This window comes from Chiloscyllium punctatum, chromosome 16 (genome assembly GCF_047496795.1).
Source record: "Chiloscyllium punctatum isolate Juve2018m chromosome 16, sChiPun1.3, whole genome shotgun sequence".
Classification (NCBI taxonomy): Eukaryota; Metazoa; Chordata; class Chondrichthyes; order Orectolobiformes; family Hemiscylliidae; genus Chiloscyllium; species Chiloscyllium punctatum.
Window position 1 is genome coordinate 11308171 of NC_092754.1, and position 243793 is coordinate 11551963.

The window sequence follows — 243793 nt, forward strand, 5'->3', positions numbered from 1 at the left end:
ATCTGTGGAGAATGAGGGTTATCATTGCATCGCAGTTAAGGTAGTGTGTTTTTATAACAACTATGTGAAGGCCAGTCGTCGTCGTCAGAATGAAGGAGATAGCCAGATGCAATTTTTGATGGTACAAGGCTCGATTCTGAAATTGAAGAAAAGACAGGGGGTATGTACAAGTTGCACAAACGTTCACAAGCTACCTCCATCAGTACCACCACACCCATGGGAATGGCCAGAAAAGCCAAAGAAAAGAATCAATATTGACCATACCAGACCTTCTAAAAGTGTGTTTCATAGTGATTTACACACATTCAAAATGGCCTGGAGTTGTCACTATAAAGACAACACCTTCAGAGAGAACTGTTGAAACATTAGGGTAAATTGACGTGAGGTGTGGTTGTCCAGAACAACTTATTAGTATAATTTGTTCCAAGTTTATAGACTGCCTAAAGCATAACACAATTCAACACTGGATCAGTGCCTTATCAACCAACCACAGATGGTTTGGCAGAAAGGACTGTTCAATCAATGAAGTATTCCTTAAAGGTAACTTGAGAACAAGAATTACTATCGAAAGTATGTCTCAGCTCCGTGTTCCTCAGCTTCCTAACCCACAGACCACAAACAGTGAAGACAGACAACAGCACCTCCTCCATGGAAATCTGCAACCCTAGAGCCCTGCAAGGATGTGTTCTCAGTCCCTGACTATACTCCCTGTACACCCTGTGTAGCCAAATTCTGTACGAACACCATTTGCAGGTTTGCTAATGACACAATAGGCTGGGTGTCAAACAATGTTGAGTCAGAATACAGGAAGGAGATAGAGTGCTTAGTATCATGATGCAATGATAACGATCTCTCTCAATGATGGAAAGTCAAAAGAACTAATAGCCGCTTCAGGAAGAAATGAGGAGGACATGCCCCTATCAAATCAACAAAGCTGAGGTGGAGAGAGTCAAGAATTCCTCAGAGTGATGATAACCAACAACCTGTCCTGGACTTCCCACATAGATGCAACGGTCAAGAGGGCACAACAATGCCTCTTCTTCCTCAAGTGGTCTAGGAAATTCAATATATCCCGAAGGACCCCCACCTACATTTACAGGTGCATCATAGAAAACATTAAATCCCAATGCATAACAGCCTGGTACAGCAACTGCTCTGCCCAGGACCATCAGAAAGTTGTGTGCATTTCACAGAAGTCAACCTTCCATCCATGGACTCCATTTAGACTTCTCATTGCTGTGGAAAGGCTGTCAACATCATCAAAGACTCCCTACCACCCTGGTAATGCTGTCTTCTAACCTCTTCTATATGACAGAAAATACAGAAAGTTGAACACACACACACACACACACAGACACACACACACACACACAGACACACACACACACACACAGACACAGACACACACACACACACACACAGACACACACACACACACACACAGACACAGACACACACACACACACACACAGACACACACACACACAGACACACACAGACACACACACACAGACACACAGACACACACACACACACAGACACACACACACACACACACACACACAGACACACACAGACACACAGACACACACACACACAGACACACAGACACACACACACACACAGACACACACACACACAGACACACACACAGACACACAGACACACACACACACACAGACACACACACACACACACACACACACAGACAGACACACAGACACACACACACACACACACAGACACACACACAGACACACACACACACACCCAACAGGTTCAAGAACAGCTGAATGGCCCCTCTCATTTCAAATAATGTTGATCTTGCTAATGTCAATCTTGCTTTGTGCCCCTCCTGTGCAGTGCAAACTGTATGTCTTATTCTGTTTAAGAACCTCTCTATGTCCTAGTTTGCTATGACCTGCTTATACTGTTCGCAAAGCAAAACTTTTCACTGTGCTTAAGTACAGGTGACTGCAATAAATCAAATCAAATCAGAAAAGTAGGAGTCAGTTTTTGTTAATGTACTGCATTGCAAAGCAGCAACCCAAGCGTTCTCCAGCATTGCTCACAGGAAACTGTCATTTGCATTTGATCTCTGAAGCATCCCATGACAAAAGACATTCTTGACAAGAAACAACAGAATCAGGTTTTCTCAGTAGAGAACAGGGCCAACCCTGTTTTCCACAAAGGTCAAGATGTTTTGGTGTGTAACTACACTATTGGTGAGGAGTAGGTACCAGCCACCTTTGCAACACAGGCTGGAGTGACCCCCTGCACCATACAATGTAGCATGGAGAAGCCATGCAGATCAACTCTTGGCAACTAGAAAGAAAGCGCCACATTAACTGAAGACCTGCAAATAACTGTGCCCAAACAGAGATGTGGATCTAACTGATGACAGAACAGTAACTGCAGCATGTGAGGGAGACATTAGCTTAGCGGAGAGCACCACGGCGTTATGTGAACCTCCGAACATCTCAGGAAAAGACAATGACAGGTGATGTTCCGAATACACCTAAAACAGCAGAGGTTAAAGGCAACAAGAAAAATAAACAGAAGTCTGAGATGCACTGACAAGAATCAATATCCTCCAGAATATCTTACCTACTGACTGTTGTATTTAAGGTTGCAAATATTGTGAATGTTGAATTGCAGGACCCTCTGATGGTAAAGGAGTAAGGATATTGTGTAATTGTGAATGCATGGTGGACAGTCACTTTAAGATGACATCATTGGATATTTTGGAGGGAAACGGTTTTGTTTAATTGTGCTGCTTGCAAGGTGTACATTTCCTTAATAAAGCTCATGCTGTTTAAGACTTTGGACTCCTGGTCTTTCCTGGAACTTAACACCACTTCTCATCTAAAGTTCCATTGAAATAACTCCACTGAGGCCAGTATCCCGTTACCAAGTCACCCTTTATTTACACATGGAGAGCCCTTGACATTGATCCAGCTAACTCAGAGTTGGCTGTTAGAGTGAACAGAATTCTTGACACTAATGCGGCTATGTCAGACTCCGTTCCTGGCCAGCAGGCATAACATCGCACTGACACCTCATTTTGGAAACCCCTGGACGGCTCCAGTGGAGTTCAGCCAGTATCTGGCAGTAACATTTGCTTAGGAGAATCACTCTTGCTGCCCATAATAATATGCTATTCTCCATGTGGCTTAGACCCTCCTGGACCATAAACAGTTTCAATTCTGGTTGTGATGGCCCTTCCGTTTCCCCCATCACCGCCGGCCATTTCAGTTTTGCCAGGACCAGGTCTTTCTGCACCCAAAGTCTGATACTGTCAGCTGTAACTGGAAATGTATCCAAAAAAATTTAAAACCATTGTGGACTCTTCCGGGGCATTACCACTGGTAGTGTATCTGCCAGTGGGAAATATCGCATGTCAGCGCCATATTCATTTGGGATCAGAGTGGGCCAACACCTTAGATGAAGATGGCTGCTTTTTCACTTCCCTAAAGTCTACATCTTGACTACGAGACCATTTTCAAGAGTGACCCTTTGTGAATAGCAGGTATAAGGGTGCCAAGATAGAGGCCAGGTTGTGTATGAATTTTCCATAATAATTCACCAACCTAAGGAAAGACTAAGCTCCAGTGGGAGCAGGGCATCTTTGATTGCCTTCACTTTATCTTCCAATAGGTGTAACCCTGGTCTTGATGACTCTGTAGCCCAAGTAAATCACTTGGGGTGCCTGGAACACGCATTCCTCCCTTCAAAAGCATCCACCTACCTTGGAGAAACATTTAACTCCAAGTTCTCCAAATGCTCTTTCTCGGTCTTCCTGGTTATTAGCATGCCATCCAGATACATGGCAAGCTGAGGTAGACCTTGTAAAATGTTCTCCATTGTCCTCTGGAAACGGCACAGATTGACGATACCCCAAATGACAGTCTCGTTTTATAGGTACAAGCCCTTATGGGTATTAATTGTAGTGTGCTTCTGGGAATCTTCATCCAACAGTAATTGCAAGTACGCATGGCTCATGTCCAGCTTTGTGAAGGACAATTCCCTTGCCAGATTTGCTATAAGTTCTCAATGTGAGGGATTGGGTATTTATCCAACTGTGAGGGGAAGTTTATCAATTGTTTAAAATCCCCACAATCGCGGACCAATCCCTTGGGCTTCACAATTGGTATGACCGATGCTGCCCATTCCACAAACTATGCTGGTTTGATGGTTTCTTCACTTTCCAGCCTCCTGATTTCTGTCTCTACTTTTGCCTGAATGGCCCTGGGAAAGCCTTGCAGAATCATGGAATTGCTTCCTGTTCGACATTCAAGGTGGTCCTGGCACCTTTGATAGTTCCTCGATCTTCCTGAAAAATCTCCAGGTATTTCATTAGGACTTCACTCAGGCAGTCATTTTCTAATCGAAAAATGTAGAACCAGTCGAGGTGTATCTTTCTCAACCAATTTTGCTCCCTCAGGCTGGGACCTGAACCTTTTACTGTGGTAACTGAACCAGCTGCTACTCTTAAGAAATAGCAACCAAACTTGTACGCTTAATCTGTAGGGGTTCCCCAGTATAGGTTCTCAGTCTGGCTGAGATTTTACACAAATTTAAGGAGTACAGAGCTATTTTTGTTAAGGACTGATTCTGTAACCACTGATACCGCCACGCTGATTTCGCCATCCATTAGAACCAGGTGAAAATTTAATCAGACATTTATTTTGATTGGTTCCAATTTGGATGTTGCTAAACAATTTAACTGCTCCAAATTAGCTATAGGTGGACTTTCCAGGGTGCATAATCTCCTGGAGAGCAGCCTTTGAGATCTCTTACTCAATTCAGGCCTAGTTGGACTCTTGTTGTCTTGAGTCTGCGTACTGGCAGCAACTACAATGGACCGCCTGCCCAGATCCTGCAGAACATTTTAACCATTTGGCCGAGACTTGGCTTTGTTTTAGGGTTTCGCTGATGGCTGACCTAGAGTCCCTCTGTGCAGGATATTTCCTGAGGGAGGCTGTGCAATTGCCTTCACTCAAGTGGTGCTCCTCAATCTCAGTCGGCGTGGCGAAGGTGTCCACTTCCATCAACTGTAACTCATAAGCTCGACTTGTCACATTTTCCAATGATAAAGCCAGTTATTGTGCCTGTTTGAAGTGCAGTTGGGCTTCAGCCAGTAAGAGCATTTGTATGGTTACATCATTAATCCCACATATCAAATGGTCTCTCAAAACCGATTAAGGGTTAAACCAAAGTCACTTGTCCATGCCAGTTGTGTGAATAAAATTCCAATACGGATCCCTTTGGTTCTTGAACTACTAAGTAACACCAATAGCATTTCAGAATTAGAGGAAGCTTGAGGTCGTAATATTCCTTAATTAAATCTGTAAACTCTTGAAAGGTTTTGGTATTTGGTGCCTCAGGGAATGTCAGGCTCCTAATAATTGGAAAAGTTGCAGGTCCACAAGCTATCAGGAGAATTACTCATTGCTTTTCATCTGCCCCAATTCTTCTTTTTTGGGGGGAATATTGTGCATTCGTTCCACATTCTGGGCCCTGTCTTTGACAGCAGAATCAAATGAGTCGAGCTTCCCAAATAGTGGCATGATGCCAGAAATGCTTACCCCAAAGATGACTACTGCTAGTGAATCTTTTAAGGGTCATGTTTCTCTCTTGTCACCACTGAAATAACTCCACGAAGGCCAGTATCCCATCACCAAGACACCCTTTAATTACAGTTAGCTCAGACCCAGCTCCTAGAATGACACTCCTGTTTATAGCTGTCAGCCAGAGCTCCCTGGTTGGACAAAGTTAACAGTCCCAATCAGGGAACTCATATTTTATGAGGTCCACCTGGCTTACCATATTACAATCACTAGCATGCCCTCCATGTTGTGAGAGCTGGTCATTAACCCATTACATGTTTAAATCCTAAAAGAATTTGGAACAAAAAGGTAATAACACATTTGCCAACCTGCCCTAGTCTGGCCTACATGTGACTTCAGACAAACAGCAAATGTGGTTGGCTCTCAGCTGCTCTCTGAAATGGCCCAGTGTTCAATCAAAGGTGACTGTTTCCAGATGGTTACCTGAGCCATGTATCGATTGTCCTAAAGCCAAGCAAATTGGAGAGTGAAACACAAGGCTGCCATGGTGAGAACAGGGGTTTTGATTCATGAACCCTGGCCACAGTAATCAGGTTCCATTGGGATGAACACTGAAATTGTAGCTTCGTGTCACTGTTTGAGGTGGATGACAAAGTTATGCTTCAGGTCATCCCCAAAATTGTCAAGTTTGCTCTGAAGTTGGCTTCAGACTCACCAGAATGTAGTTGGAGAGGTCATACAGTACTGATGATTGAACAAAGAGTTAGGGACTTGGGGTAGGTGCCATAGCTTTAGGGCTGCCATTAGCAGATTGGTTAAATGTCATCTCCAATTTTCTCTGTGCAAGTGGGGAGGCAGGTGGAGATTTGGATGGGCACTGCTGGGCAAAGTATCATGAAATACCATGATCCTGCTGGCTGACTTTGTTCCCATCAGTACACCTCCAAACCTGAACTAGTTATTCTCGCCAACACCCCCCCCCACCACATGCCCTCTCCCCACCCCACCATGACCACACTTTCCCCCAACCACCTCCTTAACCCCATCCCTCCCAACAAGAGCTTGTGTTTTGCGCTCAGCCCATACACCATTATGTATGCGCGTTATTGATCCTTGAAATACAGTGCTCACAGTTGTCCTTCAATCACTGCAAAGTGCCAGAATGTGGATGGCAACTACATGACCAGTTGGAATCAACAACTTCAGGTGGGAATATCAGGAGATCCAGAAAATTATGCAGCTCAGAGGAGGCCGCTTGGTCCATCGTGTCTGTCTGTCTCATTTAAAGGGGCTGTTCACTGAGTTCCACTCCTTTTTCATTGTCATTCAAATGTTTTATTTTCAGTTAAGGATTCAATTCTCTTCCAAAAGTGACGATTGAATTAGTTTCTGCCATGCTTTCAGGCAGTGCATTTCAGATCACCATGTGAAAAGAAAAATTGCCCCCCTCTCTCTTCTAGCTTCAATTATCTGAAATTGGTGGCATTAATTGTAAAGACGGAGAGAAGGTGCAAGTAGATTAGAATGAAAACCACATCAATGGATAAGTAGACTGCGTCAGCTCATGCCTAACTGATCTCTGATGCATTCAGCTCCTTCCTCCCACACAAGTAATGACATATACCCCAATAGATACATATCTCATCCCTAATAAAATACCCAAATTGTCCCCAGCACCAAAAGCAAATCTTCTTGTAAATTACCCCAATCATTTGAATATTTGCCAATACGTCTGCTGATTAGAAAGAAGCAAGAATTAAAGCTGTGGTTTTTATCTTTACCAATAGACGCAGATGACTTCAGTGCCTCCACTGATGAATTCTAACTTACTTATTCCTTCTCCTGTATACTATCATCTCCTACTAACTGTGATGGTTCTTGTGACCAGGATCAACCACTTTACTTTTCAGTATTTTACGCAGCCAACACTTCAAAGCTGATATATTGTACAAGACCTAATTGGGAAAGTGGTTAATCTAGATATTAAGCAAAAACAGTGGTAGTAGCGTCAGAGACATTAGGGACATTTAAGTGACTGCTGGACAAGCACACAGACGGCAGTAAATTGAGGGGTGCGTAGGTTAGATTGATCTTAGAATAAGATACATCCTTGGTCCAACATTGTGGGTTGAAGGGCCTGTACTGTGCTATACTGTTTGATATTCTAAAATGGTCAATTTTATAGAGCCAGCAGGAAAAAAAACAAGGTTGTGGAAGTAATGAATGGCTTTTTCAGAGAGGCACTGAGCCAAATAGCCTGCTTATACATTTCCCAGTGCTACTTCCAGTATTTAGCATCCTGAATGAATATGCACAAAGCATCATAAGAAAAATAATGTTTCATAATGTTCAACAAATGGCACAAGCTTAAAAATAACTGAAAACTTTCAAAGAGGTATCAACAGATGTACAATGACCCTCAAACTGTTAGAAATATGGAGAATGCTAATCAATACCAAAGTGAAAAGACAAGATAGTATCTTGGGCGCCGATAATTCATTAAAAAAAACAATGTGGCAGGACTCTGTATTCAAAATTTTGTCTATATTTTGTATAGGAGGCTGTTTTCCTTTTATCGCCATTTTGCTATAAGATTTGCTGAGCATTAACTTCATCCTTCCCAGAAAACATTACGCAACACCTCCAACTTTTAGGAATAATACACAGGTTCCTGAACACATAAATGAGGGTTTTTTTTGTAAAATTCTAGGGGTCCATTCCTGCGCTTAGCCAATTTTCTGCAAAATCCCTTATCTAGCATGAACATAATTTGGAGATGCCGGTGTTGGACTGGGGTGTACAAAGTTCAAAATCACACAATACCAGTCAACCACCTGATAAAGGACCGACGCTCTGAAAGCTAGTGCTTCCAATTAAACCTATAGGAATATAACCTAGTGTTGTGTGATTTTTATCATGAACATCGTACTCTCCAGAATCAAATATTCCATTGAGACTTTGGCGTCTCATCTGCTGCCTTAAGAAACTAAAGCCATTCCAATATTTTGATGTCCCTAACCTAACTTTCTCCAAGTCTCATTCATCGATGTCAATAAAATGCGGAGCTGGAGAAAGTACAGCAGGTCAAGCAGCATCAGAAGAGCAGGAGAGTTGATGTTTCGGGTAGGACCCTTCATCAGGACTCATCGGTGCACTTTCTAAAACTATGCTGGCTCCTAGTCTAGCAATGTCTCAAGTTTGAAATTACCATGTTTCTGTTGAAATCTCTCCATTAATTCTCTCTTCTCAATCACTATAACATCTTTGAGCCCCAAACTTCATGATGAACACATGCCTCTAAAACTGTTGGCTGACTGCCTTGGTACCTACATATGGAACTTGATGGCAAATTTCACATTTCATAGCAGTTTGGGATCTTTTACTTAGCTAAGGGCATTGTGTGAACACAAGTTGCTGATGTTTCCTTAGAGAAAGTGAAGTTTTTGAAAACAATGCAACCTCTGAAATTATTAGGTTTATTATGTCCGGTTATGGTTTGGTTGGTTCAGCAGAGGTATACAATGACTGGACGGCTGGCTTGTGATATAGAGTGATGTCAACAGCACAGGTTCAATTCCTACACTAGCTGAGGCTACCATGAGGACACTCTTTCTAGACCTCTCCCCTTTCCTGGGGAATGGTGACCCTCAGGTTAAACTATCACAATCATCTCTCTCCAATGAGCGAGCAACCCTTTGGTCTGGCAAGATTATCATGATGTTCACCATTTCTTTTGTGACGTTTATCGAGGGGAGCAGACTCAGTCATTTTGGGACTGAACTCAAACTGAATATGTTGCAAATCATTAGATCATTCAGTGCCAGCATGGAAATATGACATGGAAATATGTGCATCATCATGGAATCCCTACAGTGTGGAAAGAGGCCATTTGCCCCAACAAGTCCACACCGACCCTCCAAACAGTATCCCACCCAGACCCATTCCCCTACCCATAACTCTACATTTCCCATGACTAATGCTTGATGAACAAATGAACATATAAAACATGAGCTGAGGTTTCATTGGAACATCGTAGCAGGCTCATGACAGGAATGTTAGCCCAATAGCATGGTGGTTTATTGAAACGACAGTGATCGTTGACACTAGAACTTTGAAGCAACTGCACCTGTGCCCTCACTTGACAAGGTGCATACAGGCAGCTCCGAACCCTGGATGTTGTTGTGAGATATGCAAAGTCTGCATTGCCCACGAGCACAGAACAGCGTGACGTTGAAAGAGGAACTGACAGAGCTGGGGGGAGAGATCGGCCCAGACAGGGGTAGAAAACGGATGGGGGTTGGTTGGTTGGTGATGGTGAGTAAGAACGAGCTGGACGGGTGTGAGAGAGAATGGACAGGGTTTGTTCTACCAATCTCATCCAAACCACCTCCTGCAAACCCAATCATTCCTCTTAACCTCTTCTCTTATGACACCCAACCCCAACCCCCACAACAGACCTGACCACCACCCCCCATCTCCAACTGGACTGCTCTGTCTAACTCTTATCCCAACCATATCTCTTTCCCCAACCAGCCCAATGTCTTTACCCCAGCCAATTACATCCTTCCTTAAACTGTTCCCTGTTCATGACCCAAACTGTTAATATGCATGCATGTGTTCACAGTGAATAGTGAGCATGTTCTGCAGTATGGGCGAACGCAGCCTTATTGAAGGGACAGGTAACTGAGAGGTCGACATCATTTCTACGGGCAGAACGGAGGTGGCCCACAAAGAGGTCACTCAGTCTACGTTTGGTCTCACCAGTATAAAGGAGACAACATTGTGAGCCACTAGACTAGATTGACAAAGGAGCAACACTCAGAAAGCTTATGGAGTCATAGAGATGTACAGCATGGAAACAGAACTTTGCCGACCAGATATCCCAACCCAATCTAGTCCCACCTGCCAGCACACGGCCCATATCCCTCCAAACCCTTCCTATTCATATACCCATCCAAATGCCTCTTAAATGTTGCAATTGTACCAGCCTCTACTACTTCCTCTGGCAGCTCATTCTATACACGTACTACCCTCTGTGTGAAAAAGTTGCCCCTTAGGTCTCTTTTATATCTTTCTCCTCTCACCCTAAACCTATGCCCAATAGTTCTGGACTCCCCAGACCCAGGGAAAAAGACTTTGTCTATTTATCCTATCCATGCCCCTCATAATTTTGTAAACTACTGTAAGGTCCCCCCTCAGCTTCTGATGCTCCAGGGAAAACAGCCCCAGCCTGTTCAACCTCTCCCTGTAGCTCAAATCTTCCAACCCTGGCAACATCCTTGTAAATCTTTTCTGAACCCTTTCAAGTTTCACAAAATCTTTCTCATAGGAAGACCAGAATTGCATGCAATATTCCAACAGCGGCCTAACCAATGTCCTGTACAGCCACAACATGACCTCCCAACTCCTGTACTCAATACGCTGACCAATAAACAAAAGCATACCAAACACATTCTTAATGGGTGGCACGGTGGCTCAGTGGTTAGCACTGCTGCCTCACAGCACCAGGGACCCAGGTTCAATTCCAGTCTCAGGCAATTGTCTGTGTGGAGTTTGCACATTCTTCCCATGTCTGCATGGGTTTTCTCCGGGTGCTCCAATTTCCTCCCACAGTACAAAGATGTGTTAGGTGAATTGGCCATTCTAAATTGCCCTAACATTAAGTGCTTTAGTCAGAGGGAAATGGGTCTGGATGGGTTTCTCTTTGAAGGGTTGGTGTGGACTTGTTGGGCCGAAGGGCCTGTTTCCACACTGTAGGGAATCTAATCTTCACTATCCTATCTACCTGTGACTCCACTTTGAAGGAGTATGAACCTGCACTCCAAGGTCTCTTTGTTCAGCAACACTCCCTAGGATCTTACCATTAAGTGTATAAGTCCTGCTAAGATTTGCTTTTCCAAAATGCAGCACCTTGCATTTATCTGAATTAAACTCCATCTGCCACTTCTCGGACCATTGGCCCATGTGGTCAAGATCCTGTTGTAATCTGAGGTAACCCTCTTTGCTGTCCACTACACCTCCAATTTTGGTATCATCTGCAAACTTACTAACTGTACCTCTTATGCTCGCATCCAAATCATTTATGAAAATGACAAAAAGTAGAAGACACAGCACTGATCCTTGTGGCACTCCACTGGTCACAGGCCTACAGTCTGAAAAACTACCGTCCACCACCACTCTCTGTCTTCTACCTTTGAGCCACTTCTGTATCCAAATGGCTAGTTCTCCCTGTATTCTGTGAGATCTAACCTTGCTAACCATGGGGAACCTTGTCGAACGCCTTAATGAAATCCATATAGATCACATCTACTGCTCTGCCCTCATCAATCCTCTTTGTTACTTCCTCAAAAAACTCAATCAAGTTTGTGAGACATGATTTCCCACGCACAAAGCCATGCTGACTATCCCTAAGCAGTCCTTGCCTTTCCAAATACACGTACATCCTGTCCCTCAGGATTACCTCTAACAACTTGCCCACCACCGACATCAGGCTCACTGGTCTATAGTTCCCTGGTTTGTCCTTACCGCCCTTTTTAAACAGTGGCACCGCGTTAGCCAACCTCCAGTCTTCTGGAACCTCACCTGTGACTATTGATGATACAAATATCTCAGCAAGAGGCCCAGCAATCACTTCTCTAGCTTCCCATAGAGTTCAAGGGTCCTGATCAGGTCCTGGGGATTTATCCATCTTTATGCATTTCAAGACATCCAGCACTTCCTCCTCTGTAATATGGATATTTTGCAAGGTGTCACCATCTATTTCGCTAATTTCTACATCTTCCATATCCTTTTCCACAGTAAATACTGATGCAAAATACTTGTTTAGTATCTCCCCATTTTCTGCCGCTCCGCACAAGGGCCGCCTTGCTGATCTTTGAGGGGCCCTACTTTCTCCCTAGTTACCCTTTTGTCCTTAACATATTTGTAAAAACACTTTGGATTCTCCTTAATTCTATTTGCCAAAGCTATCTCATGCCCCCGTTTTGGCCTCCTGATTTCCCTCTTAAGAATACTCCTACTTCCTTTATACTCTTCTATCCTGTCTATACCTTACATATGCTTCCTTCGTTTTCTTCCCAAACCCTCAATTTCTTTAGTCATCCAGCATTCCCTATACCTACCAACCTTTCTTTCACCCTAACAGGAATATACTTTCTCTGGATTCTCGTTATCTCATTTCTGAAGGCTTCCCATTTTCCAACCGTACCTTTACCTGCAAACATCTATCCCCAATCAGGTTTCGAAAGTTCTTGCCTAATACTGTCAAAATTGGCCTTTCTCTAATTTAGATTTTCAACTTTTAGATCTGGTCTATCTCTTTCCATCACTATCTTAAATCTAATAGCATTATGGCCCCAAAGTGCTCTCCCACTGACACCTCAGTCACCTGCCCTGCCTTATTTCCCAAGAGTTGGTCAAGTTTTGCACCTGCTCTAGTAGGTACATTCACATACCGAATCAGAAAATTTTCTTATACACACATAACAAATTCCTCTCCATCTAAACCCTTAACACTGTGGCAGTCCCAGTCTATGTTTGGAAAGTTAAAATCCCCTACCATAATCACCCTATTATTCTTCCAGATAGCTGAGATCTCCTTACAAATTTGTTTTTCAATTTCCCTCTGACTATTAGGAGTTCTATAATACAATCCCAATAAGGTGATCATCCCTTTCTTATTTCTCAGTTCCACCCAAATAACTTCCTCCCTCAGCACAGCTGTAATGCTATCCCTTATCAAAAATGCCACTCCCCCTTCTCTCTTGCCTCCCTTTCTATCCTTCCTGTAGCATTTACATCCTGGAACATTAAGCTGCCAGTCCTGCCCATCCCTGAGCCATGTTTCTGTAATTGCTATGATATCCCAGTCCCATATTCCTAACCATGCCATGAGTTCATCTGCCTTCCCTGTTAGGCCCCTTGCATTGAAATAAATGCAGTTTAATTTATTCGTCCCACCTTGTCCCTGCCTGCCCTGACTGTTTGACTCACTTCTGTTCTCAACTGTACCAGTCTCAGATTGATCTCTTTCCTCACTATCTCCCTGGGTCCCAACCCCCACCTTATAATTTAAATCTTCCCAAGCAGTTCGAGCAAATTTCCCTGCCAGTATATTAGTCCCCGTCCAATTTAGGTGCAATCCGTCCTTCTTGTACAGGTCACTTCTACCCCGAAAGAGATTCCAATGATCCAAAAATGTGAATCCTTCTCCCATACACCAGCTCCTCAGCCATGCATTCATCTGCTCTCTCCTCCTATTCCTGCCCTCACTAGCTCGTAGCCCTGGGAGTAATCCAGATATTACTACCCTCGAGGACCTCCTTTTTAAATTCCTGCCTAATTCTCTGTAATCTCCCTTCAGACTCTCAACCTTTTCCCTTCCTATGTCATTGGTTTCAATGTGGACAATGACCTCTTGCTGGGCCCTCTCACCCATGAGAACATGCTGCACTCTCTCTGAGAGATCCTTGATCCTGGCACCTGGGAATCAATGCACCATTCTGATTGTTTGCTGCTGGCCACGGAAATGTCTGTCTGTACCTCGGACTAGAGAATTCCCTCACACAATTGATCTCTTGGAACCCGACGTACCCCTCGTTGCATTAGAGCCAGTCTCAATACCAGAAACTTGGCTGTTCGTACTGTGTTCCCCTGAGAATCCATCCCCCCCTACATTTTCCAAAACAACATACTATATTTTCAAATAAACCTATTGGACTCCAACATTTGTCATGGGATTTTTAACTTGATTGAAAGATGTACAAGTAAAATTAATTCTGTTTGTCTTTCTATGGATGTTCCAAACATGCTGAATTTCTCCTGTGCATTCTGTTTTGTTCACTTTCCATGCTTTTTATTTTCCCCGGAGAATCACTGAATATGAATGAGAAGTTAGGGGTAAGAAATCACACTCAATAAATACTGTTGATGGAAAAATTATTAAGATTCACAAAGAGTTTCAGAGAGAGGGAGACTGTAGGTGATGGTGGGTGAGTTGGGGAGCTGAATTCCTACGATGGGTAAGAGCCCTGGTTTGGCTGAAAATTGAGATAGTGGGCGAGAATGGTGTCCATGTCACTAATGTAGATTGTACCATCACACTTGCTGGTGCTGTTTTAAGACACAGACAAAGGGAATGTTGATGATATTTTGTTTGGAGAACTCTGGATACCCAAATGGTGTGATTTGTTCTGACCTCTTGTGCTCAAACATTAAATGGCCGCAGGAAGGAGAACTCATTTTGTCAACATTCTATCATCTGACTACTCCATGTATAGCTTCTCTTTCCTTATTTATTGATGTCTCCAAAATTGCTCAAGTGACTTGAAGATACAAGCTGCCAATTAAAAGCAATTTGCAAACAAACCATGCTGTACTCATTGAATTGCTAGCAAAATTGCAAGCAAGCTACTTGAGTCCTCCAAAGACAATCCCACCCAGACCCACCCTGTCCCTGTATCCCTGCATTTCCCAAGACTAAATCACCTGAGTGCACATCTTCAGACTGTGAGAGGAAACCAGACTACCCGGAGGAATCAGGGAGAATATGAAACCTCTACATGGACTATCACTCAAGGATGGAATCAAACCTGGGTCCCTGGTGCTGTGAGGCAGCAGTATTTACCATTGAGTCATTGTTCTACCTCAACTGCACCATAGGTTGGAATATCCTGAAGTTAAGCTTTGATTTTTAATGCACACCAAGCTGATTTGTTATGTTCCTTTGCTTAAAAACTTGAGGTCATCTAAAACTCACTGCTCCTATCCCTAATTAAGGATTCCCAATTAAGGAACATCTTGATCCTAAAATTCACACTCCAGTTTCCAATCCCACCATTACCTAGGCTTTCCCTGTCTGTGTAATCTCCTCCGTCCTCACCACCCATTGAGAACATTGCACTCCTCTAACTCTATCCTCCTGATGATTCCTGATTTTCATCATTCCACTAATGGCATTCAAGACCCTAAGCTCTGGAATTCTCCTCCTAAAGTTCTGGGCCTTGTGCCCTCCTTTTAGCTATGTAAATACAAGTTGTTGTTGCTGAGTCACTAATATTAGTCATCAAAATCCACCTGCACAATTAGTCATCAATCAAATGTACATTAACTCTGTCTTCTTTCCACAGATGCTGCCAGACCTGCTGAGTCTCTCCAGCAATTTCTATCCTTGTTTTCGATTTTCAGCATCTGCAGTTTTTGGTTTTTTAATTAAATCAATTACAATCATTCTTGGTTCTGCTGCTTTTAGAATATTGTGTAAGTTTCTGGTTGCCCTTCTGTAGGAAGGATGTTGTTAAATTTGAGACGGTGCAGAAAAGGTGGTGCCAAGCCTGGAAGGTTTGAGTTGTAGGGAGAGACTGAATAGGCTGGTGCTTTTTTCCCCCTCAGGGTGACCTTAGGGAGGTTTATAAAATCATGAGGGGCATGGATAGGGTGAATAGCCAAGGACTTTTTTTTCCCAGGGGAGGGGAGTCCAAAACTAAAGGATATTGGTTTAAGGTGAGAGGGGAAATATTTATATAGGACCTTAGGGGTAATTTTTTCATGCAGAGGGCAGTGCTTGAATGGAATGAGCTGCCAGAAGAAAGGGTGGAGGCTGGTACAATTGCAAAATTTAAAAAGCATCTGGATGGGTCCATGAATAGCCAGGGTTTAGAGGGAAATGGGTTAAATCCTGGCAAATGGGATGATGTTAGCTAGTCAGCGTAGATAATTTGGACCGAAGGGTCTGTTTCTGTGCTATTTGACTGTGTGATGCTATGGAAGACATTTTACATCGATACATGTGATGTGACATCTACCTGCTTTTCATTGCCAGATGCCTCAGCCACTATTTGCCAGATTTAGCATACCTCCCTCTCTCTTTGCTATTTTTGTATGTCCAATTCACAACTATCTGCATCTATTTCTCGTTTCTGGAATTAGCGCCTGTCTTTTTCCTTTGCCCCCCCCCCCCCCATAAACTGATAGGTAGTGAGTGTGACTCAGATTTACCCACCTTTTTGAGTAAGAGCTGTGACCATCACACTGCCCCATTGGTGAGATTGCTCACTGGATTGGGTGCCAATCAGTTAATTAAGAGCTCAGAGGAAAGTGACGGCAACTGTCTCACCCTATCAGGCACTTCGGTACTGGGAACATGGGTCATTGGAAACTGCTGACCAATCAGGGGCTGACAGTTGCAATGAGGTAAGATTTTCTCACTCTCTTGAAACAGGGCTAATGGAAAGAAGGGGGTCAGAGGAATGGGTGGGGGGCTGGCTTCTTTCAGACGTTGTCCTATTGCTCCCATCTGTCCCTCTGATTGTCCCCATACTGGGTCAATTGGAAATGCCTCCTTAATTTGCCATGGTCTCCCAATTAAGAAATTCACCACTTTTCTAGTTTTGTGAGAAAGGCAAGAGATCAGCAAGGTGATGAATTAAGGCCCTTCAGGCTCATAATTACTGGTGAGTTGAGAAATTTGCCTACAGAACCTCTCACCCAACATTTAATGCACAATTGACAGGTCAGTCTCCAGGGCCAACCTGCCCCATTACACCCCTTTGCCAACCCTCTCACCATCTCCATGGAGAATAAAATTCTGCCCACATCCCCTCTCCATTCCCAAATCATGTTATACTCGTTCTGTCTGCAACCCGTCATTTTGCCCCTCATTGCCTTTGGCTCTGTAGTTGTTTAAAAGCTGTTAACATCTTCCAGTGCTGATGGAGGGTACATTATTAACATGAAATCCCAACTGTATTTCTGTCTCCATGGATACTAACCGAATGCTTCCTGCATTTTCTGCTTTTGCTTCCGACAACTGTTCCCCTGCAGTTATGCATCAAGCTCCTCGTGCAGCAGTTAAATGACTCAAGCTCAGCTGCTTTTGCAAAGAGTGTGTTCCTCACGTAGCTTCAAAAACATTGCTTTCATAACCGACACCAGCTTTTTTTGTGGCTGAGTCTTTGTCACATACAATATGTCCTACCTGCATGAGTTTGATCTCTGAGCTGGTTTCAAATGGTTCAGGGTTATCACTATGAAACTTAAGTACAGTCCTTTCTGCTATAACACGTTTTTGTGTGACCTCGTGCTGTAGAAAATCGCGCAATAAAAATAACAGGGCTTATGGAAGAAAAAATAGGGTTGGGGCAGACCACCAAATATTACTCAAAATCGAAACAAATATCGTAGTTAGGCTTACACAAAGGATATCCCAGTTTCAATAAATGGTGTGAACATTGTATTCCTGCACACACTGCAATGCTTAAAGTGTTGGGGATGGAATAGCGTAATAGCTAACACAAGTTTGCGAAAGTTTGTGTTTCACAAACAGCATTCACCCATTCATCAATCGCATTACAACCAATTCAGGTGGACGAAACACACATAATAGCAAAGAGGTCTGAAATGTAATCCAATCAGACAGCATAGAAAGAGATCATTGAGCCCAGTACACCTATTCTAGCTTTTTGAAAGAGGTATCCGACGTGCCCTACTTCACACCTCTTTCCCCGAAGCCCAATCTCATTTCTTCAAACGATCTATCTAATTCCCTCTCTGCAAGTTACAATTAAAGCTTCATTTCTCATGTCGGACTTTACCAGTCACATTACTATTAACTTTTAAAAATATTTTCAAGTTACCCCTCTGACTCTTTTGGCATTTATGATGAGCGCGTCACAAAATCAGAAATTGCCAGAGAAACTCAAGAGGTCTGGCAGCATGTGTGGGGAGAAAACAAAGTTAATGTTTTGAGTCCAGTGACCCTTCATTTATGCTGAGGTTCTCCAGCAATTTCTGTCTTTGTTTCAGAATTGATTTCCAACTCTCACAGAATTGTAGAATGAGGCAGAAGGTGGATACTGCAGATGCTGAAGATTAGAGTCAAGGTTAGAGTGGTGCTGGAAAAGCACAGCAGGTCAGGCAGCATCTGAGGAGCAGGAAAATCGATATTTCATCAGGAATGAGGGGTGATGAAGGGCTTTTGTCTGAAACGTCGATTTTTCAGCACCACTCTAATCTCAGCTCAGAATGACAGTATTCATTCCATAATGTCCATGCTGGAATTTTGAAAGAGTTATCAATCCCATTTCCTATCTCTTTGGCCTAGGATCCAGCAAATTCTTCTTATTCTTCTTGCATGCTAGTGGACTTCCTCCCTATTGACACCATCAAACCCTTCAAAGTTGGGAAGGAAGACATTAAAGAAGACACCCATGATCAATTTTGATTTACAAGGATTCTCCTTTTTTTGCGGCTTTATTCCACAATGAGCGGCTTAAAATGTTTCTACTTTATATTGAGAGTGGCCACACTTATCATGATCTCAGTTGAATGTCTTTCACCAGTATTTCTCTGCATGAGATCCTGAGCATCTCATAGAGAGACAGACACTCACTGATGGAGTGCTACACAGGGCTCATCAGAGATGCCTCTGACAGAAACTGGTTACACATATCTTTTATGTCCCAGAAGTACATCCCAACTAAGCAGCAATGGAATGGCCATACCAGATGGGAAAATACAACTGAGAAGGCCAAAGAAGTCCTAACAAAGTACATTTATAAAGGGGATCTTCAAGAATGGGACACCATCAGGGCTAGAGCAAAAGCAATTGTGAGGGACCAAGAGAGGTGGCAGAGCCTTGTTGCCCATTGTCCTACACAGGCTTGGAGGAACTAAGTCAAAATTAAGTCCCATAGCTAAATTGCAGGGTCAATCAACTCTTAAGCAAAGAGATTGACACAGCAGATGACAGAAGCTAGCTAGAACAAAATCCAAAATTAAACAAATTTGTTGTTTTGGAGATCTAAAGATCTGAAACAGAAATTGCTGGAGAAATTCAACAGGTTTGGCAGCATCTGTGAAGAGGACATTTCAAGTCCATTGATCCTTCATTAGATGACTTAAACATTAACTCTGTCTCTTTCTACTAAGTTCTGCCAGAATAAAATCCATCCTCATCAAATAACCTTCCATGTCTTTATCACCCAACTCATGTTAGTTATTTAATTGACTCCCAGGTATTTGAATCTTTACTTCATCCAATATGTCCTTTCTTAAGTGAAGAATTTCTGACTGCGAGGTTATCACTGTGTGGAGTTTGCAAGTTCTCCCCATGTCTGAATGGATTTCCTCCAGATGCCCCAGTTTCCTCCCACAGTCCAAACATGTTCAGGCCAGGTGCATTAGTTATGCAGGGTTACAGGGATAGGGTAAGGGGCCTGGGCTGGGTGGGATGCTGTTCAGAGGGTCGCTATTGACTCAATGGTTCGAATGGCCTACTTCCACACTGTAGGGATTCAATGATTCTATTTCTGCCCTTTCACAACAAGACCTTCCACCCCTCCTTGCATTGATAGTGAAATGGGAAATAAATCTCCAACCTCCTCACCATCTGAATGTTGTGCATTATTAATTTTATTACACTGCTTGTGTTCCTAACCTTTCAGGAAAAGAGAAGTTACTCAGAACATAACCTATAGTGATTCTGCCTCCCAACAGTTGAGCAGTTGGGCAACATTCAGTGTTTGCACACATTGAACCATTGTATGCCTAAGAAACTGTTACTGAAGGAAAGTTATCAAACCCTTTGATGCAGGAAAATCAGGGTGCGTGTAGAGGGAAGGTGAAAGTAATAAAGTCGATCAACTTGCACCACTGTTTCATTTTAAGAGGTGCTTCCTTAGTGAGATTTTTTTGTGGCTGTTTAAGAAGCTCAGAAAAGAGAAGAGAGCTGTAGATCTGTGGCTTCATTACCACTGATGTCAGTATAGGGGTGGACCTGGTGATCCGACCGTCATACAGCCATTGACGTAGTATGCTTTTATTTTGAGAAACCAAACAGCCCTTTTGTGTGGTATGCATCACCAGGGTTGTGATTTCACAAATAGCCATTAGCAATTTGGGCAAGTTTGGAATCATCCAAGAGCGGGACATCTTTGCCTCTCTAATTCCTCCCATCAACTTGTGAAGCTCACACTACGTGATAGACCCATTTGCAATGCAATTCAGGGCCCTTCAAAAGCCCCCATTCCTGTCATTTTGTTCAGGTTGTAACTTCACCTGTCCAAACTCAGGTCATCAACATACAAATTTTGTTGTTCCTACAATGGTGCAATACTGATGGAATTGTCATTGTCAGTGACACCAGTATTTCAATGTGGCAACAAATTCATTTTTTTATCTGATTGAAGTTTGTATCATTTGAAGAGAAAAGAGGCAGAAGCAACAATTTTAGAACAGAGGGACCTAGGGGTTCAAGTACATAATTCTTTGAAGTTTACATCACATATAGACAGGGTGGTTAAGAAGGTATTTAGCCCGCTTGCCTTCATTGCTCAGTCCTTTGTGTATAAGAGTTCGCAAATCATGTTGAGATTAAACAGAACATTCATGAGGGCTCTTCTACAGTATTGTGCCAGTTCTGGTCACCCAATTATAGGAAGGATATTATTAAACTAGAGAGGGTTCAGAAGAGATTTATGAGGACGTTGCCAGTTCTATAAGGTTTCAGTTATAAAGAAAGGCTGTATAGACCGGGACTTTTTTCACTGGAGCGTAGGAAGTTGAGAGGTGACCTTGGAGAGGTTTATAAAATCATGAAGGGTGTAAATAGGGTTAATGGTAGGTCTATTTTCCTGAGAAAGGGGGATTTCAAGACTGGGGGCATATTTTTAAGGTGAGAGGAGAAAGATTTTAAAAAGACACGAGGAGCAAATTCTTTACACAAAGGTTGGTTCGTGTGTGGAATGAACTTCCAGAGGAAGTGGTGGATATGGACACCATTACAACATTTAAATGCCACTTAAGTAAGTGTGTGAATAGGAAAGGTTTGGAGAGATATTGGACTAGCTTAGCTTGGGATTAAAGTCAGCATGGACCAATTGGTCAGGTTGGACCAAAAGGTCTGTTTCCATGCTGTATGACTCTATGACTCTGTCAGAAGCTCCACTAAAACGGATGAATTTACTCTTTTGGGAATAATTCAGGTGCTTGGGTCACTTCTTCTGAACTGGATAGCCAATAAGAGCCCTGCATCATTTCTTTAGAAAAGGCCTGCGAGATTAAATGCCGATGGAGCATTTAAATGGGAAGTCACCAGGATGAAGAATCCTGAGGACAGAAACCCTGCTTTGGGCCTACACATCCTTGCAGACAGTGCAACCAGGGGCGGGGTGGTAATGGCTGGCAAAGCACCCACCAGAGGTCTACAATCTCACTGACACTGAGCCTCTGAGGAATCCATTGCTGGAAACTACCAATGGTCTCCAGGTGGCGCTGTCTTCAACGACGAGCTACTGGACTCTGATTGACTGACAGCTTCTGAGGGGGGGGAGCATTTCTACACCAGGGGTTCTTAAATGCCTCACGGTATTTCCTAAAAGGTAGCAATACAGAGCTCTCAGCAGCTCTCCAGAGGAAGATGCCAGTTCCTGGCTTAATATTCCATTCATATTTAACATTTAAATTGCTGATGATAACTACCATATGGTATTTAAGCACTTTCCAGAGATAATAATGATTAAAACAAACTGTTCCTTTGGCATTGGATTCAAAACCCATCCAGTTCTGAGAAAGTATACACAAATTTGTGCAATTGTCAGACTAAAGGAATAATTAGCCTAGGATGATTCACCTTGAATGATTCACCTTGAATACTTGCCTATCATAAACAAGATATTGTGTAACTTTAAACTGAACATGTCAAAGTGTTGCTGAACTTGCCTTTGGGGTAAATTCGTAGAAATTACTCTCAGAAATGAAGTGCAGATAAATCAATTGAAGTTTTTGCAAGATTGCCTAGATCTGTGGAAAGATCAGGCTGTTTGGACAAATTACCTTGTTTTCTTCCAAACCACCTTCTCCTTTGTGGAAGTTTGAGATTAACCTCCAACAGCACCAGATGCTTCAAGGCCAATTTTTAACTTTAAAGCGAGCGGGGTAGTTAATGATTAGCCATATATGCTGAGGGCTATGGGGCAAAAACTGGAGTGACATAAAAGCCTGCAAAACCCAAGACTGAGACCAGACCAGATGTCAGAGCTTGCTGGTTCAGGTGGGGTCAGGGGTCATTTCAGACCACAAAAAAGGACAGGCATGCAATGCTCCTAACAAGGCAGTAGCCACTGACATAATGCAACACTGAGCCAAGCAATTTGGTAAGACATTTTATCAATTTGACAGTCATTCAAATTCATCATTTAAAAAAGTCTGAATTTTTGGACATCGTCGGTTTTTGGAGAGCCGGATTTGAGACACCTTTACAAACCATGCCAGAATGAACTGTTACTTTTGTGAGAGACAAATCCTTATCACCGGAAATGTCTGTGTATCATATGATCAGGAAACAGCTTCATTGTTGAGGTTTTGGTTCTTCCTCAACACAGCTCGCTCTCAAACTTCCATGAGCTTAAACCCTACCCCCACTCTGTGCCCCCGGCCTTCCCTATGCCTATCCAATCTGTTTACTGATGTAATGCTACATCACTGCAAGAGTCTACACAGAAAATGAAATGGATACATTCTCTCAGATGACTGCATGGAAACACACCCAATATTTTTCCAACTTTTTTGCAAAATGGACTGTTGATTCACTCAAGGATCCCAAAAACACGATCAGAGACAACACAAACCCTGGCTCCTGGGAGGCAACACACCAACCGTGAGTCTCTCTCATTCCCACAGAACTTCCTATCTGTCTCCCTAACTATGGAGTCCCCAGTGACTATTGCTCTGCTCCACTTCTCCAATCCCCTCTGAGCAACAGGGGCAGACTCTGCGCCAGAGACTTGTGCCCCATTGCTTACCCCTGGTAAGTCGTCACCCCAACAGTATCCAAAGTGGTATACTTGTTATTGAGAGGAACCACCACAGGAGACCCCTGCACCACCTACCAGTTCCCTTTCCTACCCCTGACGGTAACCCTTCTTCATGTGGCTGTGGAGTAACTACCTCCCTGTAATTCCTCTCAATAGCCTCCTCCACCCCACCGAATGATCTGAAATTCAGCTCCAACTCCAGCAACTAAATTTAAAAGTAAATAACAAAAATAAGAAATACAATTAAACTTAATTGTCTAAATTAAGAATTAACACGGAAAGGAATTTAACAGTGCACCAATGAGGGAAACAGCTTTTTAATTATGGCTTTACTTCCATGACTTGTAGCAAAGAGTGATACACTGATTTAATTTGGCTTAAAGTCCAGCACATGTTGTACCTTTCTGTGGTGTTTGTGTTTTGTCACTGTAGGGAAATTTTACCATTAACCAACACAGATGACAAATATAACATTCAAACTGAGCATTGTGCCAACTCTTGTGGAATAATGTTTGGTTTATTGTCGTCCCAAAATTAGAAAGAATTAAAATATCACATTATTGCCATTGAATATTTGTTTGTTGCGAAGCAAACATTGATGACATAGTTTCCCTCAAGGAGAAAAAAGATTCATCCCTTTGCTACAAAACCATATCTCAATTGAAGCGAGTCTCTTTGCAGAGTGAAAGTATGGTAGTTCTGTACCAGTTTTCATATTCTTCCTTCAGACAGTTGTCATCAGTGTTGTAAATACATACAAAGTGTTTATTTGTTATTGACAGGATGTTAGTGTCACTGGTGGGGGCAGCATTAATTATCCATCGCTAGCTGCCCATGGGAAAGTGGTGATGAGCCACTGCAGTCCGGGGTGGTGGGGAGGAAGTGGGATGGCAGATATAACCACAGTGTTGCTAGGGAGTCCATTCCCAAATGTTGACAAAACAACATAGGAGCAACAGCAATACAGTTCAAAATCGGAATATTGGGTGCAAGTTGAAAGGGGTCTTGACAGCCTCATTAGATTAGATTAGATTACTTACAATGTGGAAACAGGCCCTTCGGCCCAACAAGTCCACACCGCCCCGCCGAAGCGCAACCCACCCATACCCTTACATCTACCCCTTACCTAACACTACGGGCAATTCAGCATGGCCAATTCACCTGACCTTCACATCTTTGGAGTGTGGGAGGAAACCGGAGCACCCGGAGGAAACCCACGCAGACACGGGGAAAATGTGCAAACTCCACACAGAGAGTCACCTGAGGCGGGAATTGAACCCGGGTCTCTGGCACTGTGAGGCAGCAGTGCTAACCACTGTGCCACCGGGTAAGTTGTTTTTGAAACTGAGAGTAAGAGTGGCTATGAAACCTTTCCAGTGGTAAACTCACATTTGCACTCTTGTGCAAGATATAAAGGGCCACAGCATCTTAAAAGGACAGTATGACAATTATGAGCTAGACTGCTATTAAGCCTGTTGCAAAATGGAAATGTCCCATCGACAGGAATTGTAAGAGCTTGCAAAGTTCACTGCTGAGGGTGTGCAACTGCTCTACCCTGACTTGAGGTGGACAAGGACGTACATTTTGAATGTAAATTCCCTCGCAGCTACATGATGACTACAAGAGGCATTTATAAAGCACAGCAAATAATCCACAAGTGCTACATCAAGCTGTAGAATGAACAGACACTCAGGTAATAAAAGATACAGTAGGAGAGGGATCAAACTTTGATCAAAAAGGTGAGTTTTAAAGACAGTGCTCACAACTGAAAGAGAGAAAGAGAGACAAAGAAAGAGAATAGTTTAGGAGATCCAGGCAGAGGGAACTAGGCAGTTGAGAGAAAAACAGAGATGTACTATGCCAAGCATAGCATCAATGAGTGCTGGCAAAATTGATGTCAATGATAATCAGGGGAAAAGATCTTCATTGGTCGGAACAATACTTAGCACAAAGGAAGATGGTTGCAGTCACTGGATACCATTGCCTCAGTCCAATACACCTCCTTGCAGTCGTGTCCTCAACCCAACCACCTCTAGCTGCTTCAGCAGTGACTGTTCTCTCCATTATAAAGTTAAAAGTGGGATTTCTGTTGATGATTACACAATGTGTAGTATCATTCTCAACGCCTTTAGATACTGTGACTGTGCGTATCTAAATGTGGCAAAAGTTGGACAACATTCAGGTTTGGGCTAATAAACGGCAAAGCACATTTGTGCCACACGTGTGTCAGGCAATGACCACTTTCAACACGACAAGATTTAACCATTGCCCCTTGACATTCAATGGCAAGACCATTTCTGAAACTCCCACTGTCACAATTCTGGGGTTTTCCATTGACTAGAAGCTGAACTGTCCTGTGGCTACAGGTGCAGGTCAAAGGCTAGATTTTCTGAGATACGTAACTCATCTTCTCACTCCTTAAAGCTTGTCAATCATCTACAAGGCACAAGTCAGGATTGTGATGGAATAATCTTCACTTTCCTGAATGAGCACAGTTCCAAAACCTCTCAAGAAGCTCAACACCACAGGAAAAGCAGTCTGCTTCATCACTGAATCCCTACAATGTGGAAGCAGGCCATTGGCACATCAAGTCCACACTGACCCTCCAAAGAGCATCCCACCCAGATCCAATCCCCCCTACCCTATCCCTGTCACCCTGCATTTTCTTTGGTTAATCCACCTAGCCTGCACATCCCTCGGCATTTTGGGGCAATTTATCCTGGCCAATCCATCTAACTAGCACATCTTTGGACTGTGGGGGGAAACCAGACCACCCAGAGGAATCCAATGCAGACACAGGGAAAATGTGCAAACTCCACACAGACAGAATCGAACCCAGGTCTCTGGTGCTGAGAGGCAGCAGTGCTAACCACTGAATCCCTGTGTCACCCATTGATTAGCACATGCATCAACCTAGACCTGCATTCTCTTCACCACGAACACAGAATGGCAGTCAGTGTCTATGCCATTTACAAAATGCACGGCAGAAACTCATCAAGGCTCCTTCAACAGTATCTCCTCAACCAAGGGACAAGGGCAGCAGACATATGCTGCAAGTTCCCATCCTAGCCACACATTATCCTGACTTTGAATTATATCACTGTTCCTTCAATGTTGCTGGATCAAAATCCCAGAACTCCCTTTCTAGCTCTGAGGGTGTCCTTGAACCAAAGCAGTAGTCCAGGTTAGCAGCTCACCACCTCCTGGTCAGGGACAACGAGGAATGGACAGCAAATGCCAGCAACACCTACATCCCATGAAACAATTTTTAAAAGACACTTAAAAATAAATGGAAAGCCTGTTTCCTGTAAAGGTTGTCGGGAAATGGTTGGGTTTTTTATTGTGGTTTTGTTGGTTCTCAATTACTCTGCTTCACGAGTTAGCTGTCTTGAGTGTAAAAAAAAATACCAGAAATGGTCATATCATTAACTATTAATGTTGGTTCTGGCCTTTATAAATGTTCTCTCAACTCATTTCCTTTTCTGTGAATAAGGACGGCAATAAACATTTCTAATTAATAGGATTGCAGCCATGTAGTGGAAACTCATCCACCCCTAACTCAGGCCAAGTAGAGGTCACCAACAACTGCAATTAATCTCAGCCATATTATGATAACAGTCTTTTTAGCAAAATACATTTTCTTTTCGAAATGTGTATTTGCTGATTGGGGGTGGAAACTACCTGTTCAACTATGGAGTTTAGATTCAGGTTTAGTCTTGAGAGATGAGATGAAGAACCATTTTTCCGCAGTGTTCATAAGTAAAATAGGCTTACACATAGACTTGTCCGTTCTTATTTTTCCCTCAATGACATCCTCCAGCCCCACAACCCTCCAAATTCTCTGGTGTGCGACAGTTTTTGGTTTATCCACAATTTTCAGCTCTGCATCTTCAGCTTTCTAGTTTTTGGGCAATGGAAGCGCCTCCTCAAACCTCTCCATCACTCTCTCTCTCTCTCCTTTATAAAGCTTCTTAAAATCTACTTTTTAAGCCGGGCATTTGTCACCTATCTCACTGTGGCTCCCCATCAATGATTTTTTTCTAATAAAATCCTTACAAAGTGTCTTGGGGCATTTAGCAACATTAACAGCACTATAGAAGTGAAAAGTTGTTCTGAGCATATAGATGCATATGTTTCCAGATTTTTGATAACTGTCGAGATGGAGATTGAAAAGGCACTATGGACTCCAGGTTAAATAAAGCAAAAATTACTTATAGCTCCTGTTTTCCATTGTTTTGGATTGTACTGTATGCCTAGGCAGACCCATCTGAATAGACAGCCAATGTTCATCCTGTAAAAACCACTCCATGTCCCCTACTATTCTGAGTGGAGAAATTCAGACAGCGTTTACCATCCCAGTCCACTTCAGCTGTGCTGGGAAACCATTATAATTTGATATCAAATCTACACTTTTTGGGCCCAATCCTTTGTAAGATATACATCTTTCAATCTATCATGGCCAGCACTTTTGATGCTTCAGTGAAGTAATTTCCTTATTAACCATTCTTACTGATATCCAAATTACGGTATGATTCTTGTTAAGTATTTTAATATCAATGAACTCATGGCCAAAATGGAGTTTTACCTGCTTAGTGTGACCTTTGTTATTTAGTTTTCAAGATCCAAGGTCTTTACGTGATAAGGGAATTTTAAAAAAATATTTGCTGCACCTTCAAAAACTTCACAAATGAATGCCAGTTTGTTCAATAAATTTCCAATTATTTTTATTGAAGGTGATAAGATTGTAAAGAATTCCAACTTGTAGATTGTTTACAAGAATCCTGTCCTAGTAGCAAGAGAAGCTAACAACAAAATAAAATTTTGCCAGTAAATGGTTTTCACCTGTACCATTCAGCTCTTCTGCAAAAATGTTTGAAATCGCCCTAACATCTTTCCATCTATTATTGTTTAGGTTTTTAAAAAATGATTATTTAATAGGACATTGGCATTCTTGCAAGGTCAGCATTTATTACCCACCCATAATTACACTTGAGAAGAATTTGAATTACTGTAATTCCTCTGGTAGGGGTACTCTTACAATATGATTATGGAGCTTCAGGACTTTCTCACAGTAACACTGAAGAAACAGCAGTCGAGGTCCAACTGTGGATGTTTGTGACTTGGAGGAGAACTTGCATGGGATGGTGTAACCATAGATCTGTTGCCCTTGTCTGTCTGGGTGACAATGATCATGGGTTTTGAAGTGCTGTTGATGGAGCCTTGGTAAGTTGATGCATTGCATCTCATGTCCAGTACACCCAGCTGTCACTGCGCATCAGTGGTGTAGAAAGTAATTTTCAAATTAGTGGACAGAGCGCTGATCAAGCAGGTTGCTTTGTCCTGGATGGTGTTGAGTTTCTTGAGTGTCGTTGGAGCTGCATTCAGGCAGATTTATTCCATCACACTCCTGGATTGTGTCTAGTATTTGATGCATAGACTTTGGGGAGTCAGGAGGTGAGTTCCTCGCCTCATCCTAGCCTCTGATCTGCTCTTGTAGTCACAGTGTTTATATGGTTGACCCAGTTCAGTTTCTGATCAATGATAAAACACAAGATGTTGACAATGGGAGAGGGGATTCTGGGGAATTCCCTCTTGAGTTCAGCTACTTTGAGATTAGATTAGATTAGACTTCCTACAGCATGGAAACAGGCCCTTCAGTCCAACAAGTCCACACCGAACCTCCGAAGAGTAACCCACCCAGACCCATTTCCCTCTGACTTATGCACCTAATACTATGGGTAAGTTAGAATAGCCAATTCACCTGACCTGCACATCTTTGCTCCTGTTTGGGTCAAAGCTGTAAAGGGGTATGGATCAAGCCAAGTGAACCTGGAGGAATCCGAACTGAGCATTGATGTATAGGTTATCGCCGTGGATCTAAACTGGATAGCATTGACCACAACCCTTTCCATCACTTTGCTGACAATCGAGAGGAGATAGATGGGATAGTAATTGGTTGGCTTGGAGTTACGGTGCTTTATGTGGATAGCATGTCTCTGCACAACTTTCCACATTGCTGGGTAGCTGTCAGTGCTGTAAGTGGACCAGAACAGGAACTAGTTCTGGAACATAAGTCTTCCAGACTGTTGCTGGAATGTTGTCACAGCCTTGGAAGTATCCATTGCCTTCAGCCATTTCTTGGCACCGCATGGAGTGAATCAAATTGACTGAAGGTTTGTACCTGTGATACAAAAGGAGGCTGAAATGAATGTAGGTACTTTCAAATACTTCAACCTTGTTTTATCATCTATGTGTCGTATTTATCCATCCTTTAAGAAGCCTCCTCCTCCTGCTAGTTACTTACATGTCCATCATCATTCACAATTGGATGTAATGTGGAGATCCAATCTGATCCCTTGGTGTGGGATTCCTTAGCCCTGTCTATTGCATGCTTCTAGCTTTTCGCATGTATGTATTTCTGTATTGTATCTTCACTGGGTTGAAACTCCAAGCCCACATTGCTTCAGGCATGCCTTGCTGTCTCTTCATTGAACCAGCCTGATCTGCTGGCTTGATGGCAGTGGTAAAGTGAGGGACATGATGGGGCCATGAGTTTACAGATCAAGGTTGAATACAATTGCAAACGGCTAAGTCTGTTCTGAATTTATCTAGTTTAGCCACACGATACAGAGTATACTCAGTAGGTAGGTGGAATTTCATCTTCACGAGGCTTTTGTGAAGGTCACTGCTAACTACACTGTCATGGACAGCTGCACGTGGACAGGTAGTTTTGCCAGGATCACCATCCCCACGATCATCGCCAGGACCACCGTCCCCATGATCATCGCTAGGACCACCGCTCCCGTGATCATTGCCAGCACCACCACCCCCGTGACCATCGCCAGGACCACCATCCCCACGATCATCGCCAGGATCACCGCCCCAGTGATCATCGCCAGGACCACTGCCCCACGATCATCGCCAGAACCACTGCCCCAGTGATCATTGCAAGGACCACTGCCCCACGATCAACGCCAGGACCACCATCCCCATGATCATCACCAGGACACCATCCCACGACCATCACTCGGACCTCCGACCCCGTGATCAATGCCAGGACCACCATCCTCACGATCATCGCCAGGACAACCGCCCCCCCACGATCATTGCCAGGACCACCGCCCCACGATCATCGCCAGGACCACTGTCTCCACGAACATCGCCAGACCACCACCCCCACGATCATAGCCTGGACTACTGCCCCCACGATCATCGCCAGGAACACTGTCTCCACGATCAACGCCAGGACCACCGTCCCCGTGATCATCGCCAGGAACACCATCTCCACGATCATCACCAGGACCAGCATTCCCTTGATCATCGCTAGGACCACCGCCCCCACGATCATCGCCAGGACCACCGCCCCCACGATCATCGCCAGGAACACCGTCTCCACGATCAACGCCAGGACCACCGTCCCCGTGATCATCGCCAGGACCACCATCTCCACGATCATCACCAGGACCAGCACTCCCTTGATCATCGCTAGGACCACCGCCCCCACAATCATCGCCAGGACCACCGCCCCCACGATCATCACCAGGACCACCATCCCCACGATCACTGCCAGGACCACCATCCCCATGGTCGCCAGGACCACTGCACCCGTGATCATCACCAGGACCACCATCCTCACGATCATCGCCAGGACAAGCACCCCCCCCCCACCGTGATCATCGCCAGGACCACCGTCCCCGTGATCATCGCCAGGACCACTGTCCCCGTGATCATCGCCAGGACCACCGCCCACACAATCATCGCCAGGACCACCATCCTCACGATCATCGCCAGGACAAGCATCCCCCTGTGATTATCGCCAGGACCACCGTCCCCGCGATCATCACCAGGACCACTGCCCCTGTGATCATCGCCAGGACAACCGTCTCCAGGATCATCGCTAGGACCACCACCCCCTGGATAATCACTAGGACCACCATCCTCACGATCATCGCCAGGACCACCACACCCGTAATCATCGCCAGGACCACCACCCACACGATCATTGCCAGGACCACCGTCCCCATGATCATCGCCAGGACCACTACTCCACAATCACTGCCAGGACCACCACTCCCACAATCATCGCCAGGACTACCGTCCCACAATCACTGCCAGGACCACCATTCACTTAGGTCTCAGGACAGAGGTGGTGGTGGCGATTGCGCGGGCTGTGGTTCTGATGACGATCACAGGGACAGTGTGGTCAGCAGTGGCCGCAGACATTTCCCCAACCCCTGTCCCACCCTCCCATTTATCACTCAGGCCCCTCTCCCACCCTCACATTCCTGATGAAGGACTGATGCCCGAAACGCTGACTCTCCTGCTCCTTGGATGCTGCCTGGCCTGCTGTGCTTTTCCAGCGCCACACTTTTCGACCATGTGTGACAATAAACCTAATTCAATTCAATTCAATTTAGTTGTAACAAAGATCGTTTTGGTATTTAGGTTTTTATGTCTACCAGAGGCTTGGATACATGCGAAGGGTTTTGATATGAGAAAACATCAAGAATATTTCAGATAACTTTGATGTAAAGATTCCTCGCCTACTGGTCGAGTCCACAAGTGGCCTTGTGGAGATTGATATGCCTCCATTCACTGGTCAACTCAATAATATTGCACTATGCAAAATCTCAGGATTAGAAACTCAGCCTGGGGAATCTCTGATAGCAGCTCTTACTTCTCCTTGTCATTTTCCCAGCAAGAAGCAGAGTGAATTTCTGTCTATTACTGGCAGAGCATTGAAGTAATCCACAAAAAATTTCAACCTCAATCTGCTATGACTCTGCAGTGATTCATCTATTCTTCAAAATACTAGATTGTAATTTAAATGTAAAAACAACTGGCATTGTCTTGTTCCTTAAGGTGAGTTGGCACCGTGTATCAATGTCAAATAAGGGTGGGACCATTTTCTGCCATGATATCCCGCTCTCTGAGACTGTCCTGTTTCAGACAATGTTGAAGGTCCATGATGAAGTCGTGGAGAGCTCAAGGGGTGCTACTCATACAATGACACAGAAGGCTGTGGAGACCAGGTCATTGAGTTTACTTAAGATGGAGATAGATAGGTTTTTGATTGTCAAGGGGATCAAGGGTTATAGGAAGAAAGTGGGAGAATGGGGTTGAGCAACTTACTCGCCATGATTGATTGGCAGAGCAAAATCGATGGGCTAAATGGCCTAATTTCTGCTCCTATGTCTTATGGTCCAATGGACACTACATTCAGAAGAAGAGAGACAAAAGTAACCACAAAAAAATGACAAACATAGATAATACATTGAAAGTTGGGAAGTGCAACCAAGGAGTTAATCAGATTTAAACTAAGTTAATCAGAAGATAACAGCTGCGCATTCATTTTAAAAAATCAGTTCATTGTGCATCTGAGTTGGGAAATTCTAGTCACATTCGATTTACAACAAAGCCTCTCACCATCAATTTGTTGGGGTATGACTGTAAATTACTATTGAGTCATCAAGCTATTTAGTAATGTAGACTGATCCAGTGTCAGCCAATAACTGTAAATGTCATTTTGTCCTCCCCTATTTTCCTGAAGATGCTCTTTAACCCTATGGTACCATTCCATGTGCATTCAATGTGTGATGACCTTTGTATTTGCTGAAAAAAACTTTTTTTTTTATCTTTTTAAAAGATCTTCCTTTCAGTCTGAAGTTAAACTAAGATAATTCATTTTTGCAATTGATCAATTGATCTAGATTGCTATAGAGGTAATACAAAAGGTAAATAGCTAATTTGACATGAGATTACAGTTAGCCTCAGAGCATAGAAAGTTACATGTCTGTGTGTAGGTCAGATGGAGGGGAATAGAGGAGTACAAGGTACTGTATATGTAAAACATTTAAAAAGAAACCTGAAGGCAGGGAGTGTAGACAAGATGATTGCTGCAGCTTCAGTTTGGCCAGACAAAGTCATTCCATTTTATGGGATCAGAGAAAGTTGTCTCTGGGGGTTTTTGTGCCATCAAGACTGCAGTAAGCCTAGCTAAGAAGGTTTTGCAAGGTTGTGTTGATTGAGTGTTAACCATATCCTGGAACTCTCGACAGAATATTGCTGCCAATTATGAAAGGTACTCAAGAGCCAAATCAATTCAGTGGAAAAAAAACAAGCTATTTGTTTATCTTTACTCTCGAGATGTTAAGATGAAACCAACTGCAACTCTCTTGTTCCAGCTGAGATTAGCTGGCACACAAATCTGGGTCTTTCCAGAATGTTTGACTTGTTGCTACTTTGGGCACAGCCTTTGCAAAGCTGCTGTCACATCCATAGCTCTTAGTGGGCGGCACGGTGGCACAGTGGTTAGCACTGCTGCCTCACAGTGCCAGAGACCTGGGTTCAATTCCCGCCTCAGGTGACTGACTGTGTGGAGTTTGCACATTCTCCCCGTGTCTGCGTGGGTTTCCTCCGGGTGCTCTGGTTTCCTCCCACAGTCCAAAGATGTGCAGGTCAGGTGAATTGGCCATCCTAAATTGCCTGTAGTGTAGGTAAGGGGTAGATGTAGGGGTATGGGTGGGTTGCACTTCGGCGGGGCGGTGTGGACTTGTTGGGCCGAAGGGCCTGTTTCCACACTGTAAGTAATCTCTAACCGCAAATTTCTGGAATATTCTACAATCAAATTGGTTTTCTGGTTACTCATCCAATTAATCTGCTCACCAAAGGTCAACAATCTGGCGTGGAATCCAGGAACACGTAGCCCTGAGCCAAGAAGTTATAAAATGATTATTTGCTATTCAAGAAGATATTTTTCATATAGTAAGCAAAAGACTATTATGACACAATTGCCGTTTAACATTACATAAAATCCGATACAGTTCAATTCCTTTCAGAGTTGTAAGTGGCATTTTGAGGCACCTAATTACACATGAACAAGACAGATGACAGTTTCCATTTCATAGCAGAGTTTCATGCAGCTTCCTGTACAGTTGTACATCTTTGGTATAATATAACTGGATGTCCTTAAATGATGGTGTTTTCTCATTGCAGGACTGTAGTGGCTATCTCTCAGCAAGGTGTCATAGATCTTGGAATGGGCCAATCTGTAACACTTGGTTGAGAATAATTCTTTGCATTGGAAGACCAGCTGGTCTCAGGCAGGACAAAGGGGATATTTCACTGAGTTGATGCTCCTCCAGCAGAAATTGATATTTGTCTCAATGTCCTTTGCTGGGAGCACAGAAAGCAATGAGTCAGGTGTTTCAGAGCTGCTCAGATGAATCGCTGCAAAAATACCACTGCGTACCATAGAGTCATAGAGTTATAGAGATGTACAGCACAGACACAGACCCTTTGGTCTAACTCATCCATGCCGACCAGATATCCCAACACAGTCTAGTCCTATTTGCCAGCACTTGGCCCATACCTATTCATATACCCATTCAAATGCCTTTTAAATTATTGCAATTGTACCAGCCTCCACCACTTCCTCTAGCAGCTCATTCCATACATGCACCGCCCTCTGTGTGAAAAAGTTGCCCCTGAGGTCCCTTTTAAATCTTTCCTCTCTCACCTTAAATCTATGCCCTCTAGTTCTGGACTCGCCTACCTGAGGGAAAAAAGTTTGTCTGTTTACCCTTTCTATGTCCCTCATGATTTTATAAACCTCTATAAAGTCACCCCTCACCCTCCAACACTCCAGGGAAAACAGCCCCAGCCTATTCAGCCTCTCCCCATTGCTCAAATGCTCCAACACTGGCAACATTCTTGTAAATCGTTTCTGAACCCTTTCAAGTTTCACAACATCTTTCCGATAGGAAGACCAGAATTGCAAGCAATATTCCAGCGGTGGCTAACCAAAGTCTTGTACACCTGCAACATGATCTCCCAACCCCTGTAACTCAATAATCTGACCAATAAAGGAAAGCATACCAAACGCCTTCTTCACTATCCTATCTACCTGCGACTCCACTTTCAAGGAGCTATGATCCTGCACTCCAAGGTCTCTTTGTTTAGGAACACTCCCCAGAACTTTACCATTAAGTGTATTCATCCTGCTCTGATTTGCCTTTCCAAAATGCAGCACTTCACGTTTATCAAAATTAAACTCCTCAGCCCATTGGCCAATCTGATCAAGATCCCATTGTAATCTGAGGTAACCTTCTTCGCTGCCAACTACACCCCCAATTTTGGTGTCATCTGCAAACTTACTCCTGTGTTCACATCCAAATCATTTATATAACTGATGAAAAGTTGTGGACCCAGCACCAATTCTTGTGGTACTCCACTGGTCACAGGCCTTCAGTCTGAAAAACAACCCCCCAGCACCACCCTTTGTCTTCTACCTTTGAGCCAGTTCTGCATCCAAATGGCTGGTTCTCCCTGTATTCCATGAGATCTAACCTTGCTAACCAATCTCCCATGGGAAACCTTGTTGAACACTTTAACTGTAGTCCATATGGATCATATACACCGCTCTGCCCTCATCAGTCTTGTTTGTTATTTCTTCAAAAAACTCAATAAAGTTTGTGAGACACAATTTCACACGCATAATGCCATGTCGACTATCTCTAATCAGTCCTTGCCTTTCCAAAGACATGTAAATCCTATCCCTCAGGATTTCCTCCAACAACTTGCCCACCACCGACCTCAGACTCACTGGTTCCCTGGCTTGACCTTACCACCTTTCTTAAATACCAGTACCACATTAGCTAACCTCCAGTCTTCCAGCACCTCACCTGTGACTATCAATGACACAAATATCCCAGCAAGAGGCCCAGCAATCACTTCCCGAGCTTCCCATAGAGTTCTAAGGTTCGCCTGATCAGACTTTGGGGATTTATCCACCTTTATGCTTTTCAATTCATCCAACCCCTCCTCCTCTGTAATATGGACATTTATAAGATGTCACCATCTTTTTCCCTACATTCTATATCTTCCATGTCCTTCTCCACAGTAAACACTGATGCAAAATACGCGTTTAGTATCTCCCCCATCTCCTGCGGCTCCACACAAAGGTGGCTTTGCTGATCTTTGAGGATCCCTATTCTCTCCCTAGTTACCCTTTTGTCCTTAATATTTTTATAAAACTCTCTGGATTCTCCTTAACCCTCTTTGCCAAAACTATCTCATGTCCATTTTTGCCCTCCTAACTTCCCTCTTAAGTATATTCCTACTGCCTTTATGCTCTTTTAAAGATCCACTCGATCTCTCCTGTCTCTACCTGACATATGCTTCCTTGTTTTCCTTAACCGTACCCCAATTTCTCTAGACTTTCTTTGGTGAAACAGACTCAATGGAATGCTGTACTCCAATATGTTAGAGCCTAAAAGCATATTCCAACCCCACCAGCGACTGACCTGAGCTGCTCGGACAGATTTAACTGCCCCAGCTCAGTGATTGCATCCATCAACTACCAGCCCTTAATAGGAACATGTTTCTATGTGTGTGCTCTTACTGGTTTAATCAAACACGTTAGCTTCAGCTTCATACTTCAATCAATTCTCTGTGCTGGGGTTTTCACTCATTCACTGAATGCAGGACACAAACCCAAACAGCAGTTAACTTATGTAACATGTTGAAACAACCTTCTATGCCCACTCCGTGAGTACGTAGAGTCATAGAGATGTACAGCATGGAAACAGACCCTTCGGTCCAACCCGTCCACACCGACCAGATATCCCAACTCAATCTAGTCCCACCTGCCAGCACCCGGCCCATATCCCTCCAAACCCTTCCTATTCATATACCCATTCAAATGCCTCTTCAATGTTGCAATTGTACCAGCCTCCACCACATCCTCTGGCAGCTTATTCCTTACATGTACCACCCTCTGCATGAAAAAGTTGCCCCTTAGGTCTCTTTTATATCTTTTCCCTCTCATCCTAAACTTATGCCCTCTAGTTCTGGATTCCCCGACCCCAGGGAAAAGACTTTGACTATTTATCCTGTCCATGCCCCTAAAATTTTGTAAACCTCTATAAGGTCACCCCTCAGCCTCCGACGCTCCAGGGAAAACAGCCCCACCCTGTTCAGCCTCTCCCTGTAGCTCAGATCCTCCAACTCTGGCAACATCCTCGTGAATCTTTTCAGAACCATTTCATGTTTCACAACATCTTTCCGATAGGAAGGAGACTAGAATTGCATGCAATATTCCAACAGTGGCCTAACCAATGTCCTGTACAGCCACAACATGACCTCCCATCTCCTGCAGTCAATACTCTGACCAATGAAGGAAAGCATACCAAATGCCTTCTTCACTATCCTATCTACCTGCGACTCCACTTTCAAGGAGCTATGAACCTGCACTCCAACGTCTTTTGTTCAGCAACACTCCCTTGGACCTTACCATTAAGTGTAGAAGTCCTGCTAAGATTTGCTTTCCCAAAATTCAGCACTTCGCATTTATTTGAATTAAATTTCATTTGCCACTTCTCAACCCATTGGCCCATCTGGTCCAGATCCTGTTGTAATCTTCGCTGTACATGAGCAATCCCATGCCATTATTCCAAAGAGGAGGGGGTGATAGGGGTAATTCCAAGTGCCGTGGTCAATATCTATTCCTCAATCAACATCACAAATGCAGTTTATCTGATCAGTACTACACTGCTATTGAAGTATTGTGGACTAACATTTGAAATGTTGTGATGCAGGAAATGTGGTGGCTAATTTAAACACAGCAAGGTCGATGCCAGCTAATTAGTTACAGTGATACTGTTGGAGAGTAGAATATTGGCCAGGGCACGGGAGTGGGGAATCTGAGCATTGAGAGATTCCATTGGCATTCAACTTCTGATCTTCCTTTCATTCAAAAACACGAAATCTAAGACAATACAGCAACACCCACACTGGAGTATGACATTTGACTACATTATCAACATTCTGGAGAGTGAACTCAACGCCAAAATCCTCTGACTCAGAGGCGAGGGTCCTGCTGACGTTACCTCCCACACGAAAAAGAATCATCCTCAACACGCTAGGGTCTGGGTTAGACCAAGCGTGACTGGGCGTCCTCACTGTCTCGCCCCGATACTGTAGAAGAAGGAGGAAGGTCATGAGTTGAGTCACGCCTGCATCGTTGCTATTAAAGTGAGAGGAGAACTGCTCTTTCCAACAGTTTATTGCAGGTTCCTCATTGCAAGCTGCTGCCAAATGAAGCTGCTCCCAGCTCTTATGCTACTCTGTGCGTCTGCGGCAGGATCTGCAGCCGTGTCCCCTGGGTGCCCCGCAGAGTTTGTCAAAGTGATCGGAGCGGGGAAGTCGACCTGTTGCTCCAAGTGCCCACCAGGTGAGAGAAGGAAACTTTACGCTGCATTCAGAGCAGTGAAAGCGGTAAATACTAAGTGTCATCCGCTTGCAGAAGAATTCTGAGAGAGAAAAGGGTGAGCTGGAGGCAGTCATAGAAATAAGAAAAAACTGCGGATGCTGGAGATCTGAAACGCACAGAGATTGCTGGAGAAAATCAGCAGGTCTGGAAGCATTTGTGGAGAGAAAGCAGAGTTGACGTTTCGAGTCCAGTGACCCTTCTTCATTGGAAGAATTTTGTTTTCTCTGCACAGATGTTGCGGTGAGTTTCTCCATCAATTTCTGTTTTCAATTCACTCTGCAAGAGTGACTTGGATTAATATCACAGGTCCCCTGTTGCAATGCATCAAACCATCGGTCAAGGGAGTGGACGAAGGACTCTCTGAAACAGGGGTAGTCTTCCAAACTTATTTGTCTCCAGTTGTTAAAGTTTAATTTAATGAATATGTTTAGTTTTGCAGTTTATTTAAAATATTGTCGCACAGTGCCACTAAAACAGTAATTTCCTACTCTGAGCACTAAGCTTGTTGTGTATTAAAAATATATTAAAATAGGAAGTACTTTAAATTAAATAATTAAACTATTTGATAATATTAAAGTGGTTTTCAGAAACTGCATTGTCTTCAATATTTGACATGTACCGTAGTAACTCAAAGCAAAGTTGTTCTAAAAATAATTGACTGAAAATGACTGAAGGATCACTGGACCTGATAAGTTAGCTCTGATTTCTCTCTGCAGATGCTGCCAGACCTGCTGAGCTTTTCCTGTTTTTGTTTGTGCCTGAAAATTTTATTTATTTTGGCTGTTTGCTTTTATTTATGTTTAACTGTGTGGAGAAAGATCACAGATCACATTATCTCTCGAAGTCAGAGGGCTTGGGGTAAGAATGTGGTCGAGACAATCCTTTGGCTGGGGATGGAAGTTGATAGGACTTCAATGACAAAAACTTAACTCGTGATCCATCCCAAGATGCTTTACAGGAGCATTGCAAAGCAACATGAAAATTACGCCAAACCAATGGTTTGGCATATCCCCTACTTTACCAATTGTTGTCAAGCCAGGAGATAGGGTGCATTGAAGAGAACAGGAGGGCATGCTTGGAGCAGTACTGGACATAACTAAAAATGAGGTGACCGTCTGCTGAAACTTCAATGCAGGACTTCTTGCTGTCTTACACAACTATTGGGAGTTGGGAGGCTCTACAAATATCCCCATACTCAGTGAAGCTGCAATCCAACACATCAGTGCAAACAGCAAAGCTGAAACATTTAGCTTCAGTTATAAGTGCAAAGTGAATGATGTACATCGGCCTCCTCCTGAGGTCCCCAGCATCAGTCAATTCACTTCACTCCATGTCAGATCAAGACACTTTTTACTGCAAAAGCTATGGCCCCCTAACAATATTCCAACAATAGCTTGTGCTCCAGAATTAGCCACACGCCCAGCAAAGCTCTTCCAGTATAGATACAATACTGCATCTGCTTGACAATATGGAAAATTGCCCAAGTCTGCCCTATAAGAAAAGCAGGAAAAGTGAAACCAAACCAATTACTGCCCCACAGTCTCTCTTGATCATCACAATATGTCATTAAGAGTGTGATCAAGCAACACTTGAGAAGGAATAGCCTGCTCAATGACTTTATTGCAGTCTTGTTCCAAAAACAGACAAAAGACCTGAATTCCAGAACTGAGGTGAAAGTCAGTGCCTTAGACATCAACGATCCCTAGCAAAACTGGAGTCAGTGGGAATCAGGGAAAACCTCTTCACTGTTTTGAGTCATGCCTAGAACAAAGGAAAATGGTTGTTAATGTTGGAGGTTAATCATCTCAGTCCAAGGACAACTCTTTCGGAGTACCTCAGGGTTGAGTGCTTGGTTGAACCATCTTCAGCTGCTTCACAAATGACCTTCCCTCCATTCTGAAATGAGAACTGGGGCTGTTTGTTGATGATTGGACATGTTCAGCACCATTTGTGACTTTTGAGGTACTGAAAACGTCTGTGTCCATATGCAACAAGACCGGGCATGGGCTGACAAATGGCAAGTTACGTTTATGCCACTGCCAGGCAGTGACCATCTCCAGCAAGTGAGATTCTAACCATTGCTCCTTATTATTCAATGGCATTGAACCACATTTCTTACCCCTCCTCTCTCAACATCCTGGGCATTCTCATTGACCAGAGACTGTACCGGACTATCCACATACAGTGTGTCTAAAGAGCAAGAGCAGGTCAGAGGCTAGGAATCTTGTAGCATATAACTCACTTCCTATCTTCTCAATGCCTATCCATCATCCACACTGCGCACGTCAGGAGTGTGATGGAATACTGACCATTTATTTGGATGAGAGCAGCTCCACCAACACTCAAATAGCTTGACACCATCCAGGACAAAGTAATGCCCATGACTGGCACCGCATCTACCCTCTTCAACTATTGTTCCCTTTACCACCAATACGCATTGGCAGTGGGGTGTACCATCTATAAGATATACTGTAGCAACTCAGTAAACCTCATTTGCCTGTACCATCTCAAAGGGCAAAGGCAACAAATCTATTGGAATGCCACAACAATAGGTTCCCCTCAAAGCAACACAGCAATCACCACTATTCTGCCATTATCACTGGGCCAAAATTCTGGAACTCCCTGCCTAACTCCCCAGCTTATTACCACCTCCTCCAGGACAATTACAGATGGACTATAATTAGTATGCCCACAACCTGTGAATTCATTTTTAAAACATCAATATTTGGGCAGATTAGATTAGATTACTTACAGTGTGGAAACAGGCCCTTCGGCCCAACAAGTCCACACCGCCCCGCCGAAGCGTAACCCACCCATACCCCTACATCTACATTTACCCCTTACCTAACACTATGGGCAATTTAGCATGCCCAATTCACCATGCCCAATTCACCTGGCCTGCACATCTTTGGACAGTGGGAGGAAACCGGAGCACCCGGAGGAAACCCACGCAGACACGGGGAGAACGTGCAAACTCCACACAGTCAGTCGCCTGAGGTGGGAATTGAACCCGGGTCTCAGGCGCTGTGAGGCAGCAATGCTAACCACTGTGCCAACCTGGTTGGAACTGTAGGCTTTCAGAACCATCTTAAAGGAAGCAAAAAGAATAGCATTACAATGGAGTATAGAGTGATAATTCTAGAATTAATGGTTTAGGCAGTTGAAGGCATGGTCACCAAGTGGCAAAGTTCCAATCCAAAATCTTCAAGGTATCAGAATTAGAGTAGTGCAGAGATTTCAGAGGATTGTGGAGCTGGGGGAGGCAAAGAGATATGGAAGGGCAAGGCCATGGGTGGATTTGAAAACTAAGCTGCAAATTTAAAAGAACCCATATTGGTGAGCAAGCATAGGGGTGCCATCATGGGCAGCTGAATCTTGCACAACCTCTGGTTTATGGAGTCTGTTTGAATAGTCAAGTATGGAGCTAACAGGCATGGATGAGATTTCAGCAGAAAACGAGCTGACAAAGAGATGGTAATGGACACCATCATGAAGCTAGGAATGGTGACGTCAGAGATATGTGGCCCAATGCTCATTTCAGACCTAATTATGACTCAATGTTTACATGCGTCTGGTTCAGCTTCAGTCAGCTGCCAGGCTAAGGGATGGAGTTGGTAACTACAGAACAAATCTTCAGCCCCTGTGGCCTGCTAATTGCTTTGGTCTTGCTGAAATTTAATTGAGGATAATTTCTGTTTGCTCACTACCAGAAATTCATTAAGAATCCATTGACAATCTAGTTGACAGTGAAAAGGTCAAGAGAGGTAGTGATAAAGTAAAGCTGGATTTTGTGACCATACCTGTTTTTGCATGATGTTATTGAGAAACTGCATGTAGATGGGAAATAGGCAGGGGCTAAGAACAGTTCCTTAGATTGAGGTCCTGCGTACCCACTCAAGGTGGGAGGCAGAATATTCCATGGCACTATATTCCTGGTCAAGGAAGACTTGGTTAATAATGTGAAAAATGTTCCAGGTCAGCTGTTTGTCCATCTCCTGGGATGTTTTTGGCACAGAAAGGTGGAATTTATTGTAATACTGCCTCATTCATTCCCGCACCTGAACATTGAACGTACTTATTCTCAGCTATCATTCTCCCTGCGTGACTGCTATTGCTCTGCACAATTAGTTGAAATATCTGCTACCACTTCTGGCTGGATTTAGATCAATGCTATGGGGTTCCTGGAAAGTAGACATAATTCTTCGCTTTTTGCCTCCAGTAAAAGTATAACATGGAATTCTGTTACCTGCTCCTTCCAAAGGGAAGTGTGAGGATCTTAATGGACCTGGTTGTTATGATGAGGATTAGATGTTCTACTGTTTTGCCCATCCAGAACTTTCTCTTTCTCACCAAATCAAAACTCTTCTCAGGCTCAATCCTGCTTTCGTCCTGAATCATCATTTCTGTCTCGTGCATGCTCTCTCAATCTCGCTGTTTGCCTCTCTCTCACTCTCTTTCCACTTACTACCCTCATGCCTTTCTGAGCTTGTCTTATCCTTAAGCCCTACCTTCTCATCGCTTCTCCTGATGCCCCTAAACACTGATGACGAAGCTTCTCTTCTTGATGCGGGACTGGATAACCTCACAGCTCTATTCAGCTGATTCCCTTTTAAAACCACCACCCATGCTGTACTTCTCAAAATAACCTCTATTGTTACAAACTACCGCCCTATCCCTGATATCTTTCCCTCCTCAAAGTCCTTGAAGTCTTGTCTACCTCCCATTCTCTGCTCATTTCCTGCTTTCAAATATTCCAGTTTAATAATTAGCTTGTGGTCTCCTAATTGCTTGCCCCCCCCCCCCCTTTATAGAATCCTATTGAATCATTGTAGTTTAGTTTCTGCTGTGTAGTTAGTGACACCAATACTGTGTCACACTATCACGTATCACCAACTCTCATTAGTAATCCTCCACAGTGAGGCTGCTTTCACATGTTTCCATTTTAACCTGTATCCTGAAGTGGTCAGTGCAGTTGCTCAGTGGCTTCCCCTCTGGAGTTTCCGAAGAATTCAGCCTTGATATCCTACTCAACAACGTCTCAGTGGGCCAGGGTGTACATGCTTGTTGAGGAGACACAGTTAAAACTCATCATTATCATTTGCACCTTTTATATATTTCCAACAACTCCTTCACAGTTTCCACCCTCCAAAAACTTCCAATGGTCTCAAACTACTGCCCTCACATTCTATCCTGTTGTAAGCTTCACTCACCCATCATTACTAACTGAGACTTGGTACCTGTGGATTAGATTTAAGCTCTTGTCCGAATAGTATTCTGATTCCTCCATAACCTTGATAAATCGCACCTCAGCAATTTTCTGATCCTTCTATCTGGTCCCCTATCTTCCAATCCTCTGACTCTGGACTTTTGTGCTTTGCGTCCATTTCCCTTCCCTCTGCAAAACATTTTGAAATGTTTTCTATGTTAAGGAATAATGTGGCCTTAGAAGGTACTGTTTTTAAAAAAATGTCATTGCCTTAACATGTACATAATCTGGTGTGATCCAATTTGACTCTGCAAATTGCACAAATTTGCAATAACTGCTGCAGCTGACATTCTGAAGAACAGCAGATCCCTGTTATGCTGAAAGGTTAATTGATAGTTGGTGCAAGAAGGTAATGTTTAAAAGAGCCGTAATGTCAGTGGTTCCTGCCATAATCTAGCTGTAAAGTGGCCCATGTCTGAATTCTACTTGCTTATTTACAGATTAGCGGCAACTATGGGACAACAGCTGCTGCATGTTGTATGCGCATTGGGAATCCATGGATTCTCACCATGACACCAGATTGACTGGAGTCTGTACAGAATACTAAATGGCCAGCCACAGACCTTGTGTTCTCAGCTGCTGTGTTTTTTATAAGTTTCCAGCACAGCTGAGTTCACATACTCTGTCTGCATTGATTTCTTGAAGGTCAAACTGGTTTCTTGACAAAGAAATTATTTACCTCTCACAGGCTTGGAAGAGGTATAGCTGGAGGGCTGAAGTTTTTAGTCATGTCAGTCAACCCTGTCCATGTTAGTTTGTTCTCTTTCTCCCTGTAGGTTTTCATTCTAGTTTGTTACTGCTCAATGCAACAACAAGCAAAAAAGGCACAGCTGGGGAGTTTCTTGCCCATGAGTGCTTGGACATCTAGTGTTCAAAAGAAAGCTATAAGAATATTATTAATCATCTCAACAATGCTCCCTTGAAGAGGTGATTGTTACTCAATGCAGCTTATATCCTATTATAGCCTTGCAGCAACTGTCAATCATTCTTGTTGATACCTGTTGCACTGTGATTGATTATTCCATTTATTTTCTAGGCACATTTATGCAAGAAGACTGTACAGACACCTCAGACTCCATCTGTGTGCCATGTGCAAGTGGGTCATATGCAAAGGATTGGAACAATATGTATTCTTGTATCGGATGTACTAAATGCAATGATGGTAATGATGCAAGCAAGATGCAAGTTCAATACTTCTAAAGTATAAATGTGAATGTCACCCTCCATGTATAATGCCTTCATCAGATATGAATGAATAAGGATGCGGCACTTGATAAACTGGCAGTGCCAGTGCGAAACCAAGATTCTTCTAACCATAGTCACCAACTGGAGCAGCAGCTTCAAGGAGAATGGGAAAGTAACATTGCAAAGTGATGTCCCTTAACTCTGATTGAAATTCCTGGATCCTCACCGGTTTCAGGAGAAGGAGCACTTGGAATTAAAACCTACTTCCTCCCTCACCCGGAGGAAATTAGCTAAACTGTGAATGGTGCAAAAACAGTATGGGAGGAGCTGACTGTAGACCCATTATTGCGTGTTTCCTGAACTGTTTTACATTTATACAGGTCTGGAACACAGGCCTCCTGGCTCAGAGGTAGGGACATTACCACTGAGTCATGAGAACCCCCTGAACATTTTTAGTGTTTCTGAGACCTGAGATCTGTTACAGGACATTGATTGAATAAATGAATTTATTTAATTAATTGACCACCTAACCAATTTGTCTGATTAACTGGTTTCCTGCCACTTAAATCAATCTCTGTCCCTTCTATTTCCACTAGCACCCAACTTAAAGTGTTTTTAATTATTCCCACTGTCTACTAAATGAATTTAAAAAGGTGCCATAGCAATTGTTACCTTGGTATTATGCATGCAGTTTCCCTGGAATATACATAATAACGTGCACGAGACATCACTTTGTATCAGCTGAGCTGGAAGGTAGAGTCTTACCAGAGTTTCAAGTGGAGTCTTATGAAATACAAGTTTTAAAGGCAATCCTGTTGCTAAGAGAGACTTTTTGTCTTGTGTTGTGATTCAGCCAAGTCTGCATCAGTTTGATGGTGTGTGAGGGAGAGTGTGACCCTGGGAGATCTTTGGATTTTCTCAGGTGCAGGTGTGACCTTGTACCTGGGCATTATGAGCCACTATCTGAGAGGGTAAGCAGGAAATAGTCGAAGGCACCTCTTTGTGGCCTGGATCCATATCCTCACTGGTCAGACAGGCTGTGCACTTTGACTATTATCAAAATTATAAATGTTACAGCACAAAGGAGGCCATTCTGTTTGCATATCAATGGTAGTTTTCGTTCTTTTTTTTGTATTTTTTTCTCATTTTTTTCCCATCTCCCACACTACTGGCAAACAACAATAGTGCTTATTTCCCTCCATCGCCCATGTTGTGTAGGTGTAGGACACAGTGAAAAAACATTGAGTGCAGTAAACTTTATTCATATTTCACCACCAGGAAGAAAAATCACCCGAGTGGCCAGTCACAAGAAGTGCCCTTAATGCTAGCTCTTTCAAGGATCTTCCCAATTTAGCCCCACACTCCAGATTTCTCGATTTGTGAAAATATACTCTTCAGCTTCATGTGTTCTTTATTTGTTCACGTGATTGGATGTCACTGGCAAGGACTTGTGGACTGAGTGGAGTACTCAGCCATTTCAGAGGTCAGTTGAGAGCCTGCCACATTGCTGTGGGCCTGGAGTCACATGTAGGCCCAGACAGGGTAAGGAAAGCAGATTTCCTTCCCTATCTAGCATTATTGAACCACGTAGGTTTTTTTTCTGACAACCAGTGAAAGCTTCATGACACCATTCCTGGGACTAGCTTTCAATTCCAGATTTTTTCAATAGATTTAAATTCCATCAGCTACAGTGGTAGGATTTGAATTTGAATTTGAATCCATGTCCCTGACAGCATTTACTCAATTACTCAAGTGGTGACACTATCACTACATCACCATATCTGGTTGAATTTGTAAGGTTTGTTAAAAGATTCCACTTACAGACAATGTTTTACAGATGTTGATTCCCTTTCACATGCAGAAAAGTCTTGGTTATAGTTCAATCATAAAAAAATATTACTATTATTATTATTATTATTACATTATGAGCATATAACATTAACACACCCTTTGCATTCCTATAGAAGGAGTGAAGTATAAGAGAAAGTGTGCAACGACCTTAGATGCCCAGTGTGAATGCATTGAGGGTTACAGATGCACTGATAAAAATTGCAGGATATGTGATCTGAAAGGTAGGTTTTATTATGAATTCTCTAACCTATAGAAATTGTGCACTGCAGCTAAATCAAATGATTGCAAACATGTTCATGACAATTTACTCTTCATTGAAGATAATTGTATTTTTCACTTGTTGCGCTGCCCAAGCCATAATGATGCTGGCGTAGCTTTAATCACTGGTTGGTCATCTTCTTTACTTCTCGGGCACCTTCTTCTCTGTTGAGCAATAAACCTTTTCCTCTTCCTTTTAAATTGTTCATCACCACTGCTTCCCACCAACGTCTTCTCTAACTCCAAGACACATGGCTGAAAGCTTCCATGAGAGATCCTAATTTCTCTCCTCTCAGTCTTTCCACTGCACTGACCAACCAGTGATTAAAGCTACGCCAGCATCATTATGGCTTGGAAGACATCCACATCCCATGATCCTGGCAGGTTGTAACTCATGGCGTGCAGCATGAGTCGCTGCTTGGACTCCACCTATTCACAATACATGATTGAGAATGATTTAAATGAGGGAACTAACTGTCGTATCTCCAAGTTTACAGGTGACACAGCTGGGTGGGAGGGTGAACTATGAGGAGGATGTTGAGATGTTTCAGTGTGACATGTTGAGTAAATGGGCAAATGCATCACAGATTAAATATAATGTGGATAAATGTGAGTTTATCAACTTTGGTAGCAAAAAAAGAAAGGCAGAGTGTTACCTAAATGCCAATAGATTGGGAAAATGGGACGTGCAACAGACCTGGGCATCCTTATACACCAGTTGCTGTAGGCAAACATGCAGCAGACAGTGAAGAAAGCAAATGGTAAGTTAGCCTTCATAGCAAGTGGATTTAGGTACAGGAACAGGGATGCCTTGCTGCAATTGTACAAGGTCTTCGTCAGACCACGCTTGGTGTATTGTGTGCAGTACTGGCATCCTTACCTGAGGAAGGATGCTCTGGCTATGGAGGGACTGCGACGACGGCTTACCAGACTGATTCCTGGGTTGGCAGGATTGACAAATGGAGAGAGAGACTGGATCATTTAGAACCATATCCACTGGAGGTTAGAAGAATGAGAGGGATCTCAGAGAAACTTATGCCATTCCAATCAGACATGACAGGGTAAATGCAAAAACAATGTTCATGGTGACTGGGGAATCCAGAACCAGGGCTCACAGTCTAAGGATATGGTGTAGGCCATTTAGGACTGAGATGAGGAAAAATTTCTTCACCTGGACAGTGGTGAACCTGTGGAATTCTCTACCACCGAAAACTGTTAACGTCAAAATATTGAATTTTTTTCAGGAGTTACATATAGTTCTTAGGGCTAGAGAGATCAAAGAGTATGGGGAGAAAGCAGGAATGGGTTTTTGAGTTGATGATCAGCTATGATCATACTGAATGTCCTATTGTTGCTCCTATTTTTCATATTTCAGTTCTTTACTCTTGATGATTTTACATTCTATCTCAGTTCCTGTTGACCTCTCCTCTGCATTTACTGCCCTCCTCCAATCTGCCCATCTGTCTGAATTCCCACCTGCAAAACCCTTTTTTCATGTCGACTCCCTTGAGTACAAACTCTCCATTCCCATGGTCTCGATCACTGATAACCCAGAAGAAAAGATCAGTAAACTTGCAAATGATAAATACTGTTCCAACTTAACTTGTGCACCTCAAAAATGGAGCTGCAGTATGTTCATTTCCAATTATCCTTCATTTGTTACTGTATTTCTCTCTGCAATACCAATCTTTGACTTTTTTTTTGTATCCCTGACTACCAATGGAACCACTTTTAAGCGCACTCCCTTCTGCATTGGTGTTTGAACAAAAATGCCTTGCCTAAAATAATTTACAATGAACTGTCAAATTGGAGTGATTTTTAATTCCAACCACTTAGCCTTCTATATAAGGCAATTATTCTACATTCATCAGTCTATGTACCTCTCTGTCACATTCAGCATGGACCTTGTTTGCAGCAAAACCTGTACCCTTATCAAATTATACTCCTCCCATCTCCCCTTTCCTGTTATGCTATGTTAACCATTAGTCCCATTGTTTTAGATTTTAAACCTTTAATTTTTCACAAGTTATTTAAGGCCTCTTCATTCCCTATCTTTGCAAATAGCATCGCAATGACCCCACCCCACAAATCCTGACCCTAACCTCCTCTAATCCTCCTCGCCCAACCCTTCTTTCATTTAATCTTTGCTTTCTCTGTCACGGATAGTTCTCTACCTCTTTCCTTCTGTGCATCTGTCTGCTGCACTTCCCTTTCTTTCCACACACTCTCATCTGTTTCATCAATGTAGAGTCAAACTAATTAGACATCTCTTCCAAAGGGCAGAACCAGCACAATGTGCCAAATGACCTTCTGTAGTTTAAGATCTATTCTTATTTATAAAGGCGCACTTTTATTTCTCCCAGACTTCACTTTTATCTCTTTTCTAATAATAGTAGGTGATATCCCATCAATACACCAATTGGCATTGATGCAGCACCTTTCAATGCAATGAAATAGAATAAGATAACTGATTCCAAGCCAAAGAAAGGGACTTTAGGACTTGGGGTCAAAAGCCGGGTCAAGCAGATTGGTTTGAAGAATTTCTTTTCAGCCTTGTAAGAGGAGAAGGAGGTAGCAAGATGAAAAGGTTGAGAGAGAGAGGTCCAGTGCTTTGGATCTGGGCAACAGAATACATGGCAACCAATGATGATGTAGAGGAAGTATGAGATACTAAAGAGGCTGGACTTTGAAGAGTCCAAAGATCTTAGAGGAATGTTGAGCTGGAGGAGAGGATGACAGATGGGGAGGTTGGAGAGGAGAGTGAGATGAGGCCATGGATGGCTTGAGAATGACAGTTTTAAATCTGAGCTTTTGGCAGATTGGAAGGTAATGTAGACCAGTGAGTAGTGGGTGATAATGACCAGAACTTGGGTTTTGTGTAGTTAAAGATCTTAATGGAATACTCCTCCAATATTTGAGGTTGTGAAGAGGGCCATTGATTGGGTCCCTGGCTGACCAAGGTGGAGGACCCTTTAACCAGGGTTATTATCACAGTTAAGCCTTGACATATTATGAATGACACATGGTGAAGACAGGAGGTTAAGAGGGGATTTGAGGAATTATGGTTTCACCCAAAGGACTGTAGGAATCTGGAATGCACTGCCTGGGAGGATGGTAGAGACAGGAAACCTCACAACCTTTAAGAAATATGTGGGTGCGCACTTGAAATGTCATTATATTTAAGTCTAGGGCTGATAAATGGTCAGCACAGATAGGTCGGCACAGACCTGATGGGCCAAAGGTGGACTTCTGTGCTGTATGGTTCAATGACAGCATCTCCTAGGTTTACTAAGCAGCAGAATGGCTGACTATCCTCCTTGCTATCTGGAATGTTAGTGTTTCAGGGCCAGAGGGAGGAAAATTGCTCCTCTCCCTAGCTGCCCAGACAGGACAGTATTTAGATATTAGGAAAGTACCTGACTGAGTTGACTTCTCTGGCCAAACAGTCTACCAACACTCACGCTGCACTCCCACACACACAGGAAACATCAAAGAAAGAAATTCAGAAATAGAGAACTATGTGTGAATAATCATGGAGTTTCAAGCCATGTATGATTCATGCCTCTGATATGAATCTAAATGACATTGACTGTAATTTTCTTCTCCTGTAATAATTTGCCTGGATTGTTGCTAATGTGATGGGTGACATCTCTATTGTTTCCATTCAAGTACCAAAAAGCAATCCTTGCTCTCCAGGGACATTTTCTGACACTGGAATCGAACCTTGCAGGCAATGGACAAAGTAAGTGTTAGCGTTTTGTTTAATCTTTATATCTGTTAGTTTTGCTATTGTTGTCAAAAAATTAGCTGATGATACATTTAGACCTGGTCATTGGATTATTTCCTGTGTTTTTCTTTAACATAATTAACTGAAACTGAACATCAGCCCAGTGGTTTCCTGTTTTTGTGATAATGATCTCTTTGTTAAATGACTAACATTAATTCTTCCGGTAACTCAAAATTACGTTTTTCATTCCTGGCTTATCTAAGGGATTAATAGCACGAGAAGCACTGAACATACCTCACAGTGTCCCTTGGCTCCATCCCTCAGACACCATCCTAGATAACAGCAGTATGTATTTCGATTTAGGAAGCTCTCCATTTATTTATTTCCTCCACTGCCTCAATCCTGCTGAGGCAAGGTATTTTTAGAACCTTCATGACCTATCTTGATGTGTAAGCTTGATAGTGAAAGTGGTCAAGAACTTGCTTTTCCCTCCTAGAAATGTACTTCTACAAGTTTTGTGAATAAACTATGTCATACAATGACTAATTTGAGCAGTTACATCAAGTGCAGTGCTAGCCAGTTTCTTTGAAAACAAACCTTAAGGTGCATCATGAGGTGCCATTACAGTTATTGTTTGCAATTATGCACTTTACATTTCCTGCCAAACATACTGCCCAAAGGGAAATTTGCACAATTTCCAATATACAATACCAATAGTGGGGAGATGATGGTAAAGTCCATGACTGGTAACTCAGGCTCATCTTTTGGGGTCATGGGCACCAGTCCCATTATGGCAGTCATTGGAATTAATACACCTGCAGCAGTGAATATTGATGATGATTATTGTTAAAAACTCATTTGGTTCACTATGACACTGTAGGGAAGGAAATCTGCCGTCCTTATCTGGTTTGGGCCTACCTGTGATTCCAAACCCACAGCGATGTGGTGAACTCATAACTGCCCACTGGAATGACCTAGAAAGCCACTCTGTTCAGGAGAGTTAGGAGTGAGCAACACATACCACCCATGCCAACCATACCCATATCCCATGAAAGAATAAGAGGCCTCTCACTAATTCAGTCTGAGAAGCATTTGTCTTTCCCTCAGCATGTAGTCTTGGAGCTTGGAATGGGCCAGTCTGCAATAATAAACATTAGACAATAGGTGCAGGAATAGGCCATTCTGCCCTTCGAGCCTGCACCACTATTCAATATGATCATGGCTGATCATCCTTAATCAGTATCCTGTTCCTGCCTTATCTCCATAACCCTTGATTTCACAATCCTTGAGAGCTCTATCCAACTCTTTCTTAAATGAATCCAGAGACTAGGCCTCCACTGCCCTCTGGGGCAGAGCATTCCACACAGCCACCACTCTCTGGGTGAAGAAGTTTTTCATCATCTCTGTCCTCATCATTGCCCGGCAAGACTCAGTCATCAATGCCTTTTTGTATTGAAAAAGTAGTAAGGAGTCGTCATCCCACAATGTTGCAACCCAGAAACAACACAGTCCCCACTGAGAACTTCTTTATCCAACCCACTCATGGGTTCCTCTTTAAAGGCTCAGTTACTACCTTAACAGTTAGCTAATTGGTAATGTTGTCATAGTTCCAGGCGACACTATCCCAGTAGAGAGAGTGATGACTGGTGGTGGTCTAACCTGTGGGTCACACACCTCAGGCAAGGTTGAGAAAGTGGGAACCTTCATAGTAACTCCAATCAGTACTGGAATTGAACCCGCACTGTTGGTACCACTGTATCGCGAACCAGTTTCCAGCCAACTGAGCTAGCTGACTGCCACTCGGTTAAATACCCCAAAGAAAGCGGTACTGCAAAACATTCTCTTTATTTCGGCACTGTATAAATTCATAGCACCAGCCCACTTAGCAGCAAAAACAAAGTAAACTCTTTGGAAAGGACTCGCTAAATGACAAGACATATGCAAGGTAATTCAAAAGGTGTTGTGCAATGCAGCTCAGATTCAGGCTGGGCTATAACACCTTGCAGAGAAGAAGGAAAGAACTAGAGGAGCTTGCATTAAGGAATTTGTAGGCTGAAGTGTTTCAAAGATGTGATCTTAAAAAGTGAATGCCTACCCAATAACGTGCTCTTCATTCATGTTTTGTTTTTTTTGTTTAAAGCTGCACAGCATTGGGTTACTTGGAAATTGTTCCTGCAAGTTTAACCAGGGATGCACAATGTGCTACAGGCACAGTAAAGAGTACTGTCAGCCAGAAAAGTAAGCTGTGTTTTAAAAATTTGTATTTACATCATTTGGTGAATTTGTGCAGGTTACGGGACCATCAGTTACTTCAATATTTAGCGCCCCAATGCAACCTAGCCCCTACACAGCAAAACTGTTCCTTCCTTTGTATCCAGGTGTGAAAGTTATGACTTGAGTTTCATAGGATTTGGCTTGGTCCCCTTTCCCTGGCAACCAAATTACCTGGGTTTACTACGAGGCATAATTTGTAAGAGGTCATTTACACCCTCTCCATGACTCCATTTTACTTTGAATTTAAAAAGAATATTTAAAACATCACCATCTTGTTTAATTTGATTTTGATTTTATTGTCACATGTATTCAAGTACAAAAGTAGAGCAGTAGAGTGAGGGGTGTATAATGTCGTGCCAGAAGGTGCCATCATAGATATATGATGTGGAGGAGCTGGTGTTGGACTGGGGTGGACAAAGTTAAACATTGCACAACACCCGGTCATAGTCCAACAGATTTATTTGGAAGCACTAGCTTTTGGAGTACTGCTCCTTCATAAGGTAGCAGTGGAGCAGGACCATAAGACACAGAATTTAAAGCAAAAGATTACAGTGTTCTGTATTGTAGATCTGTGATCCGTAATGCTTTTGGGATCTTTCCTGCTTTCTTGCATTTCTGCAAAAACTTGATGTCTGTGTCAATATGCGTGATCTTCTTCAAGATCCTCTCCACTTTGAGCCATCAATTAGTGGTGTCAAAGGTAGCCATGATGTGGCGGAGCCGGTGCTGGACTGGGGTGGATGAAGTTAAAAATCACAACACCAGGTTATAGTCCAACAGTTTATTTGAAAGCACTTGCTTCTGGAGTGCTGCTCCTTCATCAGGCAGCTGTGCAGCAGGACCATAAGACACGGAAGTTTGAGTCAGACTAGTTCTGTTCTCAGGGTGGAATTTATAAAGTCTTGCCTGCATTGACTGCCTGCAGATTGTGCACTTTTTGAGCCGAATAGAGTGTGTCTGCAAATGTGGTTCTGCAGGTGCAGGTTCACCCCATGGACTTGTGTGTGTATGAGAGAGGTTCAGGGTGTGAGTGTGTGCATGTGAGTGTGAGGTTCAATATATCATTTCAGCTGCATGACACTATAATCTTTTGCTATAAATTCTGTGTCTTATGATCCTGCTCCACAGCTACCTGTTGGAGGAGCAACGCTCCAATAGTTAGTGCTTCCAAATAAACATGTTTGACTGTATTCTGTTGTTGTGTGATTTTTAATATCATAGGTACAAGCACCTAGGTATAGAGACTTAAGAACAAGATAGAAAGAATAAAGTTAAAAGTTAAACATTGTAATAATTATGGTAAAGCATAAAACATACGAAATACAGTTAAAAGTTATACATTGAAGACTTTCTTAGTTTTAAGTAGAAAATAAAGAAATAAAGCTATAAATTCAAACATTATAGGCTCTCTTAAGTGCTTAATCATGGTGCCTAGTACTTATAACAATAACTTATGCAAATGATAAAGATACCATGCATTGTGGAAACTGCACATAACAATGTGATTTAACAGTGATGTTGAGCCATCAATGTAGTCTTAAGTCTGTTGTGGTTCTGTTCACCGAGCTGTTGCAACACAAGTTCCCAGCTCGGCAAACAGAACCACAACAACGAGCACACGAGCTACAAATCTTCTCACAAACTTTAGTCTTAAGTCTTTTAGATCAGATGGTCTTTGCTTCTTTGGGCCTCAACTAACTAATCTCATCTTGGTCAGCAGCATTGGTAACTATGGTCAGCATTGAAAAGATGAAACTCAGGCCCGATCAAGGTGAGTCGACAGCTTTGAGTGAAAATTCACACAAAATTCCTTCAGCTGGTGCTCCTTTGACAACATTTTCTGATTCACTGTCTGTACTTTCTCTTGGCAAAGTGGACGGAGTGATAATCATTGTGGCTGTTATCATTATTCTACTGCTGTGTTTTTTGCTTGGAATGCACATAGCCTTATGGAGGAAGAACATGAAGAAAAGGAATAAGCTGTTATCAGGTACATAAAATGTCATAGTCTGTTCTTCCACTTCTGGCTTTGCAACCTGTCGGGAACTCAATTTGGAGTTTGTTCAGTGACGTTTTTGTCTGATACATTAAACGAGTGCTACATGCCTAAATGTCTTAGAAAGGGTTGTGATTTGCTCAGTTTAATGAATTTCACCCATAGAAACAGAATGTTTCCATTGTCCTTAGTTGTTCTTGGATAGCTCTGTTAGAACTGATGAATTTTCATCTGATCACCACCCAATGGACTGTGCTGCCCATGTGGTTGTTCTAGGCAGCAGTGAGAGGATTAGACTGGCATGGCTAAGGATGCCATTGACGTATGTGCCTACATTTTAGCACTAAGGTAGATTTTGTGATGTGGGTTTTGGGCTTATTCTGAGGTAAGGAAGCCCAGCAGCACAGGGTTCCCGAATATCCTGCAGCTCCTCCACCCGCCCCATGCAGCCTGATTGACAGCCTGAAGGCCAATTGGATGGCAAAGCCTTGAGTACCAGCCATTGCCCAGCTGGACTGAGAGCAGATAGGTCTAGTGGGGCAGATGGAATGGATTTTCAGTGCAGAGAGCCACTCATGATGGGGTGAGTGATGGGGTTGGGGTGAGCTGATTCCTATAAGTGGAGCAGACAGGCCTCGCAAAGTATGAGGGTGGTTTTCTGGTAGGTTTGTTGGACCTTTGCACTCCTGCTGCTCCTGATCCCAAGCAGTGCTGTAAAGGTCCTAACCTCATTGATTTAGCCAAATCCATCCCCCGCACGTGTTCCTATTGCAGTTTTTTGAATTGTTCGCCTTTGACCTGACCCCAACCTGCCTACTCTTCAGTGTGTCGGATTCTGCCTTTGAGGTCTGTGCACCTTTATAAGGAGTAGCTACCTGAGCCAGGTACTGTGAAATTTTACCTATTCTCCAGCCTTCAGGAGAAGAGAGAATTGAGGTTCCTTTGTAAAAGCCAATTATTCAATAAAATGGCCTCAAAATGATAAGTACAACAAATGCATCAAAATGCGAAAGTGCCAAACATGGCTCCATAAACTTGATCCTAATGTAACCAGAGGCAGAAAATTGAAGTGTGCATGCCATTGGGATGATCATGTTACCTGTGCATTTTTCAAAACATCCCTGTTTTCTTTGCTCGGCAACAGCTTCATGGTATCGGAATGTGCAGACGGAGGACACTTGGAGCACTCACCTTCCAGAACAAGAGTGTGGAGAATTGTCCCACCAAGAAAGGAAGAAAGTTGATGAAATCTACGTTTCTGTCAATAGTGCTTGTTGATCACTGCTTTGCGTTAGGAAGATCTATCTGGACAGACTGTGAGTGTATTCAAGCATCAGTGCAACACCAAGGGTCAGAAGGCAAACAACATCATCAGCTGGACTTTTATGTAGACTTTGCTGTTATTTACTGGAACAGTAACTGCTCAATGATTGAAATGTCGCATCGGAGATCAGGTGTACCAAAATGGTTCCTCCCGCTTGATGATCAATGAATGGAAAGGACAGAGAAATGAAACAAAGTGATAGATGGCATTGGGAAGGAGGCTGATTGGAATCAGGCCATATCAGAGACAGAAAGAAAGAGGTTGTGTTGAGAGAGAAATGGGAAGCAAGGGGTTGAAAGAAATAGTAAGAAAAGATAGGTAAAAAGAGCAAGCAGGAGAAGAAAAGGAAGAACTCAATTAGGCTTAAGAGTTGTCATGTTAGTCCATGAGCAGTTAAAGAGCAAATGGCACATTAGGAGATGTGGACAAGGCATTAACCATCTTGACTTATAGAAGCAGTAATTCAAATTTATCATAAACAGCAATAGTGGAATACCAGAACACCAGCCATGGTACTGCTTTATGCTAGATGAAGGAAGAGCAAGCTCCATTTGTTTACCCTTCTACCATTGTTGTAAACACAAGGTACGATGATAAATGAGTTCTGGACTGAGTAAAGTATCTAATCTTTATCAATTAGTTGACTACATGAAGTTGAGAAAACCCCAGTGGTGGAGAGTTTTGGGAAACATAGGAGTAAAGTCATTTGTTCGTCCCAAGTCTGTCCCACTCAACCACGAGCCATGTCTTAAATTACTCTGCATTGTTTCCCAAAATATTATTTCCAGAGCAAAATCTAATTAATCTGTATATGAATGAGCGGCTATCTTCTAAGTATTGAGATAGCATTGTGGCACGAAAATAGTTGACAGTTGGCACCCACCAGAAATATAGATAGTAGATGTACCATGGTAGGAAACTTTACATCGATTTAAAAAGGTTTGCTTGTTAGGTTTGCTTGCTTAACAGGGCACAACTGGTTACCTGCTGAACTGAGAATCCACATCTCATTGCCTGCCCCACTTTACAGGCCTCCAAGCTGAGGTGGCATCAGGTCAGGACTATAACTTATAATATATCATTAATAGTTTCCTGCAAGGCATTAATGATCTGCCCCACTTGGCCGTGCTGAGAATCATTCATTATAGTGGTGTAAATCCGAAAATGTTGCAATTGGCGGGAATTTTGTCAGGGATCCTTGCAGCGGTAAGGATCTTTTTATCAGAGTTGGCAAAGCTCAGGATGGAGAATTCCAAATGCTCTGGCAATTTGAAATCATGGCTCTTACTTTTAACTCCTCTGTGTTGCTGGATTCATTTACGGGTTACTAACAATGAACATTCATGATGTTAATGTGTCATTCCAAAAATGTGATGTTGCACATTATTCAGGTTCCAAACCTATTATTGCAATTGACCAGAGCCCAATTGACATCATCAGGGGTTTGGATGGCAGATGAAACGTTGGGCTAATCCTCATACCACTTAAAAAAGAACAAAAGCAAACTAGGTTTCTGTTACTGATTTCCATGGCTTTCCTAATGGTAAAAGTTGATTTTGTCGACCATACTCAAACAGCTGCTGATATCTATTGTTGGTTTATGCATGAAGAACAGCCATTTTTACAATTTCCACCATGGACTTGAAATCATCAATCACCAATCATTTTCAGTTCATTCACAGGATATTGGCACAGGGCCCATATGTATTGGCCATTGCTTTTGATCAATGTTGGTAGTGAGCTGCTTTCTTCTAACAGTGGTAAGTGATGTCTTATACAAATTAGGAGCAGGGGTGGCCATTCAGCCCCTTGATGCTGCTCCACCATTCAATAAAATCATAGCTGATCCAAGACTCCTCATTCCAATTTACTGCCCTTTCCCAAAAATCCTTGATTCGCCCTCTGATCAAGAATCTATCAGTCTTAATATACACAAAGTCTCTACCCCACAGCTCCCGTGACAAGGAGTTCTCAAGACTTACAACCCTCTGAGAGAAGAAATTCCTCTTCATCTCAGTCTTAAATTGGCACCCCTTTATTCTAAGACTATGCCCTCTGGCCGTAGACTCTCCCATGAGGTAGTCTTATGTAGATCCTCCTCCAATGTCATTAGTCATGAAGATCAAGGGTTTTGACCCAGTGACACTGAGGTAATGGACAATGGAGATAATGCTCCTCTAGCTTCTGCGCTTGTCTTGCAAGATTTTGGGTATGGAAGATATCATAAGTACAAAATAGTTTGATCTTTTAATGGGATATTACAGTGGAAAATAAAAACCATAAGAACTGTGGATGCTGTAAATCAGAAACAAAAACAGAAGTTGCACAAAAAGCTCAGCAGGTCTGACAGCATCTGTGGAGAGAAATCAAACTTAACATTTCGGGTCCAGCGACCCTTCCTCAGAACTGCAGGTAGCTCGGAAAATGTTGGTTTATGTGCAGAAGATAGGGTAGGGGAGGGGGTAAGGAGGAAGCAATAGATAAAGATAGAGCTCAAAGAGAGAGAGGAACAATTGGACAGACAAAGGAATTGATAGTAATCTGGTTGGGAGGATGAATAGCTGTTATTAGAGACTGTTAGTGGCTGTCAATACGTACTGTGCAATGGCAGATTATTAGATATTAGATTCCCTATAGTGTGGAAACAGGCCCTTTGGCCCAACAAGTCCACACCGACCCTCTGAAGAGTAACCCACCCAGACCCATTTCCCTTTGAGTAATGCACCTACTACTATGGGCAATTTAGCACAGCCAATCCCCCTGACCTGCACATCTTTGGACTGTGGGAGGAAACCAGAGCACCCAGAAGAAACCCACACAGACACAGGGAGAATGTGCAAACTCCACACAGACAGTCACCCAAAGCTGGAATCGAACCTGGGTCCCTGGTGCTATGCGGCAGCAGTGCTAACCACTGAGCCACCATGCCACCCCACTACATGATAACAAGACCTGGTGTGTGGGATAGAGGGAGTTCAGGCCCTAAAATTATTGAACTCCATATTGAATCTGGAGGGATGCAGGGTCCCCAAGTGGAAAATGAGGTGTTGATCTTCCAGCTTGCTTGCTCCATGTTTCACTGGAGCACTGCAACATGGTTGAAACAAGGATGTTGACCAGGGAACAGGATGGAAAAGTGTAGCGCTGGAAAAGCTCAGCCGGTCAGGCAGCATTCAAGGAGCAGAAGAGTCAACGTTTCGGGCATGAGCTCTTCATCAGGAATCAGGAACATGGTGGTATGTTACAGTGGCAGGCAACAGGAAGCTCAGGGTCATTTTTGCGGCAAACATAGATGTTCTGTGAAGCAGTCACCCAGTCCATGCCTTGTTTCCCCAGTGTAGGGGAGACCACATTGTGAGCAGTGAATGCAGTAGCCTAGATTATTAGAAGTGCAGGTAAAGTGCTGCTTCATCTGGAAGATATGTTTCGGTCTTTGGATACTGAGGAGGGAGGAGTTAAATGGGCAGGTGTTACACCTTCGGTTGCAGAGGAAGTTGCCGTGAGGCTGTGAAGGGATGTTGGGAATGAAGGAAGAGCAGACCCGGAGGGAACAGTCCCTGCAGAAGGCAGACAAGAGAGGGGAGGAGAATATGTTTCTGGTGGAAATGTGTCAGTGGATAATCACGTTAGGAGCCCTGTAGCCCAAAATGACCCAACACAATTTGCCTGAAATCCCATCATGCTAAAACAATGCTTATCCTGTCAGTGAAACTGCTTGGCTTCCCACTCAGAATATCCTGTGTTCCAATTGACACCATTTTTGAATGTTCTGCTGGGTGCAAAATGTAGAATAGCAGGTATTCCCCAGAATATATCAGAATCCACAATGTCAATAATGCAAAAATGAACTACTGTTTGGTATTTGTTAAATAAACTTTGAAGAAATTGCTGTGTTATTAATCAAAATGAGTGAGCAATCAATGTTGTCTGAAATGTCATGTAAAAATGAATCTCCCCTAATGTCTCAATGAGGGTTCACTTACTGGGATCATGTACATTAGTGCAGATCTCCACCTGCTGTACAATTTGGGTATTTTCCATTGATAGTTAAGACTTTCAGCATCTGCTGAATTTTATTTTTCTCTAAATTATATTCTATTCCGAGACTTCACTTCTCTTACATCTTCCTTGCTTCTCCTATTCCCAGGAAATTTCTATCTTTCTTGACTGTACTCACTGCAAACGAAGTGTAGTGTACAGATACCTCCTCCAGACCGTGACTGTCACCCCCCACCTAACCTCATACTGCCCATTAATTAAGATCTTCACATTAACTATTTTTTCTTCCGCTCCATTGTAATGTTGCTGCTGCCTTCTATAATCACTGTTTCCTTTCCTTCCAATTCCAGAAACTTCTTGTTCATTCCAGTTCTTTCCCATCATTCTCCCAATCTCAGGCCAACAAATGCTTCTCGTCCAGAGAAAGCCTAATTTGTATTAGGGCTCATTAAGTCCCTCATAGTTATGCATACTCCAAACAATCTCTGCAGAGTTACATAGTCTCTCACCAATCACTCCCAGCAGCCACCACATCACACTCTATGCTCTTCCAGCCTTTTCCCCGATATCTAATCAGCGTAGACGAGTTGGACCGAAGGGTCTGTTTCCGTGCTGTACATCTCTATGACTCTATGACACGGCCCACAAGAAACCAGCAACACATCAGAATATAAGAAACAACAGCGGGAGTAGGCCATTTGCCCCCTCATAGAATCGCTACGTTGCAGAGATAGGCTATCTAGCCCATTGAGTCTGCACCAGCCCTCCATCACATCCAGAACCAGCCCCCTACCCTATTCCCCCACATCCCATGGCTAATCCACCTAACCTACATATCCTGGATACAATGGGCAATTGAGCGTGGCCAATCCCCGTAACCTGCACATCTTTAGACTGTGGGAAGAAAGCGGAGGAAACCCACAAAGGCCCGGGGTGAACATGCAAACTCCACACACTCACTCAAGGCTGGAATCAAACCTAGATCCCTGGCACTGTGAGGCAGCAATGTTAACCACTGAGCCACCATGCCACCCTACTCTGTCATTTGTTAAGATTACAGCTGATCAGGTTAGGGCCTCAACTACCATTTTCTGTCTGACTCTTGACTTCTTTGTGGATTTTTAAAAACTATCTAACTTAATCTTGAATATCTTCAATGACGCATCCACCACTGCAGTCCATAGGATTCCACAGACCCGACGACCCTCTGACATGAAATGTTCCATAGTCTTCACTTGGAGACCCTTTTTAAACCATCTCCCATCGTTCAACACATCTCTACAAGGAGAAAGATCACCTCTGTGTGTCCATCCTGTCAGACCATCCCAGAATTTTGTACGTGCCAAGACGATCACCTCTCATTCTTCTACACGTCAGTGAATGCAGACCTAACATGCTCAACCTTTGCTCTTAAGACAATCCTGTTCCTCTGAGGAATCAGGCAAGTGAATCTTCTTTGAACTGCTGCCAATCCTTAAATAAGAAGACCAAAATTCTGCACAGTACTCCAGGAGCAGTCTCACTAAGGTCCAGTACAGTTCCCAAACAAAAACAGAAATTGCTGGAAAAACTCAACATCTGTGGAGAGAAATCGGAGTTAACATTTCAGGTCCAGTGATCCTTATTCAGAACTGTCCAGTTCTCTATTTTCTTACACAATGGCCCTGACAGGTCAACATTCCATTTCCCAATTACTTGCTGCACCTGCATGCTAGCTTTTCATGGTTCATCCACAAGGACACCCAGATCCCTCTGCACCTTTGATCTCTGTACCGCCTCCCTATTTAAATATCATTCTGCTTTTCTATGCTTCCTGCCAAAACAGAGAAGCTCACATTTTCCCACATTATCCGCCATCTGTCAAATTTTCTTCATTTACTTTACCCTATCTGGTTTCTCTTTGCAGACCATTTCTATCCTCTCTGCAATTTGTTTTCTACCTAACTTTATGTCTTCTACAAATCTGGCTACTATACACTCAATCTATTCATCCAAATTATTGATATAGTCTGTGGCACTCCACTAGCTGCAATTTACCAACCCAAAAATGACCGATTTACTACAAGTATCTGCTTCCTGTTGGCGAAGCAATTCTTTGTCTAATTCCCTCCTTGCTTTCCCCTCTTCCAAGTGACAGGAGTGAGGGATCGCATGCCCCTCATAAATGCTGCTCACAACATGATGTATTCACTCTCATGGATTTATAAACATGCCTAATGGGGCAGCATAGGAACAGTGTCTTGATGGTGAAGATTGGCTTTTGGTTTCATCTCCCTGAACTGCCCATCCGATTTCCACTTACCTGCCCACTTGCACTAAACAAATTGTAGATGACACTTGAACAAAATGCTTATGTGGCACCTATCTCAAGACCCATCACTCTCTAAATTGCCATGTCCTTATCTAATAATCAGTACTGAATGAACTCGCCAACTAAATTCTGGTAAGACTGAAGCCAATTTCAGAGCAGACTTGACAATTTTGGGGATGACCTGAAGTATAATTTTGTCATCCACCTCAAACAGTGACATGAAGCTACAATTTCAGACTTCATCCCAATGGAACCTGATTACTATGGCCAGGTTCTCACCATGGAAACCTTGTGTTTCAGTCTCCAATCTGCTTGGCTTTAGGACAATCAACATGTGGCTCAGGAAATGATCCAGAAATGGTTACCTTTGAGTGAACGCTGGGCTGTTTCAGAGGGCAATTGAGACTCAAACACACTACTATGGGTCTGGAGTCACATGTCAGCCAGACTTGGGCAGGGTGGCAAATGTTTGTCCTATAAGGGTGCAGTGAACCCGAAGATTTTTGTTTTATGACAATTTGTTGGGTTGCATGATCAACATCAGTGTTCATTTTGGACTTAAACCTGTAGCCTATGGGGTTAATGACCAACCGTCACAACATGGAGGGCATCATAGTGATTGCACCGAGATCAGCCAGGTCGATCTCATAGAATATGAGTTCCCTGATTGGGGCTCTTAATCTGGTCCAATCAAGGAGTCATGGCTAACAGATATAAACAGGATTGTGACCTTAGAGAAGGAGCACACAGTGTCTACGAACACCCTCGAGGTTTTCAGGGAGAGGTGGACAGCATGGGTGTGGAATGTTTTATTTCTCCCTCTGAATCTATTTTGATTTTGTCCCTGCCCTCCCATTTAACTTTTTGATCACACAGCATTGCCCTTTGATGAGAACTCCAGACAAAAGGAACCAGCCTATGGCCTTGGACTCAGTGGGGTGAGATATTGTGATTGTAACGAGGTCAGCCAGGTGGACATCTTAGAACATGAGTTCTCTGATTGAGGCTGTTAATCTGGTCTAGACAGGGAACCCTGGCTGACAATATAAACAGGAATATCGGAGATTCTGTTCACTGTAAGAGCTGGCTCGGGGGAGCTGGATCAGTGTCAAAGACTTTCCACGTGTAAATAAAGTTGACAGGATACCGGCCTCTGTGGAGTTATTTCAGGGATGGGGTCAACCATTCAAATGGGTGAGATGCTCTTCAGAGGATCAGTGTGAAGTCAATGGGCTGAAAGGATTGCTCCTCCACACAAGGCATTCTATGATCGTTGGTGGCCATATTCTCAGCATTCTACTCCCTAAGCTCGAAAATACACCCCCCCCCCAACCCCCCACTTCTGTCTGCTTCCCCTGAGACTCTCCTTAAAACCTACCTCTCTGACTAACCTTGTTATGTGGCTTGGTGTTCTATGTTGTTCAATAACAACTCTTATGAAGCACCTTGGGATATTTTACTATGTTAAAGACATTATAAAAATGCAAGCTGTTATTGTTTTTGCTGTTTTTTATGTAATTCTGCCTATTTACGTCAGCCTTGGCTACAGGGTAACACCTCTTGAGTCAGGAGTTTGCGGTGTGCTGTAAGGTGTGTGATTTTTATATATATTAATATTTATTTTAGAGTTTGGATTTAAAACTAGTGATATGTGGGTTTTTGATCTGTGTGTATGAGGGGCATTAATGATTAACTTATGAGTGTTTCATGGCATTTTAAAAATATCAATAAGAAAGAAATATTTCTTGGTGTTCTAATGGGAATTGGGAGAATTTTACGAGCAGAGTAAACATTGAAGAGTATTGGTTTGCTTTCAGTTACAAAGATCAGGAATTGATTTTTTTTTTGCTTAGGGGAAACATGCCGAGCTTGGAAAGCTTTTGATTTCACTTCACAGAAGTCCTAGTTGAAATTAGATGTATGAAACAGTTTCTCCATAAGAGGTAATTCGTAACAGTTTGGAAATAGATAACCTCACTGTAACTACGTCATTTGAACGTTCCAAATGAGAAATGATTGTTTAGAATTCTGAAGAGGTTATGCATAGCTGAGAAAGTCTAAGCTCAGTTGTGTGAATACTCAATGAAAAGGATATCAAACTCTTAAAGCTGTAGATTGAAGCCAACGTTAAATTGAGAAAGGGATTTTGTCTGGTGTTTGAGTACTGTAAAGGGATGCTCTTCAGAAAAATGGAAGACTATTTTTACTGTGTTTTGAAATCTTTCCATTTGTATGTAAATAGCTTGTTTTATTCTATTTGATTTTCTCTACTCTACATAATAAACTACCATTGTTAAAAGCGGATCTTCAATATTGTGGACTTACATTTCAATGAAGGACAATTGCAATGAAACTCGGAGGCTGAGGGATGACGTTATGAATGTTTATAAAATCATGAGGGGTGTGGATAGGGTGGATAGCCAAGGTCTTTCTCCTGGGCTGGGATAGTCCAAAACGAGAGGGCATAGGTTTAAGGTGAGAGAGGAAAATTTGAAAAGGGCCTGAGGGTATTTTTTTGTGCAGAGACGATGCATGTTTGGAACAAGCTGCTAGAGGAAGTGGTGGAGGCTGGTACAGTTACAACATTTAAAAGGCATCTGGATCAGTATATCAATAGAAAGGGTTTAGAGGAATATGGGCTAAATGCTGGCAAATAGGAGTAGGTTATATTGGGATGTCTGGTCAGCACGGATGAATTGGACTGAAAGGTCTGTATTTCCTTGCTGTATGACTCTATGAACACTTCATTAATGTTTTTTAAATGATCCATTCAGCCAGAATTCAGGCTGGAATCTGACTTGTCAAATAATAACATCAGCTGGTAACCATGATGCGCTGGTAACAGTGGGTCTGAATCCTATTTAGACCCACTTCAGCACAAAACGAAATCTCAGAGCAGCTGTCTGCTCTCTCAGATTGTAAAAGACCCCATGGCCCTGTTCAAGGAAGAACAGTGGTATCCCCACCTCTTAACCTGATCATCCTTCAATCAATCTCATTTAGAAACGGTTTTTCTGGGGGAGCTTTCTGTGCACCAATTATTGGTGAGTTACCTACAGTACAACAGGGACTATACTTCAAACGCATGTAATTTGCTGTTTTAAGTTTGGAACATTTTGAGCGTGTGAAATAGTCCCTGTAAATACAAGTAATTTTTCTCTCGAAAGGATACTTTGCCAGTTATTACTGAGAAGGTAGAATTCCTAAATACTTTAAAAGGAGTGCTAGATGACTCCTCAAACCTAGTACCTAATAAAGGGTATAGGAAGTAAGTGGGAGACTCTGACAAGACAAGCTGACGAGTGGGAGACTCTGACAAGCTACTCTTCAGTAGCTCAAGCAGTGATACTGAAGGATGGATGAATATTCCATTCCTCAGTGCAATGTTCTATGTAGTTATGTAAAGTCCACTCATTGGTTGTGAGGCCGCTCCAGAGAGTAATACAGATAATATGATTACAAGGGATTAAGGTCACATCTATTTCATGGACAATGTGCAAAACTCTCATTAACCTCTTAGAGGTAGATTTTTCCTGAAATTGGACAGTACATAATCACATAATTCAAAATCATTTTCCCCCTCAGTTGAAGCAAAGGAATTGACAAAGTAATGAAGAAAGTTGCCTTCGATGTAAAGCAGACTAAACAGCATTAGGTGCTGTGGTGTGATACCCTCAATATATTTTACTGAATAAGGGATAGAAGGTGGCTCTATCAGGGATGGCTGACTCTGGGTGTGTTTAAGCTTGTAATGTGCCTAAATGTGGCTGTATCGTTTTTAGTAATGGGGGACTGTGTTCCTGCTTTCCCCTGACTTAGAACTAATGTTAAATAGAACAAATTTTGGAATTTGACAATTAAGCTGGAGTGCAAAGTCAACCAGTTTTTCTGCAAGTTTTCATTTCTAAGTCAGTGCTGTTCATTTCCAATAGGGGGAGCAAGTATTCACTGAAAGCAGTCTGACAAAACACAGTTTTCCCAAAGTATATTCCAATGAGGAAGATGCTTATTTGCAGTAGATGCTTTAATGATTTGCTCTGATCCTCAATATTCAGACTTTTGCTGATCTTTGATCTCTTAACCAGTACTAAAGGTCACCACAGTCCCACAAGAGACAAATGACTGGTGGTGGTTTAATCTGAGCGTCAGGCAAGGCGTGGGTTTGAGAAGGAAAGTCCTTCATAGTAACTTCAGCCAGTGTAGAAATTGAACCCACATTGTTGCTGCTATTCTGCATTGCAAACCAGCCATCCCAGCTAACTGGGTCCTCAACTTTTCAAAGTGACTATTTACAGCATTATCAGAAAATAAACCCCACTTCTAATCATCATTCACTGCCTCCTGCTGGCAAGTGTCTGTAAGCATGAAGAGAGGTGAGGGTTCAATTGACTGAGGTGCACTCTTCTCTAGTAATTCTCTGTCTTAACCATCTCTTCACTTCCCACGCTGATAGAATAATACAGCACGGAAGGAAACCATTTGGCCCATTAAGTCTAATTTAACAACTGAGTTCAGAAGTGTTTCCATTTGTAAATTGCCTTTCATGTCATTCTCAAAGTTCTTTACAATTAATTAAATCATTTGGAAATGTATTCATTCTTGAAAAGTGGGGAAACATTGTAGCCAACTCAGGCACAGCAAGATAACACAACCATCATTTATTTAATGCCCAGGTCTGGTGTTTCAGTGATGTTGAGAGATTGCAGTGCATTGAACAGCTGCATCAATAAAGTCCTTCATTCTTTTTACTCCATGAGAATATGCACTGATGGATAAGATGAATAGCCAAGGTCTTTTTCCCAGGGTAGGGGAGTCCAAAAACAGAGGACATAGGTTTAATGTGAGAGTGGAAAAATTTAAAAGGGACCTAAGGGCAACTTTTACAGCCTGAGGGTGGTGCGTGTATGGAATGAGCTGCTAGAGGAACTGGTAGAAGTTGTTACAATTACAAATTTTAAAAGACAACTAGATTAGCACATGAATAGGAAGGGCTTAGAGGGAAATGGGACCTCATCTAGAATACTATGTCCAGTTCTGGTCGCCCTGTTATAGGAAGGATATTATTAAGCTGGAGAGGGTTCAGATGTTGCCAAGTGTGGAGGTTTGAGTTATAAAGAAAGGCTCCATAAATTGTCACTTTTTTCACTGGAGTTTAGGAGGTTGAGAGGTGAACTTATAGAAGCTTATAAAATAATGAGGGGGTATAGATAGAGTTAATGGTAGTTGTCTTTTCCCTAGGATGGGAGATTTCAAGACAATGGGGCACATTTTTAAGGTGAGATAAGAGAGATGTGAAAAAGACATGAGGGGCAAATTTCTTTACACAGAGGGTGGTTTGTGTGTGGAATGAACGTCTTGAGGAAGTGGTGGAAGTGGATTCAATTACAACACTTCAAAGACATGAAAGGTTTGGAGAGATATGGGTCAGGAGCAGGTAGGTGGGACTAATTTAGTTTAGAATTATGTTTAGCAAAGACTGGTTAGACTGAAAGGTCTGTTTCTGTGCTGTATGACTCGAAATGGGTATAGATTAATCTAAGATATCTTGTTGGCATAGATGAGTTAGACCAAAGGGTCTGTTTCTGTGCTGTACAACTCTATGACGTTATAACTCTATTATGATGGTGCAGAAACAAAATGATAATCAGAAAGTTATTTCAGTGATTTATTTTAAATGGTCAAGATATTTTGGGCAAGAGACACAGCTGCTGAGAAACTAACTGCACAAGGATGCAAAATAAAAAGACGCAGAAAGATCTTCAATTGTGGAAAATAGGCTAATGGCAATGATATCTGTACCACTTTTTCTATTACATTGTTATGGCATCCAAGAAAATATATAACATTCACAAACTGTGTTGTAAATAACATCACAAGCAAATCTTTACAAGAGACACATCCCCTGTGTGCACATTAATGTCTGGAGAACAATTATGCTACACATAAGAAAAATAAGTGGTCATTCCTTGATTATATACAACATTGATAGATATGCAATGTGCCAGAATCCAGACAGGAATTCCTACAATTGTGTTTATCTATCATGTCATCATTGCTCAGAGATAAACCATTCCTTTGAACAACCCTATTAGGCAACTAACAGAGTAAGTAGTGCTGTTCAGTAAGGTTTTGATATGGACTCAACTGTTTCACATCCCCATATCTGCTAAGCTGGGTTAAGAAGTGTATTATATATAGTCGCTGGTACCTCTCTCCTCTCCCCTGTCAGTGTTGATACTGAGGTATGAATCCACAGACGTTAAACAGCCTCTTTATCTAAGCTGAAACGCTAGCTGCAATTGTACAACCCACCTTTATTCCCTATCTAAGTTCATGCATGGTTGTGGTCCTATTCATGACAATGGATTTTAATGGGGTATGTGACAAACTATGGCAGGGATCACAACTCTATGTCGATAAGAGACATCAGGAGTTGGGAGCCGATCTTCACCTTGCCTTCCCTGAATCTGTGATAAAGTGGTGCCGGAGTTGGATTGGGGTGGAAAAAGTCAGAAGTCACATGGTAGCAGGTATAGTACATCAGGTTTATTTGAAATCACAAGCTTTCAGAGCACTTCTCCTTTATTAGGTGACTTCACCTGATGAAGGAGCAGCGCTCCAAAAGTTTGTGATTACAAATAAATCTGTTGCACTATAATCTGGTGTTGTGTGGCTTCTGACTTTACTCTGAATCTAACACGAGCAGTGTGATGTCTAACAGACCTAGCTGCGGTGAACTAACATACCACAGACTGAATCAGGAAATATCCCAATTCAGTCTTCTCTATTGTAAACTTCAGCAGTTCATTTACCATCTGAGTTTGTGCTTACTCTCATTAACCTCTTTAATGAACACAAACTAAATTAATTATCCAACACATTCAATGTGCAAGTAGGCCAGAAATGTGTTTGTCTGGCATATTCCATAATTTAAAATCAGACTGTCATTTCACAGATCAAAAAGGGATTAATTATATCGGGAATATGTTGTTGTACCTGTTTCGTTTTGGGTTGTGAACATACAAACCGTTATCATCATGACGGTAACCAGCTCTGAACACTCATCCCACAACAAAATATTGTGCTCAAGAAATTAATATGGGAATGCTGAGAACTGGAGATAGTGGGACATATGTGAGAGATGCAATTACAGGAAGAAGCATGAAAGAATCCTCTCAAACTTTAAAATTTTGGCTTGTAACTTACAGAGGCGTGACATGATCTGAAGAAAGAGCTACTGATTAACAATGGTCTCTACTGCATTGGGCTCAGCATGTGTAGCATGAGTTAAACCTTCGGATCTGCCACCTACTGAACAGCACAATCTACGCTACAGCCGAAATGGAAGATGGCTCTGAGGGAAGAGTCCTATTCTTGCTTCGCTTGGTCTCCTTTCTTCAGGATGAGTTGTCGTTGCCAAGGTGCCAGTTTCGATTCGTCATAGCCAAGATTCCGCAGTAGCTCGGACTGTTCCTTACGTTTATCTTCTTCATCCTTCTTCAATTTCTCGTCCTCTTGCCTAATGTCAAAGTTAAAATGCATCACCAATGTTACATAATTACTGTGAGATAGATGCATCTACTGGGTCTGAAACTCTTTCATTAATTCCTCTTGATCAGCAACCTTGAGAAATAACTTATCATCCTGTCTCCACATCCAAATTCCCAGTAATTTTCTCTCCTCCTATTCTGACAATTCACATTTGCAGATTTAATATTCCAAGAATGTATCAGTCGAGCACTTTTTTCATGTCCCTAGCTGAAGGCTGCTCAACTCTGGAGCTGGGAGAGATGGGGTGACCTTGGACTTATGATTCATGAAGTTCTCCTTTACTGGGATTTTCCTCACTTCCTATCTGGATATATTGAAAGAGATCAATTATAATGATTAGTCAACAACTCCACTGTCATAGTCATAGAGATGTACAGCATGGATCGGTCCAACTCATTTATGCCGACCAGATATCCCAACCCAATCTAGTCCCAGCACCTGGCCCATATCCCTCCAAACCCTTTCTATTCATATACCCACCCAGATGCCTTTTAAATGTTGCAATTGTACTAGTCTCCACCACTTCCTCTGCCTGCTCATTCCATACACGTACCACCCTCTGTGTGAAAAAGTTGCCCCTTAGGTCTCTTTTATATCTTTCCCCTCTCACCCTAAACCTATGTCCTCTAGTTCTTGACTCTCCCACCCCAGGGAAAAGACTTTGTCTTTTTATCCAATCCATGCCCTCATAATTTTATAAACCTCTATAAGATCACCCCTCAGCCTCCGACACTCCAGGGAAAACAGCCCCAGCCTGTTCAGCCTCTCCCTATAGCTCAAATCCTCCAACACTGGCAACACCCTTGTAAACCTTTTCTGAACCCTTTCAAGTTTCACAACATCCTTCTGATAGGAAGGAGACCAGAATTGCACACAATATTCCAACAATGTCCTGTACAGCCACAACATGACCTCCCAACTCCTGTACTCAATACTCTGATCAATAAAGGAAAGCCTTCTTCACTATCCTATCCACCTGCAACTCCACTTTCAAGGAGATATGAACCTACACTCCAAGGTCTCTTTGTCCAGCATCACTCCCTCGGACCTTACCATTAAGTGTATAAGTCCTGCTAAGATTTGCTTTCCCAAAATGCAGCACCTCACATTTATCTGAATTTAACTTCATCTGCCACTTCTCAGTCATTGGCCCATCTGGTCAAGATCCTGTTGTAATCTGAGGTAACCCTCTTCGCTGTCCACGACACCTCCAATTTTGGTGTCATCTGCAAACTTACTAACTGTACCTCTTATGCTCGTATCCAAATCATTTATATAAATGACAAAAACTAGAGGACCCAGCACCGATCCTTGTGGCACTCCACTGGTCACAGGTCTCTAGTCTGAAAAACAACCCTCCACCATCACCCTCTGTCTTCTACCTTTGAGCCAGTTCTGTATCTAAATGACGAGTTCTCTCTGTATTCCGTAAGATCTAACCTTGCTAACCAGTCTTCCAAGCGGAACCTTGTTGAACACCTTACTAAAGTCCATATACATCACATCTACCACTCTGCCATCATCAATCTTCTTTGTTACTTCTTCAAAAAAACTCAATCAAGTTTGTAAGACATGATTTCCCACACACAAAGCCATGTTGACTATCCCTAATCAGTCTTTGCCTTTCCAAATACATGTATATCCTGTCCCTCAGGATTCCCTCCAACAACTTGCCCACCACCGACGTCATGCTCACTGGTCTATAGTTCCCTGGCTTGTCCTTACCACCCTTCTTAAACAGTGGTACCACGTTAGCTAACCTCCAGTCTTCCGGCACCTCACCTATGACTATCGATGATACAAATATCTCAGTAAGAGCCCCAGGAATCACTTCTCTAGCTTCCCACAGAGTTCTCAGGTACATCTGATCAGGTCACGGGGAATTTATCCACCTTCAAGACCCGTTTCAAGACATCCAGCACTTCCTCCTCTGTAATATGGACATTTTGCAAAGTGTCACCATCTATTTCCCTACATTCTATATCTTACATATTCTTTTCCACAGTAAACACCGATGCAAAATACTCGTTTAGTATCTCCCCCATTTTCTGCGGCTCCACATAAAGGCCGCCTTGCTGATCTTTGAGGTGCCCTATTCTCTCCCTAGTTACCCTTTTGTCCTTAAGGTATTTGTAAAAACTCTTTGGATTCTTCTTAATTCTATTTGCCAAAGCTATCTCATGTCCCCGTTTTGCCCTCCTGATTTCCCTCTTAAGTATATTCTTAAGTACTTATACTCTTCTAAGGATTCACTCAATCTCTCCTGTCTATACCTGACATATGCTTCCTTCTTTTTCTTGTCATGGCATCATGCCACCACTTTGATTCAGACAGCTTACTGGATGGATATTGGTTTATTTTTGTTAAGAAATTTCTATGTTGCTATACAATATTATGCAGAATTCAGTATTCCCATGGCAGATTCTGGTAACCAGTTGGAGAACTGCGAAGAGACCAGCCTTGCTTCAGTGGAGTAGGCCTGACCTGATAAATGCTTGATGGTCACTTGGGTGGCCAGTGCTGAATCCTCCCATCTCCCCATCCATGACCCTGGAGGGAGAATTCAGACCTCTCCACCACCATCCCCTTGGGAGCTGCTGGCCAATCAGAGGCTGCCTGTTTCTCCATTGCCTGTTAGTATCATCCAATTGCACTGGATGCTGCCAGCAATACACCCAATAAGGGCCCAGTATCAACCAGAGACCCAGGCCAGAGGTGAGTAAGGACAGGTGTAGGAGCAGGAGTAGGGTGGCACGGTGGCTCAGTGGTGAGCACTGCTGCCTCACAGCACCAGGGTCCCAGGTTTGATTCCAGCCTCGGGCAACTGTCTGTGTGGAGTTTGCACATTCTCTGCGTGGGTTTGCTCTAGTTTCCTCCCACAATCAGGTGAACTGGCCATGCTAAATTGCTCCTTTGCATTAGTCAGAGGGAAATGGGTCTGGGCAGGTTACATTTCAGAGGATCGGTGTGGACTTGTTGGGCCGAAGGGCCTGTTTACACACTGTAGGGAATCTAATCTAATCCAGCCACTGAGTCTGCTCTGCTTTTCAAGAACATGATTGATCTGATAATCCTCAATTCCACTTTCCTGCCTTTTCCCCATAATTCTCGCTTACTTTATTGATAACTTTATGTCACATCTTTAAATATAATCGATGACCCAGCTTCAACAGCATTTTGCAGTAAAAAGTCCTTCAGATTACCTCTGAAAGAAGGAATTCCTCTTTACCTTTGTTTTAAATGGGTGACCCCTTAATCTGAGATTGTTCTGTCTGGTCCTAGAGTCTCCCATAAAGGGGAAAAGCCTCTGCATTCTGCCCTATCAAACCCTCGATGAACCTAGTATGTTTTGTGGGCGGCACAGTGGTTAGCACTGCTGCTTCACAGCGCCAGAGACCTGGGTTCAATTCCCACCTCGGCGACTCTCTGTGTGGAGTTTGCACATTCTCTCGTGTCTGTGTGGGTTTCCTCCGGGTGCTCCGGTTTCCTCCCACAATCCAAAAATGTGCAGGTTAGGTGAATTGGCCATGCTGAATTGCCTGTAGTGTTAGGTGAAGGGGTAAATGTAAGAGAATGGGTCTGGGTGGGTTTTGCTTCGGCGGGTCGGTGTGGACTTGTTGGGCCAAAGGGCCTGTATCCACACTGTAAGTAATCTAATCTAATCTGAATAAAGTTGCCTCTCATTCTTCCAAATGCCAATGAGTACAGGCCCAACCTACTTAACCTCTCCCCCTAAGACAATCCCTCCATACCCAGGATCAGCCCAGTGTACCTTTTCTGCACTGTCTCCGATGCCAACTCATCTTCTTTTCAATAATGGGCCCAAAACTGTTCACAGTATTCTGGCTGTGGACTGATTAATACCCTGTATTGCTTTAACAAGGCCGTCCGACTTTTATACTCTATTCCCTTCGAAGGAAAAGCCAACATTCCACTTGCTTATTAACTAATGAATTAGAATATAAGTTTTTTTTGTGATTCACGCACTTGGATACCCAGATCCCTCTGTTTTATGGCTTTCTGCAGCCTTTCTCCAATTAAGTAATACCCAGCTTCTCTATTCAAATTGTCCAAGTGCATGACTTTTATTTTTCCATATAATATTCCATCTACAAAGTGTTCACTTAAACTCTCGACATCTCTCTGCGGGACTCTGTGTTTTACCTCACCACTTGCCTTCTCACTTATGTTTGGATGGGAAGAGAAGGGCAAGCCGCACATCACCAGTGAGGCAGGGATGTGACTCTCAGTGGGAAGACCCACTTCCTGTATTTGAGACCCTCGATCATGTACTAAATGTCTTTGAAAATCAGTGCCCTCCCCAGGAGGATATTGTCAAATATGATGGTATTTACTGGTCAACCTTCAGGTCAAAACCCATGCAAATGGCTAAGGGGCGGCACGGAGACTCAGTGGTTAGCACTGCTACCTCACAGCGCCAGGGACAGGGTTTCATTCCAGCTTTGGGTGACTATCTGTGTGGAGTTTGCACATTCTGCCTGTGTCTGTGTGAGATTCTGCTGGGTGGTCTAGTTTCCTTTCACACTCCAAAGATGTGCAGGCTAGGTGGATTGGCCATGGTAAATGTGGAGTTACTGGGATAAGGTGGGAGGCTGGGTTTGCATGGGATGTTCATCGGAGGGTCAATGCAGACTCGATGGGACGAGCGGTCCCTTTCCGCACTGTAGGGATTCTAGGATTCTAAGTTCAAGAGAATCTGCAAGCCACTTCAAAACTAGGGTTTACAGCAGGTGCAGCTAAATCAGGTCTGCAAGTTATCAGCTGATTGGTTGCCTGCCACCCAGACCCACGCCCTAAACCTATCCCTATAACTCTATTCCCATGGCTAATCCACCTAGCCTGCATATCCCTGAACACTATGGGCAATTTAGCATGGCTAATCCACCTAGCCTGCATATCGCTGAACACTATGGGCAATTTAGCATGGCTAATCCACCCAGCCTGCATATCCCTGAACACTATGGGCAATTTAGTTTGGCTAATCCACCTATCCTGCACATTTCTGAACACTATGAGCAATTTAGCCTGGTTAATCCACCTAACCTGCACAACCTTGGACAGTGGGAGGAAATCAGAGCACCCATAGTGCAACACACACAATCATGGGGAGGATGTGCAAACTCCACACAGTTGCTTGAGGGTGGAATTGAATCCAGATCCTTGGTGCTGTAAGGCTGCAGTGCTAACACTGAGCCGTTGTTGATGACACAGGTTTTCTGCCTGCCAACAGCTATGTAATTGGTTCAGATTGAACAGCTTGTGGGTGTGAATGATAGTGTCAGGAGTCTTCTCTCTCTGTCTGCAGGAAAAAAAACTGAAGTCTGAATGAGATTAGTATATCTTTCCTCACCAGTTGCTGCAAGCTGTTGCTTTTATCAAACAACTCAGAGACCTTATAAGTTGTGAATTAGTTGCTCTGAGCCTCCTGCAAGTGCATGTGGGGAAAAGACTTTGAGAAGCAGCAAGTCCTGGCAAGCTAAAATGATTATCTCAGCAAACCCTATGGACAGGGACCACTGAACTGCACGCCCAGTATTTCCCTCCCCCTATGACATTAATTTTGTTGTGTCTATGTGTTGGGGAGGATGGAGGCAGGTGGGGGAGTTGGAGGTAGTTTATAAGGAAGTTTGAGTTCCAACTAATAGAGTTATATGTTGACATTTTATAACTGTTTACATATAGCACTGATCTTTTATTTAGTCTTAATATTTCTTAAGAACAGAAACCTGTATGTGTTTATTGCCAACTTGGGTGTAAAGGACAACTAAATCAGGGAATTTTGTGTGATTTAATGAAATCTTTAAGTTCTGTGATATAGCCAGGAATAGTGGGCTTGATTTCCAGCGTGCTTCCCCTGTGAGGCACATCTTCATAATCTAATATGGTCAAGGAAAGCTAATTCATGGTCTAATTAGGGGTCGGTTAGCTTCACACTGTAAGTTCATTGATTGGTGATTGCTACTAATTTAACTGTCCACAATAGGTTAGTTTCAGATTGAAGGTAAATCAGGGAAATGTTTACAGCTTACAAACTAAAAGACCAGTATAAAATTTTTAAAGATCAAATTAAGAACAAAGTTATTAAAATAGAAATGCAGGGCCAGGCATTGTGTTGTTAACTGCGTGATGTGGGAACTGGTTGACTTCATTATAGTTCATAGTAACCAGATCTGTAGCAAGTGTTGGTTGCTTGAAGAAATATTGCCCTAAGTTGATGAGTTGGAGTCTGAGCTTTAAACACTGCAATACATCAGGGAGGAGGAGAGATTCTTAAACGTTGTGTTTCAGGAGGCAGTCATACCCTTCAGATGAACGACCTCGACTTCAGTCAGAGGTCAGGAACAGGAGGGTGTGACTACCAGTGAGGCAGCTTTAGGGATCCAGGAGGTAGTGCTGAAGGAGGCCCAGCCATTGAGCTTGTCTAACAGGTTTAAGAATCTTGCTCCCTGTTTGGATGAGAGCTGGGGCTGTGGGGATGATGAGCAAACTGACCATAGCACCATGGTATAGGGAGCCATTTAAGGCAAAGCAGAAAAGAGAAGGGTAGCTATAGTCAGTGATAGTATCGTCAGGACAAAAGACAGTATTCTCTGTAGCTAGGATCGAGAATCCAGATGGCTGTGTTGCCTGCCTAGTGCACAGGTTCAAGATATCTCATCTCGGCTGCAGAGGAACCTAAAGTGGGAGGGGGAAGATCCAGTTATCATGGTCCACACAGATACCAATGATAAAGGTAGAAAGAGGAAAGAGGTTCTGTGGAGGTAAATATGAGCAGCTAGGGGCTCAATTTAAAAAGCAGAACCAAAAAAAGGAGGCAACACAGTGGCTCAGTGGTTAGCACTGCTGCCTCACAGCACCAGGGATCCGGGTTCAATTCCACCCTCAAGCAACTGTTTGTTTAGAGTTTGCACATTCTCCCTGTGACAGCGTAGGTTTCCACTAGTTGCACTGGTTTCCTCCCACAATCCGAAAATGTACAGGTTAGGTGGATTGGCCATGGGAAGTATTAGGTTGGGAATGGGTCTGGATGGGATAATCTTGGAGGGTCACTGTGGACCAGTGGCCTTTTTCCACACTGTTGGGATTCTATGAAGAAAGGTAATAATCTTTGGATTACTACCTGAAACACAAGCAAATTGGCACAGGGTCAACAAGATTAAAGAGGTAAATGTAAGGCTTAAAAATTGGTGTGGGAGAAATGGGCTCAAATTCATGGGGCATTGGTACCAGTACTGAGGAAGGAGGGAGCTGTTCCAATGGGAATCGTGTTGGATCCAGAGCCCTGGAAAATCGCATAACTCAGGCTGTGGATAGAGCTTTAAATTACACACTGGGAAGTGGATTCAGTTGCATGGAAATTTAAGGAAAAAGTTAAAGGGAAGGAGGGCCCAATGGAGGTTATTAAAGTTTCTAGAACAAGTGATAGGACAGAGAGTATGGAAAGGGTCATAAATCTAACTTCAGGCACACCAGATGAGGGGGCAACTGTGAGAAGTGGGTCAGTCAACACAAGACTGAGGGTGTTGTACTTAAACACCACATCATAATAGAAGGACGTTAAATGAGCTTGTAGCGCAGAGTTAAATTGGCAGGTATGATATTGTGGGTATCAGAGAGGTGGCTGCAGGGAGATCAAGGCTGGGAATTAAATATTGAAGGATACCCTCCTACTAAAAGGACAGGCAAATGGACAGAGGGGGTGGAGTTGCCTTGTTAAGAAGATAATCATTTCCAAATATAGCTACTAGCAATGTGGACCGTTTCCCCTCTCTAGCTGTTACCTGTACAGTATCATATTAGAAAAAGCTGTTTTTGTGTATTTATGGAGTTATTCATTTAGCCATCTTCAAGTCAACGACTTGAAAATGATCCTTGACAATTCAGTTTTTAGTTTAGAAATTCACAGTACTAGGGCACAAATCATTGGGCATTATCCTATGGAATTAACTGGTACAAAACTAATACACAGTCAAGTCTTCACCCTCTGTGAAAACCTTCTGTTTTTCCCTTTGTTGGTGTGTTATGGGCTAGCACTAGAAGGAAATGCAATTATTTTTTAAAAATTCACATTTATTAATGAAGGCTTCTGTTTAATATTTCTGTGGGCGGCACGGTGGCACAGTGGTTAGCACTGCTGCCTCACAGCACCTGAGACCCGGGTTTATTTCCCGCCTCAGGCGACTGACTGTGTGGAGTTTGCACGTTCTCCCTGTGTCTGCGTGGGTTTCCTCCGGGTGCTCCGGTTTCCTCCCACAGTCCAAAGATGTGCAGGCCAGGTGAATTGGCCATGCTAAATTGCCCATAGTGTTAGGTAAGGGGTAAATGTAGATGTAGGGGTATGGGTGGGTTACGCTTCGGCGGGGCGGTGTGGACTTGTTGGGCCGAAGGGCCTGTTTCCACACTGTAAGTAATCTAATCTAATCTAATTTCATATTCACATAGAAAATTAGTAAAGGATTACTCACCTCTTTTTCTCCCTGGGGGTAAGGGAAAGAAAGTAAGACATAAAATTAGATCTTGAAAAACGTATCAGATTAAAATTTTAGACAAATGCATCTCTTCATATCTCAGGACCACATACCTTTCTTCATCCATTTTCTTTTTGACGATATCCCTCTTCCATGCTGGCATATTAGCAAAACGAGCTTTTTCCTGATCTTCCTGCACAGAAAAATGGAGATGGGTCAACATGGTCTTCTATCAATTGGGAAACACAGGAGGAGGCCATTCAGTTCATCACTGTTAAGAGTGATGCTTCAAGAAAGAGCTGTCCAACTGATGCCTTTGCCCTGCACTTTGTCCTAATTTTTTTTTAATCCAATGTCTTTTCGAAGGTTCAGGTTGAATTAGTTTCACTACATTTGCAGACATCCTATTGCTGTTATAAATGCTAATCTTTGTTTTACCAATTACCTCAGTCATTTGAAGACATTTAAAATGTGAAATGCTTGAGACTATAACATATTGACTCAATCTCTTTACCTTTCTTTGATTAAAATGGCTGCCATTTCTTTACCACCTCAGTTTATTTGTTAAAGTTTTATCCAGTCCTGATAAAAGGTCATCAACATGACAACTTAAGTCTTAAGTTTGGACTTCTTTCTTTATTTTTTTCATATTTCTGCCTCTATGTTCTAGGTTTAGGTTTATTTTTCTGTGTTTTAAGATGGTGCCAGAGAATGGCGACACTATACAACATGTTCCACTGTATTTTGTAACAAGACACATGTGACAACACATAAATCAATATCAAAATAAAACAGAAATTGCTGGAGAAACACTGCATCTATGGAGAGAAAGCAGAGCTAATTTTCTATGTCAGGACCCTTCTTCAGAACGTGAAACATTAATTGTTTCTCACCTCAGAGGTGCCACCTGACCTGCCAAGTATTTCCAGCATTTGGTCTTTATTTCAGGTTTCCAGTGATTGTTTTTGTGGTATCAGTTTATTAATGTTTCTTACATTATGGCACTAACGACTTGAAAAGTAGTTCATGGGCTCTGCAGCATTTTTTTCTCATTCTTTCACGCAATGTGGCGGTCACTGGCAAGGGCAACATTTGTTGCAATCCCTAATTTCCCTGGATTTGGGTGACTGCCAGGCTGCTTCAGAGGGCAGTTAAGAGTCAACTACAAATGTTAGAATCTGTATTGAAAACAAAACAATTCTGAAAATCACAGTGGGTCAGGCAGCATCCGTGGAGAGACAGCAATCTAACGTTTCAAATCCAGATGACTCTTCATCTCGACTTGAAATGTTAGCATGCCCTCTCTCCACAGATGCTGCCTGACCCACTGTGATTTGCAACCATGCCACTATAGATTTGGAGTCACACGTAGGCCAGACCAGGTGAGGACAGGTTTCCTTCACTAAAAGGGGCATTAGTGAAACAAGACAGGTTTTCAAACAACACTCAGTCATAGTTTTGTGGTTTCTCAACTAGCTTCCTATTTTAGTCATTGAATTTAAATTCCATCAGCTGGATGGATGGGATTTGAACCAGTGCTCTCAGAGAATTACACTGGCCCTCTAGATGTTTAGTTCAGTGACATTACTACTATATCACTTTCTCCCCAACAGTGATATCCTGAGGATGTGAAAGGTGGTAAAGAAATGAAAATTCTTTCTAATGAAAAGTCACAAAACTCAAAATGTTAACTCTGCTTTCTCCCCAACGATGCTACCTGATCTGTGGAGTTTCTCCAGCAATTTTTGTTTTTTGTATCAGATACCCAGCATCCAAGTTCTTTATTATATTCTTTTTTTCTTATCTGTTAAAGTCTATTACATTTAATTGAGTCATCATACTGCAGATTTCACATCACTGTAGAGTAATCCCAGCTTCTCATTGTTGTAATTATGTCCAGTGTAACAAATAAATTTGAGTTTCAGTCTCTGGTGTGAGATTACCTTGAGAAGGTTTAGCTTCACACAGGCTGTCAAAAACTTGTAAACAGCGCAAAACACTTTTCAAAGTTCTCTAAAATGAAAGATTCAAAAGGTTTCGAGTGATTGAGCTAAAACAAATAAACTATATAAGGGAACATTGTGAGGCACTGAAGATTGTACAAAGGATTGGATCAAACTACGTCTCCAAACTTTATTTTCCTTCATCATTAAATATATTAAGTTACGTAATGCAATTCCACCAAATTCATTGTATTCTTTCCAAGAGTCTGGTTTACCTGAAAACTAAGACAATACATTGTTTCAAATGCCCTCAGTAATATCGAACAGTGTAATGAATGAGATAATTCTGAAAGATGAGAACTTGATGAATACTCCTCCTGTTGAGTACCAAATGGTTCAAGCTAGCACTCCAGCACTCGGACTTGCAGTGTCCCGACTCCAATCTGATGGCTTAATTTACAGAAGCCAGTAAGAAAAGCTGTATTTCAATAATTAATGATTCCCCTGGGAATTGTCGCAATGTAAAAAAAACACAAGTGACGACCATGAGTAGCTTGGCAAAGGCCACTAGATTAGCAGTACTTTATTTCAAGATACAAGTTACACACCATTGTTACATCAAAAAAAAGTGACAGCAAACTCGCTACAAGACATCATGAATAACTGCTTCTTCATACAATTTCAGTAAGATGTTTTCTCTATGCTGCTACATAACCAGAATCATAGTTGTTAATCAGATGAAAATTCTCTTTTCCTGAATAGATACATTTTAGCTAAACTGTATAACACACCTGACCCACACTACTGTTCTCTCTTTTATGTAATGTCTTAATTATAAATAGATATTCTCATGTTTCACAAGTTTACTTAAGTTAGTTTCAAAGATCAAATTCAATTGTAGCAAGAAGGGTGCTCCACAGCAGATTACTTGAAGCGTTAGTGCATGAGCAGTTTTTATTCCTTAGACAAAAACAGAGAACACTGGTCAAACTCAGGAGATCTGGCAGTATCTGTGGAGAAAGAAAAATAAATGCAGTTAATGTTTCAAGTCCACTGACTCTTCCATCCCAAAGAAGGGTCATATCAGACTGGAAACATTGACTCTGCTTTTCTCTCTCTACAGATGCTGTCAGACCTGCTGAGTTTCACCAGCACTCTGTTTGTATCTCACTTTTCCAGCATCCCCAAATTTGCTTTTATTATTAATTCAATGCCAACCGTGGTCCAATGCTATTACTCTCAACTCACAAATTTTGAAAGTTCAAATCTCCAGGGACTTTTAAATAGATCCTGGCCAATATTTGCCCCTCAAGCAACATCGTCCAATTTGGATTCCAGTTTATCTACCAGCACATTTGTTGTATTAAAGTTCCCCAAGTTCTGTTAGTCTGATAGGTTTTGAATATTTCAAAGAATTAATGATAATTTTGATTTCTAAATGAATGAATCTCAATTCTTTTGCTAATCTCACTTACACACAATACAAACAAGAATGGATAAGAAGTTCAGCAGTAGAGACAAAAGAATGAACACATTGTCCTATTACATCTACATCTTTGTAATGACAGAGATAGTGAGATAGGCTGTAGTTATGGTCTAATATGTCGAACTCATGGTTAAGATCGAGAAGTCCATAAAATATTCCTAGGGAGAAAATAATCATTCACAGTTGTCCTGGAGGCTCCTACATGGAGCTCCATATTATGGCACCAGGAGTCAATGGAGGAACACCACCTAAAAGAAGCTACGACAAGTCCGAGTCGATAAGTGTCGGGAGACCTATTGAGAAAAGAAATTGTTGGATTAGGGATTACCAATTTGTTTCTCCAGATAGAGTGAGATGTAGTCTAAGTGCCATTTATCTTCATGATTTACATTGCTGAGCGGTCCAGCTCAATGAAAACCATTGAAAGTGATTTATGTGTCCAATCTTGCCTGGCATGCTTTCTGGTCATAGAAGCACATTATTCAGCATGGCTTTTCTTGTCATTTCCCAACAAAAAAAAACCCATTGAATTGGGCAGGATTTGAACCTGAGCTGTTTGGATACAATTTTCTCTCTGAAGGTCTCAACAAGAAAAGAAAATAGATGTTTACTCTGATTCTCTCCACTCCAAGTTCTTTGCAGTTGAAAGTTTTGCTTTGCATGGTTTGTTTCTTTCCACATTTCTTCCAGTAAAAACAGACTTGCTGCAAAAATACTCATTCCTTTCCTACAAACAGCTCACCCCAGACAACTCCAGCTCAAGATGTCCATTCTGCTAACCTCTCCATTAAACTTTCCCATGCTCCTTCCATGACCAGCCTTTGCTGAAGATAGTCCCTTTCCTTCTATATCCCAAAACTGAAGGGAATGTTCTTAGGAGCACTGTTCTGCAAGCAATTATACAACAAAGCAATTCTCTGTTCTGGCCCACTGTACAGGCCACATGCCCTCGCTCAACTTATGGGGTCAAACCTTTAGCATCATCAAGGTTGGCAGCCTGCAGCAGGAATGTGTACTCCACTTGGAAAAACCTAAGGAACCCTTCCTGCACAAAGCAAGCAATAAATAACTTGTTCTTCAGATCCTGGGCATGTCATGGAAGTATTCAAATAATGATAAACAATTCTCTCCAGGATCAGGTAGAATATTCTGCAGCTTTTCCAAATGTCTTGATGCCATTGTATTGGGTGACAATTATGTGAGTCCTCACAAGGACATCATAGATATGATCTCCCTGGTAGAGTGAGAACTGTCCCAGAAATACTAATGTGTCACTTGAGTAGAATGTATGGGTGAGGCTGATGGACTGGCAATCAGGCAAAATCAGTTCACCACAAATGCCACTTGGAATCATCCAATCTGCTCCTTCACCAGCTTCTCAATGTTGGGTCCCAAGAAGCAATGGTTCACAAAAGAAACAGGACAGTGTTGCAACTAAGCCAATTATTTAAGAAAACCTTTAGGGCACAGCAGTGGTAATAAAATTTGCCTGGGTTAGGGAAAGGGAGAAATTCACATCAATGTCAATCCTGAAGACCCTAGTGAAAGGAATGTAAGTAGGAACATTGGAATCTAACAGGTTCAAATCAATTCATGATTGTTCAGTCAAGCTGAGGGACGTCCTGGCTTGAAGAATGGCCATCTGGGTGAAAACAGCCAGGACTTACCCAACACGACAATGGATCCATTCAACAATAGTCAAGATGATCTTTTTACTATTCAGAGTGCTCTGAAACCTTGATACATTAACTTGCAACCAAAGATATGTAGGAAAAGGAGCAAGAGTAAGATATATCACTCTTCAAGCCCACCTCAAAATGATCATGGCTGATCCTTTTCCTCAACTTTTCCCATCTTTATCCCAATAGTCAAAGTTATAACATAATATAGATTGTTTTTGAAGGTTCAAAAGTGATCTTTATTAGGATGTTGACAAAGACTTAGATTGCTACTTAGGCTTAGGGTGTCACGGTGGCTCAGTGGTTAGCACTGCTGCCTCACAGCGCTAAGGACCTGGGTTTGATTCCTGCCTTGTGTGAATGTCTGTGTGGAGTTTGCACATTCTCGCTGTGTCTGCGTGGGTTTCCTCTAGGTGCTCTGGTTTCCTCTCACAATCCAAAGATGAGCAGGTTAGGTGAATTGGCCATGCTAAATTCCCTGTAGAGTTCATGGATGAGTAGGTTAGGTGCATTAGTCAGGGGTAAATGTAGGTTTGGTTGGGGTTCTCTTCGGAGGGTCGATATGGTCTTGTTGGGCTGAAGGACCTGTTTCCACGTTGTTGGGATTCTGAAATGCGTCAGACTGAAACAAAACTGTGCCAAGTACAAATGCAGATTTGGCTGCATCTTCAACAAAAGGTGACTCGATTACAAAAAGAATGCAAAAAAGGTGATCCATAAGACAGGTGCTGAACACAACACTAGACAGTTCCATTCCATTTCTCTCTTAAACAAGATTTCTCACTTAATTCAAACATACTTTATTAATCTTCAACATGGTAGAGAAAGGGCCATTCATTGTAGTGGTGAAACATGCAGTAAAAATCTGAGATTGGGCCCTTACACAATGGTCCCTTAGTTTTATTATAAGTACAACATGAATAGCTCCTTTTTCTCTTTTTTATTACATTTTCCTAAAATTTCTCTCTCCGCATTTCTTTTTCAGAGGGTGCAGGCTTGGGGGAAAATTGCCATCTTGTAACTTGCCCAAGTGGCTCTCATGTGAAAATGGATGAGAAGTTTTGGCAGTCCCCAAAGTAAATCCCTACAAGAATAACCCTACTCTCTCACACCCCTGTGCAATTGGGAGGGACTATTTGCTCTTTTAACAATTAGTTTCACATTCACAATAGTTCTTTATTCCTTTGTTAACCCTAATCTCAGCATTCATCGACAAGGCATATTCACTTATCATGGACACAATGTAAAGTCAACCAGGATAGAAGAATGCACCATCAACAGGTTTTTAGTTTGAATGGAGGGAACTTACTCTTTCTGCTCAACAGAAGGTCAGCTCTCTGCCTCGAAACCCTTTCTCATACATATGATGAAATTCATTAGTATATGGTCAGTAGACAATGTCAGAAACATAAATACCTTCTGTCAAGTAAGAGGTAAAATAAACTTGTAAAATGGGTTGCTATTTGAAAAGAATAATTAAGTCAGTGCTCGTAGGAATTCAGAATCATACCATCAGATCATCAGTGCAGGTAGACATTTACTGTCATCATTCCAGATGGAAGTTTCTGCTTTGCAATATCATGTGGCAGAAATCTCAGCAAATTGCAGTTAATTCTTCATGTCATAACGTCTTACATTGCTGGAACTTCAAAGTTAGCAACTAATAACATAAGAAAACAAAACTACCTTTTATCTATTGAATACTGAGAACAATAGTTATCCATTAAAACCACAGCTATCTTTTCACACAGAATCATGGCTCTATATCAGGAGTACCAGTTACCTACAATGGGAGGATGGGTGCAATTGCTACTTCATTCCCTTCATATGAGAATTTTTCAACAGATGACAACCTAATATTCAGAGGCCAGAGTTAGAGCCTGCATTCTCGAGCACCTTTTGGAGTGTAACACCATTCTTACATATTTTGGTTAGAAATATACAACATACTATAATTAGATTAGATTCCCCAAAGTATGGAAACAGGCCGTTCGGTCCAAGAAGTCCACACTGACTCTCCGAAGAATAACCCACCCAGACTCCTTCCCCTACCCTATATTTACACCTTGCACTTTATTGCAAAACATAGTAATCTTGCACTTTACAGCAAAAAACAATTAATTTTACTCCAGAATGTGACAAGAACAAATAACTGGACAACTTAGTTTGGGACCCTTTGGTAGTTCAACCCAGCTGTAAGTTTGTAACAAAAGCAGATTGAAAAGAGAAGCCAGACTCACAGCTTGGCACTTCACTGCCATATTATTGAGCAAGAAGGAAATATAGTTGGGATAATGATAGATTAGAAGTCCTGAAGATAAAGGAAACGGCACCAAGTCAAGCACAAAACATATATGCACGAACCTTTGAGACTCAAACTGGGTTTCTCTTAAACACAGTTAACGGGCGCTTCCCACAACTTGTCCCCACTCCAGGAAAGCCTCCCATTTCGAGATTTGAAAATGGTCAAATTCTCACAGTGAGGAAAGATTGAGTGGGGAGGAGACTTGGACAAAAGGTAGGAGACCAGTGAGAGCATGGCAGGGGAAGCAGGCAGAGCTCCATGTGACTATTGCTGTTTCAGAGCTAGTGATCTCAGACTTTCAACGCTCAACCCCACCTGGGGAAGCCCTGCAGGAAAATGATGAGATGTTTTACTCACTTAGCTCTGGTTTCTTAACTCACCAGCAAAAGACACATTCCAACTGGTGCCAGTGATTGGAGATAAACTCTCAATATTATTTTATACGAAGGATAAATTAAATACACTTTGCAATAGATACAATATTTCTTACTTGTTATTCCTAAGCAAACTGTTGATGGACACCAAATAAATTAATATTTGAAAACGTCATGTTGCAAAGTATTGGATCCTTCAGTTCAGTCTTGCCAAGTGAAAACTCAATTCAAACAGATCATGTCTCAGTTAACTATAATACCATTACATCTCATTGTTCTCTTAAAAAGTAGTCACCTCCTACAAGTATTAGCTTCCTAATCTAAAAACATTGGTGTCAGTTTAAATAACAAATAACTCTGCTTCTTTCTCCTTCCAGAATGAAAAGCTTCGATCAATATATCGGCATATTTCTTCATTGCAGAATTCTCCAAGTTCAGAGATGAGTTGAATCGATTCCTTTCTAACTTTGCTTTTCTGCATCTGCTCATCGACTGCATTGTCACTGACTGAGAAACTGTTTGTGGCACTCACAAATGACTCCTGTCGAGATAATTCTGCAGGTTCTGTCTCTGACTGCTGTTGCTGGGTTGTTGCCTTGTATTGGTGAATGTCAACTGCATCAACCCTGTCTCCAAAGAACTCCTGCTTAACGTCTTCAAATCCATCAGCCCAATCCCGTTTTCCAGACTCAATCTCTTCCATGACGACTTTGTGAAAATTTCTTATCAGTTCCCAATTGTGGCTTCCTAGGCGGTCAAACATCTCATAGCAAAGGATGTGTCGGAATTTCCTCTCGGAGCGAGTCATGTTCATTTCCAACAATTGGAAGTACCCGAGCATGAACAGGTCAAGGCTTAAGCTATTGTAATCAACAGAAGCACCATTAACATGAGGGAGAAACTGCTCAGGCCAGTATATCTTGTAATGTTGACTTAGTCGCTTTATTTGGCGGGTTGGGACTTGAGATATAATTGTCCTCCAATGGCCAATTAGTTTGCCAACAACTTGCCTCTGTTTCATGAAGTAGAGAAGGCGATCATCATCGCTTCTTCCTCTGATGATCTCAGACTGTAATTCTGACGTATTGTACAGCAGTCCATCATGGTATTGAATGTCTTTGAAATCCTCAGCCATAGCATCTGAAATACTTGGTGCCATTTGGTATTGCCTGAATGATTCAGTGAAAGTCCATTTTCTCCAGTGTTCAAGGAAGAGGTACACAATCCGTTCCTTCCTCATGTCTATATATTGTTGGACACAGCTGAGGTCTGTCTGGACTGGGAGGCTTCTGGTCATGAGATCTGGACTAAATAAAGTCTCATTGTCTAGATTTAAATATTGGTCTACATCATTTTTGCTTCTGTCTGTTGAACTAGAAAACAGCAAAGATGCATGGGCTGGTACAATTAATGGCTCTTCCACCATCAACGGCTTATGGTTACTTTGCATTCTATACTCAGAACTTGGAATTTCATTGATAGCAAAATTATGAGGTTCTTCCAAAATAGTATTTGCACTAGGAGGTACAACGGGTAAAGATCTCTTCCTTTTATAAACTCTATGTTGCATATCATCTGACATTTTTGATTGCAGTTGTAACTCATAATTCGCTTTTATGGTTTTGACTGACACACCGCATTGCAAGATTTCTTTCTGGACGTCCTCTCTTGTTGAACTGAATGATTGAGACCGTCCAATGTTCATATTTGTCTCCTTAGCTGGAGAAACCTTCACGGCATCAGTCACGTGTATCCTGTATTGGTCATGGGAAGGCACTGTGTCTGGAATGTCTATCTCCTTGCCACCTAAAGTGGCTAGAAGGATCGCCATGCTCTTCAGTAAGGTCGATATCTTGTTACACCAAGCTGGCAGGTCATCTGCCTGTCCACGTACCTGTTTTGGGTTCACAGTAAAATGCTCAGGAGATAATGCAGCAGACACAGGCAGGAGTTGCTGAAGCTCAAGCTCTAGCTGCTCAAGCTCCGTCTCCACCTTCTGCACTTTATGCATGACTTGAAGGTTTTCAATTTGCTTTTCTATACGGATGATATCTTCTTCTGTCATAAGTTCTCCAAATGGTCCCAGAATAGCATTGTGTGCATGGGAGTATCTCCACCCTTCAGGTTGGCTACAGTTACTGTTGTGAAACTGCCTCAGGAGAAAGCACAGGGCAAAAAATATCTCTCTGAACAAATAAAAGACCCAATTTTTCCCTCCTTTCTACATCTTTTTCAGTCCTTCACAGGCTTGTGGTGCAATGGAGTTTATACATTACAAATCTGTTGTTTGTTTCCATGTTTAGAGGTGCATTGTATAATTTAAGTTAACCTTGCAGTCAAATAAATTTAACTTTCTGTTAGCTACGGTTCAATTAATCATTCTTTGTTCCAATTGATTATTCATTACTTGCAATGCAATCAAAGACATTTTATGTTCTTTTGGATAATGCCCTAGCAGAAGGAACACTCATCGATAACAATCAATGATGAAAAAGGAGTATATCATTTGCCAATAAAAACATTAATTGCACCACTCACCACACAAATATATTTAAAGTTGCAGTACCCTTTGTACTTCTATATAGATGAACAAGCACATTGCAATTTTCTCCTGAAATACCAGGCAATTAAAATTTGGTACAGGTACTGCAAACAATTTGCATCATGAGTTCAGTTGGAATCCCTACAGTGTGGAAGCAAGCCATTCAGCCCCTCAAGTCTACACCACTCCTTCGAAGAGCATCCCACCCTCTCCCTGTAACTCTATTTTCCAAGGCTAGTCCATCTAATCTGCACATTTTTGGACTCTGGGAGGAAACCAGAGCACCCGGTGGGGACTCACATAGACAGTCACCCAAGGCTAGAATCAAACCTGGGCTCCTGTGAGGCAGAAGTGCTAACCACTGAACTACTGTGCTGACACAGTTCATGCTGTGCTGATGGCCAATGCACTCAGGGATTGCTACCATGCACTACATAAAACAATTCCAGACATAAGGGGCACATTCTAACTTTGGACCCATTTCAAATCAATACTATTTGGCACTTTGAGCTTTAGGGCTTTGAGTTGCACTGGCCAATAACATGGCAGCTAGTTATTCATTACTACTCCCAGTCACAGGGATCACAAAAATCTTCCGACAGAAAACTGCATTACTTAACAACCCAAGAGAAAATATGAAACTCATTTATCACAAGACAGTGTAACATATGTTCAGATTACTAACAGATTAAAGTGTGGAGGCAGTAACATATCCACTGGATGCAATAAAGCAAAGTAAACTCGAATTCTGGAAGGAACAGTCTCCATATCCTCAAGTTGACCATTCCTATATCCAATCACTTATTTTGTCAAGAATGTGCAACAAGAGTTTTAGAACTGCCTGCTTGTCAAAGAATTCAAGTGTTTTTAATAATGTCTTGCAGAGTTTTAGGATTGCTTCTTAATCAACAATGGAAACATACTATAGCAAAATGTGATGTTCTTTTATTTTCCTGAATCAAGGGAAACCAGAAAATGAAACAATGGACAAAGAACCCACTCAACCTCCATTAAACTTGGAGATGCTGCTATGCTACTTCTCTTGGAAAGCCCTAGTTGTGTTGGAGCTAGGTGGAAGACAACTAATTATCTGTGTTTCTGCTCTATTTTCCTAAACTGTGCTCTCAGGGAATGCTCTGATGAAAGGTGAAATCAGAAATGTTAACTTGGTTTCACTTCACAGACGCTGACTGACCTGTTGAGATTTTCACACTTTTTTTTGCTTCTCAAGAAACTAGATATTTCCAGAGGTCAAAGGAAATTCATGTTTCTGCCTTCTTAAGCTTTAAAACTAAACCTTAGCACGCAGACCCACTGTTACAGAGGCCCTAACTAAGACTAATAATGGAGCCTCACATTATAAGGTAGAAACAGATCCACATATAAGCTCACTCTTTCCCACTGCAGCCCAATGGTCAAGGAATCATTTTTCTGATTAATTTGTACTCCTGTTTTCTAAATCACATGTAGTCAGTATCAACAATGCATAGCCTCACCGGCATCTGGTTTCATGGGATTTGCCTAGGCTTCACGATGATGGAAGAAATAAGTAACAAGCCAAATGCTAGCAAACTTAATAGTACCAATGTAAAATGGATACTGCAGCTTTACATCAGTAACACTCCAAACACCATCAAACCCTCAAATACATGCAATGCAAACACACACACACACAATTTGATTTTAATAACTATCGACACAAATGTTGCCCAAATGTTGCACACTTGGATCAGAAAAGAAATTGTGAAGTGAACAATGGGCAACGGAACCTGCAGTTCCCCCACCCACATTCCAACGTCCCAATGGGACCCTGTGCAAATTGTCCCCAATTATATGGTTTGCTTAATCATAAGGATCGTCTGTGAGTTTGCAGGAAGGATAGTGTAGATTCTCCGATGCAGTAATAGGCAATTTTGGAGAAAACTCATGCAGGTATTGGAAAATATATTATCCTTAATCTTTTCTTTGTTAATGTCATTATAAAAGTAGAGGGGAAATTAACTTCGACAAAACCTCTCTGCAACTAGAGTTGGTCACTCTGCTTACTTAACAAATTCCAGCAGGGTGATGTCCCTGTATAAAAACTACCTCCAGTTTGGATGTTTCTTATTGCTTTAGTGTGACCATCAATAAATCATAAACTTGGGTACATTTAACAAAGACAGCTCCCCAGACCAGGCCTCATCAACTGGATGCATGTTACAGACTCGCGCACCATTTTCTGTTGAATTAACAGTCAAAAGCTGGGTACCAACAATTTCACAGTATGCACACCACTCTGGAAGGCTGCGCACTGACAGCCAAATTATAAACATTTACCAATAATAAAAATATTAATAAAAAGGCCTCTGAGGAGTTTTGAATTACAGCTGCAAATGCAAACGGCAATTCAGACATAGGGATCTACAAACCCTTCCAAGGTGCATTGCATATAAAAAGCCTTGAAGTTAGCAAATATATTTATGTTGCACCAAATGACAAAGGTATAAAAATATAGCTCCTGATGGATTTCTTTTAAAAAATCAATAACCTTCAAGTAACAGTCCTGTTATGACATGGGCTGCTTTTAGCACAGTCATCCAATCTCACGTACTCCTAGGCCCATGATCACATTATATGGGTTGCAAGTCAGTACAGTTCACCTATTCTGCCCTTCACTCTTATTACCAGTTATTCTGCTTTTCTTCTCTCCTGTCCTGGCCTCTCCTTGCTATACCCCTTCCATATCCCTTTCTCTCTCTGGGCTCCATTTGCACTCAGGTGCTCACCTCTCCCTTACCTGCTCTCTCAACTTTGTCTTCAGCATAAATACCACCTTTTCCTAGCTTAGAATTGTAGAATTCCTACAGTGTGGAAGCAGGCCATTCAGCCCATTAAGTCCACATCATTCCTCCGAAGAGCATCCCACCCAGATGCACCCCATCACCCTGCATTGCTCATGGTTAACCCTAGCCTGCACATCCCTCGATACTGTGGGAAATTTAGCGTGGCCAATCCACCTTAACTGCCCATCTTCAGACTGTGGGAGCACCTGGAAGAAACCCTCACAGACACGGGGAGAATGTGCAAACTCACACAGGCAGTGGCCCAAGGGTGGAATCAAACCTGGGTATCTGGCGCTGTGAGGCAGCAGTGCCAACCATGGAGAAACTAACAGTTCTGATGAAAGGTCATTGGACTCAAAACACTAAGTCAGCTTTCCTCCCACAGATGTTGCCTGACCTCTTTGTTTCAGGTATCCAGAGCTTATACTAAATTTTCTAACCATCATATTTATCCATTTAATGTATTAAATGCAATCACTTGAATGATTGGAGTATTTCTGCCTGGAATCAGATTGGAATAATTGGAATATCTGCAGTATTTCCAATGTCAGTTTTCTTCCTATTATATTGAATTTTACCGCACAGAAACCTATTGTTTCAACTGGTCTATGCCTCTGTTTATATTTCAAAAGAGCTTCCCCCTCCCATTTTATCTCATTCCATTAGCATATCCTTTGATGTGGTTCTCTCTTATGTACCTATCTCAGGTAGAAGGTAAAGTCACCATAGTCTCATTTATTTGGATTCTCTTTAAATGCATCTGTGCCATTTGGCTCAGCAATTCCTTGCCATATTAAATTCTATATTCTAAATTCTCACTCAGGTTTCTCTAAAGTTCTTTGTTGAATTTACCATTGCCCATCTTAACATTTACAGTAATTAGCTTTGCATTCTCCCACAAAGTGAGCCACTCCTGCTGACTCAGAACATTAATCTCATCACATCACTGGACCTTTGAAGCCCCAGGGGAATCCTGCTATCCTCTTTATATTTTTAAAATTTATTGTTTGATGGGATGTGGACATCTCAAGCAAGGCCAGCATTTATTGCTCATCCATAGCAGCCCTTCAGACAGTGGTAATGAGCCACCTTCTTGAACCACTGCAGTCTGTGGGAGTATGGGCATCCACAGTATTTTTAAGGAAGGCGTTTGACCCAGCAATGCTAAAGGAACAATGAGATACTTCCAAGTCATCATGGTGCATGCCTCAGTGGGGAACCTGTACGTGACAGTGGATCCAGGTGTTTTCTACACCTTTGCCCTTCAAGGTGGTAGAGGTCACAGTTTTGGAACACGCTGAATTACTGTAGTGCATCTTACAAATGGTAGACACTGCTGCCCCTGTGCAACCATGGTGAAGGGAGTGAATGCTGAAGTTGCCAATCAAGCAGGCTGCTTTGTCCTGAATAGTGCTGAGCTCCTTGAGTGATATTGGAGCTGCATTCACCCGTGCAAGTGAAGAGTATTCCATCACACTCACATCTAGGCAAAAGTGAGGACTGCAGATGCTGGAGATCAGAGTTTTTTTTCCTGATGAAGGGCTTCTGCCTGAAACACTGATTTTCATGCTCCTCGGATGCTGCCTGATCTGCTGTGCTTTTCCAGCACCACTCTAATCTTGACACTGTTTATCCTAGTGAGCTGCTTCACAAAACCTCCATTAGATTAGGGCGGCACAGTGGCTCAGTGGTTAGCACTGCTACTTCACAGCTCCAGAGACCCAGGTTTAATTCCCGCCTCAGGCAACTGTCTATGTGGAGTTTACACATTCTCCCCGTGTCTGCGTGGGTTTCCTCTGGGTGCTCCAGCTTCCTCCCACAGTCCAAAGATGTGCAGGTTAGGTGAATTGGCCATGCTAAATTGCCCGTAGTGTTAGGTGAAGGGGTAAACGTAGGGGACTGTGTCTGGGTGGGTTGCTCTTCGGAGGGTCGGTGTGGACCCTGTTTCCACACTGTAAGAAATCTAATCTAATCTAATTTCGTAGATCATCCCTTAGACTTCTCAACCCAAGAAAAGAGTCCCAGCCTTTTTGATCATTCCCAATGGTGAGATTATCTCAATATTATTTTGCATAATCCAATCTTAACTGGTTGGAAATGCAATGGCACAACAATCAGCAGTGATCCAGAAATATCCAATCAGCTGCTGAGGAAAATTCTTTGACCTCCTGGATCGCATCTTTTCAGAATACCAACACTCCTATCCCATCGCTTCATTACACGATTATTATTCAGTCATACAGATTACCTCTGTAACCTACTTCAGCTCTACCCTTGTACACTCAGCTTTTCCATCAGTGGGCTACGAAACATTACCTCCCTCTTCTCCTGCTGTTCAGGGATGAGCCATTGTATCATCCATGGCCCTGATTTCACTCTGAACCCTGGATCCTGCCACATATCTTCCCATGTTAGAGACAAAAAAAACTGCAGATGCTGGAATCAAAAGTAGACAGGCAGGAGGCTGGAAGAACACAGCAAGCCAGGCAGCATCGGGAGGTGGAGAAATCAATGTTTCAGGTGTAACAGGTTTGCTATGTTCTTCCAATCTCCTGCCTGTCTACATACATTCCCACAACAAGTTGCACTTACGTAACATTTATCAAGAGATAAAATGTGCCAAATCGCTTCACAAGATCATTAGTGAGCAGGAATTGACACTAGGCCACATAAGGAGATATTAAGGCAGGCAACCAAAAGCTTGATCAAAAAGAAACTACCTCTGACATCTGTCCTATATCTATCACCCTTCAATTTAAAGCTATGCCCCCTCGTGCTCACTGTCACCATATTTGGAAAAAGGCTCTACCTGTCCACCCTATTTAACCCTCTGATTATCTTATATGTCACTATTAAGTCACCTCTCAACCTTCTTCTCTCCAATGAAAACAGCCTCAAGTCCCTCAGCCTTTCCTCGTAAGACCTTCCCTCCATACCGGGCAATATCCGAGTAAATCTCCTCTGCACCCTTTCCAAAGCTTCCACATCCTTCGTATAATGCGGTGACCAGAACTGTACACAATACTCCCAGTGAAGCTGCACCAGAGTTTTGTACAGCTGTAGCATAACCTCATGGTTCCGGAACTCAATCCCTCTATTAATAAAAGCTAAAACACTGTATGCCTTCTTAACAACCCTGTCAACCTGGATGGCAACTTTCAAGGATCTGTGTACCTGGACACCGAGATCTCTCTGCTCATCTAACTACCAAGAATCTTACCATTAGCACAGTACTTTGCATTCTGGTTACTCTGACCAAAGTGAATCACCTCACACTTGTCCGCATTAAACTCCATTTGCCACCTCTCAGCCCAGTTCTGCAGCTTATCTATGTCTCTCTGTAACCTACAACATCCTTCGTCACTATCCACAACTCCACCGACTTTAGTGTCGTCTGCAAATTTACTAACCCACCCTTCTACGCCCTCATCCAGGTCGTTTATAAACATGGCGAACAGCAGTGGACCCAACACCGACGCTGTAGTGTAAAATATAGTGGGATCACCAAGATGGCTCAACTGACCTTATGAAAGCCAGTCACATACAGACCAGACATTAACACTGACCTGTGCTACATTAGTTGCTCTATATTATAGCAGTGGCAGTAAGCACTCTACATTAGCTTCTGTACATCTGACATGTTGTTTGCACCTTACTACTTTCCAACAATCCCTTCTAGAATGTGAGCAGGGCCGATCGCAGTGTCTGCTGCAAAAGTATGAAATGCTGATAGCATTCACTGTGACAGTATTAGATTAGATTCCCTACAGTGTGGAAACAGGCCATTTGGCCCAACAAGTCCACAGTGGCCCTCCAGAAAGTAACCCAACCAGACCCATTCCCCTATCTACATTTACCCCTGACTAATGCACCTAACGCTATGGGCAATTTAGCATGGCCAATCCACCTAACATGCACATCTTCGGACTGTATAGGAGGAAACCCACGCAGACACGGGGAGAATGTGCAAGCTCCACAAAGACAGTCGCCCAAGGCAGGAATTGAACTCAGGTTTCTGGAGCTATGAGGGTGCAGGGCTAACTACTGAGCCACCATATAGGTGCACAAACAGAAAACCAGCACATTGAGCCAGTGATTACTGACTATTCTTCAGACTAAATGCTCATTTTCAGATGAGGGGAAGAGGTTTGATAGAAAAAAAATAATTAAACTAAGAAAATTGAAGCCAATAAACAAAATGGAATAAATGTACACAGTAACATTAAAGAGCGGAAGAAAAATTTTGTTTAAACTTCAATCTCTAATTTATTCACCAAGATAAATGACCACTTTAATTATTATATGATCTGGTTTGCGGCTGTTTCTCACAATATTCGCACTCCACATCACAGTAGGCCACTGAATACAGGTGCAAACTTGACAGTAACTTCAAACACTGCGTAACATCTTGTCAAAAAGTACCAAAAGGTTATCAAAGGCTAGGGCCATTTAAAGGTGCTACATGAATGCAAGTTGTTGTTGTACTGACTGAGCACCCTGTTTTTGTTTCTGTTGCCAGAGGATTTTTCCACGTAAACACACCCCAGGTGGTATTATTAATTTAACTAAGCAAAAACAACTGGCCCCATCACGGTGACCAAACGTGTGCTGGTGTTTACTGAGCACAGCTTTTAATTTGGCACCGATCTAAGTGAGTTCCCAAGGCTGTTGTTTTCAACCTGGATCAGTCTGTTTTCTCACACACTGTCTTGTTTATCTGAAATAGCCACCATCATCCAGAATTGCCTGCCCCTCAGGGTCGATCACATTTTTTTTTAGGTTCCTGAAGGGGCACTTAGCTTCCAAATGAAAGAGATCCTCTCTTTCTGTTCTGACAGAATTCCTTCTGGCAGTAACCTGGTCTTCAATCTGACTTCTCCATCTGTTGATCAAATCTATGCAGAATGTAGTAACGCTCATATTCAGTTCATGTGAGGTGGGGTGAACATGCAAGGATGCACAACATTGTTTCATCCAGAGGAAATCTGACCTCTTTCTGTCACAATGTGTGTTCACACTGTACAGTAAATGCAGCTGCTGCCAAGCTAAACATTTTTACCATTATACCAAGCAGTAGCAACCAATAAAGGCTAAGTTACAGTCTTTGCCCAGTGCAGCTCTAGAGTTCTAAACTCTTCAAAATAAGGACCCCTGCAAATATTGTTATGTTCTTTGGGAATACCTTGCAAATATTAACACACTCCCCAGGACCCCGGTCATTATTAACACATTCCCAGGGATTTCTGCTATGTCTAACACAAAGAACCTCACACAAAGGCTACTGCACACCCAGGAACCCCCTGCAAAAGTGAATACACTCACATAGACTCCTTACAAATGTTGTCAGATTTCAAATGACTCCCTGTAAATACTACAACAGGCCCCAGAGCCCACTGCAAATGCTAAAACATTCTTTGGGATACCATTAACATTATCACACTCTCCAGGGCACGCTGCCAATGTTAACATATTCCCAGAGACCCTTTGTATTAGTTTCCAAAAGACATCCATGCCTACCCAGCCATTGTATAAAACACTTGGTATCTGTGCAAATTCAGAGAAATAATCAACTATACATCAATAGAAACAAAGACTTTAAATCTGTTGACAGATGGACAGAAGATAAAAACAAGGACTGCAGATGCTGGAAACCAGATTCTGGATTAGTGGTGCAGGAAGAGCACAGCAGTTCAGGCAGCATCCAAGGAGCAGCGAAATCGACGTTTCGGGGAAAAGCCCTTCATCAGGAATAAAGATAGAGAGCCTGAAGCGTGGAGAGATAAACTAGAGTAGGGTGGGGGTGGGGAGAAAGTAGCATAGAGTACAATGGGTGGGTGGGGGAGGGGATGAAGGTGATAGGTCAGGGAGGAGAGAGTGGAGTGGATAGGTGGAAAAGGAGATAGTCAGGTAGGACAAGTCCGGACAAGTCACGGAGACAGTGCTGAGCTGGAAGTTTGGAACTAGGGTGAGGTGGGGTAAGGGGAAATGAGGAAACTGTTGAAGTCCACATTGATGCCCTGGAGTTGAAGTGTTCCGAGGCGGAAGGTGAGACATTCTTCTTTCAGGCGTCTGGTGGTGAGGGTGTGGCGGTGAAGGAGGCCCAGGACCTCCATGTCCTCGGCAGAGTGGGAGGTGGAATTGAAATGTTGGGCCACGGGGCGGTGTGGTTGATTGGTGCGGGTGTCCCGGAGATGTTCCCTAAAGCGCTCTGCTAGGAGGCGCCCAGTCTCCCCAATGTAGAGGAGACCGCATCGGGAGCAACGGATACAATAAATGATATTAGTGGATGTGCATGTGAAACTTTGATGGATGTGGAAGGCTCCTTTAGGGCCTTGGATAGAGGTGAGGGAGGAGGTGTGGGCGCAGGTTTTACAGTTCCTGCGGTGGTAGGGGAAGGTGCCAGAATGGGAGGGTGGGTCGTAGGGGGGCGTGGACCTGACCAGGTAGTCACGGAGGGAACAGTCTTTGCGGAAGGTGGAAAGGGGTGGGAAGGGAATTATATCCCTGGTGGTGGGGTCTTTTTGGAGGCGGCGGAAATGTCGGCGGATGATTTGGTTTATGCGAAGGTTGGTAGGTGGAAGGTGAGCACCAGGGGCGTTCTGTCCTTGTTACGGTTGGAGGGGTGGGGTCTGAGGGCTGAGGTGTGGGATGTGGATGAGATGCGTTGGAGGGCATCTTTAACCACGTGGGAAGGGAAATTGCGGTCTCTAAAGAAGGCCATCTGGTGTGTTCTGTGGTGGAACTGGTCCTCCTGGCGGAGGCGGAGGAATTGGGAATATGGGATGGCATTTTTGCAAGAGGTAGGGTGGGAAGAGGTGTAATCCAGGTAGCTGTGGGAGTCGGTGGGTTTGTAAAAAATGTCAGTGTCAAGTCGGTTGTCATTAATGGAGATGGAGAGTTCCAGGAAGGGGAGGGAGGTGTCAGAGTTGGCCCAGGTAAATTTAAGGTCAGGGTGGAATGTATTGGTGAAGTTGATGAATTGCTCAACCTCCTCGCGGGAGCATGAGGTGGCGCCAATGCAGTCATCAATGTAGCGGAGGAAGAGGTGGGGAGTGGTGCCGGTGTAATTACGGAAGATCGACTGTTCTACATAGCCAACAAAGAGACAGGCATAGCTGGGGCCTGTACGTGTACCCATGGTTACCCCTTTGGTCTGGAGGAAGCGAGAGGATTCAAAGGAGAAATTATTAAGGGTGAGGACCAGTTCGGCCAAACGAATGAGAGTGTCGGTGGAAGGGTACTGTTGGGGACGTCTGGAGAGGAAAAAACGGAGGGCTTGGAGGCCCTGGTCATGGCAGATGGAGGTGTAGAGGGATTGGATATCCATGGTGAAGATGAGGTGTTAGGTGCTGGGGAAACAGAAGTCTTGGAGGAGGTGGAGGGCGTGGGTGGTGTCTCGAAAGTATGTGGGGAGTTCCTGGACTAGGGGGGATAGGACAGTCTCGAGGTAGGTAGAGACGAGTTCAGTGGGGCAGGAGCATGCTGAGACAATGGGTCGACCAGGGTGGTCAGGCTTGTGGACTTTGGGAAGGAGGTAGAACTGGGCAGTGCGGGGTTCCCGGACTATGAGGTTGGAAGCTGTGGGTGAGAGACCTCCTGAGGTGATGAGGTTCTGTATGGTCTGGGAGATGATGGTTTGGTGATGGGGGGTGGGGTCATGGTCGAGGGGGCAGTAGGAAGAGGTGTCCTCGAGTTGGCGTTTGGCTTCAGCGGTGTAGAGGTCAGTGTGCCAGACTACCACTGCGCCCCCTTTATTGCCGGCTTGATGGTGAGGTTGGGATTGGAGCAGAGGGATTGGAGGACTGTGCGTTGTGAGGGTGAGAGGTTGGAGTGGGGTAGACAGGTTGAGGCAGTTAATGTCCCGGTGGCAGTTGGAAATGAAGAGGTCGAGGGCAGGTAATAGGACAACACGGGGTGTCCAAATGGATGCAGTGTGTTGGAGGTGGGTGAAGGGGTCGTCGGAAGGTGGGCGGGAATCCTGATTGTGAAAGTAAGCTCGGAGGCGACGGAAGAATTGTTCAACGTCACGGCGTGTATTAAATTTACACTGTGGGAGGAAACTGGAGCACCCAGAGGAAACCCACGCAGACATGGGGAGAATATGCAAATTCTACCTGAGTTGCCTGAGTCTGGAATTGAACCCGGGTCCCTGGCACTGTGAGACAGCAGTGCTAACCACTGAGCCACCATGCCACCCCTGTCCATTGTTTTTGCCTGTTCTTTTAAAAAGCTGCCCACTTCATTCCAATGTCTACTCTATCCATATAATGTGGCAAGTTCCTCATTTTTCAAGTACTTCTTCGATCTCCTTTGAAAGTTGCACTTGATTCTTCTTTCAATTGGTACATTGGAGATTACAATAACCCATTGTCTTTAAAATAATCTAATTTACCCCCAGCCTCTATTGGATTATTTATTGGTTACCTGAAATATATGCCCTTGGGGTACTGATCCACCTGTCAGGGGAGGTGGAATGGGTCTGGGTGGGTTACTTTTTGAAGGGTCAGTGTGGATTTGTTGGGCCAAAGGGCCTGTTTCCACACTGTTGAGATTTTATAATTCTATGATTCAGTGAAATCACTTAGTCACCATCAAATCCTGCCATATTAAAACTCCCCTCAATTTTCTCTGTTTCAAAAATACCAGCTCCTCTCATCTCTCCACATCACTGAAGTCACTCATTCCCTGTGCTTTTCTAGTGAAGAATCATTTCCTTCACCTTCTAGGCCTTCACTTTTCCTAATGTGTAACACTCAGAACTGGACTCACCCTTCGACGCTAACGGTCATTTTGAGTGCGAGCAGCAGCTGAGTTTAAACTAACCCAGAAGGCTACAGCTAAGGTAAGACAGTTTGTTTTAAAATTACTTACCGGTGCCGGGCAGCGGTGTTTTTTTTTCTCTTCACAGAAAGAGCGAGAGCAGCAGGGGGAAGTGACGAAGACCAGAGGGGCAGCCGAGACCCGGAAGCAGGTATCGCGTAAGCTTACCTGGGTAGGTTTTTTCCCTATAAAAGCGCGCAGGAGAAGAACCCGAGGCACTACAGAGGTAGTGCCTCCCACCCGCCCTCCTCCTCTAACCTAATAATAAGACCCGTTGTGGTCAGTAGGTAAGTGCTGCATTTTGCTTGTTCTATTCTTTCGACCTAGTTTGTTTTTAAAAAAGGTTACTTTTAGAGGGATGGCAGTGACGGCAGTGCAATGTTCCTCTTGCAACATGTTTGAGGTGAGGAATGCCAAGGACGTCCCTGCTGATTACACTTGTAGGAAGTGCACCCATCTCCAGCTCCTCCAAGACCGTGTTAGGGAACTGGAGCTGGAGTTGGATGAACTTAGGATCATTCGGGAGGCAGAGGGGGTCATAGATCGGATCTTTAGGGAATTAGTAACTCCAAAGGTTGCAGATTAATGGGTGACAGTGAGGGGGACTGGGAGGAAGCAGCCAGTGCAGGGACCCCCTGCGGCCGTTCCCCTCAAGAACAAGTATACCATTTTGGATACTTGTGGGGGGGACGACTTACCAGGGGTAAGTAATGGGGCTCAGGCCTCTGGCACAGAGCCTGTCCTCATTGCTCAGAAGGGAAGGGTGGAGAAGAGCAGAGCAATAGTAATTGGGGACTCAATAGTTCGGGGCACAGATAGGCGGTTTTGTGGGGGCAAGAGAGACTCACGTTTGGTATGTTGCCTCCCAGGTGCAAGGGTATGTGATGTCTCTGATTGTGTTTTCCGGGTCCTTAAGGGGGAGGGGGACCAGCCGAAGTCGTGGTCCACATTGGCACCAATGACATAGGTAGGAGGAGGGCTGAGGATGTTAGGCAGGCTCTCAGGGGAGCTAGGTTGGAAGCTGAGAGTTAGAACAAACAGAGTTGTTGTCTCTGGTTTGTTACCCGTGCCACGTGATAGAGAGTCGAGGAATAGGGAGAGAGAAGAGTTAAATGCGTGGCTACAGGGATGGTGCAGGAGGGAAGGTTTCCGGTATTTGGATAACTGGGGTTCTTTCTGGGGAGGGTGGGACCGCTATAAACAGGATGGTCTACACCTGAACCTGAGGGGCACCAGTATCCTTGGGGGGAGGTTTGCTAGTGCTCTTGGGGGGGGGTTAAACTAACTCTGCAGGGGCATGGGAACCTAGACTGTAGCTTTAGGGTGCAGGACCTGTAGTGTAGGGAGGTTAGGAACATGGCATCAATCTCAAAGGAGGGTGCCTGTAAACAGGAAAGTGGCTTGAAGTGTGTATACTTCAATGCAAGAAGTATACGAAATAAGGTAGGTGAACTTGCAGCGTGGGTTGGTACCTGGGATTTAGATGCTGTGGCTATTACGGAGACATGGGTAGAGCAGGGACAGGATTGGCTGTTGCAGGTTCCAGGGTTTAAATGTTTTAGTAGGGTCAGAGGTGGGGTAAAAGAGGGGGAGGTGTGGCATTGCTTGTCAAAGATAGTATTACAGCGGTGGAAAGGACGATGGATGAAGACTCGCCATCTGAGGTAGTTTGGGCTGAGGTTAGGAATAGGAAAGGTGAGGTCACCCTGTTAGGAGTCTTTTACAGGCCTCCTAATAGTCCTAGAAACATAGAAGAAAGGATTGCGAGGATGATTCAGGAGAAGAGTGAAAGTAATAGGGTGGTTGTTATGGGGGACTTTAACTTTCCTGATATTGATTGGGAAAGCTATAGCTCAAGTTCGTTAGATGGGTCGGTGTTTGTCCAATGTGGCAGGAGGGTTTCCTGACACAATATGTAGATAGGCCAACAAGAGGTGAGGCCATACTGGATTTGGTTCTGGGTAACGAACCAGGCCAGGTGTTAGAATTAGAGGTAGGTGAGCACTTTGGGGACAGTGACCACAATTCGGTGACTTTTACTTTAGTAATGGAGAAGGATAAGTGTGCACTGCAGGGTAAGAGTTATAGCTGGGGGCAGGGAAATTATGATGCGGTGAGGCATGACTTAGGATGCGTGGCTTGGAAAAGTAGGCTTCAAGGCAAGGGCGTAATTGATATGTGGAGCTTGTTCAAGGAGTACCTATTGAGTGTCCTTGATAAGTATGTACCTGTCAGGCAGGGAGGAAAGGGTCATGTGAGGGAGCTGTGGTTTAATAAGGAATTGGAATCCCTTGTTAAATGGAAGAGGGCGGCCTATGTAAAGATGAGGCGTGAAGGTTCAACTGGGGCGATTGAGAGTTATAAGGTAGCCAGGAAGGATCTGAAGAGAGAGCTAAGAGCAGCAAGGAGGGGACATGAAAGGTCCTTAGCTGGTAGGATTAGGGAAAACACTAAGGCTTTCTATAGGTATGTCAGGAATAAAAGAATGACTAGGGTAGGAATAGGTCCAGTCAAGGATAGTAGTGGGAAGTTGCGTGTGGAGGCTGAAGAGATTGGGAGACACTGAATGAATACTTTTCGTCAGTATTCACTCAGGAACGGGACATTGTTGCCGATGTGAATACTGAGTCACAATTAAGTAGAATGGATGGCTTTGAGGTATGTAGGGAAGAGGTGTTGGAAATTCTGGAAAGGGTGAAAATAGATAAGTCCCCTGGGCCTGATGGCATTTATCCTAGGATTCTCTGGGAAGCAAGGGAGGAGATTGCAGAGCCATTGGCCTTGATTTTTATGTCCTCGTTGTCTACAGGAATAGTGCCAGAACCCTGGACGCTAGCAAATGTGGTTCCCTTGTTCAAGAAGGGGAGTAGGGATCACTCTAGTAACTATAGGCCGGTGAGTCTCACTTCTGTTGTGGGCAAAGTCTTAGAGAGCATTGTAAGGGATAGGATTTATGAACATCTGGATAGGAATAATGTGATCAAGGATAGTCAGCATGGTTTTGTGAAGGGCAGGTCGTGCCTCACAAACCTTATTGAATTCTTTGAGAAGGTGACTAAGGAGGTAGATGAGGGGAAAGCGGTAGATGTGGTGTATATGGATTTTAGTAAGGCGTTTGATAAGGTTCCCCATGGTAGGCTACTGCAAAAAATACGGAGGTATGGCATTGAGGGTGAGTTGGAGGTTTGGATTAGGAATTGGCTGGCTGGAAGAAGACAGAGGGTAGTAGTTGATGGTAAACGTTCATCTTGGAGTGCAGTTACTAGTGGTGTTCTGCAAGGATCTGTTTTGGGACCATTGCTGTTTGTCATTTTTATAAATGACCTGGAGGAGGGGTTAGAAGGTTGGGTGAGCAAGTTTGTGGATGATACAAAAGTCTGAGGAGTTGTTGACAGTGAGGAAGGATGTGGCAGGTTACAGCGGGATATAGAGAAGCTGCAGAGCTGGGCAGAGAGGTGGCAAATGGAGTTCAATGTAGCTAAGTGTGAGGTGATTCACTTTGGTAAGAGTAACAAAAAGATGGGGTACTGGGCTAATGGTTGGATACTTGGTAGTGTGGATGAGCAGAGGGATCTTGGTGTCCATGAACACAGATCTTTGAAAGTTGCCACCCAGGTAAATAGTGCGGTGAAGAAGGCATATGGCGTACTGGCTTTTATTGGTAGAGGAATTGAGTTCCGGAGTCCTGAGGTCATGTTGCAGTTGTATAAGATGCTGGTGCGGGCGCATCTGGAGTATTGTGTGCAGTTTTGGTCGCCATACTATAGGAAGGATGTGGAGGTACTGGAACGGGTGCAGAGGAGGTTTACCAGGATGTTGCCTGGTATGGTAGGAAGATCCTATGAGGAAAGGCTGAGGCACTTGGGGTTGTTTTCATTAGAGAAAAGAAGATTTAGGGGTGACTTGATAGAGGTGTACAAGATGATTAGGGGTTTAGATAGGGTTGACGATGAGAACCTTTTTCCACGTATGGAGTCAGCTATTACGAGGGGGCATAGCCTTAAATTAAGGGGTGGTAGGTATAGGACAGATGTTAGGGGTAGATTCTTTACTCAGCGAGTCATGAGTTCATGCAATGCCCTGCCAGTAGCAGTAGTGGACTCTCCCTCTTTATGGGCATTTAAACGGGCATTGGATAGGCATATGGAGGATAGTGGGCTAGTGTAGGTTAGGTGGGCTTGGATCGGCGCAACATCGAGGGCCAAAGGGCCTGTACTGCGCTGTATTCTTCTATGTTCTATGTTTTATGTTCTATGTTCTATGGACACAATACTTCAGCTGAGGCCAAACCAGTCACTTACATTTTGTGTACCTTAATAAAGAGAAACTGAAGTTATCAGTACAGATCCCTGGGAACATTGCATTTCATTCCACAATCCATCCTTACTCTGTCTCCTATGCTACAACCAGTTAGAATCCAAATCAAATAGACTGCTATCATTCCCTTCATCTCCATCACCCTGTCTTTCAAATAGTTGATATATGCATTCCCCATGTTTCCAAGTCCACTTCTAAAAGTCTCAATTCAAAATTTGGAGTCCAGGCCTGGAAGTATTCTTAATCAAAACTACAAAAATGTCAAAAAGTAATTCATCACTGATTTATGCAACCCTAAAATAAATTAATTTACTTTAGAATTCAAAACTGCTGATAGGAACTGCAGTCCTCAATGAGACTCATTGGTAACAGTTTCAAACTGAGATTGGAATGTTCTACATAATCACATTCAATCCTATTTACTGTGTGCCTTTACTAATTGATACCCTTCGATCATATACGTGCTTGCCTACTCTGTTCCCATATGCATTACCTCACATTTATCTGCATGAAAATCCATCTGGTGTTACTTGTGTTAACTTGCTGATCAGCCTGAGTGCTGTTACCATTTTTCATGGGTAACAATTCCTGGGATGTGCTGAAAAAGTCCTGGGCCATTAAAGCACAAAATGTCTCCCAATAAGGTAAAATAATGGAAAATAAAATGAAACCTTGTACTCGCATCTGATATGAAAGATAAAGATTTTTCCTTATATTTCTAAGACTGAAATAAAGTTTATTATTTGATAAATGAGCAGTAGCTTTAATATCTAAGGTTCTTGCACTATTCGAATAATCTTTAAATTTTGATTTTACGTTAATCTCTTATGTGATACTTCCTAAACAGCACAATGGAGTTTCAGATACATTTTTGCATTGATGTATGAGGATGGGTGCAGAATATATTTTGAGGAAGTTAAATGCCATTAATTTAAAACTGGTGGACAATGCATTCAAGCTCATCTTAATGTTTGTAATTTGTAAAGTTTAAATTCAAAACACCGACTCAATGAAATGTTACACTCTGCACAGCAATCCAATCCACACTAGCTATGCCAAGCAAGTTTCATCAAATAAACTCTCAGCAGATAGCCCTATAGTCCACTAATGTTCATTTGTTTTTATTTTTTTATGGGTTGTAGGTATCAGTGGAAAGACCATTTGTTGCCATGTTGAATTGCCCTTGAACAGAGTGTCCTCCCCCATGTCAGGGGGCAGTTAAGAGTCAAGCACATTGTTGTGGGTCTCGAGTCACATGTAGGCTATACCAGGTAGGGATGACAGTTTCCTTCCCCAAAAGACATTAGTGAGCCATGGTTATCATCACCTAGTTGAGAATTTATATGCTGATCGCAAAGTATATATATTTTATAAGAATGTATAGTGTGTTATGATGTAAGAACAGATTATACCTCTCAAATATCTTGGTGCATTTATCCCAATAATAATTTCAATGAAAAACCAAATAAATTCTGGATACTTGGAAATCTGTGACAACCTAAACAAAAAGTGCTTAATTCTGAAGAAAGGGAACTGGACCCCCAAAATGTTGGTTCTGCTTTCTCTCCACAGATGCTCCTAGACCTGCTGAGCTTCTCCAGAAATTTGTTTTTGTTTCAGGTTTCCAGTACCTGCAGCACTTTGTTTTATGTAAAAATTGCTAAGGATGGCTAAATTTTGATAAAACCAAGTGATCAATCACTGGTATAAAGGACATTGGAACATCATTTTCTGGAAGGTTTGTGGAGCTAGTTGTGTAAAGGTTTGGTCACCTCAGTCCCAGAGGACTATGGGTGATCTCTCATTTAGAGACAACCAGTGGTGAGTTGAACCTGAGGGTCACCGTGCCTCAGGTGAGGTGAGAAGGCAGGATCTTTGTGCTAACCTCAGCTGGTACAGGAATTGGGCTGCCAGTATCATTCTGCATCGCAATTTCCCAAATGAGCTAACCAATCCCCTGTATCCAGCATACAACTGAGGTAGCAACATTTTTAGTAAGGAAATTTGTATGCAACTGACTTCTGATGGTTTGCAAAGCCCTCCCCCTTCACCTTCATCCAAGGCCCCAAAAGATCCTTCCACATCCAACAGAAATCTACTTGTACCTCTACAAATGTCACCTACTGTATCGGTTGCACCCAATGTGGTCTCCTCTACATTGGAGAGACAGGACGCCAAGATCGTTTCAGAGAGCATCTCTCAGACACCTGCAACAACCAACCCCACCGCCCCATGGCTGAACACTTTAACTGCCCCTCCCACTCGACCAAAAACATACAGGTGCTTGGCCTCCTCCGTTGCCAAACCCTAACCACTCAACGTCTGGAGGAAGAACGCCTCATCTTCCACCTTGGGACATTGCAACTACATAGGATTAATGTGGATTTTACCAGTTTCCCCATTTCGCCTCCCCCTACCTTATCCCAGTTTCAACCTTCCAACTCAGCACTGTCCTTTTGACCTGTCCATCATCCTTCCCATCTATCCGCTCCCCCCTCCTCTCCCACCTATCACCTTCTCCCCAACCTTCGTCTACCCCTATCGCATTCTCAGCTACCTCCTCCCCAGACCCACTCCCCTCCCATTTCTCTCTCAGCCTTCCCTTGGCCCACAAGCCTCATTCCTGATGAAGGGCTTATGCCCGAAACATTGATTCTCCTGCTCCTCGAATGCTGCCTGACCTGCTGTGCTTTTCCAGCACCATACTCTCAACTCTGATGGTTTTCACTGAAATAGTACTGCCTTTACAATCCTGGAGTTCTGGAAGCTGCAACCTCTTCTGATGTTGTGTAATCAAGATGTGCAATACACCTCAGCACCAACAGCATAAGCCAACCTAGATCTACAAGTTCTAAAGGCCTATTTAGATGGAATGGTCTTCAGAATGAGAAAACCATTGATCCACATCATAATAGAAGTGGAAGGGGAGTGTAGATGTAAGTGACTCTGACAGTGAGGCACCAGAGCAAAAGTCAACAATCCATTGGTTATTGTTCCCATTGGTGGCAATTCATGCATTAACCAAATAAATTCAGCAGTAAATCCCTGACAGTAAGTTTGGCACAGAATGGTTTAAATTTCAGCAGGATTCTGCAAAACTGCAATTCTGGGCCACATCTTGTCAGAGATAATAACATGGATCTAGTACAGAGAAGCACCAAAACTATCCAAAATAATAAACGCCTCAATCTGCTTCAGTTGCCAATCAGATTAGCCTAGAGGCTTGCTGTCAATAAAATGACCAACTTGGATCCAGAATGAAACCAGTGAATGACATTTGGCAGTTAAAGGAAGTAGGCAGAGCTGACGTGGCCCAGATTATTCTGAATGGATTTTGTACAGTTCTGGACCAAGCTCAAATGTGACTTCTAAGTGTGCAAGGTAATTTGACAAAATTATACACAAGACCTGGCTTGAGGTTACAGCAGGGAGGTGAAAGAGAGGACTGCAGATGCTGGAGATCAGAGTCAAAACGTGTGGCGCTGGAAGAGCACATGCAGTCAGGCAGCATCCGAGGCACAGGAGAGTCGACATTTCAAGCATAAGTTCTTCAACAGGAACGAAGATGCCAAACTTACTGTCAGGGATTTACTGCGGAACTTATCTGGTTAATGCATTAATGCAAACAGTGCCATCAATAGGAGTAATAATCAATGAATTATTGGTTTTTGCCAATGCAGGCAAAAACAAGTATCTAAACTTAAGAGATCCAACTCTGCCAGTCTTGTTCATGAGATGTTGTGAGCAGGGATAACCAGAGAGCAGAAGACGAGAATCCCCTTGTATCTAACTTCCACAGAAGAGCCTTCAGAACTGCACTTAGTTTAATTCATTCCTATATGAGTAGGACCAATGATGTTGCTCTGGCAGAGAGTCAACATGGGCTGAACAAGCAGAGTGGACTCATCTTTGCCATATTCATTCTCTGATTCAATTCAATTCAATGAGAAATGGTTACACTGAATAATGAAATGCCTGCAGAAAGTTTTGGCTTATCACCAAGTTTTCAATCAAGTATGAAGTTGAGCACTGCCATCTCAATGGCTGGCCAACTAACAGCAACCAATTCACATACGATCCATATTTCTTCGAATTGATATTTTCATGTGCACAAACAAAATGCAAAGGTTCTTGAAATGAAGGAAACTTGAAGTTACCTTTGGTAAGTTAAGAACAAGGTTTGAGAGAGAGAGAAAGAGGAACTTATGAAAAGGTCTCAGGAATGGAAAATTGCATTCATAATGCAAAACAGAGTCCAAAGAACAATTCCAAATATAAGTATAGGAACAGTATACTCGTATACGAATTTACAAACTTGTATACGAGTATATGAGGAATTCAATCCTCAAGCCAGTTTACCGAGTTTGGACTTCTGTTCCAATCACTCTAAAAAAGCAATTGGGAAAAACTTAACAGCTAGCAGAGGGAAGTTATCCCATTTGGATACAAACTAGGTCATTCTTTGAGTCAATGAATTAGACAGCACAGAAGATTGTCATGTATCCCATTGTGTTTGTGCCTTTTGAAAGCACTATCCAATTATCCCACTCACCCACTCTTTCCCCATTATTCTACAATTTGCCCTTCATGGATATATTCAATTCCCTTTTGAAAACTGCTACTGAATCTGTTTTCCATATCCTTTCTGGCAGAGTAATCCAATATGTTGCCTGGTCTCAGGCAGAAGGTAAACCTTCTTCATACAGAGATCTACAAAACCATGGTAATTCCTTCCAGGTTTACAGGTGTAGAAAAAAACTGTAACAAGGTTCAAGATTAGATTGAATGGGTGGATGAAGTGGTTGAAGGAGATAAGGGAAAAGATAGGGAGTGAATGTGATTAGAACTATTTCTTGGGATGGTGTGTAAACACTGACACAAAGTTATTGGGCCAAATGGCCTGTTTTTACATTGTAACCTCCATGTATTTAATTGCGTACTTAGCATCAAGACTTATTTGATATTTTTGTAACTTTGCTTGGCATAACAGTGAGAAATTTCACTTCAATCATACTAGCCCTCTTTACTAAGCTTTTTATTCTCTCAGATTTTTCTTTATTCAGCTCTGATTTGGTGCATAAAATTTGATGAAAGTATAGCTTCAGAAATCTTGAAGTTGATCAAAAAACACAGCGAAGAGGGCACAAGTGATTTAGATACAGAGGGGCAGGGTTTATTTTAAAAACTCACTTGACGTTTCTGCTCTTCCTCTTCCTGGATCTTGACCTGCAGTTTCCGTGCCATCACCTGCCTCTTCCACTCTGGGATGGGGGTTCCCTGCTCATCGTGAGTTGGTATGAGAGACTCAACATCCACCGTCTGTGACGTTGCCATGCCATTTACAGCTGGTTCAGTTGGACTGCCAACCTGGCGCTTTGCATATTCAGGCTGTCATGGAGCAAATAAAGGAAAAAAACATTTGAGGAAGTGTCGATTTGCTCACTTTCAGGTCTGCACTGTCAATATAAAATCCTTCACATCCGATATACTGAGTACTTACTATTGTCCCAGAACTTGCAAAGACCACAGTACATCCTTTACTCTGTGAGGTTGGCTTCAGATTTTTCCCAGCTTTGATCTCAGCCAGTAACTCAGAGTTATCACTTGTAGGGGACATCATGTTGAAAGATTTTGTACCTGTGCAAAGCAGATATGAGAAATTAGGGATCAATGGAAGACACTTGGTGAGCAATTTTACCAATAAACCTCTTCATGACAGGCTTCAATCCTTCAATCTGTTCAGCTCCTGCTGATTAGGAGACCTGCAAGTTTGGAAGGACTGTTATTTTGAACTCTTATTTCTCAATTTTTCTAAATTATTGCTGGACTTCTTATTTCTTTTATTTTTCTAATAATTTTCCCTAAGAATTTGTACTTAAGAATCTATACCTAGGTACCTAAGATAGTACTGTAAGTGATGACTTGTAAACTTTTCACTGCAGTCATGTTAGGACATGTGACAAAGCTAATTCAAATTCAATTCAACTTCATGTGGAAAGTGTGGGAGTCTCTGAATTCCATGTGTGTAAATTCCATGTGGACTAGGAATCTTGGAATTTAGAAAATTCCTGGCACTTGAAAGAATGGGCAAATGGGCTTCATCATTGCATTTCATCATTTCAAGTATCTTTTGATAGATAGGACCTTGCCTACAGGCTTCTGAACCCTGCCATCAGGCTCAAAAGGGGGATCAGAGGCCTGCATTATGTGCAAAGCACTAATCTGTAATCAGTAATGCTGGAAGGATAATAGGAGGCTCCTCCAGATTGAGAGACACAGTGAGAGACATTTTCTTACAAACCAAAGAAATTGGACCATTTGGCCCTTGAGCCTGCCCCGCCATTCAATAAGATCACAGCCAATGGGTTCGCCTTTCAAATTCCACATTAGATTCCTTGCCTCATCAGAAACTATCTACTTCTAACTTAAAAAATTCAATAACCATCTCCATTGCTTTCTGATTCAGAGGGATCCAAAGTCGCACAAAAAAAGTTCTTTTCATTGCTGGCCAACAAAGGTACTCCCAAATTTTGATACAGTACTCCTTAGTCTTGGACACACCTAAAAAGGAATCATCCTTTCCACATTCACCTTGCCACAATCTTTCTGGACTTCCTTCACTTCAATCAAAGTAAATTCTGAGTAAATCAGAGCGATTACCCCAAGGTGGAGACAACCACCTATCCTTTGTTTTAATGTTTAAATTGAAAAACAGCCTCATTCACTGGCCCGCCATTATCGAGGGGGCTTCTAAACCTGCCTGGAGGGTTGAGCTCCCATTAAAACAACTGGAGCCAATTCTGGGGACCTAACAAAGGACTGAAAATTCCAGTCGATGTTCAATAGGCTTTCACAAACCAATAACTGAACAAATCTGGTATCCAATGCTTGCGGATGGCTAGCCCTGCCATTACCTCCCATTCCCTTCATACCACTGGGAAAATGGCCAGGGGCTGGATGGAACTGGGAAGTGACTTTTGTGCCCAACTCCTAAGTGTTCCCAACTGGGGCTTTATCAAAACCTCTTTATATTCTTTAAGTCAACTATACAGTAACACCCCAATGTCATCTGTGAAAACTAATTTAATATAATATTAACTGACATTAAAACATCAAGTAATATAGAAACATAGAAATAGGAGCAGGGTAGGCCATTCAGCCATTTGAGCCTGCTCACCATTCAATATGATCATGGCTGATCATCCAACTCAGTCCCTATTTAATCACTATCTTCATGAATTTTGTACCTACGCTTCCTAATTCAAATTAAATATCTAGTTTACTTCTATCTTAATATTCGTTATGTTGTACACCACTATCATACTTCCCCAGAGTCCTCTTTATTCAAAATAAGTTCAATTTTTATTCAGTTTTATTTTTCTTGGAACCAGAGGAAGTGTAGAAGTCTAGAAAGACAAGAAAGGAAGAAAATTCTGTGTCATTAATGTGTGAGTTTATTTAAATTGTGACATCAATGAGCTTGTAAGAGCTCTAATTTGAAGATTTATTTCCAAAGGAGCTGTTGGGAAGAGTCACAGCATTTTCACAGCTTTACACCCAGGGACTTAACATTCTAAATCCTAGTGGAAACTGGTTCAATCCTTAAGAGATTTATGTTAATCAGTGTCACATCATGAGTAGACAGTGACAAGCAGATTCAACCACTGATAGTTTGGTCTGTTAACTTTAGACTTGGCAGCAAGTATGCAAAATTATAAAACCATTATGTAAAATCCTACTTCATTCACTATATTCATATGCAACTTCACTTCAATAATGAAGGTGCTAATCTATTTAAAGTAGACAGCAATTGCTAAAATGAGAATTTCATACAAGCATATTTGTGTGCCTATTCCAAACTCCCCACTATGTTATTCAATCCATTGATTTTTTTCAATAAGTCATTAAATGTAAATTTGAAGAATAAATTGCAAGCAAAATAGCATACCCCAGCAAAGGCCTTGTTTCAAAACTTCAATCCAGTTTAATCAAAGCTTATAATTATAACAATTAAATAAAGTCTTGTGGCAAAGAGAAGAACACTTAAACAATTAATTCCTTTAGATAGGTTGCCCTTTGGGAGAAAGCTGGATTTGAGACAAGAAGTGTTTTCATCTGAGCAACATGACAGAAGTTGAGAAATGGTTTGAAGAATATTTTTAATATCCTGTCTCCAGACGTTAGTGATATCACATCAGCTGAGACTGAACGCAGCAGCATATGGAAACTAGGTGCAAGTAGTTTCTTGCCGAGGCAATGCAAATTGCTGTCATTGGTGTAAAAAATTAATGCATATCTAATATCTTGTTTTGAGATTGTGTTTTCAACTGTCAAGTTTGTATCCAAACAGTGACATTTTTCCAGACTGACTCCATTCTAAGTACTTAAGAATGTAAAGTAGATGCAGTAGAACAAAGCTTCTTGCACAATAATTTATCCGCCAAGCCTCAATGAAATAGGTGGAGTTTTATTGTCCAATCTATTGACAGTCAGTACTAATTGGAAGAACCATTGAGTGGCTGACACCCTGGAGAAACACTAAGCTGCTGTGCAAACTGATGTATTCACCAGAAAGGTGCATACAAACAGGGTATTTCGAAACGAGAACAAAGGTAACTTCCAAAACTGTTTACCGTTTTGCCCATCTAGATTCAGGGTCCTTACATTTTTAGCAATGCTTTATAACAAGCAAGGTAGGATTTAGTAATTCTTTCACACCTCCTCCCACCATCAATTCGCCCATTTAGCAGGCTGTCCCTCTGTGTATAACTGCGGATGCACAATGATCAAGCTGTAAGTCTAATAGGACTAGTCATGGAAATGCAGGAAGGATGTTCCCAGTGTCCAGGGAATATTGAACCAGAGGTCATGGTTTAAGGATACAAGTTGGGACATTTAGGACTAAGATCTGGATAAATTTCTTCACCCAGACAGTGGTGAGCCTATGGAATTCTCTGCCACAGAAAGCAGCTGAGATCAAACAACTTAATGTTTTCAAGAAGGAGTCAGATACAGTTCTTGCGGCTAAAGGGTAGGGGAGAAAATAGGAACAGGGAATGGAGTCCGATGATCGACCATGATCATTGAATGTGGAGCAGGCTTCCAGGGCAGAAAGGCCTACTCCTGCTCCTATTTTCTATGATATCTCAGACTTGGGTAAAGATAACAGATACCACACAGAACAGATGTAAAGAAATGCTTAAGACAAAAGAAGTGTCTTTGAGCATATGGTTCCAAAGGGTATCCACCAATGGAGTTTCTCCTTGTGACCATTCTGGCTCTGTTGCTAACTAATTAATGAAAGATAGAGCTATACAGTAAACTGTCAATCCTCATTGTTTCACGTGACTACAAGAATGGCAAAAGGTGAATGAAATGGGCTTTGGTCTTTATCATCTAGTAATTGTCATGAGCACATCCATGAGTTTGGTGTGGCCCTTACTCTGCGATTGTAGATGAACGATATATGTTTGAGTTAGTTTGGCTCATAACAAGACTCCCTCATGAAGCATGATCATCTGGGTGAAGGCAGAACTGTTCAGTTCCCCAGCTAGAGTCAGGAGAAATGAGATGACATTTCAAGAAAGGAAAACCTAAAAATAAACATATAGCCTTTCACGGTGCTTCAATGGGTACACAGACACAGAACTGCTCTTGTCTTGGTCATACGGCATTGATCAGCTCGCAGAGTTCAATGGACAACAAACTACCAGTTTTGGCCAAGGGGAAGCAATCTCATTCGTGAATCAAAAGGCCATGGGTTGCACTCTTGGAGATGCTGTCGCTCACACAATACTGGGGCTCCATCTACAGCTAGGCATACAAGCTCTGTGGCGCTCTTCAAAGAAGAGTGGGACATTTAGCCCTAATGTTCTGGACAACCGAAGAAAAGATCATCAGATCATTTAGTTCAATGTTAGTTGTTTGTGAATCTTACCGCGTGCAAATTTGTTATAAAATCTTTAGGACATCAGGTCATAGGGTCATACAGCATGGAATCAGATTCTTCAGTCCAACCAGTCCATGCCAAACATAATCCCAAACTAAACTAGTCCCATCAGCCTGTTCCTGGCCCTTATCCTTCCAAACCATCATTATTCATGAACCTATCTAAATGTCTTTTAAACACTTTAACCGTGCCTACATCCACCACTTCCTCAGGAAATTCGTTCCACATGCGAACCACCCTCTATTGAAAAAACTTGCCCCTCATGTCCTTTCTTTAAATCTCCCTCCTCTCACCTTAAAAACATTCCTCCTAATCTTGAAATCCCCCATCTTGAGGTTTAAAAGATGCATTAAAAATGCAATGTTTTTTCTTTTGTTGTTACCAATATCAAACCCCCACCCCCCACCCCCTCCCACAGTAGATAAGGCCATTGGGTACAGTAAAATACTGTCAGGATATTCTATTATAGGTTTAACTCCTGCACATTTAACAGCCTGCTGTTAGTACACAACTAAATAATTAATACTTTAACTACTTTCAAATGGGACATTCAGAGCAACATGGTACCTGCCTTAATCTCACAAGAAGTTATATTAGTCATACAGATCAGATCTCATTTATTATTAAATGGCCAAATGATTGAAAACAACATTATCTACCGTAGCATTATTTCAGAAGCTTTTACAACAGATGTCCAACTATTCAAAGTAGCTCTAAGCTACAGATAATCACAAATAACAAGAGGCACAATCCACAAAGAGAATATTCAGTGAACACAAATAAATTATTTATTGACAGAATTGGAAATGCAGTCTTTAGGAGGTGGTGAGTTAAGTACAAATCTCATCGTGACAAAGTACAGCTTATGAGCATTGAATATTGTTCGACGCCATAAATATTGCAAAAGATTTTCTTTTGCTTCTTTTCCTTCTAATTTCCCCTTTATCAGCCTCACAAAATAATTAACTCTCAAGAGTATACATCATGAAGCTCTTTGCTAGTTTTCCAAGCAACCATGGTACAAGAGTCTAGATTAGAGTGGTGCTGGAAAAGCACAGCTGGTAAGGCAGCATCCGAGGAGCAGGAAAATCAACATTTTGGGCAAAAGCCCTTCATCAGGAATAGAGGCAGGGAGCCTCCAGGGTGGAGAGATAAATGGGAGGGGGGTGGAGCTGGGGAGAAGATAGCAAAGCGTACCATAGGTGAATGGGGGTGGGGATGAAGGTGATGGGTCAGAGAGGAGAGTGGGGGAAGGTAGCAAAAAGCATCCATGGAGAGACAGCGAGCTAACATTTCGAATCTAGATGACTCTTCATCAGGGCATCTAGACTTGAAATGTTAGCTTGCTCTCTCTCCATGGATGTTGCCCGACCCACTGTGATTTCCAGCATTTTGTTTTCAGTTAGGTCAAAGAGATAGGTTTTAAGGAGTGTCTTAAAAGAAGAATAGAATAGGTTTTAGGTACAGCTGTCAATGACAGAGGCACAGAATAGCAGAAGAGCGCAGATATCTCAGATGACTGTGGGGTTGGAGGAAATTACAGAGAAAGGGAACTGGCAGAGTCAAACAAGTGTTTGAAAACAAGAATGGGAATTTTATAACTGAGACATAACCAACTGAAAGCCAAACCAGTTCATTGAGCACAGAGATCTAGTGGCTCTATCACTGGATAGGAACATGGGTATTTTTCAAAAGAAGTAAAATACTACTTCTATTCAGTATGAGTTGAATCCTGTTAGATGTAGAGTAAGTGGAATTCATATGAGGAAAAAATTAAGATCAACTGTTTTATACCTCGATGAGATAATCTGTCAACACTCATTAAATAATCAAATCAAAGAATCAACAGCATGTCATTCAGCCCATCAAGTCCAAACTGATGCTCCAAGCAGCATCCTACCCAGGCCCACCTCCCCTCCTCTATCCCTGCATTCCCCATGACTAATCCACTTAGATATCACATCATTTAGACATCATTATGGGCAATTTAGCATGGACAATCCACCTAACCTGTACTTCTTTGGACTCTGAGAGGAAACCAGAGTACCTGGAGGTAACCCATGCAGATACAGGGAGAATGTGCAAACTCCAGACAGGCAATCGTCAAAACATATGACACTGGAAAAGCACAGCAGGTAAGGAAGCATCTGAGGAGCAGGAGGATCAACATTTCGGCCATAAGCTCTTCATCAGGAATGCTTGCCCAAACATCAACTCTCCTGCTCCTCGGATACTGCCTGTCCTGCTGTGCTTTTCCAGCACCATACCTTTTGACTCTGATCTCTAGTCCTCACTTTCTCCACACAGGCAACTGTCTAAGGTTGGAATTGAAGCCAGGTCCCTGGTGCTGTGATGAAGTAGTGCTAACCAATGAGCCACCATGCTGTCTAAATTAAAAATTATTAAAACTAAATCATTTAAAGTGCATACAGAAGGAATGACCACTAATCGGAGTTTTTGAAGGATATATATATATATATGAAGTATATATGAAGCTCTCATGCCTAACAAGTAGTCTGTAAAGAGAACTCAGAGGGTTATGAAAGGGAGAGTAGGTTACCAATGTAACACCATTGTAATGTAGAAACACAACAAGCAATTTACATGCAGCAAGATCCTACAATGTTACAAAGGCCAGACAATTGGCTTTACTTCTGATACTAATCAAAGAATAAATATCAACCATGGCCCTGGGCAGTATTCCCTGAATATCTTCAAAATAGTGTTGTGGGGTCTTTCAGATCTACCCAAGAAATCCCAAAGGCCTGAGTTCAATACCTCCACCCAAAAGACGACAGCACAGTGCTTCCCCAATCCTGCACTGCGCTGTCAGCCTGGGCTTTTGAATTCAAGTCTCATGACTGGAAGTTGAGCCCATGACCCAGTGAAGAGGTGATGAGGCTACCAACCAAGCTATGGGTGACACTACAAAACAATTTATCAGATATAAACAACATAAAATAGAGTGAATATGTTTTTAAGAGCACAAGAAATAGGTGCTGGCAATTTGTGGAGTCTGCTCCACCATTCAATAAAATCGAGACTGGTCCATTATCTCAACTGCACTTTCTCAATTTATCTCCATATCCCTTGATTCCCTTTTGGCCCACAAATCGATTGATCTCTATCCCAATGTACTCAAAGGTGAAGCATCCACAACCCTCTGGGGGGTTTCAAAGAGTACAGGGGTTTTGAAGAGTTGAACTATCTGACTGAAGAGATGTTTCCTCTTCTTGGTCCTAACTGGTGAATGCCTTGGTTGGGACCATACCAAGGTTCTTACTCAGAAACTAAGCTGTGAAGGTCAGGCAGCATTTGTGGAGAGAATCAAAGTTAACATTTCAGGTAGAGTGACCCTTCCTCTGACCAGTTGTGACCCGAAATGTTAACTCTGACTCTCTTCACAGATGCTGCCAGACCTGCTGAGCTTTTCCAGCAAATTCTATTTGTGTCTCTGACTTACCACATCCACAGTTTTCTCAGTTTATATTAACTATACTGTGAAACTCTCTTACCAACATTGGCTGTGAAATCCCAAGCTCAAAGTAATGGGTAATTACTCAAACTATTGTTTGAAAAGGAGCTGTACATAAAAGTTTATTTTAAAACCCTCATTATGTATCAATATTCCAGGTGATAGCATTTTGTTTGTTTTTATTATTTCACAGGACGTGGGCATTTGCTGGCCAATCCAATAATTAATTTTATTTTTTATTCATTCACAGGGTAAGGGTGTCACTGCCTACACCAGATTTAATACCCAACCCAGAGCGCACTTACTAGTCAATCTCATTTGTGGGTCTGGAATTACATGCAGTCCAGACCAGGTAAGGATGCCAGTTCCCTGCACAAAAGGACATTAGTGAACAAAAGATGGAATTTTTTTCAAGAATGGTATCGTTAGACTCTTAATCCCAGATTTGTTTGAAAACTGAATTCAAATTCCACTGATTCAAGTTCCACAGCAGGATTCAAACCCGAGTCCCCAGAACATTACCTGGGTCTCAGGATTATGCCATCGTATTTGTTGGCCATCCCTAATTTTTAGAGTCATAGAGATGTACAGCACATTAGTAGACCCTTCGGTCCAACTTATCCATGCCGACCAGAGATCCTTAATGAATCAAGTCTCATTTGCCACATTTGGCACAAATCATTCTAAACCCTTCCTATTCACATACCCATCCAGCTGCCTTTTAAATGTTGTAATTGTACCAGTCTCCACCACTTCCTCTGGCAGCTCATTCTATACATGCACCACCCTCTGCATGAAAAAATTGCCCCTTAGGTCCCTTTTTAAATCTTTCCTCTATCACCTTAAACCTATGTCTTCTAATTTTGGACTTCTCCACCCCAGGGAAAACACCTTGTCTATTTACCCTACTTATGCCCCTGATGATTTTATAAACTTCTATAAAGTCACCCCTCAGTCTCCGATGCTCCAGGGAAAACAGTCCTAGCCTATTCAGCCTCTCCCTATAGCTCAAGTTATCCAACCTTGGCAACATCCTTGCAAATCTTTTCAGAACCCTTTCATGTTTCAAAACATCCGACCGAAAGCAGGGAGACGAGAATTACATGCAGCATCCCAATAGTGGCCTAACCAAAGTCCTGTACAGCCACAATATGACCTCCCAACTTTTATACTCAATGCACTGACAAGTAAAGGCAAGCATACCAAATGCCTTCTTCACTCTCCTGTCTACTTGGGACTCACTTTCAAGGAACAATGAACCTGCTCTCAAGGGTCTCTTTGTTCGGCAACATTGCCTATGATTTTACCGTTAAGTGTATAAGTCCCGCTCTGATTTGCCTTTACAAAATGCAGCACCTTACATTTGTCTAAATTAAACTCCACCTGCCACTCCTCGGCCCATTGGCCCATCTGATCAAGGTCACGTTGTACTCTGAGGTAACCTTTTTCACTTTCACTACGCCTATAATTTTTGTGTCATCTGCATAACTCCTATATTGACATCCAAATCATTTATATAAATGACAAAAAGCAGTGGACCCAGTATCAATCCCTGTGGTACACCATTGGTCATAGACCTCCAGTCTGAAAAACAACTCTCCACCACCACCCTCTGTCTTCTACCTTTGAGCAAGTTTTGTATTCAAATGGCTAGTTCTCCCTATATTCCATGTGATCTAACTTTACTAACCATGAAGAACCATGTCGAACACCTTAGTGAAATCCATATAGATCACATCCATTGCTCTCCCCTCATCAATCCTCTTTGTTACTTCTTCAAGAAACTCAATCAAATTAGTGAGATTTCCCACACACAAAGCCCTGTTGACTATCCCTAGTTAGTCCTTACTTTTCTGAATACACATGAATCCTGTCCCGCAGGTTCTTCCAACAAGCTGTCCACCACCAATGTCAGGCTCACCGGTCTATAGTTCTCTGGCTTTTCTTTACCACCTTTCTTAAATAGTGGCACCACATTAGCCAACCTCCAGTCTTCCGGCACTTCACCCACAGTTGTCAATGTTACAAACATCTCAGTAATTGAAATGAGTGGTGTTTGCTCAGCCATTTCACAGTTAACCGTGGATCTCAAATCACATGTAGACCAGGTCAGGTAAGGATGGCAGATTTCCTTCACAAAAGGGCATTAGTGAACCAACTTTATTTTTAAAAACCATGGACAATGGTTTAATGGTTTGATTTCATTAATTGAATTTAATTTTCACCAGTGAGAATGAACACCTGTTTTTAATGGTCTTGAACTGTTATCCCACAGCATTAGCCTGAACCTCAGAATTACTAGTCCAGTGTGTTATCACTACACCACCACACACCACCCAGTGGCTAAATTTATGAATTATCTAACTTGGCATGATTGAATCATCTACTGGATTAGTGGTGCTGGAAGAGCACAGCAGTTTGCCCCGAAACGTTTTTAAAATTCCCACATGATTGAATCATCACTAATCTAGAGGAAAGCGTGAGAGATTGGAAGAAAGAGACATTATTTACAATGGAAACAAATAACAGCAGCACAGAAACACCAGGAGGCAGTGATGTATTGGCAAGGTCACTGGACGAGCAGTCTAGAATTCCAAGTCTCTGCTCTGGCAACATGTGTTCAAATGCTACCATGGCAGCATGCGAAATCTGAACTTAAACGTTTAAAAAAGGACTGGAGTTAAAAAGCTAAGCCCCATCTGGTTTACTAATGTCCTTCACAGCAGAAACTTTGTTGTTCTTGTCCACAAGTGACTCTTGACCCATAGTAATACCTTACCACATGACCCTGGTAATGTGAATGACTCTCAATTACCATTTGGGCAATAAATGGCAGCCTAACCAATGATGCCCATGCCCTGTGATTATATAAAAGACAACACAGAATGCCTCTATGGAAGACTAAGTGCCAAGCTTTCAGTGGGAAAATAAAAATGGCCTCTGAACAACAACAACATATATTTAGTTAGCAGCTCTACTGTAAACATCACATGGGAGCAGGAACAAAATTTGACACTGAGCTACATAGGGAGATATTAGGTCAGTTGGCCAAATATTTTCTCTTAAGAGAGGAAAGTGAGCAGAAGACAGAGGAGTGTAGGGAGAGAATTCCAGAACTTAAGGCCTATACAATTAAAAGCACATGATGTGAAACAATTATAATTGGAAAACCACAAGAGGCCAGGGTTAGAACAACACAGATATCTTGGAGCTTCGTGCAGCCGGAGGCGATTGCAGAGATGGGAGGGGCAAGGCTGCAGAGGGATTTGAAAACAAGGGTGAGAATTTTAAACTCAAGGTGCTGCTTGACTGGAAGCCAGAGTTAGTCAGCGAGCATGGGGTTATTTGGGAAATAAGACTTGCTGCAAATTAAGTCATGGGCAGCAGTGCTGTGGGTAATCCATATGGAGGGAGACCAGCCAGGGATGCTCTGATCTCCAGCATCTGCAGTCCTCACTTTCTCCTAGTGCACTGGAATAGATGATTCTAGGGGTAACAAAGGCATGAATGGGAGCTTCAGCAGTGATGAGCCAAGACTAGGGCAAAATTGAGTGACATTAAAGAGTGGAGGGGGCTCCATAACGGCATGAATATGAAGTGAGGTTCACCTCAGGATCAAAGACAACCCTAAGGCTATAAAAAACCTGGTTTATACAGACCTTTTCCTGCGAGAAGGACAGAGTCGGTAGGTAGGAAACAGAGTTGGGAATAAGAACAAAAGACAACAGCTTCAGTTGTCCCAACATTTAATTGGAAGCCATCTATTACTTGTTGGTTGGAGCAGTCTCTGCAGCAGAGAATTCAGCAGCAGTAGAGACAAGGTGATGATGCAGAAGAGTTATGTGCAGTGAACTTCTCTGTGAAAACTGACTTTGTACTTTCAGATGCTGTTGGCAAGGGGTTGCATGAAACTGAGAAAGAGGAGGAGCGAAAGTGGTCCCTTGCAGAGCCACTACAGAGCAGCAACAACTGACATTTCTATAGCATCTTTAACATCATAAACTGTTCCCAAGAAACTTCTCAAAAAACTTGTTACTGAACCACATAAGCAGGTATGGGGACAGATAATCAAAAACTTGCTCAGAATGGTCTTGAGGTGAAGAGGTTAGAGAGAGAATTCCAGCATGAGGCAAAGAACTCTAAGGACTAGCAGCAATTTAACTGTTAGAATTAGAATGAGATCTTGTTCCCTTTCTAGATATTTGAGAGTGTGCAGAAACCCCAGTTATTCTAACAAAATGACTGTGTTTTTGTCCACCCTTTTGAAGAAATCTGAAGTTCCAAGTTTAGGCTTAAATTGAATCTTACTGACACTGTGCAACCTAAGCAATTGAGACTACAAAATGAATACTGCTTTGGCTGATCCCAGCGTTTGACCTGTACAATCTCACAATTTGTGCATTTGACCCGATACTGTGCTGAAGTCACATCTAGGAGTGACTGTTTGAGCAGAAGTGGTGGGAGGTTAAATAGATGCAAAATTTCACTGAATTACTCACTTTGCCACATGGCAAACACGTTCACATTAAAAAACCTGTCTTTCATACAGCAAATGGAGAAATCATCATTTACGCATTTGCAATGCCATAGAACCAGAGGAACCCTTATCCCATTATTGGACAATAATGGACAGGATATGCTATGTTGGTATAAACTGTCCATCCAGGGTGAGAACTAGACGGGGCCAAAACAAGAACATGAATGATGAATTTCCCAGGAAAGTGATGTCTTTGCAATGCAGTCAGTACCACAAACCAAAGAAGCTTACAGTACTGAATGAGGGCCTTTATTCCATTCTGTACCTTTGGAAATACACTCCAAAATTCACTACACTGTCTAACACAAGCCCTGTAACCCTTTAATTATTCAATCATCTTGTCCTTTAAGCGATGCAACAGCTATTGTAATGCCTAATATACTAACCAAGGTAATAGATAAAAAATATAGTCTATAACATTAAACTATTATAGATTATAACATAGACTATTATAACAGTCTATAACTCAACCACACCTTGTTGTGAAATATTCCAAACTCCAATGACTGTCAACGGAAATATATTTTTCCTAAACTCTCCCCTCACTCTCCTATAAACAATTTTGAGTTGATGACTGCTCAGCAATTGCTTCCTAAAACTCCTACTGGAATCCTAACGTTTATACTTTCAAATACATAATTATGCAAAGCCCAACAGAAGAAGTGTTTGTGACTGATTTACAAAGCTGCTATACATAAGCATATTGTTTAACTTTTTACCATAATATTATCTGAATTTAAATTTAGACTTGGAACAAAAGTAAGAATGGCTATAAAAAGAGAATTTGCGATGAAAACATTGCTTATACCCACTTAAAAATAATGATTATGCTGTATCAACAGTAAACATATCACAACATGTAACAGTGATTAGAGCACTTCTTAAATACCTGATCGCAGAACAAGCTAAAAACTAATCTGCAAACTAAAGGCCTTTTATACAGCACTTGCATTGCGGCTACTTAGCGAGACAACTGAAACAATACAGTGAAAACCTGAGAAGATCAGAATAAAAAATAAAGTCTGAATTGATACCCACCCACCTTTGGTTCAACAGGAGACCGGAACAATTTGCTTTAGCTCGGCGTTTCTTCGTATTCAGGTGGTGTGGTCTTACCCAGTTTTCACTGCCTTACCGCGGACTAACTAAATTGTGGGTATGACTATGATCAAGTTACTTACCCTTAATTAGCCTCAGTCCTTTGCCTCCTGGATGGAGAGATACATTAAGAGAGAAGTAGGCATGGCAAGGGAATTGCCAGTCCCGTGCGCACCGACCATTGACAGAAATGTTACGCAATCGGAAATCACGTGACAAGAAGGTATGAGATACCGTGATCCAAGCAATAATGACACAGGGGAGCATTGTTTGTCAGTACAGTATAGGGAGATCAGGCAGGAGGAATGGAACAACAAAAGAGAGAAACAAAAGAGACAGCAGAAAGAGAGACAAAAAGAAAAGCTATTAGCCAGATCAAAGACACAAAAACACCGTAATAACAATTATCAAAATGATTCTGGAAATTCTGAAAAGAAGGGGAGGCTGTTAATTAAACAGCATTTTAGGCTTCAAACTATTTAGCCAGAAAGCAACCTTTATGTAACTTTGCAATTCCACCTTATCCTAACCTGCTGTGACAATTTGCCACTGTTGCCATGGAAATTCAACGCTCAATGTTTCCACTCCGTTAACTGATATCGATTCGACCAGTCACAGGCTGTGGTTCCAGAGATAATCTCATAGGATCTGTTCCAGTGTCTGCAATGTTCCAATTCTGCTCTGGCCAGCATGTATTTTCATAATTAAAGACTGACTGGACTGAAGGTGGACAATCTTGCACAACATGCCCACAGTAGTTGTTGCTTAATGGGCTGTACATGTAAAGGCTTGGTTGGTTTACTCATGTCCTTTACCGAAAGAAGTTTGTTGCCTTTGTATGATTACAAACACAACATGACATGAGTATCTCTTAAGTGCCTCTGAAGTGGACTGGCACCTCACCCAATCACTTCAAAATAGGTTTGAATGATTTTGGAAGAAAGCCAACCACCCACCTCAACCGACCGACTCTCTTGAGAAACAAAGGATGGACAACTAATGTTGGCCTTGCTAGCATTGTCCAGAAGTTGAGAATGAGCTTGAAAATAATCTTTGTTATAAAGTCCAAATGAATTGTATACAATGAGATGCCTTTAATACAGCAGTAAATGCAAGCAAATGTTTCGTGCAATATTAACGCAACAGAACACACCTGCAATATTAACGCATCTTTGCCTTGCACATTGTAGACGCACCTGCTGTGTGTCTCCTGCATTTTCTGTTTATTACAGACGTCCAGCGTTTGCTTCGATTTTAAAAATCACAGTACAGTTTGTTCTGACAAGAGCCGTTCTTCACTTCTGACAGAATAGCATTTTACATCTTGGTAAAGCATTGTGAATTATACATTATAAGCTCAGTGAACTCCTGTTGCAAAACCACAATTGACAGGAGCTGAAGTCGCACTTGGACCTATTACACCCTTGATGAATTGGCCTTGATGTTAGAAGAAAGAATATGAATCTAAATAGCATCTTTCATAACCTTCAAATGTTCCACACCACATTATGACCTATTAAATGATTTTGAGTTCAACGAAATGTGACAGCCAACTTGTGCATGTCAAACTGCCACATACTGCAATGATCAGACTTAGAAATTAAAGTTAAGGGAACTACTTAAATCCTGAATGGTTTCCTTCCTGTACTTCAAATAGGGCCTTGTGGTCTGTTAAAATCACCCACTGCTGAGTAAACAGCAGCAACACAATCAGTTTTAGTAACCTTGAGGTGAAAATTGGGAAAGCCTCAGGGTTGTGATACCTCTGTGTTCACTGATCGATCATAAGGGCACAGCTGAGATTAGCTGAAATACCCTTCCTGATAAGAAAATATCGCGTCACAAATGTCTTGTACAGCTGTAAAATGATGTCCCAATGCTTGTACTCAATGGTCTGACATGGTAGTGTTGGGCCGAAGGGCCTTTTTCCATGCTGTATACCTCTATGACTCTAATGTTGCCTTGATTTCTTGAACATCATTTTTGCAACCTTATTATCGCAATAAATTATTTATTGATTTTCCAGTTGGTATTCTTTTCAGCTGAAGATATTCTTTCAGAAATAAAGAAAGGGATCAAAGGAAAGAAACAAACTGTATTTTGATAGAACTTTATCGTATCATTCAGAAGTACTGGAAAGTAATTAATCAAAAACTATGAGCTCTCTTCACTATTGTTATATCAGTAAATAAATGTAAGTACTGTTCTCAATCCCACAATTGTTTCAAGATTAAATTAAGTATATTTTAACGATTCAATTTTTCCAATGTTCAAACTTGTCAAACATTATTTCAAAGGTTTATTATCAGTTTGCACAATGTTGGCTTAAAACATCATGCTGTGCAGCATTGGGATCTGAGTTTAACATATACCCTCAAAGTTTATTTGTGTTATCTTTTCCTTACGTAGCCAGTCCTGGACTCTCACTACTGTTTAGCAACAGGCATTATTATAATGCTCTGTGTAAGTGACTTTGCATAAATAGCAGTAGTTAACAGAAGGTGGGTCATTCAAACTGGTCTGCAGGCACCTATTCAAAATGGGCGCCTTGAATGATCAACTTACTTCAATTAGGTTATCATGGCAGAGTGGTGAAGCTGAACCAGACATAGTGAGGAACACAGAATGTAATGGAGAGTTGCCCTGGGTTTCACATTTGGATTCTTCAGGGTACAGTTTAGTGGGGTGCTAGTGGAGATCTGGTTTATTGCCCACGGTATTGCATAGGGAATAAAATCAAAGCCATAAAGAAAATAAAGCTCTTTTTGAAAGGCCCTCAGACATAAGGTTAAAGTAAGTAAAAGTCATTTCATGGTTCTATTTATAAATAATAATAAGTCATTTTACTGATTTTCCATAACATTGCAATGACATTACAAATAGTGTGAAGGACACCTTAATCAAAACCCTTGTTTCATTCAGTATAAATTTTTGTTTCCTTTGAGATTTGGTATTCTTGCACTCCTGTCCTGATCAGTGCAAGATGAAAGGTTTCAATGGCTTGTCTCTTTTTTCAGCAACTCTCAAATTAATTGATTATGCATCAAGAGAAAGTATACAATGGATCAATTGCTAATTAACCTGGTGGGAGTTTGACAATTCTTTCACAATTTGAGGTACAAACAATAATGTGTTTTGTTCATCAACACAGGATTACCAATCTACTATTCAGCTGTATATATTATACTTCCACACTTACACTTTCAATTTTTTCCTGATGAAGGGCTTTTGCCCGAAATGTCGATTTTCCTGCTCCGAGGGTGCTGCCGGACCTGTATTTTTCCAGAACCACACTCTCGATTCTAATCTTCAGCATCTGCAGTCCTCACTTTCTCCTATACTTCCACACCAGCATGTGTGCACACAGGCATCAGTTATTCTTCTAGTTCTGTTTCTGTGTGAGTCCAAATACCTCAGACATCCAAATAGCCAAAGCAACACATGGAAGCCTGAGACAAATTGTTGAGTAAACTCTCTGTCCAATCTTTCATAAATAAGTTTGCACAGATTGGGGCAAAGTACCTATCCAAAGTCATGCCTAGGATGTGGACATAATATTTATTACTGAATTCAAAGTCTTTTTGCGTTAGACCAAGTGTCGGAACGGGATTATTGCATCATTCAGATCTTTCAGTTTGGGGAAATTTATTAAAGATATTTTGAACATCTGTCTGTTTCTATGAATTTGATTTTAATCTTTGAGATGGTAGAGGGGAAATATCCCACCTCAGAGCTCTTGCATCAGTGTTCTCAGGTAAGATTTCATGATGGGGAAAGGGAGTGTGGGGTATGGGTTAAACTGAGGTAGAATTTAGAAACAACTACAGGGATTGCCAGATGCTGGCTTTTTATAAAGTCTGCTGTGGACCTTTGTCCCAGTTATAACAAAACAATAAGGACCCTTAGCCGTCAACCTCATATCTCCTCACATCCCAAGCCAATCCAATCAATTGCTGTAGCCCCTCTTATCTTCCAGGTTATGCTAAGTCCCACCCAGACTGTATATCTAAGGGAGAGAGTGATGGCCCAGTCATACTACCACTAGGCTATTAATCCACAAACTCTGGTTATGTTCTGGGGGCTTGGTTCAAATCCCACCATGGCGGATGGTTAAATTTGATTTTTTAAAAATCTGAAATTAACAATCTAATGTTGCTGATTGTTAAAAAGAAACGCTCTAGTTCACTAGTGTGAGGACAAGCTGCCAAACATGTCGCAGTGAGGGGATAGGCAACAGGTTTGGGGGCGGAACACTAAGATCAGGTCAAAACCTTGCAACTCACGTCTATTCTAATGCTGCTGTCTGCCAGTTTGGATCCTTCCCAATCACCCACAGGCTGACCCTGAATCTCAGAGAAAGGTATCCTGGCAAGGACTGATCTGGGACCTGGGGCAAAAGGCCAAATTAAATTACAAGTTCTGGAAAGTCACAGGGTCTGCAAGATTTTTAAAAAAAGCTATATTTCTGTACAGATCTTCAACGTCAATTGTAACGATATAACATTGAGAAGTTAAGGTTAGGACATCGGTCAGCATTGTCCAGCTTCTTTTTTTGATTCATTTACAGGATGTGGGTGTCACTGGCTAGGCCAGCATTCATTGCCCATCCCTAATTGCCCAGAGGACTGTTGCGAGCCAACCACATTGTTGTGGGCCTGCAGACTAGACCAAGTAAGGACAGCAGTTTCCTTCCTTAAAGGGCATTAGTGAACCAGATGGACTTTTCCTGACAACCGTCAATGGTTTCATGCTCATCATTAACTTCTTAATTCCAGATTTATATTTATTGAATTCAATTTCCACCATCCACCATGGTTGGATTCAAAACCAGGTCCCCAGAATGTTACCTGGGTCTCTGGATCAATAGCTGAAAAATGTGTTGCTGGAAAAGCGCAGCAAGTCAGGCAGCACGGAAGGAGCAAGAGAATCGACGTTTTGGGCATAAGCCCTTCTTCAGGAATGAGGAGGGCGTGCCAAGCAGGCTAAGATTTCTCTGGATCAATAGTCTAGCAATAATACAACTGGTCGATTGTAGTTGACAAGGCTCTCAGCTGGGTCTGACCCACCTCCCACACTTCAGCCCCCCTCCAATCTCCTCCCTCACGCAACAGAGATAGGGTCCTCCTTTGGAAATGCATTGTGCACAGCATCACTGCAAGAGAACACACAGCGAAGTACCTGCCACATGCTTTGTCAGTGAAATGCCATTAATAAGACAGCTCCCACCACACCACAAAGAGTTCAACCTGCCATGCAATAACAGAATTGAAAGCAAAAAAAAGTAAGTTTTTTCCAGTTGCGATTGCAGACGCACACTATAATCCCCCAACATCCAGATGACAATGTTCAGACACAGAAAGCAGCATGTACCATTTCTTTAAAGAAAATTGTCAAGTATATTCAAACGTGTTCTCACAGGGCTTTACAAGATGGTCCCCTCCGACACAACTGACTTGGTTCAATATTATCCACAGAATGAGTTCTCCTCTGTATTTATTGTTCATAAGATTTTTGTTTTCCATGGAACCACAACATTATGCACTACTGAGTGCAGGAATCTGATAAATCACAGAAATCACTCTGAAAAACCTTGGTAAAAAACACTTTTTCATTGTCAGAATATATTTGCATCGGAGACCTGTCCAGTCAGTTTGTTGCTTCAGGATATATGCGTTGGATGCTGCCTGAACTGCTGTGCTCTTCCAGCACAACTAATCCAGTATCAGGATATATGCTGTTGTGTTTATATGCATCAGTAAATTTGGGTTTATTTTTCACTTCTGTGTTAACAGAACAACTTTTTGTTTGGTAGCAAGAGCAGACTAAATGGAGGAAACATCTATGAAAAGCTTTCCTGTGCTTAAATTCAGCTTTTATGAAATTGCTTGTCAACCATTGTTATGGGATGTCAGATAAGATCTTGTGTACTCACATTAAAAAGCAATAGCATACCATTCTCAAATGATATTCAATATGCAAAGGGAATATTTACTTTCCTAATATAAGAACATATTAAAGGCTGATAGTGACTCATTAACAAATGAAAAGGGCACGATGAGTTTTTGTTTACTTGTTTTCTGCAGCTTGACAATCCTGTTCTCAACATGTTGCATTCGCTTGCATTTTCACCTCATGCTGACCCACCAAGGTCACACAATTATTTAGAGATATAATTTTCACAGATTGTGTTAATAGTTTGCAGCCCCACCAGCTGCCTGAATTGATCGTAAAGTGGGCCTTTCAACCTTGTGGTGGCATTATCTCCTTTATCCCACACAATGACAATGATACTTGCTTCATCTCTCAAATTACCCCATGCATTGCGATGAAGGCCATGCATCTATTACGAATCAGTGTTGCCACATCAGAATAGCCAGAATTGAACAAGTCAGCAGTCTTAGCTTGGTTTGTTATCAATTCACCTCCATCTTGAACTCAGATTTTAACAAACAAATCTCCAAGAATAGTTTCAGTAATGTAGCTGCAGGTTTGAATGTTAGATAATGGCTTCATGATTCGTTCTCTGAATGTTGCAAAGATCAACGTGGATTGGCTTCTGGATCAACTCTTTAATGCAACCAAAATGTTGAGAGAAGGGTGAATTTTCTCAATCTGTGTCAGCAGTGTACACCTGACAGTTGCCGGCTGTGCACCTGCAGGTTCCTCAGAACACCAGTGTCTTATCACTGGTATAGACACCCAGTATTTAGATTTTACCCCAGTTAGCAGACATAAATAGATGAGTTTGGTATTATCATGCACTGTTGAAGGAATCTATTCTTCCCAAAGCTCAGCACTAGGTTGATGGCATTTGGCCTTCTTCAGTGTTTAGGGCAAGGTGTGACCTTCATACTGCTCTAACTTGAGAGTCTCCACACAAAGATTCTACTTACATTTATCTAAAGCATCTTCCACAACTTCACAACATCCCAAAGCTCTTTACAGGGAATTAAGTAATTGTGTTATCATAGTTGCAATGTATAAAATCCAGCAAAACAAATTTGCACATTGCAAGTTCCATAATCACAATGTGATAACAATGTATTTTCTTTTTTCAAAGTGGTGTCAGTTGAGGGATAAATGGTCCTCAGGACCCAGGGGGAATTTCCTCCTCTTCTTTGAAACAGCCCGAAGAAAAATGTTACGGTCCACAGTGTAGGGCATACCTCAGCTAGAAGATCACAAAGCCAACAATCCACATTCTCTCAATAATGTTGGAATCAAGCCAGACTCTGAAATGGCCCTTGAACCTACAAGTTTCTGGATCAAAAGTAAAAGCCATTTGGATCTGCTCTTAGAAACAGGGAAGTGGAATGCTGCCTTATGAACATGTTCTTCAGGAATATTTATGGATTATATACTTTTTAAAAACATTATTATTGACCATTAATCACAACAGCAAGTGGTCTCTTCAGAATAAAATAAGAATATCAAAAAGGATTACCTGAAGCAAGTATTGATCAAAAAGTCTTTCCAAATTTCTAGTGGTGGTAAGACAGATAATCCAGACACAAGAAAACATGGAATCCTAATGAGATCTACTCAGTTTAAACACTTAAGAGGAAAATTTCACTTGCGCTGTCTAATTTCTGTTTATATCCAAATAATAGATCTGAGTTTTATCTTTCCTTCAAATCAAGTTAAATCTTCACCAGTAAAACTGGCTGCTAAGCGAATCTTTACTTTTATTTCCTTAAACTATCCAATGTACAAGCAGTTAGCATGCTTATTTCCACTCATTTCAAAACCAGGCACAAATCAATACCAAAGGTAGAATTTTCTAGGCTCGCAGGAGCCACAGAATGAGTGGGAAGATTTGGAAATTGAGGTGGGTGGTCTTTGTGTCAGATACCCAATCCCCTCCCATCTCCATCAAGCAAAGTCTGGGGTAGAAAGGGCCATAATCAACATTTTCTCAACTGAAGGCCCTCATTGGTCAATTAATGGCTTCCCTCATAAAGAATCCATGTCATATTTCAACTGCACCATTTGGTAGTAAATTTCCCATTCTAAATCAATCTCTAAGTAAGGCAGTGTCTTCTGATTTTTTTTAAATGCATCAATTAGTGACTATCTTATTTTTTACAACCCCTTGGTTTTGGACTCCTGCAGTTCTGGAAATATCTTCTTTAATTCCACCCTTTCAAAACCCTTCATAGTTTTGAAAACCACTATTAGATTATTCCCCTTCCCCCAGCCATTTCTTTCACAAGAATCTGTGTAAAATGGTTAAAGAAATTTGAGAAACCATAATAAATTTGAATACTTACTTGCTGCAGATGATGAAGGTCGCCGCTGTTGGTTGCTGGGCTGTGGGGGTGGGGGTGGGGGTGGGGTCCCTGTGGATGGCAAAGGAGGGGGAGGCGGAGGAGCAAGGACTAACCCAGTTTCAGGGAGTGGGGGAGGAGGTGGAGGAGCAAGGACTAACCCAGTTTCAGGGAGTGGGGGAGGAGGTGGAGGAGCAGGTATGTCATTGGTTGTTTGCTTTTCTGGTACACTTCCATTCCTCAATCCCTCCTGAGATACAAGAGAGCCCTAATGGAAAATAATTAGCAATTGGTGATTATAAATACAGGTTACCATTGACATATGTAACAATTTGTACTTTACACCCATTACTATTGTCATGGAGGATTTAATCCATTTATAAAAAGTAGTGATCACAAATTGTAATCTCCCAAAGCAGGAGATAGTGCCCCACTATAGTGACGATTTCACTGGAAAAAGACAGCAAATAGGAGGAAAAGTACATCACTTAGCTCTTTGAGATTACTCCACCAATCAAGGAGAAAGTGAGGACTGCAGATGCTGGAGATCAGAGCCGAAAATGTGTTGCTGGAAAAGCGCAGCAGGTCAGGCAGCATGCAAGGAGCAGGAAAATCGACGTTTCGGGCATGAGCCCTTCTTCAGGAATGAGGAAAGTGTGTCCAGCAGGCTAAGATAAAAGGTAGGGAGGAGGGACTTGGGGGAGGGGCGTTGGAAATGCGAAAGGTGGAAGGAGGTCAAGGTGCGGGTGATAGGCCGGAGTGGGGGTGGGGGTGGAGAGGTCAGGAAGAAGATTGCAGGTTAGGAAGGCGGTGCTGAGTTCGAGGGATTTGACTGAGACAAGGTGGGGGAAGGGGAAATGAGGAAACTGGAGAAATCTGAGTTCATCCCTTGTGGTTGGAGGGTTCCTAGGCGGAAGATGAGGTGTTCTTCCTCCAACTGTCATGTTGCTATGGTCTGGCGATGGAGGAGTCCAAGGACCTGCATGTCCTTGGTGGAGTAGGAGGGGGAGTTGAAATGTTGAGCCACGGGGTGGTTGGGTTGGTTAGTCTGGGTGTCCCAGGAGTGTTCTCTGAAACGTTCCGCAAGTAGGTGGCCTGTCTCCCCAATATAGAGGAGGCCACATCGGGTGCAGCGGATGCAATAAATGATGTGTGTGGAGGTGCAGGTGAATTTGTAATGGATATGGAAGGATCCCTTGGGGCCTTGGAGGGAAGTAAGGGGGGAGGTGTGGGCGCAAGTTTTGCATTTCTTGCAGTTTCAGGGGAAGGTGCCGGGAGTGGAGGTTGGGTTCGTGGGGGGTGTTCTGGACACCACCCACGCCCTCCACCTCCTCCATGATTTTCACTTCCCCGGCCTCCAACGCCTTATCTTCACCATGCACATCCAGTCTCTGTACACTTCCATCCCCCATCACAAAAGACTCAAAGCCCTCCGATTCTTCCTTTCCCGCCAAACCAACCAGTACCCTTCCACTGACACCCTCCTTCGACTGACTGAACTGGTCCTCACTCTGAACAACTTCTCTTTCCAATCCTCCCACTTCCTCCAAACCAAAGGAGTAGCCATGGGCACCCACATGGGCCCCAGCTATGCCTGGCTCTTCGTCGGATATGTGGAATAGCCCATCTTCCGCAGCTCCACTGGCACCACACCCCACCTTTTCCTCCGTGACATCGATGACTGTATTGGCGCTACCTTGTGCTCCCACGAGGAGGTTGAACTGTTCATCCACTTTACCAACACCTTCCACCCCGACCTCAAATTCACCTGGACCGTATCAGACTCCTCCCTCCCCTTCCTAGACCTTTCCATTTCTATCTCGGGCGACCAAATCAATACAGACATTTACTATAAACCGACCGACTCCCACAGCAACCTAGACTACGCCTCTTCCCACCCTGCCCCCTGTAAAAACGCCTCCCATATTTCCAATTCCTTTGTCTCCGCCGCGTCTGCTCCCAGGAGGACCAGTTCCAATACCGTACAACCCAGATGGCCTCCTTCTTCAAAGACCGCAATCTGCCCCCAGACGTGATCAACAATGCCCTCCACTGCATCTCCTCCACCCTTGAGCCCTGCCCCTCCAACTGCCACCAGGACAGAACCCCACTGGTCCTCACCTACCACCCCACCAACCTCCATATACAACGTATCATCCGCCGTCATTTTCGCCACCTCCAAACGGACCCCACCACCAGGGATATATTTCCCTCCCCTCCCCTATCAGCGTTCCGAAAAGACCACTCCCTCCGTGATTCCCTCGTCAAGTCCATACCCCCCACCAACCCAACCTCCACTCCCGGCACCTTCCCCTGTAACCGCAAGAAATGCAAAACTTGCACCCACACCTCCCCCCTTACTTCCCTCCAAGGCCCCAAGAGATCCTTCCATATCCACCACAAATTGGTTAGCACGGCTGCCTCACAGCACCAGAGACCCGGGTTCAATTCCCGCCTCGGGCGACTGACTGTGTGGAGTTTGCACGTTCTCCCCGTGTCTGCGTGGGTTTCCTCCGGGTGCTCCGGTTTCCTCCCACAGTCCAAAGATGTGCAGGTCAGGTGAATTGGCCATGCTAAGTTGCCCCAAGTGTTAGCTAAGGGGTAAACGTAGGGGTATGGGTGGGTTGCGCTTCGGCGGGGCAGTGTGGATTTGTTGGGCCGAAGGGCCTGTTTCCACACTGTAAGTAATCTAATCTAATCTAATCTAAAAAATTCACCTGCACTTCCACACACATCATTTATTGCATCCGCTGCACCCGCTGTGGCCTCCTCTATATTGGGGAGACAGGCCACCTACTTGCGGAACATTTCAGAGAACACCTCTGGGACACCCGGACCAACCAACCCAACCACCCTGTGGCTCAACATTTCAACTCCCCCTCCCACTCCACCAAGGACATGCAGGTCCTTGGACTCCTCCATCGCCAGACCATAGCAACATGACAGTTGGAGGAAGAACACCTCATCTTCCGCCTAGGAACCCTCCAACCACAAGGGATGAACTCAGATTTCTCCAGTTTCCTCATTTCCCCTCCCCCCACCTTGTCTCAGTCAAATCCCTCGAACTCAGCACCGCCTTCCTAACCTGCAATCTTCTTCCTGACCTCTCCGCCCCCACCCCCACTCCGGCCTATCACCCTCACCTTGACCTCCTTCCACCTATCGCATTTCCAACGCCCCTCCCCCAAGTCTCTCCTCCCCATCTTTTATCTTAGCCTGCTGGACACACTTTCCTCATTCCTGAAGAAGGGCTCATGCCCGAAATGTCGATTCTCCTGCTCCTTGGATGCTGCCTGACCTGCTGCGCTTTTCCAGCAACACATTTTTGGCTACTCCACCAATCAATATGATCATGGCTGATCATTCGACTCAGCCACCTGTTCCCACTTCCTTCTTACATCCTTTGATCCCTTTCGCCCCATGAACAATATCTAACTCCTTCTTGAAAATCATCAATATTTTGACCTCAACCATGTTTTGTGACACTGAATAACACAGACTCACCACTCTGAGTAGAGAGATTTCTCCTCCTCGGAGTCCTAAATCAATTACCCTGTGTTCTTAAATCTAATTATATTAGAGGCAGTTCAGAGTAGGTTTACTAGATTAATACCCGGAATGATTTTTTTTTATTATTCATTCAAGGGATGTGTGTATCACTGGCTGGGCCAGCATTTCATATCCATCCCCAATTGTTAATAGTCAACCACATTGCTGTGGGTCTGGAGTAACATGTCGGCCAGACCAGACAGCTCCTTAAAAGTACATTAGTAAACCAGAAGGGTTTTCCAACAATTGACAATAGTTTCATGGTCATCATTAGGTTCTTAATTTCAGACTTATTTCTACTGAATTCAAATACCACTATCTGCCATGGATTCAAACCTCTGTCCCCAAAATATTACCAGGGGTCTCTGGATTAATAGTTGCTGTTGTTGTGTCGCCATAGTCTTACCAGACCATAGGGGCTGCTCTCTCATTAGAGAGAAGCAACTGGTGGTGAGTTAACCTGAGGGCCACCAGCCCTCAGGCAAGGGAAGAGGTTGAGAAGGAGAGTCCTTCATGGTAACTCAAACTTGTGATGGAAGTTGAACTCACACCGTTGGCATCACACTGGTCTGTAAACCAGCAATCCAGCCACCTGAGCTAAACCGATTCCCATTAATAGTTGAACGATAATACCAAAGGCCATTGCCTCCCTTTGAGGAAAGGCTGGTTACACTGGACTTGTTTTCACTGAGATTTGGAAGAATGAGGGTGACGTGATTGAAGTATTCAAAAAAGAATGAAACTTTACAATAACTTGGCATTGACTAAGACACTGGAAAAGACAACAGCAAACTCAGTCCTGTTGACCACACAAAGTCTCTTCATCTACATCTGGGGCTAGTGCCAAACCTGGAAGAGCTGTCTCACAGACCAGTCAAGCAACTGCCTGACATTGGTGTACTCACGGAATCACACCTTACACACAATGTCCCTGACAATGCCCTCAATATTTCGGGTTGTCTCCTTTTCCACTACGACAGCTGGAAGGTGTACATTTGGGAGGAGGTTGCCCTGGGAGTCCTCAACATTGACTCTGGACTACAAGAAATCTCACAACATCAGATCAAACATACGGAAGGAAAACTCCTCCTGTTCAAACATAACACCCCCATCCTCTCGGCCAATGAATCAGTAGTCCTCTGTGTTGAACACAGAAGGACATAGAATGTACTGTCAGTGTCCATCACCATTTGTTGTCAGCAGCAGCACTGATCGAGCTGGTTGGGTCCTCAAGGATATGGCTGCTAGACTGGGTCTGCAGCAGGTGGTGAGGGAACCAACAACAGGAAAAAACATACTTGGTCTCATCCTCACCACTCTACCTGCTGCAGATGCATCTGCCCATGAAGAGTGACCACCGTATGGAACTTGTGGAGACAAAGTCCCGTCTTCACACAGAATTGTGTTGTATGGCACCATCAGCCTGCTAAGTGGGACAGATTTCAAACAATAAAGGGCCATCAACAAAACTGTACTTCACCACCATCTGTAAGATCATGGTCTAATATATCAATATTAGCTCAGGACATTGTGAAAAGCTAGGGAAGAAATTGCGGGCTGCATGGCAGAGATATATTTGCATCATCTACAGCCAAAGGTAAGGTGTTGGAGGACTGGACGGTGGCTAATGTTGTACCTTTATTTAAGAAATGCTGCAAGGCAACGTCTGGGAACTATTGACGGTGAGTCTGTCATCATGGCGGTAAGTTGTTGGAGGAGATTTTGAGAGCCAGAAATTACATGCATTTGGAAATGCAGGGACTGATTAGGTATAGTCAGCATGAAAATCATGTCTCAGTAACTTGATTTGAGTTTTTTTTTTAACTTTTTTTTAGGATGTGACCAAGAAGATAGATAAGAGCAGAGTGGTAGACATTGTCTACATGGACTTTAGCAAGGCCTTTGACACAGTTCAGCATGGTAGACTGGTTAGTAAAGCTGAATCACGTGGGATCCAGATAGAGTTCGCCAATTGCATACAAAATTGGCTTGACTGTAGGAGATAGAAGGTGGTGGCGGAAGTTTGTATTTTGGATTGGAAGCCTGTGATCAGCGGTGTTCTGCTGGAATCAGTGCTGGGTTCACTGTTGTTTGTCATTTATATAAGTGATTTGGATAAGAATATCGGCAGCATGGTTAGCAAATTAGTGGATGACACCAAAATGAGTGGTATAGTGGACAATGAAGAAGGTTATCTAAAAGTACAGCAGGCCAACTAGCTGAGGAGTGGCAGATGGAGTTTAATTTAGATAAAAGCAAGGCGTTACATTTTGATAAGATAGTCGAGGGCAAGACTTATGCAGTCAATGGTTGGACCCTAGGGTGTGTTGGCAAACAGAGAGACCTGGGAGTTCAGGTACATAGTTCCTTGAAAGTGGCATCACAGGTAGACACAGTGGTTAAGCAGGCATTTGGCATGCTTGCCTTCAATGGTCAGAGCATTGAATACAGGAGTTAGGATATCACGTTGTGGCTGCACAGGATGTTAGTGAGGCTACATTTTGAAGTACTGCCTCCAATTTTGGTCACCCTGCTATCAGAAGGATCTTATTAACTTGGAGAGGATTCAGAAAAGATTTACGAGGATGTTTTTGAGACTGGAAGGTTTCATTTATAAGGAGAGGAAGGGTGATTTGAAGGGTGATTTTATAGAGGTTTATAAAATCATGAGGGGCATAGACAAGTGATTAGCAAAGCTCTATTCCCAAAGGTAGGGGAGTTCAAAACGAGAGGGCATAGACTTAAGGTGAGACGAGAAGGAGTTAAAAGGGAGCTGAGAGACAACATTTTCACACAGAGGGTGTTTCGTACATGGAATGAACTGCTAGAGGAAGTCGTAGATGCTGATACAGTTACAACATTTAAAAGACATTTGAACAGCTACATGAACAGCAAAAGTTTAGAGGGATATGGGCCAAAAACAGGCCAATGGGATGAGTTTAGTTTGGGAAACCTGGTCAGCTTGGATGAGTTGGACTGAAAGATCTGTTTCTGTGCTGCATGACAATGACTTATATTCCCCCCTTCAATCATTACCATCAAGTCAGGGAATCACCTCTGTTTCAAAGGAGAGTGTATGAGGGAATGCTAGGAGCAGCGCTGAGAAAATGAAGTGTCAACCTGGTGAAGCTACAAAACGGGACTACTTGCATACCAAGTAGCATAAGCAGTAACTGACAGACAGAGCTAAGTGATCAACAAACCAGATCTAAGCTCTGCAGTCCTGTCATATCCAAATCGTGAATGGTGGTGGACAATTGAATAGCGCACTGGAGGAGTCTCCACTAATATGCCCATCCTCAATGGTGGGGGAGCTCAGTATGTCAGTGGGAAAAGACAAGGCAGGAGCATTTACAACAATCTTCAACAAGCAATGCTGACTGGATGATCTATCTTGGCCTCCTCTAGGGGTCCCCAGCATCACAGGTACCAGGCTTCAGCCAATTTGTTTCAGTCCATGAGATGTTATGAAGCCACCAGTGGCACAAGATACTGTAAAGGCTATGGGCCCTGACAACATTCTGGCAATAGTGCTGAAGACTTGTGCTCCAGAACTACTGTGTTCCCTCGCAAAGCTGTTTCAGTGCAGCTGCAACACTGACGTCTACCTGACAATACGCAAAATTATCCATGTATTAAAAAAAAGGACAACTTGGTCAATTACAGCCGACTCAGAATCATCAGGAAAGTTAAGTAAGGTGTCACCAATATTACTGTTGAGCAGCACTTAGCGACAATCACCTGATGCCTAACTTGGGGTCCACCTGGGCCACTCACCTCCTTAACTCATTAATGGCCTTGCTTCAAACATGGACAAAAGGGCTGAATTCCAAAGTTGAAGTGAGAGCCCTTGACAACCGGGATACATTTGACAGAGTGTGGCATCAAGGAGCCCAGCAAAACTGGAGTCAGTTCGAGCCAGAGGGAAAACTCTGCAAAGTTGTTGAAGATCAGTTATCTAAGCTCCAGGACACCTTCAGTTCTCCAGAGTAATGTCATAGGTCCAACCATTGTCAACTGCTTCATCAATGACCTTCTTTCAGCATAAGGTTAGGTGCGGAGATATTCTCTGATGATTGCACAATGTTCAGCACCATTCACTCAATGTGGAAGTTATGTTTCCTCATATGAATTAGTCCAGAACTAGGGGCAGTGTTTTAAAATTAGGGATCACCCTTTTCGGACAGAGAAGAGGTGAATTTTATTTTCTCAAGGGATCGTGAAACTTTGCAAATGTCTCCCTGAAGAGGTGTTGAAAGCAGAGTAATTGAATATTTTTAAAGCAGAGGTCAATAGGTTCTTGTTAGGCAAGGGAATCAAAAGTAATGATGGCAGGTTGGAAATATGGAATTTGAATTGCAAACAGATCAATGATGTTACAGAGTGGCCAGGCAGAATTGAGGGGCTGAATGGCCCAATTCTGCTCTTTCTTCATCCTCTTATCTCATTTTAATTTCCGGGTTTCTACTATGAAAATAAAGCCTACATTTTATAAGTATACAATAATGATCACCCGAGTAAGGTTGGCAAAATACTTGCTAAAGAGTTTTTTCACATGGAGTGAAATTTTGCACTTGAATCATCTCAAAGTAATTCATCTCCTAGACAGGAAATATGATTGTAGTCACTGATATAATATACAGGAATGCGGCACCCATTAATGCACAGCAAGATCCCAGAATCAGAAATAAGTTAACAAACTCGATAATCTATTTTTAGTGAAGTTGATTGAGCAATAAATTGCAAATGTTGAATCACATGACTTTACCATTGATATTTTGTGGAAACATCTTCTCCATGTCTACTCTATCCAGGCCTCTCAGTATTCTGGAAGTTTCAATAAGTCACCCCAATCATTTTAGTTTCAAAACATGATGAAAATGTTATTATTTAAATTACATACAGATTGATCTAAATCTGATGAATTACAAAAATACCTCTTTGGTTGATCATCCACAGGTTGCATTTATGTAAGATCTGAGGGTATATTGCTATCTTAAACTGTAGAAAATATATTCACAAATAAATTGTTTCTTCACCAAAATAGTTATCATTTACTCAACAATGTGGAATCTTTTTGCACTAAGTTGGCGGATATGTGTGCAATGGGGAATGAGTAAGAAACAAAGATTCAAGATGGGCAAAATCAGCATGGCAGCTAGAGCGGGTCTTGCACAGACTGGCAGCTCCTCCCAGTGGTTGGAGGTAGTGGTGGACACAGCTGGTCATGGCAAATGGAGGCAGTGGTGGTGGCAGCAGCATGAACATCCTCCTGGCGTTTGGGACTGGAGGCAGCAGTAACAAACCTTTCAAGATGGAGGCAATATCTCTGAGGAGGGCAGCTAGTGTAGGACTCTTGGTGAGATGGTAGTGGCCACCTGGTCTGGCAGTGGAGCAAGGGACTCTTGGCTGCAGTAGGCCCAGAGCAGCGCCAGCAACGTGGGTATACCTGGAGCCGGGATTCCTGACATCACCAAGTTGACAGCCAAGGGACTCCTGGTTGCAGGATGAGTGTGGGTTCAGCATGGGACCTGGCAAGGGCATCAGTGTTGGCTTCAGTAAGGTGGGCCCTGTGGCAAAGAGTTGGTGCCTAATGAGTGGGGACTCCTTTGTTGGTGGGTCTAGCACAGCCTGCGGTGAGGTGGCAGGGGAGGGGTGGCAGTGTAGGTGTTGTCAGCGAGTTGGTTCAGTGATCAGGACTCTCTTTCAGTTATATCTTTTATCCTTTTTATTCTTAAACTATTAAAAATAGTGCCAGATTATGGTGATAATTGAAGCTTTTCATTATTTTACTGTATCTTTCAAAATTGAATGCAAGTGACAATAAATAAATCATTTATTCACACTCAGAAAAGATTATAACTACCTTTAGATGTTGCTACGTGCAAAATAGACAAAGGGCTATTCAAAGGTTAAGATTAATCAGATCGTTAATTGTGAGATGAACCTTGAATTAGAATTTACTTCAATCCTGTTATTTGTGAGCAAATATGGAGCAAAGCTGATTGTCCTGGAGAATATCCATCCCTCAATCAACATCACAAAAACAGACTGTCACATCATCATCACATTTATGACAGCTTGCTGTGTGCAAATTGGTTGCCAAGTGTTACAACACCAACTGTACGCTGAAAACATACTTATTTATTTAGTTAAAAATGACACAACACCAGGTTATAGTCCAATAGGTTTAATTGGAAGCACTAGCTTTTGGAGCGCCGCTCCTTCATCAGGTGTTGGACTATAACCTGGTGTTGTGTGATTTTTAACTTTGTACACCCCAGACTAACACCAGCATCTCAAAATCATAACATATTTATTAGTTACAGAACATTTCAAACAGGAGTGATTTTGGATACACATTCAACCCCTAAACTCTGTTGTGCAGAAAAAGTGGAATTTTGGTGATTTTGGGATATTGAGCTTTTCAGAGAAGACTTGCATTCACGTAACATGATTCTCAGATCATCCCCAAAGCATCTGCAACAAAGGAAGACATTTAAAAGTGCAACCACTGTTGTGAGGCAGCAAAGGATTGCTGCTGATTTTATAAGACAGCACATGCTAATATCCATGTAATTGCATATCAGTGATAAGCCCTCCTTCATAAAAATGCACAACACTCTGTAAGATCTGTAAACATAGGAAAGATTACACACCCAAATTGGAAGCAGTGGAGTTTTTTTATTGAAAAGCGCAAGCCAAATGGTGGTACATGTATCAATCGGGGTTTTTAGCAAGAAAGGAGTAAGGTACAAATGGAGACACGTCAATGTTTCAGAGGAAGAGGTGAATGATCTTGGTAGTGGATAGGATATGAGTTTTGAAACTTAGCTCCCACAAGAGCAGTAGATCGCAACAGGGAACAGGGCAAAATCAAGGTAAGGTTTATTAGGTGGCTGGAAGACAGTTACTGGCTACAATTTTGGAGGTTGAGAGGAAGATGGCACTTGATGCATGTAGCTCCTCACAACAGGTGAGAGGATAAGGGGAATTTGAAGGAACTTGCAGCAGAATTTTGTCAGAAATGAGTCATGAGTTAACTTTACTTTCCCACAGACTGGAGAACATTGGAAGGAAGTGCAGCAATCCTCCAGCCAACTCTGGCAATGGACATGATCTCAAATTACTTCAAATAAAGCTTGCAATCTTTCACCTGGACTGTTTAGTTTTAAAGAAACCTGTCCTGTATTTCCTAGCGTATTTCCCATATATCCTGTATTGTCACTGGCACAGTGGTTCACAGCGTCAGGGACACAGGTTCGATTCCAGCTATTCTCCCAGTGTCTGTGTGAGTTTCGTCTGGGTGCTCTGGTTTCCTCCCAAAGTCCAAAGGTGTGCAAGTTGGATAGATTGGCTATGGGAAATGCAGGGTTATAGGGATAGGAGAGAGGGTGGGTCTGGGTGGGATTCTCTTTAGAGAGTCGGTGAGGACTCGATGGGCTGAATAGCCTAGTTCCACACTGTAGGGATTAAATGATTTCTCGGAACGATGTAGCACTGAAGGAGGTCATACAGCATGGTGTCTGCCTTTCAGATAACTTCATCATGTGAGCCCTTGCTCAGTTAATGATATTCCAATAGATGGATGAGTGTGTTATTTCAGATAGAGGTAATGGAGTCAGAGGAAATTCATTGAAACATATTAGTACATTGGGTGTTGGACTGAGGTGTACAAAGTTAAAAATCACACACCAGGTTATAGTCCAACAGGTTTATTTGGAAGCACTAGCTTTCAAAGCACTGCTCCTTCATCAGGTGGACACAGCTACCTGATGAAGGAGCAGCACTACAAAAGCTAGTGCTTCCAAATAAACCTGTTGGACTATAATCTGGTGTTGTGTGATTTTTAACTTACTAGTAAAAGTTCATGTGGTGACTTCAACCAAATAGCGAATTGCTCCACTTTTCTGTTGTGTTTAATTCCAGCCACAGACTGGCACTAAGCACATTCCAAACAGGATACTGCAGTTCTTGTTACCTTCACATAAAAGTCGTGCACTATAAATTTTTAATTGTTAATACAAAAATGAATTTAACCTTAATTTGACATCATGTGGAACTTAGAAGGGAGTGAAATGAATCAAGAATTTACTGTGTAGACGATTCATTCTGGATCAAGGTTGACCCAGTTCCGATGAAAGGCCATTGACTTGAAACATTAATCAGTTTCTCTCTCCATAGATACTGCCTGACCTGTTGGGTGTTTCCAGCATTTTCTGTCTGCACTGCAGCTTTTGCAGTAGTTTGCTTTTGTTTACTACCTTGTTACTCTGGCTTGAAGGTTACCCACAATCATTTTTGGATCAGGGTTTTAGAAAAACACTTTGTTTAGCTGTGTCATAGAGCAAACTCACCTCCTCATTGGGCGCCATTCCACTTTTCTCCTCTGCGTCGTTTCCCAGACTCTTATAGTAATCTGCCGTGCTGGGCTCTTTGTTAAAACTTCTTGATTTTCGATTTGATTCTACCCTCCTCAATCTGTTTGGATTTATTTCATTGAGGTTTAACTGTATGTGGAGGTAAGGAGGATGGAGGTGAAGATCAAGAGACAAAACCAAAGAAATGAAAGCATATGTACATATACAGCAGTTCATCCACAAATATAATTCACTGTAAATTATGGTCAAACTTCAAACAGTAAAGTACCAGCTGCATTCAGATACAGAACAGCATAGAATCTAATGTTTATCTGTGTAGTTCAGTCAGGTTGTAGGATTTTGGCATTGTTGAGCTGATTGTCCATACTTGCCTCATATATGTTCTAAGAAGGTGTGTTGCTTTGAAGAGATTGTGTTGCAATTATATAATTACTTCAGTGGGAATTATTAGTTAACGACTCACCGAAGAACAGAACCACACAGAGAGATTCCTTTCTCTAAAGATCAGGCAGTGCTATTCACTGAAGGCCATAGTGGTTCTTCCAGATTCCTGACCTCAGCATATACCTTAAAATATCTATGATTTATCATTGATGAAGCCATTTACAAATCATTTCAGCTATTCATTTTCTCAATGGGCCACTATGGAAATTTGACCCAAATTGCCTTAATGTAATTCCTGTAGCTTTTGCGCACGCTCTCTTAACTTAGCCTCTCTTAACATGTAACAGCTAATGAAGACAGGCACAATGGATGGGGATAATGTAATAAGTGAGATTTATCATGTAGCCCTTCCCCACATGCACTACTACACCTCAGGTAGTCCTTCAAGTGAGGCAATGGCAAGTCTGGACGTTAGCTGAGATCTGGTACATGTGGTTAGCTGAAACCAATTGCATGGTGTAAAGCTAACAAAAACGGGTATTCAGATCTTGCTGCTGAACCACTAGGGGCAGCGCGGTGGTTCAATGGTTAACACTGCGGTGTCACAGCACCAGGGACCCAGGTTTGATTCCTGCCTCGAGCGACTGTCTGGAGTTTGCACATTCTCACTATGTCTGTGTCAGTTTCCTCCCCCAGTCCAAAGATGTGTAGATTTGGCCATGCTAAATTGCCCAGTAGTGTGCAGGCTAGAAGGACTAGCCATGGGGAGTACAGGATTACAAGGTAGGGGTGTGGGTCTGGGTGGGATGCTCTTTGGAGGAGTGGTGTAGACTTGATGGGCTGAATGGCCTGCTTCCACACTCGAGGGATTCTATGATTCACATGTTGGAAGGGTGTGGGGAGTGTCACCCTAATGGCTGTGCAGGATCTAGCTTCATCTTGAAGGGCAGCTAGCCTTGCTTTGTGGAATTTTTTTTTAAAAAAGATATCTCTGCTTTTCAAATCTCCAACATTTGAATTTCAGTTGCTGCAGCAAATGAAGATGTCCGAAAGCCAACACAGAACGTACGTACATTGTGACACAGGTCAGTTGTTGGCATTGGTGGTTTCACCTGAAGGTATGGTGGATGATATACACAATGCCACTATCTCCACACTGCACTGCAGGCTGCTTCCTACATGCCCTCCCCTTGGGAACTTGGATATGTGACACCACTTTAAGGATCGGCTCAGCCTCTGAATTGTATGCTGCCCCTTTAAATATGGGCCCAGCATCCTGGGTTCTACATTTCCTGAATCTCAGTCCCAGAGAGTGTCAGTTCAGTGAGTTTTGACAGAGGAAACAATGCCAAGCTCAATCCAGTGCTTTATGAGCAGCCTAAAGGATTCTAACAGTGAGTCATGGAGGCCATGTGTAAATCACAGGTTCCACTGGGCGGGTAAGATTAGATTCCCTAAAGTGTGGAAACAGGCCCTTCGGCCCAACAAGTCCACACTGACCCTCCAAAGAGTAACCCACCCGCCTCTGACTAATGCTCCTAACACTATGGACACCTTAGCATGGCCAATTCACCTGTTCTGCACATCTTTGGACTGTGGGAGGAGACCGGAGCACCCGGAGGAAACCCACGCAGACACAGGGAGAATGTGCAAACTCCACACAGACAGTTGCCCGAGGCTGGAATCGAACTGGGATCCTGGCGCTGTGAGGCAGCAGTGCTAACCACTGAGCCACATTGAAAATGTAAGAGACAGGTGCAAATTTCATTAAATAAGGTAGGTGAACTTGCAGCATGGGTTGGTACCTGGGATTTTGATGCTGTGGCTATTACGGAGACATGGGTAGAACAGGGACAGGATTGGCTATTGCAGGTTCCAGGGTTTAAATGTTTTAGTAGGGTCAGAGGTGGGGCTAAAAAAGGGGGAGGTGTGGCAGTGCTTGTCAAAGATAGTGTTACAGCGGTGGAAAGGGCGATGGATGAAGACTCACCATCTGAGGTAGTTTGGGCTGAGGTTAGAAAGAGGAAAGGTGAGGTCACCCGTTAGGAATTTTCTACAGGCCTCCTAATAGTCCGAGAGACGTAGAAGAAAGGATTGTGAGGATGATTCAGGAGAAGAGTGAAAGTAGTAGGGTGGTTGTTATGGGGGACTTTAACTTTCCAGATATTGACTGGGAAAGCTATAGCTCGAGTTCATTAGATGGGTCGGTGTTTGTCCAATGTGTGCAGGAGGTTTTCCTGACACAATATGTAGACAGGCCAACAAGAGGTGAGGCTATACTGGATTTGGTTCTGGGTAACGAACCAGGCCAGGTGTTAGACTTGGAGGTAGGTGAGCACTTTGGGCACAGTGACCACAATTCGGTGACTTTTACTCTAGTGATGGAGAGGGATAAGTGTGCACTGCAGGGTAAGAGATTTAGCTGGGGGCAGGGAAATTATGATGCGGTGAGGCAAATTTAGGATGCGTGGCTTGGAAAAGTAGACTTTGAGGAAGGGGCGCAATTGATATGTGGAGCTTGTTCAAGGAGCAACTATTGAGTGTCCTTGATAAGTATGTACCTGTCAGGCAGGGAGGAAAGGGTCGTGTGAGGGAGCTGTGGTTTAATAAGGAATTGGAATCCCTTGTTAAAGGGAAGAGGGCGGCCTATGTAAAGATGAGGCAGGAAGGTCAATTGGAGCAATTGAAAGTTATAAGGTAGCTAGGAAGGATCTGAAGAGAGAGCTAAGAGCAGCAAGGAGGGGACATGAAAAGTCCTTAGCTGGTAGGATTAGGGAAAACCCAAAGGCTTTCTATAGGTATGTCAGGAATAAAAGAATGAATAGGATAGGAATAGGTCCAGTCAAGGATAGTAGTGGGAAGTTGCGTGTGGAGGCTGAAGAGATTGGGGAGAAACTGAATGAATACTTTTCGTCAGTATTCACTCGGGAACGGGGCAATGTTGCCGATGTGAATACTGAGTCACAATTAATTAGAATGGATGGCTTTGAGGTATGTAGGGAAGAGGTGTTGGAAATTCTGGAAAGGGTGAAAATAGATAAGTCCCCTGGGCCTGATGGCATTTATCCTAGGATTCTCTGGGAAGCAAGGGAGGAGACTGCAGAGCCAATGGCCTTGATTTTTTATGTCCTCGTTGTCTACAGGAATAGTGCCAAAAGATGGAGGATAGCAAATGTGGTTCCCTTCTTCAAGAAGGGGAGTAGGGATAACCCTAGTAACTATAGGCCGGTGAGCCTCACTTCTGTTGTGGGCAAAGTCTTAGAGAGAATTGTAAGGGATAGGATTTATGAACATCTGGATAGGAATAATGTGATCAAGGATAGTCAGCATGGTTTTGTAAAGGGCAGGTCGTGCCTCACAAACCTTATTGAATTCTTTGAGAAGGTGACTAAGGAGGTGGATGAGGGTAAAGTGGTAGATGTGGTGTATATGGATTTTAGTAAGGCGTTTGATAAGGTTACCCGTGGTAGGCTACTGCAAAAAATACGGAGGTATGGCATTGAGGGTGAGTTGGAGATTTGGATTAGGAATTGGCTGGCTGGAAGAAGACAGAGGGTAGTAGTTGATGGTAAACATTCATCTTGGAGTGCAGTTACTAGTGGTGTTCCGCAAGGATCTGTTTTGGGACCATTGCTGTTTGTCATTTTTATAAATGACCTGGAGGAGGGGCGAGAAGGTTGGGTGAGCAAGTTTGCGAATGATACGAAAGTTGGTGGAGTTGTTGACAGTGAGGAAGGATGTGTCAGGTTACAGCGGGATATAGATAAGCTGCAGAGCTGGGTAGAAAGGTGGCAAATAGAGTTCAATGTGGGTAAGTGTGAGGTGATTCACTTTGGTATGAGTAACAAAAAGATGGGGTACTGGGCTAATGGTCAGACACTTGGTAGTGTGGATGAGCAGAGGGATCTTGGTGTCCATGTACACAGATCTTTGAAAGTTGCCACCCAGGTAAATAGTGCGGTGAAGAAGGCATATGGCGTACTGGCTTTTATTGGTAAAGGAATTGAGTTCGGGAGTCCTGAGGTCATGTTGCAGTTGTATAAGATGCTGGTGCGGCCGCATCTGGAGTATTGTGTGCAGTTTTGGTCGCCATACTATAGGAAAGATGTGGAGGCACTGGAACGGGTGCAGAGGAGGTTTACCAGGATGTTGCCTGGTATGGTCGGAAGATCGTATGAGGAAAGGCTGAGGCACTTGGGGCTGTTTTCATTGGAGAAAAGAAGGTTTAGGGGAGACTTGATAGAGGTGTACAAGATGATTAGGGGGTTAGATAGGGTTGACCATGAGAACCTTTTTCCACATATGGAGTCAGCTATTACAAGGGGGCATAGCCTTAAATTAAGGGGTGGTAGGTATAGGACAGATGTTAGGGGTATATTCTTTACTCAGCGAGTCGTGAGTTCATGGAATGCCCTGCCAGTAGCAGTGGTGGACTCTCCCTCTTTATGGGCATTTAAACGGGCATTGGATAGGCATATGGAGGATAGTGGGCTAGTGTAGGTTAGGTGGGCTTGGATCGGCGCAACATCGAGGGCCAAAGGACCTGTACTGTGCTGTATTTTCTATGTTCTATGTTCTATGTAAATTAGTGTGGATTAAATTACATAAAATTGTATTTAAGATCTATGTAAATTGGTGATTGTACTCCTCAATGCTAATGGGTGAGTTTTCCATTTTCTCACCCTCCCAATGCTGTTAATTGCTTACACGTTTGTCACCACTTACAGTGTGACACATGCACTCCTTATACAATTCTCCATGTTCACTTGTCACTCAGTGGGCAATGAGCTCCGGCCCTGTGCGTGAGTTTTTTTTAAATTGATTTGATCAAGGTGTGTGGTGAGAATGACTACTTTCTTTTCATATGGCGAATTCCAGAAAGTGATTACATCCCAAGAGGTTGAGCTGCATCATGTTATTGGAAAGCTGTTTTGTCCCTCCTTTCATTGTGTTTTCCGCAACTGTTCTCAGATAATCTTGAGAAGAATAGGCTCAAGAAGAGAGTCTGGTTTTCTCAAAATTGTTCCTCTCCTCTTTGTTCACCTGTTTAACAATTGCCCTCAAACTCTTACAAAAGAAACGAGAGAACTGTCGATGCTGGAAATCAGAAACCAAAACAGAAATTGAGAATGAAGCTATGAGCAGGTTTGGCAGCATCTGTGGAGAGAAATCATAGTTAACGTTTCAGGTCGAGTGACACTTCCAGTTCTGAACCCAAAACGTTAACTCTGATTTCTCATCACAGATGCCGCCAGACCTGCTGAGCTTTTCCAGCAATTTCTGGGTTTTTTTGTTGCCCTCAAACTCTTCTTTGCCCTTAGATTCTTTCAATAATGGAATATGGATATTGACAATGGTGATAAAATGTACTGCACGTATGATTGGTGTCACACATGTGGTGTGGGCCTCAACAGTTTTAAAGGTCACCAGCTATCACTAGACTACACCTTACATTAGCTGCCTGATGATGCACCTTACTCTGACAATGTGCTTGCAAAAGGTATCTGAATAATTTCAACCTGGTTTGCTTCTTGGCTGAACCAGAAAATCTACTTGGAACCCCACTGCTCCACAATAACTCCAACCAATCCTACCATCCAAATAATAGGAAACAAACAGCAAATAAAATACAGAAAATTCTTCCCTTCTTCAGGACAGATCAACAAAAAGTTGCATTCTAGGAAAGGAGGGACTCCTTATTATTCAAGACACAAATGCTCAGTTCTCGAAATGTGTTTTGATCTTGGGTATTTCACAAGACCACTGTCGAGTAGTCGGACAGCTCCATCGAGTTGGCTTCTGGACTTTGTTCACTATACCTCTATGAAACAATGTGAAATACCAGCAGGTAAGGTTCAGTCTCGACCCATGATCCCCACATGACAATCACAAACTTCATAAACCAGTCTTACTCTAATAATCAATTAAACTTCACACCCTCAATCTGAATAGATCTTATTGACTAGAACTTATGTGTTTAACTGCTCATCTATACTCTGATGGATTAGTTTGATAAAGCCAGTGGAGGGAGTGGCCAAATTGTCCATGATTCTGGTTGATATTGCAATAAATATTCTCTTATTTACTTCAGCAATTGCCTTTCACAAAGTGCACCTTGGTGAATGCCAAATGACCAATGAAGTGACACTTTTTGGCTGTTGAATATTCCATATAATTTGGAACGCTGAAATTATTAATTTAGCCCATTACATTCCACACATGCCTCTTTCCCTCCTGCTTCATCTATCCTCATCAGTACATCCTTCCAATTCTTTCTCCGCTGTATGCTGGCTGGCTTCCCCTCAAATGTCTTTATGTCACTCACCTCAACTACTCCCTGAAATGGCATAGTTCCACATTCCAATTACCTTCCCATTGAACAGGATTCTGTGAATATCTTATTGGATTTATTAGGCTCCATCTTATATTTAGTTTTGGACTCTTGCTAAAGGAAAACATCAAACTTATTAAACCCCTGGATGTAGGCTTGCTCACTGAGCTGGAAGGTTCATTTTCAGATGTTTTGTCACCATACTAGGTAACATCTTCAGTGAGCCTCCGGATGAAGCACTGCTGATGATTCCTGCTTTACACATATTATAGAAAGCAGGAATCATCAGCAGTGCTTCATCCGGAAGTTCACTGAAGATGTTACCTACTATGGTGTCGAAATATCTGAAAATGAACCTTCCAGCTCAGCGAGCAAACCTACATCCAGAACCTCAACCTGAACTACAAATCTTCTCAAAACTTGCTAATAAACCCCTTTCTAAATTCAAACACCATTGTCAGGTCACCCTTGAGCTTGCTCTTCTCTGAAGAAACAGACCAAGCCTATTCAGTCTCGTAGGAGTAGGAAATCCTCTCAGTCCTGGTATCATCCAAGTAAACCTTTTTAGTTGTGTCTCCTCCAGCGCCTCTACCTCCTTGTTTGTAATTTGGAGAACCCGTCTATTACACTCAGAGTGATCAACACAAGGTTTAACAGAACCTCTCTGCTTTTCCTATCCTATTCTGTTCCCACTAACTCTCCAGGCTACCACAAGAGAAGCAGAAACTGGCATAGAGATGCCAGAGAATTGCCATTCCCTGCAGAATTGTGCCCCATTGGAAAGCAGCTCTTTTGAGAGAAGAAGTGAAATTAAATGCAAAGAGCTAAGTCCTTGGACAGGTTACAGCATTGAAGATTCTCAGGGAATAATTTGCTGGGACACTCTGGGGACAATGAGCCACACCTGTCACCGACAGGTATCAGAAAACCATAGACAGACTGCACACGAGATGCTCAAACGTTGGGCATACACAATGGGTCACTGCTTTTACAGGAAGTCACTCCACACAGGGATAAATGGCCAAGAATTCATATTTTAAGGGCAACATAGAGAGATGTGTGGGACAGATTTCAGAATTTTCACTGTTCAGTGGGAAAAAAAAATCAGTCCCTTCTGGGCCCACGGAACTAACGCCTGAAAAATGATGATAAATCATAAATCCCAAGAGAAGACCTCACACGATAAATAAAAATACATTATGTAAACCTGGCCTGGTGAGGTACGAGAGCTTTGCAAAAGTCAGGCTCCAAATCCCATCACGTGACATTTCAAAGCCATGGTGATGGATTGTAAATGCAATTCAAAAAACCAGAAATGGGAGTGTGCACAACCTGCTTCTAATTAATTTTGAGCAGAATCTAAAGTATAATTCACCTAAGTTCCAAAACAGCAATTTCATTTCAAAGTGATAGATTAACTCTTCAAATCCTCTCAGGATAAAATGCTACATCTTTCTTTGCCTGAAGCGGTTTCCAGTGTTTGGAGAGATTGTTATCATTCTCACTAAAAGTTTAAAATGCAAGGGTCAGGAAGGTTGCAGGCAAAACGATGTGAGCAGACAGCTCCCTCCTGAGCCTGTCTGAATGCCTTTGCCCTGTCATGCAGTCCTGATACGACTTTTCCAAGCATGCAAATGTTCCCTCTTGCAACAAATTGCTTTTCTTCATTAAAAAATTGCCGAGCAATTTAATGCCAGGAGGTGAAACTTGGCAGAATGAGTGCAAATGCAAAGCCAATCAGTGGGATAATACATCACTGTATAGCTTGTCTCTTTAACATTCTCAGTATCAGTGGGGTATGCACTTGGAAATTAATATTGAATGTAACAAACGTAGTGCAATGATCATGGGGAACTTTACACCACTTTAAACCTGGGTTGTTTAAGATAGATTTTGGAGCTAGATCAAAACATATTTAAAATAGAGTAATAGATTCATAAAATTGTACAGCATGGAAACAGACCTTTTGGTTCAACTCGTCCATGCTGACCAGATAACCTGAATTAATCTAGTTCCATTTGCCAGCATTAGGCCCATATCCCTTTAAACCCTTCCTATTCATATACCCATCCAGAAAAATATAATTGTACCAGTGTCCACCACTTCCTCTGGCAGCTCATTCCATGCTTGAAACAGTTGCCCCTTAGGTCTCTTTTACAACTTTTTCCTCTTAGCTTAAACATTTTAGTGTTGGATTCCCCTACCCTGGGAATAAGACCTATTTAAGTTATAATTTGCAACAAATATTCATTGCTTTAATGGTTTTAAAACAAAATCTCACAGCAAATATGGTCTGACCATGAGAGGTGAAAGATACTGCTTTACTGTGTCATGGAAGCAGGAAACCTCTCTATATAAAGTTTATTCACCCGCAAACACACAACATGGGTGCTGGGGAAAAAACAAGCATTACCGCAGTTAGGTGGTAGTGTGGGGGGATAATAAAAAAAAACCAGGAGTATCAGGGGTTCTGTTCATTCTAAAAACCAGCTGTGTCCTAGGTGGATCAGTGTAAGGTACTATGCACATGTAAATACGGGGTGACTTAGTGATGGGATACCAGCCTTCATGGAGATATTCAGTGACACTAGAGAAAAACACACACCTATGGAGATTCATTCGCAACGGTCATCTTTGACTTGGGGAAAGCAATTCTGAAATCATTCCGCTATTTGGGAACAAAAGAAGAACAAAAAAAAACGTTTATGGGTAAACACTTAAAATGCTATAATATTCAAGGCTATAGGCCAAGTGCTGGAAAGTGGGGCTAGTGTCGATAGGTCAGCACAGACTCAATGGGTGAAAAGGACCTTTCTGTGTTGCATGACTCTACAATGATACAGCAAGGCCTTCAGCAGAGGCCAGAATTCAAGCAAAACTCGACAGTCACTGCAGCTACTTCAGCTGTACAGGTTAAACATTGATGAATGAATTAAAATTAAATCCAAAGTTTATTCTAAAACTAGCAGTTTTGAAGTTACCAAATCATTCGTCCTGTTCTAATTCACAAATGACCATATTCTTAACAAGAAACGACCTTAAACCCTACTTATTTCACTACATACCCCATCATGCCACAAGTGGTGAAGCTCATGTAATGATTTTCTGATCCCTATCAGTAAGTAGGAAATGAAAACAAGCATTTGTCGACACAAAGAGGATACAATAGTTAGGTATTTGAAAGCACAGAGGAAGTAATTCAACATAAGGGCAGCACAGCGGCATAGTGGTTAGCACTGCTGCCTCACAGTGCCTGAGACCCGGGTTCAATTCCCGCCTTTCACATTCTCCCTGTGTCTGCGTGGGTTTCCTCCAGGTGCTCTGGTTTCCTCCGACAGTCCAAAGATGTGCAGTTCAGGTGAATTGGCCATGCTAAATTGCCCGTAGTCTTAGGTAAGAGGTAAATGTAGGGGCATGGGTGGGTGGCGGGTCGGTGTGGACTTGTTGGGCCGAAGGGCCTGTTTCCACGCTGTAATGTAATCTAATCTAATGATAAAGGAATCTTGAGGCAAAGTTCAAGAGAAAGGAACGTGATGTCTTAAAAGAATGTCTAAAAATGGTGAAAAACATTGGAAATGAAGATTAGACCAGGTCACAAATTTGAAGGTGGTCACTGTGCCAGATCATGTAAACACTTAAAGGTGAGAACGAGGATTTTGAAAATGAATGTGGAATCAGTGCTACCTGCTCAGAATTGAGGTAATAGAGGCTGCAGGTAGAAACAACATGCACAACACCAGTTTAGCAGGGTTGGAGTTTATGGAGTGTGGAAGTTAGGATGCCAGCAAGAACAGCATTTGTAAAAACCAAGTCTGCAGTGATAAAGGAATGACTGTTGGGATCTGTGACAATAAGGCAGAGAAATGCATTATTACAAAACAAAGGGAGAAGGCGACCTTCTCAATGGGATTGATTCAAGTACAGGTAAAAACAAGGACTGCAGATGCTGTTAACCAGAATCTAGATTAGAGTGGTGCTGGAAAAGCACAGCAGGTCAGGCAGCATCCGAGCAGCAGGAAAATCGACGTTTCGGGCAAAAGCCCTTCATCAGGAATAGAGATTCAAGTACTCCTGAGCCTTCCTTCATGAAAGAAAAGACAGCCATCTTATCAGTCCTTTCCTGATAAGTCTCGTCACACACTGCAGGTATAAAAACATAAGAAATAGGAACAGGAGTGGGCCATTCAGTCCCTCAAGGCTGCCCTGCCATTCAACAAAACTATCCTAAACCTTAATTCCTTTATCATGCCAGCTCATCGTAACCATCAACTCCCTGATATTTTAGAAACCTATTTACCTCCTCTTTAAATACTTTCATTGATCTAGCCTCCACAATTCTCTGGAGGCATGAATTCCAGTTCATCACTACCCTCTGGGAGAAGAACATAAAACAGTGTAGCACTGGAATAGGCCCCTCAGCATACCATGTCCGTGCTGAACATGTTGTCATTCCAAACTAAATTCCTAAGAAATTCCTTTGCATCTCAGTTTTAAATGAGGGTCCCATTATTCTGTGACTACACCACCTAGATTGACATCCCCCCACTGGTGGAAAGTTTTTGAGAGGACGTTTTTCAAGGTTTTTCTGTATGAATCTCCTCTGCGCCCTTTTCAACCTTTGCATAATATTCAATGCCTATGCTTCGTAAACTTGGTTGTATTCCTTGAGTTTGTATGGGTGAATTGTTTGAAAAGTTTAAAATATTAATACAGATAAGCTATTTGCTTTATTGAGGGAATCAAATGTGAGGGATTTAATCTTAAAATTATAACCACCTAATTTAGAAAGAAAATCAGGAAGTGATTTCTCCACATAAAAGTCATGAATTTCTGGAATTTTCTCCCATTAAAAGGTTAGAGCACTGAGGAACAATTTGAGCTTTTGAGGCTGAGATTGGTAGTTGCATGGGTCTTGAGGGATTATGGAGCTAGATCAATGGAATCAGTACAACAATTAAATTGAAGGACAGAACATGCTGATGGGCTGAATGGCCTATTCATGTTCTTTATTACTGGAAGTATCTCATTTCCTAAACTACAAAAATTGAAACTACTCTCTTTATGCTGCCAATTTCCTTCTATCAGTATTTGCAGAAACAGAATTATTGTCATACTCTTAATGCTTTGGGTCCTGTATCTAAGGAAGGATGTGCTGGCTTTGGAGATGGTCCAAAGGAAGTTTACAACAATCATCCCAGGGAAAATGGGTTTGTCATATGAGGAAAATTTAAGGACGCTGGGTCTGCACTCGATGGAGTTCAGAATGATGAGGGGAATCAGGTTGGAACATACAATATACTGAGGGGCCTGGATAGAGTGGACATGGAGAAGATGTTTCGACCAGTGGGAGAGACTCGGACCCAAAGGCACAGCCTCAGAATGAAGGGACAATCCTTTAGAACTGAGATGAGGAGGAATTTCTTCAGCGAGAGGGTGGTGAATCTGTGGAACTTGTTGCTGCGTAGGGCTATGGAAGCCAAGACATGAAGTGTATTTAGGACAGAGACAGAGGAGTTTGTGATTAGTATGGGGATCAAGGGTTACAGGAGAAGACAGGGGAATGGAGTTGAGATACATATCAATCATGATCAAATGGTGAAGCAGACCGGATAGGCCGAATAGCCTAATTCTGATCCTGTATCTTGTGGTTTTATGGTCTTTTGTCACTGAGCTCTTTCAAAAGCTCTTTTCACATGTCTTTCCAAATTCTCTGTATCCTCTGTACTTTATTTTATCGTACGATTGGGGAAGCAGTTAAAGCTCAGCTACAATTGTGATAGTGGCCATGAAGGCAGACCATGACCAAACTGCAATGCTGTCAGGAGTTCCAGTTTTTGCACAGGATGATAAATCCTGTCTGGTTGATGAAATAATCTGAAAGTCTTGGAAGAAACATGGAAACCAAACTGCACCCGGAAATTCGATGATTGAAAAATATCTTGAAAAATACATTTTACTGCACTGCGGTGAGGGCCTTTTGGGGTTAACTGTCAGACCATACCATTACAATTTCACTGAAGGTAATGTCCTGGTGGTAATACTGCTAGACTATTAATCCAGAGACCTAGGTAATGTTCTGGGGACGTGGATTTTAATCCTGCCATGGCAGCTGGTGGAATGTGAATCCAATTAAAACTTGGAATTAAGAAGCTAATGATTATCATGAAACTATTGTGATTGTCAGGGAAAATCCATGTGGTTCACTAGTGTTCCTTAGTAGAGACACGATGGCTCAGTGGTTAGCACTGTTGCCTCTGAGCACCAGCGATCCAAGTTCAATTCCAGCCTCTGGCGATTGTGTGGAGTTTGCACATTGTCTGCATGGGTTTCCACCCACAGTCCAAAGAATTGCGGGTTAGGTGGATTGGCCATGCCAAATTGCCCAGAATGAATTAGGGGCAGGCAATAAATGCTGGCTCAACCGTGATGCCATGGGAATGAATAAAGACATTTCGAGGCAATTTCACTGGGACCACACGTGGTTAACTCAGTGGGTGTGACTTCCTGTGTTTGTAATGGCTTACAGTATGTGATGCCCTCATTTCTGAGCATGGACAAGGCCCAAAACACACCAATTTAGCAGCAACCAACCAAACTGGTTCCCCTACTAAACTTGTGACAACCTTCCTTAGGTGTCTGAACAAACTGGACCTTTACTATTAACTTCTGCCCAACCATGCAAATATCTTGACATAAGACAGGACAAGGATTCAGCTTGGTTCTAAGTGCGCCCATACTTCAATCAATCATTATCATAAAAACAAGCCAGAGCATAATTCTGCAGTTTTAAAAGCAAAAAGAGGAGAGAAAACTGAAATGGCGAAAGAAGCTTGAGGGCTGCTGAGATGTATTCGGAAACAGTGTGCATTTCCCTTTATCCAAATGTACAATATTGTTTCTTGGCTTACATCTGCAGGTGTCCGCTGGTTAAATAATCTGTTGTATGCACTGCTCAGAAGAAGCAGTATTCAAAGAGTTAAAACAATGAGCGAGTGTTTGTCTATTAAAACAAACACAGCTGCAGCTTCCACAATGGCCCAGCCTACTCTTTGGCAATACAGTAAAGCAGTTAAGCAGAAAGATTTATATTTATACAGCATATTTCACCACTTTGGGACATCCCCAAGAGCTTTACAGCAAGCAATGTAGTTTCCAAATGCAGTTGCTGTTGTAGTAAATGCAGCAGTCAAGTTAAACACAGCAAGTTCCTACAAACAGTAAAGAGTATTACTGAGTATCTCAGCTGAAAATGTGTTGCTGGAAAAGCGCAGCAGGTCAGGCAGCATCCAAGGAACAGGAGAATCGACGTTTCGGGCATAAGCCCTTCTTCAGGAATGAGAAAAGTGTGTCCAGCAGGCTAAGATAAAAGGTAGGGAGGAGGGACTTGGGGGAGGGGCGATAGGAAATGCGATAGGTGAAAGGAGGTCAAGGTGAGGGTGATAGGCTGGAGTGGGGTGGGGGCGGAGAGGTCAGGAAGAAGATTGCAGGTTAGGAAGGCAGTGCTGAGTTCGAGGGATTTGACTGAGACAAGGTGGGGAGAGGGGAAATGAGGAAACTGGAGAAATCTGAGTTCATCCCTTGTGGATGGAGGGTTCCTAGGCGGAAGATGAGGCACTCTTCCTCCAACCGTCGTGTTGCTATGGTCTGGCAATGGAGGAGTCCAAGGACCTGCATGTCCTTGGTGGAGTGGGAGGGGGAGTTGAAGTGTTGAGCTACATGGTGGTTGGGTTGGTTGGTCCGGGAGTCCCAGAGGTGTTCTCTGAAACGTTCGCAAGTAGGCAGCCTGTCTCCCCAATATAGAGGAGGCCACATCGGGTGCAGCGGATGCAATAAATGATGTGTGTGGAAGTGCAGGTGAATTTGTGGCGGATATGGAAGTATCCCTTGGGGCCTTGGAGGGAAGTAAAGGGGGAGGTGTGGGCACACATTTTGCATTTCTTGCGGTTGCAGGGGAAGGTGCCGGGAGTGGAGGTTGGGTTGGTGGGGGGTGTGGACCTGACGAGGGAGTCACGGAGGGAGTGGTCTTTTCGGAACGCTGATAGGGGAGGGAAGGGAAATATATCCCTGGTGGTGGGGTCTGTTTGGAGGTGGCAGAAATGACGGCGAATGATACACTGTACATGGAGGTTGGTGGGGTGGTAGGTGAGGACCAGTGGGGTTCTGTCCTGGTGGCAGTTGGAGGGGCGGGGCTCAAGGGCGGAGGAGCGGGAAGTGGAGGAGATTCGGTGGAGGGCATCGTCGATCACGTCTGGGGGGAAAATTGCAGTCCTTGAAGAAGGAGGCCATCTGGGTTGTACGGTATTGGAACTGGTCCTCCTGGGAGCAGATGCGACGGAGACAAAGGAATTGGGAATATGGGATGGCGTTTTTACAGGGGGCAGGGTGGGAGGAGGTGTAGTCTAGGTAGCTGTGGGGAGTCGGTCGGTTTATAATAAATGTCCGTGTTGATTCGGTCGCCAGAGATAGAAATGGAAAGGTCTAGGAAGGGGAGGGAGGAGTCTGAGACGGTCCAGGTGAATTTGAGGTTGGGGTGGAAGGTGTTGGTAAAGTGGATGAACTGTTCAACCTCCTCGTGGGAGCACGAGGCAGCGCTGATACAGTCATCGATGTAGCGGAGGTAAAGGTGGGGGGATGGTGCCAGTGTAACTGCGGAAGATGGACTGTTCCACATGTCCTACGAAGAGGCAGGCATAGCTGGGGCCCATGCGGGTGCCCATGGCTACTCCTTTGGTTTGGAAGAAGTAGGAGGATTGGAAAGTGAAGTTGTTCAGGGTGAGGATCAGTTCAGTCTTTTCAGGGTGAGGACCAGTTCAGTCTTTTCAGGGTGAGGACCAGACTTCCACCTATCGCATTTCCAACACCCCTTCCCCAAGTCCCTCCTCCCTACCTTTTATCTTAGCCTGCTGGACACACTTTCCTCATTCCTGAAGAAGGGCTTATGCCCAAAACATCAATTCTCCTGCTCCTTGGATGCTGCCTGACCTGCTGCGCTTTTCCAGCAACACATTTTCAGCTCTGATCTCCAGCATCTGCAGTCCTCACTTCCTACTGAGTATCTCAGTCATACTCATAAAGCAGAATGTACATACGGAAAGCTTCATATTCTAAATTGTGCGGCCCTATCCTTTGCAGACAGAAAGAACCTGTGCACACAGTACACCTGTTTCAACTAAACCAAAAGGTGACCAGACACTCTGGTTCATTTCTCAGGGCAATGCCTTGTCCAATCAAAGCCAACCTGCCTAATTTAAAAGTGAACATGGATTGGCAGTTAACCATTAGTCTCCATGACAACACTTTTACAAATGGGTTTCCTCCAGGTGCTCCGGTTTCCTCCCACAATCCAAAGATGTACAGGTTAGGTGAACTGGCAATGGGAAATTGCCCACAGTGTTCAGAGATGTGTAGGTTAGGTGCATTAGTCAGGAATAAATGTAGGGGAATGGGTCTGGATGGCTTACGCTTCAGAGGGTCGGTGTGTACTTGTTGGGTTGAAGGGCCTGTTTCTACACTGTAGGGATTCTATGAGTCAGAGACCACGTGCTACCCAATCAGAACTCTCCTCACACACAGTATAAATTTTGGTTGCTCCCCTTATTGATATTGTGAATTGTCCTGATGTGTGCCAGATGAAACACTTCAACAAAACGAATTTTTTTTCAGCTATAATCAAGTGCTGTCCTATCAAATGACTATTTGTAAACAGCAATGGGTTAATTCATCAAACAATCTGCTTTTAGTGATACTGATTGAGGGCTAAGTAGTTGTTCGAACATTTGGTAGAACTCACCTATACTTCTTCAAATTATCATGGGATCATTTACATCCACCTGAGGGAGCAACTGGGCACAGATATAGTCTTGTCAACATCACTTATAACCAAGAAAAAACATTTTGAATAAGGTTGTTGATTTAAAGATACAGTGAATTAAACCTGTTTGTCCCCTTTCACTCCCCTTTGCACCATTTTGAAATCAAAAGTAGGAAGGTTATACTGCAGATACATGATTGTATGTGGAAAGTGATTTTTGGTAATCCTGCGTAAATGCATTGGAAGCAGTTCAGAAAAGGTTAATCAGATTAATACTTGTAATGGATGGGGTTTTAAAATTTTCTTCATTCATTCACAAAATGTAGGATTGCTGGCTAGGCCAATGTTAATTGGTGTCCACAGGGCAGTTAAGAGTCAACCATGTTGTTGGTAGATCCAGAGTCACATGTACACCAAACCAAGAAAGGACAGCAGTTTCCTTCCCTAAAGGACATTAATACATGAACAGGACTTTCCTGATATTCAACAGCAGTGTCGTGGTCATCATTCTATTGAATGTCCGTGGTGGGATCTGAACACAGGTCCTCAAAACATTACCTGGGTCTCTGGATTAATAGTCTAACAATAATACCATTAAGGCATCACCTCCCCTTTGCTTATGAGGAAAGGTTGGTTGGGTTGGGCTCAGATATGCTAGAATTTAGAAGGGGAGGAGGTGACTTGACTGAAAGGCTTTTGCCCCAAACGTCGATTTTCCTGCTCTTCGGATGCTGCTTGACCTGCTGTGCTTTTTCAACACCACTCTAATCTTAAAACATACAAGATCCCAAGGAATGTCGACAGCATGAATGTGGAAAGAATATTTGGTCTTATGGAAGAATCTAAAACTAGGGGTCACTGTTTAAAGACTGAGGGTCAATTATTTAAGACAGAGATGAAACATTTATTTTTCACAGACATTTGGGAGTCATTGGAATACTGTTCCTGAAAGTAGAATCTTTGAATATTTTCAACACAGAGATGGGCAGATTCTTATTAAGCAGGGGAAAGTTTGGTGCCTGAAGTAGGTGTGAACTGTCCTTGAGGTTACAATCAAATCAGGCATGATATCATTGAATGGCGGAACACGCTCGAGGGGCTGAATGGCCTACTCCTGCTGTTTGTTGATACAGACATATTCTATAGGTTTTGTTCCTTTGTTACATTTAAGAGCATGATTTAAATGGAGATGACATGACTTCTGTCTTGTTCTTCACCCTAATAGGTATTTTCTGATGTAGATGGTAATGGTTTTGAGGGAGTTAATATTCGTGCTTCATTTACTCCATCCACTCACCATGTTTGGGTGGTGATGGGGAATTCTACTTTATCTTTCAGATGGTGCAGATCCCCCACTATCAACATCCTGGGGACTACCGTTAACCAGAAACTGATTTGGATAGACACATATAAATACTGTGGCTACAAGAACTGGTCAGAGCCTGGGAGTACTGCAGCAATTAGCTTACCTCCTGAATCCCAAAAGCCTGTCTACTATCTCAATGGCACAAGTCAGGAATGTAATGGAACACTCCTCACTTGCCTGGATGAGAAAAACACTCCAGAACTTAACACCATCCAGTAAGAAGCAGCCCATTTGATTGGCATCACACTCACAAGCATCCACTCCCTCCACCACCAATGCTCAGGGTCAGTAGCATGTACCAACTACAACATGCACTACAGAAATTCACCACGGCTCCCCAGACAGGACATTCCAAACCCACAACCACTTTCACCTAGAAGATAACAGCTATAGTTACAAGGTTCCCTCTAAGCTAATCACTATTCTGACTTGGAAAGATATCAACATTCCTTTACTGCTGCTGTGTCAAAATCCTGGAACTCCCTCCAAAAGGAATTGGTGGGTCTACCTATATTAAATGGACTGCAGAAGTTCATGAAGGTAGTTCACGGCCAGCTTCTCAAGAGCAGCAAGGGATGGGCAATAAATGCTGGCCCAGCCAGCACACCACATCTCATGAATAAATTTTTAAAAATGCATCTGCATCAGTTCCCTAAGATCCTTAGTAATTATGTTTGAGTAACTGTATTTGCACTTATCACTATCATGCAATTAAGCTTCTTGTTATTTAAGAATAATGACTCTTCTGGAGATACTTCACAATGGTGTATCCTTTAACACTAATCACTAGTTGGACCAAGGATAAGAGCAAGGACAAAGGAGGACTGATGGCCATGAACTATCAGAAACAACTCTTACCCAGTCTCAAATCGTGGTAGAAGTGGCAAACACCACATGGTCCTAGAAATAGTCATTTGGAGAAGTGTTCCATCCCCGACGCCTGGGTGAAACTACTCATGATGAAGATATATAGCGAGCTATTGTTTGGGCTGTTATTTCATTCAGAACTTGCTTGTATGCACCAGTAATCATTCAATCACAATTACCATTCAGGAGGTGGTCATTTCAGTTCTCTGAAAAGGGTTATGCAATTAGTCTCACCACCTCTGCTCCTTTCCTACAGCCCAGCACTTTGACCCTCTCTTTAAGTCTTTATCAAATTCTATGTTGAAACCACAGTTTAAACTGCTTCGACCATCCTATCTGACCAGATCATGACAACACATCCTTCAGGCGCCTCTCCCTCCGAATGGAAAGGAGCCATAATCAGAATATGAAAACTGTCAACTTGTCTTTCGGGCAAGCACATAAGTTAAGTAAATTTGAAATGAAAAGTTGGATTCCATTCAGCCAACAATAAGGGGAATGAAAGCAATAAGCTCTCACCTGCCTGGCTCAGCTTTACTCATTTGTCAGGCTTTAGGACCACAGCACGTCCTGCTTTAGAAAGACAATTGTCACACACTTCTGAGTTCCATCTGTGAATGGAGCCTCCAATTGAGGGGTAGCCACAGCTTTTATAATACTTTACACTGGCCGATTTTAACCCACAATTTGTAATTTTGCCAAATGGGAACAGGTTGTTGACCTTAAACAGTGTGTCACAGGAATTTGTTCATGCTGCATCAGGGTGTGCAATAGATGGCCAAGAGGCTGCGTTGGGTTGAAGGCTTGCACTCTGTTCTGGAAGTGCAGCTCCGACCAGTTCGGTAAGTGGTTCCAACGCAGTGGCCTTTGAGGGCCTTTGCAGGCAGAAGGGAAAATCCCAGATCGAGGGCCCCCTCCCTGTAACTGGGCAGCCAGCAACAGACCAGCTGCATTTAGGATAACCAGGCCTACATATAGCCTAACCCACCATCCTTAAAGAGACCAACTCCCTTTTGAAAGGTGCAACTGAACAATTTACTGATCAAGGCATCTCCTGCATATGTCCGGAGTGTCACCTACCAAAGGCCTTAGAAACAGGCAAAAATGAGTTTCTATTCACTTAGATTTTGGACATTTTTATGTCCCCTTCACATCAAGATTTGTCTTTTCAGCCATCAGCAAAAGTTCACCTCATGAAGTGAAACTATTCCCAATGGGTTTGAATTCCCATGTATCCATCGTAAGACCATAAGACATAGGAGCAGAAATTAGGCCATTCAACCATTGAGTCAGTTCCGCTATTCAACCATGGCTGATAGGTTTCTCAACCCCATTCTCCTGCTTTCTCCCTGTAACCCTTGATAATCAAGAACCTCTCTATCTCAGTCTTACATGGACAGAAGGTCAACAATAGGGTCCATCTAAAATGCAGCACTTTTAATTTTTCCATCAGAATTCCTAGGTTAAGTCAAAGTCACACTTTGCATTAAATAAACCATCGTTAGTTCCCTATTCCACTGCCTGATTACTTTTCAATGGAAATTACATAGAGGTTAGTTGAATGGAGTGGTGAATCAAATCCAATTACAACAGTTCAACAAAGTTATTGACAACAAAACTACAAAGCCAAGAATACGAGCATTGAAAAGAATATCACAGTATGAGTTTACAGAGAAAAACATGCTACATACAATCCTCTTCCAAGTCTCACTGCAATGTTCCTGGAACTGAAATTCATCAAGCTCTGTATATTTGTACAGAAAATAAATCTGTTAAAAATCAAAATCTGATATCGACATGAACCTTACCAACAAAGTCTCTGTATCACGAGAATAAGAGAAGGATGTAAGAAAAGGACAAAAACCTTCAAATGACAATGCAACTCGAATGCAATTTTGATTTCTCTTTGTAGCATTTCAAATGGAATGCCTCATTGTAAAGATAATTTTAATCAAACTATCTTAGTTAAATTGGGTTTCACTTTCTCCCCCAAGTATTCCAGACACAGAAACCAAAACATTCATGAATCTAAAACAGGCACAATGTTAAGATAGCTACCAGGCTTGTAAACTGAAATGTTTTACTTACCTGAGGTTGCATGGGCATAGTCTAGAAGCTACTGATCCTTCAATAGTAGAATTGTACAGTAACCCAGAGTTGATACCTGAAACACCAGCTACACACTAGCTATCTTCTACTGTTACCATGACCCTAAATATATTATTTAAACCTATCAGCTGAAATGACAATGACATCATTCATACTTACTGCCCAATCAAGTTCCTCCGTGCTTGTGTGCAAGGTTTTTTTTCCTTTCTTTACATATTGAACAATAAATAATGGTTAAGCTATTGCCTCCCTGTGCACTCCACCTCACTGAAGACAAAACATGTAGAAATGAACATCAGAGTATATGCAACAAAGGCCAAATTACAGAGATGAACCTGACTGAACACAGAAAAGAGAGAGAATCCTTGAGGCCAAAGCTGAGAAGTTTGTGGACCACTGAGGATAAAGGCCACCAGCCTCAGGAACATTTTATGATTGATCTTTGCACTGGGTCAAGTTAACTAATGTCAGCCAGAGGGCCAGGAAGCAGCAATGTACCTCAATGTCTTTGATAGACAATTAAAAAATCAACTACAGTAATCACCATCGACTGCTGTGTAGTGCCTTTACCTGGAAAATGTGCCTGTGGGACAATCTCAAACCACTGGGTTCAAAGGCTCAAGTCACATTCCTGATCCTGCTGCACAAAACCCAGCCTGACACTTCAATGGGAGTACTGCACTGCTGAAGGTGCCAGCTGAGGTGTTAAACTGTGTGCAACTGCATATGGAAAGATCCATTGGCACTACTCAAGGACGAGTAGGAACCTTGGCTCCTTCAATATATCAGTGTTGGCTGAGCCTTCGGTTATGTTGTGCACTCACGATAGAACTCTCGGCCTTAAGCTCCACATTTTGTCACAATCCTTTCCACTCCCAAACATGCATCTTTAACTCTTCATTTTGTAGCAATTCTCTCAACATCTTGCTAACTTTAGTGGAGGTGATGGCCTAGTGATATTATCACTGGATGATCAATCCAATGACTCAGGTAACATCCTGCAGACCCATGTTCAAATCCCACCATGACAGATGGCAGAATATGAATTCAATAAAGCGTCTGGAAAAACCCATCTGGTTCACTAATGTCCTTCAGGGAAGGAAACTGTCAACTCTGCATGTGACTACAGACCCACAGCAATGTTGTGGTTGATATTTAACTACAATTAGGGACAGGCAATGAATGCTGGCCCAGCCAGGGGCACCCACATCCCATGAATAATTAAAGAAAAATTGTCCATCTCCTCTTCACAAACTGATTTGAAGAATTTTGTTCCATAAATATGAGGAATTATTGTTGAGAGGTACAAAGAACAGAGAACATTCTAACCAGTTCTCCAAGAATATTCGTTGCAGCAACATAAACCAATAATGGACTCGTGTGGTTAAACAAATTTCCTCAAAGAACACTCATCCAGGCAAGTGGGGAGTATTCCATCACACTCCTAATGTGTGCCTCGCAGATGGTGGAGGGTTGGGGAGTCTGGAGCTGAATAACTTGCTGCAGTATTCCTAGCCTCTGACCTGCTCTTGTAGCCATTGTGTTTATGTGGTGAATCCAGTTGAGTTTCTGATCAATGATAACTCCCAGGATGTTGATTGTGGGGGAATTCAGTGATGGTATCGCCATTGAATGTCAAGGGGTGGTGGCTAGAATATAAGAAGAACTGCATGTTTTCCTTAAGTGATGCCATGGAGTCTTTAATGAACCATTTAACACATCAACAAGGCTTCAGGATAAACTCTAAATTGAAAGATCCACTCACAATGGGTTCAACCACCTTCTGGGTATTCTGTTCCTTGAAACTAATTCTTTCACCGATATTGCTTAGTCATAGTCATTGTCCCTACTGGGGTTGGTTATTTGTGGCTACTCAAAGGATATTCATTTTGCAGACCCAGTCAGTGACTGTCACAGGCTGAACCAGGCTGTTTGTGACTCCAGTTCTATGTTTCAGCCTGAACTGAGTTTTCAGTATCATATGTGCATCATTACCAGGATCACCCTATTCTACATCTGCAACAAAACCCAACTGCAATTTTAAAACTCCATCATTTCCTCAAATCTTCCAAGCTCTAGCCCTCCCCATCTGTGATCGATCCAGCCCCAGAACTCGGTAAGTATCAGCACTCCTCTAATCCTGGCATTTGAGAATTCCTGATTTTAACCATTCCACTGCAGGTAGCCATGTCTTCTGTTGTGGAAGAACAAAGCTCTGGAATGCATTCCCTAAGCTTCTCCAACTCACATTATCTTGGTCTCCTGTAAGGCACTCCTGAAAACATATCCCTTTGACTACATTTTAGACACCTGTCCCACTAAGGGAGGTGACAGCCTAGTGGTATTATCACCAGGCTATTAATCCAGAGACCCAGGGAATGTTTAGGGATCTCTGACTCAAATTCTACCGTGGCAGATGGCGGCATTTGAAATCAATTTCAAGTAAAGCTGGAATGAACAGTTTGATAATGAGCAGGAAGTGTTTGTTGGGGGAGAACCCACCTGGTGCAATGAGGCCCTTTAGTATCTGTTCTTACCTTCATGTGACTCCAAGGTTAACGCAATGTGATTGACTTTTAACTGCCCTCTTAGCTGGCTTAACCAGCCTGTATGCTGTGAATGAATTTTAAAATTCTCCTAAAACATGTTAGTATTATTCCTTATTTTCTGATGCCTTGGGACTCTTACTATATTAGAGGCACTATATAAATATCCAAATTGTTGTTGTTATATTTGCGCACTGTATGCCAACACTTCCCAACCTTTTTCCGACTGTGATCCTAGTTTGAGGCTTGCCATACTTCCTCAGGGACCTTTTTCTGGGAGGAGACGAGGGTGATGCAGGAGAGCAGAAGACCATTAAGAGAGGGGGGGGGGGGGGGTGGTTTGATTATTGCAGTGGAAGGGGTGGGTCAATCCCAAGCTTTCACTAGACACTCCAACCCCGACTTTACGATGCTCTACTGAAAGCAACAGTGTGAACTTGTCCCTACAAATTACGAAATACTGACAGAAGCAACTTTTGTTGTCCTGTTAATCTTCATTTTGAGTGCTAAGTATCTTGGAAAGTTGGTAGGTTTTTGATTGTTATATGGGGGTCAATGCTACTCTCAAAATTACATAATTGTTGTTTTCCCTTTCATCTCCCTTCAGTAATCACTCTCCCTTTCAGCTTTTGTTTTGTCACATAACTGCACTGCTTTCTCTCTGATGACCCAATTTAAAAGTATCTTTTTCCCGAATAATGAATTGTCACCAAACACTTGCAGAAGGGAATTTCAATTTTTAATGAGTCAAGAGCTCACTGGAGCCCTGGTCAAAGCCACAAGGGAAATGCTGATCCAGACAGAAACAGATAATTACACTAAGGACTAATTTGACCAAACATCATTTACAAGTAATTTTTTTCAATTAATTAGATTGGTCGCAACAAATGGGCAGCTGCACAAATCCAAAACTTCAAGACTGGAAGAACCAGCCCCTTCCTAGCTTTTCCTCTCTCATTTAAAAGAAAGAAAACTTGTATTTATACACTGCATCTTGAATGAATTCCAGATGTCTGAAAAGCACATCACAGGTTTCTCTTTTTGACCTGCCGTCATTGTTGTGAAGTGGGAAAGATGGTAGGCCAATCCTGATCAGTAAGATCCCAAAGGTAGCCCTGTGACAATGACCAGATAATCTGCTTTAATGACGTTGGTTGAGGGATAAATGTCAGCCTATTATAATGTCATGGGTCCTTCCGCCTGAGTGAACAGACCAGGCCTTTATTTAATGCCTCATCGAAGGGCCTCAGTTAAATGTCTCATCCAAAAGACAGCATCTCCAACTGTGCAGTCCTCCACCCATTCAATGTGATAATGTCAGGAGCGATTTGTTTCTCTAATCTCTGGAGTGGTAGCTGAAGCTCCAATCAGTTGACGCAGGGGAGAAAGAGCTACACACTGAGGGGCACTGATGACACCAAGATACCAACATCTCCATTCCCAGAGCAGAAATGTGAAAATGCAACTCCCACAAGGTTGTTGAGGCACACCTGAAAATTCCAGTCTTTCGAGACTGTTAAATTCTAGTTCAGCAGCAGATTTATAGGCTACAGAACCAAGATGGATAGATACAGGGCTGGCCTGGTGTCATTAATGGCTGAGCAATATTGAGGGCTGAATGGGATCCCTCTATTTAAACATGCTATGTCTAATGTGGGCATCACTGAAACTGCCCGATAAGTTCCTTCCAGCCACCAGGACACCAGCAGTTGAAAGAAGATCCTATTCCCCCAGCTCTTTCCCTATCGCCCTAGAAAGATGGTTGAATGGCCTTGTGTTCCCCGGAGTAGATTGCCCATCCCTAAATGTGAATCTAACAGGTGGCGTTTCAGCCCAGCACTGGCCGTGGGGTGGGGACAGGGCACTCCTAACCCTGCACTTTATTTTTTCCCAACGAAAACTGTGGGCCATCCACTTTCACATTAAACCAAGAACTTGACCGTCCTCCAACAGTTCCTCTGTGTCACTCAACAAGGAACCCTCAACTCACATCAGTTTATCCAGTCATTATCACATTGCTGTTTGTGGGAGCTTGCTGTGCACAGAACTTCCCATATTCAAACAGTGACTACACTCTTTTGTGTTGCAAAGAACTTCAGTATGCTGTAAAATTGAGAAACTGGATAAGTGCACCTTGCATGATGTTATTGCTATACTGATGTTTCATATAAACTCTGTACTAAAAAACATCAACTCCCATTAGCATTCTGCTTCACCCAAGTTCCAAAAAGATTATGCAAACAGTGCAAGTCCTTTAACAAGCAGGAAGATTGAGATTGACAACATTCCCAGGCCAAGAATTAAATGGAATGAGTTATTTTGTTATATTAGTACAGCCGTCTGCATCAGGTTTGATGTTAATTAAACAGTGTAGGTTTTCCTAATGGGGCAGAGTGTTCAGTCAGTGCTCACTGGTCAATAAATAAAAGCAACTGGTTCTCACAACAGCCTTGAGGACTCCTGCTACACCTAATGGAACTTAACAAGACTGATTGTTTGTTTTGACACGATCAGCCTTGGACTGCAAAATGCAGTTGTGATTGCCGATTTCATAATGAGTTTAATTGCAACACAACAATATACTGCACAACGTCTAACCACCGAGGGGGGGGAGGAGGGGGGGGGGGAGAGAGGATAGGGGAGGAGGGGAGGAGAGAGGGGGAGGAGAGAGGGGGAGGAGAGAGGGGAGGAGAGAGGGAGAGGGGAGAGAGGGGGAGGGGAGAGAGGGGAGGGGAGGGAGGGAGAGAGGGGAGGGGAGGGAGGGAGAGAGGGGAGGGGAGGGGAGGGGGGGAGAGGGGAGGGGAGGGGGGGAGAGGGGAGGGGAGGGGAGGGAGAGAGGGGGGGAGAGATGGGAGGGGAGGGGGAGAGGGGTGAGGGGGGGAGGAGGGAGGGGGGAGGGGAGATGGAGGCGGGATGGAGGAGGGAGGGGGAAGTTGGGAGGGAAGGGGGGAGGAGTGGAGGTGGGGAGGGGAGGGGGAGGGAGAGGGGATGGGATGGGGGAGAGGGGAGGGGGAAGAGGGGAGGGGCTGGGGGAGGGTGGGGGGAGGGGAGACGGGGATGGAAGGGTGGAGGGGGGGGAAGGGATTGGATGGGGAGGGGAGGGAGGAGGGAGGAGGGAGGAGAGGGGGAGGGGGGAGAGGGGCGGAGGGCGGGAGGGGGAGGGGACGAGGGGGGAAGGGGGAGGGAAGAGGGGAGGGGAGCGGGGAGAGGGAAGGAAGGAAGGGGTGGAGAGGAGGGAGGGAAGGAAGGGGTGGAGAGGAGGGAGGGAAGGAAGGGGTGGAGAGGAGGGAGGGAGGAAGGGGGAGGGGAGGAGGGAGGAAAGGGGGCAGGAGGGGAGGGAGGGAGGAGGGCAGGGGAGGAGGAGGGGAAGGAGGGAGAGGGAGGGAGAGGAGGGATGTGAGGGGTTGGGGAGGAGGGGCGGGAGGGGGAGCGGGAGGAGGAGGAGGAAGAGAGGGAGGAGGAGGTGGAGGAGAGGGGAGGAGAGGAAAGGAGGGGAGAGAAGGGAGGGAGAGGAGGGGAGGGGGTAGTGGGGGCGAAGAAAGGGAAAGGGAGGGAGGAGTGAATAATGGAGGGTAGGAGAGGGTGGTGGAGGAGAAGGGAGGGGAAGAGAGGGTAGTGGAGGACAGGGGAAGGGAGGAGAGGATGATGTAGTATCATATCCTCAGGGTAGCTGCCACCATCTTGACATGAAGTTCAGCAGGATCCCAATACAGACAGCAAGGAGAAAGCAATGGAAGGATGGACGGCAGATGACAAAGACGTGTGGGAGGAGGTTCATATGGAGTTTGGAATAACAAGGGGATCTCAGAAACCTAGAAATTTCAAAGAGAACGAGACAGTGGTGAAGGTGCAGTTTGTCTTCTGCTGCATTCTGACCTGGTAAGCGATGACGGATATGGAAGTAGCTGGATTTTACAGGTCCGTGACTCCTGGATGAAATGTAGAAAGGCAGGCCTCCTGCACACAGCAAGGTTCACCAGGCAATAGCAGCCAGCTAACGTCAACATGAACAAAGTGAGCGAGGGAACTCTCCTGTTCCTCAGTGCCAACAAGTGCCACTCTCAAGAGCTACAGGACCAGGACTGGGTGACGGGTGCCGCTGGGAATGCAAGGTAGGGCACGAAGAGGAGGAACATACCCTCACAGGGGTTTATGCTGAATTAGGAGGGAATGGGAAGGCAAGGATAGAGTGGGAGACGGGGGGGCAAGGAGAGACGGGTTTTGAAGGCACAGTGGGTGGGACAAATTGAGGTGGGGTTATGTCGGGAGGTGTGCAGGGTATCCCCCATTGGTCATACCCACCAGCCTTTTATGTGGATTTCTTAAAAAAAAAAGTGGCCTGCCCAGGCCATTGCATGGACAACAGATAATTCTGATCAATGGGTCATGGCAACACGCTCACTAGTGTATTACTTCAAAATGGTGGGTGGGCTGCCATATTCAATCCCAACCCCCATGTAAGGAGGGACAGGTCAGAAGAGGATAGAACAAAGTCACCCCTCATATATGAAATGAACCACAACTCCCCCTCCCAAACCTTGGATCAACTGCGTGAGGTGCTGTAAAACTCAGCCCAGTGTTCCCAGTGACCAAACCAAATGTGTTCAGCAATTGATTTCATCGCAGCTACTTGGCATTGCCAACTGCAGCCCAGCTACACTGTCAACAACACGCCATGTAAAGATAATGTGAACAAGGGTGTCCTCCCCTCAACCCTGCCACTCATTTTTAGCAACGAATAACTGTCTGGAACTGAAGTCATCTTGACAGGATGTGGAGTATTTATTAAGGAAAGAAAAAGCCTGAAGTAAATTTTGGCATTTGACGTTGTAAATTTCTTTATTCATTTGTGGAACGTGGGCTAACATTTTACTGCCCGTCTCTCGTTACCCTTGAGAAGATGGTGGTGAGCTGCCTTCTTGAACTGCTGCAGTCCACCTGCTGTGCCTTGACCCACAATGCCATTAGGGAGGGAATTCCAGGATTTGACCCAGCAACAGTGAAGGAATGGTGATATTTTTCCAAGTCAGGATGGTGAGTTGCTTGGAGGGGAACTTGAAGGTGGTTGTGTTCCGATGTATCTGCTGCCCTTGTTCTTCTAGATGGAAGTGGTCATGGGTTTGGAAGGTGCTACCTAAGGATCTTTGGTGAGTTTATGCAGTGCATCTTGTAGATAGTACACATTGCTGCTCTGGTGGTGGAGGGAGTGGATGCTTGTGGATATATAATTGATACATAATGGTCAATTCAGAACTATGGAGCTTTGTGCCTTCCATTTGTTATGACAATCTCCATTGCCCAGATACCCTTACCCTCAGTCTCTCTCACAACCCAGCTGCACTCCCTACTCTTCACTTTCCCTCCCCAGTCTTTGCCCCCTCAAGATGGGGCAGACTTTAGGCTGATTCAGGTGACCATCCCCTCGGTTGGCTGGAATTGTCATCAGACTATGTGCCAATCAGGTTTCTGGCACAGTACTAAAACAGCCTGAATCGGAGTCCCAGTTGGCATCCTCAATGACTACGATGATGCTCCATCATTTTTTCCCACCACCACCAACTCATCCCCAAAGACTGTAGCAGTTCAGGAAGGCAACTCATCAACCCCTCTTGAGGTCAATGAGGGGTGGCCATTAATGCTGGCCCAGCCAGAGATGCCCACATTCTCTTAAAGGAAAAAATAGGTAGAGAACCGTATACTGTATCGAGTAGGCCCTTCAGCCCATCATGTCTGTACCAGCTACATTAAATCTACACTAGTCTCACTCTCCTGCGGGAGAGTCAAAGAGATGGACAACACAGAAACACACCTGTCGATCCAACTCATCTGTGCTGACCAGATATTCTACATTAATCTAGTCCCCTTTGGCAACACCTGGCCCATCTCCCTCTAAACCCTTCCTCTTCCTACACCCATCCAGATGCCTTTTCAATGTTGTAACAGCCTTGAATGTTATGTCATTTCAAGTACTCATTCAAGTACCTTTTAAAAGGTTTAGATTTAGATTAGATTTAGATTACTTACAGTGTGGAAACAGGCCCTTCGGCCCAACAAGTCCACACCGCCCCGCCGAAGCACAACCCACCCATTCCCCTACATCTACCCCTTACCTAACACTACGGGCAATTTAGCATGGCCAATTTTTGGACTGCACATTTTTGGACTGTGGGAGGAAACCGGAGACACGGGGAGAACGTGCAAACTCCACACAGTCAGTCGCCTGAGGCGGGAGTTGAACCCGGGTCTCTGGCGCTGTGAGGCAGTTATGAGGTTACTCATCTCAACTACTCTCAGGGGGTGTTTTCCAGATTCCCACCACCTCTCGCTGAAAAAGATTTCCAGGGACAGAGACTCGGGAAAAGGGTAAACCATTTAGGACTGAGATAAAGAAACATTTCTTCAATCCAAAGGTAGTGAACCTGCAGAAGTCTCAAACCATAGAAGGAAGGCACAAGGGGTATGGGGAGAAAATGGATATTACATCGAACACAGAACCTCAGCACAGTATCAAGATCTTCAGCACACCATGTCGGCACCAACTATGATGCCATTCTCAACACAATCCATCTGCCTGCACGTGGTCTGTATCCCTGACCCGTACTGAGATAGAAGATTATAGTGTATGGTGGAACAGGAGCAAAGGGCCAAATGGCCTACTCCTGTTCCTAGTTTTTTATGTAACTAAAGTAAACATTGATAATTGGCCACCTGCAGGAGCTATCAACGTGGGTTATTCAGCTTGGCACGTCTTCATTTCATTATGGGATGACGGCTGGTAATTTGATGTCTGGTTGCCATAGTAATTAATGTAGCATCCTCACCTCATGTCTTTTTGGCGTTTCATTCTCGGAGTGGCGAAGATGACTCTTTGCGGCCACGTTCTTTTCTGAAGTTGGGTTTACCTCCGGAGGGGTTGGTGCTGGGTAAGTGGGAGGTGGGGGCGTTGGGTCAGAGGTCACTGGCGGAGTTGGTGCAGGAAAGGTGGGGGGTGGGGGAAGGGCTGTGCCTTCAGCTGCCTTGCCCTTCTGTTGGCTCTCCTCAGGATTCAACATGTGTATGTACGTGTCCATCTCCCTAACAGTTGCTGGCCCTGTGAATGAGGGAATACCATCAGAATATGGGAGGAACACAGAAACAACTTTCACAGCACGTGCAATCTACCAATTGTGTTTATCCCTCCAACTTCAAAAGACTTTATCTTAAAACAATACAAGCAACATATCTTAACCTTTGCTCTGTCTCCTTTACTTTTCATGCATCTGGATTTGAAGAATCTGTACCTAGTTACGTTATGACTAAGATGGCACTGTAAGTGGTGACTTGAGAATGTTTTTCTGTACTCATTTCAGTATATGTAACAATAAACCTAATTCAATTTAATTGTCGCCCATCCGTAGTTGCGCTTGAGAAGTGACAATGAACTGCTTTCTTGAACCACTGCAGTCCATGTGCTGTAGGTACACCCACAGTTCCATTAAGGAAGGAGTCCAGGATTATGACCCAGTGACACTGAAAGAATGGCAAATCAGGATGGCGAGTGGGTCAGAGGGGAACTTGCAGGAGTGATGTTCCATTGTATCTGCTGCCCTTGTACTTTGAGATGGAAGTGGTCTATGAAAGGGTATGAAAGATGCCGTCTATTGGTTAATTTCTGCAGTGCATCTTGTGGATGGCACACACTGCTGCTACGGAACGTTGAAGGTGGAGGGAGTGAATGTAGTGTAAATCAAATGGCTGCTGATGACGCCAAGCTTCTTAAATGTTGTTGGAGCTGCACCCATCCAGGCAAGTGAGGTGTCTTCCAACACACTCCTGACTTGTGCCATGTCAATGGTGGACAGGCTTTGGGGAGTCAGGAGGTGAGTTACTCACAATAAGATTCCTAACCTCTGACCTGTTCTTGTAATGATGTGACCAGTCCAATTCAGTTTCTGGTCAATGTGGGTATTGCTGTGGGGGCTGGACACTAGACTAGGCTGGATGACAGATTTCCTTCCGGATATCAGTTGTCAGGGTTATCATCAAGAGCCCTATATTCGCGATTCATTAACTTAGCTGCTATTGTGGTTGGCCGAATATCCCACGTTGGTAGCTCCTGCAAGCGACCATGTCTCCAGAACAATAATCTGGGTTTGCCAAATTACTAATCTGATGGCACCACGTCTACACCATTGTCTCCCCTCACTATGTCTTAATAATATCAATATAAGGAAGCTTGGGAGCAAATAATTTGAGTAGAACTCTCTGAAATATGACATTAGCCGTACTCCAAAACTCCCAGTTATTATTTAAAACAGGATTTCTCACTAAGTGCCTGCTCCCCCGGACTCATCTCAAACTGCAACAGTAAAATGATGGGTCAGCCTTGACTTAGTAGGTAACTCTCACTCTCCTCTAAATCAGAAGATTATAGGTTCACATTCAACTCTTGGAACTTGAGTGTGTGATCTAGAGTTGACAGTTTGGTACTGAGAGTGTGCTGCACTGTCACAGCCCTGCCTTTCAAATCAGCCCTAAACCAAAGGCCATGTCTGTCATCTCGGATTCTCCCTGATGGCCAAACCAATATCTGAACCTCACCCAGTTTCACAAACTGGTCATTCACTTCACTGATGATTGTGGGAGCTTGTTGGGTGCAAATTGGAGGCTGAATTTCCCACATTACAGAAACAATTGTATTTCCCACATCACTGCATCACAGAAGTACTCTGTGGCCCTTTAGGGCAAGTGGAGGTATGGAATGTACTATTGTAAATTCAGTTTCCCACTTGACATCAGGAAGAACCCACAGGTCTTCCTTTTAAAGCTCATTAGTCTGACCAGCTAGTGACAGAGATAAGCAATCCCATGAATTTGACCTGTCATCTTTCTCAGATTATACCAGCTGCAGATGTTAAGATCCAGATACTGCTGTCCTCCCAGCAGTGAGGCACTACCTCTACCTACAGAGTCTGTGGCATTTCAAGAAGGCAGCTTGGCACTGCTCTATGAAGGGCAATTAGGGATTCTACTACCGTATCTTTCGAATGAGTAACTAACGGGAGGCAATGGCCTCGTGGTATTAGTGCTGGACTGTTGATCCAGGGACCCAGGTAATGTACTGGGGGCCTAGGTTTGAATCCCATCACAGCATTTAATGGAATTCAAATTCAATAAATATCTGTATTTAAGAGTCTAATGATGACCATGAATTGATTGTTAGAAAAAAAACATCCTGTTCACTAATCCTTTAGCGAAGGAAGCTGCCATCTTTACCTGATCTGGTATAGACAGGCAGGAGGCTAGAAAAACACATCAGGAGGTGGACAAGTCGACATTTCAGGTGTAACCCTTCTTCAGCACTGCTCTGGTCTGGCCTACATGTGACTCCAGACCCACAGCAATGTGTGGTTGACTCTTAACAGCCCTCTGGGTAATTAGGGATGGGTACTAAATGCTGGCCCAGCTAGTGACACTCTATCTCATAAATGAATAAAATAAACAAAGGCTTATGTACACCTGAACAAGAAAAAATAGGGTAGCAAACTCGGTCGAGGTAGCTCTGACTGGGAGCAGCCCAGCAGCCCAGCCAATATGAAGCCAGAGAATAATGAGGCCCCAGTGTGATGTCCCCTCAATGTTCTGCTGTGACTAATACTGACTGTGCAACTGGGCCCCAGCGTACATCACTACCTCAATAAAGGGACACAGCTAGCAAGGAAAAAAGGAAGAAACTAAACTCCTTTTCCGACACTGATACCATCCTTCAGGTGAACACGTTTCCTGTTTAAATAATTGAATATTTCGTTCAACACAAGATTTTAAGAGCTCTGTTGTCACTCCCTACTTTAAGTTGCATTCAACACTGCAACTCTCCCTTGCTTCAGAAATTTCAGATATAAAGTGCAAAGTATCATTAAGCCAGAGGAGAAAAGGTTGGGCTGGTTGCCAGGACAGAATGAAATCCTGAAGGTACTGGGCTCAACATGACAGCACTACTTGCATATTAAAATGTTTGTATTCACTCTGTAAGAAAATATAAATGGAAGTTACTCAGTTTGTATGTCCAGCCTTAACATCTGTAAGACTAACAACATTAGATGCTATGGCAAGGGCAGCACCACAATTCACTGCTCAAAGTTGTTGCTCATTTCAATGGAAATTGTTCCAAAAAAGTCCTCCGTGCTGAATGAATGAAATGGTTCAATTCATTAAAGATCATTCCAATTATTTTCAATCATCAAATAACTTTGAGTTGACACAGGTTAAGCCACTTTTGGAATACTGTTTTTAGTTCTGGTCTCCCTACTAATAGGAAGGATGCTGTGAAAGGTGAAATGGTTCAGAAAACAATTACGAGGATGTTGCCAGGGTTGAAGGGTTTCACTTTACAAAGAGGCTGAAGAGGCTGGGGCTGTTTTCCCTGGAGTGTCAGAGGCTGAGTGGTGACCTTACAGAGGTTTATAAAATCATGAGGGGAATGGATATGGTAAATAGACAAGGTCTTTTCCCCAGGGTGGCACAGCACAAAACTAGAGGGTATAGGTTTGAAGGTAAGAAGGGAAAAATTAAAAAGAGACCGAAGAGGCAACTTTTTCACACAGAGAGTGGTGCATGTGTGGAATGAGCTGCCAGAGGAAGTAGTGAAGGCTGCTACAATTAAAACATTTAAAAGGCTTCTGGATGGGTTAATGAATAGGAAGGGTTTCGAGAGATATGGACCAAATGGGACTAGATTAATTTGGATTTCTGGTCGGCGTGGACATGTTGGACGGAAGGATCTGTTTCCATGCAGTACATCTCTATGACTCTGACATAAGCAAACCTATACTCAAGTTACTCATGCGATGGTGACTGTAATCTTTCATACTACCACTAGATGGAAGCAGAGCCTCATTATCCAACCGCAACAGCCAATGCACCTGCAATGTTTGTAATGACTTACGGGGCACAAACATTTCAATTGCATGTTTTTACTATCTTGCCACCTGTACAGCAATATTTCAAAAATAAATTTTTGTTCAAATTAAAAGCACTACCATGAGACATGAGAGCAAGGTGGCCTGCTAACAGTACTTGATTCTAAATTTTAACTCTTTATTGGTTGCAGAGGTGTTCATCAAGTGACAGAATTAAGCAGCACAGAGAGAGAAGTTATTCTGCAGCAAATGCTGACCTTGTCAGTGACGCCCACATCACATGCAAGAATAAAAAATAGCTCCTTTACTATAGCTCAAAATGTCTTCACTTCATGTATACTGTATATCCGATTTTTAAAAATTCATTCATTGGATGAGGGCGTCACTGGCTGGGTCAGCATTTATTGTTCATCCCTATGACCCAGAGGGCAGTTAAGTCATTGTTGTGGGTCTGGAGCCAGATGTAGGCCAGACTAGGTTAGGATGGCAGCTTCCTTCCCTCAAGATTTTTCCAACAATTGGCAATTGTTGTCATGTGGTCATCAGGGGACTCTTAATTCCAGATTTTTATTAAAATTCACATTTTTCAGATCAGAATTTCAAAAATTCAGATCTTTAGTCAAATTCCACCATCTGCAGCGATGGGATTCGAATCCAGGTCTCTCGAACATTCGCTGAGTTTCCAGATTAACAGTCTAAGTATAAGACCACTAGGCCATCACCTCCCTATTAAATTCCCCATTTATAAATTACTATTGAAACTGATATCTTTCAGACAGTGCATTCCAGATCACCGTAATAACTGGGTAAATAAAAGTCTTTGCTCGCATCACCTCTGGTATGTTTTCCCAATCCCCTTAAACCTGTGAGCTCTGGATTTCCTCCCTGTCCCCTCTCCCCCAGCTCCTCATTGTCAAAACTTTTCACAATTTTGAATACTGCTCTCAAATCTCTTTGTTTCTACTCCATGCTCAGAAATGAACAACTCCAGCTTCTCCACTCCCCCACCACTGGGTAAAACTCCTCTGCGCTCTGTCTGAGCTCTTGATGTCCTGGGTAAGACCCAGATGTGAGCACATTATTCCAGTGGCTTTAGCCACTCGGTGAGACCAGTTACTGCCCCGACACATCACCTTGCCCTGGGCCCTGCCGACTGCTCCTCTTCTCTCTCGTACTGGACTGGCTCGAGTGGCAGGAGTCGTAGTTGGACAGAGTGCTGGACGGTGAACCTGAGTCAAACCTGGCTTGCTGCTGTGATGAGAGAGTGGTGTTGGGGGACGACAGTCCTGAGTCAATCTGCTTGTATTCAAGATCCACAGACGGGTCTCGAGACAAGACCCGGTGTTCCACACTCTGAAAGAAGACAGAAAGATGGTGGTCAATGGCAATTCAAGCTGCAGTCTCTGCCAGTGCAGAGCTCCTTGTTCCTGGCCACTCTGTTCTGGATGTGCACTCAGTCACTCTTCAAGGGTACAGTCACCTTCTTGGAGAAAGTGAGGACTGCAGATGCTGGAGATCAGAGCTGAAAATGTGTTGCTGGAAAAGCGCAGCAGGTCAGGCAGCCTCCAAGGAGCAGGAGAATCGACATTTCGGGCATGTGCCGCAGCCCTTTCTTCCCGAAAAAGGGCTCATGCCCGAAACATCGATTCTCTTGCTCCTTGGATGCTGCCTGACCTGCTGCGCTTTTCCAGCAATACATTTTCAGCTACAGTCTCATTCTTCACACGTGTTTCAGAACTGACTGTGTTTGGACATCAAGCTGAGTCCAATCCTACCATCTACACAGACACACACCTTCTGTCAGAAGTTTCAGTGCAGAAAGAATCCATCTACTCAGGCAGGGTACATGATCTACTGCTGACTGAAGAGTGAGCAAGATCGACTAACCCACTAAATTGTGACGAGGATCTATTGGTGACTAAATAGTATCCAAGATCTTTCGATATCTGAATAGTGACCAGGATTGACTAATAAATAGTGACAGGATCGGCTACCAACTGAATAGTGACCAGGATTGACTAATCCACTAAATAATAACCAGGAAGAACTAGTTACTGAATAATGACCAGTATCAACTACTGAGTAGTGACCAGGAACGAGAAGTCCACTAAATGGTGACCAGGATCGACTGCTGAATAGCGACCAGGAATGACTAGTCCACTGAATATTGACCACGAATGATTGGTTCACTAATTAGTGACCAGGAACAACAATCCACTGAATATTGACCAGGAATGACTAGTTCACTAATGAGTGACCAGGGGAACAACTCCCACTGAACAGTGGCCAGGATTGAGTAGTCCAATGAATATTGACCAGGAATAGGAAATCCTCATTGATTTTACCCTCCCTATACCATGGGTTATGAGATCAATTGCTGCACCCACACACATGGCTCCCTGACGGAAAACTTGTGGGTGAAGTATGACCTTTGTGCATTTAAATACAGCCAAATTCTTATACTTTCCATCGCTAAAGAAATAGATGCAGGGCTTGAAAACAGAACACACGGAACACACCGAACACACGGAACACACGGAACACACGGAACACACGGAACACACGGAACACACAGACACACAGAACACACGGAACACACCAAACACACCAAACACACGGAACACACCAAACACACCAAACACACGGAACACACGGAACACACCGAACACACCGAACACACGGAACACACGGAACACACGGAACACACGGAACACACGGAACACACGGAACACACCAAACACACCGAACACACGGAACACACGGAACACACAGAACACACAGAACACACAGAACACACAGAACACACGGAATACACGGAATACACAGAACACACGGAACACACCAAACACACGGAACACACCAAACACACGGAACACACAGACACACAGAACACACGGAACACACGGAACACACGGAACACACGGAATACACCAAACACACGGAACACACCGAACACACCGAACACACCGAACACACCGAACACACGGAACACACCGAACACACGGAACACACCGAACACACGGAACACACCGAACACACGGAACACACAGAACACACAGAACACACGGAATACACGGAACACACGGAACACACGGAACACACGGAACACACCAAACACACCGAACACACCGAACACACGGAACACACCAAACACACGGAACACACCAAACACACGGAACACACCGAACACACCAAACACACCGAACACACGGAACACACGGAACACACGGAACACACAGAACACACAGAACACACAGAACACACGGAACACACGGAACACACAGACACACAGAACACACGGAACACACCAAACACACGGAACACACCAAACACACGGAACACACAGAACACACAGAACACACAGAACACACGGAATACACAGAACACACGGAACACACCAAACACACGGAACACACCAAACACACGGAACACACAGACACACAGAACACACGGAACACACGGAACACACGGAACACACGGAATACACCAAACACACGGAACACACCAAACACACCGAACACACCGAACACACCGAACACACGGAACACACGGAACACACCGAACACACGGAACACACCGAACACACGGAACACACAGAACACACAGAACACACGGAATACACGGAACACACGGAACACACGGAACACACGGAACACACGGAACACACCAAACACACCGAACACACCGAACACACGGAACACACCAAACACACGGAACACACCAAACACACGGAACACACCAAACACACGGAACACACCGAACACACCAAACACACGGAACACACGGAACACACGGAACACACGGAACACACGGAACACACGGAACACACGGAATACACCAAACACACGGAACACACCAAACACACCGAACACACCGAACACACCGAACACACGGAACACACCGAACACACGGAACACACCGAACACACGGAACACACAGAACACACAGAACACACGGAATACACGGAACACACGGAACACACGGAACACACGGAACACACCAAACACACCGAACACACCGAACACACGGAACACACGGAACACACCAAACACACGGAACACACCAAACACACGGAACACACGGAACACACCGAACACACCAAACACACCGAACACACGGAACACACGGAACACACGGAACACACGGAACACACAGAACACACAGAACACACGGAACACACGGAACACACAGACACACAGAACACACGGAACACACCAAACACACGGAACACACCAAACACACGGAACACACAGAACACACAGAACACACAGAACACACGGAATACACAGAACACACGGAACACACCAAACACACGGAACACACCAAACACACGGAACACACAGACACACAGAACACACGGAACACACGGAACACACGGAACACACGGAATACACCAAACACACGGAATACACCAAACACACGGAACACACCAAACACACCGAACACACCAAACACACCGAACACACGGAACACACCGAACACACGGAACACACCGAACACACGGAACACACAGAACACACAGAACACACGGAATACACGGAACACACGGAACACACGGAACACACGGAACACACGGAACACACGGAACACACCAAACACACCGAACACACCGAACACACGGAACACACCAAACACACGGAACACACCAAACACACGGAACACACCGAACACACCAAACACACGGAACACACGGAACACACGGAACACACGGAACACACAGAACACACAGAACACACAGAACACACGGAACACACGGAACACACGGAACACACAGACACACAGAACACACGGAACACACCAAACACACGGAACACACCAAACACACCGAACACACGGAACACACCGAATACACGGAACACACCGAACACACCGAACACAGAACACACAGACACACAGAACACACAGAACACACGGAACACACGGAACACTGAACACACGGAACACGGAACACACGGAACACGGAACACACAGAACACACGGAACACACGGAACACGGAACACACGGAACACACGGAACACACGGAACACACGCATATTCTACTGGTTACATTTTTTTTTAAAATTTTGCAAACAGCAAGTTGCGTAGATATATGTACTACTTTTTTAAAAAAATTAAGATCTGAATTTATACAGAGTCTTTCATGGCCCAGGCCTCTCAAAGTGCTTTGCAGATAGTGAAACAATTTTGAAGCGCAGTCACTATTATACTGTTTGAAAAGTCACTATCAATTTATGCACTGAAAGCTCCCAGAGACAGCTAGGTCATCACAACAACATTATCTATTACTGTGCTGTTCATTGAGAGATAAATATTGATCAGGACAATGTGAATGGACCCTACCAAAATCTTACACGCTGACAGTCAAGTATGTCCAATTCCAACATGATCACAAATTATTAAAATTGTTTAAAATTAGAATCTTCTACTACAGTGAGAATAATAGTAGAACTCTCCAGCTACAAGACCTGCCAATGCCTCAGACAGAAATTCACCAACGAGTCAATGTAGCCTTTGTTACAGTGCTGAATTCAGTCTTAAAACATTACACTCTACAACCACTACGTTACACAAACAGGCTTGCTCTCTCCATCTTAAGATTTTAAAATATTAAATCAGAACCTCGCAGCTCCAGCTGAAAGACAATCTTCTTAAAAGTTAACCTGGCCTACCTTTAGTTCATCAATTAAACTATTTCCATAAAAGTATCTTCGCCACCCAAAGGAAAAGGTCAAACAAAAAGTTGCTTACATTGCCCATGGCGTGCTGAATACTGAAAACTTGCAAGAGAAAGCGTGTTCCTTTGTAATCTAGTCTGGTCCAAGTTAGAGCTAGAAATTCCATATACGTGTGAGACAATACTTAATCCACCTGTATGTCCTCAGGAAGCACACAGAATGCTCCCTTAGGGAATCATGGCAAAATAATTAGACCTTTTGTGACCAGTTTTTTTGGGCACCACATGACCAGCTTCGGTCTTTAACACCTTCATTGCTGAGGCTGTCACAACTGAAGAGAGGAACTCGATCATTTGCCTTTCACAGGCTGCTTTGCTCGCTTGTGTACCATAAAAAAAAACAAGTTGCAGCTTGGCTACTGATCAACACAACCCGTCTACAAGGTCAGTGCAAAGAATGGTCCTGTTCTCCAATGGGGCAGGCAGCATGAACCTTCCCCTTGTTTTAATTCTTTGAGAACGCTACAATCCAACAGTAAACTGTGTGCATGAATACAGAGAGTGCAATGCTGCTTCGCATGTTAAATAGCAGAAATGTTTCGAACGAGAAGGAGTTCTGTGTGCCATCAAGGATGCTCTGTAATTTCTCTTCGATGCCTTTTTCCTTGGCTATGATTGAGTGCACAGTGTCCGTGTCCCTTCCTCACAGAGAGGAACCAAGTGATTATTCGTAGAGTCATAGAGTCAGAAACAGACCCTTTTGTCCAACCAGTCCATGTCAACCATAATCCCAAATTAAACTGGTCCCACCTGCCTGCTCCTGGCCTATATCTCTTTAAATCTTTCCTATTCATGTGTCCACCCAAATGTCTTTTAAATGTTGTAATTGTACCCTCAACCTCAAAAAGTTCATTCCACAGTTAAACCACCCTCTGTGCAAAAAATTTGCCCCTCATTCCTTTTTTAAACCTCTCCCTTCTCACCTTAACAATGTGTCCCAGAGTCTTGAAATCCCCCATCCAACGAAAAGACAACTACCATTAATTCTATCTATACCTCTCATTATTTTATAAACTTCTATCAAGGCACCCACAATCTCTTACACTGCATTGAAAAATATCCCAGTCTATCCAGCCTTTCTTTATAACTAAAACTTTCCATTCCCAGCAAAATCCTGGTAAATCTCTTCTGAACCCTCTCCAGTTTAATAATATCCTTCCTATAACAGGGAGACCAGAACTGAACACAGTCCTCCAGAAAAGGCCTCACTAACATCCTGTACAACCTCAACATAACGTCCCAACTCCTACACTCAAAGGACTCAGCAATGAAGGCAAGCGTGCCAAATGTCCTTTTCACCATCCTGTCTGCAAGTGACAAATTTCATTTCTCATTCTTGATGATAACAGCAAGGGTTTATAATTCAAGGTTTGGGAGAAGATTTGTAGCTCGGGTGCTCGTTGTTGTGGTTCTGTTCGCCGAGCTGGGAATTTGTGTTGCAAACGTTTCGTCCCCTGTCTAGGTGACATCCTCAGTGCTTGGGAGCCTCCTGTGAAGCGCTTCTGTGCTGTTTCCTCCGGCATTTATAGTGGCCTGTCTCTGCCACTTCCGGTTGTCAGTTCGAGCTGTCCGCTGTAGTGGCCGGTATATTGGGTCCAGGTCGATGTGTTTGTTGATAGAGTCTGTGGATGAGTGCCATGCCTCTAGGAATTCCCTGGCTGTTCTCTGTTTGGCTTGTCCTATAATGGTAGTGCTGCCCACTACAGCGGACAGCTGGAACTGACAACCGGAAGTGGCAGAGACAAACCACTATAAATGCCGGAGGAAACATCACAGAAGCACTTCACAGGAGGCTCCCAAGCACTGAGGATGTCACCTAGACAGGGGACGAAACGTTTGCAAGACAAATTCCCAGCTCGGCGAACAGAACCACAACAAGGGGTTTATAATTCCTGAGTGCAGTTAGCAACCCAGGAACTGCAGTCGGAGACTGGAAGCTTCCTTTCCAAATCGAGTTCTGATCTTCACCAGGAGTGCAGTGAGGAGGGCAGAACAGTGGATTGGCCCTTGAAGGGGGAAGTGGCAGTGCCCTGATGGTAGCAACCCTCTGTCTGGGCCAGAAGGTCCAGGTTCAAGATCTACTTCAGGATTTGATGACCACAGAGTCATACAGCACAGAAACAGACCCTTTGGTCCAACCAGTTCATGCCGACCATGATCTCAAACTAAGCTAGTCCCACCTGCCTATACTCAGTCTGTCCTCCTGAGATATCTCTGGTGAGCAGAGAGACCCCTGCTCTGTGAGAACTATGTGGCAACTTTAGTGCAATGCCTCCTCATGTTAAAATATTCCACTTGTAGATTCTTGCCAGGAGCAAGCACTGTCTTCATTTTAAGGGAGGGAATCCCTAAAGTAGAAACGGCTAATCAACCATAAAGGTAATCATGGCCTAGATGAATTCTTCCTTTGTCAGGATACATTTCCCCAGGATTTACCAGAGAATAATGAGTGGAATCCAAAGCGGTTATTTCTTTCCTGCTTCCTGTCTTCGAGATGTTGACCAAAGGGGATGAGTTAAGTGGTAACAGACTGGCATGACATCCTAAATTTATGGTCATGATGCAACTGCATCTATCAGGCATAAATACCAATTCCGCTGAGAGATCCTGGTCAAACTACGTTATAAATGGCAGTGGAAGTGAATGAACGCAGGATGAATCTCCTTGACCATGAACCTGTAAGGAAGTCATACCCTAAGATCCAAATTTTTCAGGATATTAAATGGAACAGACGAGGTCGATTCGGAGAGACTATGTTCACAGATCGTAAAGTTGTGGACAATGCGCCTTCACAGAACTCTGTCTTAAATGCCAAATGATAATGCATACTTTAAACACATTTTTTTCACAGTGTGAATACTCAAGACAGGTAAAGGTTTAATCCTGATTGCTTGAAGTTAAATGAATATTTTTAAACTTCTTGGATGGACATCAGAGTCAGATATTGAACAGCCATCTGTGTCTGTGGAACTTGTCCCTAAATACACATTGGTTCTATTTGGAGAAAAATAAAAAAAAAACAAAGCAGGAACAATAGATTTGTCCTCTAAACTGGAAATGACTCTTATGGTGACACTGATCACAAAAATCTCACGTGTAAATAAATGCCTGTGAACAGTTTTCTGCTCTATTTGTCTTACCATGTTTTCAACAGTCTTGAGGTACTTGGCACATTGACTGTGTCCATTGTACTCAGCTAGATCTGCAGACGTGTAGCCATCACGATCGCGGACAGTCAGATCAACACCATTAACCACTAAGATTTGACAACACTGTGGTAAAATAAGAGAAGTAAGAATCTGGCACTGTGGAAAAATATAATAGACGTCACCACTTTGGTTACAACACATTGTTTGATAATTCACCAATAGATCAGCAACAGAAGATAACAAGTACAATTTCAGTCTACATTTTAAACGTCGAATGCAGCCATTGCAATCATAATAGAAAATAACAAAGTGATGCACTATTTGTATATTTATTTATAGTATCTGAGTTAGAACATAATTTTATCTTATTCTGTTTTATACATCATCAAATTTATCATCCGATATGTGCTGTTTCTCATATTATTAAACTAACCTCTCTCCACCAGAAACAATTTCCCTTTCCCTTTTATCATCTGTGTATCCTTTTGTAATAAGTCAATGTATATACTCTTCCTTTAAAAATGCAGAATCCACACTCACCATCATCTTGACCTGTATCTCTTATTTTTCATATATCATATAAAACAATGTGTATGTGTGTTTTCAGTTCATTATTTGTGAAGTAAAAGATTAAGGAATGAATAACTCCCTCATGGGGATTCTCAAAGATTGTCGATCAAATGCAGGCAGGTTAATTAATCAGCGTCAGCCCTACTTCTAAAGAAATTGCGGTGAGCACTGAGTTTTGCTTAGAAGGTTTCCAAATGACATGAATGTGTGGACAGTAATAAAGAAATCTGATGAAGGCAGAGCGGTGGACATTGTTATAGAGGTTTATAAAATCATGAGGGGCATGGAATAGATGAATAGTCAAGGTCTTTTATCCAGGGTAGGGGAGTCCAAACCTAGAAGACGCAGGTTTGAGGTGAAAGGGGAAAACTATAAAACAGACTTTAACGGGCAACTGTTTCACACACACAGAGGTGTGTGTATGGAACGAGCTACCAGAGGAAGTGGTGGAAGCTGGTACAACGACAACATTTAAAAGGCATCTGGATGGGTATATGAATAGGAAGGGTTTAGAGAGGTACGGCACTAAAACAAATATAACCATGGCTGGGTCATTAAGAGGGAATGGATGGCACTGTATTTGAGACTGACAATATCTTCTGAGCATTATATGACTTCCTTGTCAAAGAAAAAATCCAACCAATCAGGCCGGGAGAACAGGGGAGAGAATCCACTGTCCACTATCCACTGTCCACAGTGGGATTTTACCCAGCAGTGCCCTTTGGGGCTTGCAAAGCTAATCACCTCCTGTGCATTGCTGACTCAGTTTGTCTGACTACTGGTGACCATCCCTTCAGCTGCCTGGACCTGAAGATCTAAAGCTGTCTTCAATAACTTCTCCACTTCTCTCTCTTCATTGAAGATGCTCCTTCAAACCTACCTCTTTTAATAAACTTGCTGTTTTCTGTCCCTCTGTCTTTTTTTGTGGCTCATTAGTGGTCTATTAGTGTTCCTGTGAAACATCTTTCATGGCTTTAATGATGCGACATTAATTCAGTAGTAGGAGGGCTAGAGAATCCTCTCTCTCTCTCTCTCTCTCCTCTGTAAGTCCCTCATGCTTGCTCTGCTCTCCAAATTTACCCACAGAATGTTCAGCATGCTTAAAGTAGCTCCACTTAAAGGAAAGTAGGAGTCTGGACGTCATGTCCAGTTGAAATCATAGAATCCCTCCAGCTTGGAAGCAGGCCATTTCGCCCATCGAGTCCGCAACAACCTTCCAAAGAGCATCCTACCCAGACCCACCCGATCCCTGTAACCCTGCATTTCCTATGGCTAATCCACCTAGCCTTCACATCCCTGGACCCTACAGACAATTTAGCATGGCCAATCCACCTAAACTGCACATCTTTGGACTATGGGAGGAAACCAGAGCACCTGGAGGAAACCCACGCAGTCACAGGGAGAATGTGCAAACTCCACACAGACAGTCAGCTGAGGCTGGAATCAAATCTGGGTCCCTAATGCTGTGAAGCAGCAGTGCTCACCACTAAGCCACAATGCAGCCTCTTACTAAACTGGACTGTGATTCATACTCGGGTCACATTTGCCTCACAAATTGTGCTAGAGCAGCATCAAATCAAACACAAAGGCACTGAATCACAAGACAGACAGCAGTGAGATGCTGCTATTGAAATATTTGAAAAGGGCTGGTATCCTATCACCAAATCACCCTTTATTTACACTGGGGTGAGTCTTTGACACTGATCCAGTTCTCAGAGTGAACAGAACCTCTGACTCTCCTGTTTATACCTGTCAGCCAAGGCTCCCTGATTGGACCAGCCAATTCATATTCCATGAGGTCCACCTGGCTGACTCCATTCCAATCATGTGACTCACTGAAGTGTCTTATGTGTCATGTGATTCAAATGAGTCACATGGTGCTTTGGGTCACACACTGCAGAGATGCTTGTACTACAATGTAATGCAGAGCCATGTCTTTCACAGAAGTTAAAGCAGTGTTCATTTCCATCTTCAATACCAAGTGTAACCTCATAGTCTGCTACAGGGATGCAGCATGCTCTGATTGCTTCATAATGCGTTCTCTGACATCTGTTCCCAGAAAACAGTCAGTCCCAAAATGTTACTCCAGCGGGAATATTATGTAGTGTGAACCTGTCCAATTATGCTCGAGGCACCTGTTGCTGTGGGACACGATGACAGTCACTGTCAGGATAGCAGCAGGAAATAAATGGCAGGTCAGGTGAGAAGGAGCAGTACACAAATGTGCAGAGTTCACCTGATCTAAACCAGAGCATGTGAGCTTTAAAAAGAAGGGAAGCCTAGGGGAGTACAAAATGCTGTGCCATCAGTGTTATTAAAAGAAAGAACAACTCTTTGTTTCACTGATTAACTTCCTCTGTGTCAGGAAATGCCAGTACCAGCTGGGCACTTAAGTTCCAATTTTGTGTTTTACGCTGTGAGCATTAATGGTGTGTCGCTGCTCCCCAAGTGAATGGACAAAGTGGTTCCAAGATGCACAAAGACCTGTGCATTGTCAGGTTTATGCTGGGGGTGAGCTGATAGTCACAAACCGTAGGCCTTTGAGGGGCTACAGAACAATTTCTCGGAAGGTCATGGAAAATACTCGCTGATTCTTAACTGAGACGCAACAAGCCGTGCTTCCACACTTCAAATCAATGCAGTTGTTACAAAACTTGCCTCTAGTTCCCCATTCTCTGCAGCATCGTGTAATGGGGTGCCACCCCAGTTGTCTGTGACGATTTCACCTCCGTGTAGCAATAGCCAACTGAGAACCTTGGCATGTCCTCGGCTGGCAGCAAAGTGCAAAGCTGTGGCCCCTTCGTCATCCTGGTCTGATAGACTAATGTTTGAAAAGCTCACCTGCACACAAAGTGGGAGGAAACATAAACTAGTTAAATAATCCAAAGGGAAACAGTTGCTCTGTCTCACATGGAGAAGCATATTAAAATTACAACACTTTTGTGTCTGTTCATTAATCTGTTGTTAAAGAAAACGTCTTAATCTTGGATCACTGGAGTTTTGGCCTCATCCTTCAGTAATCATAGCATAATCCAAGAAATGCAAATGTTCCCTTAAGTTTCCTTTTCCTAAATGATTTTATAGGCATCCTTTCCTTTACTTCTCTGTTTCCCATACAAAACCCCAACCAAGCAGTAAGGCAAACAGATCCCTGATCAATGCCCACAAACAGCACCTGGGTCTAGAGGACAAGAGCATGTGGTCATGATCCTCTCAGCATTGAAATTTTTGGGCTTCATTTGATACCTTCCTCATTGATATTAACAAAGTTATGCACTGACCAAAGCCAGGCCAGTTGTGGCTACAAGTTAATGTCTTCTCATCCCATCAAAGGTCAAAGAGGTGGAGAAGTGGCATTGCTTATCAGGGATAGTATCACAGCTGCAGAAAGGGAGGTAGCTGAGGAGGGTTTGTCTACAGAGTCAGTATGTATAGAAGTCAAAAACAGGAAAGGAGCAGTCACTTTACTGGGAGTTTTCTACAGACCCCCCCCAATAGGAACAGAGACATAGAGGAGCAGATTGGGAGGTAGATTTTGGAAAGGTGCAGAAATAAAAGGGTTGTTATCGTGGGTGGCTTTCATTTCCCTAATAGTGATTGGAACTTCCTCATCCCCAAATAGTTTGGATGGAGCAGTTTTTGTCATGTGTGTCCAGAAGGGATCCTAACTCATTATGTAGATACGCCAGCTAGAGGGGAGGCCATATTGGATTTGGTGCTTGGCAACGAACCATGCTAGGTGTCGGACCTCTCGGTGGGAGAGCATTTTGGTGGTCGTGATCACAACTCCCTGACCTTTACTATGTTCATGGAGAGGGATAGGAGCAGACAGTTTGGGAAAGTATTTAACTGGGGGTCGGGGAATTATAATGCTATTAGGCAGGAACTGGGAGCACCTAAATTGGGAACAGATGTTCTCAGGGAAATTTATGACAGAAGTGTGGAGTTGTTTAGAGAGGACTTGCTGATAGTGCTGGACAGGTTTGTCCCACTGAGGGAAGGAAGGGATGCAGGTTGGAAGAACTTTGGGTGACAAGGGATGTGGAACATCTATCTAGTCAAGAGGAAGAAGGAAGCTTACTTAAGGTTGAGGAGGCAAGGATCAGACAGGGCTCTAGAGGGTTACAAGGTAAACAGAAAGAAACTGAAGAATAGACTTAGGAGAGCTTGAAGGGGGCATGAAAAAGGTTTAGCAGGTAGGATTAAGGAAACCCTTAAGGCATTCTACACTCATGTGAGGAGGATGGTCCGAGTGAGAGTGGGGCTGATCAGGGATAGTGGAAGGAACTTGTGCCTGGAGTAAGATGAGATTGGAGAGGCCCTTAATGAATACTTTGCTTCAGTATTCACTACTGAGAGGTACCTTGATGTTTGTGTGCATAGGCTGATACGCTCAAAAAGGTTGATGTTAAGAAGGAGGATGCGCTGAAACTTTTGAAAATCATGAGGATGGACAATTCCCCTGGGCCAGACAGGATATACCCAAGGCTACTACAGGAAGCAAGGGAATAGATTGCTGCACCTTTGCATTGATCTTTGCATCCTCTCTGTCGAATGGAGTAGTGCCAGATGATTGGACGGTCGCAAATGTTATTCCCTTATTCAAGAAAGGGAATACGGAAAATCCTGGGAATTACAGACCAGTCAGTCTCACGCCTGTGTAGGTAATGTACTGGAAAGGATTCTGAGAGACAGGGTTTATGATTACTTGGAAAACCATAGCTTGATTAGAGATAGTCAGCATGGCTTTGTGAGGGACAGGTCATGCCTCAGAAATCTTATTGAATTCTTTGAGGATGTGACAAAACACATTGATGAAGGTAGACCAGTGAATGTGGTGTATATGGATATTAGCAAGGTGTCTGATAAGATTCCCCATGGTAGGCTCATACAGAATGTAAGGAGGCATGTGATACAGAGAAATCTGGCTAACTGGACACAGAATTGGCTGGCCCATATAAGACAGAGAGTGGTGGTAGATGAAAAGTATTCAGCCTGGAGCTTGGTGACCAATGGTGTTCCGGAGGGATTTGTTCTGGGACCTCTGCTCTTTGTGATTTTTATAAATGACTTGGATGAGGAAGTAGAAGGGTGGCTTAGTAAGTTTGCCAATGACACTAAGGTTGGTGGAGTGGTGGATAGTATAGAGAGCTGTTGTAGGTTGCAACGTGCCACTGACAGGATACAGAATTGGGCTGAGAAGTAGTAGATGGAATTCAACCTGGAAAAATGTGAAGTAATTCACTTTGGAAGGTCAAATTTGAATGCAGAATACAGTGTTAAAGGCAGGATTCTTGGCAGTGTGGAGGAACAGAGCGATCTTGGGGTCCATGTCCATAGATTCCTCCAAAGTTGTATCCAAGTTGATAGGCTTGTCAAGGCCTATGATGTAATGGCTTTCATTAAGCAGGGGGATTGAGTTTAAGAGCTGTGAGGTTATGCTGCAGCTCTCCCAAGCCCTGGTTAGACCACACATGGAATATTGTGTTCAGTTCTGGTTGCCTCATTATAAGAAGGATGTGGAAGCTTTAGAGGGGGTGCTTCCTGGGCTGGAGGGCATGTCTCATGGGAAAGGTTGAGGGAACTAGGGCTTTTCTCATTGGAGCAAAGAAGGATGAGAGGTGAATTGATAGAGGTGTAAGAGATGATGAGAGGCATAGATAGAGCAGATGGCCATAGACTTTTTCACAGAGTGGCAATGGCTACCACAAGGGGGCATAATTTTAAGGTGATTGGAGGTAGCGTATTTACGCAGAGAGTGCTGGGTAGGTGGAATGCATTGCCAGCGGTGGTAGTAGAGTCAGATACATTAGGGACATTTAAGCGACTCTTGGATAGGCACATGGAAGATGGTACAATGAAGGGTACGTAGGTTAGTCTGATCTTAGAATAGAATAAAAGGTTGGCACAACATTTAGGGCCAAAGTGCCTGTACTGTGCTGTATTGTTCTATGTTATATCATACCCTGGGCTGCTCTTCCAAAGTTCAATTCAATCAGATATTATTGAGTGAACCATGTGAGTGGAAGTAATTACAATAGACAATAGACAATAGACAATAGATGCAGGAGTAGGCCATTCAGCCCTTTGAGCCTGCACCGCCATTCAATATGATCATGGCTGATCATTCCCAATCAGTATCCTGTTCCAGCCTTATCTCCATAACCCTTGACTCCACTATCTTTAAGAGCTCTATCCAATTCTTTCTTAAATGAATCCAGAGACTGGGCCTCCACTGCCCTCTGGGGCAGAGCATTCCACACAGCCACCACTCTCTGGGTGAAGTAGTTTCTCCTCATCTCTGTCCTAAATGGTCTACCCCGTATTTTTAAGCTGTGTCCTCTGGTTCGGCACTCCCCCATCAGCGGAAATATGTTTCCTCCTGCCAGAGTGTCCAGTCCTTTCATAATCCTATACGTTTCAATCAGATCCCCTCTCAGTCTTCTAAACTCAAGGGTATACAAGCCCAGTCGCTTCAGTCTTTCCGTGTAAGGCAATCCTGCCATTCCAGGAATTGACCTCGTGAACCTACGCTGCACTCCCTCAATAGCCAGAATGTCTTTCCTCAAATTTGGAGACCAGAACTGTACACAGTACTCCAGGTGTGGTCTCACCAGGGCCCTGTACAGCTGCAGAAGCACCTCTTTGCTTCTATACTTAATTCCTCTTGTTATGAAGGCCAGCATGCTATTAGCCTTCTTCACGACCTGCTGTACCTGCATGCTTGCCTTCATTGACTGGTGGACAAGAACACCCAGATCTCTCTGAACAGCCCCTTTACCTAATTTGATACCATTGAGGTAGTAATCTGCCTTCCTGTTCTTGCCACCAAAGTGGATAACCAGACATTTATCCACATTAAACTGCATCTGCCACTCTTGTAAGTTGCAGTTCTTGGGAGGTCCACTGGGGGTTAATTTATAGGTCACTGTACTCTCATTGCCAATTTGCAACATCTATTTGACTCTACAGCCTTCCTCAACCTATACTCCCCTCTACTTGGAAAACGCAATGATCCTGAAAAAGAACTTCTCCTAAACCACTGCCCAATATAGTAAGCATTTCAAGAGAGGAACATCAACTCATGGAAAAGAGGCCATTCTGATACGTGTTTTGTCCCTCAGAATGGTATCTTCTAGTATTCTGCTTGCCAATGCTGATAGGGGTTGTATACAGCAGTGCACTGTGTGGTTGGAGGTTGCATCAAAACAAAAGTGAGAGAGTTGATCCAAAATTGGATATTCACATGGAAAATTCCCAACAACCTTGTTGGCTATCACTCAACACATTAAATTTAAAATTGTTGTCCACACTTCTAAACCTTTCCAAGGCAACATAATAGGTTATCAGGTTATGACATCTATGACCTTCTGCCAACACTTCATTTCTCAAGCTTGTCCTTTTGTCCATGCTCTAACTTCCTATTTCATCCTACCATGAATGGCATAGCTGCCAGAAATATACACTCTGGAATTCCCTCCTTTAACACTTTCCACTTACCTCTCTTCTCTTGAAAACCTTCAAGTTGCTCCTAATTTCAACATTCCAGGTTCCAATCCACTTTCCAGACCAGAAAAGGCTAAGGAATGTATTTTATGTTCAGGGAACTATCCAGTAGTTAGTAGAAACAATTGGGTAACATGCTACACTTTGAAAATTCATCTGAATAATTTTGTTTGTGAGAATGCACAACATGGACTACCTAAATTGAAGGTAGGACAAAAACTGGCCAGTTCTAGCTTAAGTGATTGCTTTGCCCTGTGTGGATCAGCCTAGCCTGGTGTCCCAAGAATGTAACTTACCAGCCAGACAATGACAGTATTATGTCCCATCTGTGCTGCTGACTGGAGTGCAGTCATCCCATCATTGGCTCGAAGATGTGGATCTGCTCCACATTCTTTCACAAGGTATTGAACAGCCTCCAGGTGTCCTTCCTGACTGGCCAAATAGAGCGGAGTGGCACCATTTTTCATTTGTGTATTTACAACACTGAAAGGAGAAACACAATATGTCATTTATGAAATTCCTCCGTCCTCATCATTGAAATGGAGACATAGAAGGAGGCTATTCAGCCCATTACGTTGAGTGGTACAGGTCGTATTTGCATTCTAAACCCATTACCTTTCTCCTTTCCTCTAATTTGTGGATTAAAATCTTGAAGTCTTTATCTAATTAAAAACTGTGATTAAATTCATCACAATAGCTACTTCCATCCAATACATTCTGCCCAAGGGTTGTTTCAAACTCTGCGATTCTTGAGCCAGTAATGACGGAAGAATAGCTGAGGTAATTCCCAATTGCATTAGGATTATGCAGTGTAAACAGCACAATAACAAACCATTCAGCCTAATGGCCAATGCCGAGGATATTCTCTTTCAGTCACCTACCGATTTCTTCTTTAAATGTACCATTGTAACCTTCTATTCCCTTTCCCCTCATCAGTTTAAATATAAGCAAATCACTGCAGAAGATAGCGATCTGAAATATAAACAGAAAGTGCTGAAGAAACCCAACAGCTCTGGCAGGACGGAAAACTGAGTTAACATTGAGCCCAATATAATTCGTCTTTGGAACTGAAATTAACTGGAAATGTATTGACTTTATGCTGTAGAAATATTGTCTGTTTTATGGTCAGCATGGGCTAGTTGGACTGAAAGGTCTGTCTCCATGCCGTATGATTCTATAAGAACCAGGTCAGAAAAGCCATTCTGTAACCTCTCTGCTGCAATCACACACGCTGAATGCACATTGCTTTCACATCAACAAAGACTGCTTTCTGCCATACGCAACCCAGCTCCAGCCCAAATTACATATGAATCCCCACTAAATACCTCACACTTTGGACCAAATCAAAAAACTGCAGATGCTGGAAGTCAGAAACAAAGAGTCTTCTGAAGACCCTTATGAAGAAGGGTCTCTGGACTTGAAATGTTAACTCTGATTTCTCTCCACAGATGCAGCCAAACCTGCTGAGCTTTTCCAGCAAATTCTGTTTTTGTCCCTTGCTCTGGAGTCAGGGTGAACCCTAACCTCACTTTTGCAGTGTGAACCTGCAGTGTCAGTGAAATGAAAACTGCCTTGTGTTCATGCTAGACCTGAAAACAAAAAATGTTGGAAATCACAGCAGATCACGTAGCATCCATGGAAAGACAGCAAGCTAACGGTTTGAGTCTAGATGATTCTTCATCAGAGCTGATGTGAAGTTTTGGGGTGGGGGGGGGGTTGAAAAATGTGGTGCTGGAAAAACACAGCAGGCCAGGCAGCATTCGAGGAGCAGGAGAATCGACGTTTCGGGCATAAGCCCTTCTTCAGGAAGGGGTGGGGGTTGGGGCAACATCTAGGTAATAGTCGGTGGGGGGGGTGGAGTGCTGGGGGAGGAAGGATGTTCATAGTTCAGATTAAGTGATTGGAATGTGAGAATGGCAGAACAATGGTGTGTCTAACTGCCAGACTTGAAAGGACAGAGTCTCACTGGAGGTTCGCTGGAGTATTGCAGCAGGTCAAGGACAGACAAGTGGGCATACAAGCAGGATGATGTGGTTAAATGACCAGCTGTAGGTGGGTTCGGGCCCTGCTCACATATGGACTGAAGATGTTCCGCAAAGCGGTCACCCAGTCTGCATTTGGTTTCTCCAACATAAAGTAGGCCACATCGGGTGCAGCGAATGCAATAGACCAGATTGGAGACGGTACAGGTGAAAGGCTGCTTCACCTGGAACGACGGTTTAGGTCCCTGGATGGTGAGCAGGGGCGAGGTGAAGGGGTCGGTGTTGCACCTTCTGCAGTTACAAGGGACGGTGTAGTGGGAAAGGGACTGTCGAGAAAATTTAGGAAAAGGCATATCTCTCAGCAAGGATTACCACCCAACTAGTAATGGTGAAAATTACTCCTGGCTATTGTCACTGATAACAGCAGAAAACTTTAGTGAAAAATGCATTAAAGAAACCTACTTTAGTCATATTGGTGGATCAGTTCCACGCTAGCTAGTGTGTTTAGCTACAGAGCTTTGGAAGGGTTGTAATGTGCTTTTTGCAGACCTTCAAAAGCAGCGTTGAAAAAACTTTGAACTATGTGATTGTGGACTAGTAGAAATATATTTGTAAGGTTAACACAGTCTCAGTATTTATCCATCATTACCCACGCTTATAAGATTCATAGGTGAAAAAACTCACCCCCCCCCCAATTTACTGGGTTATTTAATATTGAAGCTGCAAACACTACCATTCATTGAAAAACAATCTGCTGAATGTTTTAACAGGAAGAGCATTAGTTATCATGCTTTCTCATAATGAGCACAAACAGTTCAATAATTCAAGAGAGTGAGGGAAATCTGTTGCTCTCTGAAACTGTGCCTTATTGTGCAAGAGCATCAACCCCTGCACTGGCCCCAGTAAAGCAAAACACCAGTGAAGAAATCTCAACGTTCACGAATGAGGTCTGAGAAACCCATGATGTTTTCCCACTCCTGTGCAGGTAACTATCCGTAAACTGAAATACATAGGCACCAACAGCACAGATTGAACATCACAAACAATATAGTGATAAATCAATAACATCACCAAACCTCATGGGTTTGACTTGAACTCTTGTGCTACAGGGCTAGTATTACGACCTCCAAGCTAAACTAGGCCTAGGTTCAAGTCCAGAGGTATCTCTGAACAGATTGATCAGGAAAATATCTAAATACTTAATAGGCATAAACTTGTCAATCAGTAAAATGGTTTCATTAATCACAGTGTTAATATAAATGAATGGCAGCTTAATTGTCTCACTGTGGCTGTCACAAATTGGTTAAGCAATAGCGTGCAATCATTGGTTAGTCTGAACACAATAACAACTGGATAGTGTTGCAACTGGTTGTAGATGGACACTAATTGGTCAGCCAGTAGGCAGCAGAAGCCTGCTCGGCCAATAGCCCAAAGGGTGATGAATCATAGCTCATCCTCTGCGATTTACATTCTCACTAACTTCAGAATTTGCTGGTAGAGTCATACAGCACGGAAACAGACCCTTCAGTCCAACCAGGAGAAAGTGAGGACTGCAGATGCTGGAGATCAGTGGAGAGAATGGTGGTGCTGAAAAAGCACAGCAAGTCAGACAGCATCCAAGGAGCAGGAGAATCGACATTTTGGGCAAGAATCCTTCATCAGGAATGATCATCCTGATGAAAGACCTTTGCCCGAAACGTCAATTCCCCTGCTCCTCAGATGCTGCCTGACCTGCTGTGCTTTTCCAGCACCACATTCTCACCTTCAGTCCAACTAGTCCATTCTGACCATAAGCCCAAACTAAGTTAGTCCCACCTCCCTGTGCTTGGCCTAAATCCCTCCAAACCTTTCTTATTCATGTACTTATCTAAATGTCTTTTAGACACTGTAACTGTACTCACATCCACGACTTCATTTGGAAGTTCATTCCACACATGAAATACTCTCAGTGTAAAAAATTTGCCCCTCATGTCTTTTACAAACCATTCTCCTCTCACTTTAAAAATACATCGCTAGTCTTGAAATCTCCCATCCAAGGGAAAAAGACACCTGCCATTCAGCTGTCTATAACCCCTCATGATTTTATAAACTTCTATATGGTCACCCTTCAACCTCCCGTGCATCGGTAAAAATGTCCCAGCTTATCCAGCCTCTCCTTATAACTCAAACCCTTCATTCCCAGCAACATCCTGGTACCCATGAATATGCTTGATTTTCAGGTCCCAGTGGTTAAAGTTGTAATCTACTGAGGCCCACTTTGCAGTTTCTAATATTGAACAGTCAGTTAGTCAGTCGTATTAAAGCACTGAATGATTTATCAGTCAGTGGCTGTACTGAAATACTGCTCAATTCGCTGAATTATTTGCAATACTTCTATACAGTTTTTAGTTTATCCATAACTAACTTAAACAGATCAGTGTGGATCAACTTGATTCAGAGAAGATCCAGTTACTACAGATTCTGTAAGTACTGAGGAGTAACAGCATGATCAAAAATAGCTATAGTCACAACCAAAGTTACACATGCTTTAATCTCCATCACTGTGAAAAGAAAATGTGCTGGGTTATCTGTAAATTGATTAACTTGGTAACTGATTGTTGCTTTATTATCAGCCATGTATATTTTTTTTCATGTAGTAAAAATTAAGAAAAACAGGACATTGACTCAAATATCAATGCTGATCTTACCACACCTAATGCGCCCCATCCCTGCCTTCTTTATCTAACCCTACCAATCATACCTCTTGTCCCTTCGCCCTGTTGTGCTTGTGTAGTTTCTCCTTAAATATGCTGGTGCTATTTGTCTTAACAATTCCAAATGGGGATCAGTTGCACATTCTTACCTTATATTGTGTGAAGCAGTTTATACTGAATCCCTTATTGCATTAATTAGTGACCACCGCATTTTTGTTCCCTACCTCTGGACTCCCTCAGAAGGAGAAATATTTTCATGACAAGTAGTTTATCAAATGACTTCATAATTTTAAATACCTTTATCAGACCACCTCTCAGTGTTCTGCTTTTGAGAGGAAAGAGTTCCAGCCCGTTTAGGTAGTTAATAAAATTATTTTTAAAACCAACCTGTTCAGGTACATTTTCAAGGACAGATGAGATTTGAACCCAAACCTTATGGTCTAAAGGTGGGGACATTACCAGTAAGCTAGAAAAGGCCACTTAACAACCATGTTTTCACCTCTGACAGCACCTTTGGGATGCTTTATCATGATAGATGCCTTAAAAAAATGTAACTATCGGCGTTGTTTTACACAGTCATTTGGTAGTACTGAATTTAAATATTGAATTTAAAAATACTGAATTTAAAAAGGAGACAAGGCAATGGTCTTCACCTTGCATTCAGAGAGACTAGGACATAAGAAACAGACTTAAGGGGCTCTTTCAGTGCAGTCATAGTGTTACCACTTCTGAGCCAGAGAACCTGGGTTCAAGTCCCACCTGCTCAGCAAGTGTGTCATAACACATCTTAACTGGTGAATAGTGTTTGTTGAATAGTGTTGAATTTTATTGACTTCCTTTAAGGATCGTTCTCATCTCCGCTAACTGTCTGAAGAGGTTGTTTTTGTTTTAAGGAAAGAAACAGACTTGGGGATAAAAGGGAAACCCAGTTTTTACAGAATGAGATGAGATTGATGATTTGTTATACCATCATTATCATGGCGATGCAGCAGTTAACTGTCAATCCTAGTTCTCAGGCCAGACAGGCAAATCCCTGACCAATCAGAGTCTACCTGTCTGGTTGTAAGAACTAAGGCTAACAGTTAACTGTTCCTGCTGTAACTCCATAGTAATGATGGCCCAACCAAGCAGTACTGACTTCTCAAAATGGATACATGCATTTTATCGTGCCTGCTTCTTGTTTCCTAGTCATGATGAGTGTAAGACAAACATTTTGAGTTTTTGTCTTCTTTTTGTAATGTTTATCGTTGTAGCTGTAAATCCTTTGTTCGAATATAATTGAACTGAAGCTTATATCTTTCAGTTTGGGTGTATTTACGTCAAGAGTGATAGGATTTCCTGGTACCTCGGGTCTTTTCTATCTTCAGCCCCTGCAGGGATCGTGAAGGAAACCTAAGTCCAGGCAGTAAAATTGCTTTGACACTCAGACTAAGGAAAACTGACACTGAAGTGTCTGTATAGTTATCAGGTTGTGGACTGTACTGACACTAATGCCTTCAAGGGGAATTGTTGTAAATTAGCACATGCACAGATTCTGATTTTATCTTACAAAGTTTTTGAAAGTTTGGAAGACCAAATCTGTTCTGAAGAAGTCATATGAGACTCAAAACGTTAACTGATTCTCTCTCCACAGATGCTGCTAGACCTGCTGAGCTTCTCCAGTAATCTCTTTGTGAGTGGGATTACCTTGAAGGACTGTGGAGAGGGGGACCAAACGGATACAGTAGTAGGAAAATTAAAGTATAGAGTAACTCTGAAGATTACAGCATCGGGCAAAAGTGGTTCTCTAAACTAAATAGCCAGCACTGTATCTATAATATGGTTGCCAAACCTGGTCTGTTGTGAATTTTCAATTGTAAATGTTTGGCTGAAAACATGAAGTTCCAATCTACCCATGGTCGGAAATTCTTTCACACATTGACATCATCTGGCATTAGCAGTTGAATGTCACCCTACCTCCTGATGCCATGTTAGAGTACAGTCTGATCAATGACAGTCCATCGTTGGCTAGACATTGAATGTTGGGATAGTTGAATTCATCAAGAGAAAAGGACTTGTATTTGGTTGGCATCTTTCAAAGTCAAAGTGATTCGTGGAAGATCAATTAATTTCAAATTTCAGTCACTGTTGTAAAGTAAGGAAGCACAAAACCAAATTATACACAGTGGAATCCACAAGCAACAAATGAGATCTGAATAGGGAATCTGCTTCACTGGCATTGGCTCAGAAGTGAATGTTGGCCAGAAGAACTGTTTCACTTTTATAAGGCACTGAGCAAAAAGATAGGCCAAAAGATAGTACCAAGGGTAATTCAGCATTTGATCAATACTGTACTGAAGTACAAGGCCAGATTCAACCCTAAGAAATGACTTGAATGCACAGCCTGCTCTGAGAAAAGCTGATTATCAGCTCAAATGCTAATAGATTATTTGAACAGACTCTCAAAAGTAACCAGTTTGGCCAGAATGATAATCCATGGTGGGAACACCAAGTGTCTATTCCCTGGTACCTTTCTACTTAGTTTAGGTTCGTCCCTCTGGCTGTTTTAGCATTTATCTTATATCTGTGTCCTCTGTCTGGTGGCTAGCTGTGGAACCTGCCTACCAGTGGAAATAATTTCTTGATCTATGCTATCAAACTCTTTCACCATGGATACAGGTTTGCTCGCTGAGCTGGAAGGTTCATTTCCAAATGTTTTGTCACCCTACTAGGTAACATCTTCAGTGGGCCTCAAGCGAAGCGCTGTGGTAGATAGGTCTGCCACCCCCTGAGAAAAAGAACCAGAAATGACATCACCACAGGAAATGACATCACCAACTCAAACAAGCCCAAACATATAAATAGAAAGCAGGAATCATGTACAGTGCTTTGCCTGAGGCCCACTGAAGATGTTACCTAGTAGGGTGATGAAACGTCTGGAAATGAACCTTCCAGCTCAGTGAGCAAATCTACATCCAGAACCTCAACCTAAGCTACAAATCTTCTCAAAACTCGCTAATTTTTCACCATTTTGAATGCATGTATTACATCTCCCCTGTTCTTCTCTGCTCTGAGGGAAACTAGCCCAGCTTCTCTAACCCTTCCAGATAGCTGAAGTTCCTCATCCCTAATACCAATCCTGTAAATCACTTCTGTATCTGGTGTATCTTATCAGAGGCTCTGACATCCTTCTTAAAATGTAATACCCACAGAGTAAATCATTAATATGCAAATATGTAAATAGTTAACCTTCCTTAGTCGTGATGCAGGAGATCACATAACACTACTGAAAGGTAATTCTTTATATAAAAACCAAAAGAACTACAGATGATAGAAATCAGAAGCAAAAACAGAAATTGCTGGAAAAGCTCAGCAGGTCTGGGAACATCTGTGAAGAGAAATCAGGTTAACACTTCAGTTGAGTGACCTTTCTTCAGAATTTTATACATAAGTCTTGTTAGCAGAATGTTAAATGAAAAGTTTATCTTACCTTTATCTGAGCTTAGACCCTTGTCTCTATACATCCTACAGAGGTCACAGCTCTGCTAAGGTTCATTGCCATGATAACAGAGACCCTAAAATTGACCATTATTCCAGGTGAGGCCCAATCAGTGCTTCACGAAGGTTCAGCATAATGCCCTTGCTTTTGAACTCAATGCTTCTACTTATAAAGCTGTGAACTTGGTCAGCTATTTAATAGCAATTAATTAACAATCTCAGAGCTACACACACTAAACATGCCAATTCCCTGCAGAGTTTTTGGTACCACACTGTAACCATCCCAATATCCAATTGTGTTGCCTGCCCCACTAATCCTAAAACAGGGTGAGTGCCTAGGGGAGTGCTCATTATATTTGCTGGATTACACTGTGTGCCCAGGTTGCAACCACTTATCCACAATTCTGTTTCTAATTTTCAGAAGGTTCACTGCACATTGCATATAAAAGTTGTTATTCTTTCAAAGAAGGTACATATGTTCATCATTATCATGGGAGTGCAACCCTGTCTAACTGGGGAAAAAAACAGGTACTTGAAATAGTATTTTTCTGTTTATCTGTGAAAATGTCAAATACCATGCTATTTTAAGTAACTACTTTCAGCACGAAACATATTTATACAATAGAGATTTAATGGTCCAACAAAGTGGCTAGATCTCAAGAGCACACCCTACTACACAAGTGTAACTTATGAATTTCCAAAACTATTGTCTTTATGTCATCTCTCAGTTCGATTGCTAAACTATTCCGGTCATGACGGAAATGCCCTTTTTCCTGTACAAATTTGGCATAGTCTCAGAAAATAAAGGGGCAGCAATTTATGACAGAGATGAAGAGAGTTTCTTCTCTCCTTGCCAGAGAGAGCTGTGGGGACAGGTTCATTGTGTACATTTAAGGCTGAGATAAATGGATTCTTGATCACTTAGGGAATCAGGGGTAGGGGGAAAGGGCAGGTAAGTGGACATGAGGTATATTCGGTCAGCCATGAACCTATTAAGTGGTGAAGCAGGCTCAAGGGGCCCAACAGCCTACTCTTGCTCCTATTTCACAGACTTTCTCCACTTCTCGAGTCGTAGAATCATACAGCACGGAAACAGACCTAACCAGTCCATGCTGACTATAATCCCAAACTAAACTCGTCCAATCTACCTGCGCATAGCCCAAATTACTCCATACATTTCTTACTCATGTAGTTATCTAAATGTCTTCTAAACAGTGTAACTGTATCCACATCCACCACTTCTTCTGGAAGTTCACTCCATACCCGAACAACTCTCCGTGTAAACGGTTATGTCTTCTCACCTTAAAAATATGCCCCTACCCTTGAAATCCCCCACCCTAGGGGAAAGATACCTGCCATTCACATTATCTATATCCCTCATGATTTTATGAATCTCTATAAGATCACCCCTCAACATTCTATGTTCCAGTGAAAAAAGTCCCAGCCTATCCAGTATCCCCTTACAACTTAAGCCCTCCATTTCTGGCAACAGCCTAGTAAACCTTTTCTGAACCTTCTAATAACCAGCTTAATAATATCCTGCTGTTACGACACGGCAGTGAACCCCTCTGCTAATTAAACAAAACACCCAGAGAAGCTCACCTTACCTCATAATCTGTTAACATATGAGTGACAGAGAACTCCCAAATTCCACTATTTAAAGAAAAAAAAACTTAAATTTATTCTTTAACTCTAAAACTGAACATTAAACAAAACTCCTTAAAACTCTAAGTCTCCTTTCTCCTAACAGCTTGTTATCTGCCAACTCTATAGCAATATACTGATCCGATAAACGCCCCCACTAAAATTACTTCAACTTAATTTTCAAAACCAGACAGCAGCTGTTGTCATCTGTGTCTGTCTTCATCTGGTTGTAGATCTCCCTGGGTTGTCTTTGGTCTTTTGTTGCAAAGATGTTTCATATGAAAAAGGTATCTTTGATAGAGAGGGGTTTGCTAGCAGATACTCTGATGATGGCAGTTAGTCAATTTCTCTGGCTAACTCTCAAAATACTTCTTTTATGCTCCAAACATTGGGTCATCTCATTGGTTTGATGTTGTCAAAACCGTAAAATTAAAATTTGGTTGGGTTTTCGTATCGTGGGTCATAATTTAAACTGATTGGTTAAATTCGGCTGCTGTGAAAACATAGCAACCAAAAGTCAGGTATTTGTTTCACAACCAAATGTTACATATTTTCAATTTTCTAGTACACTCTGAGACTGCTAGTTAGTTACATGACAGGTACTTGCATTCACTCTCTTCAACTTCATAATAAGAGGTCAGCCAGAACTGGACACAGTAATCAGGTAGAGGCTTCACCAACATCCTGACAACCTCAGCATGTCTTCCCAACTCCTATACTCAGAGGTCTGAGCAATTAAGGCAAGAGTTTTTAGTCACAGATTCTCAATGATCTTCTTTTATAAATCTATGAAGATGAATGCTGGCAGAAATATTCAATTCTGGGTACAACTCAGAGGAGAGATTTGCAGATGAAAAGCAGCCTAGATTGTTGCAAAGGGAATGCGGGAGGGCACAGGCTGGAGTGGTGCGGAGGGTAGGGATTTCGAATATTGCTATATTCGAAAATCCAATTTCTATCCATTAAAGCACATGAGAAGGTGATTGTGTGTTAAATGTTTAGCATGTATTTAGACAGTCCAGTGAAGTAGAAACTTATAAAATCATGAATGACACGGTTCAGGTGAATATTTAAGATCTTTTCCCCAGCGTAGGGGAATCCAAATTTAGAGGGCATAGATTTCAGGTGGGAGAGATTTAAAAGGGACCTAAGGAGCAATGTTTTCAAGCAGAGGGTGTATGGAATGAACTACCAGAGAAAGTGGAGGCTGGAACAATTACAACATTTAGATTAGATTAGATTAGCTTTCCTACAGTGTGGAAACAGGCCCTTTGGCCCAACAAGTCCACACTGACCCTCCGAAGAGTAACCCACCCAGACCCATTTCCCCTCTTACTAATGCACCTAACACTACGGGCAATTTAGCACGGCCAATTCACCTGGCCTGCACATCTTTGGACTGTGGGAGGAAACCAGACCACCCAGAAGAAACCCACGCAGGCATGGGGAGAATGTGCAAACGCCACACAGTCTGCCCGAGGCTGGAATCAAACTTGGGACCCTGGTGCTGTGAGACAGCAGCACTAACCACTGAGCCACCGTGCCACCCCTGGATGGGCATGTTAATAGGAAGGGTTTATAGGGATATGGGCCAAATGCTAGAACATGGGACTAGATTAATTTAGGGTATTGGTGAAGCCTCTACCTAATTACTGTGTCCAGATCTGGCTGACCTATTATTGTGAAGTTGAAGAGAGTGAATGCAGGTACCTGTCATGTAACTAACTAGCAGTCTCAGAGTGTACTAGAAAATTGAAAATATGTAACATTTGGTTGTGAAACAAATACCTGACTTTTGGTTGCTATGTTTTCACAGCAGTTCGAATGTAATTAATCGGCGTGGACAAATTGAACCTAAGGCTCTGTTTCTGTGCTGTACATCTCCATGACTCCATGCAGTCCTGACAGAGCTGCATTATTCTAAAATACTTTCTATGGGAACCCACATGAAAACATATACAGGGATATTCTGAACTGCAAAGTAAACCAAATCCTTTGAAGATTGTGAAAATCAGGCACACAGTCAGAAGTTTCCAAGGGAACTTGTTTATTTTTGTTTTATGAGGCCAGTGCAGGTTACCTGGAGCTGTAAACCATCCTGTCCTATGAAACTGACAGCACGCATTGTGTGTATGTGCCAACCAGAATAGATAATGCCAAAATCATTTGTCGAATTAAACAGCGACTGTAGAATGGCGATATACTTTTTTCTGTTCTTGTCAAATTTGGTGCTTTCAAACAGTTTATTGTTGTACAAGTCATGGTGTTTTTGTTCTCTTTATAACGACAATTAATTCTTTTCACAAATTCAGATAAGACTGAACACAGTAGAATCATTGCTACTTAAATGTTATCAATTGCAGCAGAGGTGTCAACAGATTAGATAGAGAAACCGTTGATCTGGTGCATTAGCATCTGTCAGCTTTAGGATAGTCATTCAACCTTGATGAATACTGAAGGCTCATTGAAAGAACTTGTAATGATAGAGCACTCCACAGTGCTCCAGGTCTAATTAATTACCCTCTGAAATCCTGTCGCTGTCATGTGGACAAGCTGTGCATCCGTAAGATTTCCAGACAGCTAGATCCAACAACAGCAGTGAGAACTTGGTTTTATTTTGCGGGGACGGGGTGGGAGTACTGTTTAAGGTAGGATGGTGACCAAAACCCCTGGGAGGCCTGCTTTTTCTCTTTGTAACAGAAGCTTTTATGCTCACATATAGGTAAAGGAGTCCTTAATTTAATGGGCAGTTTTTACCGCTCTCTGGGTGAAGTCCTGATGTGGGGAGGATAAAATATGGAACTAGGGATTAGGTTTATTGTCACATGTCCTCACATGAGTGCAATGAAAAGTTTACAAAGTCGCTAATTACAGCACGACCTTAGGTACAAAGTTACCGAGGTACAGAATGTTAAGAATAAATTAGAAAAATAAAGAAATAAGAAGTTCAGAATCGTAGGTACGAGGACCTAAGTACAAAATTTTACTAAGAAATTAGAAAAGTGAAGAAATACAAATTTCAGCATTACAGTACTTCAGTATAGTACAGACCGCACCAGGATCTCACCTCCAGACTGCCAGGATTTCATCTCCAGACCGCAAAGGGACCTCACCTCCCGACCGCACTGGGATCTCACCTCTGGACCGCACTGGGATCTCACCTCTGGACCGCACTGGGACCTCACCTCTGGACCGCACTGGGACCTCACCTCTGGATCGCACTGGGACCTCACCTCTGGACCGCACTGGGACCTCACCTCTGGACCGCACTGGGACCTCACCTCTGGACCGCACTAGGACCTCATGTACAGACCGCCCTGGGAACTTGCCTCCAGACCGTGCTGGGGTCTCACCTCCAGACTGCACCAAGGTCTCACCTCCAGATTGCACTATGATCTTACCTCCAGACTGTGGCGGGATCTCGCCTCCAGACTGAGCCAAGATTTTGCCTTCAGACCACCCTGGGATCTTGCCTCCAGACTGTACCGGGAACTCGCCTTCCGACCACAGCGGGACCTCACCTCAGCGACCCATTGAGTCCCCACTGTGGGCCTACCACAACTCCTTTCTGATTACAAAGCTCTGCTGCAGCCGACTGTCCACCAAGTTCCTGAGTCCAGGCTTCAGCCTACCAAAGTTATGAGTCCTCAATCCCACCACTGCTGCTGCCGACATTCCTCCACAATGTCAGATAATGAAAGCAGAGAAAGAAAATAACAGAAAAGAAGAGAGAGAGAAGGATGCAGCCGGCCTACAGCATAAGGGCTCAGGAGCCCAAACACTCCCAATCATACTGGTGCCTCCATTTTGTGAAATTCATGGCTGAATGGCACTCTGATACTGTCCATTCACTGGGAACCATCTGCAAGGGCCTATGAAGGGCCATTTTACAGGAATTTTGTCAATGGCAAGTGACTGGGGTGCATGGCACACGATGGAAATGGATAACCTAGAAGACCAATGGAAACATGAGGCACATAGGCAACAACAACATGACATCATTGATTTCCCCCCAATCCCACCCCCTACTCTGAAGGGTTACTCCCCTCCAATTCTCATCAACATTCACATTATTTTTAATTTATTTATAAGAAGATGTCCTTCAGGTCTGCAGCAAGAGGGCAGTTTGTCACAATCTTCCACTTGTAGTGGGCAACCAGAAATGGGCAGTAAATCCAGCTGGTGATGCCTACATGTCATGAATGAATTTTTAAAAAGTCTGCCATGTGATGTCATCCTGTCCCTTTAGAGGCCTTAGAGAATCCAGCCTTGGGCCTGCAACACTGGGGACCTGCCTGTCATCTTTAAGCAATTGTGTTGTCTTTTCAGATATCACCACCACCAGCATGTGAGATTCTATTTTGGATAAATCACGACCACAAATTGTCCTTGCTGGGCCTGTTTAGGTAGAAAATAGTTCGCTGGCGAGGTACTTCTCTTCGATAACGACGTTGCTTATCGCTTGACAGCAACAGACCTAGTTTACCACCTTCCATTAACTTGCCAGGCATAACTGCCGACGACTCTCAGGAGCTGTGCAGGATACAGCTGCTCCCTTCAGGTAGTCCTGCAAAGCTCAGTTGTCTCCAGCAAAGGAGTGAGAGACGTTATCGGATTGGGTAGAGCTAATGTAACATGAACATTAATTCTGTCAGAATCATTATCTTGTACTAATTATGAACCCGAAATCATGGAGCCAGTTCCGCTATTGGAAAGTGTGGACTCAGGACCCACTTGTCACCCTGTCATTAGGTTCATCAAGCCTATGGTGAAATTCAACTAAAGCCTCATGTGGCACCCCCAGCATTGCAGCACTCCCTTAGTCCTGAACTGGGATGTCAATTTATAGTACATTCTGTTCTCCTGGGGTGGGAATTGAACACAGAACTTTCTGATTTAAAGATTAGTGGTCCATCACTGAGCCAACTTGAACAACCCTAAATAGTACAATATTATCAAACATCTTCAAAACTCTTCCTCCTTTCAGAGGAGGTATAAACATCATCTCCAATGTTATCATTTTCACACGAGCAAAAATATTTTAATACCTCATCTGCTGGCAAGAAACAAATATTGAAGTCTGAATTGATCTGATCTCACATGCTGAATTTTCAGACCTTATCTGGGTTCTTGTACATAATCTAGGCTGGTGCATCACTAGAATGTTGCTGCATTATTGGAGGAGTCATCTTCCAGAAATCGTGTCATAGGACTACTTGAAGAATGGACAATTCTCCTATTGTCTGTCCATTCCTCTTCAGACCTTACTTCTTCATCTCTTATGCTTCATGTGGGATCCTGCTCTTCTCAAAATTAATTGCCATATCTACCTGCAGTGACTCATTGAATGTGAAGAATTTTAAAATATTCTTTGATAAAATTCTTTATCAAGGTGTGTTCTTTGAAATGAGAAATGTTCAGTGAACACTTTACTGATCAAGGTGTAAGATACTGATCTGAACCCCCCCCCCCCTTATTGTTAACATTCCCACTTCTCAGTCCATGAGCAGAGGTTTGAAACCACTTTCAGGCAGGTAGTGACCGGAGCTCTGACACAATTCTCGATTCGCTGACTAACGATCTAGCTTTCCCACTCCCACAGAATCAATGGTTTACAGATTCCCCGAACCTTCCCTTGTGTATTGGCTAAGCACTGAATCAGCTGGTATAATCAGTTTGTGGAAACTACCAGATATTGTCTAGTCAAGACATCTTTAGCTCCTCCCCATCCACTCAAATAGCTAAGAGTATATTAAATGGGAAACTGCCTTTTTACGTACCTAGATCAAGTACTGTCTGATCTTTCTGTTTCATCACAATGGTACCATTTTGTGGGTTGTCTCCTTTTCTGGGTTACTTTTAATTCAATGATGGTCTGTGACATTCACACTTTGATTCTCTGGATTTGGCATGCCATTTCACCAGCTCTGAATTCTACTCTTTCTAGTTCAAGCATCCCATTCCTGATACTCTTTAGCTTAATGCCTAATTTCCTGCCCTTTTACCAATTAAATCATTGTGCTCTGCATTCCAAGGTCAAGTCTCACCTTGGTTTTGAAAATAATTGCACTTGTGGCCAAAGTCCCTGCAAGCTACAGCACCATACACTTGTGTGCAAGATTAAAGTAATGCATCAATGCTGACTGTCCACTGAGTTCCTGAGTCCAGGCTTTGGCCTACCACCACTGCTCCTCCACAACATCAGATGATGAAAGCAAAGAGAAAGAAAATGAAGTAAAAGGAGAGAGAGAGAGAGAGAGAGAGAAGGATGCGGCTGGCCTAGAGCATAAGGGCTCAGAAGCCCTAACACTCCCTTTATTGCACATGCAGCAACAAAGCATCATTTACAAAATGACTTATATGATCCGAGGTTTGATGTACAAATAATAACAATACCTCTAATATTATAAGAGATCTGGTTGAATGGAAGTATTCATCCCTAAAAAGATCCGTAAAGAAAGAGCCCATTTGCATCAGGTAGGGGGTTTGCATTAATAACAAGGGTTTCCATCAAGGATTAAAAATACTGGCTTTCAAAATAGAGGCCCATTGAATTTCAGACCAGAAAACAAGGTAAAATAGACCACTTACTCATATCTTTACAAAATACATTAAGATACAATTTCAATTTTGTATATAAAGTACCTGTCAAAACATTCTTCCTTTCCTCTTTGGTTGTTGTTACTTCTATATTGTGGGTACATTGTGATCACAGCAGCCACTGTTAATTGCAACAACCTACTCTCTGCGTTGAAAACATGGTGCATTTCGAAATTCTTCCTCCTGTCCTAATATTTTCCATTTATCCTTCATTCCTCTCTGGTCTACTGGTGGGATACTGGCTTAGGGGCACTGGCAAATCTTCAATACTTTCCCAACTGATCACTAAACCATCACTGGGTATTCGTCAGAGTCCTCATTTCATTCAATGTCCACGTCCACACATTTTCTAAGAGGATTCTATCCATCGCAAGCCCAGGACAGTAAGCAGGAGCCCAGTTATTGCTCAACAAGGACCAGCACAGACCAGGCAGTGACAAGGTAACCATTTTCTTTGAGAGTCCTGTTTGGTTCAGTGACTCATTCCTCTTGTGGCAGTCATTTCTGAGATGCCTTTGATGTAGGGGAGAGGGGCTAAGGTTTCTGGGAGCATTTTGTCTGCTTGTTTGGGTTTATTGCTGAGAAACTGTGACAAACACTACATTGGCCAAACAGGCAGAGAACTAGCCATCAGGATGCATGAATATCAACTAGCCACAAAAAAGACATGACCCACTCTCACTAGTATCCTTACATACAAATGACTGGGACAACACATCCATCCTAGGATAAGAGTTCCGAGAAGCATGCCATTCCAACCGGAACTCTATCAACAAACATATTGACTTGGATTCCATTTACCACCCCCTGAGAAAAAGAACATGACATCACTGCAGAAAATGACATTTCCAACCCAAGGAAACCTAAACACATAAATTGAAAGTGGGTCACTGACATCCGTGCTTCACCAGAGGCTCACTGATGATGTTACCTAGTATGGTGATGAAGCATCTGAAAATCAACCTTCCAGCTCAGTGAGCAAACTAACATCCAGAACCACAACCTGAGCTACAAATCTTCTCAAAACTTGCTATCTTTTCTTACGGAAGGAGAACTGCACACAGCACTGTGGATCTGGCCCTACATATCCGTAATAATACTTCCTCACTTTTATCCTTGATTCAGTTCAATAAACATCAACATTCCATTTGCCTCCCTAATCTCTTGCTGTACCTTCATTAACTTCTTGTGATTGAGGTACCAGGATAACCTGATTCCTCTGAGTTCTGCAGTCTGTCAACATTTAAATAATACTCTACTATCCTGTAAGAGTAAACAAGTTCAGATTTACCCCCACTTCTTTTGATTATTTTTTGAATAATATCTTACAACTGCTAACTTCCAATTTACTGGGACCGTTCCAGAATGTAGTGAAGTTTGGAAAATCCTAAACTATTATCCTTGATTATAAGTGAATGAACCTCACATACAAATATAATGTAGAATAACTCGAACAAATGATGGATGGAGCACCAGTGAGCACAGTGAATTATGTGATGATACTATGGCTCTTAAGAGGTGTATCTTGTCCCTTATTTTTTGAAGAAAAGTTGAGACAGAAGTGCCAGCTGTTTGCTCCAAAGCCAATAAGGTAAACAGCTTGTGAAGCCTTGGGATTTTTTTTTAAAAGTTGAAACAATCAAAGCAGCCTAAATGGGTGGGATCAAGGACCACAGAACCAGGATTTAGTTTTAGTTTAGACTTCAGTAATAATTGCTAGGGTCATGAAGCTGGATGTGGAAACTGTTCCTCTGTCTGTTATAGCTAAAAGCTGGGTTCTCTTCCTGCTGCTGGAATTTCATGTGAGACAGTCTATTTTACTGAATTTACCTTTGCCACGGGTGTGTTTATGTGATGTTACTATATTGGAACAGTTTATTAGTAGTAGTTAATATATCTGTTAATTTGTTAAACACTTTAATAGAGTAACAGTTAAGCAAATTAATTTATTCTTCCCATGTCTGTGTGGGTTTCCTCCAGGTGCTAATAATGGTTGCATTAATAGCAGATACAAGGACACAACCTCAGAGTGAAGGGACTTTAGAATTGAGGTGGGGAGGAGTTTCTTCAATCAGAGGTGGTGAATCTGTGGGATTCATTGCTGCAGAAGACTGTGGAGGCCAGGTCATTGAGTGTCTTTAAGACAGAGGGAGAAAGGTTCTTGATTAGTAAGATGATCAAAGGTTATAGGGAGGAAATGTGATCGAGAAACATATCAGCCATAGTTGAATGATGGGGCAGACTTAGTGGGCTGAATGGTCTAATTCTGCTTCTATATATTATGGCCTTGTGGTCTTATTTTAGCTTCCCATTTGGTAAAGAAGTTAGATTAATTATTCAATGATCAGTCAATTCTGCTGCTTGGCGCTGTCGTAACGGGCTAGCTCCAGTTACGGGCCTGAAACCTGAGATTGGCACTTCCCTTTGCCTTATATTTACCAACAGTTGTGCAAACAAGTGTGTGATTACATGAATCCAGTGGGCACATTTTAAGTTCATGTGCCGAATGTACCGTGGGTGGTGCTTAATTAAAATAAGTTAAACTGCTTGAGCTGTATTTGGAAATCACTTGGTCACACATAACAAGGAGAGCATGTTTAAGCTGCAGTTTTGACTGAATCGGCACCTTTACTTGGTTTTATAATGATGGGACTTTGTGGTTGAATCTCATCTCTTTAAGACAGCAGGCTGTATGTCACTAATGTTGAGTCGTTAACAATTAATTAGCCTAGCTGGAAGCTTACAGCTTTTGGTAGAAGTATTTTTCACATAGCATTGTTTGCTGAGGTTGCTATAGCACCCAGAAGGCATCACCTGGCCATTCAAATTCAGGTTGTCCATCTATCACCAGTCTTTTGTGCCCTGACTCGCACAGGAAGGAAAGACAAAATGATGGCATTGAGGACCATTTGTACCAACAGACTTCCTACCTCACATAAATTAGGGCAAGAAATAGTAAATATTTTCCTTTAGAAGTACTAAGTACTAACACTACTATGGAAGTGCTGCATTGTAAGAGGTTCCAACTGCCAAGTGAGACATTAGATTCTGGCACATTCTGCCTGTTGAAGTGAACATAAATAATCTTGAAATTTTTTTTTGACAATGATGTTCTCCTGATATCTCTGTCAAAATTTCTCCCTGGATCAAGATTTGGAGGTGCTGGTGTTGGATTGGGATGTATAAAGTTAAAAGTCACACAACACCAGGTTATAGTCCAACAGGTTTTTTGGAAGCACTAGCTTTCGGAGTGCTGCTCCTTCATCAGGCGGTTGATCTCTGCATGACCACCATCTAAAGAGATTGATAGGTATTTCGTCTCTGTGATAGAAGACGCAGAGTGCAAATTGCCTGCAGCATATGCCTTTCCGAGAGCAGGGATTAATGTCTTCAAATGGTTGTACCATGATTTGAGATCCCCTATGGATCTGTAAGGACCTAGATGTCGAGAATATCTTTAAAATTCCTGCTTCTAGATTTCTTTTACCCTTCTCATGAATTTTCAGCTCAACAATGTGTACATGTTATTCGTTAGGAATGGAGTTGTTTTCTCACGCTGGACACCAATTGAGGGCAGACATTATGGCTGGGTCAAGAGCTTGAGCCTCCCTCTCTAACTGCACTGCAGATGTACCTTCATTGCACAAACCACAGAGCTGTATGAAGGTAGCTCATCTTGAGAGCAATTGAGGTTCGTCAATGAACATTGACCTTGCTTGCAATACCCACATCCCATGAAGATTTATAAAACCAAAATGGCGTGGTTGTGCTTTACCCCATAAATCATGGGTCACCTTCATAAAGAGGATCAACTGCATCAATGTGATATTTTTCCGTTTTCTCTGACCAGACATCCTGTGCACTCTTTGAGCAAGCTTCTTATTGTTGTACCAATTAACAAGACATTAGAGGCCATTTTCTGCTCTGATCCAATAACTCCACAAACATAATTACTCCCCCAAATGCTGATATGACAGCACTCCCAAAACTGAAACCTGAACTTAGCTTACTGTTCACCTTTTAAGCATCACAGTAGCCCACAAACCCACCAACACGCTAAAACAGCAGCTAATGAACTTGAAAGACCCAAATAGACATGAATGTCAGTGTGGAATTTGCACATTCTCCCTGTATCTGTGTGGGTCTCTGCTAGGTGCTCCAGTTTCCTCTCACAGTCCAAAGATGTGTTGATTAGGTGGATTGGCCATGCTAAATTGCCCATAGTGTCCAGGGATATGTAAGTTAGGTGTATTAGCCACGGGATATGAAGGGTTACAGGGATAGGGTAGGGAAGGGGGCTCTGGGGGGGATGCTCCTCAAGGGTCAGTGTGGACTCAATGGGCTGAATGGCCTGCTTCCACACTGTAGGAATTCTATGAAATAGGAGTAGGCCATTTTGCCCCTCAAGCCTGCTCTGCCATTCAACAGCAGTACGGCTGATCTGACATTCCTCACATCCACTTGTGCTGCCCTTTCCTTGTAAAATTCGATTTTCCTACCAGTCAAAAATCTATCTTGGTGCTAAATATACTCAAGGGTTCTGCCCCCACAGCTTTCTGTGGCAAGGAATTCCAATGTCCTTCTCCAAGTAAGGCGGACAGTCAGTTTGATAAATGTCCTGTGTTGTTGCTTGACACTGAAATTTATCCAACCTCAGTTAAGAAGAGGGAACATCATTCTACAGTGAAAGATAATTGGGGCCCCATTCACATTCTTCGAAAGTGCATTGGGTTTCAATGTGCCTTTTGTCCGTAGTGAGGTAGAACGATGAGTTGACTGAAATGCAATAGTCCTGTGGTTGACACTCCATCCTTAAACCAAGGGAAGTATGAATTTCCAGGACGGCTGTTTCTCTCCAACATTTTTGAAGTATTTTCTGAAAGATTATCATATACTGGAGAACTACCGTATAGAAGAATGGGAGGTGATCTAAATTGAAAGTCATAAGATGTTGTGGAGGCTTGGCAGGCTGAGATGCTGAGTGGTCCATTCCTCTTGTGGGCAAGTCTAGAACTAGGAGACACTGTTTAAAATTTCACTCAAGACTGAGATTAGAAGAATATTTTTCTCTCAGAGGGTGGTCAGAGTTTGAGATTCTCTTCCCCAGACAGCAGTGGATGCTGGTCATTGACTATATTCAAGGCAGAGTTAGATTTTCCACAGAAGAAATAAAACCCAGTAATACTGGCAAATAAGAAACACTGGACCAACTCATCTTGTATACTTCAAAATACAGCTCCAACCATTTCCAAGTTGTTTTCCCCTCCGGGGATTAATAAAAGATTCAAGATAATAAACAGCAGACAGAAAAGTGGAGTTTGAAGCCACGATCTGATCTTATTAAATGGCGAAGCAGACTTCTTAGCACTCGTTTTGAGGGGGCCAGAATACAAGAGCTGGTTTACAGTGGGCGCGGAGAAGTTGTTTCCACTAGTAGGAGGGACTAAGACTGGAGGGCACATACTGAAGGCTCATACTTTAGAACAGAGATGAGAAGGAATTTCTTCAGTCAGAGGGTGGTGAATCGATGGAACACATTGCAGCAGAAGGCCAAGTCATTGCATGCATTTAAGACAGAGAGGGGTTCTTGATTAGTGAGGGGATCAAAGGTTATGGAGAGAAGGCAGGAGAATGGGGTTGAGAAAATTATCAGTCGCGGTCTAATGGTGAAGCAGATTCAAGAGGCGAATGATCTAATTCTGCTCCTGTATCATGTGGTCTTAAGAGGCCAAATGTCTACTTTAGTTACTTATTCTTGAAATCACATCCATTTAATGTACAAAAATGGGGCTTATTCCATACTCACCTTATGAATATGGAAGTACAATAGATGTAAACAATGTCACAGCCTAACTATTTTAGTCCAACTGCCATCAGCAACTGTAATTTAACTCCGAATCAGCTACTGTAAACATTCCCTACTGTCACTATGCTCAATCATCTAATTCCTACTGTAATCACTAAAATTAATTATACCAATCAGTCCCCATTCAAATTGATATGGACTATGAATAGATTGTACTTCAGAACCACCAACACCAACCAGTACTGACTTTGCGTTTAAGAGGTCTAAACTGGCACCAATCCAAAGTTACCAAGTTTAATATGAGCTCAATTCAAGTTTACGAACTCTAACTAAAGGTAAAGTTGCCATCGTCCTGCTCTCTAGTTAGAAAGGATGAATGGTGATGGTTTAACCTCAGGGTCACCACACCTGAGTTGAGCAGTCATTCATGATAAGCATCGCTGGTGTAGGGACTGAACCCATGCTGTTGGCATCATTCTGTGTTGCAAAACAGCCACCCAGCCAACTGGGCTAACCAACCTCCTTCAACTGGAACCAAACCTTAAGCATCCGAATACTTCTATTATTAACTTAACCACGTGGCCTTTCTATTTATTGGACAGATTGGAAAAATAATACTGAAAATGTGTTGCTGGAAAAGCGCCGCAGGTCAGGCAGCATCCAAGGAGCAGGAGAATCGACGTTTCGGACATGAGCCCTTCTTCTCCTGCTCCTTGGATGCTGCCTGACCTGCTGCGCTTTTCCAGCAACACATTTTCAGCTCTGGTCTCCAGCATCTGCAGTCCTCACTTTCTCCTGGAAAAATAATACCCCAACATAAAAAAAACGACGAGTCCCTGCATTCTGCAGAATGAGTAGGTAGGGCCTCCACAACATAGTGAGAGGAGAGAAGATTACACACTGAGTTGAGAGAAGGGATGGGAGTTCAGATTAAGACTACAATTTTCAATCAGAGTTGGGTGAGAATTGGTAATCTCAGGGTCACGACTGGTTTGCATTGAGGTATAAGCTGTACACAGTTGACATCAGGTGTGAGATACGATTAACAGGTAGGAAACACACAATGAAATGCTGAGAAACTATTGCAAACGAGATAATTCTAAACTAAATTATTGACAAAAGGACAGAAAAGTACATTACAGAGAACCCTTAAGATAGATAAAAGTGCTGTGATATAAAGCATCAGTTACTTATTCATCAGGTCAGCAGTTTGTGAAATGAAATCATCCTCCCTCAGTCCTTTACAGTAGATTCCAGTTCTGTCAGAAAGTTGGATCTCTCCTGCATTAAAACAGCCCAGTCCCCTCAGAAACGTTAAGCACTTTACATAACTAAAGCATGAACAAAGACGGTACTGTTATCACCATACACCACAAGTGTTCTGCAGCCGCTGATCACAAAGTAATCAGCACTGGACTGCAGCAGTGGGAATATTGATGTCCAGGAAGTCATTAACAATGCTGTTTGGTTTCTACTATAACAAGAGTTATTCCCATTGACTCTTTCCTTCCTGAGGTGATGTGCTGAAACTCTGAAGTTGTTTCTATCTGGAAGTCAGTGATGTGTTGAATGTAGCAGGGTTGTGTGTAGTCAATGGCAACTACACATAGTAATCTCTGAGTGCTGACCTAGCATAAAACTGGCCTTTGAGCAGCCCCGAATGAGCAAATAAGGCAGGATTTCTCTCGGGTCTCTATGAGCTATGTATTCATTGCTGTGTAGCCCACAACTTTCACACAAACTGACACAAAGGAAGACTTCACACAATCTGAGGTCATCTCAAAGTGCTTGAGCCAGTGAAGCAGATTGGGGTGCAGTCACCAGGGTAACAGAGAAGATAAATTTGCTCACAGTAGACTCCCAGAAATGGTAATGCGATTGTTTTTTAATTCACTCATAGAATGTGGGTATCTCTGGCTAGGCCACCATTTATCATCCTGAAGGCCATGAAGAGTTAACCATATTGCCGTGGGTCTGGAGTCACATGTAGGTAAGGACAGCAGTTTCATTCCCCAAAGGGCATTAGTGAACCAGATGGTTTTTTTTCTGACATTGTTTCATGGACATCATTAGACTCTTAATGCTAGATTCTTTATCGAATTTAAATTTAACCATCTGCCATGGCAGGATTTGAACTCAGGTCCCCAAGACATTAGTTGAGTTTCTGGTTTAATACTCTAGCAATAATGCCACTAGGCCATTGCCTCTCCCATTGTTACTAAATAATCTGTTTTAGTGAAGTTAGTTGTGGGATAAGAAATGGCCCAGATACCACAGGGAATTCCCCTTTCTGATCTTTCAAATATTGCTCTTGGGCCTCTTACCTTTATTTGAGATGGGCAGATGGGGTCTCAGTTTAACATCTTACCTGAAAGTCAATATCTCTGACAGTGCAGCACGTCCTTAGTACCACACTAGATTATCAACCCTTTACTATCTACTACAGTGATGGAAGATTTTTTTCCCTCCAGGATTTGCATTCCACGTCAAATTCCACAGAAATGAAAGAGGAAATTCATCCTGTGTCTGGTGTCATTGGAGTGGCTAAAGAGGGGGAATTAGCAGGGAAAGCCATTCCAAGATATCTTCTGAACAGGTAGTAATTAGATGTAAGTTCACCACAATTTTCACAAGGATTCCATCGCTTATCCATAGTGAAAAGTGAAACTCCAAAGAAACAGTTGGAAAATCTCTGGGATTTCTACAAAACTTAGCGCTCAAGTTTGGGAGGTCCTTACCAAAATCTCTCAGAAGTCCACACAGGCGCACTTTGAACAGGGAATATCCGACCTCAATTTTTTATCAGATGCATGCTTGAGCTTTTCCCAAAAGAAAGGAATGCTAGACAGGTCTCTCATCAGTCAAGAAATAACTCAGTGGGACTGGGCCAAATTACAGTGTGAATGAATAAATCCAAACTTATTGAGAACATTCCCAGGACTTCCCATGTTTAGAGGAATGTGTTCCATTTTCCTGAGAGTCTATGCCTGTTGATAACAAATCACAGAGAGCTAGGTGTTTCAAGAAAAGTTGCTGTTGACTTGGGAGTTTGCGAATCACTTTGTGCTCCATTTTCACAAAGTGAGAAAGTTCTCTGGTTTGATGACAGATGGCATTTTCTTGCTCTGCTTTTCTTGCACTTATAGAGTCATATGATGCTCTCTCTCTTACACATCCTCTCTCCCTCACATGTGCACATTCTTGGCAGTTTTTCTCTCTCTCTCACATGCACAAACCATCACAAATAAGAGACAATTCTACCACCGCCCCTTGATATCCAATCGTGTTACCATCACTGAATCCCCCGCTATCAATATTTTGGGGGTTATCATTGACCAGAAACTCAACTGGACTCACCACATAAACACAGTGGCTACAACAGCTGGTCAGAGACTAGGAATCACAGCAGGGAGTAACTCACTTCCTGATTCCTCAAAACCTGTCCACCATCAACATGGCAAAAGTCAGGAGTGTGATGGAGTACTCTCCATTTGCCTGTACGATGCAGCCACAACACCTCTCATGAAGATTGACAGCATCCAGCACAAAGCAGTCCACTTCACTGGCACAGCATTCACAAGCATCTACTCCTTCCACCACCAATGCTCAGCAGCAGCAGTGTGTACTATCTACATGATGCCCTACAAAATTCACCAAAGATCCTCAGAGAGCACCTTCTAAACCCACAATGGCTTCCACCTTGAAGAACAAGGGCAGCAGATATATGGGGACAACAGCATCTTCAAATTCCCCTCCCTGCCACTCACTATCCTGACTTTGAAGCATATCACCATTCTTCACTGTTTCTGGGTCAAAATCCTGGAATTCCTTCCCTAATGGCATTGTGGGTCAACCCACAGCAAGTGGACTGCAGTGGTTCAAGAAGGCAGCTCACCTGCGCCTTCTCAAGGGCAACTAGGAATGGGTAATAAATGTTGGTCCAGCCAGTGGCTCCCACATTCCACAAATGAATAAAAACAAAGACATTCTGCTCTCCCATCTCCCTTTCCCATCTCCCCAAACAGTCTGATCCCTGTCCCTCATGAATGCAATCAAGATGTGATGTTTCTCACTCCCATCACTCTGATGCACACAGCAACCATCTTGTTCTCTCACGCACATTGATCAGTTGTGTCAACTCAGTTAAATTTGGAAAATAATTTGGAAATATACTGAGGACCTCCTTGACCTTGACCCATGTTGTTGATGTTTGCAGTGAATTTCTGGGCAGGTTTGTTGAAGGATATTTACAAGGTGGCCACCCCTAATGTGTGAATATCATACAAGGTTTGTATTAAAAATTTTACATGCGTCTTTACTTAATTCAACATTTTGGCTCCAATTTTTCATCCATAAAATGGCACCTGAACCAAATGCATAACAAAACTGAGGAGCAGAAGTAGTCCATTTGGTCTAACTTAGGGTCTGCTCTACTATTCAATAAGGTCATAGTTGATCAGGTTCTGGATTAGTGGTGCTGGAAAAGCACAACAGTTCAGGCAGCATCCAAGAAGCAGTAAAATCGAGGTTTCGGGCAAAAGCTCTTCATCAGGAATACAGCCTGTCGATTTTCCTGCTCCTCGGATGCTGCCTGAACTGCTGTGCTTTTCCAGCACCACTAATCCAGAATCTGGCTTCCAGCATCTGCAGTCATTGTTTTAACATAGTTGATCAGGGTATGGTCTCAGCTCCAGTCACATGTCTGCACCCTGAAACCACTGACTTCCTCGTCTGTCAAAAATTTAACTCAACCATGAATAAGTTGATTTATAAAACACATCTGTTACATGTTCACTGGTTAATAGAGTAGTTGGAGAGCTCAAAACATAACCAATGCTTAACCTTGAATGTTTATTCTATAACTTGCTGATGGTGTACAATAAATCAAAATAAAGGAACGGGGATTTCTGTTTAACCAGGAGCTCAGTTGCTACAAATACCTAATTGCATGACAGTGAAAGATGAACTGATTCAGAGGAAACAGGGACTCAACTGTGGGGTGATTTTTGATTTCAAACTTAGAAGCATAGGATTATACAGTGCAGAATATTGCCGGTCGGTCCATAAAATGTTAAGAAATAGGAACAGGAGCAGGTTGTTCAGCCCCTCAAACCTGCTCAATAGGATCATGGCTGATCCAACAGTCCTCACATCCACTTTCCTATCCTTCCTCCCTAACCCTTCATCCCCCTACTGATCAGGAATCTCTCTCAGTCTTAACTGCACACAAGGATGTGAGTCAATTAAAGATTGTGCTAGATTTAGCTCTTTCTGCAATCAATGTGGGTCTTCAGTGGTAACTGACCCAACAATCACACCTGCAAGAATGACAACTGGATCAAACTCTAATTGGACTCTTAATAGCTGACTCTTAGCCCCTGGAAGGCTGAGAAGCCCTCAAGACAGAAATCCCACCTCCCAGAAAGCACCAGCCAAGCAGAGGTTGGTAGCCTCTTCGACCTGGAGTTCATCATTGGAGGCCTGTGTTGCAATAATGAAAAGGTTTTGTTTCTTTTGCGATCACAGGATGGGTCAGTCATAGTGAGAGTTGGGTCAGGAGACTGGGGGGAAGAGGTGTTCAGAGACAAGGTGGTTGGTGCTCAATGTAGACTCCCCTGCCCCCCAGCTGCCTCAGGATTGGGGCAAATGGAGCCCAGCCAGCAAAGCCCACATCCCAGGAATGATTTTTTTGTTAAAACTGAAAGGCAGATTGCCCTGGATTTCTTGCTGAGAAGCAGCCTCCCTTGCTCACCTGCAGTGAAGGTGAGTAATTGGGCCGGTGGGGGTCAGGACTCAGAACAGTTGATAATAAACCACTAAGCTGCCCAGAACTTAGCCCAGAACGCAGCAGCAAGTGAATGGGTTAGCCCAGCAGTGCCCTTTTTGCCACCTACCCTACCACCCCTAGGAAGGAGTAAAACCCACTTACATTTTTTAACTTCCCCATGGATGCTGCTTGACCTGCTAAGATTTTCAGCCTTGGGTTTGTTTTTTAAATTTGCTATTCAATTCACCAGCTCCTTGAAAGGGCTGTCCAATTTCCTCAAATCCCGGCTCTTCCTCTATAAACCTACAAACTTTGCCTCCCTTCAATTATCTATTCAGTTGTGTCTTGAAAATGAAAGAGGAAAATATCGAAGGTAAGGGTCTAACAATGTAATAGTCAGAAATTTCCTTGGACCAATCCCACTCTGTCATTGGAAATTCAACAGAAGTTCAGAACAAGCTCCATACTGACAGCCTTCTGATGAACCAACAGTGCTGGGGTCCACAACATCTCCAAAAGAATTCTCGCAGTCCATTTTCCTGGATAACAGATTATTGCTATTTCATTGCAAGGAACAATTGCATTTATTTTGCCACCTTAACTCAAAATTTAATGTCAGTTTGATTTTCTTACAATAAATTACTCATTTTAATCAAGCAACAATATAATGTGACTACTCCTTACAGAGCACAGCAGGTGAAGGATTTTTCTCACACTCTCATCATAGCTCAATGCCCAGAGCAGGAACTAAGGACATGCCCATCTTACACTGAAGCTTCTCCTTATGCTTTTCCCCACAACAGAAATATTCCATAAAAACTCCTCAGAATTTAGGAAAAAACTATCAGATCACCATTCAGTCTTCACATTTTCAAGAGAAAAACAGGCTAGTCTGTCAATCCTTTCCCAATATGTATACCCCACGTAGTTCAAGTATCATTCTTGTAAATCTACTCTGCACCATCTCCAAAGCCTCCACATCCTGTCATACTGCACGCAGTGCTCTCAGTATTGTCCACCCATGATTCAATACTGGTTTAGCATATCTTCCCCACTTTTCAACACTCTACCTCTAGAAATGAAGTCCTGTGTAAGAGGAGGAAAGCCTATTGGTGACCACAAGAGCATTAACAGCCTTGAGAGATATACAACTGCTATTGTGCTGATGTTTCTTTTCCTTGCACTGAATCCTATAGTGGACCATTGGTATTTGATTGGATCCCAAAATTCAAGGATCCTCGAAATACCAGTAATTTCACTTGCACTCACTTCTCCACAAAAGATAGCTGCTCAAATATTGCAACCAGGGATCTGTCTCAATCATACTGCATCAAGTAACTATGTCAGCTAAGCACAATCGTCCCTATTACTTACTCGGGACAGTGTCCAAGCAGCAGTCGTAATGATGGGAGGTCACCTTTGGCAGCAGCATAGTGCACAGGCAGAGCTCCGGTGTCTGTTGCTGCTGTTGGGTCACAGCCTCCACCTTTCAATAACCAATCTGTGATATCCTGATGCCCAAACCATGCAGCAAGATGGAGGACCGTAGCTCCGGAACTGTCTTTATCCTGCAGAAATTGAGAAAGAAAACCTGTCAGTCTTTCAGCTCCACATCACATTTTAAAGCGATTTCCAAAATGGTAACCTAGGGTCTTGTTAGAGTATTGTGCCCTTTTTTGTTCTTCTCACATGGTGAGAGGTATTGTAGCTTTGGATACAAAGGAATGCCACGAGATTAATTTCCAGATTGATGAATCATTGTTATAAAGGAAAAAGTAAAGAAGCAGGAACTTTACACTTTGGGGATAAACCGATTCTGCAATAACATGTGTTTCTTCAATGCAAATTGGCTTAAACGCCATTGAAAAATTTAGATTGTTATTTGTAGAACGCGATCTTTCCCTACTTGTATTGGATATAACGCAATTCCAGCCACATTAGTTTAATTAGGGTGGCTACTGTGTGATTTTCTTATAATGCGAGATCACATGAGAACGAACTATCACATTATATCAGAGCTGACTGGTATATAGAGTTTGGGGTGATTTTATAGAAATCTATAAGGTGTTGGAAAGAACAGATTGTGTTGAGTTCACAGCTTATTCCAATTACAGGTCGTTCTGCTCAAACGCACCTTTCAATGTTGTTGTGGTTCTGTTCGCTGAGCTGGGAATTTGACTTGCAAACGTTTCGTCCCCTGTCTAGGTGACATCCTCAGTGCTTGGGAGCCTCCTGTGAAGCGCTTCTGTGCTGTTTCCTCCGGCATTTATAGTGGCCTGTCTCTGCCGCTTCCGGTTGTCAGTTCGAGCTGTCCACTGTAGTGGCCGGTATATTGGGTCCAGGTCGATGTGTTTGTTGATAGAGTCTGTGGATGAGTGCCATGCCTCTAGGAATTCCCTGGCTGTTCTCTGTTTGGCTTGCCCTATAATGGTAGTGTTGTCCCAGTCGAATTCATGTTGCTGACTTCCTGTTTGTCCGTTAACGATCCGTATACACGAACACCAACAAGCCACGTAACGACACGACCAGCTATCCTTAGTAGCCACACACACAGACGACAAGCAACATGAATTCGACTGGGACAACACTACCATTATAGGGCAAGCCAAACAGAGAACAGCCAGGGAATTCCTAGAGGCATGGCACTCATCCACAGACTCTATCAACAAACACATCGACCTGGACCCAATATACCGGCCACTACAGTGGACAGCTCGAACTGACAACCGGAAGCGGCAGAGACAGGCCACTATAAATGCCGGAGGAAACAGCACAGAAGCGCTTCACAGGAGGCTCCCAAGCACTGAGGATGTCACCTAGACAGGGGACGAAACGTTTGCAAGACAAATTCCCAGCTCAGCGAACAGAACCACAACAACGAGCACCCGAGCTACAAATCTTCTACCAAACTTTGAGCACCTTTCAATAATGTGAATTCGTTATCACATGATTGAAGAATTGGGACACTGCTTCTATAACACAAACTTTTAAAGCACATATTGTTTACAATGTGATTCCAGGCCCATTAGTATAATTAGTGCTGCTTTATGCAATGTTCTTTTAACACAGGGTTTCTCGAAAACAGAACTGCCACATTAGAGCAGAACCGACTGTAAATAGGTTCAGAAGGATAAGGACAACTATTTAAAGTTGATTGAGATCAGATCTAAGTTAGAGCTCAGAAAAAGGTTCTTTTTTCCAGTGTTTAGTGAATATAGAGTGGACATGTATTTTGATAAATTACTTCAAAAGAAAAGTAAGACTTGCATTCATACAGCAAATGTGATGTCTAAAAGCACTTTACATTTCAATGAAGTTCTTTTTGAAACATTATCAAGTCGAAAGCACAGAAAGTAATTTGAACTCAGCAAACTCCCATAAACAGGACTGAGATGATGACTGTTTTGGTTGAGGGATAAATATTAACAGGACACCAGAAATAACTTAGCTCCTCTTCTTTAAGATAATCCACCTCCCAAGCAGACAGGTGAGGCCTTGGTTTAACATTTCTTCCAAAAGGTGAAATTTTCCAAAGCTGTTAACCCAAAACAGATGCATTAAGGTTTGAGTTTTTAGGTCAAGGCCGTGGTGTGAGACTTGAACCTGAAACCTTGTAATTTAGAATTAAGTCCACCAGCAACTGAGGCACAGCTTACACACATTCATTCCTGAGAGAAGTCCTGGCCTCTTTCTGGCTAAGTCAAAGGCTACTTAATTTTAAAAAGATATTTTCATGTTCACTCAGACTAGTTTCAATCACTGAAATGGAGTAGGAGAGGAATTTCCGAAAATCTTTCACCCCACCACATCCTAAAAGTGGTCAGAATTCTGACTTTTTTTTGGAGCTTCCATGGTTATGGATGAGTTAATGAGTGCATATATTGTGAAGCTAATTGTGTGAGACATCTTGGATGAATCAGTACAGCTTTCTTTATCTGGCATGATTCCCATATTCATAATTCCCACCAAGCATGTTGAGTACTTCAGTACTTTTGACAGATTCTCAGTCCATGCAGCCAATTTTAAGTGAAATTAAGAAATGTCATTGTGGCAATTAGTATAGCATTCTTTCATTTCTGAGACTAATGTAAATTGACAGAATGAGACTCCTCTCTCTTGTTCCCTTGAGCTATGGTCAGGAAAGAGACTGTCATTCACCTTCTCCTGAAATGAGCCTTTGCAAAGCAGATCTGAAAGAAGATTAAGGAGATTCATTCCAAACAGCTCTGTAATGTAAGACTCAGTGCTTGAGGGGCCAGTATCCTCAACTGCTACTGAAGGACAATTGACTTGGTGAAACTTGCTGGTCTCCAGTGCAAAGATCTATCGATGACCAAATGTTGCAGACTGGCACATTCCAAGGTCGAGGACTACAAGCTCAGAGAGACACTGAGATTTGGGGCAGCTGTCACAGTTGGGAAACGATCACTGTGCAGATACTCTCCTGTCATAACAAGGGGCTGACAATTATGTAAAAACGTCTTGAACCTTATGCACCAGGAACATTGACATAAAATGTAAATGTGTATTGTGACCTACGTATGAAATTGCACTTTATGACAGGGAAATCTGAATTTTTAAAAGTTCATTCACAAAATTTGGATGTCACTGGCAAGACCAGTATTTATTGCCCATACCTGAATGCCCAAAGGCCACTTAAGAGTCAAACACATTTCTTTCCCGAATGGATATTAGCGAACCAGATAATTTTTTCCTGACATCAACAGTTTGATGGTCATCATAAGACTCTTAATCAGAATTTTTTAAAAACTAAGCTCACATTTCACCACCTGTTATGGATGGGATTGAACTCAGGTCCCCGGAACATTATCTGGGTCTGTCGATGAATATTCTAGTGATAATACCACTGGGCCATTGCCCTCCCAGTGTTATATAATGGACCTTTATAAATTTTATGAACAAAGCTTATGCCTGACAATAAACAATCTTCCCTCACTTGTGGCCATAACAAGCTTACAAAAGATACGTCAAAATAAAACAAGAAACTGAAGATCTGAAACAAAGACAGAAATTGTGAAGAAATTCAGCAGGTCTGGCAGCACCTGTGAAGTCAGAGAGAGACAGGGTAAGTGTTTTGAATCCATTGTTCTGAAGAAGGGTCACTGGACTAACTCTGATTTCTCACTACAGATGCTGTCAGATCTGCCAAGTTTCTCTAGCAATATCACTTTTTGTGACAACAGATAATTTTTGATATTTCAAGTTCTCATAGGCTCCACATCCACAGCACAATACTTCTCACAGGCTGGCAACTTCAATGATGATGAATAGTTGCCTCCTCCACTCCCAGTCTTTCGAAGAGGTCATTGAAAGCATCGTCAAGGAAGCAAGCATTGAACTTGCTTTTGAAAATTGTAGTAAAACAGTAGGAAAGCATGCAAAAAATGTGAGACACAGAATTAGGGCTCTCCCCTCATAGCAAGGATGACAGCAGTTCAAGTTGGAGGTTTATAAGATCAGAAGAGATACAGATAGTGTTAATGGTAGATGTCTTTTCCTGAGGGTGGGAGATTTCAAGACTTGCAGGCATATTTTAAAGTCAGAGGACAGAGATTTAAAAAAACATGAGGGGTAATTTTTTTCCACAGATCATCCTTAATCAGTATCCTGTTCCTGCCTTATCTCCATAACCCTTGATTCCACTATCCTTGAGAGCTCTATCCAACTCTTTCTTAAATGAATCCAGAGACTGGGCCTACACTACCCTCTGGGGCAGAGCATTCCATACAGCCACCACTCTCTGAGTGAAGAAGTTTCTCCTCATCTCTGTCCTAAATGGTCTACCCCGTATTTTTAAGTTGTGTCCTTTTCGGCACTCACCCATTAGCAGAAACATGTTTCCTGCCTCCCGAGTGTCCAATCCTTTAATAATCTTATATGTCTCAATCAGATCCCCTCTCAGTCTTCTAAACTCAAGGGTATACAAGCCCAGTCGCTCCAGTCTTTCCGCATAAGGTAGTCCCACCATTCTAGGAATTGACCTTGTGAACCTACCCTCAATAGCCAGAATGCCTTTCCTCAAATTTGGAGACCAGAACTGCACACAATACTCCAGGTGTGGTCTCACCAGGGCCCTGTACAGCTGCAGAAGAACCTCTTGCTTCTATACTCAATCCTTCTTGTTATGAAGGCCAGCATGCTATTAGCCTTCTTCACTACCTGCTGTACCTACATGCTTACCTTCATTGACTGGTGTACAAGAATACCCAGATCTCTCTGTACTGCCCATTTACCTAAATTGATTCCATTTAGATAGTAATCTGCCTTCCTGTTCTTGCCACCAAAGTGGATAACCATATATTTATCCACATTAAACTGCATCTGCCATACATCTGACCACTCACCTAACCTGTCCAGGTCACCCTGTAATCTCCTAACATCCTCCTCACATTTCACCCTGCCACCCAGCTTAGTATCATCAGCAAATTTGCTAATGTTATTACTAATACCATCTTCTATATCATTAACATATATTGTAAAAAGCTGCGGTCCCAGCACTGATCCCCGCGGTACCCCACTAGTCACTGCCTGCCATTCCGAAATGGAGTCGTTTATCACTACTCTTTGTTTCCTGTCAGCCAACCAATTTTCATTCCAGGTTAGTACTTTTCCCCCAATACCATGCGCCCTAATTTTGCTCACTAACCTCCTATGTGGGACTTTATCAAAAGCTTTCTGAAAGTCCAGGTACACTACATCTACTGGATCTCCCTCGTCCATCTTCAGAGTTACATCCTCAAAAAATTCCAGAAGATTAGTCAAGCATGATTTCCCCTTCATAAATCCATGCTGACTCTGACCTATCCTGTTACTACTACTATCCAGATGTGTCGTAATTTCATCCTTTATAATAGACTCCAGCATCTTTCCCATCACTGAGGTCAGACTAACTGGTCTATAATTTCCTGCTTTCCCTCTCCCACCTTTCTTAAAAAGTGGTACAACATTAGCCACCCTCCAATCCGCAGGAACTGATCCCGAATCTATTAAACTCTGGAAAATAATCACCAACGCATCCACAATTTCTCAAGCCACCTCCTTCAGTACCCTGGGATGTAGACCATCAGGCCCCGGGGACTTATCAACCTTCAGACCTAACAGTCTCTCTAACACCAATTCTTGGCAAATATAAATTCCATTAAATTCAGGTCCTTCAGCCACTGTTACCTCAGGGAGATTGCTTGTGTCTTCCCCAGTGAACTCAGATCTGAAGTACCAATTCAATTCTTCTGCCATTTCTTTGTTCCCCTTAACATATTAAGTACATGAATCTGAAGGATTTGGGCCAAAAACAGGCAGGTTGGACCAGTTTAGTTTGGGATTATGGTCAGCATGGACTGGTTGTGCTGAAGGGTCTGTTTCCGTGCTGTATGACTCTTGACAAGAACTTGCATGTACAGTCGCTGTTGTGCTGCAGCTATTACAGAGTTCTGGCTGACCTGGAAAGTCTCTCAGTCTTACCTCTTGCCACAGGTATGTCAGAAGGATTTAAACATTAATAAATAGCCTGTTTTGTCACAATATGACACACTGTATTCAAGGTATTCAATTCCTGAGGCAAGTCTCGAACCTGGAGCTTCTGGCCCAGAGGTAAAGATATTATCTGGGCGTCTCCTAGCAGAGCGCTTTAGGGAACATCTCCGAGACACCCGCACCAATCAACCAAACCACCCCGTGGCCCAACATTTCAACTCCCCCTCCCACTCTGCCGAGGACATGGAGGTCCTGGGCCTCCTTCACCGCCGCTCCCTCACCACCAGACGCCTGGAGGAAGAACGCCTCATCTTCCGCCTCGGAACACTTCAACCCCAGGGCATCAATGTGGACTTCAACAGCTTCCTCATTTCTCCTTCCCCCACCTCATCCTAGTTTCAAACTTCCAGCTCAGCACTGTCTCCTTGACTTGTCCGGACTTGTCCGACCTGCCTATCTTCTTTTCCACCTATCCACTCCACCCTCTCCTCCTTGACCTATCACCTTCATCTCCTCCCCCACTCACCCATTGTACTCTATGCTACTCTCTCCCCACCCCCACCCTCCTCTGGCTTGTCTCTCCACGCTTCAGGCTCTCTGCCTTTATTCCTGATGAAGGGCTTTTGCCCGAAACGTCAATTTCACTGCTCGTTGGATGCTGCCTGAACTGCTATGCTCTTCCAGCACCACTAATCCAGTAAAGATATTATCACCAACTCACAAAGACCTCCAGAAACAATATATTGGTACAATCACATTCTGAAATTTAGTGTCAGTGAGTAGCAGAATCTCAAGGGATGGAGCATCCATCATTTATTCCAGTTATATCAACATGATCTATGCAAAATTGGTTGAACTAAAGATGTGGAATTCTAAATGTAATTGAGCTACAACCAAAGTTACTTGCATAGACCTTCCATGGTATTGATGTAATATTCAATGTGCTTCAACAAGGCTTTACTACAGAACTGGCCCCACCTGCAGGTCAATATCACTAGATTCCACCAACTGTGCCAGTTTGGAAATACTTTTTAAAATCTTCTATAGATAGTAGGTGTGTTTACTTACTTTGCTGAGTAAACTGATTAGTGTACACTAGTTTAACTGTTAAACTGTACAGTGTAGGTTGTTAAAGTGGAATACCACCGCCCACAGATAACCCACCTTTAGAAGCTCAATTAGGAAATAGCAACAGATGGTGGCTCAGCACATCCTGAGAATATTTTTCTTTTGAAAAAGTCAGCAATTTTAATTCAGATTATAAAGATTGGACACTCCTTTGAAAATATTTATTTTGGTGATAAGTTCATTTTCAGCCACACTGATAAAACTGCACCCAGCTACCAATCTTAAATACACTAAGGAATATTTTATCATGGAAAAAATGAAATAATAGTGTTCTGGTACACTGATTAATGGAAAAGATTACATTTGTGATAACTTGTATTAATCTTATTGAAAGCCCGAACTGCTACACAGCCACAGTAATGTTTGGTGCACTTTGAGTGTAATTTCTTGATTGCATCCGAAGCAGAAACTTGGAACATAAATTAGAGGTCAAGAGCCAATTCAGTACTAACCAAAGTGGCTAATACTAATTCCAACGTCATCCTGGGGCTCTCACTGACGACATCCTCTGGGACCTCACTTAGTACCACTCAGTATCAGTTATTACATCTCCAGGCAACCTCACCCACAGCCACTCAGTAAGAATGATCACATCCTCTGAGCAATCTGACAATGTAGTCCAGGTATTCTCCCTGACCATGTTCTACAGGCCCTATCACTCAGTACCAATTACTAGATCCTCAGGGCACTTGCACTCAGCTCCCTGCTGCTGACAAGTCAGTCCATAACACTAGATCCAGGCTGCATTTACACTGTAAATGCGATGTTGTTACGAAAGCAAACCACCTCAGAGGGCTTTAGAGATAAGGCCATTGAATTGGAGGGTATGATATCTAACAGCACCTGGCACAACATCCCACACTGTAACTGTGCCCCACCTTAAATTCACAACTCTTCCACAAGCACTGTAGACACATGCACATGTAGACACATACAAACTCAGTGTTTATTGGGCATGCTATTGTATTAAAACGCCCATACTCCACTACCTAGATGTGCTCTCTCGTCTACCAATATGCTGATGCTATACTGTTGCATCGACTGTAATCCACTTTAACTAAATATAGATGCCTCTAAATCTGCTGTAACACTGCAGCTGTTTATTGCTGGATTACACAAAGCAAATGTACAACTCATGCCTGGTAGCTCTTCATCACTCAGTCAAATGAGCAGAAGCAAAAAGCCAAAGCATTATACTTCAATTCTGACGATACGCCATTCATTAAAATGAAGTAAGTCTTAGACTGTTTCGAGCAATTTTGAAATATTACCCCCTATTTTTAAAATGGCTTTGTCTTTCAGGCATTGCTCAGTTGGTGGCATTTTTTGCCTCTGAATCTGAAGGTTGTGATTTCAAATGTCACTTGAATATAATAAGTGAAGCTAACACTCTAATGGAGTGCAGTATTTTCAGAGGTGCTAGGTGTTAACCTACGGCTCCCATCTGTCCTCTCAGGTGATTCCTGGCACTTGCCCCATCGATTATTTTTCTCAACCTGCCTTCTCCCTGTAACCCTTGATCCCCTTACAAAAAGCAGGTAAATATTCCTCAGTGTCCTGGCCAATATTATCCCTCAACCAACATTCTGATTATTTGTCATTTATCACACTGTTGAGCGAGTTTGCTGTACACATATTAGGTGCCACATTTTCTACATTTCCACAGTGGCTATATTGCAAAAGGTATTTCAATGGCTGTAAAGCATTCTGGAACTTCTGATGATCATGAACTTTGCCACATAAATACTTGTCTTATTTGTCTTCAAAATTAACTTTGGGCATATCCATTTTTATAAGCGGAGTTATTGCTTTTGCTGATATGCTAGTTTGACCATGTATTAGTAATTGTAAATAGATCACTCACTGTGTTTACTCTTAATTACTCTTAAACTACCCCACAAGCTCATCGTTGGAACAACACTGTCTTAAAGGCACTACACATATGCTGGTTAGTGCTATTGAGAAACCACAGTCTTACCAAAGCTCTCTAATTACAGAACCCTGATGGTGGTTTAAGCCAAGGGTCGCCACAGGCAGGAGGGGAGATTAAGAAGGAAAGTTCTTCATGGTAACCTCAAACAGTGTGGGAATGGAGCCCACGCTGCTGACGTACTCTGCTTCGCAAACCAGCCAGCCAACCAACTGAGCTAGCTGAACCCCAGTGAGCCAAACATCTTAAATTCAATAGTTCAAGTGTGCAAACAGACGTTTCTCAGTCATAATGGCACAAACATTACTTCATGCACACTCTCATCACCAACACCTACCCAACTCTATGGGGTAACCACTTGGACATATAGTTAAATGAGCTAGGATTATACAGTAAATTTTATTCCTTTTATTACATTTTTTCTCAAAAGTGGTGAGTTTTCAACAAGTTAAAAGATTAAATTGATTCTCTAACTCAAATAATTTGTGAGACAATAACAAATCAAAACCTGTTAATTTTTTTTGGAACAAGTCAGTTACAATATTTAACTTTCTGGCATTCCTGCCTCATCTGGCAATGTTGTAATAAGCCACTCTGAAGAAGGGTCACTAGACTCAAAACATTGACTCTGCTTTCTCTCCACAGATGCTGTCAGACCTGCTGAGTTTTCCTGTTTTCTGTTTTTTCTGTTTTTCTCTCTGACTTCCAGCATCAGCAATTATTTGGTTTTTTTTTGTAAAAAACTAGTCAGTGCACCCGGACATATGGAACTCAAATGAAAACATGTAAAAATATCATTAAGATCTTGACAAGACCTCAAATAGATTCCAATTAGTCATGTGTTTGCCATTTGATCCCAGGGGAATCTCTCAACAATTCCAATGACGTCAGCAACAAGTATAAATGTTAATTTCATGGGAGCAATATTCTGGTGTTTTCTGATGCTTATTAAATAACTATGCACATGAAACAAATTGCAATATCTCCCAGATGATGGTCAGATTCCTTATGCATTTTTCCTACTCTCTAATTTTCCTGCTCTCTTAATGGTTTCTCTGTAAGCTTTCATGTTGAGCGTGAACATGCACCAAGGAGGCTGTGAAATTGCTCCAGTATTTCATCCTTGGCTTCAACAACCTTGAGAACGTAATCTGCACTGACCACAAAGGAGTGCCAATCATTCAGATGAGACCTTAAACAAAGGCTCTATCTGCCCTATCAAGTGGTATTAAGCATTGCTTGGCATCATTCCATAGGAAATTAGGGAGTTCTCCCCAGTATTCTGACCAATATTTATCCCTCATCCAACATCATGATAAACAGATTACTGGATCAAATTTTAACTTCTGTAAATACTACAACAATAATTACACTTTAACAATATTTCAACAATTGCAAACCCTCAAGGGTTTCCTGAGTTTATAAAAGACGCTACATAAATGCAATCTCATTTTTTTTCTTATTGATGTAGTACCAGTTCTTAAATTGGCCCTGCCACTGAAAGCTTACAGCCCTGACTCAGGATTGATTTCCAACAGAAACTACAGATATGAAAGCTGATTTCTCCAGTACACAATCCCCACAAGTAAAGCCTTACCCAGTATGAATTTGTGGTTACACTTGCCTATGATTTCCTTCATTGAATAAAGAAACTCAATTTCCAGATATGTGCTGCCAGTGGGTAAAATGTCTAGCCTGTTCTCAGCTTAGGAGTAAGTCATTCATCCCTTGTGGTCTACTCTGTCATTCTGACTAATCATGACAGTATTATCATTTTTTTTACGGAAGTGTCACTCAATCTAAAACATTAACTTTGATTTCTCTTCACAGATGCTGAGCTTTTCCAACAATTACTATTCTTGTCCCTGATTTACAGCATCCATAGTTCTTTCGGTACCTGTCCTTTTCTGTGTCCTCAATCTTATACACCATATATTGTTACAGTTTTCCAGTCATTATACATCTGTTAATAGGAGATAAAGACGTTGAAAGAAAGGCTTGGAATGATAGTTGTATTACAGGAAACAGAGGAACCATGTTGGGCACACCAAGCTCCCACAAACAAGATCACGATGATAAAATTTGCTTTAAGTTTTTAAGAATGTATTTAACTGTGCGATGTGAGCCTTGACGGCTTGGCCAGATTTGTTGTCCACCCCTAAAAGGCACTGAGTTTGGTTTAGATGTAGGTTGAGGAATAAATATTGATTTTTCTATATTCATATTGTTTCTATATTTCATAATTTGTTTTATAAATAAGAACTGGGATCTTTAAAGTTCAGCTGTGGGGGAAATTGGATCCTCTGCTGAAGAGAAATACCATCTCCAATTGTGCAATATTCCAGCACTTTGCACTGTAAAAAGAAAAACCTTGCGACAATTATGTTTTCAGTCCGACTGAGTTACGGAGAGGTTTGTCATGTGTTTTATGTGTAGGCCGCACTGCTTCTAATCGAGCGAAGTCATAATATCCCATTGGGATTTCAATAACAAAATATGTTGTGAAATCTAAAAAGTGTTCCAGGCACAACAGGTAAGCAGTCACTATTGTTGCTTTCACTAGCTACATTGAGCAGACTACAATGGGAATGGGAGAAAGACCTTCAGCCCATCAAGTCTATTCAATAGGGAAAATAAATTACAATCAATCCCACACACTTTGCAGCTGAATCATTACCCTTCCTGTGCCATACATTTATACTGTCCTTACATATTACTGGCCATTTTCAACAGCAAGAGTGGCATGATTGGCATCTAAATGTTCAAAACACTTTTATCTATAAAGACCACAGGCCCTGCTGCAACTGAGGCATTTGCACTCCTGGCTCACAGCACTAGGGATCCAGGTTCAATTCCAGCCTTGGATAACTATCTGTGTGGAGTTTGCACATTCTTCCTGTGTCTGCGTGGGTTTCCTCTGTGTGCTCTGTTTTTGTCCCACAAAGATGTGCAGGTTAGGTGGATGGGCTGTGCTAAATTGTCCAGGGATATGTAGGTTAGGTGGATTGACCATGGGAAATGCAGGGTTATAGGGTAAGGGTGTGAATCTGGATAGGATGCTCTTTGACAAATTGGTGTGGACTCATTGGGCTGAATGGCTTCGTTCCACACTGTAGGGATTCCATGCTTGTTGCTTTTGCATATTATCAGCACAGGAGCAACAAGGAACAGCATACAATGCTGCATTGCTATTGTGGATAGACCTGCAGATTGGCACAACTCTTATTCCCAGATGAAAGGTCAACAGCTGCTGACCAGCAGCAGTCTACCCCTGAAGATGGCACAGAACTCATTTTGCTTATATTAGCGTGTTTGTGACTTTGCTGCCATCACATAAATCATGCAGAAACAGTTATAATTGTCAATAATTCCAAACTACAAAATAAATCTGTCATCCATGGCTCAGTCAGTGATGCTCTAAACTTTGACACAAAAGGTGATCAGGCTGTGCCCCACTCTGGAAACCTGAGGCTGTGTTTGGGGCCTGCACTCCCACCTCCAATACCGAGGGAGTACTGACTATCAGATGAGAATGTAAACTAAGGCCCTGGCTTCTATCCATGGTGGATGTGAAAGATCCCATTACAGTACACTGGGGAAGAGCAGATTAACCCCAGCGTTCTGGTCAACAATTAAGCCTCCACCAAAATCAACAAAGCAGAATATCTGGCAATTATCACATTTTTTTTGTAGGAATTGGCTGTGCACACATTGGCTACTGGGCCAATGGCATTTTACAACACCAACTACTTCGCCTAAGTTTCTAATTGACTATTTTAGGACATCCCAAGATTGTGAAAGACGCTTTATAAAAACAAGTCATTTTTATGTCTGACCCAATAAAACTGAGGTGTACAAAGTGCCATAAAATGAGATTTAAAAATATATATCTATTCTGTAAGTTAAACTTTTCTGTTTCATTTCCCTTTACTCTCCCTTCCTCATGCACACTATGGTGAATGGTGATAACACTGAAGAATATCACATGTCCTTCACGGGAGTCACCCAGGTCGGGACAAAGATAGAACAAAGGCTGAGAAACATACTTCAATCCCAACTGCACTAATGTGCATGTCTCACACTGCCTTAAGATGCTGAATGAGTAATAAATTAAGCACGTTAACTTCCACTGTCTAAATACTATTCACATAGTATCTCAACAACTAGTGAAAATACAACTCCAGCTGAGATTTGAAGATATGATTCGAAAGGATAGATCTGTCCCATTGTGCTTCACTTTCCCCAATTATTTTCTCATCTCCCCTTTAATGTCTTCTTTCCTTGAGGTCTGCTTGGTGTCTTTTTTGCTAAGCTGAGGGAATGTTGCTATTGAGAAACAGAATGCTTTTGTATTGGAATCGCTCAGTGTCAGCATCAAACACCCCAAGGACAGGTTTGGTGCAAATTAAAGCTGGTAGAAAAGAGGAATAGGCTATTCAGCCCTTTGAGTTTCTTTCTCCGCCCCGTACAGGTCATGTACCTTAACGCTATGTACCTATCATGGTTTCATGCTCTCTCAAGAAAACTTACAGATGCTGCAAATCTGAAGACAAACAACAGAATGCTGGAGAAACTCCAGCATCTGTGGAGAGAGAAACAGAGTTTATATTTTGACCCCAATATTACTCTTCTTCAGACTCGAAACGTTAACTGTTTCTCTCTTCACAGATGATGTCGGAACTGCCAGAGTGGCTGATAGAGTTTAATTTGGATAAATGCGAGGTACTGCATCTTAGTCAAACAAACAATGGCAGGACTTATACAATTAAAAGTAGAGTCTTGGGTGGTGCTCTAGAACAGAGAGACCTAGGGGTTCAAGTACTAATTCTTAGAAATTTGCATCACAGGTAGACAGGGTGGTTAAGAAGGCCTTTAGCATGCTTGTCTTCATTGCTCAGACTTTCAAGTGTCGAGTTGGGACATCATGTTGAGGTTGTACAGGGTGTTGGTCAAGCCTCCTCCGGAGTACTGTGTCCAGTTCTGGTCGCCCTGTTATAGGAAGGATATTACTAAGGAGGGGATCCAGAAAAGATTCACCAGGATGTTACCAGGATTGGAAGGTTTGAGTTTTAGGGAGAGGCTGAATAGGCTGGGACTTTTTTCATTGGAGCGAAGGAGGTTGAGAGGTAACCTTATAGAGATTTCCAAAATCATGAAGGGTATAAATAAGGTGAAAGGCAAGGATTTCAAAACTTGGCATATTTTTAAGGCGAGATGAGAAAGATTTTAAAAAGACATGGAGCAATTTTTTTTTGTCTTACACAGCGAGTGATCCATGTGTGGATTGAACATCCAAAGGAAGTGGTGGATGCAGGTACAATTACAATTTTAAAATACATTTGGACAAGTACATTAATAAGAAGTATTTGTAGGGAAAATGGCCAAGTGCAGGCGGATGGGACTAATTTAGTTTGGAATCATGGTCAGCATGGACTGGTTGGACTGAGGAGTAGGTTGCCATGCTATATGACTCTATGACCTGCTGAGGTTCTCCAACATTCTGTGTTTGTTCCGTATCCCCTCAAATTTGACAGAAACAACTCCCCACTGCCTTAAAAGCTATTGGATGGGTGGCTTTTTTTTGGTGGGGGAGGGGGGTGGTAAGGAGAGTTCTGGACAATTTGTTGGTCTTCAGCACCAAGTGGAGATCACCACCCCATCCAGTTCCAGTGTGAAAACTCTGTTTCCCACAACAGCCATCCCATGGGCATAATCAATTTGTCACTGAAGCAGTTCAGATTTGTACAATAGGACCATCCCAAAAACAATATTCCTTTCTCCTTACGGCAGTGGAAGAAGGAATTTTTAGTTTCATAAAAACAGCTGAGTTTTGGCCCCAGGCACAAAAGACCAATGTTTAAACTCAGGCACTTTTACTAATTCTGAATCGCTGCTGTTTTGTAACTAAACCAATTGTAAAGGACTTAATCCTACTTTAAGAACAACACAGAAAGAAATCTGTTACAAGCACACTCAGAGCAGGATTGTTCCTTTGAGCTTCTGAACCCTAATGTCAGATTAAAATATGAGTCAGAAAGCATGCTGTGCAGGAAACAATGGTACTGATTTTTCCTGGGATGGCCAGCTCGCAACCCACTCAAAGACCATAGGTAGACTCTCAGGGCTGGATGGTCACTCACCAGCCTTTCAGCTTGAAGGACATAATGAAAGGTGAATAAGGAAAAAGGCACTTCAAATTAGAGATACCCTCTCTCCAATCTCTTAGTCTAAATTAAAATTAATTTTTACACCAGGTTTTGGGGGTTGGAGTTTGGGTGAGGGGGTAAGGCAATTCCTCCAATGGATGGTCTTTGGTTCCTGCTGCACCCAGAAAAGCTCAGAGGGCCAGCCCAACCTGCCCAACCTTTTGCATTTTCCTTGTGGCCATTAACAAGATGGATTGGGTACTTGCTGTATGCAGGTTGCAACCCTCACCTCTTCAAAAAGTAGTTCCGAACAGAACAGGGTCGGGAGAGCTCGTAGCATTATTTTTAAGAGAGGGCTGAAAATTAAAGCTGAAGTTTTTTTAAACCAACAGCAGTAACTTTCAGATGTCTTAGTGCCCCAGGGAATGTGGAAAATGTGTGTAAGAGGCTGGAAGTCTGATTCCTCTGTAAATCTCATTCATAATGATGAGATGTGTGTATCACTTAAGAATTGATGAGGAAAAGATTTTATATTTAAAGCTCTTAACAACAAGCATTTAAGTATACATTAAATCCAACTAGTTAGAATGTTGAACTTGGTACTGCAATGGACTAGAAAAGGTGAAAAGCATAAATGCATTTAAGTGCAAACTGGATAAGCATCTTAAGGTGGAAAAGAACAGGATATTTTGTTGGGTTAAACAAGGAGAGAGGAGATTTGGAAGGAACAGGAACACCAGCATGGATTAGTTGGGCTGAATGGTCGGCTCTATGTTGGCAACATGAAGTTATTCGATGTAGTTCATAACCATTGCATATTCTTCGACTAAGAGTGTTTTCTTTAAATTGTCCAATTTAACATTAGTCATTCTCCTCAAGCCATCTTAGCTGTGAGAAAAAGGTGGGAATAAATGATAAAAGATAGAGAAATTAGAAAATAATAGAGGCATGAAGATAAAAACATGTCAGAAAGGCAAACGGAAAGTTCACAGAGAAAATGAAAAAGTAGAGGGAAATTGCAAAAGATATAGGAAAACGATTCATTGTTAGAAAGATAGAGGCACATCAATAAGGAACATGACAGGAAGAAGGAAATAATTTACAGGGGAGTTGGAGGACTCACATGGGGACCACAGCAATTCAGTTCACCAGAGCAGAGGATTGCAATGGAGATTAACAGGATAGAAAGAAGATATAAAGTGAGATGTTGAATTAACATAGAAAAATGTAACACACAAGCAAATACTCCAAACATCAGTGAAATGCAGGGTTTAGGTCAGAGTGGTGCTGGAAAAGCACAGCAGGTCAGGCAGCATCCGAGGAGCAGGAAAATCGACGTTTCATCAGGGTTTCTGCCCGAAATGTCAATTTTCCTGCTCCTTGGATGCTGCCTGACCTGCTAAGCTTTTCCAGCACCACTCTAATCTAAACTCTGGTTTCCAGCATCTGCACTCCTCTGTTTTGCATCAGTGAAATGCAGGTGAATAAAACATCAAGACTGAAAGCAGCAGACAATAATATGAAGAATATAAGTGAACGGTTCCTTAGCTTTTCCCATTTTCCATTGCAGCATAAGGGGCTTAGTTGTGACAACAAAGTCCAGAAGTTTCAATCTTATGAAAAATCTTGTGGTTTTTTTGTACTTTACAAGGCAAAATCAGATTAAATGGAGATCGGGGAATAACTATCCAACTTCTGATGTTTGTAACTCTGAAGTTCACAAAGGCTCCATCAGGACATAGTTCACCTCTACTCAGTGCATTTTGAGAAAACGTGTTGGTAACAGTTAAAATTATCACGATGCACATGAAACTCTGTACATCTAATTTGGCGGTTGGATATAAATCACCACAATTGGTCCTTGCCCTGTATATGATTTTGCTACTATTCACGGGAAACTTTGAGGACACCAGAAGGGATTTATTCCTGTCAATAGATTATCATTGCAATAAAAAAAAGTTAGTACAATATGATGGCAACATTTCGGAAAAAAGTTTGGAGGACATTTCCTCACCCAGTGAGCCTTATTCCTGGAATCAGTTTTCAACCCTTGATGCCCCTTCCATTTTCCACTCCAACTTTACTATGACTGTATCGACACCCTATTGCCCCACTCCACAGCCCCACTGGCCCAGATACTTCACCTTTGCCCTGGCTCCAATCCCATTCACCCCCCCACTGCTGCCTCAGTTTCCACTGTATTTCCCCCTGGTGCTACCCCTTCTCATTGCTCCCCTCCCCGGTTCATGCCCGGCTGATCCAAGCCTTCTCTCCCCACCAACACCCCCCACCCCCCTCCCCTGTTGGCCCCGTCTACCTGGGTGTTGCAGCCCCCCGAAGCGAGCAGCCACTGCAGACAGAGCAAATTCCCGGTGGCCGCCGCATCGTGCGCCGGAGTTGCCCCGTTCTTGGCTTTCTTGTTGCCGGGTAACTTCGCCTCTTCCACCAGGAATTTCAAGGCGCTCAGTTTGCCGCATCGGGCGGCGTGGTGGACCGGGGACGCTCCGAGATGGTCGGTGACCCTCTCCTGGATCAAGCCCTTTCTCTGTAATTCCTGCAGCACCAGCAGGTCCCCGTTCTTCGCTGCAACCAGCGAGCGGTCCAAAACCATTTTAGGAGGCTTCCCTTCCTCAAATCATTTATTCCCGGATTGTCTTGACCTCTTTCACTTTCTTTGGCGTGACTATTTTACACTGCCGCCTGCTCCTTTACAAATCCCACTGGGCTGAACCATGGTGAATATTTAATGACAGGAGATTTGAATAATCCATGAGAGAGAGAGAGAGAGAGGGAGGCGGCACCAGGTTGGGAAACGGTGTGGGAATCGAGAAACGCTACACTTATCAGAAACTGCCTGGAATTTACAGAGACTCATCAAGAGCCAGTTAGAGGCAAGACTCTAAATGCGGCTAAGTTCAATTTTGTTTCATTTAATTGCCTTTTACCAATAGTTGGTTGTGAACAACAAGACCAAAAACGTCTGTGGATGTTGCAAATCCAAAACAAAAGCAGAAATAGCTGGAGAAACTCAGCAGGTCTGGCAGCGTCTGTTGAGAGAAAGCAGAGTGGGCGTTTCGGGTCCAGTGACCCTTCTTCAGAAGTGATTGTAGTTGGGAAATGCTGAAGATGGGGGGGGGGGGGAGAGGGCGAGGGGCTGCAGGTAGGAGTCAACCATAGGATGGAGCTCACAGAGAGAGAGAAAACAGTTGGGCAAAAGGAATGGGTGAATGTCAGCCTGGGAGAATCAATAGCTGCTACTGGGGGACTGTTAGTGGCTGACAATGGGTTATTAATAGTAGGAGGCCATGTGACAACAAGGCTTAGCGTGCCAGACCTGCTGTGTCTCTCCAGCAAAACCTATTCTTAAATGTGCAGAGGTTTAGTGGGGCTTGCACATGTGCCTCCTGGCTCAGTGGTTGCGACAC

The 243793-nt window shown here is 42.9% G+C and overlaps 3 protein-coding genes across 6 annotated transcripts; 1 reads left to right on the plus strand and 2 right to left on the minus strand.

Annotated features, from left to right (window-relative positions):
* The first annotated feature begins 38476 nt into the window (after positions 1 to 38476).
* LOC140486960 (tumor necrosis factor receptor superfamily member 9-like) lies at positions 38477 to 60365 on the plus strand. Its single transcript, XM_072586218.1, has 8 exons — positions 38477 to 38612; positions 44954 to 45079; positions 47067 to 47174; positions 50881 to 50953; positions 53079 to 53176; positions 54933 to 54983; positions 55086 to 55202; positions 56353 to 60365. The coding sequence occupies exons 1-8, from the start codon at positions 38477 to 38479 to the stop codon at positions 56484 to 56486; spliced, it is 843 nt and encodes a 280-aa protein (XP_072442319.1). The 3' UTR covers positions 56487 to 60365.
* Positions 60366 to 68493: 8128 nt separating this feature from the next.
* espn (espin) lies at positions 68494 to 243585 on the minus strand. 4 transcript variants are annotated; one of them, XM_072586221.1, is made up of 16 exons: positions 242686 to 243582; positions 225045 to 225238; positions 195998 to 196184; positions 190854 to 191036; positions 187617 to 187748; positions 179875 to 180094; positions 174665 to 174933; positions 144406 to 144558; positions 132686 to 132767; positions 132503 to 132640; positions 124316 to 124342; positions 110674 to 110810; positions 110364 to 110561; positions 78996 to 79075; positions 78880 to 78891; positions 68494 to 70361 (listed from the first exon to the last, which is right to left on the minus strand). In XM_072586221.1, the coding sequence occupies exons 1-16, from the start codon at positions 242977 to 242979 to the stop codon at positions 70211 to 70213; spliced, it is 2457 nt and encodes an 818-aa protein (XP_072442322.1). In that variant the 5' UTR covers positions 242980 to 243582; the 3' UTR covers positions 68494 to 70210. The 4 variants fall into 4 exon arrangements, with proteins under 4 accessions (XP_072442322.1, XP_072442320.1, XP_072442321.1 ...); XM_072586219.1 differs by lacking the exon at positions 78880 to 78891 and having other exon boundaries at positions 132503 to 132767; XM_072586220.1 differs by lacking the exon at positions 124316 to 124342 and having other exon boundaries at positions 132503 to 132767; positions 242686 to 243581.
* On the minus strand, positions 86870 to 88734 carry LOC140486881 (espin-like protein). Its single transcript, XM_072585916.1, has one exon. It carries the CDS (start codon positions 88732 to 88734, stop codon positions 87010 to 87012), a length of 1725 nt encoding a protein of 574 aa, XP_072442017.1. The 3' UTR covers positions 86870 to 87009.
* Positions 243586 to 243793: the final 208 nt, after the last annotated feature.

What these genes read in the sequence shown, in the direction of transcription:
- LOC140486960 (XM_072586218.1), top strand. Translation starts at nt 38,477, where the DNA reads ATGAAGCTGCTCCCAGCTCTTATGCTACTCTGTGCGTCTGCGGCAGGA. An exon ending in TTGCTCCAAGTGCCCACCAG is followed by an intron (nt 38,613 to 44,953) that starts GTGAGAGAAGGA and finishes TTTATTTTCTAG; the next exon opens with GCACATTTATGCAAGAAGAC. An exon ending in GAAACTCAGGCCCGATCAAG is followed by an intron (nt 54,984 to 55,085) that starts GTGAGTCGACAG and finishes CTCTTGGCAAAG; the next exon opens with TGGACGGAGTGATAATCATT.
- LOC140486881 (XM_072585916.1), bottom strand. Translation starts at nt 88,734, where the DNA reads ATGACAGAAGAAGATATCATCCGTATAGAAAAGCAAATTGAAAACCTT.
- espn (XM_072586219.1), bottom strand. Translation starts at nt 242,979, where the DNA reads ATGGTTTTGGACCGCTCGCTGGTTGCAGCGAAGAACGGGGACCTGCTG. An exon ending in CGGGGGGCTGCAACACCCAG is followed by an intron (nt 225,239 to 242,685) that starts GTAGACGGGGCC and finishes CAATTTCTGCAG; the next exon opens with GATAAAGACAGTTCCGGAGC. An exon ending in ACCTTCATCATCTGCAGCAA is followed by an intron (nt 124,343 to 132,502) that starts GTAAGTATTCAA and finishes CTCTCCATCCAG; the next exon opens with GAGGCAAAGGACTGAGGCTA.